General features: G+C 43.6%; 1 protein-coding gene across 2 annotated transcripts; it reads left to right on the forward strand.

Annotated features, from left to right (window-relative positions):
* The first annotated feature begins 21043 nt into the window (after positions 1-21043).
* On the forward strand, positions 21044-222670 carry MYO10 (myosin X). Of its 2 annotated transcripts, XM_019753532.2 has the most exons (41): positions 21068-21558; positions 65571-65669; positions 109650-109808; positions 123372-123559; positions 134351-134485; positions 135969-136093; positions 136624-136637; positions 136757-136841; positions 137419-137522; positions 143947-144076; positions 145206-145324; positions 146264-146410; positions 146606-146706; positions 146819-146885; positions 147394-147486; positions 147924-147992; positions 148180-148262; positions 150393-150501; positions 152803-152883; positions 187114-187238; positions 187332-187446; positions 193881-193987; positions 194856-195089; positions 195427-195472; positions 196209-197075; positions 197961-198084; positions 200758-201001; positions 203729-203824; positions 206198-206291; positions 207022-207077; positions 208828-208970; positions 209238-209432; positions 210652-210809; positions 212942-213065; positions 213610-213907; positions 214910-215117; positions 215938-216074; positions 216914-217034; positions 217430-217882; positions 219613-219804; positions 221222-222670. In XM_019753532.2, the coding sequence occupies exons 1-41, from the start codon at positions 21538-21540 to the stop codon at positions 221321-221323; spliced, it is 6168 nt and encodes a 2055-aa protein (XP_019609091.2). In that variant the 5' UTR covers positions 21068-21537; the 3' UTR covers positions 221324-222670. The 2 variants fall into 2 exon arrangements, with proteins under 2 accessions (XP_074185158.1, XP_019609091.2); XM_074329057.1 differs by lacking the exon at positions 136624-136637 and having other exon boundaries at positions 21044-21558; positions 136736-136841.
* The last annotated feature ends 22675 nt before the right edge of the window (positions 222671-245345 follow it).

Raw genomic sequence — 245345 nt, forward strand, 5'->3', positions numbered from 1 at the left:
TTTCCATCTATCCCAAGTATGGAAGAAGAAATGGAATAAACTTATGATTCCAGAAACTTAGTGAGAATATTCAAAGGCAACATGACTTGACACTGGTTCTAAGTAGTCTCCATAGTACCTTCCAAAATAGAACCATTCTAAGAATTTCCTTAAAATCAGCTTTACTATTGATTAATTCTGCAAACAAACATTTATTTAGCAGCTACTATATAATAGGTTCTATGCCAGGCACTGGAAGTGAAAAGATAAAAAAGACATGGCCTTTTAGAAAATCAGTCTTTTCGCAGAGGAAGCAGATATATAGCTAATTTCTAATCAATGCAATGCTGTAATATAATAGAGACGTGCACAGATGCTGGAAGATACAAGAGGTTCTGGTTAAGCATGCACATCCTCACTTAAAAACTTATTTAGGGGGTGTTGCTTGAACTGGTCTTAAAGTGCCAGGCAGAGAAGGAAGAAAGTAATTAAGGCAAAGGACCCAGCATGTGAAGGGCATGTAGGTATCAAAGGGCCAGCCACTCAGTCCAGCACCATGAGGTGCTCTATGTGACTGGGCTGTCAGGTCAACGTGTGATTGGATGAGGAGGGGAGACAGAATTAGAATAGCCTGAAAGCAGTCTGTGAAGGTTTCGCTCACCAACCTACAGGATCTGGAAGTCATCCTATCAAAAAGGAGAGGGAGCTGATGAGATCAAATGTGCTTTCAAGACATTAATCCTTGTGGCAGCAATGAAGGATTGATCGTGAGGCTCTCACAGTTTTCCTGGCAACAGAAGATATAAATCTGAGCGAAGGTCATTGCAGTGGGGAATGAAGGATAAGAGACAGACTCGGGAGACATTGTGATAATAGAATTTGGGGCTAATGGATGCCTCAATGGAACGAGGTTGAGCAAAGGAAGATTTCAAATTGTTTTCCTTGAAACACAGGTTAGATGACCATGCCAACTAAGGAAAACTTGAAGAAGGAATGTATTTGCAAGGGATAGGGAATTACAGAGAAGAGATAATGAGCTCAGTTCTACAAAATACTGAGTTTGGGATACTTGCTGTACAGTTAGCTTTGGGAGCTTGATCTAGGGCTCAGGAGAGATGTGGCCTAGAGATTTGATTTCAGGAGTCCTCATCAACACAGGTCAATAGTTGAAGCTATAGCTTTGGATGTCATTATTCATTCATTTCAAAACATTTTATCTATCAATTACATGCCAGCTGATCAGTTAGCAAGAGCATAAAAGAAGAAGGAGGAAATTATAAGGGTAGAATTTCAGAGTGTTAATATTTAAGGCATTGTATGTTAAACCTTAAGGAGCAATGAAATCAACTAAGCAGCTGGCTAAGAATTGCAATGCTCCAGGCCCGACCTCTGACCTCAGTGAGCCTGCCACTGTTCACCGGCGCCCCAGGTGATTGTGATGCACGTGGTGCTCAAAGAAACATGATCTCAAAGAGTGTCTGGAGGAGATAGAGCCAGTAAAAGAGATGGAGAAGGGATAAAGAGAAGAGGAAAACCAGATTGTGAGATTCCTTCAAAATCTGGCCCTGACCCTTAAGCTATACAGTTGACCATGGGATTTAAAACTACTGTATATGGGAGTATACATGGGTTCATTTTAGAACTCACGGTCCTTTTGGCCCATGTGAGCCTCAGTTTACCTGTGGGCAAAGCCTTACTCACGCTCACGATTCTTGACGGCTTCTACATAGCCACTTCTGCTACATGTTCTGACTGGTCACCTTCCTGCCTCCACCATTTGGATTTGCTTCTAGTCTGAACTGTATATGTTCCCTTTCACCAACAGCTTTACCAACCAGTGGGCCAATAATGAGCCCCCTTTTAGCCTCAGGACTTCCCACACCTGTGAACACAGGACTTCCCAACCCTGTAGGTTGCTTTTCCAGGCAACTATCAGAACTAGATACAGGAGAAAAAAACAATCACGGAAGGGACTTGTGAAGTTATGTATCCAAATTTCCTACCCAGTGCAGGATTCCCTCTGGCAATATCCTTGACCACTGGTCATCCAGCCTCTTTGTGCCTACATCCAGTGGCACCGAAACAGCCTGTTCTAACGTTCAACAAGCTTCATTCTTCTCAGGAGCCAAACCCTGTAACAATACCACTCACTGATCAAGTTCTGGCTGCTGTGTCCACACAGAGTGGGCCTCACCCAAATCTAGGAGCCAACCCTTATAGATGAAAGCCTCCATTGTACTTTCTTTTTCAAGTTAAACATCCCTCACAGCTTTAACAACTCTGTATACGATACACTGTTGAGCCTCTTTATTATTCTGATTGTTTCATCTGGAAACAAAAGAACCTTGGTTTATTTTCCTGTTGCGGCTTTAACAAATTACCACAAATTGAGTGGCTTAAAACAACGCAAATTTACCATCTTACACTTCTGGAGGCTAGAAGTGCAAAACGAATCTGGCAGGACTAAAGTCAAGGTGTGGACTGGGCTGGTTTCTTCCTTCCTCTTCCAAGTTCATCACTCATCTCCCTACATCTCGCTCTTATATAAGGACACTCGTGATTACATGTAAGACCCACCCAGATAATCCAGAATGATCTTCCCCTCTCGAAATCCTTAATGTAATCACAGATGCAAAGTTTCTTTTGCCATAAAAGGTAACATTCACACATTCGGGGGATGTCTTTGGGGGCTGTTATTCAGCCTACCACAGAAACGTCAATCAATGCATTCTAAGACTACATTAATTTTTTTCCATCAACCAAGCTTTGCCATCAACTAAAACAACCCCCATGCAATTTTTCACATCCATAGCTGTTGTACTAGGTCTAACCTGTGGCAGTAAGACTTGCTCTCTCGTGCTGGGTCCAGGGGAGCAGTGTACTTACCTCCCCCTCTAGAGTGAGATGTAGTCATGAGACTTTCTTGGCCAACGTGACATGAGATGACCCAAATTACTTCTCTGGGAACTTTAAGAATGAATGAGAGATTTTTCTCTGACACTGTGATCAGCAGTGTTCAGATGATAACTTCTCCATTAGCTTGGACCCCAGAGTGAAGAAACTGTAGTGCATAGCTTCCAGGTGACCCACTGTGGATGTGTAAGGTAAAGGAGAAGTGAAACCTGTTGCTAAGTCACTGAAATTTGGAGGGATCATTTGTTTCTACCCCATAATCTAGCCTATCCTGACTGATACAAGCTCTTTCTATAGATGAGTCTATTTTTAAAATATAAACAGAGAATGTCTCACTTATTCCCATTAAATTTCATCTTTTCGGTAGTGACAAAGTTTCTAAGGCTTTCACAATGTCTAACAATCTCGACCCAACATGGTATACAATGAACACTTGATCATTTTTAAGCCTACATGCATTTTGATTACTTTCTTTAATGTCACTTGGCTATCTTAATTGATAGGAGCTTAAAAGCAGCATATCGTCAGAACAACCTGGGAAATCACTATTTCTTTTAGTTTTCTCTCTCTCTCTCTCTCTCTCTCTCTCTCTCTCTCTCTCTCTCTCTCTCTCTCAAACAAGTTTTCTGTGGGAGGACAGATTCAGGATTTCCAAAAGGAAAAAAACAAAACAAAACAAAAAAAACCTTCAATGTCACTATTCCAAAATATTTAATGTTTTTTAGAGTACCTTTCAAAGAAAACAAACTTTTAAAATATGCTAAAGGAGAACATAACTATTATTTATGATTCTGATATTATTTCTGATATTTACTGGCTTATTTTATTTTTCATAAAATATTTATGTTAAAAAATCGAAAAGGATGAGGCGTGATAATTGAGTTTATTTTTATTTTATTGACCAGTTAATCAAAATAAAGTCTTCTTAAATATCTATAAGACCATCCGGCTGATTTTAGGATGAGAAAAGTATATACATTTTATCTTTCATACCAATATCAATAATGTAGAGCCTATCATTATTTTCACTTATAATTCCTTAAATTTGTTTGCATGACATGTTATATTTACCGAAAAAGGAAGCGTGGCCCTCCCATTCATGGGTCTGTCTGTCTCTCTCTTCCTTTAAAACAGGATCTCTGTCATTCACTTGGATATGAGACTGCTAAGACACTATGTCGTGAAAGCCTGAGTCTGCAGGCTCTTTCATCTGTGTACTTATTTTCTGAAGTGCATTCCTTCACGAAATCATGGTCAGCTCCACCCCTCCTAAAATAACACCACGGCATTTCAAGGTGTACCTCATCCCTCCCCCACAACCCTAACTGCACATAAAACCACTGTTGTCGTGTCTGAGAATAGGGGGTTGTCAGGATTGGCTACATAATTTATGGGGCCCAGTGCAAAATGAAAATGCTTGACCCTTTGTTCAAAACACAAGAAAAAAAGTGCCATTTAAAGCACGAAAATAAAAAGCTTTTTCCTTTCTTCTGTGTTCCCTCTCTTGGCTTGTCATGGTGGGTGTTTTTTTTCTAGTTGTTATTTACTGTCATTCTTAATAAAGGAAAAATTTAAAACTTTATAATTATTAGCAGGAATTTTACTATCCAACTTTATATTGTGCAACAACAATTTTAAATGAAAATATTTATTTCAATTGTGTTTGACTCATGTGTGGAATCCCCGAAATTACACAATTCATATTTCATTGTTTATACATGCGTCATATATATGTATTTTATTCTTACAAGAACAGTGGGAATGTGGCACAAAACTCACTGAACCATTTTAATTTCCCTTCTTGCTGCACACACATTTCACCACCAGTCACCTTTGAATTAATAATGAGTCAGGGAGGATTGAAATGAAAAGTAACTGACTGCGTGTTGCACTATCTTTCCAGTTCCTTGTATATCATCACTTTCAGCATAAGTAGCTGATGAATACAGAGAAGGAACATGAGTAAGAAAGGACGTGATAGGGTTCCTTGGTGGCTTGTGTTTCTTAAAACACCACTGCTTTCTTTCTGCTTTCAAAGCAAGTTTTGATTTGAACAGAAGTGAGGCCACTTAGGGCAGTCAGCACTCCCCTCTCCCGTTTCACTCCATCACAGACAGACATGCCTATCTCGTACTCACTTTGGGTCTCACTGAACTGCCTTGCATCCTGGGCCTGCCAGAATTCTGTGCTCATGGGGCATTTATGAACACTACAAGCAAATGGGGAGCAAGGAAGGGCTGAGGACACACATACTGTGCATTTCTCCTCTGCTCACATGCTCCATTGTCCCGTTGGCCTTCACTTACAAAACACAAGTTCAACGGTAAGATTCTTACAAATTTCAAGACTGTGGCAGCAGAGAATTAAATGAAGCATGGGGGCTCTTCTGAGCGTGGGGCTTTGTGTGGTAGCACAGGTCACATGCCCAAGAAGCTGGCCTAGGTGCTGTTATGTTGGAGCTCAGTGTATAACATGTAGAATGTACACAGTGACTAGGGAGTTTGGCAGATCCTCAAAAAGCTAAACACAGAACTACCATATGATCCAGCAATTCCACTTCTGGGTTTATATCCAAATTAATTGAAATCAGGGACCCAAATCAATAACCTGTACACCAATATCCATTGCAGCATTATTCACATTAGTCAAAAAGTAGAAACACTGATGAATGGATAAATAGATGTGCCATATCCACACAATGAAATACTGTTGAGCCATAAAAGGGAATGAAGTTCTAGCACACACTACAGCATAGGTGAAACATTGAAATCAGTATCCTAAGTGAAATAAGCAAGTTACAAAAGGACAAATCATGTTTGATTCTATTGATATGAAGTTTCCAAAATAGTCAAATTCATACAGACAGAAAGTAGAATAGAGGTTTCTGGGGATTGGGGGAGGGAGACACGGAGTTAACACTTAACGGGTTTCTGTTTGAGTTACCGAGTTTCTGTTTGAGGGAAATAAACCATTCCTTCAAGCAGATAATAGTGATGGCTGTACAACATTGTGAATGCACTTAATGCCGCTGAATTATACACTTAAAAGTGGTTGCTATGGCAAATGTTATGTTATCTATATTTTACCACAGTAAAAAAATCACTTTTTTTTTAAATAATAAGGAGCAAAAAAAAACCAAAGAATCCATTAAAAAATGGGCAGAGGAACTGAACATTTTTCCAAAGAAGACATACAAATAGCCAACAGGTACATGAAAACCTGCTAATATCACTAGTGGTTAGGAAAATGCAACCTGAAACCACAGTGAAATATCACCTCGTGCCTATCATCAAAAAGACAAGAGACAGCAAGTGTTGGCAAGAACGTGGAGAAAATGGAACCCTTACGCACTGCTGGTGGGATTGTAAACTGGTGCAGCCACCATGGAAAACAGTATTGAGGGTCCTCCAAAAATTAAAAATACAACCACCGTATGATCCAGAAATTCCACTTCTGGGTATTTAACTGAGGGAAATGAAAACACTATGGTGAAGAGATATCTGCACCCATGTGTTCATTGTAGTATTATTTATAATATCTGGGACATGGAAACAAGTGGCCATCAACAGATGACTAGATAAAGCAGATATGGTACATGTACATACAATGGAATATTATTGAACCATGAGAAAAAAGGAAATCCTCCAGATACTCAAGGCCCCTGTATAAAATGGCATAGGTTGTTGCATACAGTTAGCCCTCCACATCCGTGAACTCCCATTGGAGATCAAAAACAGTACAGGTAAGAGATCCGAGGAGGCGAGTAGATAAACACTGTGCTTACTTCCTTCTGTGAACACATTAAAATTACAACTAAATTATAGCACAATCAACCAGGAGAACCAGCTGAAGTCTAGCTAAACAGAAGTCCTATAACTAAGGATATAAAAAAGAAGCCATTTCAAGACTGGGAGGAGGGGCAGAGACACGAAACAGGCTGGCCCTACACCTGCATGTGGCAGTTAAGATTTAGGAGGGATATCTCAGCCGCAGACATTCCCCCCGGAGGAACAAGAGACCCCAGACTCACACCAGGCTCCGCAGCCCAAAGTACTGGTGCCGGGAAGAGGAGCCCCCACAACATTCAGTGGTGAAAAACAGTGGGGATTCCGACCGCGCAAGTGGGTTGGAAGGCTGTGGGAAACCCCGACATCCTTTTAAAGGGCCCGTGTACATACTCACTCTCAGGCACTCACCCTGGGCAGATGAATGGTGACTTGGGGGACACTGGTGGCATACAGGAGCCGACTGAGGTGTGTGACTTCAGAGCAATGGCTGGAGGACAGTTGCCATTTTTCCTGTGTGGAGTGCTCCTCCAGTGCAGCCGGCAGGTGGCTGCCCTTTCCTGTGTTGAGCCCGCCCACACAAAGCCAAATCGGAATCTGATTAGATCAATCAGTGGTGAGCTCCACTGTTCCATCCTGCTGATTCACTGGGAACCATCCCTACCCAACTCCCCAATGCAGGAGGTCCTTTCTCTGCAAGCAGCCAGCCCCACCCATGTTGCACCCTTTCTTGAAAAATTACCAGAGTCCGTGGTCCCCAGGAGGGTGATAACTGGCCTCAGTGTGCTCTGAGACTTTTGCTAAGTTGCTCCAGGCTCAGCACTGGCTCCAAACCAGAATCTACATTAACCTGGTGACCACAGCTGTTCCCACTCTAGTGACTCCTTGAGACCCTACCTCACCCAACTTGCTTATCACATGAGACTTTATCACATGTGACTGAAGTTTAAGGGAGCTGGCAGATGGCAGCAGGCCTCAGGGTGTCCTGGCTTTTTATGGCGTTACCCCAGGCCTGGTACTGTTGGCAGCTGTAGTCAGTTAGCAGTGTGGCCTCTCCCACGCATGTCCAGGTTTAGCACAGGCAGGGAACAACCACAGATCACTTTATAGTTCCTACAAGGTAGCCCCCAGCTGGTTGCAGGCAGTGAGTGACCTGGGCCTGCACCAGAGCCCTTCTCAAGAGGACCTAGAACCAATATACTGGGAGGTTGGCTTCAGACCACAGCAGAGAACCATCCAATTAGCCCCACAAGTGGAACACACAAAGGGCACTCTCAATAGGCACCAGAGTCCTCTGGGGCAATTCCCACTCAGTGGGTAAACCCCCTGCACAGCAATCTATAAGCTATGGACATACCTAAAACCCACAGCCCGTCAGCCTGAGGGTCAATCCCACCCACTGACATGCCAACAGCAGTCAAGGCTCAACTATAACAGAAGAGCACACACAACACAAACAAGGACATTCCTGGAGCACCTGGTGCAGGTGACCAAGGCCCCACAGGGCACCTACTACATAAGGCCACCCGGCCAAGACTGGGAGACATAGCAGCCCTACCTAATGTATAGAAACAAACACGGAGAGGCAGCCAAAACGAGGAGACAAAGAAATACATCCCAATGAAAGAACAGGAGAAAACTCCAGAAAAAGAACTAAATGAAATGGAGGCAAGCAACCTACCAGATACAGTTCAAAACACTGGTTATAAGGATGCTCAAGGAACTTAGTGATAACTTCAACAAAGAGATAGCAAACATAAAAAAGGACAGACACCATAAAAATGAACCAACGGCAGTGAAGAATACAATAACTGAAATGAAGCCTGCACTAGAAGGAATCACCAGCAGACTAGATGAAGCAGAGGATGGAATCAGCATCTTGGAAGACAAGGTAGCAGAAAACACCCATTCAGAACACCAAGCGGAAAAAAGAATCCAAAAAAAAAAAAAAAATGAGGAGAGTTTAAGAGACCTCTGGGACAACATCAGGTGTAACAACATTTGCATCATAGGGGTACCAGAAGGAGAAGTGAGAAAGCAAGGAATAGAGAACGTATTTGAAGAAATAATGACTGAAAACTTTCCTAACCTGGTAAAGGAAATAAACATACAAGTGAGGAAGTGCAGAGAGTCCCAAACAAGATGAATCCAAACAGGCCCACACCAAGACACATCATCATTAAAATGTCAATGGTTAAAGACAAAGAGAGAATCCTAAAAGCAACAAGAGGAAGGCTACTAGTAACTTATAAGGGAGCCCCCATAAGATCGTCAGCTGATTTCTCAACAGAAACTTTGCAGGCCAGAGGGATTGGCACAAAATGCTCAGTGATGAAAAACAAGGACCTACAACCAAAATGATTCTACCCAGGAAAGCTATCGTTTAAAATCAAAGGACAGATAAAGAGCTTCCCAGACAAGGAGAAGCTAAAGGAGTTCATCACAACCAAACCAGTATTACAAGGAATCGTAGAGGAAATTCTTTAAGACAGGAAAAAAAAATATCAAAGTTATGAATAATAAAATGACAATAGCTACGTATCTATCAACAATCACTTTCAATGTAAGTGGAAAGTATGCTCCAATCAAAAGATATAAGAGGGCTGAATGAATAAGAAAACAAGTTGCTTACATATGATGCCTCACAGAGACTCACTTCAGATAGAAAGACACACACAGGCAGAAAGCAAAAAGATGGAAAAAGATTTTTCATGAAAATGGAAATAAAAAAACTGGAGTAGCAATACTTATACCAGACAAAATAGACTTTAAAACAAAGGCAATAACAAGAGATAAAGAAGGACCCAGGAATCCCACTTCGGGTATTCATCTGAAGATACCCAAAACGGTACTCAAGGGGCTGTGTGCATCCATATGTTTATTGCAGCGTTGTTTACAATGGCGAAGATGTGGAGGCAGCCTGGGTATTCGTTGATGGATGCGTGGATAAAGAGTAGGAGGTACACATATATAATGGAATATTGCTCAGCCATGGAAGGGAATGGGTTCTCGTCATTTGCAGTGGCATGGATGGACATGGAGGGTATTATGTTGAGTGGAGTGTCAGACAGAAAAAGGCAGATGCAATGTGATTTCACTTATATGTGGAATCTGAAAAACAAAACAGAAACAAGCTCATAGATACAGAGAACATTTTGATGGTTGCCAGATGGGAGGGCAGTTGTGGGGGAATGAAAAATGGGAAGGGATTAGGAAATATAAATTGGTTGTTACAAAGTAGTCATGAGGATGTAGGATATAGCATAAGGAATATAGTCAATAACATTGTAATAACTATGTATGGTGTCAGATGGGTACTAGATTTATTGGGGTGATAGATGGGAGGGAGGTAGGGGGAAGGGTGAAAAAAGGTGAAGGGATTAAGAAGTACAAATTGGTAGTTACAAAATAGTCATGGGGACATAAAGCAAAGCCTAGGGAATATAGTCAATGATATGGTAATAACTATGTATAGTGCCAGGGGAGTATTAGACTAGTCAGGGGGATCACTTCGTAAATTACTTAAATGTCCAACCACTATGTTGTACACCTGAAATTAATATAAAATAATATTTAATGTCAACTGTAATTGAAAATTTTAAAAAGGGGAAAAAGGTTAAGGGGACTAAGAGGTCCAAATTTCCAGGTATGAAACAAATAAGTCATGGGGATGTAATGTACAGCATAGGGAATACAGTCAATAATATTGTGATAGCATGGTACAGTGTCAGATGGTTGCTGGACTTATCAAGGTGATCACTTCTAAAAGTATATAAATGTTGAATAACTATGTTATACCCCTGAAACTAATATAATATTGTATGTTAGCTATATTTTTAATAAAAATCTAAAGAAGAAACTGTACAGGTATTTATAGAAAAAACTCTATGTGTCAGTGAACTACCCTCGCAGTTCAAACCCGTACTGTTCAAGGGTCAGCTGTGTATATGTATATACAAAGGATTATAGAGCGTACCCGTTCTTTACCCTCATGTCGTACGGCTCACTGAGAGCTGTGGCTCCTGCCGCTGTCCAGCATCACGAGAGAGAGCATCATCCCACAAATGGCTAGCTTGGGGAAAGATTAAAATCCAAAATATGATGTATGCTTTCTACTGAATGCGTATAGCTTTCACGGCGTCATGAAGTCAAGAAATTGGACAGTCAGTACATAAGAATCACCTGAGAAACCTCCTTAAATGTATTTGTAAGAAGCTCCCCAGGTGTTGTTGCCAGATAAGAGACCAATATTGCACAGGACATACTCACACTAAAATCTTATTCATTGTATACCTGAGATTCAAATTTACTGGGTGTCTGATACCCTAATCTGCTGAATCTGGCAACCGTCCCCCTTGGTGATTCGGATACAGATGGACACTTATAACCTCCCAAGTTTTCCTTGATGGAGTGGTTCATAACGCCCTGAATGCCTTTTGACGAGTCGGTGTGAGATTGTTGACAGTGATGTCCCTAAAGGTCCAGAACATTCTAGGCACACTCCCTTGAAATAGTCCCCTCTCTGGCTTTCATGAGTCCTCGCAGGTCCCCTGCCTCCTCAGTGGCTTCTCTTCAGCTTTCTCAGGCCTGGATTCTGGTTTTGTGAGCAAATTTGGAGGACTCTGTAAAAATAATACACACTTATAAGCACATTAGGTCAAAAGTAAGCATTATGTAGGATAAATAAAGAAATCACCACAGATTGCACATTTTAAAAAGCTTGTTATTAATGAACCCTCATCTCTAATGATACTTTTCTACATTTTGTTGGTTGCATCCTCCTCAATCACTTCTTCACATGACAAGTCTTGTTTTGTAACAACATTTTCTATAGAGAGAATAAGAATGATAATCCCATATTTCTCTAGCATGATGAATAGAAATTTGCTTTTTATTACTGTAGAATTTCTTTATACTTCACGAGGAATATATGGCAGTGTCATGTACCCTGTTAGAATTGTTGGCAAGGTGGGCAGACTTCATCCACATTTCTTTTACATGTGACCTGTCAGACTTCGAAGAACTTTCTGCAGACTTGCTTTGTTTATTTCAAACCCAGTTTTTTCTCTGCTTCTGGTGCTGGGCAGCAGAGGTCACGGTCATGTTTTCATAAGACCTCTGGTTTCACATCCCCAGCTTTCCTTCCCAGCAGAGTCAGCAATGTATAAGGCAGGAATATTCACTGAAGCAATTCCTGCAGCACTTGGGCAGCTAGCATTCACTTGAAGACAAACAGAAAACATTCCCAAACACACAAAACATATATCCCAGTTCTAATAGTTAATTTTATGTCAATTTGGCTGCATCATGGTGCCCAAATTTTTGGTTAAACTTCATTCTCAATGTTTCTGTGAAAGTGGATTAGTTTAACATTAAAATTGGTAGACTTTGCGTAAAGTAGATTACCCTCCATAATGTGGGTGGGCCACATCCAGTCAGTTGAAGGCATCAATAGAACAAAGACTGACCTTCCCTGAGCTGGAAGGAATTCTGCCAGCAGACTCCCTTTGGACTCAGACTGTAACTCTTCCCTGGGTTTCCAGTGTACCAGCCCACCCTGCACATCTTGAAATGCCAAGCCTCTCCATCATGTGAGCCAATTCCTTAAAATCAGTCAATCTCTCTTAATAGATATATAGATAATCTCCTGTTGGTTCTGTTTCTCGGATACAGCAGTAAACTCCCCCTTACGCAGGCTTACACAAAGGCTCCCACTCACCCCAATGCCCCAGAATGGACATAAATGTGACAGAGTAGACTTGGAGTGGAAAGATACAGCAGTCCTAAGGTGAATTGATTACAGTGAAAACATCTCATAAAAGATTTACAAAACCATAGGACCATAGGAATGCACCACTAAGGACCCTCCCAGACCCTGGAAGTCACTGTACCAGAGACAGCCCTCCAGCTTAAGTTAGGTGAGCTCCGTGTTGAATTCACACCTAGTCCCACCTCCAAAGCTGAGAGGCTCTTTTCTTCACCGAGGCCCTCCTTCCTAGTCAGCTCACTCAGTATACACTTTGGATATTTCATTTCCTCCCTTCTCAACAACCCAAAGCCATCTCTCCAGCAATGCTCCCCTCCCCTCTATCTATCCCCTTTACCCTTTCAACTGGGCCATTCCCACCAGCATCCAAACATGGATGGTGTCTCCATCTCAAAATAAACCTCTCTTTTTTCTTTCCTTCCCAGCTACCTCTCGGTTTTCTCTGCTTCCATGTACAACAAAATTCCCAGCAAGATGCCATCCCATCTTCTTTTTCCAGTCTCTTAAACTCATTCCAATCAGCTTGGTAGAAAATAAGGACCTGGAGGGCCCAAGTGCCTTGGAGGGCCTGCAACAGCCCCAGACAGCTCACTTCTTTATTTTAATGAGAGAAAAAATAGGCCTCTGTCTCACTGAAGCCCTGATTATTTGCGTCTTTGTTTCATTGTGTTCCTGTGTGGCTGGTCTTCATCAGTGGGAATCCTGAGGGTGCTGGGTTGAGAGTGAATTCTTACCCAGAAGATTTGCCCTAAAAAGGCTCTACATACTATATGTGCATAAAATTACACTTTTCCTTGAGCGTTCCTGGGCCAATTGCTAGGGCTGCCATAACAAAACACCATAGATTGGATGACTTAAACAACAGAATTTTTTTTTTTCCCCCTCACAATCCTGAGTCTTAAAGTCCAAGATCCAGGTGTCAACAGGGTTGGTTTCTCCTGAGGCCTGTTTCCTGGCCTTGCGGATGGCGGCCATCTAGCTGTGTCCTCACGTGGCCTTTCCCCTGCGTGCACGCAATTCCTGCAAAACTCTTCAGACTTTCCCATTTGCGTCCCTCCCGGCACTGACTGAGATGCCAGTGCCAAGACCACAGGTAATTTTGTTTCTTGCTGAGGACTGCATTCTGTTTCAATGTCTCTGTTTGTCCTGGGTCAGTGGTCAGAACAAGGGGGCTTGGAAGGAGAAGATAGAGGCAGAAGGAGTCTAAGAGAACGCTACGTCCCAAAGGAAAAGCAGTTGAAGAGGTGGTGGGATTGTTTCCCGTCAAGATGAGTGGCCAGGTCAGAAAGGAGAAAGCTGAGGGGATAAAAGGGCTACCAAGGGTTCCAGCCCAGGTGAGTGCTGTCCCAGCTGTGAAAACCTAGGCACAACTGCCTTGCCAGGCAGGGGAGCTGGCTCAGCACACGCCACCCCACCTCCAGGTGCAAGGAGAAGTATGGACGGAATAAAACTTGTCCCATTCATTGTTTTTAAAAAGAGACGGGAACTAAAATTTTTGAGCACCCCCTACGTCTCAGGTGCCGCACTAAGTGCTTACAGTGCTGAGAAGTAGGTGGTAATTTCCCAGCCCCACACTAGACAAATTGCCAAGGACGAAGTTGTAGAGCCGTGAAGTCCAATGTTGAACCCAGTTCTGTCTTACGCTGAAGTTCACCACCTGTCTAGGGGAGGACAGAAGAAAGAGCACAGGCTTGAAAGACGTCATGGAGCTGTGTGCCCTGATCAACAGTGGGCAGACGGGCAACTGCTTGAATTCTGGTTTCCTCCTGCGTGAAACGCGGAGGCTGAAACCTCCCTTGCTGAGCCCACGTAACAGAATGCAACAGTAAGTAACAGAATGCACAGAAAGCCTTGAGAGCGGTGCCCAGCAGGACACTAGCTCTTGTTAACAGACGTAATCCTAGGGCTAGCAGCCCAGCTGTTATCATTAGGTTGGCCAGTGTTAACACGCAAGTATTTCAGTTAACAGTGCTCTCCTTCATTATCAGCCTTTCATTTGTGCAACAGTGACAAACGTTCTTCTGGGTACTTGAGATAGAACAAGAAATGGAACAGACAAACTCCCTGGTCTCAAGGAGCTGACATTCTATTTGGGGAAGGCAGACAATGAGCACAGAAACAGTGAACAATTCCATCAGGGATCATTTCTGTGAACTATTCAGAAGAGGCAAATCCATAGAGACAGAAAGCAGCTTAGTGGATGCCAGAGGCTGGGGGTGGGTAGGATTCTGAGTGACGGCTTCCTGGGTATGAGATTTCCTTTAGGGGTGATGAAAATTGTGGGGACAGAGCCCCAGAGAGTAGTTTCCAGGCTCTCGGCCTCACGTGGAAATGTGCTGGCTCAGGTCGTAAATGGCCATCAGCTGAGGCTCGTTGGCCGTCAGCTGTAACCAGTGAGCCATTGGCCACTAATATGACTGCTGTGGCTAGGCTAGCAGAAAAATGGGGGCTAGCAAGAAGATAGTGGCTGAGCCGGCAAGCAGTGCAGTGAGGGTTGCGAACAGTGTGGCTCCTGCTTCCTGTGTCTCCAATCCAGCCTCCAGTGAGACTATAGTGGTATGACTCCCCTACCTATGGCTCCGTGGGTGTTCCTTTTCGGCCTCACCATGTCCTGCGTTCTTATGTGGGGAGTGGGACCAGAGACCCCGCAGGCCGCCTTGCACCACAAAAATATTCTGGAATTCGATAGATGGTTGCACAACTTTGTGAATGTGGTAAATGCTGCCGGACATACTGTGAATGGAACCCTGAGACGTCCACCGTGTGAAGAAAGACACGTGGAGAGAGTGGGCCAGCTGCCGGGCTGCCCCTGCCGTGTGAGGGCGACCTGCTCGCTCACCAGCCACAGCTGAGGGCCCGTCGCCAGCAGCTGCCCAAGAGCCCAGTTGACATCAGCAGCCATCAAGCCACAGACTTGTGAGAAATGATAAGTCATTGTTGTCTGAAGCCACTTCATTTTTGGTGGCTTATGCCACAGAAACAGATCACTAGCACAAAGAGTGTGCTGCCACGCAGTTACCATAATTCCCTCAAACCAGTCTCCTGCTGAGAGGCACAGATGCTCTGTCCAGCTTCCTAACTATTCTAAACAACTCTGTGCTGGACGTTCTTATATAAACAACTCTCCGCACTTATCTGATTTTTTCCCTAATACTTTCAGCAGCAGCACACTTGCATTTGATGGAAACGTTAGGGAAAAAAACATTCCAAACATATTCCTGACTCATTAAAGAAGCAAAAGCAACAGTGGTGATTTCAGGCCATTTCAGCTGGGGAAATAAGGCCTTGCCAGGTTGCTAAAGAGAGTTTGCATAGCATCGATCCTGTGATGTAGCTCACCAATGCTAGGCCCCAAGTTTGTCACTTATCTGCCAGCCTTAGGCTGTCTTCTGTACTGTTCCTCGGGCTGTGCCATAGGGCGTGTGGGACCCCGGCATGTATAAATAATTTGATCAAAATATATTACAAAATTCATGGGCCCATGTGAGGTGATTTCTCCATGAAGATTTAGAATAATGAATCCTTCGGTATTTGTTTATTCCAGTGAATGTACATTGTTCTAAGGGCCAGGCTTAAGAGTTTCCATTCCTGTCGTGGCTACTCTCAGCATGTGGCTTGGATCATCAGAAGATATGGGGCAGCCATGAAAGATATCCATTCATCAACATGACTGAATTATGATCATTCCATGAATAAATACAGGAAAGTTGGTAGAAGTTGATGAGAAGAGTAAAGAAGGTTTAGTTTAGGAGTATGAAGGATAAGAATCTCACTAGGGAAACTCCAACAGATGGTTGAAAATATGGGGTGGGACTTCTCAGAGCTTGAGTTATGGATTTAGGAATCATTTATGAGGAGATGGCAGCAGACGTGCTGAGAATTAATGGCAAGAATATGAGTGAAGAAGAGAACGCATGCTTTGGATTCACCATATTTTGGAGGAGGGATGGCGAGGAAGAGCCTGTAGAAGTGACAGAGAAAGAGGTCAAAGAGATGTGAGGACCCAACAAACGTAGTGTTATAAAAGCTGGGTAAGACTGGCTACATAACTGTGGGGGCCCAGTGCATAATGGAAAAGCAGGGCCCCTTGTTCAAAAATCAGTCAGAATTTTATGACAATATAATAGAGTATGAAACCAAGCCTGGAGCCCATTCTGAGCTTAGGGGCCAGTGCAGCTAACTCTGCAGGTTGCAGTCTGAAGCTGGCCCCTGAAGCTAAGAAATTAGTTTCACAAGACGGACAATGTCAAGGAGGATGACGTTTGAGAACAGGTGGTTGAATTTGATCACTTCAACGTCATAGCCATCTTTAAGAGAGTAGGGTGAAGGGCAAAAATCTCATCGTAAGGGGTTGAAACACTGATTGCTTGGGGATGAAGTGTAGACAGTGTAAAGTTGGGGGTTTGAAGAGAGATGGCCCAATAGTTTAGGGAGCAAGTGGGTTAAGAAGCTGCCATTTGTAAGTAGAATAGACACAATGACATTTATTGGCTTGGATAACATGAGCAGAAAAGACTGAAGATGCTGGAAGGGGGAGGAGTAAGTGAGGGCACGAGGTTTGGAAATGGTAAACATTATCAGCATTAACGACAGAGGTGGAGAGCTGGAAAGTCACCCTCGGCGTTACTGTCAGAGAAGAGTGGGAGCATGAAGATACCAAAGAGAGAAGCGAGCTGTTGAACATAGTCCAATGGGGCAGAATATATCATCACCAAGGGTTTCCAGGATTTATACCATTTATTTATCACACTCAACAGGACTGGGACCAAGCACTTTACATAGAAATGGATTAGTTTCTGAAAACAACTCTCTGTGTTGGTGCGGGATCTCAATTTAGAAAGCATTTTCAGTTGTAGTTTGAAGCGATAGGGATTTAGTCAGAACCAGCTGTCCACTGAGTGCTCTCTGATGAGGTAAATTTCATCTAGCCCTAGCCCATCTTGTTTAGAAAAATGACTGCTAGCAAATCAGTTTTTTGACTGTCTTATCCCTGATTTATCTTTGTGTTTATTCTTTTGTACTTGTTTAATTTTATTACAATGTGAAGCATTTCAAGTCCTCTCCCCCGCTCCCCCCCAAAATTTATTTTTTCTATAAAAGTCTTTCACAATTATTTTCAGTTTCAAATGAAAATATTCCCTTCAGGACTTTTGAATTTCAAGTTGTGAAAAGCAAAAGAAACATTTGTCTAAAAATTTACAGAACATTTAAATTTCCCCTTAATTTTCTTTTTGTTCAAAAAGGCCAACACAAGTGAATTTTTAAACATTCAAGACTATAAGTAACTGGAAAGGATGAAATGCTGTCTAATTAAGCATGACAAACAGTGTTTTAGAGTTGTGTCAGTTATTAACTTCTAATTTGTGTGAAAGAACCTTCTAGAAGTTTCCCTTTCTGTAACTAGTAATTAAACCATTACTCTCATTGGAGCAATTAGAGGTGAGTATTTTATAAAAACAAAGGTAATGGAAAAGATTCTACACACTAAAACACATCCAGATTAGGAGCTGCTAAAAAGCAACAGAATAACAAAAAAGGAATTCAATTTGAAATTATAAAAGGAAGTTAGGACAAGCCATTTCAACTAAAAACAAACACATGGTGGAAAACAAAAACAGAGGAAGATTGTATTACTTCACTCACATATATGCATACATAATTATTCCTTAAAGTGGCAAAATGGTCCCATCTATATTAAAATGTTTTGGTCAAGTGTGGATTAATTTATACAGCTACATAAGAGAACGTAACTTGAGCTTTTTTGGATGTTTTAATTTGAGAATACAACACTCCATTAATATGGTGTCTTTGAGAACTAAGTAGGATAATTGAGAAGGAATTTTGCCTCAGAGAATGTGCCCATTTTGGCATTATATTCTTGAGCCTCTAACTGTCACTTCATAGAGGGCAGGTTGTAACTGTTTTAGCCCAAACAGCTTTGACCAATCGGTAGCACAGATTCTTGAAAGGAAGCACTTAACTTTTAAAAAATGGTAATAACTGTGGAAATTCTTAGAAATCTATTGATTTAAAATACTTCCCTTCTCTGTCCAATTTTGTCAAAGCCATTGTAAATTTAATACAGCCCTTTTAAACAACTGTTTCAACCCCAAATACTTGAAAGTTAGATATCCTATTTAGAATGCTTAAAATAACATTGCTTTTTGCTATTTGCTATTTTGCTATTTGCACTTTGCTATTTGTTCTGCAAAGAGTCTTGCTGCTCAGTTTATCTTCACACCTTTTTGAGAATGTGCATTTACAAGGGAAATCTGATGAATTCTGACAAACTAAAGTGGTGATTCTCACAGTCAGAATCGCCTACTTGGGTGCTTACTAAAATGCAGATTCTTAGGCACCCAGCCCATTCCTGAGATTAAGAATCAGGTTTGTTTTTTTCTTTTTAACAGCCTAACAGAAGGTGAATCCCAGGTTATTTTGGTAAGGTGGTGTAAACTTTTTAAAGACTTATAACAATTCAGTAAAACTCAACACTTTATGTATTGGATGTGGCTCACAATTCTTTATGTGAGTCAAGTGTGGGGGGGAACTATTTACCACATCTTCTTACTCACCAGGAAAGTGACTTTTTTGAGCAGTTTTAGGTTTACAGAAAAATTGAGGGGAAGGTGCCCAAATACCCTCAATGCCACCTCTCCCCAATTTCCTTTATTACTAACGTGTTGGATTAGTGTGATACATTTGTTACAATTGATGAGCCAGTATTGGAAGGTGTCTTGGCCAAGGCCACCCAACACAGTGGTGGCTGGGCTGACGCTGGGAACCAAGCCACACCCACACACTCATTAGAACAAGCTGCCTGATAATTTCTCTTGAAAGATGTTCTGTGCAGATTAATACCATAATGACTATAATTGTCCTGTGCCCATATCTGAACACAGGTGGCAGCAGGACTCATTTGACTAAGCACTTTGGATGGTGCCTGAGTTGCTGGTATTTATCCTCGCTCCATCTTTACTTTCCTTGCAGCTTGGGACACAATCTTTAATGGCTTACATGTGTAAACCTGTGAAACAGGGCAATAGCATAGCACAATATTACTAATTTATACCTTGACTCTTTCCAAAGGGACGTGGGGTGAATACAGTGATAATGCTGGAGAACTGCTCTGAGATGGGTTACAAATAAGCTTGAAATTCCACACAAGGATTACAGAAGGACGCTTCATTCATTTATTCATTCTCTGAGACAGACTGGAGATACAAATTTTAAAGCAGTTTCCTCTTAAGAAACTTCCGTTTTCCCAAGTAAAGAGGAGTAGAACATGATACAGTTTCTCCAACAGTCTTAGGTGTAAGTCACACCCAGTTGTTAGGTGGAGCTGGAATCAAGATGAGCGGCTTGGCTTCTCTGGGTAGGCTTCCCATGGAAGATGTGACATTCCGACTTGAGTTTTAAAGGACGAGTAGCAGTTGGCAAATCCCCTACAGAGAGCGTCTCAAACAATTTGTGGCGAAGAACCAGTCGTTTCTGTTTCCAATCTGCCAGGTACCAATATGAGATCCCTGCTGTGCCAGATATGACTCACCACGGAGTCTGACAACACCCAAACTGGTTTATATTCGGTTCAAAGACTCCACCAGTCATGCGCTCGAATGGCGTGGCATTTTTTAAAAGTTTCTAAACCATTGCTCTCCATGTCTCTGTTACAGACAGGCTCCAGTTTGCAGACCACACAGGGCCAGGTGCCACGCTTTGAAGGCACCTGGGAGCTTGTTAGAAATGCAGATTGTCAGCTCTCGCCCCACAGAATTCCAATCTGCATTTTAACAAGATTCCCAAGTAATTCCAGTGCACGCTAAAGTTTGAGGAGCTGCCCTAGAGGAAACCAGGACTCAGTACCATGTGGGTTTGATCCCTCATGCATCTCACTTCCATTTGCCTGTTTCCTTTACGTCCCAGAAAAAGGTTACATTTTTAAAGGTGCAATTCGCCACGTCCTCTTCCAGTTTACAAAACTATTTTCCCCGCTGCTATGAAAACGTCTGTTAACCTGACTGCAGGAAAGAAACTCAACACGGCAAGACAGCTTCCAGAAATTCTGATTAGCCTCCGTTCTCGGCTTTGATCTGGCCCAACAAGCCGGGGCAGCTCCGCGGACCCCGCTTCCTTCCCCGGGGTCGCTCATCTGCCGAGCTGCATTAATGAGATCCGTGTTGAGCGGGTTCCAGGGTCTGCTAAAGATCAAAGACACAAAAGAAACCCCCACCCTCTCTTCCCGGGTTACTATTTGGTCTCTATCACCAAAGGGAAGAGTCAACTCCCCCGCCCGCCCCTACGTGGGGAGGCGGGGACAGAAGTGGGAGCCGCACCGGCCCCGCCTTCCCTGACCGCCGCGGAGCCTGCGGAAGCCTGGGGGGCAGAGCGGGCGGGGCCTGGGTGGTGGGTGGGGCGGGGCGCGCTGGCCGGGCGGGGCCGACCCTGCGGAAGCGCGGGGTGGGGTTGGCGGAGGGCTGGGGAGAGGAGGTTGAGTAGGGTCCCGCTGAGTGGGCGGGGCTCAGCTCCTGAAGGGGCGGGGCGAGGCGAGGCGGGCTAGTGGGCGTGGCCGGCGAGCGAGCGGGGCGGAGCCTGTGCTCCTGTCTGCAAGTCTCTAAGCCGCGGTGAGGCGCCTGAGACGCGGCGCCCTAATACTCACCGCGGCGGCGCTCGCGTGGGGAGAGCGACTCGGGGCTCGCTTTGTGGCCGCTGTTCCCCTGCCCGCGCCGAGCGCCTCTGGCCGGAGCGCAGAGAGAGGGGACGCACTCCCAAGCCCCCCGCCGCCCTCCCCCAGCCGGAGGGAAGAATGTGCCACCAGCTGTTCTCCGCTCGCAAGCGCTGCGCCCAGAAGTGAGGAACTTGGAGAAAGAGGAGACAAAGGCTGCGTTTGGGACGGATGAGTTAGAGACTTGGGTTTGGGCAAACAAAAGGTGCGAAAGACGAGAAGGGGATCAGGCGATGGCAGCGGAGGAGCCCCGAGGGCTCGAGTTCCTGGGAGTCGCGCCGTGACACGCATGGTTTCCCGGGACCTTCTGCTGGGTTGACTTCCGCGAGCTGGACGCCGGACTCGGGCAAGTTGGGGAGCGCACTGGAACAATGGACAACTTCTTCCCCGAGGTGAGTGCGCTCGCGGCCCCGCTCGGACTGCTTTGCGGGAACCGGGCGTGGGCTCCCCGCTGGCGGGACCTGGCCTCGATGCCCGCAGGGCAAGGATCTGCCCACCGCGCCGCGCGCCCGCCTGGGACCTTTCCCTGAGCCCCAGAGGACGAGACTTTCCGGGAGTCGCCAGAAAGCACCCCCCACCCCAACACACACACACACACCTGGGGGAGCCTCCGGATGAGTAAGCCGAGGCAGGTTTTGTTATGTCCCGCGCTTCCACTTTGCCCCGGGAGGTAGCATAGTGAGCTTCCTTTTGCGTGGGTGGCTGGATCGCGGGTGTCCCTGCGGCGCTCCGCGCGAGGTGAGGCAGCGGGCGCCGGGGCCCGGCCAGGACATCTGCTTGCTCGACTGCCTGGGTGCAGGAAGCCCAATAAAATGTTCGACCGGGACGTGCCTTTCTCCAAGAAAGGTCTGGTATTTCCTTTACAAAACGTGCGGGCTTCCTGTGAGAGGGCTGCAAACACTTCCAGGGGAGACGGCTTAATGAAGTGTGAGCAGGGGGAGACGAGGGTTTAATCATTCACGGTGTTCTCCGCTGGCCGGACCTTTGCAGTCTACGTAGCTTCTGGTTCTCACCTAGAAGTGCTCTTCTAGGGTTTGAGATCATTCCAGAGTGTGAGATCAAAAGATCAAGTATTTGTGCTGTCCTTGGCAGATTTTAAATTTGAATGTAAAGAAAATCATTTAGAGCACACAGTGACTATTTAAAAAGATTAAACTGATGTCCCTTTTATGGTCATTGAGGGCAGGACACCGCAGTTACTTGAAACCCTTGACTTGAGAATCCTTTTTCTTTCTTTCTTTTTTTTTTTTTTTAAATCTGGGATCGAGAGTTATTGTGGTTTCTTGGCTCCCTTTCCGTTCTTGGTTGTGTTTATTTAATAAATTCTGTTTAAGTTTGAGGTTTGAAGTGGCTCAGAGTAAACTTCGTTGACTTGAAGGCAGGCTGATGTGCTTTTCATTGAAAGCCAGGGGGTGTTTTGGGAATCTAGGACAGTTTTGGAATCTTCCAGCAAATTACAATTGGTGAGGGTTTGCCTCTCTGTATGCTAACTTGCTGTATCAGACTTAGTCGGGTATAATATTTCGAGTCGTTCTGGTTTCTGGATGCCCACTTAGACAACTATTTATAACGGCCACAGTGATAAATACATTTTTGTGTAACAGTAATATCCAGTTTTTTCAAAGTGGCGTCTCACATGTGGTGCCCACATTCACTGTGAGAGGTGGGCTGGAAAGGAATTAGTCATCCATTAATACATATTTTTACTTTTTATTTCTTAAAGAATGAGCTCTATAATAGTGAGACTGTAGCATTTACTAATCCGTAGATATTTTTTCTCATGCCTGTAAGAAGGCATCAGAACTTTTTGCAGGAATTGCGGCTTAACCAATGATGAAAGACCAGTGGACTGGGTTTAATTGCCTTCATCTGTAAGAAAACCTAGGCAGGCTCTGCCTGCAGGACACTAAGTCTTAACTTTTTTTGGCTTTATTTTGTTTTCGTATTCTGGTCCCCGAAAGAAATATAATGAGACAGACTTTGTATTCGGGTTGTTAGGGTCCCAGTCCGCATGAAGCCTGTCTGTAGACCACGGGAGGTCCGTGCCCTCCCCTTGGGGAGAACTCTGCCCCCTAGTGCAAGTGGGGGGAACTGCAGGATAACGTGGGACAGTCGCAACCTGCCCTCACTTCTCTGGTTGAAAAACTTTTTCCTTACATTATGCCTTGGTTCAGTATAAAGAGACCTCGTTGTTGGATTTTATTTCAGTGATTAGTAGAATATTGAAGTTAGCCGTTAGCGATCATCTGCTTCATCCCCTTCATTTCCTAGATGAAGAATCTTAACCCAAAGATGTTAAGTCACTTGCCCAAGGTTGAAGAGCTTGTTAGAGAATCCAGAACCTTTTTCCTCTGTTGCTGGTGATTTGAGTATTTGGGGGGCATTTTCATTTATTTAAAGGCATACTTTTTATCTTGGGATGTGTTTGTATTACAACATTAATTTCTAATCAGCCTTTAAAGTTCCGCTCCTAAGGTGGAGCCTGCAGGGCCAGTCAGGGAGGCTGCACAGTGCTGTATTATAGAGGCAGGAACTCAACATAGATCCTGCCTCTATCTGTTGAGTGTCTTATAACAGAACATCCTTTTGTTAAATTGCCCAGTGAAGAAAATCGCATAATGTCATGTTAGAGTAGAAACAGTGTGTATGCAAGCAGTGTATTTCCCAGGACAGCCAAATCCTAGGGCTCCCTCGCTAAGTGGTGTCTTGTTCTTTGGTGACTTTTCCCATTGTGAATTAGGCATAATGACTTGTTGCTTGTTGGACAACAATTTGAAGCTAATGCTAACAATTGACAAAAATTTTTTGAACGAGATGTTGCATGTCTTAGCTTCATGTATAAACGGCCAAATAATAGGAAAATGGGGGCTACCTGGGACTGGCAGCTAATGTTTAGAGTGTGACTAGGGTTTCTCGAACTGGATACCGTTGTCATTTGGGGCCGGTTCATGTTTTGTTGTTGGGGGGCTGTCCTGTGCGTTATAGGATATTGAGCATCCCTGGCCTCTACCGTGTTTCTCCGAAAATAAGACCTAGCCAGACAATCAGCTCTAATGCGTCTTTTAGGGCAAAAGTTAATATAAGACCTGGTCTTATTTTACTGTAATATAAGACTGGGTATAATATAATATAATATAATATAATATAATATAATATAATACCAGGTCTCATATTAATTTTTGCTCCAAAAGATGCATTCGAGCTGATTGTCCAGCTAGGTATTATTTTCGGGGGAAACAGGATACCCACTAGATGCTAGTAGCGCCCCCAGATTATGACAACTAAAATGTCTGCAAACATTGCCAAATGAACCACAGAGAGCAAAATCACTCCCAGTTGAGAACCACTGAGTTAGACCCCCGAAACAGTTGCCTTGTGGAATGAATTCCTGTGTGTGTTGCGGACACAGCTTTCTTGCCTGCGAGTGTCTGCTTTAAGTAGCATCAGATATCTTCCTGCTGTCCAGGCCGGTGGGAAGCTTATGAGGCTTACTCTGTCAGCTGGTGGCTACTGACTTCAAAATGTACCCCGCCATTGGAGAAATTGAGCCCTCCACACTCCCCAATTTAGTTTGTTTCTTCATGGCCTGCCTTAAATCTTTATGGCTTCTTTGGAAATCACGTGCATTTCCCTGAAAACTTGTTTTTTTCAGCCTTTGGAGGAAATTTGTTATAAAGGTTGCTGCAGGCAAAAACTTAAGTTTTGCTGTATTTGTAACCATAAAAAATTAAAAACAAAACAAAAAAAAAACTGAAAAGGCTCAACCAGCAAAGTGGCCAGACCGCTGTGCAATTGTATTGTTGAGATTTTGAAGTAGACATTATTTCTATGTCTCCAAGGCCAAGGACAGTGTAGAACACTGGAGGGGCAAGTGAGTATCTACCAGTTGAACATATGAATAAGCCCTACTTTTCTTTTTTCTATATTAGGAATAGGTGTGGCATAATGGCTGTTCAAGCAAAAGATCTTTTGAGGATTATTAATGGGACATATACGAATGCTTTGATTTTTCATCATAAATATGTAAAATGAACATAAATATGCTAGTCATAAATACAAATATAGAAAGCAGGTATTAATGTTTTAAGGGTTAAATTGTTAGGTATAGCTGGAATCTTTTCCACTATTTCTTACTATTCCGCTATTTCTCTGGTTCAGTCTGGGTTGGAACAAACCCAACTTGAACGAGGTTAAGTGGAAACATCTTCCTCCTTTCCACTCCATTTGGGAAGATATCTTGGTTTTGGTTGTTACCTGGAGTTGTTCAAATAACTTTTTGAGCTGTAAAGAGTTATTGAGCCTATTTTCTCCCCTTTTCTTAGTGTTTTGTTTTAGAGCTTACTGATATTTCTCGGTAAAGAAAAACAAAAATAGGACTTATTTTCGGCAGCTCCTTCCCTCCTCCCAAATCATCTCTCTAGGACAGAAGGGAAGCACTGAGGACTTGCTTGTCTCACGAAGTCCCGAAGCCCACCTGTTTGACAACTATAAAATAGAATCAGAACATCCACTGGTGTCCCCTTTTCTCACAATGGCATTTTAGTGCCTTGCCTTTTCTTCATACTCTGCAATGATTTCTATTGTCAAGTACTCCTTCTTTGGCCCCTGTCACATTGGGGACAGCAAAGCTCTGGGAGCAGCTGCGAGCAAGACAGTTGCTTTGAGCAGGGAGCCCTGATCTCCCGGGCCAGGCAGGGCCGCCTCCCCCTACCCCCCCTTATCATGTGGCCTGCTGTTCTGCTCTGACCGCTCACAAAATCAGGCCCAAACTGGCGTGGGCAGGGCCGTCACTGTTAAGCAGAGTGGTGGAGGGAGTCAGCTGAGTGTTTGCTTGCCCAGTTCCCCTGGCTTTATGTGGGATCACCTGTAAAGACACGAGCCTTGAATGAGCTCTTCTGTTGAGATTAGTAGGAAATCGAGTACCTTCTTATTAATGAGCTTCAGAGTTTTGCACTCCGAGTAACTGCTGCGTAACTTCTTCATGTCATTCATTTGCAGGGAATATTCAAGAATGAGCAAACAGCGTTCTACTTTAAGCTTGGCGATACTTCCCCATGTCTAAAGGCCTCTAGGCAGAGTGAAAAGCATCTCATCCTTAAAGGCAGAGAAGATGTGGCCTCTGGGAGCCTGGCTGCACCCCTCCCACCTGTGGGATCTCGGCCAGGTTCCTGGCCTTTATTTCTCTGTTCTGTAAGTGGCCATGATAGTGTTGACCTTGTGTGGTAATTAGGAGAATTCAAGATAAGATTTACAAAGCATTTGGCCCGCAGTGGGTGAGTAATAGTAAGAGGTTAATTATAGTAACTTAGAAATTAAGAAAGAGTGGCTCTGGATGGTGACTGAAATCCCAGTACTCAGCGGTGCAGGAACACTGGGCCTCAGAGCTGTTCCCCGGTATCATTTCTCAGGCTGAATCGCCTTGATTAATTTGCTCCCGTTCACCTGTACACTCCTCACAGATTTTGTATTTCCAGAATTCTATCTAAAGCATGTCCATATTGTTTATAAAATCAAGTTCACAATCCTTAGTCTGGCTTTCAAGGCCTTCTGATCTTGCAACCTTTTCTTTTTCATTTATTTTTTTAAGTGGATTTTTCCAAGACCCATCAGCTCCAAGTCAAGTAGTTGTTTCAATCTCATTGTGGAGGGCGCAGCTCACAATGGCCCATGCAGGGATCGAACTGGCAACCTTGTTGTGAAGAGCACCGTGCTCTAACCAATGGAGCGAACCGGCCGCCCGTGACTTTCTTTATGCTCTTCCCCCACACGGATTCAACTCCAGAGGATCTGTTACTAGCCCTGCTGCGTACCTTTTTTGCCACCCTCCGTGCTGACGGGATACCTGCCTCTCCAGCTCCTTTTTGAAACCACCCTTGGCAGGTCTAGTTCATAATGACCCCTCTACCCTCTGAACGTGGCTCTGTCTCTTTCCATCCTGGTCTTCTTAGGCATTCACCCCTGTTAGCTAGAGGCTTTACTTATCTTTTTATTTTCCCCCTTCTCAAATGATTAAACAGATCCTTGAGAGGTTCAATATCCCCTGTATAGGTTTTTATCACCTTGTTTGCACTGAGAGGTCCTTAAGGATGGGATTCTATGCTTGTGTAGTTGTTATTTTCCCCCTCAAGTACAGATGTTTTTTATGGCAGGAGGGGAGATGCTCATAACTTTGTCGTTGATTATGAAGCGTTTTACAGTTCTTTGAGGACAGTAATACATGGGGCTAATGTTTGTTGAGTGCTTGCTATGTGCCGTACACGTTCTGAGCCCTTTACATTCAGTAACTCATTTAATCCGTTTAACAACCCTGTGAATAAGGCTCCACAGAGAGGTTAAGTAACCATCCCAGCATCACACAGCTAGAAAGTGACAGCCAGGATTTGAACCCAGACAGGCTGTCTCAGAGCCTCTGTTTTCGTCACAGCCATGCTTTTCTTTCCTGTTGGTGTCATTAGTCTTAAGCTTGCATCATCATTTCCAGGCTCTTTGATAAAGTGCCGTGTACAATAGGCAGTTAGTACATGATTTTTGAGTTGAAAACTGTATGGGAGTTTGGGAAAACAAATGGTCCACACCCCAGAAACATTGCAAACCCAGCAGGGAAATGTGAATCAGCTTTTGAACATGCATTAATTTTTATTTGGTTTGTTTTTTACTTAGGAAAGACAAACACCTTCTGTTTCCTTGTAAAATGTGGTTTCTGGTCCCAACGTCATGAGGATGGTAGAAAGATTTGTATAAGGTACTTAGAGAATTCGATTTTTGAGAAGAGTTTATTTTATTAAAAGAAAGGGTTAGACTCTTTGTCTGCCCAATTCCAACGATCACTTATTGGAGTATTGCTCTCTGAGGTTTTCTGATGGAATCTTCTCTTTCGAGTAAAGTTTTCTGGCTACTTTTCCCAGTTTCTCCGTATCAGTTGTGTTTTACTTGTTAGCTTATTAATGCTCGTGGAACAATCACTGACAGCAGAGAGGAATATTTCTCAAAGAGCCTTCCTTGAAGAAAACATTTTTTGGAAGATGTATCTGCCAGGTCGAAAATAAGAAACTTGAGTCCCCAATTTCAAATCTAGCGTCTGTGTCACATACCATCATATCATCTGACTCTGCCCGTTACAGGAAAAGGTGTTGGAGTTCTCATGGCAAAGCCATGACACATCTGTTGAAATACAGCCAGAGTGAGGGAGTAGCATATGGGAGTTGTACATTTAATACCCCTGCCTTCACCCAAGCCTCCGTAGCTGCTTTCAGGAGTAAAATTGCCTCCATATAAAAGCATTTGACATTGTGGTAATTTACAAAATGAGATACTTATATTAGGAAGGGTAGGCAAGGTTGAATTTTTGCCGTTTGGGGTAGGCATGCTTATCTTGACTACCTGTCAGTGATTTAAAAGCTAAGATAAAATGAGATACAGGGGTGCTGGACTAGAAGGTAGCTTTTTCACGTGGTCTCTTACCTAACATTGGGTCCCAACAGAATCCCATAATTCTTTTAGATGTCATTTTTTGGGGTCAGTTAATATCATGTGAGTAGTATTCATTGACCATGGAATATATTGTGGAGAGGTGCACTTATCTTGGGAGAGTCTGTTCGTGAGAGCTACTTTGTGTGTTAAAACTCTGCTTAAAAGAAGTTTATCTAGTAGATTGTGTGCTCGTGTGTGGCCTACTGTTAATACATTTTGGGGTTTTATTAGCTTCATAGATGTTACTGTGTTTCCCCGAAAGTAAGACCTAGCCGGAAAATCAGCTCTAATGCGTCTTTTGGAGCAAATATTAATGTAAGACCCGGTCTTATATCAGACCTGGTCTTATATTAATTTTTGCTCCAAAAGATGCAGTAGAGCTGATTGTCTGGCTAGGTCTTATTTTCGGGGAAACACAATAAGTTATTAGGAATATATTTAGAATTAGGAGTATTCTTGCTTTAAACAAAAAAGAGCTTTTGATAAGTATAGATTTGCTATATTTTCTGAGTCTTAAATCATTTTTTCTTAATCCCGCAAAGAATATGCACTAAATTTATAAATTTTAGAAAATGCTATAAGAAGACAAAAACTCCTTGAGTCCTATTCTTAATGTCATATGGTATATACTTTCTATACCTCTGTGTATATGTTGGTATCAGAGTCCACTTGTGATGTATGTCATTTAAGAGTTGATTGAGAAAAGCTTTGAATGTCAAGAAACTTGCATGTGTACAGGCAGCCCCTGTCATTGTCAGGGCCAGGGATAAGAGTACCAATGCAGGCCCCATATCACTTATCTATGTATTTAAAAGTTATAAATCAAGCTTACAAACTGGTAAATAAAGTGTCTTCTCCTAGACAGATATACCTTCATTAGGACACAATCGAAAAATGTTCAAAGCTATGGTTTTTATTTCTGCAAGTCAGACTGTCAAAGAGGAATGAAAATAATTATAGTTGCAGGTGCTGGATATTCTGTTGATGGGCCAGTGGTGTTTGCATGAGTAAAAAACATGTTCTGTAATATTTTTCCATAAATGTGTTTTTCTTGCCCATGGTTCAGCAAAATCACTAAGTATGGTTATAGTCAAGAGTTTCACAATAATTTGTTTTATTGACAGTAACACCAAAGTAGAAAATCTTTCTTGAGTCGTGGTTCTTGGATTGCTTTTTTATTAATTTCAGTGTGGAGAAGACCTGCTTCGTTAAGGCAGGACAGTAGTTACTGGCATTGTCAATTTTATGCAGCAATATTTAGATTTGAAAAGGAATAGGATTGCATATGATAGATTATTGATGTTGCAGGATGTACCACATTTTGTAATTTCATTATCTAAGTCACTATTTTGTGTATTCTCATCATTTCCTAAAGCAGTCTCTGGCCCATCAAATATTTCTTAAATTGTTCTTCCAACTTTTCAATGTTGTGTGTATTATAAAGAAACTTGAACACAGAAGATAATTCATGAAAAATCTGTTATCAGATGAGTCTATACCTTAAAGTATCTTGGTCCGAAAATGGTCTTTCTAAAAATATGTTTGGGGATTATGTATGTGTATGAGTCTTCCTTCCTAGTCATGCACGTGTTTTTATTTCCTTAATCTGATTTTTAAATATTTTCTTGAAATACTGATTTTGCTTCACATTAATTCCTTTTCGATTGATGAAATTTTGCTCTAATATTTTTTTAAAGTGAAATGGGCAAAATTGTTCTGCTTGGGGTTTGGGAAGCTTTTGCTAATATTAGTAATAGTTCATATCAAATAACTGATACTGCAATTTCAAAATTAGTACTATTTTTTACCCAAGACCATGATTCGCTCTTTATTTGAGGAACTTCTGTTTATTTGCTTTTTTTTTTTTCTTTTTCTTTGTGATGTACAAGGCACTCTGAAGCCTACCCAGCTCAAGGCAGGGATCCTAGGTGTCTGGGTCTACGAGTGGCCCTGCCTACTCTTGGGCACATACCATCATTTATATGACCATTTTAGATTGTTTCTAGTTGTTTGCTTTTTAAAAAGACAGCACATGAACATTCTTGTACCTAGATCATCGCACACTTGTCTGATTATTTCTTGAGGATAACCTTTTCCGGGCGTGGAGATGTTTGATCAAAGGGTTTTGCACATTTTTGCACTTAGATTATTTGGCAGCCAAAGTTTTATGAGAGGTGTCAGTGCAGCTTACAGCAGGCACAGCTGAGACACACTGTGGTGATGTACTTAGGGTAAGAGGGATTTTGCAAGTAACTTCTTGTGAGGCTCTTAATGACATGCATTGTTTCACGGAGGAGGCTAACATATAAAACTAGATTTCTGCATCCACTGTTTGGTTCTCCCCTGAGCCAGAGTGGAGGAGAGAGGCATTCTGCTCAGTTAATTATAAGCACTGCTGTTGATTCACATCCAGCCCCCAGAAAATCCCAGTGCAGTTGCTGATGTTCATTGAAGGCCAAAGCTCACACAGGGGACCTGGCTTGACGCTGCCTGGGGAGCCATTGGCCGTTTGTTTAGGCTATTGTTTGCATGGATTTTTCTTTTAATTCTCATTCATTTGCACTGTAAGTATCCTTGGGAGTTAACCCTGGGCCACAACAGTTGTGTGGTTCTGGTTCTAACTGTAGGGATTTCTGTGGCCGTACAACACTGTTTTGTGTGTGTGTGTGTGTGTGTGTGTGTGTGTGTGTGTGTGAGTGAGAGAGAGAGAGAGAGAGAGAGACTTTAAGGTGTATTATTTTTATTAATTGCCCCCAAAGAAATCTTTCCATAAACTTTCAAATAAAAGTGTTGAGTGCTAGGTGCAAATAACGCTACACCTTTTATAATGCATACTGTTATCGTTTGATACAGGTTTGCTTCTGTCTATTTCCGCCTGCATTTCATTCTTTTAATGATATGAGCTAAGGGCCAGGTGTACAGTCCTCTGGTTGTTTCCCACCACAGATTTTCAGATGTGGACAAGTGGCCCTCTTTCTAGACCTTCTCACCCTCCTCACCGTTGACATGTTCAGCCGGATCAGTGTTTGCAGTGAGGGCCTGTCCTGTGCATTGTAAGAGGTTTAGCAGTATCCTCGACCTCCAATCACTAGATGCCAGTAGCACTCACCTCCCTCAGTTGTGATAACCAAAAATGTCTCCAGACAGTGCAGATGTCCCCAGGAAGGGGGTGCAAACTGGCTCCAGCTGAGAATCCCTGTGCTGTGTCTGCACTTCTATAGCCACAGCTTAAATTTGGATCTCGCTAGTACTTTTTGCACCCTTCCTCATTTACACTGATTACTAATTGCTTTTCATCTCTTGGGGTGATGGAGAGCACCCAGATATTAGTGTTGAAGTTTTAGTCTGTTGTTTATCATCCAAGTCATGTGTTAAGTTGTTCTGTCTGGTTAGAATATTCCCATCCAGCTGTACCCTCTGCCCTCTGGCTTTTGTTGGTGTTTTAACCTTCTGGTGTTTTACCTCTCATTTCCTAAGTTCCCTCTCAGATCCTCTCCCTAGAGCATTAGAGAAATACGAGCTGCACTGTACTGAGTGATGAAGCTGACAGTTGTTCTCTGCTGGCAAAAAGAAGTCAGGTCCCATCAAAGTTTTGAGAACATGTTGAGCTAAGTTGTATCTATTGCCCTCCCCCCATATATTTTGTACAGTTTTATTCTGGGATTTTTTTTTTCTTAAATGATAGACGCAGAAGTTGCCAAAATAGTACAGCGAGCTGCTGTGTACTTTACCTGTCACCCAACTTTCCCTATGGTGACATCTTATATAACAGTAGTACACTGTCAAAGCTAGGAAACTGACGTTGGTACAGTCTTACAGACCTCGTTCAGCGTCCACCAGTTTTTACATACAGTTATCTGTATGCACATGTGTGTAGTTCTAAGCAGTGCTTTCACACGTGTAGATTTGTGTAACCACCAGCGTGATCCAAACACAGAACTCTCCATGCTTCGTCCAATCCCATGAGAAATACTCCCCCCCCAGCCCCTAGTAACTACTAATCTGTTCTCTATAAGTTTGTCATTTGTGAGTCATATATAAATGAATTAGACAGTATGTAAACGTTCTGAGGTGGGCTTTTCCCCCTCAGTGCCCTTGAGACCTACCCATGTTGTGTGCATGGGTAGCTCCATTTTATTGCTGAGTGGTGTTGCCTTGTTTTGCATTGTTTTACTCATTTACAACCTGTTGGGTGACCTCCGTTATCATTCTGGGACCAGCAAGTGTTTGCATAATAAATTACTCTGTTTATGCCCCCGTGGCTGTTAAGAGCTCTGATGCTCCTGGCTCTCCTTGTTTACTCCTTGCAGTAAGTTAAAGTGCTGTTATCAAAGAGTCTTTCGATTTGTGACTCTGTCTCAAGTAGTTTGAGGTAAGTTTGGTCGGCCCTGGTGTGTTCGAACCCTTGCTCCTCATGACACCAACAAGCAGGTCCCTTTCCCTGGTCTCTTTCCCCGAGACGGAAACTTCGTGAAATAAAATTAGTTTTGCAGGGGTACTGCTGTCGGTGTCACAGCCCTAACATGTGACAGCCCCTGGGACGTTAGAGCCCAGACTTTTGGGGACGCTAACCAAAAATGCAACAAGATAGTCCTGCATCCTTCCGTATCTCAGTAAAACTGAAAGGCAAGGGAATTTTTTTGATGGAAGCCAAGACTTGGAAGGCCCTCGAAAGTGTCCTTACTCAGGTCCTGACTTGAGTTAGTCATATGGTGGTGGCATTGGTGAGCGGGTCATCAAGCGAAGAGCATGACAAGAGAAGCCAGAGTAGGGAGCAGACAGCCCCCACCCACTTGATCAGCTGGCGACTGGGCCGTCCATCTTCATCTACCCCAGACCTGGGACAGTGCGTCTGAACCACACTCACACACACTGTCCATTTCTGTGCTAACCTACTAGGCTCTGTCTGTCTCCACCCAGAATCCCTGATCTTGCCACCTTTTCCTTTTTATAATTAAAACCTGGGTGGAGAGTACGTCCCATGTCCTAGGGAGACCCCTGTATCTGCTGCTCACCACCGAGGTTGCATATCAAAGAATTTCTCCATGTACAAATTTCCTTTCTTTGTAAATTTCCTTTCCTTCCTGTTTTATATGAAAAATGTCTACTTGCTCCTTTTTTTTCCAGCAGGCAGAGAATGACTAGTGTTTTAGCAGCAAGTAGGTGAGCTGTTACTTTCTTTGTTGAAACTAGTTTATATATAAGAGAAATCTAATGTGTCATATATGTATGTACATAATGTGTGTGACATGCCTTTGAGTTGATTCCAACTCCTGGCGACCCTGTGGATGAGTGACGTCCACCATGTCCTGTCCTCACAGCCCTGCTCGGCTCCTGCAGACTCAAGGCCGTGGCTTCTCTTATGGAGTCCATCCACCTCATACCTGGTCTTCCTCTTTTCCTGCTGCATGCTGCTTTCCCAGCATTACTGTCTTTTCCAAAGAACCCCGCCTTCCCATGATGTGCCCGAAGTAGGACCACTGCCGTTTTGTCGTTTTTCCCTCTGGCGATGTTTCAGGCTTAACTGGCTCTAGGACCCACTTGTTCATCTTTCTGGGGGTCCAGGGTGTCTATAGAGTCTCCTCCAACACTGTATCTCAATCCCTTTTTTTTCCCTATCAGCCTTCTTCGCTGTTCGACTTCCATAGTAATACATAGTCTGTACATAGCGTCTATGTACATAGTAATACATAGTAATACATAGTGTCTGTACATAGTAATCGGGAATACGAGGCAGTGGATGATCTTGGCCTTGGTCTCTAATGACACATCTTTGTACCCGATGACCTTTCCTAATTCTTCCATTGCTGCCCTTCTTACAGCTGTTGGTTTGGGAAATAAAGTATGTATATTACCAAGGCCATGTTGCTGGAGGGTTTTTGTCCACATCTGGTAGATGTATTGTTTGTTAGAAGGAGGAGAGTCTTCAGTAGGCAGTACTTGGGAACTGCTTACAGACTTCTCATGAAACAGCTACGTTACCAAGAGAAACATCCAAGAATCTCAGTGGTTCTTAAGGTCTGCAAAAAATTAATGCCAGAATTTATAGTCTGCACCTGACTTCATATCCTTAAAGTTGAACTTGGCACCTGCTTTTGCGAGAATCCCTAGAGAATGAAACTCTTGAAATGCAGTACCTATGATTAACAAGGCAGTATCCTGATGACCCCATCCTCACAAGGCAAAAATGTCTAAAAGGGTGAGGGGGGGGCGCACAGGGAGGATGCTTCTACATTTTTCAGCTGTAACAATTGCTTTCTTGCCTTTGGGCAGATCTGGTAGGTTAGCTTTACTGTATTTTAGGTCCTAAAACTGTGTTTCACTTAAGGTCGCTTTGAAAAGGCCAGTGTGTCTTTTTCTATAAATACTTCAAAGATAGAATCTCATGGTTTTCAAAGTAAGCGTCAGAAGACAAAAACATCTGATAAAAGGAGCTTTTGGTTGTGAAATTAGGAGGCGTGCATTCTGCTGTGCATATTTTGGATAGTAAGCAAGTCAGGGACTGTTCGCATTTGTTGTGGAGGGTAATTTGTACATCTGTCTTTTCACTGTAGTTCTTTTCCAGTATTTTATCAACAAAAATTAAAACGTCTCATCAGTTCTGAGAGTAAAAGTGGAGAGCAAAACTCATTCTAGTTTGGCTGCCTTAGGCCCTGCTCTTCTGCGGATTGTATGCAGTGTTAAGAAAAATGTGCTTCTGGAGTGGAAAAATCTCAGGGAGTTCCCAGGGCTCTTAACGGGGATGTAACTTTATCTTTATTCACCTGTTATCTTTGCAATATCAAGTAGATTCCTCTTACCCTGAGGCACAGAGAGCTAGGTTACTTTATCAAAGATCTATCACTAAAGGATGGGGCCAGAAATATAACTTCAGTTGTGTCCTTTGAGTCTCTTAAAATGCCCCTGGGCTGTTAAACCTCCACCAGATCCCTAAATGGGAATCTTTAGAGTTGACGTGTGCATGTGAAACAAGGAAATAGGATATCCTCAGAAGAATAAAAGGCCCTTGGAAGGGTTGTCTTTTGGGTTACTATAAAATGTTTGATGAAGTTGAATAGCTATTCCCTCAAGGGAAGCAGAATTTTTGGAAGCTTACTGGGGAAAAAAAAAAAAAAAGGTATATCCTGTTTTTTATCATACCCAGCTTAGGACAAAATTACCTTTTAAAGAAAAATATTATATTCTAGAAGTGTTCTCTAACTCAAGTCAATGGTTTATTTGTCCAAGGAGGAAACACGGTGTATACTTAGGATTTGACATAGTGGAGGATTGTGGTAACAATCTGAATAAATGGAACTCTGAGGGTGGCTTAGCCAGTGGTGTCTTTTCAGCCTCCGTGCCATCTGTGCTTTCTTTTATCTGGTTTAACTTGTAAAAATTTATTGATCGCTTACCATGGACTGGCATTGTGCTCAGTTCTCTTCGGTGATTAATTTATTTCATCTCCCCAACAATCTTAGGCAGTTGGTACCATTCTCACCTCCATTTTACATATGATAATACAGAGTCTTAGAAATTAAGTAATTGGCCCAAGTGTGCACAGCTGGGAAGTGGTAGAAACAGGATTTGGACTCAAATGTGTCCAGCTCTGGGGAACTCAAATTCAGTTGGAGGGGGTGGCCGTAGGTCATGTAGAAGGTGCAGAGATCTTTGGGAATGTGTATTTGCTTCTCCATAGAGAGCAGACCGAAGTCATGTGATAGAAGATCCCGGGAAGAATTACCCATTTTTGCCAGCGGCTGGAACAAGGAATAGAAACTTCCCTATAAACAGACAAAACAAAAACAACAGTCCTAACTGTTTTTGTGATGGCAGCAACTGAACATTCATCCTGAGAGTGATTCAAAGTAGGAGTCCTGTTTGGGGAGAAGATTCAAAGAACAGTTTCAGTGACATTTTTATAGGCTTCCGGGGATCATCTCTACTGAAGGCAAAGGTCACACCGAATTTCCTAAGTCATTTTTCTTGGCTTTTGTCTGTTTTCTGATAAAGCCCAGATGCCCATGAAGCGATGTTGTAAGAGGCATGTTTGCATTGGACTCTCTGTGCAGTTTTGTGCGTCTTGCTTATCCTCTGAAGAGCTGACAGCTTCAGTCTGCCTTGTGGTTATAAGTGGCCCCTGAGCTGTTTAGTCACAGATTTGGGCGTTTGGACTGTTCACATGTGCTTCAGCAGAGATGGATAATAGCACTGTTTCATTCAAGTTAAGGGATACATTTTTTGTAAATGAAGAATAATTTTTTTTTAGAGCAATTTTAGGTTTTCACAGCCGTTAGTGAAATTTTAAGAAACTATTTGGGAGATTGAGCCTCCTTCAAGCGATGTGAGATTTTAAAAAGACACTTAGTGGTTTACATTTAAATTAACTTTTCAAAGCTGTAGTTCAGTTAAGATGGTGATATGGTAGTTGCTAATGTTGTTCATTCCTAATGAATACAGATTTTGTGGTTTAAAAAGAAAAGTGCCAGTAGCATGGTTCTATCAGCAGATATGTTCTTTGTCGTAAAGTCTGCAGTCTGGATGTTGCTAAAGGCTGAGCAGATCTTTAGGGATGGGATTAAAATTGTTTTATGTCAAATAGTGGTTCTCCACTGGGAGCAGTTTCGCCTCCCTGGGGATATTTAGCAATGTCTGGAGACATTTTTGGTTGTTACCACCAATGTGGGGAGGGTACTACTGGCCTCTAGAGGGTAGAAGCCAGGGATATTGCGAAGCATCCAAAACTGCGCAGGAGAGCACCCCACAACACAGATTAACTCAGCCCAAGTGCCAGTAGCGCCAAGACTGTTTCCTGTAGTTTGTTTATTTATTTTATTGGGGAACAGTGTGTTTCTCCAGGGCCCATCAGCTCCAAGTCGTTGTCCTTCAATCTAGTTGTGGAGGGTGCAGCTCACTGGCCCTTATGGGAATCGAACCTGCAACCCTGTTGTCCAGAGCTCTCGCTCTAACCAACTGAGCCATCCGGCCGCTCCTGTAGTGTATTTTTTAGAGGTATGTCTGCGTGCATTTATGTATGATGCATTCATCTGATTTTTAAATTAATGTTAACATCTGAACTATATTTTATAGCTTAATTATATATTTGAGCTATATTTGTATCTGTTATATTCCAAAATTGATTTCTGTAGCATTAGTGAAAAATAACATATTTATTATATATAAATGTGCGTATTTCTATAGTGGGATATACTCGTGAAGTTATTTTTTCCAGGCCTGCTTCACAGGGAGCTTCCACTTACCCTGAAACAGCAAGGGGATGGACAACAGGACAAGTTCGGTCACAGAACACCAGGAAACTGACGTGTGTTTATGAGCCGGAAGAGAGTTGGGAGGGGCCAGTTGCTCAGTGGACCTTTCCTGTCGTTTGATTATTTGGTTACTTGCCAAGCACTCAGGTTACAGGTCCTGATAATGCAAGAGGCGAATTCTTAGACCAGGATAACTGAACCTTGATCAACAAAACCCCACACCTTTTCTTTTCCACTTCTCTCAATTTTGATGAGTAAGTGTGTAATTTTTTTTTCCTTCCTCTTTCTGCTTAATTTTCACCTCGCATGTTGTTTTCTTGCAATCCACAGTAATGAATCACTGAAAGCTTGGTAAGGGCTGCTGAACCAGCAGGCAGAATTCTTATTTGCTGAAAATAAACGGAAGAATACCCTCACACCCTTACTGTTCTCCCCAAATCTTCAGGCAGGAGGGAAATTAAGTTCAGTTCGTTTTAAAGTTCCTGGATTTAATCTGTGGTTTAGGGGTGAGTTTTCTTTTTTTTTAATTTCTGCTTTATTGAGGTATAATTGACATATAAAATTGTAAGATCTTTAAAGTATATGTTGTGATAGAGTGCATTCTTTCTGTGTTTCTTCTCATCTTTTTTGTTCCCCCTTCTACCAGGAGGACAAAAAAAAACTTTTAATCTGATGCTCATTTGACTTTGTTGCTTTTCAACGTGGCAGATGCTAAAAATGAGACATCTTCCTAGTTGAACTTTAATGTCATGCATGCATGGTTTATTGATTGGGACTCATTTAAATAGACTCCTCGGGACTCCAAATGGGATATTTAATTTGTTAAAATAAGAGTCTGTGCCACTATCTGTTGACACAAAATTAATTTAAGTGGGTAATTTGTTGGGCATTAGCTGACCCTGATGTGGAATTGCGGTCTCTAGAGATGGTTCATGATGGAAGTCTAGGCTTGATAAGTTGATAATGAGGCTTCAGTGATGACATTAAGTCCATTAAGTCCAAGGCTTGGACTTAATGCTCGCGGCCGAGCCATTCAGCTTGTATGGGACACGTGCCAAAGTACTTATTCACCAGCTCGGTTAATTCAGATTAATAAGAAACGCGAGTATGATGAACGATTTCTTTACTTCAGAGATCATTGCTTGTTAAAGACCAATGTTGATGGAATTCAGCGTGATTTAGTTGTGCCCAGGGACTTGTGAGGGACCTGGCATGTGTGAGACTAAGGCTGTGCTCCAGTTGACATGGGTTCGAGTGGGATCCCTGCCCTGCCTTACTGAGACCATGATGTTATGGAGGGGATACCAGAGGACACTGAGGGGGTCCAGTTGATTAAGCGATAAACCTTGAAAGGTCCCGTAGATTTATCCAGGCACTATAAACCTCTAAAACGAACGATGATGATAGAGGACATCTGGGAGACACTTGGTGTCATTTGCTGTGCTCAGCCCTCTATATACATCCTGTCACTGAAATCTCTGCATGTTAGGAACGATTGTTAATCCTGTACAGAGTGGATCAGCCTGTGGCTTGGATAGTTCAGTCAAGTCACAGAGCTGGTAGGTGGAATTCCAAGTCTCTCGTCTGACTTCAGTCTGTGTGTTCACATCTCCTCTGAGTTGATATCTCAAGAGCTTACCACAGCTCTCCCAGCCAGGTGGCTTGCCAGTCTGCAAGACTTTGGATTTATCAAATGTTTGGACTTGTCCAAGTTCTGTATGATCCCACACTAAGCAATGATCATATTTCAAGGTCATTTTCATGGCTTGTGTACCCAGTTGAGGCTGTGTTTTGTCTAGGACACCCTCAAATGTAGGACAGGTCTGGGAGTAGAGACTCAATATTTGCAAATAGGCAAAACAAAAATAGGGGATTCAGTGAAAAGAACACGTCTGCAGAATTAACAGTGGCATAGACAGGCCACATAGGCTTTCTGAGACATCACTGATCCCAACAAGGTGATGGTCATGGGACATTTAGATTCCCCTTATGCCGGCCACTCTCTGACACCATAGGCTTACTGATGATGGATATTAGGTTCTCTTATGAATGGACCCTGTGGGCTTCATAGGGTATTCCAGCAGGAGCTCGTGCAGGTCCTTGGGGAGGTTGTCTAAGGTTGGAACCACATAGAGTGTCTGCATCGCCAGCAGGTGGGATCAGTGGAGTGCACTCTGGCGGGAGCTCTCTCTGCTTGCCCGTGAGCGCTGGGATATTAAGGTCTTGATCGTTTGTTGGGATCAGACAGGTCTTGCTCGTGTGCCTCTGCCTTTCCTGCCCTCCTTCCTGCCTGCTTCCAGTGGGCAGCCTAGGCTAGCTGGTAGGGGTGTATTGTTTCTTGCCTTGCCTGAAATGCTATACAGGTTTTCAACATTGTGGTGCAGTGGGTACCCTGCACTACGGGGGTTATTTCTTCGGGTGCCACGTCAGCAGCTGTGTTCTCATGCCCACCCCCACGGAGGTCTAAGCTTGGCTTTGCCTGTTGTATTTGGACCTATGATGATTACCAGCCTTATTTCTCAACTTTAATACACACGCAAATATCTTGGTTCTAACCTGTTGTTCGTGTTCTCACTCCAGATCCTGTGGTCCCCTGGCCACGCCCAAACCCCACAGCACACACCTGCCCCTGCCTTGGCCCCTGGCCACGCCCAAACCCTACATCACACACACACCCTGCCTTGGCCCCTGGCCACGCCCAAACCCTACATCACACACCTGCCCCTGCCTTGGCCCCTGGCCACGCCCAAACCCTACATCACACACACACCCTGCCTTGGCCCCTGGCCACGCCCAAACCCTACATCACACACCTGCCCCTGCCTTGGCCCCTGGCCACGCCCAAACCCTACATCACACACACACCCTGCCTTGGCCCCTGGCCACGCCCAAACCCTACATCACACACCTGCCCCTGCCTTGGCCCCTGGCCACGCCCAAACCCTACATCACACACACACCCTGCCTTGGCCCCTGGCCACGCCCAAACCCTACATCACACACACACCCTGCCTTGGCCCCTGGCCACGCCCAAACCCTGCATCACACACCTGTCCCTGCCTTGGCCCCTGGCCACGCCCAAACCCTGCATCACACACACCTGTCTCTGCTTTGCTCCCTGGCCACGCCCAAACCCTACATCACACACCTGCTCCTGCTTTGGCCCCTTGCTTCTCTGAGGAGCTGCCCTTCCTGGCTTCCTCCTCAGTCTCTGACTTATTTCTGTCCCAGGGCCTCAGTGATGACAGGTCTCATCGTCCTTTTTCAGCTGGAGTCTCCACTCTGCAGATGCAGTTTTGCCAAAGACAGATCTGTAAAGAAGGAGCTTCTCCAATATCAGGGTGGAACTTGAAATCAGTTATTCCGTCTTGAGTTTCAGATGGCCACGTGAGGCAATGCAGAAAGGCGCAGTTTGAAATGTTCCCCAGCAGTTCATGGCACAAAAAGTTTTTAGTGCCTTTGAATTCTGATTATGTTTGTTTTATAACTGGGGAGAAAGCTGCAGTGTTTGATATTTGTGGTAGGATATCAATCACAAAAGATTGGAAGCACTGCGAGAAATGTAGTCTTCTTTTTGGTGAACCTTACGGAAAGCAAAGGGAAGACAGAATCAGTTCTTGTTTTTTTGAGGAATAAACAGAATTTCCTTGTGTTCTAGTGTTCGGTTGGCAGCTGGCCAGGAAGCGTGCGTATAGCTCAGGAATCATCCCAAACCAAACTAATGGAAAAAGTCTGACTTGCTCGAGGCTGAAATTCAATATTAAGGTGGGACGTGTGTGTGTGTGTGTGTGTGTGTGTGTGTGTGTGGTGGGGCTGGGTGGCGGGTAAAAGATGTTGGATGCTTTAACCCCTGGCACCTATAAATAGAATACTTACTTAGGTGGCTAAAATTCATGCTTTTAAAAAGGGTTTTCTTTATATTCTGCCGTTTAGTCAGAATTAAGATTTGATTCAATATATTATGTCTGAGACTGGCCTAAAAACACGCACATTCCCTTTTGATTTCAGCCAGGATTAATTAGGAGCACTGCTTGACAAGCCCATTGAATAATTGAAACACTTCCCTTCAAAAGCTTACTCTGAATGGGGGCTTTATGTACAAAATAACACTTTTTTAAAAACCTATATTGAGAACCAGACTCTGTGAGGCGCTGGGTGAAAGTGTTGCAAATCCTGGGCACGGGGGCCAGCAGGTAAGGAAAATGAGTGACATGAGCCAGGTCCTGGGCCATAGGGCCTGGTGGGGATGGTGGTTCCCGGAAGCTCCCAGACCTGAGAGAAATAAGGCTCAGTGTGGCCAGGTCTTCTTGTTTTTAAGGAGAGGCCAGATATGTAGCTGTCTGTGACTTGTCCCAGTTTGTGAAGTGTTGATAAGTAATGCAGAATGCTTTGGTTGTTGCTGAGCTAGCCAAACAAAATTGGACGGGGCTTGTACTCTCTAAATAGTGAAGAAGTAATGTCTCTTAATTTGGGAGCAAAGGACAGGAATGGAATGGCTTATATTTTCCTTTGGGTTAGTTTTAGCTTCTAAAAGATATTTACTGTATTGTGAAAGCGTTTTGAGAGGGTGGTATGTCGGTTAAATTCCTGCATTTTCGGGATGGATCCCCTTGTTATTCTGTCTTTTTGGGCCATTCCTTGTGTTTTGCTTGGCTAATCCAAGGACAGAAGCTGGATACTCTTGTCTTTTGAAAGGGGAAAAAAGTTTATTTTTCAATTTTCAAAGTTTTCTCTCTTTGTTTTGGCAGAGATGTGAGGTTTGGAGCGTGAGGTGCCATACTAAGATCTTGCCGCATCCCTCGTTGTCACTTAGCATTCATTCAGCAGCGACTGAGGACCTCCGCCGTAGAGTGTGGTTTAGAGGGGACAGTTGTGGAAACACACTGTCTGGGTTTGAATGGTGTCCTGGGGCTGTCGAGTGTGTGGTTTTGGACAAACTAGTCACCATTCAGTGCCTCACGCTTTTGCGTGTAAAATAGGTTTGGTTATAGGTGTATTGTCGTAGCCTGCTTGAGCTGCCATAACTAAATACTACAGACTGGTGGCTTAAATAACAAACATTTACTCTCTCACAGTTCAGGAGGCTGGAAGTCCAAGATCAAGGTGCTGGCTGATTGAGCGTCTGGTGAGGGTTCTCTTCCTGGCTTGCAGAGGGCTGCCGTGTGTTTGTGACCTCAGCATGGAGGAGAGAGTGTGCCTGTGTGAGGTCTCTGGTGTCTCTTCTTAGAAGGAACCTAAGGAGACCTGTTCGGTCAGGGCTCCACCATGATGACTTAATTTAACCCCCAAATAAAACCCTGAGCTCATTGAGCAGTTGTTCACCCTTCCCACAGCCTGTGGCCACCACCAATTTGCTTTCTGTCTCTGGAGTTACCTGTTCTGGGTGTCATTTAAAGTAAAATTTAAATGGCATCCTATAGTATGTGACCTTTTGTGTCTGGCTTTGTTCACGTAGCATGTTTTCAACTTTCATCCACTTGGTAGGATGTGTCAGCACTTCATTCCTTTTTGTGACTGAATCATATTCCATTGCTGGCTATGATTTTATATAAATGCATGTAAAACACATTGTATAAAAATGTCTCTATATTTATTTACATATTTTGTATATATAATGTGTGTATTTATTTATGTTGATTTCTGTCTGGCGAGCACCCACATTTAGAGAGACTGGAATGGATGTATTTTCATTTGTGTTCTTGGAGTACAGTGTCATGGTAGCTTTAACACAGGTCCCACTTTGTAGCTCTCTTTTCTGTTGGTGAAACTGATAAACTTATTTGAAGTGGTTTATCCAAACCTTACACTCCCCCACCTAAATACACCAGAGGTAAAAGCATTCTTGGGAAACCTAATTGTAATTTTATTCATAGGAGCCCGAGGCTGGTCTTTTCATGGTCAGTTTAGTTTGCTCACAGATTCAATTTAACACACATGATTACATGGTCTCATGTTGATGTCATCATTTGCCTTAAGTATGTGCCAGCTGATATAAATAATACAGACTTTCTGCTAACAACTGCTTAAGAGAACCTTCAGAGATGAATTTTTGCTTTATTTTTGTTGAACTAAAGTTCATCAGTTTGTTGCTCTTTTCGTAATAGAGGAGTAAAGATAAGATTTTTTATATTACATTTTAAAGTAAAATTTAAAGCTCAGAAAAAGGAAGTCACATGGATACATGCTGTATGCATCTTCTTTTCCTTCTTAGAGCTAAGATTAGGAAATGCCAAGGCATGAATTTGCCATTTTTTCCCCTATAATAGTTACATTCAAAAACTCAGCTGTCAATATACTTGCCTTTTTCCACACTGAAGTTGTCTATTCTGTGGGTGGTTTTTTTTTTTTTTTGTTTTTTTAAAGAGGGAGTAAATGCCTCCTTATGTAAATGTTGTAACACAAAAGGTCTTTTAATATTGTCTGCATAATCCTTTTGGATGTGGGACAGCACTGAGCCTTATTTAGAAATGGATGAAATTGTCCTGTGTTTTTACTTTTTCCAATAAATAACTGTAAATGATATGCTGTCACTAGTGATCAGTCATCCACAGACTGAGTGATCAGTGGCTGTTTCTTTGGTCCTCTCGGTAGCGTCTGATACTTTGTCCTTGGGTTCTCCCAGCCTGTGTTGTCCTTCCGGTGGCCACACCATTCTTTTTCTGTTACCTCTCTTGGCTCGTTCTCTGTCTCCCCTTTGTGAGAGCCCAGAGCAGGTGCCTTGAGATAACTTCTGTTTTGAATACTGGTTCCACCATTTAATAAGTCAGGTTGCAACAAGGCAAGCAGAGAATAGAAATGGAGGAAGTAAACTTTTTCGGGGGGCTGTTAGAAATCCTGATGGTCTTCGGGACCCTTGAATGCACCTCCTTTCTTTTCCACATTAGCAAAGAGGATTGAGAGGAGAAGGGGTAGACTGGACATACTGCTGTGGACAGCATCCTGGAGCCTCGTGGTTGTGGGGGGTGTCAGAACCCACCATGGCCAGAACCACCTGGGGATTAAATGCTTTAAAACTGCCACTGCTCTAAAGGGAAGGGGCTCTCAGTGGGGACGATTTTGCCCCCTGGGGGACATTTGGCACTGTCTGTAGATATCTTTGCTTGTTACAACTAAGGGAAGGGGTTCTTCAGTGAGTAGAGGCCAGGGATGCTGCTAAAACTTCCCACCATGCCCAGGACGGCCCCCACAACAGAGAGTTGTCTGGCTCCAAATGTCAGTGGTGCTGATGTTGAGAAAGCTGCTTTAGACCCTTCCTGAAGTAAAGGGTTCACATTGTTTTAGTCGTAGGAGCAACCTGCTGGCTCCTCATTCCAGCCTGTGCTGGTAGAGGCGTTGGAGGAGCAGCATTCTGGACCCTACCCCTAGAAAGCACAGGGACCCTAGAAGCCTGCTAGTGGCCCCGGGGAGGGGGCAGCAGCTGTCCTGTCAGGCCGCGGGCTTTTTGGTGCCTGTTAACGGATACGGGCTGTGTGTGAGACGCTTATCACATTTGTGAAAATGCCAAGTGTAAGAAATCCCTGTTGCTTCTCCCAGGGACTGCAGCTGAGGATGTCCTAATCTAGGGGTATTTTTCTTCCTTTTTTTTTTTTTTTTTTAATTTGCCATGGAAGATATGGAACAGGAAATGGGACTCAACAATTGCTGGATTGTTCTGCGTCCTCAGATGTCACTTTGTTAAGCTATTCTTAAGTGCCCCCAGCTCTCACCCTGGACCCATGCATTGTCCCCCGTGTGGGTCAATGACCCCCGTGTGGGTCAATGCACAGGACGATGTGTGTGTGAAGGCTCTGCTTGGACCATCAGTATCTGTGACATCAGGAGTTACATTTCTTAGTTCCTCCCCCCTTGCAGGGAGTTTATTCTTTAAAGCAAACGGGATCAGTTGGTGTCATTGGGTTCCTGAGAGCTGTAAAATGTGTTTGAAAATGGTTGATGTCGAAGGTAAGACTGCCTTTTGCTTTGACAACTCCTAAAGCAGAACTTCTCATTTTTGGGCACGCGTCAGTCAGTGGATCTGAAAGGGGTCCATTGCCCAGGCAGGCTGGGGGCTGTTCCTGCAGCCAGGGGAACGTTGGGTGTCTCAGAGGTGGCGCTGATCGCGCAAGAGCTGCTGGCCTGCCAGTGGGAGAAGGTTCTTTAGTGCCCCTCTCCCCGTGCCCTCTTGCCCTCTCTTCTATCAGAGCAGTGGGACCCTGGCTGCAAGCGTAGTAACAGTTTGGAAGAAGAGGGTTTCAGGTGAAGAAGGTAGATGTCTGTCCTGAGCAGACAGCAGTAAGCTTTGCAAAATGGGACCAGACAAATGTCTGAGGTGGAGTACACTAAATTCATTCTTGAAAGTGTTTCCTCGGAGAGTTTGGAAGCCCAGTAAGTGTGCGTTGGTTTGCTTAGAGACAGTCGTACCCATCTCTAGAAAAAGGGGTTTAGACCCCTCTCCACGGCAGGCATGATTCATTACCTCATGTTATAGGGTCAGATATGTGAGACTTATCTCTTAGGTTGGTGCAAAAGAAATTGTGGTCTGGGCAAGTATTTTTGACCTTTTAAGTTGCAATTACTTTTGCACCAACCTAGAGGTTCTGGGCTAATAGTACTGCAGGCTCTAGGCTGTTCTCTCGGAGCTTGTATGGTCAGTGATTTTGCCTGATGGTCAACTCAGCGTTCTCAACCCAGCTTCTCTGTTGCAAATACTTCAGCTCAAGAAACAGATCCTCACTTTCATTTAAACACACAATTCCTCTTTGTATTTTTATCTGCACTTTTTGTGTCATTTATCTTTCTCTGCATTTTATTATGGCTATTTTCTGTATTTACTAGTTTTGTCTCTGATTAGATTAAACTCTTTGAGAGCAGACTGTCTTTTGTCCACTTTGAGGCTGTTGAGCAGTCCTCTCTGCCAGGCGACTTGACTAATATTCATTTCCTTATTTAACCCCTTAACTGCTCTGCTGATTAGAGCTCATTTGCATTTTGTAAAATAGGAAACTGTCTCGGGAAGCCAAGAGAGGGGAGAGGCAGAATTATATAGAATTATGAGGATGGACTTGCCTGGGTGTAAATAATTTTATGATCTATGAACTATACATTAATAAAACTCTTTTCTATAAAAGAAAGGAAAAAACAAAACCGGTTCCACCACCTGTTAGCGCTGGGATTTGGGGCAAGTTCTTGTACTCTCTGCGCCTCATTTGTCACATCTGTGAAGTGGGGGCATTGTTAGTTGCTCACTGATTAGGGTGGCGTTAGAATTAAACAGGTTAACGCACATGAAATCTTGAGAATAGCGTTGGCACACGGTTTGTGTGTCTGCTCCTATGGTTATTCTCCAGGGCTCTGCAGCTGTCGGTGGATGGGCGCCTGCGCTGCTGGATTCTGAAGCGCATGTCATTGCCTTTGAATTCTGTGTCCTTCTTGGCCCTGAAACAGAGCCTTGTCAGCCAACAAGGGCTAAGTCAATATTTGTGGAATGAATGAATGCATTTGGAATTTTGAGGGGTGGTGCTTCTCTAGGTAAAATGAATTTGCTAGAAGGTGAGAGCCTACCTTGGGATTCATGAAAGAAATAGAACACCAGGTCAGAGTTCTGGAAAATCCTCTTGCCTACGTCATCCTAGGCTGAAAAAGCAAACAGCTTCTCAAATCAGTTGTTTTAAATGAACTCTCACCCATATGGAAAATACAGCTTCATGTTGGTCTGGCTCTAGAGGCTGCCAGGCAGCCAGGGCACGAGGGGCTGGGGCAGTGGTGGGAATTCCCAGTGCCCCTTCTGCAGTCTAGAAAATTAGTCTGGTGGGCACCAGAGGTAGCATGGTGGGTCCGGGCAGTGAGGGCTCTGTGCCTGGCTTCCCGGGTAAGTAGGGCCTGACTTCTCATTGTGGTGACTCTAGCAGAGGGTGAGTGTTGGTAGGTAATTTGAGGATATGGTTCTTTTTTAGGGTGTGGCTATCACCTGTATTATTGGTTTTCACACATGTGACCCCCCAGAATCTGTACTACCAGTCTTCTCACCTGTTTAAATGCTGTAGTGATAAGCTTAGGGAAGTGAGTTGGATACAGAATGTCAAGGTCATTGGCAATGAGGCAGGGCTGGTACAAGACAAATGCACTCTCCTGGCCAAGTATCCATCCAGATGGGTCGTGTTTATGCTACAGTCCACCATGTTCTTAGGTCTTTGTAAGAAGTCCATCTTTCCATCCTTCCCGCACAGGGGGTCCTGGCCCACATCTGGCAGAGCACTGGCGTCGCAGTCGCAGGAGTTACTTATGTACTGGTTTCTCTGTCAGAGGGCAGAGGTGCAGGAGCAGAGATGACTGAGTTGGGGGTGTGCTGTTGATGCCCAGACTAAACTGGTGCACGGCTGTTGGTCGCAGAGCAGCGGGGAGAGGCTCAGTGCAGGTTGGTGCAAATGAGCTCAGCCTGGCTGAGACCTGAGAAAAGTCCAGTCGAAACTGGACAGAGGAGACAGGTTGCTAGAGTGTGCACGGTCCGTAGGCCGAGGGAGGGATTTTTCCAAGTGAAAAAGACTTCAAGCAAGGCAGGGATGTGGGTCTGCAAGGATCACTCTGGCTTCTCAGTGGCGCATAGATTGAAGGACTGGGGTGGGGGCCTCAGGAATGGGAAGGGAGTGAGAACAGATGGTCTGGCTGGGCCTTTGCCCTCGGATGGCTCAGCCCCATGTTTTGCAAAGCCAGTTTGCTGCTTTCTCTCCCAGTTCGGCACCTCCCTGATGGGTATTGGGGGACTTGACAAGTCTTTCTGCAGTCAGTCTTTTCCTCAGTTCCAGATGCTATATGCTCGTTGGTGCGTCTTACTCCTGCTTAAGTACATTTCACTTTCCAACCTATAGCTCATGGAAATCCCAATTAAAAATACTTTTGCCTCAGATAGCTCTTATGAGGAGGTATGCAGGACTTTCCTCTTTCTCTGTCATCACATTGAAAATATCTGGTCATGGTTGGGAGGAGGAGAGGGCAGTTTTGGGGTGAAAGCACATACTTTGTGCTGCTTGATGTATAATTAATTATCTGGTTTTGTCTTAACTCTAAACCGCTAGTAACTCAGATAATGAGCTGACATGTGCAATTAAGAGTTCAAGAATTTATAAAACATGGCTGTGGAAATTGCTGTGACTTTCGTGTTACAGTAAACAGGTATATTTTTCTTCCTTCCTTTGGTAAAAAGTGTCAGAGGGCAATGTATGTACCACTGCTGATTCAATCACCTCATACATGGAGCCTGTAGAATTTACATTCTTTGAGCAATTCTAATTTATCACATTCTTTTATTACTTCAGAGGTAGAGAAAAGATAGTTCCTTCATCTCCCCAGGTGAATGTTGAATTAAGGTAGGTTAAGGTAGGGCCTGTGAGATGCTGTGTAATGCATATATACCTTTTCTGGTTGTCACTGGGGAAGTTTGTATGTTCTGCAAAATGAGAAAAAGCAAACAAAAAGAAGACGTTGCATTCATTTCTTTGTACACACGTCACCAGTCTTAGCTCAGGAAATTAATGTCTCTAGAGTCTAGAATTTCGTGGTCCGGCCAGAGGGCAATAAAAATATGGCTGTTCTGAAGTGAGATGTTCAGTGAATCTAAAATGCCCACGAGACAGAATTAATTAGTATGGAAAAACAAAGGTGAAATTCTCGTTCATACATTTCTTACATTGATTACCTGTGGAAGTGAGAATATTTTGCAATCTATTGGGTGAAATAACAGAATACTCAAATTAATCTTACCTGTTTCTTTTTACTGTTTGGTTTTTTTTAATGGCGGTGATGGCTAGAAAATTTAAAATCCCACGTGTGATCCCACATCAGTTCTGTTGGAAGCACTGGTCCCAAGATTCCCCAGGAGGCCTCCGAGGGAGCTGGGGACCCCTGGGCAGGGAGCACCTGGCATTTTCCGCCTGGAGTCGTGAGCTGCTCACGGTAGTTCTTGCTGCTGTTCCCCCAAGGAGAACACACTGCTTCCTTCATGACTTCGCCCAACTGCTCCAGGCCTCCGCTGCCTGCCAGCCGTGCTTCTTAGGACAATTGTGTTTGTCTGCCAGTCGGTGATTGATGACAGCGACAGGGCACTCATCCTTGGAGGTCATGTCTTTCTTAGAACAAAAGCAGTTCAAGGAGTTCTTGAGATTAGGAGGGTCTGCAGAGTTTTAGTGACACTCTTCAAGGGCTTAATAGCAATTGGTGGGTTGCCCACCATCGCTCTGAAGTGTGTGTTAGTTACCACCCAGGCAGTTTTTGTCCTTGCTGGTTTTCTATGATCCATTTGCATTTTAAACCTTTCCGGGGGACTTCTGCTCTTTTCTGATAAGTGAGGGGTTTAGACCCATTTGGCTCTGCCCTTTCAAATGATGCTAGACCTCGTCGCCCAGGCAGGTCTGTCGCCAGGGAGAGCAGTCACCGAGCCTGTAAATTGAGGCATTGGCGATGAATGGTTTCTCTGGATTTCCAGTGTCTGTTGACAAACCTCTGTGGCATTTGTTGGGAGAACAAAGGAGTTTAGCTTGTAGGACATAAGAGGCCTTCCAGTTTGCCTGGTGTTAGCAGGAGCGAGCGGCCCAGAGACAGTCTGTGGAAGTCTGTAAGGAAGGTTTACTGCCATTTGAAAAGCTGAGTTATGGGCTTCAATGTGGATTTACGCAGGTATATCTAGCGATGTTGGTTTCACACACGTGTAGGGGCACTTTGCAAGTGTCTTGGAGTAGGATATTCAAGAGCCCCTAAATAATGCTAAGAAAGGACATTTGCTAACAAAGGATACCTTTTTAGGTGATGTTTAGCAACCTAGCTTTGTGAGAGGTATGGTTTTGTGGGAACTTCGAAAATAATTTTTAAATGACCTGTTTTAAAATGACTGTAAGTAAGTTCAAGACAAATACGTAGAGGGCAGTGAGCATTAATTATTAGAGTAAATAATAACTGCAGGGGCGTATGCCAGCATTGTGTAGTAAATTATTCAGCAATGATGCGTTCTATGGACAGAATACATATGTTGGTAACTAATTTACTGACTTCGCTCCCTCTTCTCTTTCTTCCTGGTCGTGCTTGGGCCTTAATGCCTTCCCCTGTAAGGCAGCGGTTCGGATTCATGGTTTAAAAGTCAGTTCCCTTTGTTTAAACTGGTGTTTGCTTTACACAGGGTTCCACGCAGGGCTCCAAGTGTTTCCTAGGAGTCAGACCAGGGCTGAGAGGCACTGAATTGGTCAATGTCACCGATGGGGGTGGAGGTGGAGCCCTAGTTCTCCACCCCAGCTGGGCCCAGAATTATGGTGGGGTCACTGCAGATCCGGCCCCCTGCCACCCCAGGTGCGCACATCCCAGTGGTCCCTGGGCTCTGCCAAGGGTAAAGAGTGGCAGCGCTTTCAGTTCTGCTGTGAAGTTGGATGACAGCCTCCCTTCCAGTCGTTTCTATCCCTGGATAGTTTCCTGGACCTGTGCTCGGCATGGCATCTGAGTTATGGCTTCTCTCTGCCTGTACTTCCTTCCTTTCCATGAGCCTGTGCAGGAGAGGAAGGCCCCAGTGTTTAGACAGAAGCAGGTAGGCCAGGAGAATGGCTTAGGAGCAGAAGCCTGGCTCCCCAGGGGCGCTCTTGCCAGGCCCTGCTTCATCCTCTATCCCACCCCGTCCTGTAGGAGGACGTTCATCATTGTGGATTTTTACTGCAGGCATGCCGTTCCATCCAGGCAGGAGTCTGGCTTTTTACTGGGGTGCGGCTTTAATTGTGGCTGGAGTGGTTTAGGAAGCATGCAGTGGGGTGGGGGGAGGACTGGACTCCACTCCTAGGAAACTTCCTTTGGTCTCTTGCTGGGAAAGCAGCTCCTTTGCTGGGTTGAACCTCTTGTTCTCACCGCTGACCCTTAGGTAGTGAGAGGCCTCCTGGGAACCAGAAAGGGGAGCAAAGGGCCTTCATTTGGACCAAGGCCACTTTGGTCTAGACAGGGCTTGGCATCCAGGAGCAGGCGAGAAGTTGACAAGGAGCCAGGAGGCCCGGGGAGGAACTTTCTTTCAGCTTCAGGACTCAGCTTCGTGTTACCTGCCCCCATGGGGCCCGGCCAGATTTGTTTGGCAGGGCCCAGAGTCAGCCCACCAGGCCCAGCTTGTTCTCCTCATATACCCCAGCGGGGTCTTAACTGCAGGCCCGGCCCCTGCTTCTGCCCACCCATCGAGTCTACTCAAGGAGGTCTTGAGAAGTTCCAAGTTTTGAGTGACCGAGGATCTTTTGAACTCGGATGGAATTAAAAGTTGATACTTCAAAATAACCTGGCTGCTACTGTTTTGTTTCTTGTTTTTGTGAAAACCTAGTTAGAAAAAAGCCTATTGCATTGTAAAGCCATGTAATTTGACCCACGTTTTATTGGTAAGTGGGGAGACAATTTTAGTCCTTAGTGGTTTCTAGCACTTGGTGGGTTAGAGGCTGAGCCTTTTTTTTTTTTCCCTGGGACTGGACAAAGGTGAATGCCTTCATTGTTCAGTTGTTTGGAGCTGTTAATAGTTTATGGATGGTGATTAAGTTGAGCTGGTAAGCCAATTTACAGTGTATCTTAGCCTCCACTGGTCCCTGGCTAATTTGCAGAAAATTGGACCTTTCAACTTGAGGTTTCCAGCTGCCCTCTGGGGTCTGTCCTGTTCGTCCTTCAGCACCTGACCTTGTGAGGCCTGTTTGCTCCGTCAGCACCCCAGTGCAGGTATTCTGTGTGTATGCCCACAGTTGTCCTTGGGGACTCAGGTTTAGATGATCTATTTAAACTTCGTTCTGGTTGGACGGCAGGCTTCTGGGTTGTCTGTTATTAATCTTTGGACTGTGTCTAGCATAGCATCTGTGTTGCTCAATCCGTCAGTGGCTACTTTTGCTCCCCGGGGGGAATTTCTGCTTATCTGTTCACCTTTGTCTCAGAGTTAGCGCAGTTAATCCTCACAGGGAGCTGGAGGTAGGTAGTGTTTATTTCTCCTCCTCCATAGATGAAGAAACTGAGGCCCACGCTGGTTAATTTGTCCCAGGCCACATGGCTCAGAGGCAGGAAAGCCAGGATTCCCATTCAGGCACTTTGACCCTGGATTGAGCCATTGTTAAAAAACCACTAGACTCCGGTCTCACCCTGAGAAAAACCCCAGACAATCCCCGACAGAGGGACGTTCTATAGAATACCCGACCGTACTCCTCAAAACTGCCCAGGCCTTCAAACAAGGAAAGTTCTGACAGACTGTCACAGACCACAGAAGACCCAAGGAGGCATGGCAGTGAGGTACGATGTCCTGGATGGGAACCTTCCGTTTCTATCCCTGGATAGTTTCCTGGACCTATTCCAGGAAAGACCTGTCCAGTTTCCTGGACAGAACAAGGAGATGAGGGGGAAACTGGTGACATCCAAATGAAGTGTGGAGTTCGTAGTGATGTACCCATGTTCCTTGGATGTGACATCTGTGCCTTAGCGACGTACGATGTTAACATTGGGGGAACCTACGTGAGGGACACACGGGGACGCTGCATTATCTTTGCAACTTCTCTGTGAAATCTGAAACGATTATTAAAAATGTACTTAAAACAACAATGGCAATAGCACCACAGACCTGCCCCGCTACACTCCCTGGCCTCACTGGCTTGTCATACTCAGGTGCCCGAGTGTCATCACTGCTCCCTGCCTGGTACTCACCCTCCGCTGTGAGGCCCATGTCCTTGGAGCAGAGTCTCCTCTGACTGCAGCCTGCGTTAGCAATGGAGACATAACCAGGCACTGCTGTCGGACACACGGCCTTTTGAAAAGAAGTGCCCTCTGTTCCGAGGTCTCTGTGGAAACCAACAGGAGGTGAGAAATGAAAATTCATTTTGCTGCAGGAGAGATTATTTTTAAGTAAAAATCTTGATAGAGCTACCAAGTTGGATAAACACAGGCACTTGTGTCATTTACCATGTTTCCGTCCTCTGCAGCCCCCCCCATCACCATCCCGATGGGTGTCGTTTGTAAGTTATTTCTAAATATTTTGTAACTGGAAAACAACCGAAGGTGGAGTTGAGGTGGTTTGGAGAATGGGTTGGTTCAGGTGGTTCACCGAGGCCTGTGGGTTGGTAGTGTCTCTAGCAAGGCTTGCACAGGAAAGTTGAATTAAAGCAGTATGATGGCTGAAAGCCATCCTGGGTGTGACCCCAGGAGGTGCTGGCAGCAAGACCCCAAATATAGATCCTGCCACATTATGTCAGAGCCCTGTGGCTTTGAAGCACCTTGGTAAGTCATATCACGTGCCCTCCTACTGCTTGTACCACAGGCAAGCTAGATGACTCCTCGGTTTGCACAGAGGGGTCACAGGTAGTAATTGTCCTGAACTACAGGATTTCCATCCACACCTTCTTGGGGAGCGTCCTGTGTAGTTTCTATGACCTCATCCTGAAGTCTTCAGTGGCCTGGCATCTCTGTGAGCAGCACGGTTCTTGCAGATACCACCCTGAGTTTACTGGGCATTGAGCAGATTGCCGAGGTAGGATTTGGGATTGAGAGTGAAGTAATTAATACTTAGCCCTCATCTAGTATGTCTGGCTCTGTTCTAGGTGCTGGAGTTTCAATGGCAAGTCAGACTAACCACTTCTGCCTCCTCTAGTACAAGTGATGTAAATCGTAGTGTAACATCCCTCAGCGTCAAAGCGCTGAAATAACTGTTGTGTTGGTGTTCTAAGGAAAGTGCACAAACACTACGCAGGTGTGGTTGTTTGCACTCCTGATGAGTGAATTGCTTTCTGGATTTCTGAAAATCATGATATTCGTGTGACAAAAATAATAGCTGCTATTCCTTTGCTTGTATATCATAGAAGCTCAGCAGAAACAAGTGTAAACTGAAAAGGGACTTTCTTGGCATAGTTAACATGGGAGGTCAGGGATGAAGAGGGCCTTTGGGGTGACTGGGTCCAGGGTGAATGAAGTCGGATGTATGTCTGCTCGTTTTTCTGTGTTGTCATTTGTCTCTCTCTGAGATAGAATTCACACGTAAAATTCACCCTCTTAAAGTATACAATTCAGTGCTTTTTTCGTATATTCCCTAAATACTAGTATTCGTATATCAGTGTACTGATAATTCTAATGTCTCCGACTGGTTGTGCAGCCATCACCACCATCTAATTCTAGGGCATTGTCATCACCCCATCCCTATTTCCTGTCACTCCCCAGTTACTGCCTACACCTAGCCCTAAGCAACCAGCAGTCTGCTTTCTGTCTATGGATTTAGCTTCTCAATATTTCATATCGACGAAATCATACAATATGTGGTCCTTTGGGACTGACTTGTTCCACTGAGCATAATGTCTTCAAGGCTCATCCGTGTCGTAACATGGACCAGTTCTCCTTTTTATCACTGAGTAATATTCCATTGTGTGAACGTGCCACATTTAAAAAATCTGTTCTTCAGTTGATGGACGCGAGCGTTATTTTCACTTTGAGGCTGTTATGAGTAATGCTGCTCTGAGCATTTATGTGCAGGTTTTGGTGTGTGGACACATGTTCTCATTTCTCTTGGGCATATACCTAGGAGTGGAATTCCTGGGTCAGGTGGTAACTCTATGTTTAACTTTCTGGGGAGCCGCCAGACTTTTCCACAGCAGCTGCACCATTTTCCATTCTCACCAGCAGGGTATGAGGGGTCTAATTTCACCACATCGTCACCAACACGTTGTCTGTCTTTCTGATTGGATTGGATTATCTTTTAAGCACCTTTTAATTCGGGAAGTGTGATTTTTATGAAAAACAGTAACTGTTCTTGAAATTTAAGAGAGCTCTGCAAAGGAAATAATTAGTATGTCTGCGACAGCTATGAGATGTTGCTGTCTTGTTTCCCACTGTGTTCGTGGGTCATCCATTTTAATGAAGTCAGTGACAAACTCCTGAGTAAATTTGTGTATTTTTTTCTATAAACAGATGGTAGCCAGAACACAGCCAGGATTTCATTAAGATCCTCTTATCAGTTTTTGTTTATTTGGGAAGTTTTTTTGGGGGGAATATTCTTGTCAAGAATAGGAAAGGACAGTAAACTCTAGGAAATGAGAAGCAAAGGCCGTCTGGTCTTACAGTCCATGCAGAGTGCAAGCATCTTGCGCTGGTTTTTATTGCCCCGTCTGTTCTCTATCTCATGCTGTTTCCACGTAAAGGAAGGATGGAATGCGGATCTAAAGCCAGCCCTTTTGTTCTGCGTCTCTTAGAGAGGGTTTCCCACTAGGTTTTGAGAATCCTTAGACTCGGAGCAGTTTTAGTCCTTTTAGAAAACCTGCATGTCTTTTCCTCCCTTACCCACTTCTCTTTCCTGTACCACTGCCCCTTCTGTTGCACGATTATTCCCTTTGAAAGAAAGAGACATGATGTGGGAGGTTTTAGAACAGGCATAGTTTGCCCCTAATACATGGTAAGCGCTAAAAGCAGGAGCAATTCCTGTACTGTCGAATCCTTTGCAGTGCCTGGTACATAATAGGGGGCTCGAAAGGTACTTGTGGGAAGGATGCGATTGTGGAAGGCTGGCCCAATGGATGCATGGATTTATGGGTAAGTTGACTTATGCGTGATTGAATGAGTTCTAAGGGTGTTAGCTGATTCTGTAGGTCCATTTTTCTGTTTCCCTTTAAACACATGTGTTGGCTCTGTGATGATTGGTTAACGCATAGACGGAATAATTTGATGATTATTCCTTGTATTGTCATATTCCTACCGTGTTTGGGATTGTCTCAGTAACTTGATATAACATTCTTTCAATATTAAATTGTTTCTGGGATTGTTTCTAGTCACTATAGTTTAACTGAAAAGCTGTTTCAAGGAATTGTAAGGAAAGTAGGGACAATTGGAATATAAAATCAGGACTGAATCAATTGGCAAGTTGGATCCCTGTCACCACGGGAATAAACTCTTTACAGAATCACAAGTTCATAATTCAGGCATCTTGCCATTTAGCAGAGTTGGTGTCGGTTTTTATTTGGATTGGGAGTGGGAGGTGCCACTGAGGCTTTGCAAGATACAGAGGTTAGTTTATTATCGGTGAGACCTTTTTCCATTTGTTTCCTCTTTTCCCTCCCTTTCCACTCCCTGCTCTTCATGTAGTGTTCGTGGTGTGCTCGGTATGGAAGTGCCCTTCCTAGTCGTTGGCGGTGGTGACACAGTTTGACCTTATGGACAGGACAATGGGCAAGAATGTGGGTGCCATGTGAGCCTTCTCACTGCGTGTGCTGGAGTCTGGAACTGCCCGAAGACACGGGATGGATTGTCTGTGAACTTGACAGTAATGAGTGCAGACATGTCTCAGTTGACAATCATGTTGTGTTTATGAGTTAGTTGTTTGGGACACTGCACGTCTTCCTGTGGCAGTAGTGCTACTAATGATCCCTGGGTCCATAGACAAGCCCAAGAAATGCCCCTGATGCTGGTGACGTAGCTAAAAGATATACGTATGTTGTGGCTGCAAATTAGCTGAATACATTTCTTATTTAAAAAGCAATACTGTTAAAGACTTGTATAGGGCCAGCCTGGGGAGTTACCAACACTTCTGCCATAATCTTTTGGGAGTTGGGGCAAGAATGACTGAGTTCTCAAGCAGCGGAATGTCAGCACCACATTTTCCTCTGGAACTGAATGGTGGCATTATCTCTGGTGGGCACACCACTTGTTCTGGGGATTACCTGTATAGAAAACTGGTACCATCGCTGTTCCACAACCAGCCGTAAGATGGCACCCACTTGGGACTCTCACACCACGTATTTCCAACATTATGGGCTGTATGCTCACAGTTTCTCTCTTGAGTCTCCCGTTACTACTTTTTCCTCCTCAACAGATGATGCCAGCCTCGGCACCAAGTTAAGTTGTGCATCCTTTGAGATCTAAGCCTGAAACCGCCCTTACTCCATTCAGAGCCCAACAGCTGTGGGCGGACTTGAAACATTCCTCTTTGGAATCTGATACAGTTGTTCAGAAATGATTGCCAGGCTCAGGTCTAAAACCCTGCCCTCTGGAGATAAGGAATGAGTCAGGAGATCACTCAGCACAGTGGGTCCGCACTCTTTGCCTGCTGTGCTACAGGGAATAAAGGGACCACCCACTGCTGTTGGGATGCTAGGAGCCAGTGGCTGCCCTCCCTTCTTCACTTCATTTCCAGATGCCCCTACCCAGGGGTGGCCGTCTCTGCAGGCACAATTCTAGCTTCCACCTTTCCCTTTCATTTCTCAATCTCCTGGGTCTGTCCCCAGTCTTGTCCACGCAGCTTGTCGTGCTGCATTTCTCATACTCGTGTTGTATGTGTAGTTCTCTCTTCATTCTTCTCTGCACCGTTTCCCAGCTTTCTGACAAGTTTTGTATGTTTGCAAGCACCTGGGATTGAAATAGCTCCTGAGGTGAAATGGCACAGAGGACAGGTTCTGTCGGTGCCATCCCAGTCATCTGCATAAAAACATTAAAAGTCAGTTCTGATTAACATTAGCGTGTATTTAAATATTACAGAGCCAGTGGACAGAAAGGAGGAAAAAGGGAGTCCTTCCATCAAACCATCTGCCTTCGAGACCGTTTTCCTTGTGTTTGTCAAATATTTTGCATCATATTGCAGAGGTCACTCCTTCCCTTCTGTATGCACTCAGTTTAATGTCACCGGAAATTAGATGTGCCCCAAGTATACTGTTTCTGGGCTGATCCCACTTGGGGAGGTTGTGGAAATTCCTAGAATTTACAACGGAGTCTGCTTTCAATTAATTAGCTCTCAGACAATGAATGGTTTTGAAAACTCCTTTAGAACTTTGTATTACTCTAGATTAGTGCTTGTCAACTGGGACAGTACCCTCACCCACCCCCCAAAAAAAATTATTATCTTGACCAAAATGTCAATAGTGCAGAGTTTGAGAAAACCAGCATTAGAACTTTGAATGCAATAAAAGCCATGTGTCCTTTGAAGAAGGTTTCAGTAACAAGGATTAGGAAAAAATAACGTCTGTTAAGTTGAAAAGATATTCCTACTTCAACAGAAAAAAAAAGATAATAAAGCTGGAGAGATTTCACTTATACGTGGAATTAAAAAAAAATTAGAAAAACAATTTATAGAGAATGGATTTGTGGTTGCCAGACGTAGGAGGCGGGGAAAAAATTGATGAAGGACGTCAAAGGGTACAAACTTCCAGTTATAAAATAAGTCACAGGGATGTGATGCATATACAGCATAACAATTATGGTTAACTATACTTTTTTCCATACTTGAAAGTTGCTAAGAGAGTAGATCTTAAAAGTTCTTGTCACAAGAAAAATTATAGCTATGTGAGATGACAGATGTTAACTTACTGTGGTGATCGTTTTGCAATATATACAAACATTGCATCATTATGTTGGACACCTGAGACTAATGTTATATGTCAATTATATGTCCAAAAAAAGTAGAAAAAGTGCTATTGAAGTCTTTGGTGCTATAATGTATGATCCCCATCCGGTTTCTGGAATTCAGTATCATTCAGAAGGAAGACACACACCCCCCACCCCACCCCCCACTCTCCAACATTCCACAGGAGACATCTTCTGAGCCAGGTTGCTTCTTACATCGCTGCAGGCAAAAAGAGGACAACTTTCTTTGGGCTATTTAATTCACTGTGGATTTAAATAGCCATTTTAATTTATCTTACCCATCACAAAATAAATCGATCTCTTTGTCTTTAAAAAAAACAAAACAGGGGCAGCGGGATGTCTCATTTGGTTGGAACGCAAGCTTTTGGTGGCAGGGTTGCCAGTTTGATTCCCGCATGGGATGGTGGGCTGCACCCTCTGTGGCTGGATTGGGGACGGCGAGCTGCCGCTGGGCTGCCGGTGGGGCGGCTGGATGGCATGGTTGGTTGGAGCGCCGGCTCTTGGCAGCAAGGTTGCCCGTTCTGTTCCTGCGTGGGACAGTGGGCTGTGCCCCTGCAACTAGGATTGAGGACGGCGACTGGACTTGGTGCTGGGCTGCACCCTCCATGACTTGACTTGGACCTGATGGGCCCTGGGGGGATGCACTGTTCCCCAATATTTCCCGATAAGAAAAAAAATTTAAAAAAAAGAAAGAAAATGCTCCAAAAAAAAACAAGGATCACATTTCAGGAACAAATTATGACTTTATCATGTAGGTTGTACTGTGGTACTTAACATAAGCCAAGTGACCAGTTATGGGACACAAGTAGGTGTGGTGCCCGGTTCTCGGCTGAGATGGAGTTCTGTGTTTTGCTGAAGAATGTTCTCTCTTCCATGAATCTGTAATTAGAACATGCCACACAGCATGGTATTTAAAGCCCATCCTCATTATCTCTTTTTAGGGTTGTTTCCCTACCTTATTTTTAAACTTAGTTTTTTCAGTCAGAGTTCAGGGAAATCTTTTTTAAAACCAGAAAAATAGTTTTGCAAAGGACAACAGGAGGATGAAATCTATAATGGTGATTTTATCTTCTCTACTTTAAGGTAGGTAATAGTGAACTTCTTTGTATACAGGGCCAAAAGGTAAATATTTTAGGCTTTGCGTAGCTACTTCCCATAGCCGTGGGTAGGAGAAAGGGGCCAGGTAAAATTCCTTCCCCAGGGAGGCACTGCAAGTCACAGGCAGTCGGCCGGGGTTTTATGGTTAATAATTGTGTGCCATGACACAATGACGCAACCTACCACACCTCATCTTTCGATCAGCGTGGGCAGGTCTCATGTATGGTGGTGTAGCCGCCTGGCCAGTGTTAGTGGAGAGCAGGGACTTCATGAATTCAATACACCACTTGGAGTTTTAACATAGTCCTTACCTTTCATCGTCATGGGCTTTTTTTTCCTTTTCCCTTTTTTTTGGTATATTTCTTGATACTTCCAGAAAAATGACTGTGTTTTTCCCAGTATGGAATGATTAAGAATGTTGATGTACAGTTGAGATGTGTATAGGCTGGGAAATTAATTTTTTTAAAATGATTTGGAATTACTGAGGTATAATTATATATAATAAAATATACCTGTTCTAGGCGCTCAGTTGAATGAATTTTAGTACATTTATACCGTTGTGCAGCCATCAGCACACCCTGTATAAAAACAGTTCTATCATCCCCCAAAGTTCCTTTTTCCACATTCACTGTGTCCCTCTCCTTCTTAACACCAGGCAACTGTTCATCTGTTTTTCTGTGTCTATGGATTTCCCTCTTCCAAAAAATTCATATCGATGGAACCCTATACTACGTACTCTTGTGTGTGGCCTCTTGCACTTGGCATAATGCTTTTGCGATTCATACTTGTTGGTGATTCTATCAATGACCTGTTAATACTGTGGGACCCCTGAAACTAATGTTATATGTCAATTATACATCCAAAAAAAGTGGGAAACATGCTATTGAAATCTTTGGTCTACACCTGAAACTAATAAAAAAAAGTTTAAAAAAAATCTTTGGTCTATAATTTATTATCTCCATCCAGTTTCAGGAATTCAGTGTCATTCAGAAGGAAGACCCCCCCACCCCTGCACCCACCCTTCCCCACTCCCCGACAGTCCACAGGAGACATCTTACTGAAGTGTTCGTTCAATTGTATGGATTTATCACATTTTGTCTCTGTACCATTTGATGGACATTTGAGTGATTTCTGGTACTTGGCTATGATGAGTGATTCTGCTATGAATATTTGCATGCAAGATTTAAAATGTTTTTTTCTTTTGAGGAGTTAGATGTCTATCTAGCAGTTGAATTGTTGGGACATATGGCAAGATTATGTTTCGCTTTTTAAGAAACTGCCAAACTGGTTTCCCATCTTTGTTTTACATCCCCACCACTTTCTCCACATCGTCACCAACACTTGGTATAGCCAGTCTTTTTTGTTATAGCTGGGAAATCATTGGTCAGCAGTGGGACATGAAACCCCTGTGACCCTCACTTTTAAAGAAGGGGTGGTATTACGTGCCTCCCTGTCTGACAGGATTGCTCTGAAGATCAAAGGAGATGGAGCTTTATGTGCAAGTGCTTTTTATTCTAGAACTGTTACTGGTGATTATGGGCAGAATCGTGGTTTTTTTTTGTTTTGTTTTTTTTGTTTTTTTAGGAGTTAAATTGAACACATATCCGTCTCAGAGACTGAGATGAAAATTTGCCCAAGGTTTAGTAAAACGTGTATGTAATGGTCGAACGTGTTCTACCTGCTTATAGAGACATATTTTACCCAAATGGTGAGCTTTCTCCGTGTTGCCTGCATCGTACATTAAATTATCAGCCTTATTTAACAATGATGAATATAATGGATTGCATGTGGTGGGCAAATTTTTCTTTCCCAGTCAAACTTGGATTGTCTGGTAAATGTCTGCTTGTGACTTCATTTTCAAATGCCTGTGGGTGGCCTCTTTTCTGGACCTAGGTGTCTGTGTTCTATTCCAGTGGCGTGGAAGTAGGAAGTTTGGGGGCTCAGAGAAACAACCAAGAAGCAATCTGTATAAAATGTCCATTTCAATGATTTTAGTTTACAATTCTGAGTCTATAAAATTCGCCAGGTGAAACTTTTTCAAACAACTGAGGGAGTTTTGAATGCATTTCCCTTCCTCCCCTGGAAGCCAGGGCTGTGGGCTGTAGACTTGCTATCTGGGCTGGAATTCGCAAACCTTGCTTATCAGCAGCTCTTCACACCTGTCGAGAAAGACCTTTGGACTATGGAAGTTGAACTGTGTGTTTGATCAGGTAAGAGTATGTCAACAAAGCTTTACATACAGTACTTTCAAATGAAAAGGTAGACAAAAACCACCACAAAACTCAGGTAAAAAAGCTGTCTGTCGTGAAGCCTCGGGGCATCTGGAGATTTATATTAATCCTGGTGACAATGTCCATAATAAAATCTTAGTTTAGACAGTTTTAATAAGTGGGAAGCATGTCCATGAAATCCTTTTTGATAAAAATGATGCAGGTGATAGTCAGAGCAAACAGAATGCTTTGAACTCAGGATTCTGATGGAGTCCACGTGAGTTGTTATCTTCTGGTTTTACTTCATGAGTAAAAGTTCTCACCTTATATGACTGAAAATTTCCGAGAGAGAGAGAGAGAGAGAGAGAGAGAGAGAGAGAGAGAGAGAGAGAGAGATTGAAAGCTTTCAAATGCTGCAGTGTCTGACCTATGGATGAAAAAAGTAGTTGAGACCCTTAGAATTCTTTTTTTCTGGAGCATTACTGATAATGCGGTTTGGAATGGAATATTTGAGAGCCGTCTTGTAGGAGGCCTGAAGTAAATGTTCGTTTTGGAAGGCTGTTTGCTAATAAAGAATCACAACTGACAGGCAGTCAGTTCTCACTGTTTCTGGGGGTTACCAGCATCTCAGCCCCAAGGGGGAATCAGAGGGACATGACCCATTCCTGTGGAGATGGGAACTCACCCTGTTGGGTTATGTGTGTTCTTTAAATAAGCAGACTTCAGGATTTATAGAGAAACACATGCTATTCATTTCTGATGCTCTTTTCCATCTTGATCAAAGGATTTTAACCTTTCTTTGAAGGGATGATGGAAAGAAGGGTGGGGTTAACAACTTAAAGTTCCCATAATAAGGAGAAATTGGGTGCCTGTGGGAAGAGCCTGGCCCAGGGGTATCATAGGGGATGTTAAGAGAGTTGCAGAACTTGCAAGAGTAATTGTGTGAGCCAGTCACAGGGAACAGAAGCTGGTGCCGTTACAACCTTAGGCCTCAGCCACCATGGTCTTCTTGGAAATGTTTGGAGAATCGCATACACATGTAGCTCCTACCTCTGGGTCCCCTTCCTTCCAGAGACCCCGGGTCTAGTTAGCTGGCCCCAAATGCTTTTCTCGAAGTCGAGGTTGACTTACTGGGGATCCTGAGTAACAGTGGTGACAGCTAACGTTTTAGGTCACGGCTCGTGTATTTTAAACAGCATCATCATTGGCACTGAGGGAATGACTTTAAAATCAGATTTTTATATCTTCTTAAATTTTCCCTCCTAAAAAGTGAGAAAGGGCTAATGGTTGTGTGTGGTAAGTGGCCACTGAAAGAGACCTCTCTGTTGTTATATTTGATTGTCAACTGACCTATTAATGCATTTGACTTACTTATGCATTACTTTTAAGGAGTCAAATAGAGTTAGTGTGATGTGTGGAAAAAGCACGGGACTAGGAGGCCTGGCTCCGTCAGAAGTTAGGCAAGAATTTATGCTCTGAGCTTCCGTTTCCTCCTGGAAATACAATTCCTATCTTACCCAGGGTTAGTGTGAGATACAGTATCATTGACCTCTTAGCACGTGACTGTGACACTTCACGGGCATTCTATTACTGGAAGCTACTATTTTTACAATTGATAAACAGAGTTTAAAGTATAGGTTGGTGCAAAAGTAATTGCATTTTAAACGGTTAAAAATAATTGCAAAAACCGCAGTTACTTTGGCACCAACCTAATAGTATGAGGTGATGAGTTTATTTCTACATTACTTACCCCTGTCAATTCTCTGTTACGAGAGCAGTAGCAGCCCCTTAAACTGGAAGTTGAACATAACCGATATATTGTCAATATTTCACCTATCATTTCAAATCGAAACAGAAATGAAACAGACCAATGAAATGAGGTTGAAAGTTCTAGAAAAAGTTCAATCTAACCGCTGTTTTAAGTGATAGTTTTGGTATAATACTTCCCACTGTGTCATTTTTGTTGGAGTTGATAAAATTGTTGAATAGAGTAGAAATAACTTAATGAAGAACGAATGCATGGGTATATATCAGATGTCATAAAATTGTATAGTAAAGGTAATTCTTTATGATTTGAATGACCAGTGCATACCTAGTAATTTCTTCAAACTCTTATATCACTCATCCTTGGAAACAAATGGCTTTCATGTTGGGCAATCAAAGGAAGAGGAAATTCAGCATTGAAAAGCTGAATATTGTGGTTATCATTTCATTTGTCCAGTGGGGAAATAAAAAATGGAAATGAGATCAATGCCCCCAAAATATGCCCGGGTGAAAACAATGCAATCTGGAAGTTGCTATCTTTTAGGCTACAGTCCCAGACTTCGAAGTGCCTGGTGGAAGATCCTACCACGATTTATTTATACCAGTGGATTGGGTTCTGATATTTACTAAAATGTTTGCTGCTCTCTTGGAGATTCTAGTTGACACATGGATTTGGTACAAGTAGGAAGGCCGTGGAGTGTTCTAATGCCCTCCAGTGGGCAAGTGCAAAGGGCCTGGACCCAGGAATATGGGAGCCCACAGGTCCCAAAGAGTTCTCAACTTGGGGTGAAGCAGTGTAGTGACCTGGTCAGACTTGTGGTTTCTGGAGCCCGACGGCATGGGGTCAAGTTTTCGCTCAGTCTCCTGATGCGGGGCAAGTTATTTTACCTGTAGGCCTCTACTTCACCATCTGTAAAATGGGAATGATAATTGTGCCTGCTTCAGTAGGTGTTTGTGAGTGAAACGAGATAATCCGCAGAAGTCAGTTGCCTTTTAGTAACACAAGCTGCTGTCTTCTTAGTCCCTTCTTTGCTCTCTGTCTAGTGGGACTCTCCCTCGGTCACATTTTTATACAGTAAAGGCTATGGATGATGCTTTCTGAAGAGTCATTCTTTGCACATTTGCAAAGAACAGTCTTTTCAAAAAAATATATGTATTTTTTTTTTTTTTGGTTTTTAAAGGAATATAGGAGTCATAGTGATTTTGAGGGTGGTGGTTTGCCACAAAACGCAATCCAAACTCATTGTTAAATCCTGTTTATTTTGTTTACAGGGAACACGGGTCTGGCTGAGAGAAAATGGCCAGCATTTTCCAAGTACTGTAAATTCCTGTGCAGAGGGCGTTGTCGTCTTCCGGACAGACTATGGTCAGGTGAGCACAGTTCCCTTCTGCGTTGTGACGTCCGTGTTCTGCTTCCTTAGGCAGTCTTACACAAGGCCACGTGTGCTCTCTCCTCCTACCCCCCCAAACCATCAACAGTTTTTCTACGTGGCAAAACAAACTCCCAAAAGGCATGTGCAGTGCACACCTGAGTGTGTGAGAGACGCAATACAATTCTCCCAAAGGGAGCACAGAAGGCATTCCAGCCAGTATGGGACAGAAGAACACTCCACTTGTCTGGTTCCATTCTTGGCGATTTTGTCCAGAAATCAGAAGTATAGGATGCAAGCAATTTGAGAAAATGGTTCAGATATGTCGATAGTTGCCAATTGGTTTCGTTACCACTTTCCCTGAAAATTCAACTTTCGTTAAGTGTTGGAAACACCTGCCTGCCCGTGAGACTGTAGAATGGCAGCGTCTTGATTTCCTGTGAGAACAAGATCCACGAAATCCCCTCACCTGAGTTTCCTTATCCACTTTGTTAACCAGCTGAAGAAGTTCCTTCTACATGTGGGAATTCCGCTGCTCCTGGTTCCCCATTCTTTAGTGTAAAACAGATAAACAGCCATGTCACTGAAAAACAAATACGTGAATCCAGAAACGGGCTCATTGATTGTACAGTTGACCCTGGATTTGAACTGCATGGGTCCACTTATACGTGGATTTTTTCCAACAAATATTGTAAATGTATTTTCTCTTCCTTGTGATTTTCTTAATAATGTTTTCTTTTTTCTAGCTCACTTTATTGTAAGAATATAGTACGTAATACTTACAACATATAACATATGTGTTAATTGACTGTCTATGTTATCAGTAAAGCTTCCGGTCAACAGTAAGCTATTAGTAGTTAAATTTTGGGGGACTTTAAAGTTATTTCAGATTTTCAACTGTGTGTGTGTGTGGGGGGGGGGTGTTAGTGCCCTGACCCCTCGTTGTTCAATGGTCAACTATATTTGCACAATTTGTGAAAGGAGCCTGGTTTCTCCGTTTTAGTAAGGAAACAATTTTAATGTTACTACAAGTCCCTCTTTCAGAGGCACATATCAAAGTTTAAGGCACCGAGAAATAAAAGGGTGTCGTATACCAGTATTTAAAACTCATTTCTGAATCCCATTTGCAAGTTGTGTTGAGAACACAAGCTGAAAGGTCAGTGTTGTGTAGTTTGAGGCAGACTGGACACTTGGATATCAAAACCTCTTAGCTGGGATGGTCCCCTTGGGGTGGTACCTTTGCCATTTCTTGGCTTAATATGCAGTGATGTCACTGGGCTATTTTTCAACTCCTTGGTTTCTTTTTCACCTGTGTCTTGAATGGCTCTTCAGTATTTATCTGGTGGTGAAGATACAGATGTGTTTTGTAGACATAGATTTGAGGGGGGTGGGGAGAGGGTGGCAAAGAGATCACATGTGTAACAGCCATCCGCAGTGTGGTCACTACATTGATGCCTGGTCTGGTTTCTTTCTCATCAGGTTCTCAGGTAGTGCTGAGTGATCTATAAATGAAGGACTGACTGAATGATTTGGCTGAACTTTAGGATCAGGCACTGCTTAAATGTTTATGTTCCCATGTGGACTTGCTCAGCATTTTTCTGTCTTGCCTTGATTCTACCAGTCTTCCTTTCTCACTTTCCTCATGAATTCAGTCCCTTTCAGGCCCCGCACATACATCTCATGATGATACAAAAAAGGAAAACAATACTTAAACCGTGTACCTGACTTGACATAACTCTGTTGCTAAAAGTATTGTAAAATAGATTTGTAATGGAATTCTTTTCTTTTTTTGTTGACTTATCTTTTAATCAGTAAGATACTTTTTTTAAAAGTGTGGTAAAAAGCACATAACATTAAATTTACCATCTTAACCATTTTTAAATGTGCAGTTCAGTAGTGTTAAGTGTATTCACATTGTTGTGCAAGAGAGATCTAGAACTTTTTCATCTTGTGGTACTGAAATTCTACACCCACCAAACACTAAGTCCCCATCTCTCCTCCCACCAGCCCTTGTAACCCCTTTTCTACTTTCTAGCTCTGTGATTTTGACTACTCTGGATACTTCATATGAGTGGAATTATATAGTGTTTGCCATTTTTTGTGACTGGCTTATTTTGCTTAACATACTGTGTTTCCCCGAAAATAAGACCTAGCCAGACAATCATCCCTAATGCATCTTTTGGAGCAAAAATTAATATAAGACCTGGTCTTATTTTACTATAATATAAGACTGGGTATAATATAATATATAAATATAATATAATATAATTAATATAATATACAATATAATACCGGGTCTTATATTAAGTTTTGCTCCAAAAGATGCATTAGAGCTGATTGTCCGGCAAGGTCTTATTTTTGGGAAAACATGGTAATGTCCTTGATTTTCTATTCCTGTCTAACTACACTGTACCTGGCAGAGGCTTCTAACATGGCAAGTCCAGCAGCCTTTCAGTACTACTGCTTGTGCCATGAAGACAGCAGCCTGTGTCATGTGAAGCCATTGCCGGCCTCAGTGGTTGGGCGGCTCTCTGTTAGTCGGTGGGGAGGGGGGGAGTGGAATGGTCAGTTCTGTAGTTCTGTTCACTCTTGACAGTATTTATGGATTGTGGGTCTCGAAAGAACTAAGCCAGAGTAACCTGTACTTGAATGTGAAAACAGCTCTCAACTTTGACTTTTCATCTTCATTCAGTCATCAAATACTTGGTCTTATGTTGTCTGCTCTGTCATTCCCAAGTATAACAAGTATAATTAGCTTAGTGATTCGTGCTGGAATTACAGGGTTTAAAATAGGAGAAAAGTGAGGTAAGATCGAAAGAATTGGGCTCACGCAAGAACTGGCAGTGGCCAAAAGACTCTAGTTTCTTAGTTTCTTTCTCTCCTGACCTACTTCTTCCACTCACGTCACAAGTTCACTGTGGAGCTTAGGGGTGTAGCACCAAGGATTAGAAGTTCATTAACTGGTCCTGGCGCCCAGAACAGGAATGCCTGCTTTTTAACTGGGCCAGGATTGACTCTTGAGGGAATCAGGGTCAAAGACGGAGAACATGGCCTTGACCTTGTCAAGCCTATCTATGATAACTTTTCAAGGCATTGGTTCATTTCAACCCAATTTTGTACGTTATTAGAGTGTTAAGAAATTGATGTTTTTGGGGGAGGGGGGAATGGGGAGTTACTGTTTAATGGGCACAGAGTTTCAGTTTGGGAAGATGAAAAAGTTTGAAGAGGGATGGCCGTGACGGTTGCACAACAGTGTGAATGTATTTAATGCCATTGAACTGTGTGCTTAAAGATGGTTAAAATGGTAACTTGTATGTTTGTATGTATATTTTACCCCACAAAAAAAGATGTTAGTGTTTGAGGTCAGATGGTCACTGGTAAAACCTGTCAAATGGGTATTTTTCCGTATCTTTAAAAACAATTTCGGTGAAACTTTTATATAGCCCAAATATGACTTCCCAAGGAACATAAAGAGTTTGAAAAAACTATTAGGTTGGTGCAAAAGTAATTACGATTTTTGCAGTTATTTATAACCTTTTAAACTGCAGTTACTGTTGCACCACCCTAATATTTAATTACCCTTTGGTTTAGAGCAGTGTCCTAAGACTTGACTGTACTTGGACCAGCCACCTGGGGACCTTATTCAGATGCCAATTCTGATTGGCAGGTCTGAGGTGGGGCCTGAGGGTCTGCATTTCTCACTAGTTCCCTGGTGATGTTGAGGCTGCTGGTTCTTGGACCCCGTTGGAGTAGGGAGGATTTAGAAGGCATTCCTGAAAGCCCCCTTAGGGCCATGGTTACCTCCAGTGAAGACAGGGAAGTACTCTCAAACCTCGTACCTGTGCTGCTGTTTGGAGGAAGCGGAGATAAAGGTGAGGAGGAGGAGGGCTTTAGGTAAAGCTGGAAAATATTTCTTTGGCCTTTTGAAACTTCTTTCCTGGTGCCCTCCCTTCAAACAACCATTTCACCCTGAACGTGGCGAGGGTGGTGCTGACTGCAGTGGAATAATCCTCAAGTGGATTAAAAAGCAGTTGTTAGTTTAGTGTTAGAAACCAAGCTGAGCCCTGAGTAACGAAAATCCTAAAACAGAGCCTCAGGAACCCTGGGAGGTGACAGTATGGTTTTTTGGGGGGCACAGCACGAAAGGGCATGTTTTCTTATTTCATTCAGTCTCTGAGAATTTTGCACGTTCACTCAGCTGTTCATTTTCTTCTGCCAGGGAGATAGTTTTAACGTTCATTTAAAATTGCATTCCATGTGAAAATTGAAATTACTGTAGGTTGGTTCTAGGAATACTGAGGACCAACATATTCCCCTCTGACTCATAATTTATGTTACACTCACCGGGAAGTATTTGCAGATGGAAAAAGACATGTGCAAGTGACAGGCTAGCACGCTTTTCTGAGAAATATGCATCGTTGTGGCCTCTGGAGGATGCAGCACATGGGCAGGTCAGCACACATCCTGAAATTTTGAATTACTTATCGTCTTAGATAACAAGTTTTGGACAGAGTTTCAGAAGAGACAGTTTTAAAAGGTACCATGTTCTTCAGGGTGCAGATATGTCTAAAAGATCAACTCTTGTCCGATGCTTCCAGCTTACACTTTCTGTCTTTTCTAGAACATTTACAAGGCACACGGGGCCATCACTGGAGCATCTTTTAGGTGCATTGTAGAATTGAGTAATACGTTCTAAAGTTGATTTCTCACTTTGAGAGTGAACTATTATCTTCTGAAAAAGAACCTAATTTGATTGCTCTGAAATAGCTTAGAGAGATATCAATTTACCTAATTGTATTTTAAAGGGTGGTTATTTAACTTACCCCAGTAAACTTAATCAAGACGATTGCTGTATGCAGTGATTTTGTTGGGTTTTCTGTGTGCATTGTCTCTACATGGGGTCTTCTGAACTATTTTATGATGGAGGATTTAATTACCCCAGTCTACAAAGAGATGCCCTCCTCTTTTTATTTGCAACAAGTATAATTAGACTTTGTTTTAAAAGTTATTTTTCTCATTTTATTAATCCACAAAAAGGCCATTAGATTGCCTGGTATTTGAAGTCACCCTCAAGAAAGACTTGCTCAGGCCACATGGGAAACACAATCCTAATTATTTACAATCACGTCTCTCATTTAAAGCGCCTCTAACCTTTTTTGGTTTGACCTTCTGCTTTTGACTTGTTGGAATTAATATACGACAGGCCTAATTTTGTGAAACTTGATAATGGTTTAGTGTAGTGATTTTCATCGCATTTTTTGTCACTTTCTGCCCTGGCCAGCTGCTTTTCTTTTGCTTTTTTTCCCCTCTCAGCTTTGCCTGCATTGGTTCCTTTTTGTGCGCCTTGAATGTCATGTGGACGTGGGTAGCCTTCCGACCTCTCCACACCCTCCCTCTCCGTACACCATATGTGTCCACTCCTGTGTCCCAAGCTGTTGACTGCTGGAAAATTGACAGTGGGACAGTCCAGCACGTCTCTCTCCTGTTTCTGAGCTCTGAAGAACACCGTGACCCACCAATTGTCAGGAATTGAACAATAAAACTCAGAGATTTCAAATTTGAGGGGAACAAATTGGATCTGACTGCTGAAGGGAAGTGGGGGATCCTGGGTATTTTGGCCAAGTGAAAAATGTCATCTGAAAGGAAGCTGCCTGCACACGGTGGTCTGCAAGCCCAGGAATTCCCATGATTTGCAGCAGCCACGGGAGCTGCATTCCAAGCTTCACATGCAAAGCCAGCTGTTGGCCGAGGCAGCTGCCCCGGGAGAGGTCTCACCCACTACCTCCAACAGGAGACAAAAGGGGTGAGTGAGCAGCAGTTGGCGCTGCTCCCAAGTGGGGTTGCCAGCAGGAGGCGACCAGCTGGGGTCCGCAGAGCAGCTCACAAGCCAGGAAAAGGTCCCTGGGCTGTGACTGGTGGGGGAAGGGGAGACACCTAAATTGATGACGATGGAGGAAAAGGCGTTTGGAGGATAATATTAATGTTGCAGAAGTAGTGTCATTAGGGCACTTTGACTCTCAGAGCCAAACTCTGGGACAACAGGACAGATTCTTTCTAGTCAACTCTCCTGGACATTTTTTAAAAGTATATTTAATCTCCATTCTGAACCTTTTATATCTCCGTTTTTGTGTGTGAAGAAAAACATTTTCATATTAATGCATGTTAATGCATGTATTTGGGGAAATCTTCTCCCATTTTTTTTGAAAAGGAAAGAAACATAAGAATATTTGTGTTTTGGTCCCGGTAGCCTCTCAAGCCTCAGATATCCCATACACTGCAATTGCTGCTTCCAACCAAACTAACCTGTGTGGTGTGGTTGAACTGTATGAAATGGCCTCTGTCTAGGAGGAGCTGAATATCAGTAGTTTCACGTGATTCCACCTGAGAGCACGTTCACAGCCCTCTATTCTAATTTTGCATTTTAGCTTTGCCATATGTCTATGTTTTAAAGGTAGAATTTTACAGTAAAATTTCAAAAAACTATTGGTTTGGGGGCCGGCCTGGTGGCTCAGGTGGTTGGAGCTCAGTGCTCCCAATGCCAAAGGCTGCTGATTCCATTCCCACACGAGCCAGTGCCAGCTGGCTCAATTGGTTGGAGCGCACCCTCTCAACCACAAGGTTGCCGGTTCGACTCCCCGACTCCTGCAAGGGATGGTGGGCTCTGCCCCCTGCAACTAGGATTGAACACGGCACCTGGAGTTGAGCTGCCGCTGAGCTCCCCGATGGCTCAGTTGGTTGGAGTGGGTCCTCTCAACCACAAGGTTGCTGGTTCCACTCCTGCAAGGGATGGTGGGCTGCGCCCCCTGTAATTAACAACGGCAACTGGACCTGAAGCTGAATGGCACCCTCCACAGCTAAGACTGAATGGACAACTTTACTTGGAAAAGTCCCGGAAGTACACACTTTTTCCCCAATAAAGTCCTGTTCCTCTTCCCTAATAAAAAACAAACAAAAAAATCTTTAAAAAACAAGAACAAAAAAACAGACAAGCAAAAAACAATTTGTTTGTTTGTTTTTTACAGTCCAGGTGAAAGGCAAAGAATATCCCTAAAACAATATACAGCACTGGCTTTTGATGTACCACTGCCGTCTTTCATTCTGTTGTTGTTGTGTGTTTGTTAACAACTGTGACATTTGTATTTCTTTTGGGGGTTTCAGTTTTTCTGCGGGGTTCTGAAAGATATGCTATGAGTGGTCTCTGCTGCAAATGTCCGAATTGAATTGAAAGAAAAATGAGTGAATGTACAGTTTATTTTTTGGAGTAGAGCTTGGAGCGTGTGTGTGTGTTGTGGTAAATATAAATTACACAAAATTGACCATTTGAACCATTTATAAGTGTATAATTCGGTGGCATTAATTATATTTGTAATGTGTGCAACCATCACCATTATCCGTTTTCAAAACTTTTTCATCACCCCAAAGAGAAACTCTATAATCATTAAGTACTAACTCCCGATACAATTTATTTTTAAATTGCTTTCCTCTTGGATGCCTTCTCTGTGCTGCTTTTAGAAATAAAAGCCCATCAGAAATTCTGGTTTGTATCCTTTCTTACGGAATAGACAACACCAGGAAAGAATCGCTTTGGAGCTAGCTCCAGATTCCTAGAAAGGAGAATTAGATGGTGACTTGGGTCTGCTGACCAGTGCTGAGCATTTGGCACCAGCCGTGTGATGTTTGTGTGGGGGTAGAAAGTACCGTGTCTGTGAAAGTGGCTGTACAGCCATCCAAAAATTAAGGGGAAAGAGAGGCATGCTGGTGACAAGTGGCAGTTTTTAAAAATCAGATGCACTTGGCTCCTTTTGTTGAAACTTTAGCATGGGTCCATCTGTTACTCTTGGAATTCACTTCATTCAAAACAATGCATCTCTATTAACGGGACAGCGTTGAGCTGGGAAACTTTTAAATTCTCTGCTCTTTTCCCACACTTTTCTATTTCGTCCTGGAAATGGCCATCTCTGAGATGGATCTGAAACACCAGCCCATGGAGTTTCTTAGAATCAGAAGTCTGTACCCCAGAGACTGGACACCACTGGGGCTTCCAGTCTTGCTTTGAAGACCAAGTAAAATGCATTTTGTCCAGCTTACTTGGTTTTGAGTGGGAAAAACAAATATTTTTATATTCTGAAAACCACGTGATGACTCTCTAGACCTCTTCCAAGAATTTGGCTTGGCACCTTATGGCTCAAAGATGGAAAGTCATGTGTTTCCATTAATTTTCACTCTGGGATGATAGGGGGGAAAAGTTTGTTTATTAGTGTACTTAGCTCCAAAAAAAAAGCATGTATGTATTTGCAAATCATAGCTCTGGGTGGAATACTCACTTACCGTAACCTGGAAAGAGATTGTCGCTCAAGCAGTCTGGGCACTTGTCTTTCCCCCTTTTGGGAGCCTGGTTCCTGCAGAGATGGATGTGGCTCTCTTCCCACCTTCATTCAGGAAAGAATTCCCCGGTGAAGACCTTCCCAGAGAGGCTTTCTCGACCTCTCTGTCTGAAAGAGCCACCAGCTTGACATTGTATCAGGTGTGTTTATTTAATTTTTTCTCTCTCTCCTCACCAAGCTCTCTGAGAAGGGGGCTTGTCATTGCTGTATCCTTAGCACCTACGGTGGGAGCAGAGCCTGGCAGGTGGAGACATTCCCTCAACACTGAAGGGCTGAACGCCACTTCATTTGTAATCAGTACGAAGCCAGACTAGTCATTAGAATGCCGTGTGCTCTGTTGAGACTGTTGTATCATGTTTTAACAGAGAACAACAAGTCTTACAGGACCACAGATGACAGTAGCGAAAGCCACGTGTCATAGAGTCGTAGTGGGAGTTTCACTGTGTTATTTCAATCTTATCCGTATATAAACCACCCATGGACCACGGGATAGAGTGAATGAAGATAATCAATAAAGATAATCAGAGGCTTTTTCAAAGGAATTATTTCACTTGCTAAACTCCAAAAATACTATATGAATTGCATTTTCATATGAAGGAGTGGGTGGATATTGAATTTGGTTCAGAATATTTTCCCAAAGTTTGACATTTTGAAACCTGAATTGTTATTCCATATACTTCAACACGTACACTGAAACAGGAAGCAATTTTGCAGTGACAAACGCTATAAGATACGTTGGTGTTCTAAGGAAAGGGGGCTATATCAAGTGTTATAGACCTTAGCTTGCAAGGGTGCAACCATTTCTGTTCTGTTACCTGCCGTATTCCCAACTCCTCTGAAAAATCCATTGGCAAGACCTCAAGAGACCTCTGTCCCTGGTTTCTGGGGTCTGTCTCCCTGTTTCTTTAAGTGAATCCAGTTTAGGTGGATTAGGAATCAGCTTAGTTGTGACCCTTTCCTTCCGAATGTAGCTTTTGCCTTCCAGCTCCAGTCCCCTTGGACTGAACAGCCCAGGCAGGTCACCTCCCTGCATGGCCCTTGCACTGGATGGGTAGGTGGATGGGGAGGGGAATGGATTACTATTAGTGGTGTTTACTGGCCCCTGCAAGGCTATAGCTGAACACACACGCTACACACACATGCACACGTACACAGGCACACACGCAAGAGAGAGCAAATGGCCTGTTCTGGGTCATGATCTTTGACTTCCTGTCCTCCTTTGGGCCAACGTGTTGACTTCCTCCTTCTTCCCAACCCTTAGGCTCGGTCTGTTTATTTGAACTCAAGTCTGGCTCTGGCCTGCCTGTGCCTTCTATCTTTGGTTGACTTCTGGGTTCCAGGCTCCGCGTCTGGGTAGCTCAGCCGACTTGTGCCTGAATATACCATGTTTCCCTGAAAATGAGACCTAGCCGGACAATCAACTCTAATCCATCTTTTGGCGCAAACATTAATATAAGACCCAGCCTTATTTTACTATAATATAAGACTGGGTCTTATATAATATAATACTATATTATAATATAATATAATAATATAATATAATACCAGGTCTTATATTAATTTTTGTCCTAAAAGATGCATTAGAGCTGATTGTCAGGCTAGGTCTTATTTTCAGGGAAACACAGTAATCAGACCCTTCCTGAAACCAGCAAGAATCCTGGTCCTGCAATGTTAATGTACAGGCACGAAAAAAAGGGCTGACATTTTGGGCCATCAGACCCTATTGTTGCGTTCAGTTTTGCGGTTAGTTTAGCAAATTAAATTGCTCATATTTGAAGGTAAGCAGGATAGTATCTTGCAGCCTTGGTACCCATGAATACGGAAAATAGATAATTAATACTGAATGCTAAGCTCAGGTTAAACCAAGACTTGATTTTTTTTTTGAGGCTTTATTTAAGTATCATTTTGTGAAAAATGTATGTGTAGACCTTGTTTGGAAACAAAAACAATTCCAGAAATTATCTACAGGAATCAGATATGGCATCATTTAACGCTGAGTGTAATTTCAGTAGAAAAAGGAGAGGCAATTTGTTTAAACAAAGTCAGGCAGTTGTTGGTTTGTGACTGAGTTGCCCTCCATTTCAAAAACACATTTATAGGCCTGTTAACTTGCAACCAGTTTTCCCAGTGACTCAGTGACACATGTGGGGATTGGTTATCCAGTGCATCTACAGAGACCTATGCGGGTACCCTCAATGCATGACTGGGGATCTTGCGAAAGTTCTCGATTGCCTGATTCCAACTTTAAACATGTGTTTAGAGTTCCAACCCAGCATGCCATGATGGTGAGATTCGGGAATCACATTCTTCCATAATTGTCCTGCGAGGTGAGCGGTGAGCAGAGAGGTCACCCTGCTTCTAAGCCCTGTCTTCCTCAGTGGGGCTGGCATTCAGGATGGGTCAAGGGAAGAGGATGACGTTCGCTGGGTGACCTCTCCCTACCGGGCGCCATGCTGGTGCGTTCCATCTGTTTGTCCTGTTTAATCCTCACAGCAACCCTCTAAGGAAGGCACGATTAGCCATATTTTAATGATACGGAAATGGAGCACCCATGAAATATCATGTCCAAGAGTCCACACTTGGTCAGTGAGCAGTGATAGAGCTGGGGTTTGGATCCAGAGTTGATCATCTTTCCACTTTATCACCTCGCTTTTTTTTTTTGTATTGTCAGTCTTTAATTTTAGCCATTATACTGGGTGTGTACTGGTAATGCATTTTAATTGGCATTTCTTTAATGTCTAATGATGTTGAACATCTTTTCGTGTAATTATTTGTATGCCTTTTTTTTAATTCAAGTTTATTGGGATGACAATGGTTAGTAAAGTTACGTAGGTTTCAAGTGTACAATTCTGTAATACAACATCTATCACATTGTATGTTTACCACCTAGAGTCAGTTCTCCTTCCATCACCATATATTTGATCCCGTTTATCCCCCTCCCACTTACTTTCTGGTAACCACCAAACTTGTCTGTGTCTATCAGTTTTTGTTTCTTTGTTTGTCTTGTTCTTTTGTTACTTTCAGTTTTATATGCCACATATCAGTGAAATCATATGGTTCTTGACTTTGTCTGACTAATTTCGCTTAGCATAATAACTCAAGACCCATCCATGTTGTCGCAAATGGCACTATTTCGTCTTTTCTTATGGCAGAATAGTAATCCATTGTGTAGTCACCTCACTTCTTAAGGAGGACGTGAAGTAGGACGGGGTGGGACTGGTGATGGGGGTTTGTTGACCATTTCACTTCTCAAGCCCTGTTGCTCCCCATCCTGGCTGCTTCGCTGTGTTCATCTCTTTTCTCTCTCTAGGCCCCAGGGGTTTAGCGTCCCTGTCGTCTTTCCTGTCATGTGCTTTCTCTTTGAAGTCAGTCTTCAAGATTGGTGGGTTCTCATGCCACCTTCCTACCCTCCTCCTCCTCCTTTATGGTGGCTGTTTTTCTTTACTTTGTTTTATTGCTCCAGGGGAATAAAAGGGTCAGCAAAAATCACGTTTTGTTTTTTAATGTTTCATCATCTTATGTTCACGATCTTCTTGCTGCTGCTTCTGACAGAGTCATTCTCACGCTGGCCACATATTACAACTCACTGAACAGCGTTTACCAAGAGCATTGGCCCTGCCCCAAAACAACGAAATCCGAATCTCAGTTGGGACTCGGGCCAGGGTATGTTTTTTTAAAAGCTTCTTGGGTGCCCTTTAGTGAGCAGCCAAGTTCAGAACTATTTCATAAACAGAATGAGCCTAATATCAAAATATTACCTTAAAAGTTGTAAAAGCACAGGTTTTGAATACTGCGCTTAGAAACGTTACCTTGATTTTCCCATTCAGCCCCTTTTCTGGATCTCTTCTCTTAGATGGTTCTGTGAAATGTCTCCTGTGCCCATATTGTCTCTGTGACTGCAGGTCCCTCTGTCTGTCTGTCTGTCTGTCCGTCCGTCCATCTGTCCATCCATCCCTCTTTGTCTTCAGGGAATTGTACCTGCTCCTGATCTTCCCATCTCTGCCTCTCGACTCCCATCCTCTCATGTTAGCTACTCTGTTAGAGTGGGGCATTCGGGTTTAAATGTTTCTCCATGCACGATAATCACTGGGGCCCTTGTGGGAAATGCAGACTCAGATGTGGAGTCCACTTCTCTATGAATGTGGTTCTGGGATCTGTATTTTAACAAGGTTCCCAGACGAATCTGTTCACACTAAATTGGAGAACTGTGAACTCGGTGGATATTTTGATCATTTGCTGTTTACTGCAAACGGGGCTATTCTCTGTGCTGGAGAGGGGGCGGAGCTTCCTGATGGCTGACAACCCCACTCCTCCAGTGATGCACCTGCCCGACCTGGGCTGGACGAGATTCAGGGTAAAGAAGGGGTAGGTAACGCCTAAGGGGCTGCCCACGTTGGAGAGGACGGGGGGCTCATGCCCAGTTGGTGCCAGTTGGTTACTCCACTTGAGGCGTGTATGTTACTTAAAACTGCAGTGACAGCATGAACTTCCTGCTTATTTCAAACTCTGACTGTGCTGCCATTTTAAAGGTGACAAACATCTAAGAAATCAAACTAAATGGTTACTTCTGAGGAATGTTGATTGGGAAGGGAAGGCCAACAAACTCTAATAAGGCCAAGGAAGCTGTACACAAATTAAACCTCAGTTTTGAAAAAGGCCGCTGTTTATATTGAAGTTACCTGTGTCCTGAACACAGCGCTACTGAACCCAATCAAGTGTACGTGGTTATTCTGGGGTTTAACTAAAACAGCCGTGGCAAACCACAGCCCACACCCACTGCCTGTGCTTGTAGCTCACCTACCAGCTAACAATGGTTTTTACGTTTTGAAATGTGTGGGGAAATAGCAAAAGAAGAGTATTTGATGACACATGAAAATGATAAGAAATTCAGATTTAATGAAGTTGTACTGGAACACAGCCATGTCCATTCATTGACTTGTCATCTAAGACTGCGTTCCAGCCACAGCACAGTGAGGAGATGGAAAGTCTAAAGTATTTACCATCTGGCCCTTTGCAGAAAAAGTTTGCAGACCCTGATTTAAAGGATCATTTTCCCCAATTACTTCTGATGGGATATTTAGTGCTGCAGCAGACCTTCTAATGGTTCCCAGTCCTGGCTACACATTGGAATCCCTCGAACGGCTCCTGACGGAGAGTCCTGGGCCCCTACCTGGTACCCAGTAGTCCAGCGTCTCTGGAGGTGGGCCCAGGAATCTGTATTTGCAACCAGCCAGCAGGAGTCTGCCATGATCCTGGCTAGTAGAGCGATTAGTCCAGCCCCATCATTTTGTCTCCCCTGTGAGAAGAAAAGCCTTGCCCAAGAGGGTGAAGCTCCTTAGGACACACCCGTGTTTCCTGCTACTTGTAGGGCAGTGGCTCTCCGAATTGAACAGGCATCAGAACCCTTTAGAGGGCTTGGTAAGCCTCTGAATCCCGGGCCCCAGTCCAGAGTATCTGATTCAGCGGCTCAGGTGGGGCCTGAAAATTTGCATTTCTGCTCCCAGGTGCTGCTGTAGAAGCCACACTTTGAGAACTAGTTTGTAGGGCTTGGCAGGCTATGTGAGTGTGTGTGTGTGTGTGTGAGAGAGAGAGAGAGAGAGACAGAGAGAGAGACAGAGACTCACACCGTCCGAGTACCTTTTGACCACAACAGCCATAAAGGAATTATTTTTCGAACAGTGTCCTGTCAGAAACAGGACATACTCTAGTGAGCTTCGTTTTAAATACTAACACCTGTTGATGGTTTAGTATGTTACCGGGTTATTTTTTTCTAGCTTAATGGAGAGCCACTCCCAGGCACAGCAAAAATAAGAAAAACCTGTGTGTTACGTGTTCATTCCATCTCAACATATTTCCAAGGAAGTATTTCCCAAAGTGAACTGATTGTGCTTATACACTTTCAGAAGTTGTTGTAAAAATTTTGACACCTCGTGCTTATTTTCAGTATTGAAAGGCAGTTACATTGTTAACTTGCCATGTGCGGTGTAGAAAAATACGTAACCTTCTGTGGAGACAGAGTCCCAGAAAGCAGTTTCCAGGCTCTCAGCCTCCCGTGGAAAGGTGCTGGCTCAGGTAGTAGATGGCCATCAGCTGTGATCAGATGACCATCAGCTGTAACCAGTCAGCCATTAGCCACTAATCTAACTGCCATGGGTACGCTAGCAAGCATGGATTGCGGCTAGCAAGTGTGGTTAGCAAGTGGACAGCGGATTGCGGACAGTGTGGATCCTGTTTCCTGTGTCTCCAACCCAGCCGCCAGCGGGAATATAGTGGTGTGACTCCCCTACCTATGGCTCCGTTGGTGTTCCTTTTGGCCTCACCGTATCCTGCGTTCTTCTGCGGGGAGTGGGAGCTGAGTCCCTGCATTACACCCTCATTTTCTAAGTGAGATGCCAAAGCCAGAGAAAGGAAGGGAATGATTCTGTGCCTTTGGAAACTGCTGCTCAGAATCCCAAGCTTTCGATAGTTAGCCTTAGATTAATATGTGCTTTTATCCCATTGTCCATGCCACCCTGGCATAGAGAAGATAGCCAGATAAGGGGCCAGAAGTAGGGTAAGGCTAGTGGAGTGTGTAAGGTACAAAGTGTGAAGAAGCACTTACTCAGGGTCACGTAGGTGCCGAAGCACCCCAGAATTGTGCCTGGTCATCTGCCTTACCCCTCATCCTGGTCCTGATCGGTACCTAGAAGTTTAGTCAGCTCTCCCTAGGACAAGACGTGGAGCCATCTGTGGAACCAAACACCCCGCTCCCCCTCACTTTGATAGAATGACTCATTGAGATCTTAAAAATACTCCGAGAAACGACTCATTTTAAACAATTGTTTCTTTGACATTTGTTCCCCAATATCTGTGTCAATACATTTTATTAGGTTGGTGCAAAAGTAAATGTGGTTTTAAAGGTTAAAAGTAGTTGCAAAAACTGCAGTTACTTTTGCACCAACCTAATACTGAAGGTGATTGCAGTAGGCACTGCATGCAGTGTGTAATAAAATGGTTTGGATTCTTCACATGAGTGTTTGAGGGAAAAGAAAATGTCCCCCAGAGGGTTTCCTAGATGAAGGCTTTCTAGCAGGCTTGCGCAATTGCCCTTAAAACTATAACATTACATCTGTCAATTCAGCACATGAACTGTATTAGAAGTTCCAAATGCAGTGATTTCATTTCAGAGGTTCAAGTCGGTCTTTAATCTAGCTGCTGTTTGGGTGTTCCAAATGGTTCTTGCAATTATATTTGAATTAATTATCAATATTTCTAAGTCTTCCAGTGAGGGTAACCGAGTAGCTAACCCTGGAGAATTCAAGTATTTTTGTCTTCTGGAATGATCTTCTGTTCTGAAATGTATCCATCTTCCTGCCGGGTCAGAGTTCACAGTGGCTTGCTCCAAGCATCTGCTTTCACTCTTGCAAAGGGAGCTAATGACAGATGTTTACTGGGCAATGTGAAGACCTACTCACTTCTGGGACAATGGCTGGAACATATGCTGTCCCCAGTTTCAGGAAGCTTTTGTAACAAAGGACTCAAAAGAGATCAGGCCTCCAGGGAATGTTGCCAGCAGGCCTTTGTAGGGGGCAAATCCTGTCCGATTAACCTGATTTCCTTCCTGGGGCAGTGATAAACCAGGGAGATTAAAATTGCACATCTTTCAAGTTTAGCATTCTTTTTTCTGATTCAAAAAATGTTCATAATCAAAATTTGAAGATGGTTCATTGAAGAAGTTTATTGTGCTTTATTTTTTTCCCCTCTTCAACAGGATTTAACTTGTCCTAGAAAATGGTACATGGGCCTCATAAACTTTCACTGGAAGTGGCATTGGTGACAGTAAATGTCAACCTCCAAGCCCCACACTCATTTTGGATGTTCCCTGTTTGGGACATTCTCTGCAATGGTGGTGATGTACATGCCAGGGAGAAAAGAATGCCTGCCTGTTGAGGAAAGTCATACTCGGAAGTATCCATTGTTGGCCTGTTGCTATCTTTGATGGAGATTTTAAAATAGTTTGCAGATGTTACTTTTAGCTAAAAGAGCAAAAGAGGCTGTAGCCACATTTTAGCAGCTAGGATATGATTAGTTAATAACTTTCATAAGTTTGAGCCATGGTCTGAAATGAAAAGGAATATTTTTTTCTTTTAATTTAACAGCTGTATTTTAATATCATCCATATCCCATACAGTTCACTCATTTTAAGTACACAACTCAGTGGCTTTTATTATATTCACAGAGTTGAGCAATCATCACCACAATCAATTTTGGAACATTTTCATTACCCAAAAAAGAAGCCTTCTACCCCTTAACTGCCATTCCTAAACCTTCCCACCCCTTCAGCCCCAACCCCCAGCCACAGACAACTATTTTCTGTCACTATGGATCTGCCTATTCTGGACATTTCATATAAATGGAATCATACACTATGTAAAGTTTTGTGTCAGGCTTCTTACACTTAGCATATGGTCTTCAAGGTTCATCCAGGTTGTAGCATACATTAGTACTGCATTCCTTTTTATTGATGAATAATATTCCATTGTATAGATATGCCACATTTTGTTTAAAAGGAATAGTCATTTAACGCTAAGTAGAAAAGAAAAATGTAAAAGGTAGGAAAAGAGTGGTTAGTCATATACAGCCACTTTTTAAAGGTTTATGATGGGTCACAGTTAATATTTCTAAAAACAAGGGTGATGTTTTGATGTGTAGGCTCGAGAGCAGGATAACAGTTAAGAGCAGTGAGATAATTATTATATGCATTAAAAAACAGTTTAGACTTTCTCTTAGGCACTATTTCTAGTTATGGTCTCACATCTGGAAATGGGCACATTTATTTTGTAGTTCTGAGAAGATGGAAAGATCAAAGGCTTAGAAACTGAGTTCCCCAGAAGCAGCCCAGGAAGTGGTCTATTTAGCCAGGAGCAGGCTACCATGTTTCCCAAAAAATAAGACCTAGCCAGACCATCAGCTCTAATGCGTCTTGGAGCAAAAATTAATATGAGACCCGGTCTTATTTTACTATAATATAAGATTGGGTCTAATATAATATAATAATATAATATAACACCAAGTATTATTTTACTATAAGACTGGGTATAATAATAATAATTATTGTTATTATTATAATATAATATAACATAACAACTGGTCTTATTTCACCATAAGACCAGGTATAATATAATACAATACAATACAATACAATATAATATAATACCAGTTCTTATTTTACTATAAGACTGGGTCTTATATATTATATGACCAGGTCCTGTATTAATTTTTGCTCCAAAAGATGCATTAGAGCTGACAATCCAGCCAGGTCTTAGTTTTGGGGAAACACGGTCGGAGGTTCATTAAAGCAGATAGGATACTCGCATAGATAGTGCAGACCAGCTCTTCCCTCCCACTGGGAAGAATGGATGTCAGCTAGGGTAGGAGAGCTGGTAGCCCAGGGAAGGGACATCCTGACACTGAGGACCTCCAGGACAAGATGGGAGCACAGCAGAGAGGCCGGCTTACTTAGCCTTTGAGAATAAAATAGTTGGCCTCTCATCTGCCTGGGAAAACGGTAACGCCATAGATTTTAGAACTGAGGATTGTCAGGGGTCATTTTCCTCCTGCCTCTTCTGTCCAAGGAAGTGAGAGAGTGTCATAAACATTTTCTTGATCAAGGTCACCTGAGAGAGAAAACAAACGTTGGGAGCAGAGGGCTTCTCATGAATGGATCAGCCCCCATTTGGTTCTGAGAGCCAGCGAGGCCAGGCCTGGAGAGTGGCACAGATGAACCGAAAGGCCGGATGGACGGTCACCATTCTGTAATCCACCAGCTGGTGAGGGAATCACGACAGGAAATCACAACCGTTAAGAAATTCAATTAATGTCTCAAAGCCAGAGGCAAAGGAGTGAGTTAATTTTTTTAGTACCTGCTGCCCAATAAACCCCTGTGAATGAATGCATTTGGGATAACACTGAAAATAAGACCCTGACTGATGAATGACTTAATTTACATATGCATGGAGAGGAGAACTGTTTCTATGCTTCCACGATTCAGCCATTGTACAAAATCACTCATGGACGGCAATAAATGTCACGGCTGACTTAGAATCTGGACTTTTTGTTACTGTGTCTTTTTTTTTTTTTTTTTTAACCAGTACCCTCACTGTCTTACCTTTTTAATGTGCCTACAGTTATATGCATACTTGGTTTTTATAGGGCTTGGTCACTACATCTGTAGCTGTGTCTGTCGGTAGTTGTCCGTCTCATCCCTCTTAACCTGTGGTTAGCAAATCGATTCTGATTTCCTTAGCTAAATTAACTAGTAAGATCATATGTGTGTATATGAACTGATACTTCTAGTTTTATTTAAGTTTACATTATTTGGTTTGATCTTCTGGGAGGACCCAGTTTGGCAAATAAAAGGGAAATCACGGTCACAGTTTTGCAAATCTGAATCTCAAAAGGTCACCACTACGTGTGGAAGTGCTACAGAAGCCTGGCATTGAATTCTCTGCAGTTCGAAAGATACTTTCATTTGATTGGTCTCATTTTGATCCCTGTAACAACCCTATCAACCAATTTGCCGATTTTTTAAATGTCATATATAAAGATCTTTTGATTACCACTTCCCTGTGACATAGACGGAAGCAATTTCGGGGTCCATCAGTACTGGGACCTGACTTTCCTGTATTAAACAGATAGCTGGGGTGAGAATCCTAAGGCCACCTCTCCAGAGAGAACAAAAAACAAAAATCACCAGAATATAATAGCCACTTTTTCATTCTCTCCCTGAAAGACTTGAGGTTCAGAACTGTAAAATTGACCGCAGTGTAGACTTGAAGTTAATAGGCCGTCTACTTTTTCAGTTAAAAGGCATTTTACGTGGCAGGAAAAACCCAGAGTGAGGTATTGACGCCTCCCCCACCTCTCCATCTCCCGCCAGGGTTTTGGACAGTGAGCTTTCAGGTGTCAGGATGGCCTTGAGCTTGAGCGTGCCTGTGTACATGGCCTTCTCCTCATCTCCGTCTCACTGCCAATGTCCATTCCAGTTCTTAGGCTGCTTAACTGAGAATTCATTTTAGTTTGCTTTCTAAAACTCTTTTTTTAAAGAACGTGTAAGCCGCTGGAGGTTGGAGTGTTGGATTTAATATGTCAAGCCAGTATAAGCAAGAAATAACTGAATGAACTGATGGTGCTTTATTGATAAAAAACATCTTTCCTACTATTGCTGTGCTTGGCAGAATGGACTGGTATGCTGAGAGGTATCAGTGGACACCAGTTAATTTTTTACTCACCTAAAAGCATTCCTCTTTGTCTCATAGAAATGCCGGGTCTAAAATTGCCATTAGAATCAGACTTGCTGAATAAATAGTTCAGACGTCCATCTTTTCAGTTATTTCGTGTGTAGAAAGTCTAAGCCATCTGGACTTTACGTGCTTTTATTATGCTGGCTCGAAAGACAGAGCACGACGCCTTTTGTTTTTAGGTTAAAGCAGATGTATGCAGCCTGCCATCTTAATTTCTTTTGTATGGGTTGGTATGAATGTTAGCTGCTTTGAAATGTTGGAAAGATTTCAAACCAAGTTAGGGAAGAACAAAATAAGTTGTGTTTTTTTTTCATAATCAAGTTTACTGATTCAAATATATTGTGAACAAGTGTTCTTTGAGATAAGTACATTTACTTAACACCATTGAATGCTTCTCTAAATTTGTTAAATTTTTTTTGGCCAGATGTTTAACTTATGTCTGAATCATGCAACTATGATTTGGTTTCAGCGTATATAGGAAAAGAATGTCAGGTCCTGAAATATTTTTGTGTCAATGCATTGTGGATAATGCTTTCTCCTCCCAACCACAAACTCTGCAACAATCTCTAAGGTCAAATCAGGAGGATAAATTTAGAGATTGTTGCAGAGTTAGACCTTACCTTTTTTCTTTGCTAATTTGTGATTTTTTTAAGTGGGTACTTTACTTGGATGGCGTAGATAAAGAGTCTGTTGTTAAAAAAAAATTTAGTCATAACTGACTTTTATGTGAATCAGTTACACTTAAGATTATGCCTGGAAGCCACCTTTTGAATTTAGTTACCTGTGGAAAAAATCATTAGATATATTTTTTAAAGGTGAGGGAGGGGATTAAATCTCTACTGTTGTCTAGCCGCAGGTTAGGTGGGAGCGATCAGGTAAATGCACGTCATGGGCATATGGGCTGAAGGTATTTTTCAGTTATCCAAACGGAAGGAGAAAAATGCTTTAAAAAGAATTAATTCAAAAAAGGAATTTAAGGGCTTCTCTTTTCTAATTGCTGTTATTTTAACCTTTCTGAGTAATATCCATTTTCTAAATGCAGTTGAAAAAACTCGTATGCTCATGAGGCATGCTGATGCCCTAGGCAGTACTGAAGGCGAGCCATACTCTTGACCCTCTAGGACTTACACTAAGCAGTGTTACCAGTTACATCAACCCGGACCAGTAATACGTTGGTGGTGATGCTGACGTGGATACTGGCCTCTTGAGTCATGTGACAGACTAGACTGGTCCTTCTGTATGTAGCTGGTCGCTGTCAACTTCAGGTATTTCACTAGTGGCAGTAGTAGCTACCAGTGTTTTCCAAAGACAGCTGATGTTGGGAGAAATACGTGCGTGGGTTAAGTCAAGTTTGGGAAAGACTACAGTATTTTTCAGAAATTAAGAGCACCCCTTTAATCTTAATTTCTGCAGTAAAGAAATGTGTCTCATGCTTTACTTAATAATGCTTCCCAAACAGCAAGAGAAGCTGTTCATAAAATGAACGCCCATTAACACGCATTCGCCTTGGGAAATGCTGAGCCAAGCGATGCTTCCTTTTTTGTGGTTGCTCTTTCATTCGTGTTCTTATAATCAATGTTACTCAGCTAACACCAACATGGTCTTCTCTAGGATATGAGTCTGATACGAGTACCATTTGGGTGTTTTACTATTTTTAAGTAACATAAAAAGTATATATGATTATTGCGTGTCTCCCTTCCTGGACTTTGAGCTCCATGAGAGTGGACACTATGTTTGTTTTGTTCCCCAGCACATTCCAGAATACTGTCATGGATGAAGGAACGGAGATGAATTGTGTCCTCTATATCCATTTCAAATTGTGTCATACTGAAATGGATTTAGTTACAGTTGTGTTGAGGGCACAGGGAAGTGATTTTTCTTAAATGGCTTGAGAGGTGTATCGTAGAGGTTAACAACGACTTGGTAACAGAGAGCAGAGTCACAGCTATGACTCGGCCACCAACCAGGTAACTTTGGACAATTATGTAGCGTTAATCTTCTGCTTTCTTATCTGTGAAATGGTGATGGTAATACTTACCTTTCAGGGTTGGTTTGAGGACTAGGAAGGGAGTGTGTGAGAGTTTTAGGGATGTGCTGACATATACACAGAGCCCCTGCCAGGTATTGTGAGGCGTTATCCCAAAGCAAGGCCCTGTACAGTGATGACCTTCCCCACCTTTTAGCAGCTGGCTAGTTAGGGACTGTTTGTGGCCCCCCAGCTTCTCTTCACACTCTTTTAGCTACAGGCATATCTGTATTGTAGGTTCAGTTCCAGACCTCTATAATTAGGCTAGTATTGTAATAAAGTGAGCAGTTAATCTTTTTGCTGATAGAGGGTCTTGCCTTCAAATTGCGTAAAAATAATAATAATAATAAAAATGGAACATCTGTGAAGTTCGATAAAGCAAGGTATGCCTATACTCTTGACAACAAAAAACTGAGATAATAAAGACATTGGGAACATGATCAGTGAAAATCTGTGCTTCCTGATGACCAAAACCTGGGAGAATTGCCTTGTATGGTAAAGGACTCTCTGAAGCCAGGTGTTGGTCTTTACACTTGGGTGTGGGAAGGGAGGAAGAAAAGGGACTTGGCAAGTCCATTCTAGAACATTCTGTGTCACACCCAGAAATGGCTGTCACCCTTCAATGACTTCCACGTGTTTTTTCAATGTTGCGAAAAGCTTGGTGTGAAGGAAACGTCATCCAAATTTTGTTTAATCTTATGACACTTAAAGGTAGTAATGTTAGAGTTAGTCTTCCAATAGCTTACCTTTCTGTTTGGCCTCATTTTAGTTTGAAAACAAAATCAGTAATACAACCCATGAAAACAGCCTGCGTTTGATGTTCCTCAGTGCCTGGATGCTGTAGCTTCTTGGTTCCCAGGCCTTTGGATTTCTGCATCCAGAAATTCTAGACCAGCAGAGAATTACCCCATCTTTAATATTGTCAGATGAAGGCATTTAATAACTATTGGGCCGTCATTTTAATTTTAAAGATAGTTTTAACACATTGAAAGTGGGAAGGACATAATCTCAGCATAAAGGACAGCCTTTTAAATTGAAGAAATTAAGCTTTAGGAAAAATTTATTCCATTGTTGTATGTTTCTCGTTTGACTATTGAAAATTAGCAGCCCTACCTAAGTATTTGGAAGTCCCTGCTACAGTTAATTGAACAGTAGGGATCTTTTACGTAAGAGCAGAAAATGCCCTCCCAACTCCAGGCTTATAATTCTTGGGCCTTGTCTCAGCAAGGTTCAGTTCTGTAGCAAGCACGTTAAATTATTGTCATTCATTTTGCTTAAAGATAAGATTTTTGATCAGCTAGTTATGGCTTCCGTTATAGGTTTTGGTGGGATAATTAAGATCGTCATAATTCAAAAAAGGAAATGGAATTCTTTTGAAATAAAATCTTACTGGAGGGTTTTCAAATTTTAGGCTGTATAAGGAGGAGTGGGCAGAAATAAGCGCCTCCTTTTTTAACGATGGTTTCTGTGAAACTTTCAGAGTTGTGTAGACCTTGGTTTAAACACCATTGACTGAGAATTATTTAGTCAATATAACGTGTGTTCCTAATGCTGTAATTTTCACCTAGTTTCACAGTTGGGTTGACATACTACTTTTAAGGACAAAAATTAGTATATAAGGTGAAACTTGGCATTTGTGGGTGAGCATACATTAGGTTCTAGAATCCTGTTTATGCCAGTTTTGTGTTCTGGTATGCTATAAGACCACTCATCCTTTGCTTTTCAAAAAACAACCATTCAGTTCTGGTAGATTAATTTGACTAGCAAAATGATACGTTTTCTTGTTTCGTTTTTTAATATTCCTCTTTTCTTACCATAAATACTTTCATAGCTACACATTTGCCCTTTTTGATGGCAACTACATAAAAAAGAGAAGAGCATTTACCCAAATTGTTAGAGAAAGTGTAGTGGATAAATCTTAGAGCCGTTGAATATCATCTTTACTTTCAGGAATCATTGTTCTCTGCTCCACTTACCTCACTAAGGTGCTCTGAGAATGAAAACACATTAAAGGTCTGTCTTAATATGTGATACGGCTCTGATGGTAGCGAAACGTATTTTTCTTCTGTGAATTACGTAAAATACTTAGAGCCCAAGTGATCAACTCTGAGTTGAATGAGGAATTCATTATTCTAAGAAAACTACATGGACAAAGTTAGTTGGGACATATTTGTTTCCAGTTATATGATTAGAAAGAATCATTTTAAGGGTATACAGAAACAACTAACTGATGGAAACACGGAACAGAGTTCTCCAGGTTTGTTGAGGGGAGGCGAGAACAGGGAAAGTAAGTTGATGATATTTGTGACTAGTTCAGCGGCTGGTTCGTTTGAGTTAGGACAACCCACTTTTCTTGTTTTGCCCACTTTTCCCTCTTGTGTGCCAGTGCTCTTGTTTGTTGGGATAAATTACGAAGTAATATGGGTTAATTATTTGAAGTTCTTATGTAACTATGTAATTATGATTTATTGCTGTCCTCACTTAACCTCCTAGCCTGACTTGTGCAAGCGAGTTTTGATGTTATTAATGAACTTCAGAAGACCTAACAGCTTGTTGGTTAAGCGTTAACTACCCATTCCCCATGACTGTGTTTCACTCCTTTAAAAAAAAAAAAAAATCTGTAATTTTACCCATCACTGTACGTTTGCAGGGCTCTACGAGATCCCAGGTACTGAGCATAGATGCAGCTTTAAAACACTCTTCTGTTTTAACTTGATTTTTAGCAAGGGGCAGGCAAGAGTGACTGTTTTGTTAAAGTGAAGTAAGTCAGACTGAGAATGACAAATACCATATGAACTCACTTATATATGGAATCTAAAGGACAAAATAAACGAACAAACAAAACAGAAACAGACTCATAGATACAGTGAACACACTGATGGATGCCAGATGGGAGGGGGGTTGGGGAACTGGGAGAAAAAGGTGAAGGGATTAAGAAGTACAAATTGGTAGTTACAAAATAGTCATGGAGATACAGAGTACAGCACAGGGAATATAGTCAATAATGTTGCAACAACTACTATGTAATATATAGTGCCAGGTGGGTACTAGGCTAATTGGGGGATCGCTGCATAAGTTATATAAATGTCTAACCACTGTGATATACACCTGAAACTAATATAAAACAATATTGAATGTCAACTGTAACTGAAAAAAAAATTAAAAAAAAAGAAAGATAAGGATGCTCTAGGACCTTATGGAAAGAAACGAAACGACCTATTTTGAAATGAGAAAGTGTCACATACACTGTTGGTGCACAAGCCTGCACTTCGGGCAATAGCCTGGTATATACTCTGACAGATGGACCTTTGGCTGCCAGCCCTGCCTGCCACATACAAACCTTGGGCAAGTTATTTAAGCTCTCTGGGCCTCAGTTTTCTCATTTATAAAATTGGGATTAGAGTAGCACCTTCCCAAAGGGCTGATTGCCAGATAGAACACAGGATTTGCCAGGTCATACAGAGGTCGTAACTGTGTGTGCGTGTGTATTTAGGAATATATGTCTATCGTTATGCACACATATACGAGTTACAAAAGTAACTGGAAGTAGGTCATTGCCACAGACATGTGAAAGGTGAGGATGGCTTGGAGAGCACATTTGAAGCTGAGCTTGTGGAAGGTTTTATGACGTGTGGGGGCTGGTGCGAACTGGTCTCGCTGGGTGTGGTTTCGGCTGGCTGCCAGGACGGCTGTGAATGGCCTCGTGAATGTGTGTTCATGGGCCCAGAGTACAAGGGGAGTGAGACGAAACACGGCACATGGAACCAGAATCCATAGCAGGATTTCCAAGGAAACAAGCCTTTGACAGCTTCACCATTGAGCCAATGGGCCAGCTGCCAGATGGGAGCACCTTATCTTGGCAGTAACAGTACCCACACTTCCAGGTTCCTTAAACCTGTGCAGTGTAACCACCTGTCCAATGCTCACAACAGCCTCCTAGCTGGGGAGGGAGGTATTTTTACCGCCTTTGGACGGGTAAGGAAGGTTCCGAGACGTGAGTGGACTGACTCCCGTCAAATCACACCACTGCAGTAATGGAACCGCTGTAAGGAGGTGATTTCCCCGAGGGAGCTGGTCTCCCTCTGCCTGCAGCCCCTGCAGCTTTATCATAGCACCTTTTGAGGCACTTTCAGGGTCTGTTTCCCTGTCCGCCCTTCTCTTGCCTGGCTTTCAGGACCCTTTCTCATCTGTCTTTATTTCCTCAGCTTCTTGAACACGGTGGTGGGCATGGAGTTAATACATTTTGATCAAAAGAGCTTTTGGCAAAAGGCAGGTGTGCAGACTTACGCCCCTACCTCAGTCAACACATGCATCAGAAATTACACAGTTATTTAAACTTTGGCAGGTGTGCAGACACGTTTTTGAAGCGTGCATATATACGTGCAAAGAGTTTTCTATCAGGTGCGATGTTCTAAGGCCCTGCTTTATCCTGCCACTTGATTTTCTGTTTATTATGTAATGCTAAGGCCCACTTCTGACAATCCTCCCCAAACATTAGTCTCATGGCCTCTAGGATTCAGTCCTCTTTGTCTATTTATCAGATATTGTGCTAATCTCAGCTGGAAATGGGGCTGTGCCTGGGCGTGGGTTAATATGTGCCCAGCCGGTTAAACACACTCCAGGCCTCAGACCCGCCTGAGTTTGGAATAATGAGGCCAGGACAAAGAGACCATGCGCTTATTATTAGACACACTTACCAAAAAGCTTATTGATGAAAAGCAGTTTGCAAGAAGAGTTGGCATAGGAGTCAGCTTCCATTGTTGCAAGTTCCAATAGAACTTGGCTTTGGTGACGGAGAGGCTGAATTAGTTCTTAGTGTCTCAGACCACAATGCTGCTCCGTTTTGATGGTCTGTGGAGCACATGAAACATAACCAACCTTTCTATCTCAGAGAAATTTGAAAACTGAAAAAATTTCAAATGAACGTTCATCTTGAGCTCTGCTGTTTCATGCTTGCTCATGCGTAATTTAAAGAGTGTTAAATTCTTGGAGGCAAGTGTTGGTGTCAGTACAAAACAAAGCCATTTTAAGCCATTTTTCTAAAATCTGACAAATCTGTCAACTATTGAGTTTTAGCCTGATTAATAGAATTGTTTGTGTTGATAACAATTTGTCCTGACTTTTTGTACAGAAATATTGTCTCCATTTTAATAGGCGTAGCTCTAGCGACAAAATAATGACCCATAATATTTCAATTCTTCTAAAACACAGCAAAATAAAACCTTTAAAACTGAATTCACTTGAGAAACGTGCATTTTTTTTCTGAATAACACTTTTTTCTGGGTCTGTCTTCAGGATTATGTAAGCAGCTTCTAAACATTTTAAATCACCTCTTTTTCAGTTTTGAAACAAAGATAGCGCTCGCTGTGTTGAATCCCTCCACCACTACAACACACACACACACACACACACACACACACACACACCGCATTGTTTTTAACTTTATTTGTAGCAGCCAGATATTTTAAATAAGGGCTTACGGCTTATTTTTTGTTGTACCATGTTGGCACTTATTACACCTCCTCTGAAGACGTGTAAACACTTTATATATTTGATATATTTACAGTGTGTGAGTAGCAGCCCCTTGTTCCTTTAGTGGTGATTACTAGACCATAGTACTTTTCACAGGGGCTTCTAAGAGCAGAAAGAATCAAATGTGGCTAGTAAAACGTAAAGCACAGAGTCTCTTAGGGCAGGTATGCTAAAGCTCTTCAGTGTTATTTTTTTCTTTTAATTGCTGTGTTACAGTCTCTTAGTAGAAAACCTGGCCAGGGATTGTCAGAAGCTGCTGCATTGTGTTCATCCCATTTTCTTCTCATCTCCTTTCATACACAGGTCTGTCCATCTTTCTCTTGGATGCCTAGACTCCTACTTCCTTCCTTTTCCATTGAACTTGGAATTAAAGCCCATAGCCTCTTATAACTAAACAACGTGGTTTGCCAAAGTATAGGGCGTGGGGGACCTGGAACCTGAACCCTGGTCTTACAGGCAATGTTGAATGTGAGGGGTTTTGTTTGTTCATTTGTTTTGTTTTACTACCTAGGCCCTGAATTGCTACCAAATCCTCTGAAATCTTCCTCCTCCTGGTTTTTCCCTGACTTGTACCGCGAAGTCACCCTGGCACATAAATCCTGAAAGCCTTCTTCCCTGCTATTCAATTGGTTACTATCCTATAGATTCTGTCTTGGGATCCTGACAAGTGCCTGAATTCAGATCCACATCTGTTCGTATTTTTTATAGACCCATTTCCAGGATTCTTTCTCCATCTAGTGACACTGGGATACATAAGTACAACATCAGTAATAGGCCGTGGTCTTAGATGCTGTTCATTGGTTCCCATTTGTCACCGGCATCGTCTTCTTAGCTGATTGCAAAAACCCCAAACTTCTACCCAGTCAGACCCTTTGGGGGAGGGGCCTCGGTGGCATCATTGCCCCCCCAATTCTGCTGGTCATTCCTAGACACACTAAAGCTGGAGGATGGTCCCCACCATATCTGGTCTCAGCCTGGCCTCTGTTCAGTGTCTTACACTCTGACCCCAGGTCTCTTCCTCTGGTTCTGCACAACTGCTCCCCGATTTTGTTAGGTGTTCAGTGAAATTTCAGAAATCAATTCAAAAAGCAAGGTAATGATCCTGATTTTGTTTGTAAGTCATAATGATGATCCTGCTGAAATGCATTGTGGGGTGTCTCATGCTCAGATACAATGTGAGCATTAAACAGATGCCCTTTCTCTGAGCTTTCGTGGGGCACACTGCCACCATCGCACTGATGGGTATTTACAGTGCGAGTGGAGAAAAGTTACCGACTCTGTCTGCTGTGCGTACCAGTGTTTGTCTTCATGTTTTGAAGGAGGATTTTTTTTTTTAAATAAAAACCCATTCAACATATCACTGATGCTATTTGGTGCTCTCACAGTTACTCATTTGGAGTAGCATAGCCTTTTTTTTGTTTTGTTTTTAAGATTTTGTTGGGGAAGGGGAACCGGACTTCATTGGGGAACAGTGTGTATTTCCAGGACTTTATTAGGGAGCATTGTGTTTTTCCCAGGACCCATCAGCTCCAAGTCAAGTTGTTGTTGTTCAGTCTTAGTTGTGAACAACTAAGCTCAACTCCAAATCCATTTGCCATTTTCAGCCTAGTTACCGGGGGCGCAGCCCACCATCCCATGTGGGAATCGAACCGGCAACCCTGTTGCTCAGAGCTCGAGTTCTAACCACCTGAGCCACCCAGCTGCCCGCATAGCCTCTTACAGAAGTTAGGAGTCCCAAATAGGGTTCTTCACCTGGGTGTTAGTTGGGAATTCTGTAATCCTTTGCAGAGTTAACAAAAACAGTGTGAAAGTCTCTGAAAGTTCTGCTTTTACCTCATTTCTGCCCAAATAAATGGTGTACTTGAGAGATTGGCTCTGTACTATTCAGTTCATGTAACATCTGTTCACAACCATCATAGAGAGAAAATGTCTATGGAGATAGTCATGAGGGAAGGACTATTGGCACATATTTCTGAAATAAAACTCTCGGTTAATCCCATTTAATGACTTTTGAGGGCTTTTCTATTAAGTGTGCATTAGTCATGTCTACACTAATAGATTAAAGAAAGATCTTTTTCCATATTAAAGAAAATACTTCCTGGGTGGATGGTTAGCTCAGTTGGTTAGAGCATGGTACTAATAACACCAAGGTTGCTGGTTCAGTCCCCGCATGGGCCACTGTGAGCTGCGCCCTCCTTAAAAGAAAAAGAAAAAGGAAAAGAAAATACTTCCCACAGATTAAAGAAAATGTTGATCCTACCATGTTTCCCTGAAAATAAGACCTAACCGGAAAATAAGCCCTAGCATGATTTTTCAGGATGACATCCCCTGAACATAAGCCCTACTGCATCTTTTGGAGCAAAAATTAATATAAGGCCCGGTCTTATTTTCCGGGAAACGGTATTTTCAGGTGCTTTGCAAGCAAAGGAATTGCATTTCTTTGCATGGCGCCTTCTTGCCATCTCCACATGGTAGGAGTATGGAAAGTGAGAATCCAGACGGTTGGGGAGATTTGAAAGGAGGCCTTGGCCACCTGTCACCTGATGGCTGGGACCTTGCACGTAGAGTGGAAAGTGGCAGAGGATCGTCGTGGCTTCATGCCTAGGCGACGCTGGGACAGCAGAAACCTGCACTAATTCGCACTTGTATGAAATCCCAGCCTGAATTAATAGAGCAGTTTTGCTTTGCTAAAACAATTATTGCATTGTTTGGCTATTGTTAATGACATAAAACATCTTGTTTTGAGATATTCCAGTCCCCCGAAATAATGGTTAATAAAGTGATTTCGAGCAGAGGCCTCCTGAGCCAGCGTTTGTTGAATGGAACAAACTCCCAGCCGAGGGAGCTCCTGCAGACTTTTGCATAGGCCTGAGGATCTTGACGTCAAGAAAAGCAGGTGTTTCTGAGCATTTACTCTCAGGCAAGGATTGTGCTAAGTGCTTTACATGACTTAGCTCGCAGCAACCATGTGAGGCAGGCCCTATTTCCCAGTTCCTAGTTGTGGAAACTGAGGCATCGTGTGGGGAGGTGTGATTCCCACAGCCGCGCCGCCTTGATCGGATGTGGCAAGGATATGAGCTGGGGTTTCACCTGGGGTCGGTGGGATGCCAGATACTGGTCCTGTGCCAGACGCCACAGTGGCTCGTCGCAGTGACTGTGTACATTGGAGATGAAGCAAGTGACTCGGTGACTTCTCGTGGCGTAGCTTTCTACTTAACTCGAGGTGTAGCTTTGGGTGCCTGTATCCACCTCTTTCAGCCACTCTGGAGATGCCGTGCTTTATGCAACCCTCCTTCACTGAGCTATAATTCCCACTCCCTGGAATTCACCCACTGAAAGTGTACAGTTCAGTGGTTTTTAGTTTATCCACGGAATTGTGCAATTGTCACCACAATCAGTTTTAGAACATTTTTATCACCTCAGAAGGAAACCTCACACCCATTAGCAATCACTCCCATTTCCCCCTTCCCATGTCCCCAACCTCTGGCAACCACTGGTCTACTTTCTCTCTCTGGATTTGTTTATTCTGGATGTTTGATAGAAGAGGAATCATAATGTGTGGCCTTTTTCACTTGGCATAATGCTTTCAGGGCTCATCCATGTTGTTGCAGGTCCCAGTGTCTCATTCCTTTTTAGTGCTGAATAATAGTCCGCGGTATAGGTTTATCCATTCATCTGTTGATGAATGTTTATCCACACGTTTATGTATTCATCTGTTGATGGACATTTGAGTGGTTTCCACTTTTTGGCTAATGGCAATAGTGCTGCTATGAACTATTATGTCTTCCTTTTTCTTAGGTATATACCTGGGAGTGGAATTGCCGGGACATATGGTAACTACGTTTACCCTTTGCAGGAATTGCCAAACTGTTTTTCAAAGCAGCAAGCACCATTTTACATTCTCTCCAGCAGTGTAGTCACTCACATGTTCTTAACAGGAGCATATATAGCTATCAAGAGATGAAGAGAGTAGAGAATTTAAAAAAAAAAATTTTAATATAGTGATTTCAAATAATATGGATGTATTTATTCATTTCTAATGCACATCTTAAGGTCTCTGAGGGAATTGACTGCTCTGAGCTTGACGCAACTGCTCTGTTTTCAGATGTCCACGAGGTGGGAGGCTGTCGCTTGGTGCGTTCTCACCATCCGGTTCTTTACCAGCTTCCATCTGCCCATCTTGTGCACATGTGGGGTCATTGAGTGTCTGATTTCGGCCTTCTCCATTTTCTCTGCCCCTGGAAAGCAGCTAAAGGTGGAGTGGCCTTGCTGGATGAAGAGTGAGAGCATAGGTGGAAGTGTTACAGTGAAGTAGGAATGGGGAGTAGAGCTCAGTGTTGGGGTCCCATCCAGGCCCAAGGAGCCATTCTATGATTGGGTTGTTGACCACTTGGTGGGGAGTGACAGCGTGTGGGGTCCCTTTGTCTTTATGCCATGTTTTGATTCTGTAACATTCTGAAATGAAAATTGGAAGAGAGGCAAGCTTATACGAGTATGGCCAGAAAGGAAGAATCTCCAGACTCCCCTTTTGGGAAAGCTTAGTGGGGTGTGGAAAGCTGGGCAAAGGATGATATTGCCTAAAACGAGGCCATGTTTATCTCTCATAATCTTTGCTCTCAAGATTAAAATTTCAACCAGATTCCCACGAGTTTCTCTGAACCTCAGGTACTTGGACCAGATTTCTTGCAGCAGGTATACAAGGCTTTTACAGCCTTTGCGTTCAGACATTTATAGAGAATAATTCCTTATTAACTCTTTCCCGGCAGAGACCAACCAAACAGTATTCTTCTTAGCCCCCTTATTTTATCCGTGTACTAGGAAAAATATCTCAGTACGTAGTAATAATTTTTCTTAGAAAATAGGCTTTTGGAAAGAGAGCTTTGTCATGTTCATTTAGTGACCTATATATATATTTTTCAGTCTTGCCTCTTTCTGGCCTTCTGCCTCTTCCTGAGCCTTTCAGTAATTCAGGTAGCGTTCTCCTGACATTTCTAGAGATTTCCTTGGCAGTGGGGCTGGGGTTGGCACACAGGGAAAGTCTGGGAGCTCATCATTGCATGTTCCAAGCTGCTGTGCTTCGTTTCTGCCCCCTTCCTGTTATCTTCTGGATGGTGTGTTTTCTCCCAGTTCTTGTACTGTGAGTGTAAGCCAAGCTGCAAGCTGTCCTCCTGCCTCCTTTGTAGATACTTTACTAAGCTAGCAGCCAAAAAAGACTTTTGGTTTCTGTCTGGAATCTGGAATCACTCCGATTCTATTTTTGTTCACTGGATTAATCATACCTTGCGTGATATCTCTTAATTCTTACTTGACACTTGGAAATTAGTAGCATGCAGAAAACATAGTGCTTGAAGCTAGGGCTCATAAAATTGATTTCAATTCTGTTTTAAACTCCAAGATGTATGCATATTTGGCTCAGATATGCCTTTTTCTTTTTACTTAAGAGCAGCCAAGGAATTACTGTCACATTACTCAGTTTTAGGCAGTTTCAAGGCAGCCAGTAAATGAAAAATGTTGATTGACAGCCCAGCCTTGAGAGTTACATATTAGATGACAAATTCAAGTGCTTGTTAGTGCTCTTAGCTCTGCAGATGGACAGCTGGTACACATCCCTTTAGCACACGGTTAGCAAGCAGCCACTGGTGCCAGACAGGTGACTAGGCACCTAGACCCAGAGGTTTCTGCGAGACACCATCCAGGTCCTCCCAGATTGGTCTGGCACATGGCGGCAGCATGCCCCTGACTGCTGCAGATGTCACAATTTGTGGTCTTTTCCTCCTTCCCACTGGCCCATCTGGAATCCCAGATCCTCATCCCGCTGCCTCAGGAAATCAGCCACTTCCAAGCAGGAGGTGAAAGGTTTGCCACCTCTGGTTCCTAGGCAGAGATAATACAGAGATTACGGTTGTCCTGTGTTAAGTGACAGGACAGGTTCTGTCCAAGGTGCTGTGGGAGAGACCGGCACTCAGCTCAGGCTGGGAGCGGTGGCTGAGGCTTGGAAGAAGGGTGACCAGGAGGAGTGAAGGGCGGCCCGCAGGAGAGCTCCCCACAGTGTGGAATGCAGGGTGGGTAGGAGAGAAGGCAAGAGACTCTCAGTGCTTTTGACACGGCAGGCAGACAGGCTGGAGTCAGCCTGGTGGGAGAAGCAGCAGGGCCCTCAGGAAAGACTTTGTAAGATACCACCTGAGGGAGATTATTCTAGGTCCTGGGAGTGATTGGGAACAAACGGAGAGAATTCCAGTCAGGGCAGGATCAGATTACGTCACTGATAACTGTAACCACGAACAGCAGAAATATTTGAGTTGCTTATTCAGTACCAAGAACTGGGCTGAATCCTTTACGCGAGTTTTCTTACTCCATTCTCCCTACCACTCTATGAGGTGCTGGTGTTATTCCCTCCTTATTTTATAGATAAACCGAGGATGAGAGAGCAGAGTATGGAGTGCTCAGCCAATGGGGAGCAGAGTGGGGCTTCACACTTGTCCAAGTCCATGCTGGTCAGACTTGAGCTGTGTCCCCTGCAAGATCCTAGTTGATTCCAGATTGGGAAACACGAGCCAAAGAAACGCAAAGTTTTATCTCTGGAAAACGTCTTTCAATTCTTAAGTTATCAGTGCCAAGAAAATTTGTCATTAAAACTAGTAAAAAAAAAAAAAAAAAAATCTTTTTAATCATTAAAACTCAAAATTAACAGATGTTTCTTGGAGTCCCAGGTTGAGTATCATTGGATTCATGCCACGGACACTGGAGGCAGAGGCGTTAATTAGGAAGCGGTTGTAGGGTCTGGGTGGAAAATGTGAGGAGTGACCCATGGCCGAGGCGGGAGATGGGACGGGAGAGAAGATGGATTCCAGGCGGTGTCCATCATCCAGTCACCAGGACTTGGAATGTGGATGTGGTGGCCGGCAAAGGGGGTTCGTTCTTGCTGATGCTGGTTTCTGACTTGGGCAGCTGGTACTGAAAGTGTCATTCTCTGAGAAGGCGATAAGGACGTAGGCACAGCGTGAAGAGATGTGGGAGTCTAGGTTTGGTTTTTTTTTGTTTCTCTGTTGGGTGTTTTGATGTCATTGTTTTGAGATGCTTATGAAACAGCAATGTGGTTCAGAATGGTAGGCATGGAGGTTCTGTACCAGAGTTCAAGTTCATGCTCTAAGGGTCCAGGCTTGTGACTGGGAAGAAAGGGCTCCAGAAAGGGCCCTTAAAATTAGAACAAGGGCCAGGATATTAGGATGGGAGCGAAGGAGCCTCAGAAGCAAGAGCTCATCGACCAGTTGTTGAAGGACGTTTAGGCCAAGAATTGGGGTTCCTGGGCTTTCACCCCATCCCTGCTTCTTGCTTTGTAGTTTCTCTGGGCTGAAACTTAAAACAAGCGGATTAGAACAGAAGCCGTTTTTGCTACTAATTCTTCGTGACTCTTGGTGGGGAATTCTTATTTTATTTTGTTTTGTTTTTGTTTATTTGTTTTGTTTTTTTGTGTGTGAAAGCAGTTCTACAATTAAAAAAATTTAATTGAACCAGTTATATGTATGCAGATACGTTCATTGATAGCGATATTGATTGGACTGATTTCTCTTTGTAAGCCTAGAAATGTTGAACATTTTTAGAAAATGGGGAAAGAGTCCTAGAAAAGTATGAAAAAACAAAATTAAAAATGCCTACAAACATGCAACCCATTATTGGAGCGCTGATATATTCTCTTGCCGTCTTTTTGCCGGTATGTCTTAAACTTTTTGTGTGTTGAGATCATTGTAGACCCACAAGCACTTGTAAGCAGGGCTACAGAAAGATGCCCTGTGCCCTTTCCCCAGTTTTCCTCCATGATAGCATCTTGCAGCATCACGACGGTGTTTCAGCACTGCGACAGTCGAGACCCAGCAGCGTCCTGCCCCACAAGGAGCCCGCAGGTTGCACTTTTACAGCCCTCCCGCCTCCACCCCTCCCCCAGCCTCTGGCAAACACCAGTCTGTCTCCCGTTCTCTATAACTTTGTTACTTCAGAAATATCACATAAAGGGAACTGTACAGCATGGAATCTTCTGGGACTGGCTTTTTCAGCTTGGCCTGTTACAGGTAAAGCTCCTATGAATATTCACCTGCAAGGTTATGTCGAGTGAATGCCCAAGAGGACAGCTGCTGGTGTGTGTGTGTGTGTGTGTGTGTGCTTTAAAAAAACAAAAAAACCTAGGATGCTACTGTGTGCGCAGAATAGTTTTATCAGAGATTTATTTTACTATAACTCTATAATGAAAAACCATTTGTATATTGTGATCTTTTCCCTCACACTGAATTCTTCAGCGTGGGAAGCCTGGCTGAAGGGGCGTGGGCATCGTCTTTTTCTGGGTAGGCTCGGCCTGCGCGGTGGTGTAAACAACAGGAAAGCATTGAGACATATCCTAGCACAGCTGGAACAGCAAGGGGGACGTTCCTTGTGCAAATATTCCCCCAAAATTACACATACAATTTTCTTTAATGAATAAAAGTAATGTCGTTTAGCATTTAAAAGATGTCTGTACATTCTTCAATAAAACCACAATTCCTAATGTTACGTATAATTCAGATTTGAGGTCTTAATTTCCTTTATTTGCAAATACTCTAATATGTTCCTTAACGTGTGGGTGTGTGTGGTGTGTGTGTGTGTGTGCTGTGTGAGTGACGTGTGTGCGGTGTGTCCGTGGTATATGTGTGTGGAGTGTGTGTGTGTGTGTGTGTGTGTGTGTGTGTGAGCCTTTCCTTCCAACTACGCCAGCTCACTCTAACAGTGAGCTTTCCTCTCTGGAGTCCCGAGGAGGGGTCAGGGCCGCTGTGTCACCCAGGCCTTCCGGTGGTGGGCGGGTGCCGGTGCAGGTGAGTTACCTGCCTTCAGTGCTGTTTGCCGTGTGGCACAGCTCAGCATCTCCACCGGACGATGTGCTGGCCACAGATTAGCTTCTTGGGTGTTTCAGATTTCTCAGACTCCTAATCTCGTTGGTCTGTCTGCAGACTCTGCAGTGTCATCAGAAAGACTCCTGCTCAGTGGTTAACATTTACTGTTCAGGGACTCAGCTGCCAGAACTTCCGTCCTTCTTGGCTTGTGCATGTCATCACTGGTGCTTTGGTGGTGCGTTCTTGTGCACGTGAGAGCAGGAAGAAACCCTCCATTTGGGGAACAACAGTGCTTGTAGTGATCTCACCTAGAAGTGATTCAAACATTGCTTACCTGTGGGTTTTCTAGAAAGTTGGTCTCATCTCACTGAATTGCATTTCTGGTGCAATTTCTTCTTTGCATCTTGTCTCTAGCAAAACAGTGTCATTGTCACATGAGATGTTAGAGTTGTCCATAATGATGAGTAGGTAGAGAAATGTCTGCCCCCACTTAGCTGCTCACATGGCCCTCAGTTCCTTCAGGCCAGGCGCCCCTGCAGGACACGGGCCCCCACACCCTGCCCCAGCCGCACCACCCAGCAGGTGCCTTGCCCTGCCTGGCCTCTGTATCTGCTCTTCCCTGGTGGCTGCCCTCCAGCCCTCATGGTTAGTTCCCATTGAACCTTGGGAGTTTGCTGTGTTACAGCCCCCACCACATGGTTAGGATTGCCTGGGGTTTTTTTGTTTTGTTTTGTTTTTGTTTTCTGATTCCTCAGTGGACGGTAAGCTCTTTTTTATTCCCAGCGTCCAGCTCACAGCATGGCACTAATGACAGGGGGATCCAGAGAGAGTAAATGAAAAATAATGGCATAAATGAGAGATTAAACCCAACATGCTGGGGAGGCCGTGCACTGTGTGTTCCCCCCACCCTCTGTACCCCAGCTCTGGACTTCAAAGGGCCAGGGGGCTCTTTCCCAGTTACTGCATCAATGTACCCCACAATTCACAGCCAGTCAGTGGCAGAGCTGGAATTCAAAAGGCCGTCTTTGAACTAGTGACCCCTCCGGTCTGATTCTGACATGCACGCTCTTCCATGATCCCAAGGAATTAAAGGTTAGCTGTGCTCTGTGCTGTCAGGCAGGTTTCCCAACTTCTCTGATCCTTTGTGAATTCATCCTTTAAAAAATGAGCAACAGTATTTCCTCTCCTGCTGAGCAACAAATGAGGTTAAATAATCAGTGTGCCCGGTGCTTGCAGCCAGCTCTCAGTAAGTACAGCTCCCTCTGCCCGGGCCGCTCCCTTATTTTGTTTCTGTACCCAAATGTCATGCATGCTGCTGCACTAGGCATTGAAAACCTGATGACAATTTAAATGGCTTAATCTCACAAACTAGCCTGAGTCTTTGAAAAAGAAAATATCAACCTTTGTTTTATCTCTACTTAATAGTCGGTTATCTAACAAACTCACCCAAGGGAGTTTAAAGGAACAGAACATTTATTTGTATAAAGATAATTTTAACATCCTGTGCCCTGCTTAGTAGGATGCCGAGTCTCTGACAAATGGGATCTGAAAGCACCAGTTTTTTCCCATTAGACATGTCTAATTTTGTTTTTGATTAGATTCCAGTGGAACTTTCTAGTGGACTTTACATTTTCGTGCCCCAAATATTTCTGTAGTCTCCGGAGGCAGCAGCAAGCTAGCAGGCCAAGACAGACTTTTCAGTTAAGTGCACGTGTTTAAGAGCAGAGCCGAGTCGCTGAAGCTTGGCGTGAGGAGACTCAGGTTTCACTGACATGACTGCGCATTGTAGCCACATGTCAGGAGCAAGCGTCTTAACCTTTGTCACCGATCGTACTTTCATTCATGAATTAATGAGTCAATAAACAAAAGAAAGAAGGAAAAGACATTGAGAGGCATCTCCAGACACAAAGTAGAATTCCAGGGAAGACCTAGGCAAGGCAGCGGGATTTGTGCAAAGGGATTGAAATGGAAGAACAAAGGGTTATGTCAAGTAGTTTTTCATCAGCACACAGGTCAGGATCCTCATAAAAAAGGGAGAACCAAGTGTGCATCCCTCCCTTTTGCTGCATCTCTTCTCCCGCACAGCTGGTGTCCTGGCCCTTACCTGGAGAGCATGAGCTCCCCCATCTGTGCGGACTCTTATTTCCATATAGAACGTTCTGCGTTGTCCCTTGCGTTATGTCCCCCTCCCAGGGCTAGCTCCTTTCACTGAGCTCTCCTTAGTTCCAATCAATATGACTTTTACCCACATTGTTGTCTTTTGTTTTCACAATAATGCTATGAGTTAGATGTTAGTATCATCATTCTTATTTCACAGATGGGGAAAATCGTGGGCCAGAGAAGTGACCTTGCTGATTGTCCCTGTGCTACTGGTCGCGTAGATCTAGGAGAAACGAGTCACCCAGATCTGACTCGAAGGGCCTGTTTTGGTCTTTACCCCACTCTGCCTCTCCTTACATTTTATACCCATTGGGAGGCCAGGAGCACGTGTTCGGTCCTTGCTGGGTCTGTCGTGGGCCAAGGCTGGGGAGCAAGGTCTCCATGCTTCCTGCCCTCACGGTTTTCAAACTGTGGTTTGTGACCTGTAATAGTGAGGTGTGAAATCAGTTTGAGGGTCACAGCCAGTATTTAAGAGAAATAGAATGGAAATATTGGGGTGCATCGAATATTATGATAAGTGTTTTATGAAGCTGATGAAACTGTGAGCAGTAGTTTTACAGTATGAAACATTTCTTACTGTAGGCTGTGGTCCAAAGAGTTGAAAGTTATTGACCAGAGGCTCCAGAGTGGGGGTGAGACGGCTATAAGTAAGAGAATAGATGAGATAAGTGACTACAAACTGTCATAGGAGCTATGAAGACAGCACATGTGACAGAATAAGGAGGAGGGTGGCAGGGTGCCTTCTGAGAGGGTAACATTGGGGCTGAGACCTCAAGGAAGAGAGTAGTAGGGTGTCAGTGACCCAGACACAGGTGTGAGGACCCTGGGCCAGGGAGACAAAAGTAGAAACAGTATGGACCCTGTTGCCTGACCATAATACAGTACAATTAGAAAATAATAACAAAAATATAAGCAGACCCCAATGCCTGGTAATGATCTTTCCCACTGTTGTCACCGTCACCCTTAAGTTGGGTCAAATGAGGAAGAATCAAAAACTCAATTCCATAATGTTGTCATTCTGACCTTTGATTTACCTCTACTCTATTCATCGTTTTTCGTTCTTTGTTTCTATGTTTCATGAAAGGTTTTGCTTATAGGTAGGTGTTGGCTCATTCTCATCACTTTTTCTAGACTCTGTGTTGACATCTGGTTGGTTGGCATGTCATGGGATTTCTAGACCAGGGCATTGCATCCTTGGCACTTTTGACATTCGGGCTGGATAATTCTTTGACATTTAGCAGCATTCCTGGCCTTCTCCGACTTGATGTCAGTAGCACCCTCCCCTCTTCCCCCAGTTGTGAGACATCTTTACAGATGTTGCCAGATGTTCCTTGGGGGACACCATTGAGAACCGCTCTAGAGAAAATTCCAGGCTAGCATGAGATGACGTTACCCAGACTGAGAATATTCTCTAGCCCATCCATTCATCGAGAGGACAAAGTAAGATTTCCTTTTCTTTCTCTTCAATTGAAAAAGTCAAGTATTATGACTGGGGGTTCCTGACAACGTGTAATAAAGGAAAATCTGTATGTATCACTCTAGGCTCTAGAAATTATTGCGTAAGCGTGGTGGCAGTTTCCTTGCACTGTATGTCCTATCCTAAGGTTCGAAATAAAAGGGGATTGATAATGGCTCAGCTGTTTTTATCTAATTAATGGACTACATGTCTTTTCATTCTTCCCACAGAAGTGGACCCAGCCTTGGGCAAGCAAGCCTTCACTGAGTTGTTTTTCCAGTAGTGTTGATTGGTTTCCTGTGTTCTGTTCCCATGCTTAAGACAGATTGTCTTGTGACCAATGGCTTATATTTCTATAACAGGAGCTATTTGTTCTGAGGGCCCATTTTCTCTGAATTGATTCCCTCTTATGAATTTTGCACGTTTTGCTTCATTTCTTAACTGTACCACTTTTCTCTTAGTATGAGCTCCATTAAAGTAACTCAGTTTATTCTGAGTTGGGCTTTTAGGAATACATTTTGTCACCGTATTTTGACTATTGTCTATTCCCGAAAAGTTCCTATAAAAAGAATTCCATTTCTTCAACCTAGGATTTCCTTTTTCTCTGTTTGGGAGGAATCTTGCACAACTAGTACCCTGTTAGTTGTTACACATAGATATGACTTGAGTGTACGAAGGGCTCTTCTTAAAAATTCTTAAATAAGATGGTGGGTCTTACTAATCCTTGGACATCTTTGAAAATTCCATCAGCTGTTTGTCCAGACAGTATGCATTGACACCCTGAATGCAGGGGGCTGGTTCTATTCCTTACTTAGGGTTTTTCCTTCCTGCCAGTGAGGCTGTCCCCAAATACCTAATATAAAGTAACCCCTTTTGGTACTTAGTCCCCTTACCCTCTTCATATGTCTTCATAGACATTCATTACCATCGGCAATGCTCTATATTTACTTGTATATTTGGAGTTTTTTCCCTTCCCTTTATTGGAATGTGAACTGTGTTCCCAATGCTTAGAATACAACCAGTAAATATTTGGTTGAATGAATAGATTTTCTTAATTTATCAGACATTTATTTCGTGCCTTCAATGTACCAAATATTTAAGATCTTTATAAATATTAACCCATCTTTGAATGAATGGATGGTGCTCCTTACATTTCCTTCACAAGTATGTTTTCTCTATTATTCCATTTTTCTTGGAAATAGTCACTGTTTTGAGCAGCTGCAGTCCTATATCTTGGCAGAATGTTTCTATCTTTTTTTTTCTGTTTGTAGCCTCTTGTTTATTAACTGTTATATTCCATCATGATTCTGTCTCCTTGAGGTCATGAGAAGGATTGTTCTAGTTCTTTTGATTTCTCCTCTCCTGGCTGGGTATAGGTCCACATTTGATACACAGTATGGTCCTGAAAATATACGAGCAAGTCAGATGTACGAAGGTGGGGAACTCTATTTACAATTCATAGCCATTTTTTCCAGTGGCCATATGACCAGCTTTGAGCTGCTTACTCGGGATCACATATTGTCTTGCTGTTCCCAGTGCACTAAAAAAGACAACGAAATGTTTACATAAGATGTAAATAAATACATATATATATGTACACTTATATCACACACATGTATATTAGTGTCTAAGTGTTGTACTGTGTGGAAGATTATTTGCAAACAGCAGAATCAACGTAAATACAGGCAACATTTTTAATATTCTAAATTATTTCTGTCCTCAAATTCTGGAAATCTCCATATATTCAGACAATTAGTGCAAAAAGTTGTTTGTTTTCATGTTGGGAAGGATTTGCTGATGGTGAGTTTGCAGGGGTTGAGCAGGAGATAGCTGTGCTGGCTTTGGTGTCATGTCTTCGTTCCTACAGGAAAAATTCCCCGGGGAACTTAAGTACTGTGCCTGCCCGTTGTGTTGGCAGGAGCTTTGAGTGGGCAGCCTGAGGCGTGACCTTCCCCGTGTGTGCTGGGAGTGGAGAGGGGACCCAGAGTGCTGCTTTGCCCTCAGCTGGCCAGAAGTTCCCTGGGCCAAATTCTCTTCTGCCCCTACTCTCACCGTCGCTTTTGATGGAAGACCAACTACCCTGCCCAACTGCCGTAGTTTTGGAAAACCTCCCTGGGTTGGCATCATAGGCATGTAGCAAGCTGGGGAAGGCAGAGTTCCAGCTGTTCGCTTCTGGGATTTTCCAGGACAGCCTAGAACTGCTTCTCCTCTTAAATCTCTCTGTTTAACTTTCTTCCATGGTGTTTGTGAGTTAAAAGGAAAGCTTGGGTGTCTTAAGTGTTTGTACACTCTGGAATGTTTCTGTGCGTTTTTCTGTAATACTTTGTTACCCTTGCTGTGGCTTACTCCACCCTACATGCCCCAGCCTGTGGGTGCCCACGTGGCGGGGCTGGTCACCTTGCTGTGAGCCAGGGCTGCCGGGGCTGGTGCATCTCCTGGTGGGTGTGTATGCACAGGAAACGGCTGGGGAGAGAGGCTGGTCCTCCGAAGAGATGGCTGGGTGTCTGCCCTGGCCTTGAGCAGTTTCTCAGGACTGGTTTTGACCAACTCTTGTGGTTCATCTGGCAGAAATGCCACTGCTGAGTTTTAATTTTTCTCTAGAAAAATAAAACATGCCATTTTCCATGGCTTATGAAAACCATTGGATTGGTACTTTTGCTTTCCCCGGTGTGTCATTCTCTTTTTGCAATAACATACCATTTGTTGCCATGTAGGCAACTGGTCGATATTTAAAAATAGAATCCCTAGGATGGCCCGGTGGCTCAGGCAGTTGGAGTTCCATGCTCCTAACTCCAAAGGCTGCCGGTTTGATTCCCACATGGGCCAGTGGGCTCTCAACCACCAGGTTGCTGGTTCAACAAATCGAGTCCCACGAGGGATGGTGGGCTCTGCCCCCTGCAACTAAGATTGAACATGGCACCTTGAGCTGAGCTGCTGCTGAGCTCCCAGATGGCTCAGTTGGTTGGAGTGCGTCCTCTCCAACCACAAGGTTGCTGGTTCAACTCCCGCAAGGGATGGTGGGCTGTGCCCCCTGCAGCTAGCAACGGGAACTGGACCTGGAGATGAGCTGCGCCCTCCACAACTAAGACTGAAAGGACAACAACTTGACTTGGAAAAAAGTCCTGGAAGTACACATTGTTCCCCAATAAAGTCCTGTTCCTCTTCCCCAATAAAAAAAAAAAAAAAAGTACTGCTTGCATTATTTAAAAATATATATATATATAGAATCCCCAATCAGAAAGTCCTGCAAATATTCCAGAATGTTGTTTGTTTGTGTACAGGCCCACGTGAGGGTGTGTGCCTCTGAAGACTACCTATTTTTCATGTTACATAGGTTCTTGCTTTTTACATATTAGTGTTTTGTGTTAAGGGCGAATATAATAAAAGTGTAAAATGAATAAATATGGAGGAGACGCTATAATTGAGTGACGTTGTTAGTACGACACGAGTTTGTACAGAAAGCTGGTCAAACTTTGGTCAACAAATGGAGCTGACTGGACATGGTTAATCCTAAACCAAATCAGTGGTAGTAAATAGAACGCTGAGTAGATCTGAGACATAAATGCAAATTCAGTAATCAGTCGCACAATATCGGAGTTGTCTCGTGTGCGTGCTATACAGCATGCATGCCGCCTCGTCACGAGTGTTGGAATCTTAAGGAAGACAGGCTGTCAAGCAAAGAGACGAATTTGATTTTAAATTTGAGAGACCATTTGTTTTGCCCAAAGTTCACATGAATGCTGTATATCCCGGTTGTGCGAGGACAGTGTCCAAAGATATTTTTTTCCAACATTACTGTGCCAACGTGTTCCAGTCGTTGAACAAGTGTTTGGACATGTGGTGAATTTATGTTAACACTTAAACGGAGGAACGTTATTATGAAGCTTTGAAATATATGATCCCGTGTGAAACATTATGTAGTGACACCGAGTTACTTTCTAGAAGCTTGGTTAGCCAGTTTCTTTACTGATTTGTATCAGTTGGAGAGATAGGCAGAGACATGAATGGTAAATTTATAATTTCTGTGGTTCCCAAAGGATGGTGAGCCCTTGAACTAATGTCTTTTAGGAATACCAAATAGCAATTGTCAAAATAATTGGTTCCCTTAAACAGAGGTAGGTGGCACAAAGAAAATGAAAAAGTTCTCCGCCGTGTATTTTTTATTGGCCAATTCAGGATCTTGCTGCTGAAATTGGACCGAGTTTGTATTGTAAGTCCAGGAAAGTTCTAGAAACTCTTCATTGCTGATAACTAAACAATTGAATTTATTCCCATCCCATCAGGTATTCACATACAAGCAGAGCACAATTACACACCAGAAGGTGACCGCCATGCACCCCACGAATGAGGAGGGCGTGGATGACATGGCCACACTGACAGAACTCCATGGGGGCTCCATCATGCACAACTTACACCAGCGATACAAGAGAAATCAAATATACGTAAGTGCCCCTCTGATGCCCTTTCAGATTCCCTCGTTTGAATTTTTTTCCTTTTTTGTTTTTGGTTTTCAAATGATTGTTTTCAGTGAGTATTTCCTGCCTTTTGAGACTCTCTGGTTAATTTAAGTAAAACTGTGTTTTCAGGTGTTTTGCCAAATTAGAAATTTGGCTCGGTAAATCATGTTCTTTGTGTTTATCGCCTTGATTTTATGAGAAGAATTACTTAAATTGAAGGGTAATTTGGCCTCTTTCTTGTTGTGAATGCATTCTGTTTGTAAGTGCTCTGTTGTCATAAAGAAGGCGTGAGCAGTGATTTGACTTCCTCTATTAAGGGCGAGGGGGCATGTGGTGTGCAAACCAATGTATCTGAGCTTAAGCTTTTTTCTCATTTTCTTGTTTTTCCTCCTTTTATGGATTTTTTCCCTTTATTTCTGGTTCTGGAGCCCACCCAGGGGGATATTTGGATTCAAGGGAACCCATCTTCCTTATTTGTGGGCTCTGTTTTGAATGGAGACACGGCATAACAAGCAGACGTTTTTCTCTCAACATTTATGAAACGTGACTGTTTCTATATTATAAAGTAATGTTTAAAGTCCACTCCTAAAATAACCAACCACTTTTTGACGTTCCAGTACTTATATTACATTATCTGTCAAGATGGATTGGCCTGCAGATTTTATTTCTTTTCGTCTGCCTGTTTGCAAGTCTTCACAGTAAACTGGGGCGACTGCTTATACGTGTTTATTTTTCATGTCAAGTTCAAATTCATAGTTTTCAAAAAAACAACAACGTTTACTATTGCAAAACCCTTCATCTTTGAATAATTGTTGTTCTTTCGGAGTTACATGTTGCCAATACATTGGTGATTATCAGCCTTTACACAGCTCGAGGTGCTAACTGAAGCTCAAGGCCTGCCTAGTGTTAAGGTTCCTCCAGTTTATCTACCTCAGACGAAAGAAGAGCTGGGAAAGAGAAGGAATGAGAGCTTTGTGGGTTTAATGCTTAATTCTATTCATTTTTCTTAAGTATGTATATTTGCCTTCGTTTTACATTGTGAAAGTGTTATTTTTGCCAGATTGACCTAATGTTTGCCAAATGTTTCCAAACAGCCCTGTCTAGAGAAATTCAATCGTGTTGTAGTTCTCTGACTTGCTGAGTGTGCTTACATTAAGTCTTTAGATGTAAAATGTTTCCCATATGTTCTGCAGAAAAGGTAACGTTCATACATGTTTATGTACAAGTGGCTGTGTATTCTGGGCCATCCATGCGCTGGCAGAACGTGCATGGATTCCTCTCTTCCCATCTCAGAAATCTCCTTGTCGGTGGCAGTGAGCTCCCGCCGTCTCATGGAATGCTCCACACCTGTGTTTTTATTATTAAGTATTTGACACTGTCTTGTAACTGTTTACATAGCACGGTCCTTCCTGGGTTTGTCGAGGACTTATTTTGTCTTTCTTGAGCCAAGGACACAGCCTGGTGCCTGGTAGTTGTGCAATAAGTGTTTGTAAAATAAATGCCATGCATATTAGAAATAACCTGTTCTAGTGGAGAATAAAATGTGAGGCTCGATTTAGAATTTTTGTCTTGGTGTTTGTCTCTTGTAGGTGAGTGTTTCAGCACTCATATCCTTACACACAAGTTCTCATTACACATTTAATAGTCGAGAAAATGCAAGTCAATTTGGAGGAAAACAAACAAACTATGGATTTAAAAGGCAGAGCCTTTTAAAAGATTTTTTTCCCCCCATTCCACGATGATGACATAAACCTGACAGCTAAATTGCCCCAGAAACCCTGTGAGTGCAATCTTGTCCTTTTTTCTCTGAAATGAAGATCTCTTCCCTCCACTTTGGGAGAAAACCATAGGATTTTTGTACATCCAACTTGCAGTTTAATTCAGTGAATTTTGCCTTTATGTACCTTCTTTTGGAGACTTGCATAATTGTATTATTATCCATAATGCAGCCACCATGATTTTCTTTTTTTTTTTTAATTCTACTTTATTGGGGAAGGGGAACAGGACTTTATTGGGGAACAGTGTGTACTTCCAGGCCCTTTTTCCAAGTCAATTTGTTGTCCTTTCAATCTTAGTTGTGGAAGGTGCCGTTCAGCTTCAAGTTGTCCTTTCAGTCTTAGTTGTGGAGGGCGCAGCTCAGCTCCAGGTCCAGTTGCTGCTGCTAGTTGCAAGGGGCACAGCCCACCATCCCTTGCGGGAGTCAAACCGGCAACCTTGTGGTTGAGAGCCCGCACTCCAACCAACTGAGCCATCCGGGAGCTCAGCGACAGCTCAGCTCAAGGTGCTGTGCCCAATCCTAGTTGCAGTGGGTGCTGCCCACCATCCCCTGCAGGACTGGAGGAGCTGAACTGGGTACCTTGTGGTTGAGCCCACTGGCCCATGTGGGAATCGAACCAGCAGCCTTAGGAGTCAGGAGCATGGAGCTCCAACCACCTGAGCCACTGGGCTGTCCCCACCATGATTTTCTTATCGCTGAAGCTGTTTGCAGTGGGTGCCAGTACCTGTCAGACTGTCCCATCAAGATAAGGCCACCGCCTGTCAGAAAAACACAGCTTTGCCACCTCTTATCCTGGTGCGGAATGATGCCTGTATATTTTTAAAAGACAAACAACGGTACAGGTGCTACATTCGTTCCGCCTTTCTGCAGGCTCTAGGGGAGGTCCATTTCGCTCTCATTCCTGGTGCTGGCACAGTTCAGTTATTTGCAGTTGTAGGACTGAGGTCCTCGTTTTCTTGCTGACTGTCAGCTGAGGCCTGTTCCCAGCTTCTAGACGCCCCCTTCCTTCACCTTCAATGCCAGCAGTGGTGAATCGATTCCCTCCGTGTTTCAAACCTCTCCTCCCTCATCTCTCTTTCCGACTGCAGCCAGGAAAGGTTCCCAGCTTTTAAGGGTTCATGTGGTTAGACTAGGCCCACTATCTCAGAGTTTAATCACATCTTCAGAATCCTTTGGCTGTGCAAAAGACTGTCACATCGTCACATGTTCTGGAAGTAAGGCGTGGACATCTGGGGAGTGAAGGGTGCGTTTTTCTGCCTGCTGTGGCTGCCCTCCTTTGAGTCATGTTATTGAGAAGGAACTGTGGGTCTGTCCCCCACTCTGGGTCTTGCATTTGTTGGCTTTCTGGTCCGAGTTGGCAGGGTACACAGGTCACTGGTGAGCAGACTCATCTCCAGGTGGAGAGGTCTGTTATTTTGTGCTAAAAAGGACCATTAACTTTTCTCTCTTTGGGGAATCCCCTTATTACCTGAGGACTTGACCAGACCCCAATAAAATATTTTTTTTCCAGCCTCTGAACTCCTACATTAAAGTTGGGGTACAGAGCGATGAAGGGATAAAGCACTCAATAGACAAAACTTTAGTCTGTGTTCTAAAGCAGAAGAGCATTCCAGATGAGCAAGGAGGGTTCTTTGTGCCCCCACCAGACAGCCTTCCTGATAGCAGGCTTCCTTACACCTCTATGAAGAATTCTTGGCTGTCTACCACAGCCTGGGCTGGAAGATTCCATTAATGAGCCTTCAAGACATACAGAAAACTTCCAGCTTGTGAAAATTTCAGGGAAATTACACAGTAGCACAAGCAGTGTTTTGATACACAGAATTGTGATTCATTTACGTCAAGACGACCTAATGAGAATTTTTTTCTTAAGACATACATGTAATTAAAAGTGTTCATTACTCACCAGACTTGAACTACTCAACTTTTAGATATTAGTGTCTATGAGGACTTAATAAAAATCTCTAATTCCTATTATTAAAACATTTCTGTTTTTATAAAACAATAAATGAAAACTAAACTCTGAGCACATGCTCTCAGGATGTATTCTGTAGCCATTTAACTCTTCAGGAGAGAACATTGACAGAAAGCCAACACTAATTCTCATTTATCAACCAGGAAACTAACTCTCTGAATGGTTTGCCCAAGATTTCTACAAATGTATACATTCTTTTAAAGACATGTAAGAATAAATCATTTTTGCTTTTCTCCTCCAAGGTAGAATAATCTAGAATATGTGTTCATTGATTCATATCGAGCAATTACTGTGGGCTACCTACTGCCTGAAGTTCTAGGAGAAACGACAGCCAAGCAGAGAGGACTCCTGTGTCCAAGGCATTTCCCTGTGGGGTTGAGAAGTAATCAGTTGTCAATCAGTCATTACAGATGACAGGTTGTACAAACCAGACTAGAAGGTGAAGGCTAGAGGAATGATAAGAGATTGGTTAACAGCCTTGCCAAGTGTGTTGAGAGACTTCAATTTAAAAAAAAAGTCATTTTCGAGCATCGCAGCTACCTCTGTAAGCAATTTGCAATTCAGGAGTCAAGAGAAACCATCACTTTAGGGCAAAAAAGGACTAGATACGTAGGGAAATATAATTCCTGTGACACAACATTAACAGCAAAATGATCTGTCAACTTTAGCACTGCATACTTACCCCAAAGAAACTCTGGAATTAACATCTTCCAAAGTAGCTTTTATCAAAATAAAGTGTTTTCTTTGTATAAGACACCCTCTTTTGTCATATGTCACATGCAATTTCAGAGTCATTTCCGGGCACCCTCAACTTGTGTCCCTTTTCTCCACTCACCTCTTCTTGGACTCTGTAGTAATCATTTAATCTTTGTGTTAGTTTTTTAATTTATGATTTGTGAAAGGTCAGATGTCATAACCCCCATTCCTGATAGGGCTATTTTAAAATGAAAAGTGACAGCTCTAGAAACTTTGTTAACTTTTGTGTCTTTCTCCCCATCTTACTCAGCTGATACCACCGAGTCTTTCTTGAGAAAGCTCCTGCCTGGCACTTGGCACCCTGTCCCTCTGGGCATAGAGGCTGTACAGACTTGGTGTCAGAAGGTCTGTGTCACTCCAGCTTTGCCGCTGGTCCTGTTGGGCTCTGCCTCCTGATGGGCGGCAGCTCTGCTCCTTCCGTAATCGCCTGTGGGGGCCCCTGCCTGATGCCCTAATGCTGAATTCTCTTTCTGGAACTCCAGGTTCTCCATGCCTAAGGCTCCACCTTGCCAGCTTTCCCATCCTCTGGGGACTCCCAGGTAGGAGCCCTGCTCAGCACGTCAGCTCCCCACCTGGGAGCCCAGCCCAAACTTCCACCTTGAACCTCCTGCCACGGAGGCTTGCCCCTGATTGTCTCACCCCTTGGAGACGGTCTGATAAGGGTCCCACCCTGCTCTGTCTCTTCCCCACCACTGGTGAGACCTGGTGAGGACAACTACCCACATCTGTAAGCTCCTAAAGACTCACGGAGTGGCAAGGCAGGTATGTGTCTGGTACAAAGAGACTGTTAGGTGGGTGAGAAAGCCAGAGCTGGCCGTGAGAAGCCCTATGGAGCAGCTGGCCGTAATGACACTACAAAAGAGGGATAAGAGTTGGTTAGAAGGCAAGGCTAGAGACCACACATGAAGATGGAAGAATGAGGGTGTATCTGGTGTGTGCCCTCCCTGAATTGGGGTGAGGTCCCTTTACTGACGGGCTCTGGTGTTTGTGGGGGAGCTGTGAGCAGTAAGATGTAAAGGCAGGCTGCACCCTTACAGCAATGGTTCTCACCCAGGTGATGCTGGCCCCAGGGGATATTTGGCGATATCCAGAGGCATTTTTGGTTGTCATAGCCAGGGCAGAGAATGCTAATGGTGTCTGGTCATGGAGGCCAGGAATGCTGCTAATTGTTCCACAATGCAAGTGACAGCCCCACAACAGAGAACCACCTGGCCCAAGGTGTCAGAAGTAGAAGTGGGAGGTTGAGAAACCCTGCCTCATAGCTAGTCAGTGACATTTGGGCTCGGTGGTGTGCAGACTCACCGTCTTTGTTAAAGGTTTTTGAAGAGAGAATTTCCTTGAGAAAAATTTTAGAAGATTTGATAGGAAAGTGATGTGAGGTCAGACGAGAGAGAGCAGAGTCTGAGGGAGAGTTGCAGTAATTCAAGGGTGAAAAGACGAGGGTTTTAGAGCAGCGTACAGATGGTACAGAGCGAGGAAAGAATGGATGGAGCCGTGGGGGAGGAGGGGAAGGAGGATGGCTTTAATGACTCCCAGCCTTTTCCAGCCCAGATGGCCCCGAGAACATGGCGCTGACAGCCTTGGCAGCACCTCCAGGAGAGGAGAGTGGGAAAGATGAGTTGGGTTTTTGATGCCTGACATACTGTATTCTCTGGAGCCCGGATCATTTCAGACTGTTAGGTACGCAGGCTCTAAACACGGTGTTGACAAGAGCAGATGAGGTTTCTGTTGCATGGAAGGTAAGCCCCGTGTCCAGAGTGGAGGGGTTGGCAAGCAAGGCCTGTCGTGTGGCAGTTCTGTTTTCTGCCGCCTGGAAGAGAAGCACATTCTCTCCGTGACAGGGTTGGTCGCGCTCTGGTTCGATGGCATGGAGGAGTCTTCTCTCCCAGCCTGGGAGGGAGGCTCAAAACCACATCAGGAAGAGAGCTGCAGGGAATGTCAGAGCTGGCCTGCAATTATGGTGTTGGAGATGGCTCCAGAGGAAGCCGTGCTCTGTTCCACCCAGCCCTTTGGTTAGTTTGTCGGGCTTGTTGAACAAACAGTGCAGGGATCAGAAGCAAACGAGCCCATTTTAAGAAGCGGAGCCGTGTCTAAAGATAAATGCTCACGTCAGCACAAAAGATGCTTCACAGCTCTGGTATTTATAGGTGTTTCAAAAATACCCTCCTTTGGTGAGGTGGCATTCCAGACCGAATCTGTAAATGTGTTTGATGTGATTCCTGAATTAACTTCGAGCCAAGCGTGTTGTTAGCATTTTTAAAATGCAGCCGCCAGTGAAAGACCTGTTGCTTGCAGGAGGCGAGTTCTGTCCTGGTTGCCTGTGGTGTTGGAGCGGACGTACCGTGCCATGGAGTTGACTGTTGAGGACGTGCAAATCAAAATCTGCATTTCATTTCCTTGAGCTGGGTTTTCCCAAAGTAGACTTTTTTTCGGTTTGTTTCCGTTCCTTGCCAAAGCTGGTGTCAAGTAACAGTGTGCCTCTCACGGATTCGGGGATGGCCTGAAGTTCGAAGGTTAGCAATCTTGGCTTGTGTCTCAACCCCGGGAACAGCTGAATTCAGTGTGGTTTGTGAAGGTTTTTTTTGTGTGTTTTTTTTCACATGAAATGAAGAACTGGTGTTGCCAAAAGATGATTGTAACCATCTGTCTGACTATATATGTGTTTTTAAACTTTACCAACCATTTGTGCTCCTGAGTGCCCACTTCCACATCAGCACATGCTGAGGGCAGTTTTGTTTCTGTGATTTTCTTTCTATTCTTTCTTGCCTCTCTTTTGGGTCAGATCCCTTTTGACAAGGAGGGAATTTTAGTCAGAAATTCACTCATTCAACAGAAATGTCACTTCTGAATTTCAGAGCTTGACTTCAGTAACAACTTGAGTTATCTGTTGTGATCTGGTTTCCAGCCAACTTCAGTGCTTAACGGGTTTTCTGAATTGTTGACAAAGGTTTTAATTGTGGTGGCAAAGGATTTTGTTACCGTGTTTCCCCCTAAATAAGACCTAGCCAGACAATCAGGTGCATCTTTTGGAGCAAAAATTAATATAAGACCCAGTCTTATTTTACTATAAGACCAGGTATAATGTAATATAATGTAATGTAATAATATAATATAACACCGGGTCTTATATAACTTTTTGCTCCAAAAGACGCGTTAGAGCTGATTGTCTGGCTAGGTCTTATTTCGGGGAAACACGGTATGTAGAAAGTAGTGGCCTAAAGCCTAGGACTCAGTTACGATGTGAGTTTATTTAGTGGGTTAGTGGTCACCTCATGGGACCCCAGCATATCTACATCGATTCAGCCCTGCCCCTGTGTCAGGGTGGGTGCTAGGCCCCAAGGATGCAAAATCACTCTTGTTCACAGTAATCATTTCTTGAAAGATTGGAGAGATGAAACAGGACCTCCCAGTTTACTGGCAAAGGCAGACCCAGCACAGCATTGACAGTAGCTCAGGGTGACAAGTGAATGTGATAAAAGTACTTATGAGGAACTCAGAATGAGCCTCAGAAGGAGAAGATGAGGAGAGGGTCAGAAGAATGACTCCCACCAGAGGCATGAGTCGTGCCGAGTTTTAAAGCATTCCTTGGGGAATTTGGTCAAGAGGAGGGTGGCTCCTTCCTGGCAGAAGAGCAGCATGTGCAAAGACATAACGTCCTGTGACGGGATGCGTTTGTCCAACTGCAGGACATTAGAGATGCTGAAATGAAGGTTGTGTGCAGCTGGCTGGCAAGGTGGTCAGGAGCAGGTGAGGAAGGGCTCTGCGTGCAAGTTAATGACCTTGAATATACTTGTAAAGGCTGTAGGGAACAACTCTAAGCATGAGTTCTGGGAAAACCCACTCTGGCTGCAGGGTGATGGATCAGTGCAGGAGGCATCCAGTCCAGGAGGAGAGGTGCCTGGCAAGCCAGATAGGAAATGATGGCATCCTGAATCAATCCTGGGAGTGTTTGTACTCCGAAGATACTGGAAGGTAGAATCTAAGTGTTCGATTGAGTTTGGGGGCAAGTAGGCTGCATTGCCATAGGATGATTCCTAGATTTCTGGATCAACTATTTGGGTAGACGGTGGTGCCTTTGTCATGATGGGATTGTGAGGAGAAACATGTTTTGGAGCGCTCACGCTTGTCCACATGGCGTTCAAGCTAAGGGGCATCCAAGTGAAGACACCCGGTGTACAGATCTGTGATTTTAAACTGAAGCTGCATTCACGGCAAAGATTCCGGAAGTGATTCCTTGCCACATTTTGCCAAGATGATGGTAAGAGAAGGAAAGACGAGAGTGGTGGGTGGGAAATGAACCTGGCTAACGGTTCCACTTCTTAACAAGTTCTTCCCTTTAGGAAAGTATGCCGTGGAACCAACTTGAATCAATTTCCCGAGTGCGTTTCACATTACTTGGTCGACATCCAGCTTTTCAGGACCACATGATGAAAAGCAGTTGTGGCTTTATTTTCATTAACAAAAACAATAACCCCCTCCGATTTTTGTAGCCCTTTCACCCACCGTGTTTCCCCGAAAATAAGACCGGGTCTTATACTAAGGTTTGCTCCAAAAGACGCATTAGGGCTTATGTTCGGGGGATGTCATCCTGAAAAATCATGCTAGGGCTTATTTTCCGGTTAGGTCTTATTTTCGGGGAAACAGTAGCAGTTGTGTGAGATAACAGAGGATGTTGTTGTTGATGATGAGAATTGTGGGCCCAGAGGGGTTAAGCAGTGTCCCAGGGACGGGCGCTCCAGGCTGAGGATTTCCAGGTTTGTGACTTGGCTGACCCTTGCTGTCCAGACCATTTGTTCCTGTTGGAATAGCGACTTCCCAACAGTAGCACAGATCCCGCCATATCTACAAGCCACTCAGCATCTGAGGCCACTGGGTCACTTTGTTTTCTTAGTTATACTTGAGTTTTCTTTTTTTTAATTTTTTTTTTTATGGAGAGTTAAGAGACTAGGTATTAGAAAACTTTGAATTGATAGATTTTTGGGTTGAAGAAATGCAGTGAGTTTCTCCCAACATTTTTAAGCAGGGGTGCAGCAGCTGTTCCAGATTATTAACATGGGCAAGGAAATGTATTATTTGGTGAGTTATGAGGAACTTTTCTGACTAGAAAAAAATTTTTTTTATGTGCTTCAAAATAGAATGTACTTGCTATTTCTGAAAAGCCGTTACAACCACCAGGCTATTTATTCTTGTGGAATTTGGAATCCCATATGAAGAAACCAGTAAGTACCTGGTCCCACCTCGTGTTTGAGAGTGGCGTGTGTCCAGAATCTTAACTGCGTGGCGTTATCGTGACCGTTTTTAGAGCGGTAATAATACCTTTTTATAGAGTGATAAATGGTCCAGGCATGCAACAAATGTCTCATAGCTCTTAGGATTTCTTACTATATTTTATTTTGGCTTCACTTGGTGCTTAATTTACAAGTGGGGCCTTCTCCTGCCCCCTCCATTCCCTAGTCACCATTTTTTAATTTACGTTACCTGTTGAACTTGCCTTATTATTCAATGCATCTGTTATTCGTTTAGTGACAAAATCATTCGTGCAAACTGGTGTGTTGAAGGTAGTGGGGGAGGAAAAAAGATGTCTTTGGCAGTAATTATTTTTTGCTGGACCGCTAACATTTCACACTGTGTCTTTCTTTGAATAAACCATTAGGAACTATTGTTGCCGTGTTATTTTACATTTCTGTTTTCGGGAGGTTCAAAGTGCTATTTGGTGTGTGCGTGGGCACAAGCAATAAAAACTCTATGACTACATGAAGACCCTTCAGAGTGCTGAAGGCCCCCCTCTTCTGTAACTGTTATGAGAGTAATTCATTAGGTCTTGGGGTGTCCTATCACCTTTTTACGAGCCACTCAAAGTCTCTTCTCAGATATCCCTGTGGTTGATCCTATAGTTCATGGGGGCTGTTGAGTTTTGAGCTGGAGAGTTAGTTCCGTTTTCTGAAGGTCATCTGTCAAGTGTGGAGCTTGGGATGAACGTGCAGGACTCTGGGATGTCTGTGAGGAAGGAAATGGAAATCTTCAGCAAGTGAGGCCAAGGCAGCAGAGATGGAGGGAAAGAGGATAGATTCTAGGTTCGTGGAAAGCAGCGCTTACAGGACATGGAGACACTGGCCGCTGATGACAAGGCTGGACGGAGTCTGGCATGATTCCCGTTTTGTACATGGTGAGTGGTGAAGGGGTCGCGGCAGACCCGCAGTGTGACGCATGGGCACTACGACCCAAGGGGCCGCACTTACCAGCCTTCACCCGTTTCCTCATCTGTTAGAGGATGCAGAGCCGGGGGCTCTGCCCTGCCCACATCTCAAGGTTATATTGGAGCCAATGAAGGCCTGTGACAGTGTGACTCCAGAGGCAGTATTGTCCTCTGTGCCCCATAATTCTGAAACACCAGGTAAAGTTGTTGTGGAAACATGTAGTCTTAATTGTCATTTCAAATCGGTGACAAGCCTTTTAAAGAAATGACTCAGGTCATTAGTGAGAAGGTGAAATTGTAAAACTTGTGCCTTCATGTTTTAAGAGCCTAATGTACCCAAGTGCTAAAGGGGCGTGTCCTCACGATACAGAGACACTTTACGTGAGGCAAGGTTTCCGATCATCTTAAAAAGTAACAATAAAAAATTGGGTTGTTTCTCTGTACCAGCCAGGCACATGTTTTACACATTGTTTCCTTCTTCTTTTTTTAAATAAGGGATTTCAGATTACTGTGTTTTGGCCCAAATTCAGTCTGGTCGTTTGCTATCCCTGTTGGTTCATGGGAGTCCATTTACTGAATTTCCTGTCAACCACAACATATGTACTTATTATTTGAACTCTAACGAAGTTATTTCATCCCTGAAAATCTAAATGCCTTCTCTCCTTTCCTAAATGGTCTATAATTTGTCACCAGAGCATTTTTGTTTCTCAATTTGGGTTACAATATGAAGGTGTGTATTCTAAACATCTGATGGAAGTGAAGGACCATGCTGCTCGCTCCTTGTTACTTCGGGATGTGTGCACGTGTGTATCTGGCTTCTTTAAGGTGGTGTGATGTTTTCAAGGTTCGTCTACGCTGTAGCATGTATCAGGACTTCATTTTGTGGTTGTTTTGCGGAGGAATGTTCCATTGTATCTATAGGCCCCATCTCGTTTACCCGTCTATCTGATGATCGACGTTTGGGCTCTTCCCACCTTGAGGCTCTCATGAATAATAACGCTGCTCTATCTTTGTTGGAGTACCTGTTTTTAATTCTTTGGGGCATATACCTAAGTGGAATCGTTGGGTCATATGGTAATGCGTCTTTTATGTTTTTAACCTTTTTTGGTTCAGTATATTTCCAGAACTCATTACAGACCCCCTTCCATTTGAAAACAGTTACATGGAACATACGATACTTTGCCTGATGTGCCTGGCAGTCACTGTGAATATAAATGACGACAAATTGCTGTAATAGGGTACAGATGCTCTCAGGATGTTTGGACTCTCTGTCTCGTGGTCCTGCTTTGCTTTTTCTCTGCTGCATTGCCAAGCCTTGCCAGTGAATGGAACAGGAGGCTCTGGAATGAGGTTGTCTGGGTTCACATCTCAACTCTGCCACTTCCTGGCTTTGTGACCGTACACAGAGTTGTCTCTCTGTGCCTCAGTTTCCCCATCTGAAAAGCATGGCTAGGAATACTTGGAACCTCCCAGGGTTATTGTGAGTGTTAAAGAGGCCAGGCCCTCTGTATTAGGCCGCTTGCGCGGCCATAGCAGAATATCACTGACTGGGTGGCTTAAAGGACAGGAATTAAGTTTTTCACAGTTCTGAAGGCTAGAAGTCCAAGATCAAGATACCCGGTAGGGTTGCTTCCTCCTGAGGCATCTCTCCTTGGCTTGCCAGTGGCCACTTGCTTGCTGTGTCCTCACATGGTCTTATCTGTGCGCACAATCTGTGGTGTCTCTCTGTGTGTCCACATTTCTTCTTACGAGAACACTAGTCAGATTGGATTAGGACCCATCCTAATGGTTAATTTAAATACCTTTGAAGGCCCTACCTCCAATCCAGAATAATCCTATTCTAAGGGACTGGGGATTTAGGGCTTCAACATGGGAATTGGGGGTGGTGGGAGCACGGTTTAGCCCACAGCGCTCCTGAAGCCCTTGCACAGCACATGCACCTAAAAGCTGGCCGGTGGGTGGTGGTGGTTACCGGACTCTACTTCTGCCCCATGAATTGGCCTCGTCAGCTGTGTCTGAGCCTGGGAACCTGATAACCAAACGTGGCTAGCATTTCTCACAGAAGTACGAGTGAAGACTTATGTCCCTATGGAGGGGACATAGGGCATTCCACGTTCATTACTCAGTAGCCACTGTTTCGCTGCTCTGAAGATTTTGCTTAATTTCTGGCCTGGCTTCTGTTCCAGAAAGGTAAGCGTGTCAGTCAGCCAAGTTCCAGATGAGCAATGGGGCACTTCAGGAGGCATTTGAGATGACTGAATACCTAGTACTTTCAAAATGGTTAAATATGCATAACATAAACTTTACCATTTTGACTATTTTGAAGTGTTACAATTCAGGCATTAAATACATTCACAATGGTATGCAACTATAACATGCCTCCAGAATGTTCTCACCAATCCAAACAGAAACCGTGTACCTGTTCAACAGTAACTCTCCTTCCTCCCTCCCCTTAGCCCCTCTGCTCTGCTTCTCTTGTTGTTTCTTGAATCCTGCCAGTTCATAATAAACACCTGCCAAGGACGCGGTGACAGGGATTTGGGCCTGGCCTGCTTCAGCATCTTCTGTACCTTTCACTGTAAGCTGTCTTTGAAATGGCTTCCTTCACTTGTACGGAATGACAAGATCCTGTACCAAAAAGATACGGGAACAGTGTGTGCCATGGGACACAAAAGTCATCTTCCCCCTTAGCTTACACTCAGGTGGATTCTATTTAAAGCCTGGGCGTCAGTGAGATCCAGACTCTCTCTGTCCCTGTCCCAGCGTGGGTGGAGGTGCAAAGCTCTTGCCCACGGACACCCCCACCCCCCCAGTGCTGTGTGTGACCCGCTGCCCCTGTGCTTGCAGACCTACATCGGCTCCATCATCGCCTCTGTGAACCCCTACAAGACCATCAGCGGCCTGTATGAGCGCACCACCATGGAGCGCTACAGCAAGTGTCACCTGGGGGAGCTCCCCCCCCACATCTTCGCCATCGCCAACGAGTGCTACCGCTGCCTATGGAAGCGCCACGACAACCAGTGCATCCTCATCAGGTAACCGGCACCCACAAGGCTGGCGGAGGGCTGCCCTGGGGACACTGCAGAGCCAGCGTCCGAGTCTACCTGCTGGTGCTGTCTCCACGAGCAGTGCCTTCCCAGCCAGCCAAACACCTGCATCTAGATTATTCTAGATGGAATCGCCTGCATTGAAGAATTTTTTTTTTTTTTTAAGATTTTATTGGGGAAGGGGAACAGGACTTTATTGGGGAACAGTGTGTACTTCCAGGCCTTTTCTTCCAAGTCAAGTTGTTGTCCTTTCAATCTTAGTTGTGGAGGGTGCCGTTCAGCTTCAAGTTGTCCTTTCAGTCTTAGCTGTGGAGGGCGCAGCTCAGTTCCAGGTCCAGTTGCTGCTGCTAGTTGCAGGGGGCACAGCCCACCATCCCTTGCGGGAGTCAAACCGGCAACCTTGTGGTTGAGAGGATGTGCTCCAACCAACTGAGCCATCTGGGAGCTCAGTGGCAGCTCAGCTCAAGGTGCCGTGTTCAATCTTAGTTGCAGGGGGCACCGCCCACCATCCCCTGCGGGACTCAAGGAATCCAACTGGCAACCTTGTGGTTGAGAGCCCACTGTCCCATGTGGGAATCGAACCAGCAGCCTTCGGAGTTAGGAGCATGGAGCTCTAACCGCCTGAGCCACCGGGCCGGCCCCTGAAGAATTTTTAATGCTTTTAATTGGATGCTCCTAAAGCATACATTTGAATTGGCTATAGAAAAGGGACTGCTAGGCATACGCGTGTGTTAAGGGAATGGTAAAAGGGAATGCTCATTTTATTTTTTTGGTGACAGAGAAGGGTCTTAGCATACATATTTCAGCTCAGTCTTCTTTATTAAAATAAATGACCAGAAGCCCCACGATCAAACATGTATTACTAGGAACGGTCTAAAAAGGAAATAGAATCTAGTTTTCTTTAAAAATAGTTCTTAATTTTTATTAAGTAATTCAAATTGGCCTCATCCCCTATATTCTAGTGACGTCTTACTGGATCTACTTACTTATTAATTATTTATATTGGAATCCCAGTCTCCTGACGCTCAGAACACCCCTGGATGGTCTCCAAGGCAGGCGTGCGCTGAAGGTCACTCTCAGTGAGGTTGCCATGGAGTCGCCAGGCACTCCATTCAGTGGTCCTGCAGGCACTCACTCACGGAGGTGGCTGTCACTGAGAACCAACATCGCACTCGACAGAACTGCCGGAGTGAAAGGAGATTTTGACGTCTGTTTTAGTTGACTTTCTAGTCCCAACTTGTGGCAAGATAATGATATTATTTCAAGAGGCAAGGGGTGTTTGGATTTGGGGAGGGTGACAACTGAGACTCCACCACCCCCTCCAGGTTTCCGATTCAATGGAAGTCAGGCCCAGGAGACAGATGGACAGCCATATGGCAGCTTTAGACCTCCAGCCAATCAGGTTTGCTGACATTGCAGCCCCCAAATTAGACCCACCTGGTCATAGGTACAGGCAGGTAACTGGTGGCCACATCACTGTGGGAAACCGCTTCCTAGATGAGCACCCCAGCCCTTCCCCCTGTGTCACCTGTCAGATAAGCCACTCCTGTGGGAGTGTGGGGGTGGGCAGGCATGCCAGAGGACACCCCTCATTGAAACCCCAGGGAAGGAAAATGGAGGCACCCCCAGCCGAGGATATTTGGGAGATGCTCACACTGCCTGGTGTGGTAGCTGATTGGAGATGGTTAAGAAATAACGGCTAACCTGGTTTTGAAGGGTTGACTGTGTCATGGACTCCGTGCCAAGAACTTTTCAGGCATCAGCTCATGGAAACCTTCCAACAGCCCTTTGCTCTGTGTGATACCTACAGGTGCCGTACACAGAAACCTGCTGTCAGGGACTGTGTTCTGACCCGCTGTCTTAACCCATAACTCTCGTGGTCCTTGCTTTGTATTATAGCAAATCAGAATTACATGAATAAGACAGAGCAGTGCCTTTCTCATTCCTGTTTCCTTCTTCCCCACCCCTACCTCTCAGCCTACCCCTGTCTGCCTCTCTCTTTAAAGGGAGGGAAGCATCTGGGCTGGTATGGTCTCTTCTCTCTGTCACCTTAACGGTGCTAATGAGCTGGGCAGTGGAAACCGCTTGAGGGACTGTCAATTTATTCAATTAAGTAAATGTGAATGATTATAACTCGCAGTTCATCAAAATGAAGCTTAATATGTAAACAGAGCCTTGAGAGTCACATTCCCGATAAAGTAACTTGCCTTGTGACTAGAAGCACTATTTGTGGGTTCATTCAGATGATGTCACTGAAATTCAAACGTTAGAACTTCGATCACTATTTCAGCATGCAGAATCTAATTTAATAAGATGAACAGAAAGAGAACTTAATCTATTTTAAGAAGATCAAATTGTTTTCTACACTGAGGTGCCTAAATATTTGCCATTGACAATTGTGCGTATTATTGTGCTTTGAGTGGAAAGAATGAGAGCGTGGTTAGTGTACCAGTCGCTAGACAGGGCAGCTTAGGAAGAAAGTAGAAAAATCAAATGAGGTCATGTATGTGTGTGCATGTACATGTGCGTGTGTGTAATAAAACAGAAAGGGGTTGGCATTTTCACGCCAAAGACTGTGGTCTTTAAAAGTCAGGTGGAGCGGGTGGGGAAGGGAGGGGGCGTGGATCCCAAGCAGAAAGCCCCCATTGTGTAATGCTGCCGTGAAAAGAGTAACTGTATTTATCTAAATTAACTCAGGAAACAGAGTATTTAAGAATAGATGTCTCATTAAAATGTGTTTTGGTTTTTAATAGCTCTTTCCAGCAGTTTTTTTAGTGGGGGTGGGGGCTGTGGGAATTAAGAGAAAATTGATTATAAAAATTGCAGGGTCCTGGAGCCCTATTTAGATTTCCTCAGGTATGATCTGCCCCCTGGTGGCTACAACATGTTTTACTGCTTTGAAAACCTCTCATGCTGATGCATTTTAAATCAGGAAACAAGCCTGTTTGGAACGAGACAGGACTTCCTAGATCAGTTTTTCTCTCACTTTATGAGCTCACATCTCTTGGCCAAGGTCCCCGGCTAGTTGGTGGCAATGCCACGTCTCCAGGCTTCTAGTCCAACCCTCTTTCGTTGGTCTCACTTTCAAGTTGTTATCTCTCTGAAGCTCTAGTTTTATTTTAACTTTCTGTGCACGTTTAAATGAATGCTTATGCTATTATAGTTTCTAAAATATAAATATGTAAGTTTAAAACTTCCTGGAATATTTTTTTCTTCTAACTGACCTGGTCAGCCTTTGATCTTGGGTGAGCTAGTGCATTTCGCATTGACTTCAGTTTTTCATACATTGTATTGGACAGACAGTGGTTAGCTGATGATGGCCTTTTAGTACATATGATCTTTTAAACTATATAGGGCAGGTGAGGCCTCTGGCTAATTCGCCTTTGCCCAGGACAGTGTCTGGTGGAAGACCAGTCTTCAATCAGAGGACGGATAGAGGAGCAACTGTTGGTTTAGGATCTCTGCTTGCTTTGCACGTTTTGGTTTTCCAAAACGGGAGCTATTTCTATTTATGGTAATATATTGAGAAATGATTGGATTGGAATAGTGAGCAGAACTCGCGTCCTGGATCAGAAAGCTACCAACCAGAATAAGGCGAGGGGCACGTCTTATGCTCATGTGATAAGGCAGGTGACCGTGCTAAGCTTTGGGGATTAAAACCATTAAAAAGAATAAGACCCAATCACTGCCCTTCAGGAACTTCTGCTCTGATGGGAAGAAACTGATATAAATAAGTGATTTCGCTACAGCTTGCCGCATGGTACCGTGGAAATACGTGTGTGTGGCTGCTCAGAGGAGGTGGTGGTGGCTGACCAAGAAAGAACCAAGACAGTATTTCATAGAGAGCGTGACGTGTGACTGTGAGTTCAACAATACGTAGGAATGCCGCTGGCACGGGGCGGGGGGACGGCACAGAGAAACAGAGATGTTTGGAAAACCAACGGTAAGTACGAAACGGAAGGTATGCTTCCAAGGCAATGGGGTTTGCTAAGGGACATGAAGGAGCTGGAGAAAGACCACGGACGGGAACTGACATTTATTGAGAAAGACTGATTGGTGTGTGATCCTCGGAGAAGCCCAAGGCGCATTTTCTATGGGGAAGCTGAGGCTCAGAGCTGTTGAGTGACTTGCCAAAGAGACTTTAGCTCTGAACAACAGACAGGAATGGAACTTGAGTCTCCCTGGGTTCACTTCAGGACAGAATCCGAATGCCTGGTACAGGGTTGCACCTTAAGGGCTTTGTCCTGCCTGCGAAGAAGACCTTTGGACTCAGTCCTGCATGCAGTAGAGAAGTCTTCTGCAGGCAGCAGAGGGACTGATGTGTGCTTTGAGAAAATCATGTGACTCAGGGGGATTTGATTCACGGTATGGCGGTGTCTGTCAGGTGTCAGCAAGGGTATTCTGTAAAGGGCCAGGGGGTACATTCGGCAGGCTTTGTGGGTGAGACCGTCTCTGTAACAACCACTCAACTCAGCCCTTGGCGTGCGGAGGCGCTCATGATGCGCAAACGAGCTGCTGGGCTGAGTTCCAATAAAACTTTATTTACAAACACAGGCAGCAGGGAAGATGAGGGGGCCATAGTTTGCTGACACCTGCCCTGGACTGAGAGGCTGGCCTGGGGGTGGATGAAGGGCGCTGTTCACATTAGAGGCCCTCCTTCCTTTGTGTCCTCTTCCCCACTGTCCTGGGGACGTTGCTCTATCTTTGAGTTTCCCTGCCCCTGATTCTTAGACCTCTTCCTTTCTCCTGGATCATTGGCGTTCTCATTCAAAAATTTTCAGTATGTCCCATCTTTAAAAAAAAAAGAGAAAAGCAGCTTTGGTTCCACACACACCCTTACTTACCCCACACGATCCCCTCCTCCCCCCGTCTCCAGGATGCTCCATCACTCTGGATTTCTTCCTCGTCCTCTGGGCACCTCCTCCTCTCCTAACCAACCTGCCTTTCCTTCTCGGGTCTTCATCACCTCCCAGACTTAAGCGCTTCCCCACCATTTCTCCTCTGAGTTCCACACGTCCATTCACGTTCCCCTCAGGTGTCCTCACAGAGATGTCTCCTGGGCATTTCAGGGGTGGCATGTCCTAAATTCATTCTCATATTCTCCCAGAAGTGGGCCCCTCCTCACGCTCCTCATTCTCAGCAAGTGGACTCGCCCTCTTCTGCAGTCCCAAGCCTGCCTGAGATCAACGTGTCATTCTTGGATCTAGAAAGCATCTCCCCGAAATTAAGGGAAAAGTACATGAAGTAAAGTGTACTGATCTGACCTATGCAGCTTGTTGAGTCTTGACAAATGTGTACACCTGTGGACCAACACCCAGCTCATCGTGCTCACAAGCTGCCCAGCCCTCTGGAGTCATTCCCCACGGTCCCTGTCACGTGTCAGCCGCCCTCCTGACCGGGCCATTAGCTGTCCCTTCCTTTCTCCGTCCACAGGCTGTCCTGAGGCTTCTCACCTCTCACCTCTGCTGCCCTCTCTCTCATTACTCTTCTTCCCTCACAGCTCGTCTCCCCACTTTCTCGCTCGCCTCCCTCTGTCCTTTCTCCACGCTCCATACTCCACCCAGAGCGGTTCCTTAAAGCCTTGAACCTGATCATGCCACCTTCCTGCTTAAAAATGGTCTTAGGACTTTCATTCTATCTACAAAAAAATTCTCAAAACTTTTAATATGGCCTACGGAACCCCACATCAGTGCTTTGGGTTCGTTTTCTTTCCTTCGTTTTCACTATGGTCTTTATAAAGCTTTTTTAACAGTATACGCTCATTTCAGTTCATCTGGCTGAACATGTTTTCTCCGAAGCCCTTGTTTGTGTTTGCAATCGTGTTGGCGCCAAAGGTTAGGGCTGTAATTGCCCTCGGCTAATGAGAAAAATGTAGGACTGTATCTGTAAGTGATGTGTTTGCTCTAAGTGACGGTGAAATAACATCGTAATTGCTGCACGAGTTACTGTTTTACAGGGACTGGAGTAAGGCAGGAGGTGGAATAAATGAGTCACCACACTGCCCATGGTAGAGTAGGAGGGCCAGGCTCACGGGAGAAGCAGGAAGGCTGTCGCAGTGCAAAGAGCTCTTCAGTTTGAGTAAAACGCCATCAGTCAGAGACCTACATGAGTCTTGGTAACTTGGCTTTTATTGGTGGTGTATTTTCTTTGTCTTTAATTCTTAAATTTATTTTGGCTTTATAGTTCTATAATTATGATAAAAGAAGTATATACCTAGTGTTATATATATAAATATGTATATAAAATGTTATTATATATGCTACATATTATGTAGCATATATTATTTAATCCACCAAGCAGTTAATTCTGACACTATCTACCTGGAGAGCACATCAAATCCCACAGGTTAAGGGCTCAGCCCTACAAGCCTTCCCCCCACCACCACGCCCCACTTCAGATGCCAATCGCAAGCATATCCACGTTGTCACCTGTGCTTGTAATTGACCAGCCATAGATTGGCGGTTCCAAGCACCCTCTCCTTGGGTGCCATTAATTTGCTAGAGCAGCTCCCAGAACTCAAAGAAACAGTTTACTTTCCTGATTGCCAGAGAGCAGAGGCATAGAGGAGATATGGGGGAGGGGCTCGAGCTTCCACGCCCTCTCCAGGCGGCTGCTCCCAGCACCTCCTGTGGTCACCAACCTGGAAGCTCTCCGAACCCCATCCTTTTGGGATTTTATGGAGACTTTATTACATAGGCACCACTGATTAAATTCTTGGCCATTGGAGACTGAACTCAATCTCTAACCCTTCTCCGCTCCCCAGAGGGAGTGGGAGAAACTGGAAGTTCCAACTCACTAATCAGCGGTTGGTTCCTCTTGCAACCAACCCCCCAATCCTGGGGGGGGGGGGCGGTAGGCGAGGAACTTTCCAAAAGTCACCTCATTAATAGAAGAGACCTTTATTGCTGTCGTCACTAAGGAAATCTGAAGGGTTTTAGGAGCTCTGCCAAGACGAAGACCAAGAATATATTTCTTCTTCTTATATAAACCACAATATCACTCGTGTATAACATGCAGCATATAATGTATTATAGATGTCATATATGTCATTATAATGATGGTTAATTTGAAAGTGTTGGGGGGGGCACATTGTGATTCATGATCTTCCCCACCCCCCCACTTCCCTATTTAAAGGACCAGTTCCATTCTTCACTGGAAAACAGTGGCCCCCCCATTCCCATGGGACCCCATTCCTGGGCTGTGTCTGTACAGGCTGCTTTTCCTTCTTCCAAGGCAGCCAGGAGTTTTCCTCTTGCAGCGTCTCCCTCCCCTCCCCTCCAGTTTTCACCCAGTTAACTCCCATGCATGTCTTTATATTTCAGTCTAAATGTCTGAATGTTTTCCCGGAGCAATCTCTACTTGAACCCTTACCACTATCTAAAGTATCTCCTGAGATCTATATTTGACAGCATTAACCATCATGTGTGACTCTGTGTGATGCCTCTTTCTGCTGTGAGGTCACAGACAAATGCCATCCGTGGCCACTTTGCTCACGACTTAGTGTAGCCGGATGCATAGTAGGCACACGATTATTTAGGGAGGGAAGGAATCCCGGCAGAGATGCTCTTTGTCTATGGCTTCAAAGGTCACATTGCTTTGACCCTCAATAAATTGTCTTTGTGGGGAATATTAAAGTCACAGGCGGATGGGGGAGGAAGACAGTGTTAGGTAAAAGCCTATGACCTGGATATCAATGTCTGGGGACATCGGCATAGTTCTGCATTTTAACAACTTGTGAGTTATTTGCTTTTACTCTTTGCCTTGTTCATGTAACATTTCCATGGCCCCAGATACAGTAGCTGCCACTTCTTATCTCCTGGTGCAGTCCTGTCCGAATTACGTGAAACTGCCTTCAAGAGTGGTAGTTCCCAAAGCTGGCTTCAGGGTAGAATCATCTGGAAAATTTTAAAAAATACTGATGACTGAGTTCTCCCCTTGTAGGACTCAGATCAGGGACCTGTTAGGTGGCTTTGCCGTGCAGCCGAGGCTGAGAACTACTGTTCTCAGAGCGCTGCAAATCTGAGTATTATTTTTGTTTCAAGTTTTACTAATATATCAAAAAAGACATACTTAAAGGACGTGCTTGAAGACGGGCTGCTCCAATGAGAAAAACTGTGTCTGAAGGGTCATACAGATCGAGGGCCATGACGGATTAATGACAATGAGTCCTGCGTTTTCCTCTCCTCGACCCAGTCTTTGCTGTTCAGTTTGACCGGTGTCTTCTCCGAGACTATATTTTTGTCGTGTTGTGCTGGCTCATTGCTATAAAACAGCCCCCACATCTCAGGGTGTAACACAGGCATGTGTATTTCTTGCTCATTTCTCAGCACCCCCTGGGAAGCTGAGAGACTTGACTCCACAGGTTACTTGTTTTGGAGATGAGTCATCCATAAGGTACCCAGATGGCAAGCATGGCAGATAGAGCCCACAGGACCAAGAAGGGGCATTTTAGCCACCAGATGTGGACATGGCACGTGTCTGGCTCAGTTGTTCAACTGCTCTCTTGTTCAGTTGGCCACATGCAGTCCCTGTACTGTGGCTGTCCCACTATAAAGGAGGGTGAAATGTCGTCTGCTTCTGTGTGCCTGAGGGTAAAGAGGTGGGATGATGTTATTTCTGCCTCACATGTTTTAACCACAGAACTTATCCCTTTAAGTGCTGTTTGCTTTAACATAATTCAATCAACAACTGCTAGGTAGATGTATATAATTTTTAAATATCAACAATTACTTACATCTCTTCTTGCAATTTTATCTTAGTTTCTATGTTCCTCATGCAATGCATCCTTACTGAATACCTCCTGTGTGCCAGCCACTGGGCTAGGCAGGTGCCCGTTAGGCAGAGATGAATGCTAACTCTCTGCTGGGAAGATTCTGGTTACTGATAACAGAAAACCCAGCCAAAGTTGGCCTAACTTGCATAGGCCTTTATTATCTCAGACAACATGAGACAGGGCAATTTCAGGGCTATGGATTCAGACACTCCCGCTGGATGCTTCTCTGATTTTCTTGGCTCTCACTTTCTGATCTCAAGATAGGTGTGGATTCCCAGGTATTTGTTGTCTGCAGGAAGGGGGTGCGTTTCTGCCTGTTTTCTTGTGTGCGTGCAAACCTCCCCAGGACTCCTCAGCACACTTGACTTTAAGTCTCTGGATGAAAGCCTGACACCGGCCCACAGCCAACCCTATCACTTGCAAAAGGAATGGAATTACTGCCCTTGGCCCACACCGATGGAGATTCCCCCTGGGCCTGGGTACCCCGCAGGGCGCGGAAGGTGTCACTTCTTGTCCTTTATTACATGTGCTTAAAAAGAGGGATTTTAAAGCACCAAGGTTGCTGGTTCAATCCCCGCATGGGCCACTGTGAGCTGCGCCCTCCTTAAAAAAAAGGAGGGGGATTTTGCTGATAACATGGTGAATGATTAAATACACCATGTTTTCAGAAAAATTCCTCTTTCATAGTAACTTTCCAGATCTTGGCACTCAATGAGGTCTTCTTTACAACCTGTGTGGAGCTCACCTGTTTCTCTCACACATTTAGCGATGATTAACTTGCTGCCTTGTGATATTGTTGGTATTGCTGTGCGGTTCCTATGTCCTTGGTTTACTTTTCTTCTAAGTTCCCTGCCTTTTTTACTACCTCTATTCTCCCCTAGTACCACGCACGCCGCCTCACACAATACTGGTTTTTCTCCTTCCAAATCTCTCCCATCTTCATGCCTTGCTCTCCATCACCAGCCCATTTGTACTTGTCCAGGACCTACCATCACGCGCCTGGATTGGAACAACAGCTGTCTCCAGAGGGACCCCTCACTCCTGGAGCATGACCTCCAGAGCTGTGTTCTTTCCAGGCGACCTTGATGAGCTGTCTTTGCCTCTGAACCATGAAACGCGGTCTGTTAGCCCTTTCTTCTCTACCGCCTCTACTCTCAGTCCCACTGGCCTAACCAGAATCCTCCTCCCTTACTCAACTTCCCAAGCAACTCTGGCTTCTGCGCTGTCACTCACACTGTCATCTTACCCCCAGTCCTTCCCCAGCCTTCCTTTTTACCTGGCTAGTGTTTGCCAGTCCTGTAAGTCCCAGCTGTGCCTTCTTTCCTTCTCGCGTTGCCCACCCCCCTGTGTTGCTTTGTTGGCTTTTCCTTAGACGTCGCCCCCAAAGCCACCAAAGCGGGGTCTCTGCAGGATTGTGGATTCAGACAGACCTGGTGTTACATTCTGACTCAGAAGCTGAGCCGCTGCCTCCTCCTCACGGGACTGTCATGCGAAAAAAACGACTCAGTGATAGCTGAGTGCCCGCAAGTTCTTCCCTCGTCCCTCAGTATTTATAAACGATTGAATTTATGTGCACATGTACCAGCTTTTCGTTTCCCACGTCCTGCCGACATGTTTCTTCATGTAACACATTTTGCCTGCGTGCCTGCCTCCAGCCCGGTGCAGTTCGGGTACCTGGGATACTCCTCGTGAGCAAAACGAAGGTCCCAGCTCTTGTAGACCTTCATCTCACAAAGACACCATCCACCTGATGACCTTAGCTTCATAAAGGTAGTTCTGTGTACCAAGAAGGGGCATTCGTGACACCAGAAAGACAGTGGCCAGCGAACAAAGGATTTCTGCTTCCCTCAAACACAGCTCGTGAAACAGGCATTTTGAGCTCCCTTTTCCTCACCTTTCAACAGTTGTGTAGCGGATGCATTGCAGTGACCTTGGCCAAGCTGGGTTTCGTTTTGTTTTTTTTCATTATACTTAGAAGCACAAACGTCTGCATTTTTGTCTTTCAGTGGTGAAAGCGGGGCAGGTAAAACCGAAAGCACTAAATTGATCCTCAAGTTTTTATCCGTCATCAGTCAACAGTCTTTGGAACTGTCTTTGAAGGAGAAGACATCCTGTGTTGAACAAGCCATTCTTGAAAGCAGGTATTTCTTTATCGTGTTTCTTGTTTCCAACTAATAAGATTCACTTTCCTCTCTGCGTGGCTTATTGGAGGAAGAGTTAAAATTAGTGTTTTCTTTTTTTCTTGGCTTCTCTTTTACCATTAAGGAAAAGTCTTGACATGCAGATAGCAATTTCTAATAACACTCTGACCCTGGGCCAGGTTTGAGTTGGTGAGGGAGTGTCTCCGAGGACCATTCTGCAGCCTTCTCCTTCCCGAGAATCCTTGGCTAGCTTTTTGGAGGCCTTGTTAGCGGCAGAAATTTCAGCCTCCAGCCACCGGTAACAGTGGGCTTAGCACAGAGATGGGCGAGGCTCTGTTCAGCCCTTTGGAAACACCATAAAGCAAACAGCATTTTTGTAGCCTCATGTGGCAGAGGATCAATGATGCGTTCGATGGCAGTGAAGCCTCGGGACTTTGAAAGAGGGCTGTGTGGTCAGGTATCTGAAGTTTTATTTAAAATATGCGGTTAGTTGCCCAGTGTCTGCCTCGTGCCTTATAAGATTTTAGAACTGATAAGAACTTTACAGATCCTACTGTGTGGAAATTAGTCCAGGGGTCTGCAGGCTGCATACAGTCTGATACCTATATCCTGCAGCCTGTTTTTGGTGGTGTTTTTGATGTTGTTTTTTTTAATATGTATTATTCAAACTTTATTTTTTTAATTGTAATAAAATATACATAACATAAAATTGATAACTTTAAACATTTTTCAGTGCACAGCTTAGTGGCATTAAGTACATCCACACTGTTATGCGACTGTTTCCACCATTTGTATCCAGGATGTTTTCATCTTCCTCCGGTAGCCTGTTATTATAAATAAAATTATATTGGAACTTAGACACTCATTTGTTTACATATCATTTATAGCTGCTTCAAGCTTTAGCAGCAGATCTGAGTAGTTGCAACAGAGACACCCCCGCACACACACCCCATTGCCCACAAAGCCAAAAATATTTAGTATCTGTTCCTTTACAGAAAAAGGTTGCTGTCCTCTGATCTAGTCTGACAGCGTGGTAGAGTTGGAGAAGACCCAAAGAAGTTAAAAGAGCTGCTCCCAGGACGTACTACAAATGGGTGGATTTTCCATGACTGGAACTTCTTCTGTTCCTAGAATTAAAATGGGGGCTTTTTCTGTGTGATCCTGGCTCATGTGCACAAACCCAAGTGAAATTGCACAGGGACGAGCCACCACCATGGTCTCCTCAACTGTCACCTCCTGTGCCTGCACAACCAGCTGTGCGATGGATCTCTCCTTCAGGGTGGATGGACATGCGTGCGCGATAAACCCATTGCACAAAGTGCTTTGGAGATCTGGCTCATCCTTACAGAAACATTATCACCCTAAGTCCTTTCGATTTCAGGTTGTTCTTGCAATCGTATGTTTTGACATTTGTGAGGAACATTCTTGCCGTTTTTAGATCTACCCTGATTCACACTCGCTACTGTCGTCCCTTCTTTCACAGCCCCATCATGGAAGCTTTTGGCAACGCGAAGACAGTGTACAACAACAATTCCAGTCGCTTTGGGAAGTTTGTTCAGCTGAACATCTGTCGGAATGGGAATATTCAGGGCGGAAGAATTGTAGATTGTATCCTGTTTCGTTTAGTTTTTATCCGTTGTATTTGACTCAGTACGTAGACACTGTTCTCATCAGGACAGATGAAGAATACAAAACATTTCTGTCTGGTTCTACCTAGTTATTGTTCTCCTATTACTATGTTTGCAGTTCGTTATTCTATGAGACAAAGAACTGTTTTTCTTTTGGAAAGCGCTGCTAATTATTCTATGAGATTAAGAACCGTTTTTCTTTTGGAAAGCTCTGCTGCCATGCCCCTAATCTGAAAAACTGGATTTATCATCAAACATCAGGTGTTTGTTGTTTGAAATCAGCTCTGTCAACTAGTTTGGTACCTCCTAGGGCACCACTGTGTGTCATGTTTGAAATTGGATTTAAATGAAATAGTCCTTTTGGGCTTATCTTTTAGTACCAGAAGTCTCGATGTCAAAGGAACAGGGAATTATAATTATTTCGGTAACAAAGAATAGAAAATTAAAGACTAATTAAGCGGGTTATATCCTGGTTTTGTTCCTTGACTCACCATTGCTTTTCATGTGAAGATTTATTAGAAAAAGTAAGTAAACGTGATTTACTTCACATTTTCTTCCACAATAATAATTTTTGGAAATTATCGGTGTGTGTTAGTTAAGCAGGGGAAACACCTCTGATTAGAGATCTGATTTATGTCCACAGAACCGAGTAGTGAGGCAAAATCCGGGGGAAAGGAATTACCACATATTCTATGCACTACTGGCGGGGCGAGGTCATGAGCAGAGAGGTGAGTGAATGGTACCACAGCCCAGAAATGCGTGTTAGCAATCAACTCATTTTTCCTTTAAAAACCACTAGGATGTGAGAAGACATCTGCTTGGACTCTGTTGATTTTCCACCAATCAAAACAACATGTACAAGAGTACCAGAAAATGTTGAGTTCATTTTAGGGGCAAATAATGTAAAGGGAAAATCATCAATAGAGAAATCTTCAATTTTGGTTTGGTTGGAATCTTCGTACTTTCCTGATTTAAAGGATACTTATTAAAATACTTTCAATGTATTACTACTTTTGGTTTTACTTTTAAACCACAACCGAATAAAGCTAATTTCTGAACGTTTGATTTTTAAGAGAAAACAATCAAAACAAGACCCTCATTGATTATTTTTTTCAGTAACATTCTCTACCATCCTATTTTGTTTAATCAAATTCTGTTTTCCCTGAATTAATTGAGAACTCTATAGGGCACTATTAGCACAGAATTATTTATGTACTTTATTTTAACGTCACAAAGTGAAAACTCAGATTCGGTTTTATCCTGGCCCGTCAAGTATTGATGTTGTTTTTCTTTTCATTTTTGTAGAAGAATTTTATTTATCTGTGCCAGAAAACTACCACTACTTGAATCAGTCTGGATGTGTAGAAGACAAGACAATCAATGATCAGGAATCCTTTAGGGAAGTTATTGTAAGTTACTTTCTTATTTTTCCTTATCTTGAGTGCCCCCCCCCAAAAAAAAAAAAGTGACTGGTTTCATTTTTTGTTTCGAAATTTTATAAAAATAAAAACAAAAGTGGTTACATTTGCACCACTGTGTGAGAACAGCATTTTAAATGTTCTTTCCCAATTTTATTATGGCTTCTTAGACTTCTCTCACAACTCAGACTTTCTCCATTCACTATTTATTTATTACCCTCTTTGCTGAAAGATTGTGTGTGAGAATAATGATGAAAACTCATTCTTCTTTTTGATGAGTTGTGGAAAAGAAGACTTGTCTCGGGATGGTGGTGTTTTTTTTTCCTACCTTGTTTTCTTTTTGCTTCTTTCTTGAAGCTGGAGCACACTGCTTTGTGACAGAAAGAAGGACGTTGTTCCTGGTGACAGACTCCTAATGATCTAAGTCGTGGTTTCACTGTGGTGAAACCCATTAGCGGGCTGGCCACTAGGGTGCAGTGGACATCAAGGCCTCCCTTTTCACCCTGGTGCTTGGAGAGGGTACCCTGGTGGCTTTCCTCTGCTTTCTTGCTGGGGCATCATTTTCTGATTCAGAATTGTTCTTGTTGTTAGCTACAAGTTAACTTTTGGAGCTCAGCCTAGTTTCAGTGATTCTAGGTTTTATTTTTAGATTGAAATGATAGGTTTGGCATTTGAAATTTGGTCTTATGATAAAAGGCTATATTGTCAGAAAGGAAGAAAAATTTATACATAACATTGACATAACCAATATAGACAAAGGACATATAAGTATCCTATTTATAGATCCTTAATATTTGCTTTGCAGTTACTTTTTAGTGTTCACCCATCAGAAATGTCAATGACAACTAAGCTGAAGTTTATTGTAATCAGGAACACATAATTTTTGTTGTTATTTAACCTTCTTCTGGAAGTTCTAAATAGTATAGTCAAAAAAGAAACAAAAATAAATGTGCAACTTGTCAGAAAGGAGGGAAAATACTGTTTTCTGTAAAAAATAATATCCTTTCCCCCTAAACCTACAAAATCATGATTGGGGAATGTCTTAAATAATTTTTTATATCCATAAAATAAGAACCATTTACAGCAAGCAAAATACATGCTCAATTGTATTTAATAATATGGAAAAACTTGCTTATTACCCAAGTAAGGAAGCAGAACAAGGCGTTGTAATCTTTTTATTTAAAAAATAAGGTGTGTGTGTGTGTGTGTGTGTGTGTGTGCACGTGTGCACGCGCACATATATATGTATGTGTGGCAGAAAAATATTGGAACAAAATATACCAAAAAATGTTACCTCATGAGGCAGAATTCTAGAATCTTATTCTTTATCATTCTCTGTTATATTTTTACAACAAATATGTCAACTTTGATGATTATCGTATGATTATATGCCTGTAGACGTAATTTCTATAATGTAGGCATTTAACCGTAAGTGCCATTGTCAATACCACCCAGCCCATCTTTCTGCCTTACGCAGGCAGCATTCTGTAACCAGGAGTGACACGGAAAGGGTTAAAAAGAAACACTAAACTCTTCTGACTGAAGTTGGTTTTATGTATGGAACATGTGTTTGAGCGCCTGTGGAGCCGGCAGGGAGCAAACCACATCGTTTCTGCCTTCTGCTGAAGTGACAAGGACTGACAGATTAGGCTGTTGTTTTGTATGTAATGTGTCTCAATACATCCTTCCAACAGCAAATACAGTTTCAATTTGTATCTTCATACTTGAATTCCATGACGTTCCTTTTCCCAGAGGTCCGGGGATTGAAGGGAAAAGAGCAGCATTCTGTTGGGGCTAACGGACAGACGTTTGTTTGCAGAATGGGTCAAAATGTTAATGGAGAGAAATTATTTCTATGAACATGTATGAACATGTCACCTCTGGTGGTCATTTCTAGCGACTGAAAAAAAATCATTCTTCTTTTTGTCAATTTTAATGTCAGTATACTCTGGCAGTTGGACTTTTTAAGAATTTTGCTTATTTCATTGAAAATGTATGTGTTTTTTGAATCCATCATTGGCATCGACTGACATCAATAAAAATAAGTACCTGTGAGGTATCCTGAACAGGTTCCGGGGGACAGTGACAATATCCTAAATGTCATAGCCATTTTTTATGCAGCCTCCCAAGTTGCACTATTAATTCTGCAGTCATAACAAAATACTATTCCAAGTCAATAGTAACAACTGAGTCATTCCATTGCCTGCATTGACCTACCAGGATGGTGGCTGATGAGTGTGTGTGTGAGGTGAGGTGAGTCTTGGAGCCATAATCATCGTTCTCTTACTCTGCAAATATTGAATGTTTACAGCATGCCTGGCTGTAGACCAGGATTTCCTCACCCTATCGGCCTTACTGGGCATACCCATGGGTTTTTAATGGTGTGAGCCCATGTATATGGATGCATAAATTCATTCTTCGTGAGTCAGATTTTATGAAGATTTCAAGGCCTGACTTTGCACCTCAGTTTTGCCAAGTTGGGAAACATCAGTCTCTTTCAGTGTTGGAAAACATGAGAGTATAAACAAAATTTGTTATAAAATAACATACTATGGCCTAATATAGCATATTTCATAATAAGTTATTATCAGATTACTTCCTTAGAGTGTGCTATGCCCAAGTAGCCTCCCCTTCCAGCATTTCAGAAATGCCATTTCTTCAAGGTTGACCTGCAGTCCCTTTGCTTCCTTGAATGGCTCCTCCACCGCACTGCTGATATCTGAGGCCCTGAGCAGATGTCCCTTTTGGCAGTAAAACTACCCTAAATTCACCCCCTCATCTTTCTAGTGGGAGGAGCCTAGCTTCCTTTGCTCCTTGATGTTTGGGACTGTATCACATACTGAGGGTGCCAAAAAAATGTATGCACGTGACTTGTATTCATCTTTTGTTATTGGTATATGTTGAGTATTACAATTTTAATACAGTTTTTTCCTTTCTTAAAATGTATATGCAAAAAAAAAATGTGTATACATTTTTTTGGCACCCTCTGTATTTGTTACCACCCCACATGCACTTTCACAAACACTTTTGATGTGTTTAATATGGACTTTATTGAAAATATTTGGTATAACTTTGTGCCGGTTTTATAACTAAATTGCTGTTGAGTGCTTCTGAACTATATTGAGTATTTCCCATGTTTTGTTTTTTCAGTCTTGAGCCATACTGTTGAGAAAAATAATTATAATTGTAATCAGCCTTACAGTGGCTACTTTTGCCAAAAAGGTGGAGATTGCTACTAAGGAGATCATAAATAGGACACTAAGAGGCGATAGATGAATGGAGTGTCTGGCTAGCAGTCTTAGCACCCACACCCACACCTAATTGGTTGCAGCCATTAAATTACCCTATGGTATGATTAGTGAAATTACCACTATCACCAACCACAGTCTTAACTAATTAATTCACTTGGGGTTAGACTTGAAAGTGAAGAAGTCACAAATTTACTAATGTAGTAAACACGTTTTATTTGTTTGCTTTCAGTCCATATATAATCTTTGTAGGTATTCTCGAAACTTAACCAAGAATTTTTTCATGGGGCATCTTTGGGTATTTTTTCATTTGACAGTTTGGGTATTTTTCATTTGACTATAAACTTATTTTTTTTTAAATCGTTTATTTTAATGTTGTATAAAGTCCACGTTGATGACTTAAACAGTGAAGATTTTCATTTCTGTGTTCACTCTAAGATAAGCTTAGAAAATTTTTATAAATTAGTATTAAATATGTCGTATTATATGAGGAAAACTTGAATCATAAGAAGGGACGATATTAACTTTTGTATGGCATAACACATAGGTGCCTATAATTATTTTGCTGATGTCTGCGTTGCTCCTTACCACTGTTTTAAAAATCTTTAGCAATATAAATCATTCTGTAGTTTTTAGCCATATTTCTTTCCTTGTAGAATAAGTAAATTTAAATAATTATTTTTCCACAGGCCTTTTTCATTTATTGACACTTGACTAATAGTTCTTATTCATTGCATCAGTTTCTGTTTGTACCCATGAAATGAGAGTCTTCTCACCCTGATGACATAATTCATGGTCTTTTTATTTTTTGTAGTCAACTTTGAGACATCATGTGCATAAAGTAAAATGCTCCCATTTAAAGTATATCATTTTGATGAATTTTGAATTTACGTGCCCATGCATCCACTACAATCAAAATAAAGGGCAGTTCTATACCTCAGAAGCTCTCTGCGCCCCTTCTCAGACAATCTCAGCCACCCCACCCCACCCCACGCCCCAGGAGACCACTGGTCTGCCTTCATTCACTATACGTAGTATATAGATTTGACTTTTTAGAGTTTCGTGTAAATGAAATTATACAGACCACATTCTCTTGTGTCGAGCTCCATGTCACCCATCCACATCACACACGACACAGTTCATTCCTTTTTTATGGTGTGTGGTATTCCATTGAATAGACAGCAGTCTGTGTAGCCATTCACCCATTAGTAGTCTGATTTGTTATTGGAAAAATATGTCAACATTAAAAGCCATGATAGAAGGTAATGAGCCTACTGACACTAACATTGCAACTATTTTCGATTTTGTAAATTTTCTTCCCGGCCTGATTTTCTAATAGTTACAAAAATAGAATTTTCAGTTTTTACGTAAAACATTCACAAATATCTGTTTCTGTATAATGTTTATAATTTCCTTTAAAAACTACACACTATTCTAACAACCTTATTTACTATATTTGACTTGTCTAATTGTAGGATAGTTAGAATTTTTTTTTTTCCTCTGAAAAAGATAACACTGTAGTGAATATTTCACAAAACTTTCTTTTCTGTTGAAATTTTCCTTGGAACAAACTTTCAGCATTAAAATGGGAGATTACACAGGAGATTCTTTTTCTTTTTTTAAAATATCCTTGGAAAGTAATAGAGTTGGATGAGTAATAAGTTCCTAGACTTTGGGCTCGTTGGGCCTGACTTTATTCTTGGTTGTGCAACCCTGAGAAAGTTACTTAACCTCTCTGAACGTTATAAGACTGTACATATGTGGCCCAGCACAGTGTTGCCACATAATGTTCTCTTCCAAAAAGATTATAGTAATTTATAGTACCAATGACCAGTGCCTAAATATCCCCGTTTCACCAATTTTAGGTTTATCCTTCAGAAATTTTTTTGCTGATTTAATTAAAGCAATCTCAGATTTTCTTTAATGCGTGTATGTTTCATTTCTAGCAGGGAGAAGGTTTCTCTGTAGATTTACGCTTCCTCCTATAAGAAAGGCCTGTTTTATTTTTGTGGCTCATGGATCTCCTAGCAGAGTTCTTGCTCTTTCCCTTACAATTATTTCTTTTAATTCTGTTTCCCTGCCTATTGTTTTTGCCCTTTGTTTCAACTTTGTTTTTTTTCCTTGTAAAGAAATTACACGTTTCACGTTTTAAAATGTCCATTTGTTTCCCTTTGCAATTTCTGTTGCTTCAAAGTGGTACGTGATTTCCTTCTTCCCAGTCTCCTATGGACTTTGTAGTGATTTGGGGTCCAGGTTCTCTTTGTGGGTCATTTTTAGCAGTACTGTCAACAATTCTGCCCTCAGTTGTGTGTTGGGGGAAGGGGTAGCTTTTTCCCTGACAAGAATATGGCTTCTAAATCACATTAGAAATTGAGTAAACCTTAGCTATGATTCTAAAGACTCCTGACTACAGTTATTTGGATACATAATTGTTGGGATCAGCTCCTGTAGGTGTCTGCTTATTTTTTCCCAAAACAGCGTTATGTTAACTTCCATTTACTATCCAGAGGCCAAGACCATAAAGATTCTTTGGAAAAATGAAAAGCGGACATGTGATGAATGTGTGGGGAAGACAGGTCTAGACTCATTCATATGTTCCATCAATATCTATTATAAAAGGAGCAAAATGCTCTCCTGTCTATAAAGTTCCCGACAGAGAATTTCATTCCACCTTTTGGATCCTGGCTGCCTTTCACCGTGAAAACAAAGCCCCAGAGTTTACCCTGCAGGATGTTCATGAAGTCTTACCCCACCCCCAAGTTTTCCCCCTCCCAGTTTTTTATGTGTAAGAAAATAATAAATGTTCCATTATGCTTTGGTATCTGTAGAAAAAAAGTATTTCTTTATCACCATCGTTACTGTGAGTCTCTTAGGTAATTCTTTTGTGGTGTAACTAGGAGGCTTATACATTAGGCCGATATTTACTCGTGTTTTTATTTCCTCAATTGGGTTCTCTCTCAGCATTCTACTGTTCTTTCTTAGTATCACGCTCTTTTATGTGTACCTGTGTAAGGCCTTTATCATGTAAAAGTGAGTGGTCATGCATCTATTTCTTGTTTCCTTGCCTTTTACAACAATATCTAATAATTTTACTGAGTGGTTTTTCATTTTCTCTAGTGTGAAGAAAAATGACATAAAAAAACTTAAACACGCGTGTTTTCTTCCAGACGGCAATGGAAGTCATGCAGTTTAGCAAGGAAGAGGTTCGGGAGGTTCTGAGGTTGCTCGCTGGTATATTGCATCTTGGGAACATAGAGTTCATCACTGCTGGCGGGGCGCAGGTTTCCTTCAAAACGGGTAAGACGGCCCTTTCTTTCCTTGGCTTTTTCCTCATAGGAAATGTAGACCTAAAATATTTACTGTCTGACCTTTTACACAGAGGGGTTTCCGATCCCTGGAATAGCGAGCTACAGAACTTTGTATCTGATGTGAACTGTTAATAAAGGGTAAAAACGTTTAAGACATTATTACAGAATGGGATGGGGGGCTGTGTTCTCGTTCTTGCTAAGAAAGCAGGAAAGTGGGCCAGATGAGAGAGACGAGGAACAAGGATGAGATGCAGGAAAAATATTCTGAGTCGGGGTGTAGTGTCACCATAGCTTTTCATAGTTACTGAGTGGTGGCACAGTGTAATGGTTAAGACCGTTAGTTTTCAAGCCAGAATGCCTCATTTATAGCCCAGTTCTGCCATAAACTGCTTCCTTGGATTATTTACCACCTCAACTGGTGGTCTGTAAAGCACCTCAGCGATGTGGGTCATATGTGTTGATGTTTACCGCACTAGGAATTAAAACAGGCATTTAGAAAAATTCATTCCAAAATAATCATAATAAACCCATTGCATATTAAAATAAATATCATATTTTTATTTAAAAGACTGTTTTTAAAAAAAATCAGTGAGGAGTGACATTGTCTGACATTCTTACAGATTTCTTTGATAGCTAATGTAATGGAGGACAGCTAGGTTCTGATATCTGCTTTTGCATTTGTTTTGTTGCGATACCTCATGTCACGTAGCCACTAGAAAATATCATCTGTATACAGATTGAGGGTATGAGAGTAAAAAAGCAAATAACATCCTATTATTATTATTATTATTATTAAAAATAGTTACGATCTCGCAAACTTCTGACAGGGTCTGAGGGACCCCCTTACCTTTGGGGTGTCTGGACTACACTTGGTCCAAACACAGGGTTCTCTGCAATTAACCTAGAACTCGATAAAAGAGGGACTAACTTACTAATGAAATGTGTGTTCCATAAATTCTGCCTGAAAGATTCAGGAAATGTTCTCTGCTGTAACGTGTCACTGTGTGTGGTTAGCTTTCAGCCCGCTTGGGGTCCCATGGCCTGTCCCTTCTTGGGGTCCCATGGCCTGTCCCTTCTCGGGGCTGTGCTCTCACTTCTGCCTCACTCTTCATTTCCAGCCTTGGGCAGGTCTGCAGAGTTACTTGGGCTGGACCCAGCGCAGCTCACGGACGCTCTGACCCAGAGATCAATGTTCCTCAGGGGGGAGGAGATCCTCACGCCGCTCAACATCCAACAGGTACATGCATTTTGCCAGCGAAGCTTGTTTTCAGATCCATGGCTTTGATTCAAGCAGGTAACCACAGCGAACCGTTTCAGTGAGTTTGGTGCGTGATCAAAATAAAGGTATCCACATTGAGAGGAGGAGATAAAGTTGTCGGATTATTTTCTAAGACACAGTGTAGCTGAGTCTTTAAGAAGATGGGGTCTGGTGCAGATGGCCTGGTTTTGAGGCCTGACTCCACTTATTACTGTCTGTTCCCGGGACATTTCTTCCCTGTGCCTCAGTTTCCTCCTCTGTACGGCAAGGATAATTATCATACCTAATTGTACGATCTTGTAAGGATAAGAAAAAAAATTTATGCTAAGTGCTTAATGATTGGCACAGAATAAGAGCTAAGTAAACATTCACTATAATAATAATAATAATAATATTATATATGAAAACAGTGCAACAGTATGTTAGATTAGTTACTTTTGCCTCTGCCACTGCCTTGAGACAATTACATGCTCTACCCCATCTAATATGTTTCTTGATTGGGTAAGTAAAAAATGCTAACCATGTACCATGAAGAAAACGTTTATGTGTACAAAGTGAAATATGAGAAGATGAAAATGAAAAGCCTCAGTCTTAATTACTGTTTAAACCTGATAAAATCTGTAGCTGTATCTGTTGGGTCAGGTTCTTTCCTATAACGCAACATGTGAGGTTGACTTCTGGGCCTGATATTTAAAGGCCTTCTTGGTAAATCTCACTGTAAAGTAAGTAAGTGAGCTCCAGTTGATCCTTTCTTTCAAGTCTGTGTTTTCCTAGATGGTACTGATTCATGTAACATTGGGTGCACAGCTGCTATGCCTGTTTAGCGTTTGTGTCTCCCGAGCAGGATAGGGATGGACTCACCTGTCTGGGCTGTTTGGGGTCAACTGGAAACAGTGAGCACGTGTCCTTTCCCCTCAGGCAGTAGACAGCAGAGACTCCCTGGCCATGGCACTTTATGCACGCTGCTTCGAGTGGGTCATCAAGAAGATCAACAGCAGAATCAAAGGCAAAGATGACTTTAAGTCGATTGGCATTCTTGACATCTTTGGATTTGAAAATTTCGAGGTATGACTTCTGACGAGTGGGACGCGTGAATTCTTTTCGGCCCCCTTCTTGGGTGGCCTTAAATCTCTTGTTCACAGACATTGATATTTTTCTCTGCAGATTTTGTTGTTGTTGTTTTTCTTCATCTTTATATGTTAATAGTGAGAGCTTTATATATAATAGTAAAGATACTTGTTGAATGGTTTCTCCCCTTAGGTTAATCACTTCGAGCAGTTCAACATAAACTATGCAAATGAGAAACTTCAGGAATATTTCAACAAGCATATTTTTTCTTTAGAACAACTGGAATATAGCAGGTAAGCATTCATAGAATTCTATTAAAAAAAATTTTTTTTTAATCAGCCACTAAATTAGATAGTTTTACAACTGTGTGTTGCTATAACCCAGCCCTTTTTCATCTTTCTACAGAGAAGGATTAGTGTGGGAAGATATTGACTGGATAGACAACGGAGAATGCCTGGACTTGATTGAGAAGGTAATATGTGGTTGAAGGGCTGCTTCATGTTTATGGGAACGAAATCGCTTGTGCGAACATGCCCATCTAAGATGTGAATGTTTAGAACACAGTGGACCATTTAGAAACATAAATGTCGGTGTGCAAGGTTGAAGTCAAATACTTGGCTGCTTTAAGACTATTGTCTCACTGAGCTCAGTAGTTTAGAATCAACATTGTACAAATCGGCTTCACCTGGATGTCAAGTCAGCCTCAAAAGCCTGGCCAGTACCAAGAGTAGATGGGCCAATTATAAAAGTTTTGTCCAAAAAATTGCAGTAGGTTCAATTTTAAAAAAAAATATTTATGTGGAATTTAAATTTACTGGATTCCTTCATAATATTGCTCTAAATTATTTCAATCTAAGAAATTACTGTGCCTTGTCTTTTTAACCACTTATTTGATAGAGAGGTGAGGGGAAAGGAGTTCTCAAATATGTTGAGGGACACATTCAGCTTTAAATTCATGCGATGTTTTTTCCCTCTTCTAGAAACTTGGCCTCCTAGCCCTTATCAATGAAGAAAGCCATTTTCCTCAAGCCACAGACAGCACCTTACTGGAGAAGTTACACAATCAACACGCTGTATGTCGAGACCTGCCAATTCTTAATTGTGTCTGAGTAGCAAATCTGTGCATTGAGATTACACACGAGATAGTTCAGGGCTGCTGGCCCCACTATGACTCCCACGTTAAAATTTTGTTTTCTCAACCCAGTGGAGCTCTTCCCTGATTGCTAGAACTAAATTAAAATAAACCAAAGGGATAGATTTGGGTTCCTTGTCAGAATATACTCATGTTTAGTTTATGAGGATAGCATTTAACATTTTTAGCCTGTTGTAATGACACAGACAAGAGTTCCGTGGTTTGATGAAGTACATCACATGCTGTGTACTGTAAACCTCTGATACGTGGTGGGTTTCAAAATTGTTTTCACCATTGTAGTTAGTTTTCTCTGGAAATCGATGGAAATCCGTAAGTGAAACGAGGCGTTTGTATGTGTTTTTTTTGTTTTTTAATTAGAATAACCACTTTTACGTGAAGCCCAGAGTTGCCGTCAACAATTTTGGAGTGAAACACTATGCTGGAGAGGTAAGTGCTTAATTAAGGTTCTTGTTGATCTTGGCCCATTTGGTATTTAGATAAATAGTCATTTCAGGAGGCATTCGTAAAGCTATTGAAATGACATCCTGGGGCTAGCTTTTAAAGGAGATGCTGGTGACCTGAAATGATGCTTTCGATCAATTCTACCTTCTCTCATTTCTTTTTTTAAAACCAGGTGCAATATGATGTCCGAGGCATCTTGGAGAAGAACAGAGACACCTTCAGAGACGACCTTCTCAACTTGCTGAGAGAAAGCCGGTATGTTGCTCTCCTGCCCGAGGTATCTTCAGCAAGCCGAGTACTGTCTGCGCAGATGCTTTTAATTCACAAACATAGAAAACATTAATATGGAAACAACTTGATTTACTACCTTATTCCCTGGGCCACATGTCACCAATACGATGACCAAGAGTTATAAAATAATGCTAGTAGTGGTGACTTCCAGTTTATAAGGTACCAGAGGAACAGCAAATCCATGCGTTAGAAACGATTCTTAATCCTGCTACGCGGATGAGGAAGCCGAGACTTGGAGCAGTTAAGTGACTTGCCCAAGATCCCACAACTGGTTTTGATCTGGTCTGCTTGGCCCAGGAACCTAAATCTTACCCACTGTGATGTATGTTCTTCACCACAAGCTTAGAACTATGTGTCAAATTGATTTCAGCCTTGGGTTTATAGAACCCCTGTGTCTCTCATTAGTGGGAAGGATGTCAAGAAAAATAAACAGGTATTAATTCAGCTAAAATTATAAATATTGCACATTCATTTGTCCATGAATTGTAAATTCCCACCATTAAATCAATAGTTGATTAGTTTCGCTATTTGTATATATTAAACCAAGAGGCTTTGTGACAGAGAAAAGGGGGAAAAAGAACCCTGTGTTAGAGTTTTCAATACCTGTGTGAGACCCAGAGTGAATCTATAACAGAAACAAATTTGTAATATCTAAGGAAGGAAAGTAGCAGAATTATTAAAAAGCATAATACTTTTAGGAAAGTCAGTGCCAGGTGGCCACCCTGTCATTTAGATAGTTGTGAACTGCAGAGAAGGGAACCCATGTAAAGGGGCAGCTTAGAAGCTCAGAATTGGAAGTGGTAGATCTTTAAATGTGTTTTAACTCTCTTATCTGAAGATCCCCTATTTATAACATCGCCAGTTGTTTTTATGTTTAGATGAGTTTCCAGAACTGTAAAAGTGGCAGTGTTTTAAAAACACCATAGCATGTTATGTAGCAGAGCAGTTTCTTAGGTACTAGATACATTGAAATAAAAGCAATCTTGATGTTAAACAGAAGCATTTTGTTGTAGTGAAAAGATCACAGGCGCTTCTGTCATAATGTAAAGTGGTTTTGTGATTGCAGTAAAGAACTTTCTGTTTCAGCCCCAGGTTTCTCTCTGCAGACTGAGGGGCTTGCGCTGTTTGCTCACTCTGCTCTTTCACCTCTGACATCTGTGACATTTTAATGGAACCAAAGCTTTTGTACAAAGTGCTCAAAGCACTGTTGGCAGACTTCAAAGAGTGAGCGTGAAATAGCACCCTAGAACAAAACTGCAAAAGGGCTGGGGCAAAGGGAGAAGTGACAGGGGAAGTACTGACCCTGCTGGGAGGTGTGGATGCCCAGATGTTGTCCCCACCTTTCCTGGTCTCAATGAAACCTCCGACACCCCACCCCCACCCCCAACTTGACAGCACATAACCTCTTCCCTGCAAGGAAGACAAAGAGAAGTTATTGAGAAGCCTTTTGTTTTACTAGGAGTGGCAACGAATTCTATAGAACTTGTTAGGAATGGGAGCAGCCACCAACATCAGCCTCTCCGACGTACCAGGCACCATGCTCATTTTTTGCCTATGTTTTCTCATTTCATTCTCACCCCAGGATTACGAGATAAAGTAAAAAACGGCCCCATTTTCCCGATGAAGACAAGTGTCCCGCCCGAATCATGCAGCCAGGAACTGGGGGAGGCAGGATTTGAACCCCAGTGCCTCTCACTCCAGAGTTAGCTCCTTTCCATCTGTTAACTGGTTGGATTTTGCAACACTGAGCTGTGCAATGCAAATAGCTGCCTTCCACAGGCAGGGAGATCAGGGCCGCGGTAGCTTGGGTGGCGCTCGGGAAAGCATGGCACTCCTAAGCGGCTTGTCCCTGGGTCACTTTCATCCCACGTCACTTCTGCAAGTCTCTAGTGCTTTGAAGGCAACCACATTTTTGTTTGTTTTCAATGCCTAAAGCTCTTTGGCAATGGTTGGCTTGAGATGTTTGGAAGCTGTCTTAGCTCTTCCAGGCCTCGGTGTGTTACTGTCAGTGGGAAAACGCATTATAATTACAGTAATCCAGCACCTAATAACTGGGGGTGTGCCCTCATCGCCCTCTGCTCTCTGCTCTCACAGATTCGACTTCATCTATGACCTCTTTGAACACGTTTCCAGCCGCAATAACCAGGATACCTTGAAATGTGGAAGCAAACATCGGCGGCCCACGGTCAGCTCCCAGTTCAAGGTTAGTCAGTCTGCGCTGCTGGCTTTGAGGGGTCGGTCGTCACCGTGACTTAAAACTTGAAAATAGGAATTAGGGACATGAGCTAGGTCTATGAGAGTGTTTTGTTTTTGTTTTCCATTTATATCATCCTTTTAAAACAGACTGCGTTAGATAAAATATACTTTTTTTCTGAGTCAGATGAAAACATATAGGTCTTTTCTTGTTAATGATAAATCACTACTTAGGCTAAGCTTAGGAAGTAGCAGTTCTTCTTAAGGACTGTGGGCCATGTGGGATCACTCTGGTTTATACTTAGATGATCATGTGACAATAGAGTATATTTCTTCCCATGTCTGGGTTTTTGTATTTTTCCTAGGTATGTTTACAGTATCGCAACTAGCAATAATGACCAAATGCATATTTACAGTAGGTCAATGTCAGTTGCCTTGTCCAAATGTTCAGAATTCAGAGAAAATCAGGAACATTGTCATTTTCATTTTAAAGGTGGAAGGATTTTATGTAGTTTCGAGGAGAACATGATGACCATTTCCCTAACTTAATCCTAATCTGAAGGGAAATGAGTCAACAGACACTCAGTAAATGTGCTCTTGAGGTATCATTTACTCACAGGTGGATACATTGGGCGGGGGTCTGTGTGAGGTCTGTTGTGCTGTGTGGCTGGGTAAGGTGATTACATGAAGGGCAGGTTTGGCCCCGATGGGATGTGAGAATAATCGCTACCATTTGTTAGAAACTTACTATGTGCCCCTCATTGGACTAATGACTTTATATACGGTATCTTATTGATTCCTCCCATAATCGTGTAAGTACATGCTGTTGTCCCCATTTTATAGATGAGGTAACTGAGGTTTAGAAAACGAAACCCATTCAGTCCCTCCGAAGACTGAAGCTAGGATTTGAATTAAACCTGGGTCTGTCTGGTTCTAAAACCTATGTATGCTCTTAATCTTCCAGTGCAGTTTTCTTTTGTTTAGGGCAGTACTGTCTGGGGTTGTCTCGGAAGGCTTTGTACGTACTTGGGAATTAAACTGGACTAGGAATCAAGGAAATGGAAAAGAGTGGGTGGACCTTCCTGGTAGAGACGAGGGCAAGAGAAGGAAGTGAGACAGGAATCTGAGGCCTAGCCCTGGAAGGTGTGAGTAGATGGGGGCTCGCTGACCAGACGCCTGGTGTGAAGTCCACTTGGTACCAGGGCCATATGAAGCTGAAGGGCCAGGACATTTTGTCATCTGTGAAAAAAACCTAAGGCTTTCTAAGCAGAGAAGTAACTAGTCAATGTAGTGATGTAGACCACCCAGTTTCTTCAGCAAAATTAGAAGAAGAAAAAAAGAGACAGATGGAGGAGGGGAAACCAATCGATTAAAAGAAACTTCAAAGATGTATCAACCAACTACAAAATGTGAACCTTATTTCCATTCTGATTTCAAAGAACAAAGCACTTAAAAATTAGGACATTTGTGACAGTTGCGTGTTTTAATATGCAACTTGAGACAGTTGCACTTTTTAATATTAACATGAAGGAATTGAGGTTAAATCTTTTCAGGGTGATGATATGGATATGGTCACCTATATATGTTTTAAAGTGATTATCCTTTAATAATACATATTGAAATATTGAGGGATGAAATAATATGATGTCTGGGATTTTTCTTTTCTACAAGGGATGGGGAAAAGAAAAGTATGTACTGAGACAGGGATCAGATGAAATAAGATGAGCCATGAGCTGAAGCTGAGTAGTCATTACATGCTGGCTGCTTTGGTAAATGTTAAAAATTCTTCACAATAAAAAAAGAAAAAGCAGTATTACGGAAGATTGATCTGCCTGGTGATTTGAAGGTGAGAATGAGAGACTGTGGCTCAAAGACCTGTGAAGTATTGGTGTAGACTGTCATTTTGATGGAAATAATGAATCAGGAGGAAGAATGCCAATGGGAAAGTGCTTACTTCTCAGGTTTTCTATATGAAACATTGAAATATCCTAGGGTTGTTTTTTGCTGGTTAACAGAATGTTTTTGTCGTTATTGTTCTGTTGTTGTGTTTTTGTTTTTCTTAGCAGTGCTATTTCAAGGCAATGACAGATGAGTTCTGTATACTGTATTGTGAAATAATTTCAGTGACAATGAATTGTAATATCTTTGCTTTATTTTATATTAGAATGACATCATTAAAAATGAAAACTTATCATTGCTATGATTTATATTTTTTTTATTATTATTTCTGATAAGTGCCCAGGGTGCTGAGAAATTTAAAGAATGACATACTAAGAGACTAAATCAACATATCCTTTTTTCTTTCTAATAGGACTCCCTGCATTCCTTAATGGCAACGCTAAGCTCCTCTAATCCTTTCTTTGTTCGCTGTGTCAAGCCAAACATGCAGAAGGTAAGATTGAGGACAGTTCTAGCTGAGACCACGTCTTTCAGGAGACCGCCTCCTGGGTGGTTACTCACAGATTTGGTTTCTCCAACGTCCTTTCATTTTAGATGGGTTGGCAGTGTATATGGCATTATTATAACTTAACGTTACTAAATGGAAACATTCCCTTTGTCTCTTTGGGCCTGTTTGTTGGCTTTTGAATGATACCCTTACGCTTTAAAGAAATCCAGTTGAAAAGTTAACACTATGAAGCCTTCACTTTTTTTTTAAGCACTTGGTGTGAAATTCTCGGGCAAGCTTCCATTTTCAAAGAAATTGTTGGTGTATTTTTTGTGGTTGGTATTTTGTTTGTTTTCTTTTGCTTCTTTTGTTAAACGTGATGAGTCTGTGTTCTCGGTGGTAGTGCTGAATTTTATGAACTTGGATGTGGTGGTCATAACTAATTTGAAAACTCCTGGAAGCTGGTCATCATGAGTTTTCAAGTCTAGGCTCCAGGATGTTAGCTTTGTTAATACTACATCCTGATCAGAAACAGTGTGAGTTTTAAAAGGAAAAGCTATCTAAACAAAGAAAACTTGATATTAGAGATATAGTCAGCTGCTGAGTCCAAGACTAAAATGGGCAACTTGCCTTACAGTGTTGTTAGAAAAGTGGAAATTATCTTGATTTGGCGAAGATCAGCTCTTAGTAACCCCCCCTGAAGAGAGGAAAGCCCCACAAGGCAGACATGTCAAGGGCCCCTCATGTTGAAAAACTAGATGTCATCCTCACAAGGGCTAAAATAAGGAATCTGACCTGAACTGTTTCCCGTGAGACTTGTGTTATATTCTGATATCTTGGCTGAGGCTAGGTCTTTTCATATTGATTGCTGATTGTCTTTGACGTAATATGGCAGTGATTCCTGATTTATAGTTTAAAGATGTTTATTTATGAGAACCACAATATTGAATTCTCGGTCTTCTAGGAAAGTACAGCTGAACGTTCTCTTTAATGAAGAACAAGCTGTTCAGTTTGTTACCTTGCTGTGAGGCGTGATGGTGACAGTTTGGCGCTTGTACGGCACAAAGTGGCCGAGTCTGGTCTCGTATAGGAGGTCTGTGATGGCTTCATTTAATGTGCATCTGTTTTGGTAGTTAAAAAGTAACTCGTCTTTCCATTTTCGAAATTGATATTACAGTGTTTTAGGTTATCACAAAAATATGGCAACGTAAACAATGCATAGTTTTTTTGACATAATGTGGGAAATTAATAGTTAAGACATAACCATATACCATGTCAGCTGGTTTATATTCCATTTTATAACCCCAATGGGCAGTATTTACAAGGCAGTATAAATGGGCTTTGCGTTTGGATCTACAGTCACAGGAGCTGTCTAACTTCTGTCAGTGTTTCTTTTCTCTTTTTACCACAGAGATAATAACACCATATTTCATCCCAAACATGCATGTTTTTTCCCAACTTAAGGCCTTGCATACTGGGATGGATTTACAGCTTTTGGTGAGCCGTAGTTTAAATGGGAGCGCTTTCTCTTTCTCAGCTGTATATCACATAATCATACAGTGTTCTAGCCATTGCCATCAAAGATTCAATGACATGGGGGAGGGAACCTGCTGTGCCAGCACTGTTACAAGGACAGAAATTTTAATTTGAAAAACCCGGCCCCATGTGTTTTTATTTTCTTTCTCAGATGGAGTGGAGTTTGGTTTTTCTCCTTCAAACTGTAATAGCTTTTGATATTAGACTGGCTTGAATTGAAAACTCTTTTTAGTAGCCTGAATAATAAAGAAGTTACTCTCCTTTTGATGTTCTCTTGTCCTTGCTGAGATTTGATTGTGCCTAATTGCCTTGGGTTTTGCATTTTAAAACTGATGCAGCCCAACCTCGTGTTTCCATTTGTGTTGGCTCAGAGCACTTTTCCTCTCCCGACCTGGGGCAGACACTAATTCATACCGAGAGATGGGCTGCAAAGACTTTGAAATGTCTCTGTAGCATTTGAAAGATACCCAACTAATAAAGGCACAGACACAAGACCTGACTTGTCTGAGACCTTAAGAGGTAGATGTGATTTTAAGTATGAAGATGCTGATTAGAATATGGAGATCTTAAACTATGACCCACTTAGTCTTCCACTGAACACACTGGCGTGTTGCTGGTGACTGTGTTATATAATATGTATGTAAACAACCCTCATTTAGAGTTCCTTATGAATATTGTTTTGTCCAAAGGTAGATGCTTCTGGAAATCTCACAGGGAAAATCTTGCTTTCTTTCAGCTCAGAGATGGGGAATGTATATTTCCAGTGTGGAAGGACGAGGCCGACTGCCGTCACCTCCTTCCCTTCTCAAGTCAGTAGTACATCAGGGGAGCTTGAGGCATGTATTCAAATATATGGATATGTAGGTGTCTGTGCATTATTCGGGAACGTAGATCATGGGTCTTGGCAGACTCGACAGGTTTTTTTTTTTCCCTTCTGGCAATTCTGTGACCAGAAAGGGATAAATAAGAACAGTGGCTATAAGGCCTGTGGCCTAGAGACCTGGCCTTAGCAAAAGTGCCGTGGCTGCCTTTGTGCTGTTAGGAGCAGATCCAGCACCCCCAAGACGCCGACCTGGCCCCGCGGTGAGTGTGCGCGCGCACATGGCTCGTGGGCCCCAGGCTTGTAGGACAGGCTGCTTCCCCTCCTGGGTGAGTGAGTGACAGAATGGCCACTTGTGCCTCAGGCGTCTAGAAATCCTTGAAGGGAGGGTTACGGTGTTTTTGTTATTTGGGGTTTTTGTGTTTTGCTTTGAAAAGCAGATACAAGCAGGGACCATATTACTGAAATGCTGGAACAACTAGAGTGACGTGTGGACTCGGTTCTTTGTTGTAGACAACTTGGAGCTAGCTAATCTTGGGTGGTTTTCGTAAAAGGTACTTTGCTGGCGTCATTCGGAAGTCCTCCTGGCTCTAAGTGATGAGGCGAATGAGAAAAGCACACCTCTTGATGCAGCTCCTTAGATGGCACTCGAGGCTGTAATCCTCCACTCGGCTTAGAATTGTCAGTTTACCAAGGGCAGACGTCTCCATTAGACAATTTTTAGTTGGTGATGTGGCCTGTTAGCGTTTTCTCTCTCCTATTGGCTTAGGCAACAGTAATTTCTGGTCCAAAGTGTCCTAACCAAGCCCAGGAGGTTTCTGTCTGAAAGGAAACCTCCTCTGCCGCCTCCGAATGTCTCCGCAAGGCTGTTCCACAGCCTATGAGGTCTCCCTTCCCTCCTTACCTGTCACTTTAACAAAAAAGTTCCAGTCTGAAAAGACTGTCATTAGCATCCCTCAAAAAAAACCCAGAGGACGTGCTGGACAGAATTCAAGGAGGGAACAGACGGATAAATATCAGGGAAACCTTCCCAGCGTGAGAAGTGGTTGTCTGTGGCTCCCCAGTGAGGCAGGGCCCATTTCCCGCAGAAGCAGTCAGGGCTGTCGCTTGGAGCTGCACTGGCTGGCTCGCACTGCTCCTTCTGAACGGCACTCACGTTCTAGAAGGAAACAGCCTTGATTCCAGCAACGCCACCTCCAGATTTGTAACCTGACGTATCCTCAAAGATTCTGTCAGGTCTTCTCCACAAAGGCAGGACTTGAGTTGCCTGGCACTCCCCCCGGTCTGGGGGCTGGTGGAGGAAGGCTTCCAGCAGAGGGGGCTGTGTGGAGTGAAGTTTATTTAAGAAAGGAGGGGAAGAGAGGAGACGGAGGCGGGACACTAGAACGCAGAAGAGGGAAACTGTGAGGCTGTGAGAGTGGACTGCAGTCATATTTGCTGGAAAATGGACTATCAAGCAGGAGAACAAAGCTGGAGGCATAAGCGTGGTCCTTGTCTTGAAACACTGTTCCTGCGAGACAGGAGGACGCATCTGCCATCTCACACGGAAACTTCAGAGGATGCCGATGCTTTGCCCATCAATGAATCCCCATGACCTGTATCCCTCTCTTTCATGCCACTGTTTATGTCAGACCAGGTCGCTTATTTGGACACCACCCTAGACGGCCGCGACCACACATGAAGTGAGACCACTGTGTGGGCCTTATGGAAACATGAGCCTTTTGTTTCCAGAGACATTATGATTTGATGACTGAAGTAATGAATCGTGCACATTTAATTCCCAGGATTTGTATTTCTCACTTTAACATAAGTGTGATCCAGGGGCTGCCTGCTGCTGTTTTTGTAGGTTTTTATTTTTATTTTTATTTTTTTATCTTAAACAGAGACCAAAAAGTTCTGGTGATAATGTGGCACTTTAACTACCTTGAATGGTTGTCCAGTTTTATCCTTCCTGTATTGTTTTCTCTCTCTTTGTATTCGTCTTACATCTCATTAGCCCTACTGAACTTTATTCCAGCAACCTTTTACATTTCTTTTCAGGCTTTGGTTTCTCTACCTTTATCCTTTTATCTGCATAATCTATTCCATAAATATAGAAGGCCTGGACCAGCACTGCTTTGCAGGCTGTGCCTGGTGCATCTTCGCACCTGCCGTGTGGCTCAGTGGCCAGGCTGTTGTGTGCTCAGTAAATGTTGGGCTGAATTTGTTCATAAAAGGATGTTGGAGAGATGCTCATGATATATGAGTGTGTAAGTTTGCCGAAGATAAACTCTCATGTGCTGTCTTTAGTTCTTATTGCCACAGGCGCCATTCTCGTTAATTTATTTTATTTTTCACATGTTTTTCGCTGCTGGGTTATCTCATCATCTGTGTCGTTGGAAGTTATGCTGGGGATATTCCAATAGGTCAGTATTAGGTGATGTCCTTAACATGAGCCAGTCTTTCTGTGTTAACACGGTGCTTCTCCCTGTCCCCCTCTCGCAGCTGGCCCCTTCTCGGATGTAGCCCCGCCTAGGATTCAAGGCCCTTTTGGAACAGCCAAGCACAGCACCAGAGGCTCATTCACAAACACTTCTTCAAGTTGGGGCCCGTTTCATACTCCTTCAGATATCTAAATGGGGGTCCCCCAGGGCATTTGTTATCTGCCATGATGGGGCAGAAAAGTCTGGATGTGTGAACCTGTCAAACAACGAGGGTTTAAACTGAAAGGTTAAACACTGGATTTTAGCATTTTGATTGAACTTTCTGGAAGTTTACATCATTCGTTTCAAGCATTGTCTATTACCGTATTTTACTGAATCTGAGACTTCCATGATTGTAAAATGCATGATTATTTACATATCACTGTGGAAGCAAAAGCTCTGCCTGCTGGATGAGGGCAGGATGCTGTCTTACTGCTCAGCTCCTGGTTGTGGCTTTGCAAAAAGTAGGAAAGGGAGGTGCAGGACAGGGGGGAAATTTCCCTTTCTCTTCTCGGGTTCTTTTGGCTGGCCAAATGATCAAATCAACAGGAGGCAGATTGACAAGAGAAAATCAAATTTAATCTCGTGCTCACGGGAACCCCACATGGATGAGAGAGTCAGAGACTCCACATGTGTGAGAGGTTCTGAGATAGAAAGGGGGTTGCGGTACCTGAGTTGTCCTGAGCTCAGGATGAGGTAAAGTGCCTGGGGGGCTTTGAAGGGTTCTTGAAGGATGGTAAGAAGAGCAGAGGTTTAGTAAATAGAAGTTGGCCCTGCTCTATAGATAGGTCTGAAGAAGTTATCTCTACTAATCTCTATGGGCAAGGCCTCTAATTCAAGTTCTGCTAGATAGGTAAAGGGAGGGACAGAAGTTTCTCTTGAGCCTAAAGCTAAGACTGCCTTCAGCTCAAAGGAATCCGCACACCCCTGAGGCACATCATGGGGTGGCTAGTTCTGAACCCCCACAGAGGTCTTTCCACCACCGCAAATATTTGTTTGACTAATAACACAGTTTACACTTTGCCACTCTGTTTCCAGGCCTTTCTGCAGATAAAATAACTTTCCAGTTTCACAGATGAATTTGTAATGTAATATTTTGACTACATTTAAAGGAGGGCTGGATTCAGTGCGAATAATTCCAAAAGTGCCTAGACTTTGCTAAGATGGAATGAAAGGCTGTGACCAAGTTCACACACATGCAGGTGTTGAAAAGTACATGCGTCAGGATGGCTGATGGGATGTCAGCGAGTCATAGATGCGTTTGGGCAGGTCAAGCTGGGAACATACCTGCATTAAGAATTGATGAGATATGATCTGTTTATCCTCTTTAAATATGACACAGAAGAAGCGGCCTCCTCCTAAATAACCACCAGGCACAGGGAATTGACTCTTATACCTAAAGGCAGCCTGTTGTGATTTTTTTTTAAATTCCCCTCCACCCTCCGGATTTTTTTTTTTTTTTTTAAGCCCTTACTATTTACGGAAAGGTCTTTCTGGTACTGAAGGAGAAATCTGCATTTCTGCATCTTACCTTCACTGATTTTCATCTGGTCATGTGAGAGTAAAGTGAAATGTCAGAAGAGTAGAGTGCAATGTCAGATACATATTCATTCCTAAGAGGGTGTCAGACATTTTTAAGCTCTTCATAAGTGTACCTTGCCCTGCTCTAATAAACGGTCTCCTGAGCATAGCTTCTCTCCGATATTCCCTGCAGACCTCAGCACATGACGGTACAGTATCTCAGGCTCTTGCTGGCGCAAAGGTTTTGTAGAGCCTTGCTGGCCTTAGTACTGTGACTTGGGTATTTTTCTGTTCCTTCTTCTGCAACTGTTTCCCCATGGCGCCCCCCTGCCCCCAGGCCCTGTCCCTCCACGCACTGTCGGGGTTACTTGCCAAAACTGATCACTAGGTCATTCACTTGTGCTCCAGACTGAGGACATAGGTGGCTCTGCTCCATACCCGCCAAGGCACACGGAGTGTGCGGAGGTGCCCTGGGTCTAGCAGGTTACGATGCACTGCGCTCCTGTGAGTGTGGAAAGGGCCCCCGCAGAGCTGCACAGGTGCAGGGGCCCATGAAGCAGTGGGATGAGATAGAAATAGATCAAAGGTGTGCGCCTGAGTTTCTGTCCGGCCTCTTGTCACTAAGCAGTTGGGTGGCCTTGGGATTGTTTTCCTTGTCTCTCAAGTGTATATAATGGCAGTGTCTGCTTAGCAGAGTGGTGTACGGATTCAGTGATGTGACGTGGACATGCAGCAGCTGCACTTGACGGTGTGAAATAATTCATACTCGCGTTCTATGTTTGAATGTGGAGAATATGCTCCACAGTCTTACAGCTCACTTCAGCCTCACAGGTTTAACCCTCAATTTAAGCTGAATCACAGGAAAATCTTTCTAAGACCATTGCCAGATCTATTCCTCTTTGGGTTTAGTTTTTAAATCACATACGTTTGACAGATTGTTGTAATTAGCTTCTTTTAAAAAAAGTTCCTTTAATCCTTGACATATGACATGAACATTTTTATTTCAATTTAAAAAAATAAATACTGTATTTTTGAGAACATTTTTAAGTTTACAGAAAATCTGAGCGTATAATACAGAGTTCCTGTATTACTCTCCCCTTTAGCACGCACACACAGACACACACACGCTCACTCACTCTCTTTCCCCTATTATTAACATCTTGCATCCGTGTGGTTCATTTGTTTTAATTAATGAATCAGTATTAAAGCACAAAGGTAACATTCAGCTTCCCTGTGTCGAATGGTTCTTTGGGTTTTGAGAAATGCACACCATCACCTGTCAAATGCACAATGTTTATACTCTGTTCACAGTGCGATGAATACTTTTTTCAAGTAATATTTTTATAAGAATAGGATAGTTTCTGATTGCCTGGCCAAAGAGGAAACATTGAGAATGAAGCTTTAGTGCACACAATAAAAAGTGAGTGATAAGTGTCCGACTTCCTAGAAGAGACTTACTGAAAAAGTGGGGAGGGCATATGCCTTAGGAATATGTGGATTACCAGCCCCTTTGACCCCTCCCTCCATTCAGTTAGTCTGACAGCCTTTTGAAATGGTCCCATTTCCTCTATTTACTTCCTAGAAAATGCCCCCTTGGCATTCCCTAACCTCCCATAATTCTCCTGCCTTTCTGTCCGCCATTCATGTCGCCTGTGCTCCTGTAACTGCCAACAACCGTAGGCCTTTGACTTTTGAGAACATCCCATGTATGTATCTGACAACCTGTAAAAAGGCAGCTGTACCTTTTCAGGAAATTTTAGTAAAGGAAGCATTAAAGCTACCATTCTTCTCCCTAAAGAAAACAATGCCACTAAACCCCTCAGTAGTCCCTTGAATCCTGTTTACCAAGTTGTCATGGCAACTGCTCAGTAGCGGTATGTAAAGACCAGGATAAATAGCCATAAATGAAGCTCTGCTCAATTGAAGAGTGTTCTCAGGGTAGACTTTCCGAGGTCACAACTTGCTTGGTTTTGTCCCGGGCATTTTTTATTTTATTTTTTTAATAATAATAAGTCCTCTTTTCAAATCAAGAGTCTTTGGGCTTTCAAATGTCTTTGCACATTTGTTGGTTCATGGGAGGCGGTTGTTTTGCTCTCAAGTCGAAAGTATCTTCAGCTGCTATCCCGCGGGCCTCGCCAGGCTGGGCTTCCTTTCAGTAGAATCAGGAATGAATTAAGCAAGCAGAGCCCAGGACAACACATAAAAGACTGGGAACAGCAGCCAGCCGAAGAAAGCCCGTTTTTGTATCTGTGGGTTTAGGTGCTCCTAGTCCAGACTGCTAAAGATGCAGCCATTTGCACTGGACAAAAACTGAAGGGGGGACAAGAAACCCAAGGTAGGGGTTTTTCTCTTATTTACACTGCTTTAAAGTTATGTGTACCTTGCAATGATCGTGGTAGTGTAAAATTTTGCAGAGGAATGTTTTAAATCCCAGAGGGAACAGGTTTTGCGGTCTCTGTGAGCACCAGAAGTGTTTAGTTTCTAAGGGTAAGTGCTGGTTTTGATTGCATGTACTACAAGTTTGAACTACTAATGCTTTATAGAAATGAAGGCCATAACGCACTTACCAGACAAGGCATTGATCATGCAACGTTTATGAGAGGGAATTCACCTCTTCTAGGAAAAAGCATTTTGAGTGTTAGATTGCAGAGGACATCGTGAGTGGTGGTTTCTTTTGTTTGAATTTGTTATTCCAAACAATTTCTTTTTAAAAGTTGATACACTCTAGTCACGCAGCTTTTCCTTGCCTTGTGCTTTATATGACGCTTTAAAGAAATCTTTAGAATAACCATCTCTGTTTAAATTGTATTATAAACTGGTTTCTGCACAAGTAAGAGGAAGTTACTGGAGCTGAGTGGTCACCTGTTGAATATTATGTGCTTGTTTCACACAAGCTCACACGCGCTGGAATTTTGCAATTGGCCTGGAGAAACCTGATAAGGCACATTTCGTTGGGATTCTTTTATTCCCCAAAGTGGATGCCCCGAAGAAAAGAAAGAACATAATAAAGGGAGTGAAATGCTAATGTCTTCCTCTCCCAGACAAATGAATGTGTTCACTTTCTATTCAGTTGCTAAAAGTGCCTTTTAAGGGAGTAACTGTTTTAAATGTGAAGGTGGTCTTTCATATTAAATTGAGTTACGTTTTAAAAGAAATGAATAATAATGTGTTTCCCCCTTGCTAAATCGGCTTTCACTGAGACTAGTCCTAGTGCCAAGGAAAAAGTTAATGTTAGAATGCTTTATTTTTACCATCGGTTTTTAAAATCTTGAGGGTGATAAATCGGACATAAAATTAATTACCGTAAGAGGAAGGCAGAGCGGAAGTCATCTAGGAGAAAATAGCACATAGTTCTGCCTCTGTTTTCTCGCATTTCTGTGTTTATCGAATCCGCAGTTCCCTAATCCCATTGCTATTTGCAAGAAGGCTTGAGCAATGGAATAAAGCCACTCTCTCTGGTGAGAACCTTCGCATGTTAAAGAGCACGTTCAAGGAAACGGCAGTTAGGGACACCACTTCCGCCTGTCCTGCGTGCTTCCCACTTGGGAGGTGCCAACTGGCAAAATGGGGTGAACCTGCTCCCCTGTGCCCGCCGTGATGAGCGCCGTGACCTCCTCGCTGCAGCCCACCCTCCGGCTGTGCCTTTTCCCTTTGGCTGCCCCTGGGACTTGTGAATGGTGCCTGATTAGAATTCAAGCCCAATTGGGCGGTCTTTCACATATTGCGACTTGTTCTCTAGTATAAGTGGCCCCCCCATTAGCATTTTCACAGGCAGCCCTCTTGACCCCTTAAGGTGCGGTTTCTCTGTGATTTTATTCTAGAACTCACCACTGCTCACCCAGCAGCTTTACAAAGGTCGGATTCCAAAAGCTGTTGTTCCCCTCGATGACTCTGGGACAAAGGGCTGGGGTTTGAGATTAGAGACGAGAGGGTACAACCAGGGTAGAGTGTGGAACTATGCTGGGGCTTAGAGTGCAACCCTCCCTGGGTCTTCTCACAGCCTCAGAGAAGGCCCTCCCCTCTGCTCAGCATTTCACTGTGTTGGCCTGTGACCCTGCGGGAGTTCCCCTGTTCCTTCCTCTGGCCAGCTGTTTCCCTGATACTCAAAAATACTACTACAACAAATAGTGACAATACTAAAAACACCACTGCAAGACTGGGTTTTGCCTCCATCCCTCCTGAATCAAAAGGCAGTACTTATTGATTATAAAATATTTGGAAAACAGGCAAAATATCAAAAACCTTAAAATTACAATTAGCCATAATTTCACCACCCAGAGATAATCCTATTTACATTGTGTTGTATATGTGCTTTTTTCCCTCTTTAAATTTGGGTCATAGTCTATCTTAATTTTTGTAACTTAACTTTTTTTTTTTTTTTGTAACTGAACTTTTTTTAAACTTTATCCTCAGATGTTTCTGTGCTTTTTTTCATGACAGTAGAATTCTGCCAGTAACTACGCGTTAAGTCAAATTTCTATTATTGGATTATTTTATTTGTTGTTGTGAATAGTGCTTCTATATTTTCCATGTGTATAAATATCTGCACGTTCAAGACTGTTAAGGTGAATTCTCAGAAGTTTACTTGCTAAATCAGAGCGTGCATTGTTATGACTTTGATGTCTACATATACAGATGGCCAAACTGCTTTTCATTGAGACCAACAACAGACAGGAAAAATTTTTGGCAACATGTGTAACAGTGAATTTATAACCTGAATAAATAAAGAGCCTTTGCAAATCAATAAGAAAATAACCAATGTGTTAGTAGGAAAATGAGTGAAGCACACGAATGAGAAATTTCCAAATTGTGAAATACAGATGGAAAATAACCTGACAACTTCAATGTATAATCAAAGAAACAAAACTTGAATTAGTGGGATAACTTTGCCATTGTGAAGACTGAATGAGTTGTTTGGTTTTGTGTTGCTTTTTAATAGGACGTCCCGGGGTCTGTGAATATTTGAAGAAACCACCATTAATGTATTCTGCCGCTGGGAGTTTAAATTTTCTCAGCCTTTCTGAGAGAATCTCATTCTGTCTGCTTGATGTAACTTTTTCTTGCCTACCTGGGACCATATTCCATTAAATTTTTCTCTCTTGTGCTGTCAAGAGTTCCTTCTACCAGGATTCCATCTCCTTGCTTACACGCTCTTTGTATTAAGTATAGCTAAATGTTTTAATACAATATAATATATGGGGGGGGATGGGAGTGAATAAGCCTCTCCTTTGGGCAGTCTTCTTTTCACTGCTAAACATTTCTAAAAAGTGATGCTATGCCATCAAAACTGCCCTTGACTCTTATGCTGAAAGCTTCCAGGTACAGTTTTCTCTGCGGGGCCCTCCTGATACACACACCCCTCCTCCAGGCCTGTGACACAACCAGTCCCCGCCTCCTTCCTGCACCTCTCTGCCCAGCTTCTCTCCCTCCCTCTCCTGCTCTTGACTGGTTCCCTGGATGGAGGCATGGCCTCAGGGTCTTCCCTCACCTCCTCACCTGTTCCCTTCCTAAAGGAATGCTCACTTCTTCCGCTCCCAGCCTAGGTGAGTACCATTCCACTGTCTTCTTCCAGCCCCAAAGCCGCCTCTAAGCTTTGGCCTCATAGTCTAATTCTGTAACCTAGTTTATTTCTAGTTCTCTCAAGTTTCTCCTTTTGTGCTGGTCTACATCACCTGGCCAGCATTTCAAATGCAAATGTCTCCATAGTTAAATTTCACATTTTCCCCTCCGTCCTCCTTATTTGACCATTTTCTTATTGATTAGGTCACAGAGTGTCTCAGCTGTGGCATCAATGTCATTTTGGACGGGACGATTCTTGGCTGTGGAGCGCGTCCTGTGCCTTGTAGGATGTGTAGCAGCCTGATGCCAGTAACAGGCGTCCCCAATATCCAGACATGGCCAAACATGCCCCAGGGGACAAAATTGCCCTTTGTTGAAGATCACTGAGTTAAGGTGTCAGTACTGGTTATTTGTTGGTTTTTATCCTTATTTTTCTTTTGCTCTCAGTAAAAGTGACATCTATGTACAATTTAATTTTTATTATAGCGCTTGTATGGCTTTGAATCTTGCTTTACTATTGAATATATGGTGAAAAGAAAATTGCATAACATTTAACAGATATATTGAGTCATTAAGTTAAACATTATTGTTTCCTTTCCTCTTAAGCAGTATTAGAAATTTTTCATTGGGGTGGGGGTTGGGGCTGGGCGCCCTTACCATCAGTGTCTGTCTTGCAGGATTACGTAATTGCTCTGTGCTATCCACTTTCTCAAATGAATGGTTGTCCTAGTTTCAGCCACTGTGAAAGGGTAAAACCACCCATTAATGTGTGCCAGATGCTTCATTTGTCAGTATTTCACTTAAGAGGGAATACTGTTTAGCTTTGGACTTATACTGTGATAGGCTCAAAGTTTGCCTTTATGAAATGAGAGAAAAGTGTCCCTGTGAAAAACCCTGTAGCATCTCCCCCCTCCTCTGCTGGTTTAGCATAGTGAACTAGCAAACAAATGTTGTAGAGACTGTTTAGTGAAGCTTTTTAAAGTCTCTTTAGATATACAAGAAAAGAAGTTTGAATATGCAAAGCAAATTTGGATCACTGATTTTTCGGCTTTGAGCCGATAAACCAAGGACAAGGGTTTAAATATGAAATCTTTCAAGCATACCTTGTTATTGTTTTCAATGGGACAGTTTAAGGTTATTACAATCCATAAGTATAGGACTAAGGCACATTTTGCTGACCCGAATAAATAAATCCCACAAAATTATTAGAGCCAAACATAAAGCATCTTTAATATGTTAATGGTGGCTTGAGAAAGGGCAGCTGGAAAGCTGGCCTGGCTCCTTTTCTTTTCAGCTTCTTCTTTGTTGGTTTGTTTCGGTATTAACTCTGAAACATTGGCCTGTATATTTGATTCATTGACTTCATTACATCAGTTCCCGCAAGGCTTGGACTATTCAGTTTATACTGGACCACACAGTTGCAGCTCTTAGAGCCTCTTAATTGGAGGTGCCCTTGCAAGTTAGGGAAATGAGGTCCTGTGTGGAGGTGGGCAGGCAGGTTGAACCTGGTCAGGATGTCAGTCACTTGATTTGGATTTCTAGGATTCTGGACACAGCCTGTTATTAGTCTTCAGAGCCAGGTGCCCTGTTTCCCCAAAAATAGACCTAGCCAGACCGTCAGCTCTAATGCGTTTTTTGGAGCAAAAATTATTATAAGACTGGGTCTCATATTACAGTAAAATAAGACCAGGTCTTATATTAATTTTTGCTCCAAAAGGTACATTAGAGCTGACGGTCCGGCTAGGTCTCATTTTGGGGGAAACACGGTATCAGGTGCAGGAAGGCTCAAGAAACTGCAAAACTCCATGTAACTGACCATCTCTAGACCAGCCATTACTTGTAACCTCCTTACATCAGCAAACAAGCCACTTCTACTCAGGAGCTCCTGAGTCTGCTGCGGGCATTTCCTGGTTTACACAAACTTTGGGCTCGGCCAGTGTCGACTGAGTTAAAGCCTTACCCTTCTCAAGCTCTGTTAGAAAAAAAAGGACTACAATACAATTGCCACTTGTTCTCCATTGCTCACCTTGCCTGCTCATGGCACATCCACTTTCCTTGTTACAACATGTTGATTTAAAGTATTTAAATGATTGAGAGGGTGGTTGGGGAATATTTGAAGGGCCTTTAGCAACTGGCCTGGGTGCATAGGCTTTTTTGTTCCTTGTTCAGGTCGTTTTGGTAAACATGCCTGAGACACAGATTGTACTCTGTTGGGTGCTGTGGGGACTGTGAAAGGCTAAGGACGCAGCAAGGACGCAGCCTCGGAGGGCACTGATGTGTATAGGTATGAACGCATCGACCCTTGTATGCTGACTATTAGCAGTATTGGGTGGGCGCAGAAATCTAGGAAGGAGTGAGGAGATGACCAGATCGTGTCTGATTCCTGTCTGTTTCTGTCCATACATCGCTGACCCGCCAGAACATTGATGGGCGGGGGGCGGGGGGGCACACGCGGATACAGGGCAAGGATTTTTTTAGAGTGTTCACCAACGTTTTAAACAACACTGATCCCAGGTGGCCTGGTCCCATGATTTTGTTGCCTCAATCACAGAATTTAAACTAATTCATCCTGCCCAGCCCAGTGATGCTGTAGCAGTCATTTAACTTGAACCTGTTTTTCTACATAGTCTGGGGCTAATGAGCTAAGCCTTTCACAGTTCTCAGAGAACAGGCTGATTCTGTGGCTGTTTGCTAGTGAATAAGCCAATGTGTGCTTTAGGCAACATGTGGTTAACAGGATGATAAAAACAGGTCTAGGTTAAAATGATGGACGCAGCTGTACTGGAAGGCAGTGTATCATGGTTGACTGGGTGAAGTTTTACAGGAAATGCTGTCCTCGCCGCCTTTCACCAGCACAGGTCTGTCTATCATTGGTCTATCGTTTAAGTACTGAGTTTTCTCATCCATAGCATGAGGACAGAACTCACCCATCTTTAGGGTGGTTTACAAGGATTAACTATGTATGAAACTCCTAGTTCAGACTCTGGCACCCAATGGCCACTGTTGGTCATGGAGGCTAATAAATAATAATTGTCATATTTGTCATTTTGGAAAGAGGCAACGTTTGGGTCATGGTAGAAACCAGTGATGCTAATTGTGTAGCTGTCCCAGCCCAAAAAAAAAACCAAAGTTTGTTTCCTCTTATGGTTTGTAATTTGCACTTACTCACGGCAGACTGAACTCAGTACCACATCCTCAAATAGAATTTATGAAGGATGTAACGTTCATTTTAGGGTTCGTGTAGAGAAAAACAAGTTCATGGGAAAATTATTATCAGAACCCTGAAACTATGCCTTCAATCCAAGAACGGGGTATGTGGTAAATGTTAGATAAAGTCAATTGGGTCACTAAAGGATGTGGATGAAACATGCTATTCTAAGGGGAAAGAACCATATATGTGTGATACGTGTGTTTCCTGTTTTCCTGTGTCTTGGACAGGCGAGCGTGTTTGTTGTCTCTCTCTATATACATCATTTTTATTTTTTTTTTTTACCATTTGCTTTGTCAGTTGCACTAGTCTTCAACTTAAAACTCTTCCTGTCATACTAATTCTCAGGCATCCGTGTCCTAAAGAAAAGTGCCAGGTTGCAGATGAACAGGCGGGGCACGTCGCACTTTGGCACCTTCCGCCACGGTGGGGGCAAAGCGGACAGGCGGATTCGAGCAGCTTGGCTCGCGCAGCTCAGAAGCCTGGCCTCGCTGTCTGGCTGCTGGGAGGCTGAGCGCCTGCCTGAACGAGCCCTGTCGAGGCCCTGGGATGGGAATAACCTGGCCTTTGAGCATCGCGTGACCTCCCGTTTCCTAGCAACTCCCAAGGGCTCAGCGAATATGTTGTGTTCCTAATTTATACTTAACAGATATTAGCTGTGTCTCAGGCTGGCTAATTTCCCAGTATGACACGCCGTCCTGGACAAGCAAGAGGAAGGGGTCCCAAGACGCTGCATTCACCAACACCTGCTTTCCACCAGGCTTTCGTTTTCCTTCTGGAAAGTAGTGTTCACCAAGGACTTGCCAACATCAGGGCAGGCCTCGTGGAACAGTTTTCAAATAAAATTATCCATTTGATTTTTTTCTGATATTCCCAACTTATGGTCACGAATATTTGTAAATCAGCTGCATCTATTATCAAAGAGGTAGTTCTTTCCTTGGCTTTGTTTGTTTGTGTAAGCAAATGGGGGGTGGTCACTTCATCTCAGTTTCTTCCTGTACACATGGGGTGACGGGGTGGCATCGTTTCTCAAGTCCCTTCTGCTGTCAACTAACATGAATCCGGTGAACTCCTTTGTTTCTTATTATTTTTTTTTTTTTTTTAATTTTATTGGGGACTATTGGGAAACAGTGTGTTTGTCCAGGGCCCATTAGCTCCAAGTCCAGTTGCCGTTTTCAATCCTTAGTTGCAGGGAGCGCAGCCCACCATCCCCTGTGGGACTCTAACCGCCAACCCAGTTGTTCAGGGTTAGTGTTCTAACCTACTGAGCCGTCTGGCCGCCCTTCCTCCTCTTTCTAATAATTGACATCTCTGGGTTTGGGCTCAAATTTATCTGAGTTGCTATTTTTATTTCCACACTTTTCATATCCGTTCAAGCTCCTCTTTCCTAATTTTTGGCCTTTTACTTATTTGTCTGTGAGAACCATTGTTTTCCTCTGTATTCCAACTTAATTTTTTTTTTTTTAAACTAAGTGTGGTAAATGAGCTCCATCTTCCAGTGGATGGGAAGATTTTTGTCTCCCAGGTTCAAACACCTTAAAGGAAGAAACCACACGAGTTCTCCTGATGGCATCTGTGAACTGATTTATGCTGCCATGGCGCCATGTCTTAGTACTTACTGGAGTAGTAGAATAAAAACTATAACTGGCCGAGAATTCCAGATCTCAGTTTGACAACGTTTCCTGGCTGTGGACAGTGAAGAATGTTTGGGCAGGCGTTTCTCTTATTTTCTTCCTCGTCCCCCTGCTCAATTTTCTACCTCAGCATCCTTATCTCTTGACATACCTTGGTGATTGTCTAAGTGACTCGGCAAGTGCCACAGCTGTGCTAGCGTTTCAGTGGCTGCCGTGAGCCTCCTTGCCAACATCTACAGAGGGAAACCGCTGCCCTCCTAACTTGTGTTTCTCAGCATGATTTTTCAGAGCGAGTCTGAATAAAGGGGACTCTTACCTCTTCAGTGTGTGGGACAGAGAAACACAAATATAACAGTGATGAAGAGAGCGAGAATGGGGTTTAGTTTAGCAAGATAAACAGGGTTTAATTACGTTCATTAGATAAAATGGCAACAGATTTATCCCCAAGAGGGAGGCAGCTCTGTGAGGATTGCCAGATGGGGTTTATGCCAAGGATTAGACCTTCTCTTGTCTCTTGTCTTTACCTGGGCTTTTGGTTTGATTTGGAACTAATCTTCAGTCCCTTCCTCCTTTATCCCTTTCTCCCTCCATCCCTTTCTGCCTCCCTTTCCCTGCCCCATTTCTCTGTTTTTTTTTTTAACCTTTCAACACATACTAATTGACTCTCAGGATTGATTTTTTTAGAAGTATCTCTTGAACTACACCCTGATTGTAAATTTACATGACCTCTTCAAAATGCAAATCTGTCTCCCAACCCAGCTTCTCATCCTTTCATTGTTTTTCCTCCCTCATTGGTGTTGGCACGAACTTGTTCCTTTTCACCACACAGACCTCTCCGTCCCTTAGTTTCTCTTGGTCTCCCTATGAACCCTTTTTGGAATTTCATTATTTTTTTTGCCTCAGTTGGATTCATTGATGGGCCTTTAAAAAAAATTTTTTTTTTCAGTTGGAACATAGCACACACATTTTTAAAAGTGCTCAAATATTTATGTGTCCAGCTTCGAATGGACCCAAAGGTAGCCCAGACATAAAGCAACATCCTAGGTCAGGGAAGAGGTAGTGAGCCACTTGGTCATGAACTTGCAGCTTCCGTAAGATCCCGTGGCTCACTGACCTCTCCTCCCTCCAGGTAGCCAGCCTCACCTGCCCACGTTCCCTCTGTGTGTGTGGCACAGATTCCGTGGGGTTACGACAGTCATCGGGAGATTTGCTTTGATTGGTTCTAGTGCACATTTGTGCCAGCCTTGGAGGAGGAGACCTCCCTGCTCTCCCCTCCCCACCCACCCATGTTTTCCCACACTCTTGAACCTGACATCAGCCTTCCTACTCTGGCACTTGACCTCACTTTGTAATCCACCAAAGGACTGAGAACATCTGTCATTAGCCAATTCACCTGCCCTCCTCCACAGCATCCTGTTTCTCCTCGGCCTCCTCTGTCAGGTCCTCACTATATTTTGAGGGCTGTTTTCCTAAAACTACCCCATCCGAGGCCACCTAGCTATTTGGCTGTTTCAGGTGAGGCCACAGCCGAATGGATCTCACCATGGCCACAGAACCTGAGTCCAAGCATTCTGTCTTTGATTCTGACCTCTCTGACCTTGATTTGAACTTGACGACCACGCTGTGATGTCCATCTGACTTTGACATAATATCTGTCAGCACATGTTGCTACTGCTGACCTCTGCTCCATTGTGGATTTGCCTTGTGGATATTTTTGAGACTTATAGTATTAACCACTATAGAGTTTTAAGCTATACACCAACCTTGTGTTATCACCGTGGATCTTGATCTTTCTGAAGTCTAAGCCCATTCCCCACTGGCACCCCCTCCTTCCCAGGGGCATTCCTTCCCGTTCCTCCACAGGGTGTGTGTCTTCCATCGTATGCCACACACACTTGTACCCCCCTCATTCTCCTTCTGGGCAGACTCTGACTCCTCAGCAACAAGACAGGGAATAACTTGGCCATCAGTGACTTACACAGTTTATGCACGTAAGTATCACATTTAATAATAAGTACTTGCTTAACAGGCTCCGCAGTGTTGGGGCTTTGCATCCATTCCTCTGTGACTCTCTCGGTCCTTCCTCCAGGTTGCAAAATGGCTGCCATAATGGCCACCGTCACATCCTCACAGAACAGCAATATGCAATGCTTTTAACATATAGTTTTTGAGTTCCTGTTGTGCCCCTGGGATGCATCTCTGAATAAAGCAAACAAAGAGTTTGTCCTCTTAGAGTAAACATTAACCCCTGAAAGGAATCTGGGCTGTGCCCAAAGGGGCTGTTCTTTTATTAAAAAGGAAATAAAATTTCCCAGGAGCACCTCAGGAGGTTTGCCTCACCTTTCCCTGGTTCTCAGGCCAGACGGGGGGCCTGTGGCCGAGGCTCCCTCCAACGCAAGCTGGGAGAGTGAGTATCGCAGAGGTGAAGGGGTTTGCAGGGTTGGCTTGAATGATCTCATTCCCAGGACATCTGCCCTGAGTACAGTGGGGGTTCCATTGCCAAGTGAGGGTTGATAGGCTCCGCTGGCAAATAAAACTAGACGAGGAGTGGAGGGGTTGAAAATGGAAAGATGGAAATACAAAAAAGTTTGGATTTTACCTTGTGTACGGTTTGAAGAACTTGTAACGGATGTGATACCTGATTTCCTGAATAGACATTTTTATGCTTGTACCAGTTTTGAGTTAGGCTTTAGGTAAATACCCTTTTCTTCTCTGTTGAGCCTGATTTGACATGTAACAATAAGAAGGGAAATAAGCCTAGTACTTTATGCAACGTTAATTAATAATGTTGTGATAACAGATTTGTGTCTGCACAAATATCAAGAAAGTTCTTATAAGCAGCCCTCACAATTGACATTGGTACCTCCTGTAACAGTGCTTCTCGAAATTATCTGTGATGAAAGAGCTGTTCTTTTTTATTATTTCCAGTTTGTTGGGGAGTGGCGCTTTTGAAAACAATGCACAAAAATGATGCAAACATAATTGTTGCCAAGTTCCTTAGCGCTTTCTCCCACTGTTGGTATCCGTCTCATCCAGGTCCAGCCCCTGTCACAGGCCTCACCTGGAGTCATGCCATTGGGCTTTTCCTACGAGGTGGAAGAGCACAGAATCTAGATACAGGGCCTGGTGCTTACTAGTCATGTGACCCTGGGCAAGTCCCTCAGGTTGTATCTGCTTCACTTCCTCCGTGTATACAATGGAATGATATTCATGGCTTGCCCACTTGCCTTGATAGGGTTCTTTGAGATTTAATTAAGATAATGAGAGTCCTTGGTATGGAATAACCCATATTTAAAAATTTGGTACCATTTATTTGCTGTTTTCCTTTTAAGTCAGTATTGAGAATTACATGCCAGCTCCGTGTGAGCAATCCAGGGGTCTCCTTTTTGTAGGGTCACATTGTGGCAGAGGGTGTCCACAGGAAAGCCCCCCTATGCCTCATCCTCCAGAGGGGATGTGCAGGCGTGCAGACTGGGAACTTCCTGCAGAGTTTCCTGGCCATTCACAGGTGGGAGGGAGGCAGACTGGGGGCATCTGCATCCGGTGTGTGCAGGAGACGAGGGAAGGGAAGGAAACCCCGCTGTGTTGCAGTATTCTGCACACGGGGCCATCCCAAGGAAGAGAAGTCAGAGCTGCAGGTGCAAGGGTGGGCCTTAAAAGCAGGAAGCCGGAAAGGAATAAGAATGGAAGAAAGAAGCTATGGAAGAGGGTGGGCTTCCATTCTTCTAACTCAAGGAAGCATTCGACCAAATGTTCAATACTGTGGTTTCTCAGGACATTGTGGGTTTTGGAAACCAGTGTGTGACGTGGGCACAATGATTCAAATGACTACATGGCCCACGGACACAGTTAAAGAGAAAGTGCTTGAACAGAACACTGGGGAGCTGTTCGGCAAAGCCTTTCCAAGAACTTACTCGCCAGTTTTGGGGGGGAAAGGATCAGAGAGTATGTGCCCCTATTTTGGCCTGTTCAGTCTCGCTTTCTTACAGATTCCTCCAGTAATGCTTTTTTAAATCCTTACCATAGGTGCTAAAGAAGCTGGGTTCAGTGGTTTGTTAAAAAGAAAAAAATATATATATGTGTGTGTGTATATCTATATATATCTTTTGGGGTGCCTTTGAAAATATAAGTTTATTAGGAAAAATAAAATATATATATTTTATTTGAGAATCATGTCTTGATGGGACATTAATGGAAATTCCTGCCTGTTTAGAGTCAGTGTCATGAAAACTATTCATGAGATCTCTTCTGTTCCACATTATTTGCGTGTTTTTCATCCTTGAATGATACTGTTTTTAGTAAGCAATACATTTTATTTTAGTCTCTCGATAAGCTTTGTATGAAAAGTCTGACAGTTCATTTACATAAAACATGCTCCAAGTATCAAACATGCCAATAAAATTAGAATGTTAAGCCTTGCTGTTTTTTTGCTTTCTAAGTAGACCACATGCTCGGCCTAATTTATTTATGGCAAAACTGTCTAGTGGAAATATTATGTGAGTCAGGTATATGGGACTTCAATTTTTCAATAGCCATATTTAAAAATGTAAAAAGGAATTAATTTTGTGAAATTATTTTTAGTAATATATGTTAGCCCTACATAGCCAAAATGGTGTCATTTCAACATAGTAAATTTCAAACTTGTTAATCATATGTTTTACATTATTTTTTTCACACTGATTTTTTTGAAATCTGGTGTGTAAGTTACCTTTAGCACACAATTCAGTTTGCACTAGTGAATTCCCTGTTTGTCTGCGTTTCATTCTTTAATTTGGGTCAGTAAATTTTTTCAGTAACTGGCAAAATAGTATTTTAAGCTTTGCCATTGTTGTGTAAAAGCAAACACAGACAATGCGTGGCTGTGTTCCAAGAAAACTTGACAAAAACAGGTGGCAGACTGACGTGGCTCACAGTTGTAGTTTCCAAATCTGGCTCTAAGTAAATTAATTAAATGTATTGTCTTATTTGTGTTTTAATTCTCAGAAGTTAATTTCTGTTTTGACTTCAAGTCCTGCTACTGAGATAGCTATTGTGATGAATTTCATTCAAGAATATTCAGGAAAAATATACTAGGAAACAACTCCATTGTTAAATAATGAATACTTTGGAACTGCGGGAACTCTCCCACCCCCTCTTCCTGAATGGCACCTTGCAGGACAGCCAGTGTAGCTAGTGGTTCCTCCCTCATTCTGCCTGAATTTGAATGTTGGCTCTGTCAGGCATAAGCTTTGTGACCCTCAACAAGTTAATTAACCTCTCTGTGCTTCAGGTTATACATCTGTGAAATGAGGTTGATGATAGACTTGCTAAAATGAAATCAAAGCCAGCATTGTAAAGCTAGCATACTGCCTGGCACATAATCAGTACCGAAGTACATGTGTTACCTCCATGGTGGCTGCTGCCACAGCTGCTGCAGCTGCTATTACTAGTATTGTTACTCCTGGTAGTAATAGTGCTGCTACTACTTAACTACTGTACCGCCTCCATTGAGGTTGATAAATACAAGCCAATCCATGCCCCAGAACAGGAACACTCAGACTTGATAACCACCCACAGATGACTGATCCTCGCGGTGGCTCCCGTGGTGCAATTTTGGACTTGAACTTGTTAATATTTAGAGGAGCTGAGCTACTGCACTGTGGGGAAGCTTTGGCCACATCTGTAGGGATTCTGATGTCGGAAGTGGGTGCTGGTTGCTCCTCTGTGCTCTCTGCTGTGTGATGTGGCTCAGGTCACTCCCATTCTTTGGACCTGTTTCATGAAAACACGAGTAGCTGCCCTTCCTCCGGCACAGGCTGGTAGAGACGAGCACATGATACCCTGTATGTGAAGCACTTTGGAAGGTGTGAAGCGCTGAGCCGATGTTAGCTAATGGCGTTTCCTGAATGGTTGCTCTCTTGGCCTGCTCGCACATGTTTAATTTATCATCGTGGGCTGGTTTTATTGATAGGGTGGTGGAGGTAAGGATTAAGTGAGAGCGCACGGAGTGCTTCGTTCCGCACGAATGGCACTAGTCCCTGTTCAGCAGGGAGAGAGAGCCATTTGCATTTAAACTGTCGGTTTAAGACACACCCTTGTATCGTAACCTATCCCTTCCCTTTAGATTTCTATCATTTGGACTAGAAATATTATTAAGTGACCGTGTTATATAGAGGGACAGGTAAGCTCCCAAATTTCCATGGTCTAGCAACTGGAACATAATAGAAAATCGGCAGAATTGAATCACTAAAGTCTTCTCGTTGTCAATAATTCCTTTCTAACTGGTGGATTAAAATGTCAAAGTAAAATTGGCACATACGTATGTAAACGGGGGGCTGAGGGAGTCCCCCAGTGTCATCTTTTCTGTGGAACAAAGCCTGTCCGCACATAAGGCAGCTGCTTGGTCATCACATGTCCTTAGAGGCAGAGGTTGGATGGAGACGGAAGATGTTACTGGTGTAGCTTCTCACTGGAGTGATGACCTTCCCGTTGGCCGTACTCCTGACTGTTGGCCCCCAGAAGTGTAGGACTGTGTTTACTGCAAAACAAAGAGGATTCTTGAGGGACCAAGGGTGGAGGTGTTGGCAGGAAACTCTGCTGGGGGACTCTGCCATTCCACATTTTATTTCCTTTCATTCAGTAAAAGTTGAATAGAAAACAAAGAGTAAAACAACCCTAAGTGTTCATCAATAGGGAATATCTGGCTAAATACTTTCTCATGATGATGTACCGTGCAGCTGTGAAAAGAATGTGGGAGACCTTTGTGTCCGAACGGGGAACACTCTGAGATCCCATTGGTGAAAAGAGCAAAATGGGGTACATATTTTTATCTGCATTTTTTAAAACTCTGTGTGTGTGTGTGTGTGTGTGTGTGTGTGTACAGGTAAACGTGCACATACATGCACACACACATACACAGTGTTCATACATGATTAGAATACGTCTGGAAGGAAACAAAGGAGACTAGCTAGCAAGAGTGGTTTTCTCCAGGAGAGCTGTGGGATTTTCATTGTATGTATTCTCTGTATTTCTGGTTAAAATAAAAAACCTTTGGAGGCGTTATTCTTCCATTTAATGACAACTCAGTGGCTACAATGAGGCTTTACTTTTATCTCCCAATTCTTTTTCGTCCATCCTCATTAAACTCTATATTGAAAAGTTACATCTTGCAAGTGAAGTGTTTCCCATAGAAACACATTCCAATTATGGCGTATAAGTAGTGGGGAAAATAACTGGGTATTGTGCTGTGTTTGGGGCGTGTTCTGTAGAAACACCTTTTTAAGGATTGCTTGGACCTTGCCTCTTGCATCCTTTTGAATGACAGTTAAGCCAGCATCAGAACTGAGTGTTTCTGCTGCTGCCTGCATGAAAGTATTATAAATCAAAATCGTTGCATCGAATTCGTTTCATTAAGGTTTCCTTGCAAAATTCTCACTCCAACAGTGAGAAACCTGGCTCCCACCATCCGCCTTCCATTTAGTTAGTTGTGCAGTAGTGTCAGAATGCTTACCCCTGGCCCCCAGGGGAAACAGCTGTCAGCTACAATACAGGGCTTATATGCAGCTGCTTTTATCTTAAGTCATATAGACTCCGTTTCCAAAATTATTAAGTCAGCCCCTTCTCCCCTCCTCCCAACCCTCCAGTCCTTCAGTGAGGTTGTTTCATATATTTGTAATACATTTAGATTCTTTTTGACAACCTGTGTTGTTTTCTGGGATGATCCTCTAGGGTTCACTCTTGTGCTCTGAAGTTCGAAATGCGTCCTGTCATTACAGTCGCGTACGGAATAGTTTCAGCCACCTAAAATTTCCCTGCACTCTGCCTCTTCTTCATCCCTCCCCGCAAGCCCTTGGCTACCACTCATCTTTCTTACTCTCTTTTTAGCTTTGCCTTTTTCAGAATGTCATGTGATTGGAATCAAATAGTATATGCCCACTTCTTACACCTAGCACTGTGTATCTAAGGTTCTTCTACATCTTTGGGAGACTTGAGAGCTCTTTCTTTAAAAAAGAAAAAATCTGGATAATATTCCTTCGTAAGGATGGAGCACAGTTTCTTTGTCCACTCGCCATCTTGGTTGCTTCCACTGTGACGGTTATGAATAAGGCTTTTATAAGCACTCATGTGCATGTTTTTGCATGGATGTAAGTGTTCAGCTCAGTTGGGGAAATACCTAAGAGTGTGATTGCTGGGTCACACGTTAAGACTCTGTGGCTTTGTATGAAACTGTCTCCCAAATTGGCTGTATTGTTTTGCACTCAGCTAGCTATGAATGAAAGTTCCTGTTGCTCCCCATCCTTGTCAGCATTTGGTATTTTCAGTTTTCAGGTTTTACGCATTTTTAATAGGTGTGTAGTGGCATGTCACTGCTGTTTTAAGTTGCAGTTTTCTGGGGCAACTAATAGTGAGCCTCTTTCCATGCTGCTTGGCCACCCCTATACATTCTTTGGAGATTTAGTGGCTCAGATCTTTTGCCTATTTTTAAAAATTGGGTTGTTGTTTTCATATTGTTGAGTTTTAAGTGTTTTGGTGGTTTGTGGGGTTTTTTTGTTTGTTTTTTGGTATTTTGAATACAGTCTTTCAGATATGTATTTTTCAAATATTTTTCCAGTGTGTTGCTTGTCTTTTCATTCTGTTAACAGTGTCTTTCCAAGAGGAGAAATTGTTCCTTTTAATGAAATCCAACTTATGATTTTTTTCCTTGCATGTACTGTGCTTTTGATATTGTTTCTAAGTCATCCCCATACGAGTACGTTAGAACAGCTTTAAGCCATCACAGTTCTATTTCTGTAATACAGTAGTATAAGTCTGTGTGTATCTATAATAATATGTTAGGTCCAGGGCTAGGCAATTGAATGAGAAATTCATAAAGTTCAGCTCCTCCCCTGAAAGGATTTGTGATCTAAGGGGGAGCTCACGGGCATATGTCTAATGGATATACAAACACATGTGACATGAGAAAGAACATGGTCAAGGTCACATCTACTAGTACAACGTGTGCTAATAGGAACCCAGGGAAGGAGGAGGTCGCAGATGGCACCAGGTGGATGCATTGCCGACAGTTTATTGAAAAGGGAACATAGGAGAGATTCATGAAATGCAACAGTTAAAGACAAGGGAGAACATTTCAGGTGGAGAGGCTAGTTCAGCTGAGGTAAGACAGGAAGCAAAGGTTTTAGTCAAGAAACAGCGAGTCATCTATAGTTTGGTTTAACTGTAGGGGTGTATTGGAGCGAAGGTCTATGAGGGCCGTCTTGTGGGTACCTGTGTTGTGCAATTGAAGCCTTTGTCTTAATTTGGCGTGGGCTGGAAATTTGTGAACGGGTATGACACGGCTAAAATTAGGCCTTAGAAAGATTTGGGGTGTGTGTTATTTATGTTCAAATTTTTCCTTTCCTGTTAAGTAGTTGGGGTTCACGTGGGTCTGAGGTGAGCACAGCAGCTTCCAGCTGCAACAGAGCTGGGGTTTTCCTTGCTCGGGGTGATAACTGTACTGGGCCAGGCGGGGTGGGGTGAGACGGCTGTTCTTGGTGAGGGAGAAATTTCCATACTCTGACCTCTAGGACTGACTCACAGCGTTTGCCAGGCATGTAACCCTGTTGCTTCCTGGTCCTCACCTGGGAGGGGATGGCTTCTTCTCTAGAGAAAATTCGTGTCTGCCTCTTTTCTCCAAATGCGAAAGTTACAGCAAGTGGCAACAACTGTGTAAAATGTTGCCCAGTCCAGGAGAGAAATGACTGATGTAAGTACAAGGAACCTCTGTCACTAGTTTCGTTGTCTGTTGTTTGCTGTCTGTACAAGGTCAGGAAAATTATTGCTGCGTTAGTAGCTGTGCTTTTGAAAACTGTTCAAAGCCTGATAAATTTCTTAGCCATTATTTACTCACTGCTTTTGGGAGTGTGATGTAGCAGAGAAAGCAAATTAAGAATGAAAGGCCTTGCATCTTCTTTGATTAATTTTTTTGTTAATTAGTAAGAGGTGAAGACAGGAATTCTGTCACGACTTTCTCAGTCAGGTTAGGTCTGGGAATGATATTTTATTAGTGGAACATAAGCGACTTCTGGTAACTCTTCTGGAATCTTTGACTTCTTAAAGTTGAAGAAGGGTTATCAAAGGTAGGATTGATTGGTTGGTTTGTGTCTAAATTTGAATTAGGGTAGAGATATATCACTTAATGGTAATGCCAATACAATAGACCTAATGATTTCAGCCTTCTCTAAACAATCATGTAATGGTTCTTTTTACTAAATAATCAACTTGTTTTCTATTTCTTAGGGTGTGGTGGACTGAGCTTCCATAATATGCACTGTGTAATAAGTCCCTCAGTCGCAGGTCTAATATGTATATAAATAAAGTTCACAATATTTCACATGGAGAAAGTAGGACAGGATCCATTTTAAAAACTCGAGAAAACTAATTAATTTTAGAATGTTATACTACTCACTTCGAGATCAGGGTGGTGGGTTTTAAGTCTTATAAAGATACAAAGTTTAAAAAATGTGTTTATTAAGCTACTAAGTTAGGGCACTAAGACAAGTGTCGGTGTAATCCTCAGATCCCACGTTTGGTTTCTCTGCTTTGCGCTCCCGTGTTGCCAGTCCCGGGCTCGCTGCCATGTTTCTCAGCAGATTGGAGCCCCAGCAAAGGCTGCACTTGTCGTGTCCAAGCGGGGACTAGGTTTGTTCTGGTGTGTCCTGTGCAGTTACCTGTATGATTGCTCAGTCTCTGGGTGGTTCTTCATAAATACTTCGGATTACAATAAGTACTGTTTACTTTTACCTGATCTCCAAGACATTGTGATCATATGAGGGGGTTGCTTTTTAGATTTTGAGTAAACTGTCTCCGAAAAAGGGAGGGAAGGACCCATTCCAGAAATAAATTGTCGCCTGTCACTATTAAATGTGTTGTCACATGTGGGCTGGTTCCACAGCATACGTGTGTCCCTGTGTACATTGGTGTGTATCACATTTTCTTGAACACCCGCCCTTGGCAGGTACCCAGGGACGAGGGAAGAGAGGCAAGTGGGCTTGCAGCCACAGATGGGTCAAAGAACATTTTGAATTCTCTGTCAGTTATCTGAGGCTGGGACGGACGGAAAGGGAGGGTGTCTGTCATCGGCCTTTCGGCCTTTCCTTGCATTAATGGGACCACAGCTCCCGGAGATGGGCTTGCTGAATTTACAATCTGACTTTCCAAAAGTATTGCTCTCTGTTCACTAGTTATTTCCATATACAGATATTTGGCCGAACTCAGTGTAGCGAATCAGTTTCGCACCCCCACTGCCATGGCCCTTAAAATTGTGACTTTTATATCCCTCGTATTTTGACCAAGGCCCCTCCTCATGCTGAAATCAGAGGTGTCTCTGGGTTCCCAGAAGACCGAGGGCTACTGGGAATGCCACAGTATAAACACGTTTTCTGCCTGGATTCCAGCAAATCTTTTCCCCAAGGAAGTTTCCAACTCATTCCTTTGAGAATTATATCCTAAGGAAATATGATGTTATATCCCCGTTTTATAACATCAGTAGGAAAATAAGGTTTGAAGCGTACAAGTTGGATTCACATGCTACTTGACAGGAATGTAAAGCTCTTGGAGACTTAAATTTCCTAATTGTTTGATTTAAGCAAATATTAAACCTGGTTTGAACAGGTCATTGAGCCTTGCTCACGTCCAGTTTCCTCATCTACAAAATGGAATCACATTACACGTCTAACCCACCCCATTGGGATTTCTGTGGTCAGATGCTATATGAACTGAAGGATTGCTATTTGTACCTCACACACAGAAACAAGAGTGTTTGGTTCATGCAAGGCTGCTAACCATGAATTTGCAATCTTGTGTATAATCAACAGCAGATCGTGGAAGGCTGAATAATAGAATTATTCTTTTAAAAAAATTACTAATGTTTTAACATAGTTTTATGGTAAATGTGGACTTTAAAAACAATTCATGTTTCTAAAAGGAATTGACATCTGTTGATTAATACCAATGAAGAGTCATTCAAAAATTAAGGCACTGTAAAATAAAACACCTGGTTAGTGACAGTTACCATTGAGAATGAAATTGAACTTTGTGGTTCCTGACAGCCAAGATACAAGGACGAATGCAATGAATTTGCTACGCTGTTTTCTCTTTTAATCACTGCCTTTTCCGTTTATTTTATCTTTGGCACAAGATAGGGCATAAGTGAATTACATGGAGTTACGTCATTGTCAGTTTATAAATTTATAGTCAGATAAGGCATGAGAGATTCATTTTTTCCCCCCTCAAACCAAGTTTTTCTTAAAAAATCGACCTCATTGATCCAGGTTAAGTGATACTGCATAGCAGTGGATGATGGCAGAGTGAGAAAAAGAACCAGCCTGTGCCCACCCCACCTCCTTGCCTAGCTTGTCCTTCCCTCTCAGTGGAGTGACACGTAGTGTGGATTCTCTGCAGGACACAGAGGGTTTCCCCCTTGCCCTGGTGCTGATTTTCCCACCTACACCCAATTGGATGTCTTGCAGATGTGGCGGAGCTTCTTTAATATGTGTGACTTGCTGTCAGAGTAGAGAGAAGTACCTTCTCCCTAAAAGCCGACCCCCACCGAACCCCACGGGGCCTTGTGTCACAGCGCACCCCCCCCCCGCCCTCTTCCTGGGTCCTCACTTGGTGTCTGTGTGATCTCTCAACTAGGAAAGAGCATTAGAACTTCAAGGGTCCATAGATAATAAACGCACTCTATTTTCTTTAAATAAGCACAGCTTGAATGACCCCTTGCTGTAGACAGGTGACAGTGTCTAAGTCTGCTGTCACACCTCTTATTTATTTATCAACTTATGGAAGGTGAGGTAATGTTCTGGGTAATCACATTCGTTAAGGCAGAAATGAATTTCTTTTTGCCTTTTTGTTGCAAATCACCTCCCCTGCCCTGTTGCCCTTTCTTTAGATTTTAAGCTGCAGAAGGTAGGGCTTGCCCCTAATTGAGTTTTGTGGAGGGCTTAGCATGCTCCGTCAGGCATTTGTTTTGTCTAGGCATTCTGAAATCTTATTTTTTCAGGTTGTAGGGGGGAAAAGGTTTCTTTTCTTTTCTTTTTTTTTTTTGTAGAATTAAATTACCTGAAACTAAATATATTTAATCCTGTCTCCAGGATGCAAACTTTCTCTCTTATCCATCCCTTCTTTTCCATTTTAAATGCCTCCATGTCTGGCTTTTAAAATACTTCGTTGTTAAAAAAAAAAAAAAAAAAGAAGAAGAAGAAAGAAAAGAAAATCACAAAAAAGTAGCTGTATTGAGATAGAATTCCCCTGCCGTCCAGTTGACTCCTTTAGAGTGTACAATTCAGTGGGTTTTGTGTGTATATTCACAGATATGTACAGTCATCACCAGTCATTTTTAGAACATTATCATCACCTCAAAAAGAAACCCCAGTCCATTTTTGCTCTCCACCCCTCTCTATCCCCCCGTCCCTCCCACCAGCTCTAACAACCACCGCTGTGCTTTGTGTCTATAGGTTTCCCTATTCGGGAGGTTCCCTATGAGTTGAATCGGATCATATGTGGTCTTCGGAGACCGGCTGCTTTCACGAAGTATAATGTGTGTCCCTGTTGTTGTGTGTATCAGTGCTTTGTTTGTTTTTATGGCCAAATGATATTGTGTATTGTATGGCGCTCCCAAAGTGTGTTTATCCGTTTATTATGGGCGTTTGGGTGGTTTCCTGAAAGTACCCTTACAGCAGCTTCTTGCCTGGTCTCTCTGTTCTCTTAGCCTTTCACGTCATTCCGTGCAGGACCTCTGGAATCCGTCCTGTATCTGATTTTTACCTTGTAAAAAAGTAATATTTTTTGTACGTCTTCAGAGGTATATAGCCATATAGAAATGGTCCACATTGTATATGTGGGATTATTTCCTTCTTCTAATGCAGCCTAATTTTTTTCTTTACCTTGTTTCTTAGCTGTCTCTCCTTCCCCACACACAGTAACACCTTTCTGTGCTTTCCTGCATACTTCGGCATACATAATCACTCACATATACATAAATAGAGGAGAGTTTTGTTTCTTGGTGGGGGTCACTGTACAAACATGAGGTTATTACGCATACTTTTCTATATCTTGCTTTTTCAGCTTGCGAAAAGCCTGAGTGAGAGTCAACTGGTGCAGCTTTAATTTGGTCTTATTTTGTAGTGGCTGTGTAACATTTCGTGATGTGCACGGTATCAAAATACACCCAGTTTCCAGTTTTGCCGTTGCCAACAAGGGGATTCTTCTGTGGCATAGGCCTCACCACGCTCATCTCCCGCCCCGAGCTCTTATCTTGGAAACAGTGGCCATCAAGGAAGAGTTCTGTCCACCGGCCGGCTAGGCCGCTCCCTCCTCCCTCTCTGCTGCCTCAGACTAACTGCAGAATATGTCAGGTCCTTTCAGCCTCTTAGGTGTTCACGCTGTGTTCTCTGTGTGGAATGGCCCATCACTCCAGCATTCAGTAGGGCTTGTAAGAGCCCAAACTCTAGGTCAGGCCTGGGTTCAAATTCGTTAGCCGCCCATACCCTCCTCAGTGCTTGTCTCTCTCCTGTGTTCCCAAGGAAGTTAATTTTAATCCTTAATATGGTTTTGGATTAGGTTTTCTACTATATAAGTAGTGATGTATGGCACGCCTGTCACTCTAAATTTCAGGGTCCTTTGAAGCAACATCTAGCCCCTCTGAGGCTATGCAGTGGATGGGGGCTTATGTGAAATCTCTGTACCATCCTGTCAATTTTGCTCTGAACCTAAGACGGCTATGGAAAAAAAAATTGTCTTAAAAGAATAAACTATGGCAACAACAAAGAGATTACTGGTGGGAGGGAGGTAGAAATGAATAGGCAGAGCACAGCGGGTTTTTAGGGCAGTGAAACTACTCTGTAACACTGTAATGGTGGATCCACGTCATTATACCTTCGTCAAAACCCAGAATGTCCAAGAGTGAACCCTAATGTAAACTACGGACTTTTGTACCACTCTGGTGGGGAGTGTTAGGGAAAAAAAAAAATCGAGCCCACACCTTTTTTTTAATCCTCCCACAGAACCTTGTACATTGGGGTGTTGATTAATTTAATACTCAGAAAATGGATTACGACCCGACTCCTGTGACTATAATTGCCCGGGTTTATGGCTGTTACTCCCAAAATTTACCCTATTGTTGCGATCAAAACTTCCCTGTTAGTACACGGCAGGCAGTCTTTTGTGGGAGTGAACTCCTGTTCTGGAAAACGAGTTATTGGTGAAACCTGGAGTGCGTTAGCCAAGTTTTAAGGGCAGCGTGCCTTTAAGTTTGTGACTTGTCCAGCCTCCAGCTGTGTCATCTTTGAACATTAAGTTCCCCAGAAAAGGAAGTGGAAACTCCAGAGACAACCACCAGTGGAAATACAGGTTTCCCCCGGCAGGATTGCAACGTGGGTTGCCCCTGGCGACAATCTGCCTATAGATCCCCCCTTCTCCTGGTTCAATTTCTGTGAAGGGGCAGAAACACAATCGCAGTGGCGCCTGGAAAGAGTGGCCACTCCTGGTGGCTCTCCCTCCCCTCCGTTGTCCCCTCCCTGGGCTGTATGAAATCCTACAACCACACCACACTAATTAGCCCGAGAATGGAAGGGGTTGCCATGGCGACCGAGCACTTTTTAAAGCACAGGAATGGTGTTCATTATTGTTCAGTGTCTTTAGCTGTGGCGAAAAGGTCAGTGTGGCAGTTGTTTTCCATATGAATTTTGGCCCTAGAGCCAAACTGAAGGTGGAATGTTCCTCGGAGAGACTGGAAGATGGTAAGTGTGGCTGAACTTTTGGGGAGGGGCGCCCCTTTAGTAATATTTTTTAGAATGTTGTAATAACTAGGGCCAAACTATGGAATTGTATGGACTTTGCTAAGTAGAGATTGGCAGTCAAGTAGCAAGGAAAAACAGGATGGGTCAGGAATGGTGAAAGTTTGCGAGAGATTTAGAGAGTTTTTTTAATTTAAAAAGTTTACAGCATCAAATGATTACATATTAAATTAGTGGGTTTCTATGATGATGAGTTTAACATAGTTGACTAAGTCTGATGCGTTGGTTATTTGGTATTTGTTTTATGTTAGCTCTGTATTAGTCTTTGTAGATTGCTGCTGGTCAGATTATATTCCCAGATACATATAACAGAAGCATTTTAACCAACTACCTTAAGAACAGTTGCTACTGTCCATGTGTTACTCCAAATATTAAGGTAGCAGAGTAACCAAGGGTAATTTTGTTTTTATACTTTTACGTTCTCCCTACTTTTCTAAGGATATATAAAATAATCAAGACTGAAAACCTGGGAGCCACAACTCTTGGAATATTTGCCCTAATTTATTGGCTATACTCAGGTAGAATACTGCTGAGTAAGGACAATTTAACCAGTGTTTGTAGAAGAAATTATATGTAAGTCAGCTTCCTGAAGATGATGGCAACCAGTCCATCGAAAGCTGTAAGGGAGATATGCAGAGCATTCCTTAAATTTACTTTTTGCTAGTTTGGAAAGTGTGCAGAATACCATGGATTTCAGCCTAATTTTGTGTTAGCGACCAATTGCATTTTTATGGCTCGCAAATTGAATCTACTCTCCATTTTTGGTACTTTTTAACGATGTACTTATATGTATCCTATGGCACTATTTTTTCAGCCACTTTATACACAGTTGTGTAGGATAACAAAATAAAAATAAATACAAAGGAGTGGGTATTGAATTAAAAAACAAATCACTGCCCAAAGAGCCGTGAGTGGAAATGGCCTACTTTTGGGCTCTGCTCTGAAAGACTTACTGTCCTGTCAGCAATGGCAGTTTGTTTGGCAACTGAGTGGATAATACATTTCAGAATGTTAAGTCTTGGTTTGAATTCCTTGGTCCTTAATTTGCATGTGCTGGGATTAATTTATTTAGTGATCATGGTTTGGAGCACTCCATAAATGGGGTATTTGACTAGAAATGGAGAAAAGGAAAATTCTTCTTTTTGTCTCTTTTCCTCCACTTGCGAGCTCTCTCTCTCCACCCTTCCAATCCCCTCCCCCGGCTCTCCCTGGGTCACTGTATTCTTTAGCCAAAAACTGTCTTTACTTGCCTTGGAATTGAAGGTTAAAAAGAAACTGATATTTTTGTGATGTTTTAGATTCTTTGATGGTACATTTATGGGATTTGTAAAACAATAAAAAATTTGATGATGAATATTAATATCAAGGCATTATTGGTATCTTTTGCAATAAGATAACGGTGTTGCGGTTATGTTTTTTAAAGTGATACTGATATAATTTACAAATAAGGTGGCGTGATATCTGGGGCTTGTTTCCCAAAACTCCGAGGGTAGGGAAGTAGGCTTATAGATGGGCATGGTTGACAGGGTTACGGTTGTTGAAGCCAGGTGGTGGGTACATGGGGTGGGCTCATTTTTTTATTGTGTAGGTTTTTTGTGTGTAGGTTCAGTGCATGCACGCGTGCGTGTATGCAGAACGGTGGTGGGGTGGCCGTGTTAACGTCTCTCCTTCCGGCGCCTTGCAGATGCCAGACCACTTTGACCAGGCGGTGGTGCTGAACCAGCTGCGCTACTCGGGAATGCTGGAGACGGTGCGGATCCGCAAAGCTGGCTATGCCGTCCGAAGGCCCTTTCAGGACTTTTACAAAAGGCAAGACAGAAGGGAACCCATCTTCTTTCAGTGCAAAGGGATTGGGAAAAGGGAGTTAGCGCAGAAGGTGACGCGGGCGCCATTCTGTTGCAGGTATAACGTGCTGATGAGAAACGTGGCCCTGCCGGAGGACCTCAAGGGGAAGTGCTCGGCCCTGCTGCAGCTGTACGACGCCTCCCGCAGCGAGTGGCAGCTGGGGAAGACGAAGGTACAGTGTGGGGCCGAGCTGAGACGTGTTCGCTGTGGTCCTGCTGACCAGTGCTTTTTAACACTGGAAAGATACTCGTGGGATCACGCCCACTGTCATCGTCTGTCCTCCATCCAAACAGTTCATGTTTTACTTGGAGGCCTTGACTTTTCAGGGACTCGATTTTCATTGGGGGACACATTGAAACATCGGATCCTAAGGGTTTCCGTGTGCGTATTCATTCAGGCAGCCAACAAATGTTTGCTGATGAGCAGCATGGAGCCCGGGGAGTGCCAGGCAGCCTCCTGTGTCCAAGAAGATGCATGGCTTCCTGCTACGGCCTCACATGGTGGGGGGCAGGGCGTGAGCTCTGGTTGCTCTTCCTTTTCTCATAAAGGCACTAATCCTGCCTTGGGGCCCCACCCTCACGACCTCATCTTAACCTAATTCTTAAAGGTCCTGCCTCCAAATACCATCACTTTGGGGGTTAGGGCTTCAGCGTAAGGTTTTGGTGGGGACACAGCATTCAGTACGTAACACTGACCGGTGAGGTCAGTGACAAGTATTTAGGCATCACCTCAGGGCCACTCAGCAAGGGAGCATGTGTAATGGACATACTCTTCTGCTCTTGAGGAATTTAAACTGACCAGGAGTTGAAAGTACAGACCTCTGATAGAGTAGAGTGGTTGTATTATCTACTTCCATGCAACAAACTACCACAAACTCAGCAGCTTTATAACACACGCTAATATCTCACAGTATCTGTGGGTCAGGGGTCCCCTCCCTGGGTCTCTCAAGGCTACAGTCAGAGTTGTGACCGGGGCTGCCTTCCCTTCTGGACCTCGGGGTCCTTTTCCAAAGCTCGTGTGGGACCAGCATCCAGTTCTTGCAGTTGTGACTGAGGTTCCTGTTTGCTTGCTGGGTGCCCCATGAGACAGCTCTCAGCTCCTAGAGGCCCACCACCTGCCCCCCCTCCGCCCCTCACCCCAGTTCCATACCATTGGACCCCCTTCCTAGCCGTCCCTCAACATGGCGGCTCACTTCTTCATGGCCAGCAGGAGAATCTCTTGCTCTAGTCTTCTAAGGTGGAGTCTTATATAACATAACGTATTCACAGACGTAACATCTCATCCCTTTTGCCATATTCTGTGGGCCAGAAGGAAGTCACAGGTTCCACCCACACTGGTCAGATTAAATGGGCGTAACTCATTGGGGGTCACCTTACGGTATGTCCTCACAGGTTAATGGGTCTCTCTACTTACCCCTTCTTATTCAGCTAACTCACCCTTCAAGTCTCAACTTAGATGTGTACTTTGACAGGAATCCTTTTGGACATTCTTCAGTGCACCCCATCCCAAAAGCTCACCCCAAAACTGGGTTACGTTTCATCCTCTGTCATCTCACATCATCCTGTTTGGGGCCCCCTTGTAACACTTAACATGCTGTCATTGCTTGTTGACTTCTCTACAGTTCCCCAGTGGAGCACGGAGCGTTCACTGTTCTACGCACTGCACATAATAGGGACTCACTCAGTGGCACAGGATATCACAGGTTGAGTCACTCAAGGAGGACTTTCTACAGAAGATGCCTCAGGTGTAGCTTTTGGCAGTACAGTGTAGTCTGCTCTGATTTTTTTTTTTAATCAGATATTGCGTTCTCTCTAAACCAGTAAGCTCCTGCCGTCTCACTGTGTTATACAGCAGAGGAGCATCCAAGGTCGTTTGGATTCACGCAGCCATGAACAGTCCCTTCTGAGCTCTGAGGAACCAGTCCAACTTCACTTCCATTATGGAAACCAGGCCCAAGCCAGGCTGGTACCGGGCGTAGCACAGAGGACACAGAGACATGAAGACATGAGCACTGTCGTCAGTTTACTGTGTCGCTGGGGGATAAGACATCCACGTACAACTGATAAATTGTACAGTATCATCTCTTTAAGGAATAAGGACACAGTTTCCCCAGGAGAGAGCTCACCATGGATTGAAATGGTCAGGGATATATTCAAGAAGAGGAAATCTTTCAGGAAGACTTAAACTGTAATTGGTAAACAGTTGGAAGTAGAAGTAGGGTGGGAGCTTATCAGTTCACAGAAACCCTGGGAAGTAAATGTAAACATTAGAGTATTTGAATGATGTCTGCTAAGTAACTCTGACCTTCACCGACCAACGTTTGACTTAATTATCCACTAGCGTGTGTTTAAGTCCGTATTGCCGCCAGAAGGTCTTTGCATTTAAGGCTTGAACCTCTGATGAACATCTGGACCTTCCAGCAAATTAAACATGGCACCAGGTCTGAATTAGCTGGCGTAAATAATATTTAGTCCTTGGAAGGCAAGAATTCCTATCTGCTGAGGAAGCACTTCTGGAGACGGTAGGAGGCCTGTCCAAGCCTCCACGGAACAGCCCTGCAGGAGATTCTGGTCCATTTCCCCACTGAAGAGTTCAGGGTGACCGAGACGAGCAGCTGCTCCGTCCTCTCTGTTCCTGGGATTGATTTTTCCTTCTGACTCGGGCACGTTTCATTTTTCTGATCACCGGGCCTCCATTGCCAGCCCGTTACCCTCTGTTCTATGGACATAAAGTCTGCAAGAGGTATTTTTTATAAAGACATCTCACTAGAATCATCCATAGGCTCTTGAGCTATCTAAGGATGGAAAAAAGGCACATGAAATTGGACCTGTTAGTTCATATTAATAGTTCATGTTGAGACAAGTTCAGAGCAGCCCCTGAAGTGCACCGCTCTTTTCTAAGCCGAAGACGGCACCTCTGTTCACAGCAGCTGCGTCATGCAGACTCAATCTTGGCCCATGTCCTGGGAACATGGGGACGTGACAATGGCTCATCGCTGGACTGGGAGAACTGGCATCACTTTTCCGTGTGTCGTTGCATAAATTCAGGGCAGATGTCCTTAATGAAGCTGAGTCGGGTCTCTAAAAGCATTTCCAGTCTCTGAAAGCATTTCACGTCAGCCCTTCAGGTCAGTGCAGGAGAAGCTGCATAAAGATGTGGAAGTAAATTTAATAGGCAGAGCAGAGAGCTATCTCTTTAATGGGCATAAAACTAAAGCAGGGATTTCTCTGATTCTAATTCCAACCAAAACGTTCTATAGTCTTCTGAGAAGGTGTAAGATGCTGTTGCTTCATAAAGGTCTCTTTTATTCATCTAATAAATGTATCGCTCCTTAGAATCGACACTTTGTTTCATGTCACCACCAGGCTTCGCCAAGATTTGGTTTCATTACTTTTTCTTTTAAACACTCACCAGAGCACAGGCATTAGAGTAGGATCCTTAGTACCAAAAAGTAATCTCAAAGAGAAGTTTGAATGCTTCTTTAAAGTCCAGCCTTGATGAAAACCTTCTAATCCATGGTTTTAATAACCAGATTCATGTTTCTGCAAACTCTTCATCAGACAAACAAGCTTCTCTCCTTTACATTACATTTTTTTCTTTTTGTGTGCATGCTGAAGACAGTGTCTTCGTGCATCAACAGAGCACGTTAATTGCAATTAGAGGAAGAGGATTGTATGAAAAACTTTTAGGAGAATTATTTGTGGTAGAGTTTTACAAATGCCTGGACACCGAGAGCGGGAATAGGTAAGGCTGTGAGTCAGATGTGGTAGGATTTTTTATTTGCTTATTTTGCCCAAATGTCAAGAGGATAGAGTCCGGGAAAATGTGCCATCAAGAGAACATAATGCATCCTCATAGGCCAGAGGGACTCACGAGAGCATAAATTAAAACATCGTGGGTGACAGAGGGTGTCATTTAGGCCTCTCCCCAACCAAAATGGCCTCATGCTGACCATTAATAGAAAAGCATAAAAATATTTGGCACTGGTATTTTTAGGGAATAATTCAAAGCTTCTTAATGCGTGTATTAAATCTTAAATTGCATAATTAAACGCTAGCTTGATTGAGGGAGGGTCAAAATTATTTTTTCAACAAGATTTTTTCATAAATTAGGAATTCTGATATGAAGTGCCACTTGGCAGACACCCTTATCTTATTTGACAAGCATGGGATTAAGGAGCCTGTTCCCAGAAACAGGCCAGCAAATAGCTATAATCTATTTAGTCCCAATTGTGGTATGCTTGTGATGGCTGAACTGAGATACAGCTTACGTGATTCAAGCCTGATTTCAAACTCAGTTTTCAGAATTACATTGTTAATGTCAGTTATTTTATGCGCATGAAAATTTTTGAAGCCAAGATGCTTTGATCGTAATCACTTAATAGACTTAAAGAGAGTGTTTTTATGTCATAACAAAGTAACATTTTGTACATTTTTTAAGTTTCTTTCCCTCCCCTCCCTTTCTTTCTCCATTCTTTTTTTTTTTTTTTTTAATGTGGTGAGTATCTCTCTGTCTCTCCTTACTTACGCTTTAGGACTGGGGCTAGTCCGTGAACCATTTGTCCTGGCCTGTGATGAAATATGTATTCATGAACTTTGATAGCAATACCACAGTCCTTTTATACCCATTGAATCGAATAATAACCCCAAAATAGGACTTTTATTTTATAAACCTTTTTTTTTCCTGCTAGTAATATATTTTTATTAGATATCTTAGTCTAGGACAGATGGAAAGGTTTTTTAAAAAATGGTAGGCAATAAAAGCAAAATTAACCAAGTAGAACTACATTAAACCAAAAAGCTTCTGTGCCTCAAAGGAAACTAACAAAATGAAAAGGCAACCTACTGAACGGGAGAAAATATTTACAAATAACATATCTCATAAAGAGTTAATATCCAGAGTTAATCTCAAGGACTCATACAACTCAATAGCAAAAATACAATCCAATTAAAAATAGGCAGAAGATCTGAACAGACGGTTTTCCAAAGAAGACATAACATGAAAAGATGCTGAGCATCACTACGTATCATTAGGGAAATGCAAAAAAAGAAAACAATAAGGTAACCACCTCACACCAGTCAGAATGGCTATTACCAAAAAGACAAGACACAACATGTTGGCAAGGATGTGGAGAAAAGGGAAAGCTCGTGCACTGCTGGTGGGACAGTATATTGGTGCAGCCGCTATGGAAAACAATGTGGAGGTTCCGCAAAAAAAATTAAAAATAGAACTACTATATGATCCAGCAATTCTACTTCTGGCTATTGATCTGAAAAAAGAGGGAAAAAAAAGAAGAAACCACTGACTCGAAAAGACAGCTGTACTCGCGTGTTCACTGCAGCATAGTTTACGATAGCCAAGATAGGGAAACGACCTCTGTCCATCGATGGATGTATGGATAAGGAAATTGTGATACACACTCACACACACACTGGAATATTGTTCAGCCATAAGAAAGAATGCAATCTTGCCATTTATGACAATGTGGATGGCCCTTGAGGGCATTATGCTAAGTGAAATAAGAGAAGGACAAATACTAAGTGATTTCTTACGTGGAATATAAACCAAAGTGGGGAAAATCCCAAGCTCATAGATAAAGAGAGCAGATTGGTGGTTGCCAGAGGCAAGGGGTGGGGGGATGGGTGAAATAGGTGAAAGTATTCAAAAGGTACAAACTTCTAGTATAAGTAAGTCACAGGGATGTTATGTACAGCATGGCAACTATAGTTAACAATACTGTGTTGCATATTTGAAAGCTGCTAAGAGAGTAGATCTTAGAAAATTCCCATCACAAGAAAAATAATTGTATCTATGGTGACAGATGTTAAGTAGACTTATTGTGGTGATCATTTTGCAATAAATACTGAGGCTCAGGGCAGACTACCCCTGCCTAATAATATACAGTAACATATTATTTTGAATTAAAGTTTCTTGAGAAATAGCTGGTACAAAAAGAGACTCCAACCCCCGCCTCCCCCCTGAAAGCAGGAAATGAACCTCCCATGTGAAAGTGTCCTCCCTATACTGGGGGACAGAAAGCAGTCTGATCGTGAGAGGGGGAGTCAAGGCTGACAAAGCTGCGTTCACAAACTTTGTTACTTCATTAGTTTGCTGCTCCAAACACTAACCCCTTTGTTTTGTCTAATCTTCACAAATACTTGTTAACTGTGTCTAACAGTGGTATATGAGCAGCCTGCTTTGGTCACTTCAGGGGCCCCATTTCGGTGAGCCTTCCATATGTTTGTAATTAAATTTGTTTTCTTTTCCTCCTGTTAATCTGTCTTGTATCAATTTCATTGTTAGACCAGCCAAAAGAACTAAGAAGGGTATCGGCAAATTTTCCCTTCTTGACAATACAAATATCAAATCACTGTGTACAACTGAAACTAATACAATGTTATATGTTATTTATACCGCAATGAAAAAAAACAAGTAAATTCAACAGCCCTTCCCCACAGGGAGTTTGAGAAGCGTGGCATGGCTGTGTGTGTTTTGAGCAAACGAGAGAGAAAAATGCCTTATCCCCAAAGATACCTCTGACTCAGAGATGCCTTTCTTCTACCAGCCATTTTCTTTGGTTTTGACATGTCACTCCCTCCTGGGCAGGTCTTCCTTCGAGAATCCTTGGAGCAGAAACTGGAGAAGCGGCGGGAGGAGGAAGTTACGCGGGCAGCCATGGTGATCAGGGCCCACGTCTTAGGTTACTTGGCACGGTAAGGATCGTAGGAGGGGACAAGCCACTGAGCTCTGTGAGGAGGCCTTCCCTAGTGTGAACCATCAGCTGGGCCAGCCCCGTGGTGGCTTTTTCTTAGAATAGACCTGGATGGAGGGTTAGGACCAGGCTAGGGAGAGTCCCAGGTCAGTGCTCTAACTAGCGATGCCAGGTGCCTCGGTAGCTTGCCTGGGCAGAAAGAAGGAAAGGGGCGCCTGACGTCTCAATGAGAACAGTAGTATTAGGGGACTGTGCTGAGATATTTAAACTGTGTACCTAGTTCATCTTTGTCCCGTACTGAAGCCAGAGGCAGCCTGGGCTGTTGACGTTGGTGTTTTGTCTGTTGACATTGGGGTTATTTCATTGGGTGCACAGAGGCCCCACTCTCCAGTGTTTGCCGAATGATGCAGCTTCTCCTCATGTGCGTTTGGGTTCTGCCCATCTCCGCGGACCAGCATACCACATGAAACCCCACACCGTTAAATTTTCTGCAGTACAAAGCTGTCCTGCTGTAACGAGATCCCCCACCCCCCCATAAGAATAGGAAAATATATCAAATCTCTTTTGGTCCTGTTTACAACCCAGCTTCCTGCCAAAACATTTCCAAGTTAGCATTAGGGGTTAGGTATTTGTTTAGCCAAGATATGATAGGGTTCTTGCTTTAGTTTTGTTTGTTATTATTCTTTTGTTTTTCTTCTGTTTTCTTGCCCAAAGGGGCCTCCTTGTGCTCCCCTCTCTATAAAGAGAGACTTCTAAAGCTAGGTCCTGTTCTTTTGTCTTGTAGCATTAATGTAAACTCATTTGGAGAGCTTGAAGCCTCATTACCTCCACAGTTACTCTGTTGTGCTGTGTTTTGTTTTCATTTTCAGAAAGCAATACAGGAAGGTGCTTTATTGTGTGGTGATAATACAGAAGAATTACAGAGCATTCCTTCTGAGGAGGAGATTTCTGCACATGAAAAAAGCAGCCATAGTTTTCCAGAAGCAACTCAGAGGTCAGATTGCTCGGAAAGTGTACAGACAGCTGCTGGTGGAAAAACGGGAGGAGGAAGAAAAGAGGAGACGGGAGGAAGAAGAGAAGAGGAGACGGGAGGAAGAGGAAAGGTACAGCACCTCTCTCCAATGAAACAAAAGGACACTTTTTGAGTTTTATGCTAAGTATCCATCCTTACAGCAAGAATTCCCAGGGGTTGCTGCTGAGCCTACTAGTGGCTCAAATATAAAATTCCTTGGCAGAACTGAAGACCCAGTTTTGTGTGTATTTTTATTTTGTGCACAAAGTAGGTATATTCCCAAGAGAAGAGACCCCATCCTTCATGCTTTTAAAGTTGCAAAGCTTCTTTTTATTAATTTTAAAGTTAGCTCTCACTGAAAAGTGGTTCTAAGATTTTTTTTTTCCATTTCATTTATTTTCACGGTCTTTTTTCTTTACCATTTTTAGAGAAAGAGAGAGGGCACGAAGAGAAGCTGAGCTCCACGCCCAACAGGTGAAAAATGCTGTCACTGTGGCATCTCGTTTGTCCGTTTCCTTCCCACTTCAAACACTTTGACTAAAGAGGCAAAATTAAAGTAGAAAGATGCAGGAAGAAGAACATGAGAGGAGATATTTATGATGCATTTTCTTTCTAACTCATCAAAATTGGGTGAAAAAGGAGTGTCTTAAGATTTGAGAGTGAATCGTAACAACCTAATTTCTCTACACCAATACAACGACTGTATTAGTTGGCTCGGGCTGCCATAACAGATTAACACAGCCTGGGTGGATGAAACAAGGAAACTGATATTCTCGCAATTCTGGAGGCTAGTCCGTGATCACGTTGTCGGTCAGTTTGGTTTCCTCTGCAGCCTCCCTCCTGGGCTTGCGGTGGCCACCCTCCTGCTGTGTCCTCACGTGGCCTTGTATCTGTGCACACACATCTCTGGTGTATGTATATGTGTCGGAATCTGCTCTTCTTAGAAGGACCAGTCAGATTGGATTAGGGCCCCACCTCACTGCCTCATTGTAATTTAATCACCACTTTAACGACTCTCTCCAAATACAGACACATTCTGAGGTAGGTACTGAGGGTTAGTTAAGGCTGCAGCATGTCCGTCTGGGGGAAACACAATTGAGCCCCAAACAACCACATCTCGTGGTTTTTCCCTGCAAAGGAGGAGCGATGCTTGTGCCCGCCCTTGGTTGGTAGTGACAACTTCTAACGTCTTCCTTCCTCTTCCGTCCAGGAGGAAGCAGCACGGAAGCAGCAGGCCCTGGAAGCCTTGCAGAAGCGGCAGAGGGAAGCCGAACTGAACCGGGAACTGGAGAAGCAGAAGGAAAACAAACAGGTGGAAGAGATCCTCCGTCTGGAGAAGGAAATCGAGGACCTGCAGCGCATGAAGGAGCGGCAGGAGCTCTCCTTGACCGAGGCCTCCCTGCAGAAGCTGCAGCAGCTGCGGGACGAGGAGCTCAGGAGGCTGGAGGACGAGGCGTGCCGCGCCGCGCACGAGTTCCTGGAGTCGCTCAACTTCGCCGAGATCGACGAGTGTGTGCGCAACATCGAGCGCTCGCTGTCGGTGGGGAGCGAGTTCTCCGGGGAGCTGGGCGCCCTGGCGGAGACCGCGAGCGGGGAGAAGCCCAGCTTCAACTTCAGCCAGCCCTACCCGGAGGAGGAGGTCGACGAGGGCTTTGAGGCGGACGACGACGCCTTCAAGGACTCGCCCAACCCCAGCGAGCACGGCCACTCGGACCAGCGAACCAGTGGCATCCGGACGAGTGACGAGTCCTCGGAGGAGGACCCCTACATGAACGACACGGTGGTGCCCACCAGCCCCAGCGCCGACAGCACCGTGCTGCTGGCCCCGTCCGAGCAGGGCTCCTCGGGCGGGGACCCCGCCTACTGCCGGCCCCAGCACGCCGGGGGCCCGCCCTCCCCGGAGGGCGACTACGACTACGGCCAGGACGAGTACGAGGACGGCGCCATCACCTCGGGCAGCAGCGTGACCTTCTCCAACTCCTGCAGCAGCCAGTGGTCCCCAGACTACCGCTGCTCCGTGGGGACCTACAACAGCTCCGGGGCGTACCGGTTTAGCTCCGAAGGGGCGCAGTCCTCGGTGAGTACCCGCTCCCCCCCATCCCCCGGGGGCCAGGCTCGCCCACGCGAGACGGGCGTTGTTGCTCGCGGTCCGCACCCCTGTGGCGCCATCACTTGCATGAAGGCTCCTTCTGCACACACCACATCGAGATTCCAAAGTCGGGCTCTTAAAGATGACCTCAAACCCCTGGCTCTTCCCACACGCAATCAAAAGCAATCGCATTCAAGAAATGGAACTTCAGTGTGTCTGTTGCAGGTTAAACACAAAGCCCAGAACTGCCATTTTGCCTGAAGCCTAAGAAAACTGGCGTTTTCAATGGAGACTTGGGCTCTGTCTGTTCTGGCTTTGCAGCCCGTTGGGAAATGAGACCCCGCCCTGACTGGAACTAGATAGACCTGCCAAGGGCGTTTTGGAGAACTTTCCTTACAGTAGCTTCACAGTCCACACCGCAGGATGTTCTGTCTTGTCCGGGTTGGAAGGGCTTCACCCGCTCTTGCCAGCTTCTGGATTTACCTATTGTTTACGTTTCTTTTTTTTCCTGTTGGCCCTGCGTTCAGTACTGCCTTGACTTTCTAAGATTTGAAGATATTTTTAGCTTAGTAGTTTAAAGGGAATTAACTTGCATAGTTTGAGTAAAAGTGCACCTTGAAGCAGCAGCGATGTTTTTAGAATAGACAACCTTTGGGTTCAAGTATGTCTGGCGTTTTTGTGTATCTGCGCAACGCACCATTTCTCCTTAAGAGCTGGTGCTTTGTAATTCTGAATTTTTTGCGACCACTCCATTGTCATGAATGGGTGTGTTGCTTCTTTGTCGGTTTTTATTGTTTCAGTGTCAAGCAATGCGTGTTCCTCGCTTGTGCTCTGATTTTCTTGCTCACCATTGGCTGTCTCCTTCTTGTCCAGTTTGAAGACAGTGAAGAGGACTTTGACTCGAGGTTTGACACGGACGATGAACTTTGCTACCGGCGGGACTCTGTGTACAGCTGTGTCACCCTGCCTTACTTCCACAGTTTTCTGTACATGAAAGGTATGACCTGCGACTGCCCTGTCCCCTGGGTTGGGGGAAGAGCGATAGAAAACTGAGATTTCGTTTTCACTGAGGCCGATTGAGCTCCTTGGGAACATTACCCTCCCACGTGTTAGGTTCTCTAGATGCATGGAGGGTGCCATGGTGGTGTGACATAGGTGACACGGTCATACCTGCAAGAACGTTGCCTTGACCCAGTTGGTGCAGTGTTAGGACAAGAGTTTACAACCAGTGTCACCATTTTACAGTCCCTCTCTCCTGTCTGTTGCCTTCCACCCCCCCTACATCTTTTTCCTCTCTCACGCTCACTTTCTCTCTCTCACACACACACACCCACACACACACACACAACACAGGGGTATACTGCTCCTGGCGTCGGTGCAGTCTGTTACAATGGTCACCTGTACTTTCCCCTCCCGTGGGAGTGGTAGAGAACCTAGGGCGTTGTGTATGTGGGGAAGGTGAAGCTCTGAGAGAGGGCCACACATTGCTTAGACAGCTTACGACGCCTCCTGTGATGATGAGAATCACAGCTGTACATCTTGCTTGCTATTAAACTTGGATGTGCTGTATTGGGCATTCGTCTTTGGGGACCTTGGCGCATACTTCTTTTGGAAAGTACTTACTTAGGACTTTGTACCACGTGCTTTATTCATGTTCTTGATCGACTTTGACTTGAATCAGTGAGGGGTCATGCGAAACTATCATCATCAATTTTTTGTAGGAGTTTTAACTTCCCTATGCTCTCACTCTTATTTATAATCTATGGCATTGATTTATTACATCGTTTTCTGATTAAAACAAGTAAGATTAGGAATAATACCTTAAGAAAATACATACTTTACATAAGATTAGTAAAGATACATTCAAAGCATTAAATTTCAAGATTAAAGTTTTAAAAGCTCAAGAAGGTAAGCAAATGAATTTTTGGCAAGCTCATCTCTTAAAAAGAGTTATGGTATAAATGCATCATGTAATCTTTAATAAAGTCAAAGTTGTGAAAAAAAAATTTCAGAGAAACCAATGAATGATGAAGAAAATCCAACCTCCAGATTATATTTTATGAGCATAAATGAGTGTTCACCAGCCTCATAGCCCACTAAAGGTGTTTGTAGTTAGGAAATTAATAGCATTAATCAAATTCTCTAAATGATGAAATATCGAGAGAGAGCACCCAGAATTGGAGAGGGAGGGCTGGAAGCGAGTCCCATTAATAACCTAAGAGCACCAGAGTGAATGAACGGATGGTGATGGCTGTGGTACACTCTGTGTCTCAGAAACAACTGGGAATAACCTTTATTGTTTAAAGACGATACGAGAGAATAATTTTGTATTACAGTTTCTTCTGGGCTTGTTTGGGACACCCAGATGAAAGTCACAAATCAAAAAGGGAAAAAAAGTTTCTGCTAGTCCTTGCCGTGTTTGCTGCTTGTGAGGAAACCCGCTCGGGAGCTCGGTGTGATGACAGACTTCTGGGCAAGATGAGCAGGCAGTACTTTAGACACAAGAAAGGGCGACCAGGTTGTATAGTTCAGAGAAGCAAGAGCACTTTGCACACCACAAACAAATCAGTGTAGTCATTGCTTTGCTTGTTCCATGGTGAGGTTTACATCTGCAGTCATTGAAGCAGTTAATCTGAGAAGGTCTTTTAAAATGTATTTCTAATCGGTAAAAAAAGTGTATTTTCTTTATACTTACTTTCAATATCCTTGTTTAAATGTCCCTTATTTTTATTACTGGCTGGTCAAAAAAATAACTTGTGGGCATTTTATAATAAATTATTGAAGTAGATTTTGTTCTTTAGTGGACACATTAAAACAGAATTTTGAATGATGGTAAGATGTCGCTCTTGAGTGTCCTTGAGGAATCTAGAATAAGATAAAATTATCCTGCTAAAAGAGTATTAGAAATATTTTTTATTTTGTAAAAGATAACACTTGAGTATCCTTGTCTCCTTGTTTAATTTCTCTCAACTGAAAAGAAAGGTTTCCCACTAAAATGAATTACAGTTAACTTCTCATTTTTGTTAGGTTTAATCACCATTCAGTTCGGAGTCTTACTTTGTTTCATATTCTAAATCGTGTACCTTATACATATAAACCATTTTCAGATGATGCTTTTCTTTGAAAAGATGCAAAGAAAGTCGTATTTTATTTTCCTGTGTAAGTTAGTTTATTGTTAAACTGCAGAATTGCTGATAAGTCATGTTCCCCACATTGACCAAAGAAGGAATGTGTAAACTATGACACCATTTTAAAGTAGTTTCCTCTGGGGTGTTTGAAAATACACGTACAGAAATGGCCCTTGACTTACGGTGAGGTTGGTGTCCGTTCATTACTTGTCCTTTCTGTTAACTCCTCACCAGGATTTCTCAGCTAAGTGAGCAGGTGCTGCTCTGGATATAAGGGACCAAATTCTCCTATAATCCAGCCACGCTAGTGTAATGCCCATCCAGCATCCCCCCTGGCCCCCCCCAACACACACACACACGCACACACACACACACACACACACACAGACAGGCCAGTAGTGCCATCATCCTTCACTGAGGGGTGAGGGCGGGGTCACTGGGGGCAAAGTTAAGGATAGGCTGAACCTTAAGACCCTCTACTGATGTTGTCATCTAGTTTGATTGACTTTTCTTAAACCCCTGCCTGCCCAATCTTGGAACAGGTGGCCTGATGAACTCCTGGAAACGCCGCTGGTGTGTCCTCAAGGACGAAACCTTCCTGTGGTTCCGCTCCAAGCAGGAGGCTCTGAAGCAAGGCTGGCTTCACAAGAAAGGTGGCGGCTCCTCCACGCTGTCCAGGAGAAACTGGAAGAAGCGCTGGTTCGTCCTCCGTCAGTCCAAACTGATGTACTTCGAGAACGACAGTGAGGAGAAGCTCAAGGGCACCGTGGAAGTCCGGACGGCAAAGTACGTGGATGAACCCTGGATGTGGCCCAGGGCGCCGGTGCTCTGGGCGGCTTGATGGTTTATACTGATGCCTGCAGAGCTAGCTGCTGCGAGGCCTTTGAAGCAGGAGAGTGTGGTGGGTGCTGAGTGAGTCCCAGGCCTTCATTTCAGGGGACTGAATCACAGTGGTCCCTCGGTTTTCGAATGTCTCCGTTGAGGAACATTTCGGTTTACGGACGCCGTAAATTTTATGGATCTATGGTATCATTAGATAGTAAAATTCATGCTAAATTTGCAGTTTTAGGGGTTGATTTTAAAGGTCTGGAACGGATTAATCCATTTTGCATTACTTCCTATGGGGAAACCGTGCCTTGGTTTTCGAATGTTTCAGAACTCGAACGGTCTTCCAGAACAGATTATGTTAGAAACCCAAAGTACCACTGTATTAGGAAACTGGGGAAACAACCTTGTCTCTGAGCAGTTCACCTTCTATGGTTCTGTTCAAACAGTTGGCTCTCGTTTGTAAGATGCCAATTGGACATGCGACTAGGGAATGCGGAGGGTTGTGTGCAGAAATCATGGTGTGAGTGTTGGGTGATTAGTGCAGAATCTTTTTAGCATCTCTATCTGTCAGCATATCACTTTCAGTTCTTCCACAGAATGTTACATTGGGAGCAGATGGCCAGACTGGAGGTGTTTGGTTTTTCTGCTTATCTTTAATTGAAACATAATTGACATGTCACATTATATTAATTTCAGGTATACCACATAAAGATTTGGTAATTGTATGTATTGCAAAATGATCATCACACAGTTACAATTTTTTTTCTTTTGATGAGAACTTTTAAGATCTATCTACTCTCTTAGCAGCTTTGAAATATGCAATGCAGTATAATTAACTCTAGTCACTATGCTGTACATTACATCCCTGTGACTTACTTTATAATAATTTTTGTACCTCTTGACCACCTTCGACCATTTTTTTTTTTTTGGTACTTTCTGATCACTCTTCACCCATGAGGTGTGAATCACTTGAAATGAATAATTTGTGTTGGGTATATATCCATTTTTGTTCTCATCAATGAGAGGAACAAAACTAGTCCTTGAACCCAAAATGACCCCTTTTTGTGCCACCCTCTTTTAGAACCAAACCATTTGAGGGCCTGTTATTTTTGTTAAAAGTGACGTAAGTTTCCAGAAAGTTGTTAGAGTCAGGGACAGCTGGGTAACTAGATACTAAGCATAAAACTTATTTTGGCTTAATTAAACTTATTTGTCAGACTCCTCTTCAAACTTCAGCAACCACATATATGGAGGGTGCAAAAAAAATGTATACACATTTTAAGAAAGGAAAAAAACTGTATTGAAATTGTAATACTCAATATATACCGATAACAAAAGATGAATACAAGTCATGTGTATACATGTTTGGGGCACCCCCGGTATTTAGAAAACTGGTAAAATAAGGTTTATAATTTAAATCAGTTGGCCATCTCTCAGGTCTCTTTTAATGTCCCCTTCACCTTTTCTTTCCCTTGCTATTTGTTACTGAAGATGCTGCCTCATTTATCCTGTAGTTTCCAGACCCCCTCATCTCCAGGGAAGCTTTTTTACAAAGGACGTCCCTGGGCCCCACCCATAGAGATTCCCCGCCCCCGCCAGTGTTTTCTGAATGTTCCCCAGGACCCAGAACCACAGCCGCACGTCATAGTCTCACCCCCGCGTTGTACACGCAAGGCTGCTGAGTTTGCGGGAGGCAAAGTGGCTGGTCCAGCATGACCTGGTCTGGCCAGTTTGACCTGGGGATTATCGTCCTGCGCCAGAGATGCCCTTGCCGTACGCTTGCCTGATCGATCGCCATTGCTCACCTCTCTCCAGCCACTCAGGCGAGGCATCACAGAACACTCGATGAAGTCTCATCTTCTTGGTTTTTTTATTTGATATTTTATCTCATCTCAGTGATTCTGGCTATAAGCTTATATATTTATTTTTCCTAACCAGTTAGACTGCTCAGTTTTGTAGATGTGAAGTGAATGTTTTACTGCGAACAGTTGTACCATGTCAGTTGTCAGAACAAGCTGGCTTTATCCCCAAGACCCTTCATCAAGTATAGTACGACCTCTGGGTCGATCTTAACATCTGCTTGTCATACCCAGATGTTGTTAACCTGGCCCACCGATTTGAAACCTCTGGGGTTGTTTAAAGAGTGCTGGGGTATGAGCAAGATGGTATTGAGATCCAAAGACAGGCCCAAATCCTGCCCTTTACCCCAAAGCCCCCCATGGAAATAATGTACATCACAGGTGTCAGCCTAGGCCGTAAAGCATGATGGGAAGCTGTGATGAACTAGGGAAGAACTCGCACCATTTTAGTCCCTTTATGGGGGTCCTTCCACTGAAGAGCAGTGAGAGGCGCCAGGAGAAGGTGCAGGCTGGATGAGGGCTGCCGCCTAAGCCTCCTGGGTCCTGGGGTGGGCCGGTGTGAGAAGAGAAGGGCCCCTCCCTGGTGAAGTCAAGGGAACCCCTGGCCTTGTCAGCAGCCCCTCTCTCTCTGGAGCAGAGAGAAGCCTGGCTCCCCCTAGAGGACACAATGATCATCATTTGTTTAAAAAAAAAAAAGGTGAATTAGGTATCTGATTTTTTTCAGTTACAGTTTCCAACTCAAGCATCAGTTTGGTGAAGCTGCTTTTCCCGCCTGTTGTTAAGTCTGTGTTCCTGATTTGCATTTGGTGCTTTTGTTCCTTTGCAGAGAGATCATAGATAACACCAGCAAAGAGAACGGGATCGATATCATTATGGCCGATAGGACCTTCCACCTGATCGCCGAGTCCCCAGAAGATGCCAGGTGAGGCTCTGTGCTGTCGCCTTTCTCATAACTGCGTCCCCTCTCCTGCATGCCCTCGGAGTCACCCAGACCACTGTCCACTCCCCTGGCTCGGAGAAGATTATAATTGGTTTCCTGGTTGGGTTTTCTGTTAGAATGGCTAAAGGACTGTGAGTGGTAAGAGATTGATGTACTCTTGTCCCGTGGGGAATCTTTCCCTGGGCAGATGTGTCCACCTGCGGCTACAGTGGAGGTTTTCTAGCTTCAAATGTCACCCGGCAGACCCCTTGTCACCCCTGCTCAGGATTTTATTATCACCAGCAGCACATGTAAACTGTGATGACACACAGCGGAAGGCCTCCTTCGGGAAGTTTCTGAGCTTTCAAAGGGGACAGCTTGTGTTTGCTGAATGAAGGAGTGAAAAGGCAGGAGCGTGTGCCACTGGCAGTTGAAACCAGTGAGTGCTCTGACTGCTGGTGGGTGTTTCAGGCCTTGATGTTGAAGAGTGTATCAGGGATAGAAGAGAGAGTTGCCATTTAGAGAACTTACTGTGTTTGGCCATGTTCTAAAATGCTTCCTGCTGCTTCGTGCATCTGTTGGGTGATGGTGGGGGTGCCTGTCAGCCACTCAGAGCAACGCCAGAGACACTCTTCCCATTGGTTAGGGTGACACCCTTCCCCTTATGTTTTTACTTTTCACCTCAGACATTAGAATGTTCGAGTGCATTCTCAGGGCCTTTTGTTACCCCTGTCCTTCGAATATTTCTGAGTCGACACAGCACTATGGCAGCAGCATTAAAGGCAAAGAAAATAATTCTTCCCATTGGAACAACCTAAAACCCTGCTTAGATCCATAAATTAGGACACAAACTGGAAAAACAAGCAAACCTGGAATTACAGCCCCATCATTCTGTCTGGGACTCCTACTAGAGACCACGTGTGGGTTTTTTGTGGTCCAGGGAATGCCCACAGCTTTTCAGCTGAATTATAGGCCCAGAATCTGGCTGCTGTCCTGCCTGTTTTGTGCCATAATGAACCTGCTAAATATAACATTTGGAATATTTTAGGCAAGGACTTTTTCCCCTGACCAGTGGAATACGTTTTTAAAAATTTCCTTTTCAGATTCCAAGTTATTCTTAATTCAGGAGGAAACAAATGTAAATTTAAGGGTGTCACCTGTACAGCAAATTTCATTTCTGTGTGTGTGTGATCAGCTGGGGCCTACATCTCGAATGGAGGCATTTTCCAGTGTTTTATGGGGAAGCTCAAAACTAGCCCAAACCAAGCATTGATTGAAGCCTTGCCTTTGGCTTAACCAGAACTGGTGAAGCCAGTTCATGTTAGGAGATCCTGATGGTCTCCCCTCAGAGTCTATATGTTGCATATTTCAAACTCTTGGTCACATTTTTGGCAGGAATCACAGGAGATATATTTTAGTGCTTTGCTATAAATAACTTACGTGACTTAACCTGTATCGATAGGTATTACTTTTTCATTTAAATGTCTCATTGTGTACCTGCCAAGTACTTTCTCCTCTGCCTTACTTAGTAGGAGTGTGTGTATGTGTCTTATTAGCCGTCTACAGGGGAAGGATGTCCTGGCATCTCTCTCACCTTTGGCACCTCTCACATTGTGTAGTTGCTAATAAATGTTGGCTGGCTGGACGGACAGATGGATATTCACAGTCATGTTCCTACTGAAGTTTCTAGTTACATCATGACGTTTGTTCCGCTTGACTTTTCTGGGGTTGACACGTTTTCCTTTATTATCTGATTCTGATGGAAGAGAGAAAACTCTTTAAAAATGAAGATAGAGGAGTTCTCTGGACAAAGTACTTTTCCACTTTCTACTTCAAGCAGCTGTTTTCTATTTCTAGCTTGCCTGTGGTTTTATTCACTTTAGCAGAAATCCAATCAGGGATGAGTAGGGAAAATAGACATCAAGTGGCCATGCTGAGGTGGTATTCTTACATCATTGGCCTTCTTACCTTGGAATCAAAACTGAAAAGGCACTTGAATGTTCCCTAGGCTGGGAATAATACCTTCGGTATAAGGATCCTTCATGTAGGTAGAACTGAGGATTTCATTTTCGCTGTCAATTTTTCAAGGAACTCATTTTCATTGTTAGGTGTCTGTAGAGGTCTGTAGTGGGACCTGGAGGTCAAGGTCTTCCCAGTGACCTCAAATGTCAACAGATGGTAGGTAAAGGTACTTTGACTGTTTATTGTAACTTGGCTCCCCAGTAGTAGGAAACCCACCTTTAACCCTAAGAGGTAGGCAAGTTAAAAAGTCAAGTTGCTCAGAGGAAGTGTCATTTTCTGTGTGGAGAAGGGACCCACTGTTTTGCACATCCAGAGGTTGGTCATTTGTTGAAAGTTGCTCTCTCCTTCCCACAGCCAGTGGTTCAGCGTGCTGAGCCAGGTCCACGCATCCACAGACCAGGAGATCCGGGAGATGCACGATGAGCAGGCAAACCCGCAAAATGCTGTGGTACGTGAGCATGGAGGGGGCGGCGTCCTGGGAGGCCAGGCAGCTGGGTGTTTCTAGACAGTCCTTGTTTTCCATAAGTAAAAGTATAATAAAGAGAAAAACAGGAATATTTCAGTTAAAAGTCATGCAGTAAAATGGAATCATTTATAGAAGATTATAAGGAGTAACACATGCCCATTTTCCCACCTCAAATCCTTAAAAGAACAAAAAAAAAAAATCCCATTTTTATGAAATCGTGGCAGCGCCCTACACGTCTCTTCAAAAGACTGAGTGAATGCTAAATTGTATTCTTTCTGTCTTTTCTCAATCCCAGACCCATGCACAGATAAAGTTTAAAGTTTAGAAATAAAGTTTATTTCCTCGTCAGAACTTAACATCCAACAAAGTTTCTTGGCAGAATAAGTAGAAAATTTAATGACAGATCCTGGTGTAAATCAGAACACTTGTATTATTGAAAAAAGTTTGAAAACACTCTTTACTGAAGGTATTTTAAGAAAAAGAAAGATTAATTTACAATTTTTTTTTAATGACTGAACAGTAGCCGTTGCCCTGTGTGTAGGCTGTCTACTCTCAACACAAAGGGGAACCTTTCTTAGAATATTATTTTGCAGTGAACACAGAAAGGAACCTTTTTGTTTGCTTCTTTAGAGGGTTGCGATCTGGGAACATTAAGGTAATGTGCACTGTATCGATGGTTCTCTCACTCGCTCTACTTTTTGCTTTATTCCAGGGCACTTTGGATGTGGGGCTGATTGATTCCGTGTGCGCCTCCGACAGCCCTGATAGGTGAGCCCAGATGTGACTGTTAACAAAAGTAGTTAGTTACCTGCATATGCTCACAGCTCCCTCTGCGTCTGAGCCACTTTCCTCTACGCTGGGCTGTGAAATGGTTCTGTCCAGGCTGCGTGTTCCCAGCCGGTCAACCCTAGCTCTCCAGTGTCTTCGTTCTTGGTACCCAGTTTTACATCATTGGGAAGTCTTTCTTTTTGGAGTGCTGGGGGGTGGGGGACAGTGGAAACCTAATTTAGACAATTAACAAACATACAGAAGACATTCTTCATTTGGAACAGGACAAACGTGGGATTCATACAGGAGAATACTGTTTTGGAAAATGGTATTCCAGCAAGGGTGTAGTACCCCTTTCTAAACTTAACAATGAATTCAAAAAAGAATTTGATGGCAATTTTTATGTAGCATATTCATAAATTAAACTGCAGACGTTTTCCTTGGCATGTCTACCTTATCTGTGCCCTTAAGATAGAATGCTCTGGGTATTGTTTTTTGAAGGTGCATCTTCTTCCAAGGTGGTCTTAGGACTTCTTGTACCAGTGACTGACCTTTGTGTTTTCATCTGTTTTTCTTTGCTGCTTGTGAGTTCTGAATAAGAATCAAACTGGCTCCTGCCTTTACTAACTGCTTTAGCAAATGACTAGGAATGTATTCAAAGGGACGGCAAAACTAGTATCTACTAGGCAGCTTAGAGTTTAGGAGTCTCCATCACGCACCGTTGGTGATGGCTGTTCTGAACCACAGAGCTTTTGTTTCTGGTAGTCACCCTGCACCATCTTATCCCCGCAGCTCAGGAACCTGCAACACGTGTGTGTTACGTCAGTAATCAAAGCCCAGATGTTTGTTCTGGAAGCCGGTCAGGTTCCTACCTCATCTCTGGCTGTTGTCTCCTAAATCCCTACACACCAGCCCGCTGGGCATGTGATGACCCATGCTTCGAACTTCCCATCCCTGCTCAGGCTTTCCCTCTTCCTCAGGTGCCCACCTTTTCTCGCTTCCCCACGATAGTAACACCTTCCTATCTTTCCCTGTCTATTGCAGTGTGGTTAATCTTCCTTTGCCTTGGAACCCTTAACTACAATGAACATTCGAAATCTTGCAAGAAATGGTTCCCAGTCACTTAGCTTAAGTGTTTAGGTAGAAGAATTAGTATGAGCAAGGGCCTGTGAGAAACTGAGGGCATTACCAGACAAAAGAAGACGATGAGGGGAAAAGTAAATTTCCATGATTGTGTTATGGGAAATGGACCCTTGTTAGACTGTGTTGAAAACATGGGCCCAGGTGGCTTTTTGTACCGGGCATAATCAAGTGTATAAGATATTCCACTTACAGCTGTTTACTGATCAGCTTCTATTACTGGTGTCTGACATTTCATTACCGACCCACAGAAATATTATCCAAGGCAGTACCCAGAGGCAGAAAGAAATTGACTTTGGAGAGGCATCCAAACAGAATTTTCCTCCACGGTCACCTTATTTAGCCTTCCCGGAACCGAGTTTCATCTGGAAAGTTTTGCATGAAGAAAATGTTTCCCCTTCAGAATGTGTCGCTCCAAGTTTAAAGGTTAATGATGCATAAAATCCTGCAGAAAGGAGCAAGGTTTCCCTTACTGTGAAATACAAATAGCAGTGCCATTTTTATCCCCATGACCCACACTCCCGGACGAATGCATCCGGTGTGGTTCACACGGAAGTGATGCTGACAGTAGAGCTAAGAGGCTTTGCTTCCTTCTCGCCCTGTCGCTCAGACCCAATTCATTTGTGATCATCACGGCCAACCGGGTGCTGCACTGTAACGCTGACACGCCGGAGGAGATGCACCACTGGATAACGCTGCTGCAGAGATCCAAGGGCGACACCAGGGTGGAGGGCCAGGAATTCATCGTGAGAGGTGACTGCCACCGAGGCTTCTCTTTGTTCAGGGAACCCTGTTCTCATTTGCATAGATACCTGCAGCATTTCCTTGTTGAACAGCTTTTCCAAGTAATGTTGACCCTCGAAGTTGCCAAAAATATTAACTAGGAAATGATTGTCATGCTCATTTCTAGCAAATCGGCAGGAATACGACCCATTTATAATGAGCGTTATGCAGATTGTTACCTGGTGTTGGGTGTTTCTTTGCCTCCTTGGCAGTTCACACTTCCGTCGTTCTCTCCAGGCTGGTTGCACAAAGAAGTCCAAAACAGCCCCAAGATGTCTTCCCTGAAACTGAAAAAGCGGTGGTTTGTGCTGACCCACAACTCCTTGGATTACTACAAGAGCTCGGAGAAGAATGCACTGAAATTGGGCACCCTGGTTCTCAACAGCCTCTGCTCGGTTGTTCCTCCGGACGAGAAGATTTTCAAGGAGACAGGTAACCAGGGCGGTGTGCTTGGGACTAGCTGTGCCTGAAACATGGCGCATCAAACCAGAAGCGTTGTTCTGGGTTTGCTCAGAGCACAGGAATAAGATCCTTGCCTAGATTCCGGCACTGTTTTCCTCAAGAAGCAGCCCTTTTTCTGGTTGATGTATCTTCTGAGGCTGTCTGTGGTTAGCTGTCTGAGCACTTAGGATTTAAACCACAGTGAAGAAGTCTGGCTTTATTGAGTTGCAGAAAGAGTCTTCTAAGGACAATAAAATGTAAACAGATGAAGATTGTCCTATAGGAAGCTTTATTTTGTATGCTTGTGTTTCGTCTCCTTTATCGCTGCACCATGAGAGCCATAATGCAACCTAAAAAAGAAATCCTGTCAGTGGACGGAACTTCGTAAAATAAAAAGCAGTCATGTAAGCTCAAGTGTTTTTTTGTTTTTTGTTTTTTTTCTTCTCACTATTATAAAAATGTTTCTAGGTGGTTTATTTTCACTTTCTGTTGCTAGTTTTGATTTTGTGCTTTTTTTAATGTAGCTACTCCATTCAAAAAATATTTGTGTGTTTTTAATATTGTCACTCCATTCCAAATGACAGCTTTTTTTGAACACATAGACTGCTTGATTAGCTAAGTGTGTTTCCTTTTTAAGGGAGAGTCTAAGAAAGGAACGGGGGCTCTAGAAGAGGGTAAACGGGGTCTAGCATATGGTGATGAAAAAATTGACTGGGTGGTGAACACACAATGTGATATATAGGTGATGTATTACAGAACTGTACACCTGAAACCTATGTAACTTTACTAACCATTGTCACCCCAATAAACTTTAATTGAAAAAACAAGAAAGGAGCAGGAGAAACAGGAAGGGCGAAGGAGAGTCGGAAATCTGCCGGAAGTTTTCACTCTTGTTCCAGAACCTTGAAAAGATCTTTAGTTTGTTTTTCTTCCAGAGTAAATGTTACAATGTATACATTTAATTCTGGGATTATCCTGTTACATTTTTCTTCCTCTAATGGAATCTGTTGGTGTCTTTTGAATGCCTCCCAGCGCAGGGTGGGGCACATGTATGGATTCAGCAAGTATCTATTGAACTAAATAACTGTTAAACGGGCTGAGGTGCAGATGCCATAGGCTTCTAATGGTGCTGGCTTTCTGGGACTCCAGTGCAAGAATGTCACCTTGGTCACATGTTAACACTGACATGTGTGCAATGCTGCTGTTGCAGGCTACTGGAACGTCACCGTGTACGGACGGAAACACTGCTATCGGCTCTACACCAAGCTGCTCAACGAGGCCACCAGGTGGTCCAGCGCCATTCAAAATGTGACTGACACCAAGGCCCCGATCGACACCCCCACCCAGCAGCTGATTCAAGACATTAAGGTGAGGTGGATCCGAGCTCATCAGGGTGGTTCCCAGTAGCTCACAGACTCTCACCCTTGGAACATCAAGACATCAGCATTAGTCAAGTTCCGTTTTTAGTCTGTAATCAAAACAAATTCTTGGTTAATTTTGTGTTTGCCTCTCCCTGCCTTGCGGAATCTGAATACAAGATTTTAAGTGAAATGTTACACTAAAAATATTTGGTCTCTAGGGAGGTGTTGGATGTTGCTGCTGAGGCAGACCCAGTTGTTGGGCTTTGTAGACAGAGGAACGATGGTCTGTGGTGTGGAGTTAGGGTTCCCATCACAGGGACGTGGCGTGACCTGTGACTATCCAGTTCCTAGACCGCACAAGTGGATGCACAAAAAGCCCAGATTGGTCTAGAAAACTTGGAATCTGTATTACCTGCCTCCAGACGGGCAGAAGCTCTCCCAAGTCTCTGGACCAACACTGACAGTGTTAAATTGAAACTTGCTCTTTGCAACATGTGTTACGCAGTAAGTGTGTGTTGAATGAGTGAACGCACAAGTAAACACACGAGGATTGCTGCACTTATTTTCTGGGAATGGAAACAGAAACGTGGAATGTTCTGGTGGTCTTGCTCGCCTAGCTGGTCAGTCCCTGACGCAGGACCAGGTCTGGGAATTATTATCCCAGGTAGATTCCCAATACAAAGGGAAGAGCTGGAGCTGTGACAGCAAAGCTGCCAGAATGATGGTGAGACACACGGGTGTTCACTGATGGACGTCAAAGGAAATTAGCTAATTGGGTCCAGGAAGCCAACTCTGCCTTTGCAAAGGTGGGAGAGGGTCTTGTGTGTCAGTGGCGTGTAATTTCCCTCCCAATTCAAATTGGTCTCTTGATGCCAAAGTGATATATTTTTCAGGTATTTGGAGCTAAATTCCACTGAGTCAGTTACTCTCTAAGTCTCTGCAAAGCTTTCCTTGGCACCCAGGATGCTGATACTAATAATTTTATTTCTAGCCTCAAAAATACATTTCTTGAAGTTTTCTCTTGAGAAAGGAGTGAAAACACCCATCAGCCAAGCTTTCTCTTCAAAACCATGTCTATTTTTGTATCCTCTAATTAATTTGAAATAAGATATCAAAGGAGTAGTAGAATTTTCCAAATATGAAACAGTGCTTTTTAAGAAACTAGACAAGTTGTCCTCAATGAGGCCGTACAAAATTTTTTAAGTAATTAAAAAAGTTTTTTTCTGGCTTTCAATCCGGTATTATTGAAAATGTTTCATAGAGGGAATGAAATTGCCAGGGTAGAATGATTCATTGCCTCTCCCCCAACTTTTCTGTTTATTTAAAGTTCTAAATTTAAAGTAACTTTGGCGTTTTGTTTGCATCCCAAATGAACAGTTTAGGAGCATAAATACATGATGAATTTCTCTGAGAGGATCTTTTATATTTCAGGAGTGAAAGAGATGGCAGACAATGGAAGGGGACAGTCTTATTAATAACATACTAACATTTGTAGTTTTCAGGTATAGTGAGAATACAAAAGGCCAATTAAAGGACTAGCAAAATGCATTTTTGAATGAATTATAGATAAAGGTACAAGGTTTGGCTAACTGATTGATGGCTAGATAATTAGCAAGAGAATGTTGAAATCATTTCTTTAAGTAAATGTAATTTCAGGGAGAAAAGTTTTAAATAACATGGGGAAATAATACGCACATGAATGCAGAGAATGAGGACGGCCGGATGGCTCAGTTGGTTAGAGCGCGAGCTCTGAACAACAGAATTGCCGATTCGATTCCCACATGGGCCAGTGAGTTGCGCTCTCCACAACCAGATTGAAGGACAACAACTTGGAGATGACGGGCCCTGGAGAGAAACACTCTCCCCCAATATTCCCTAATTTAAAAAAAACAAAATTGCAAATTAAAAAAACAAAACCCAGAGAATGATCTAAGAATAACTTGTACTTGCGATTTGTCTTCAGACACAGATTGTGGGTTTCCTTGTGCTGGAAATGATGAATACAGAATTCCCACTGCCATCTGGGCTTGCGGATGTCTTAGACTTTTGAAAACTAGTCACGCGTTGGAGAATACAGGTGCATGTGTGTTTTTCACGCTGCGTCTGCTGGCTTTCTTGAATGGCTCCTTTCTTTTCTAGGAGAACTGCCTGAACTCGGACGTGGTGGAGCAGATTTACAAGCGGAACCCCATCCTTCGCCACACCCACCACCCCCTCCACTCCCCGCTTCTGCCCCTGCCGTATGGAGACATAAACCTCAACTGTAAGCCCGGAATTCTTATGACACTGTGGCTTTGTTTTCCCTGTTTGTTCTTTAGCTCTGGCATGATGGCATTTGTCTTAAACACTCTCAGTCATTATAAGGGGGGCGGGGAGGTAAATTATACTCAGATTCGTGACTAAAGCAGGGATTTCAAATTTTGGTTGTAGTGAGGTGAGGATTATTGTACTAAAAGGAAAAAGTGTCAAAGGGAGTCGGCAATGCCAGCCCACCCATGCACGCAAGGTGCCTTTCTGTCCTAGAGACCCAGATCCTAAACAGTCTTGGATTCCAACTAGGGAATCCATTTGGCAGCAGACTGGCTTTTCAGTAAGCGTTTTGTACAGTAAAATAGTTCAGTCACGTAACAGAACAGTGTAACGTGCACACCTGTGTTTCGACAGCCTTGTCCAGCTGATTCCCAGGTGCAGGGCCCTGTGTCCTGATGTAGTCCGGTCTGTGCCCGCTCCCTCCTCGGGTCTGCTGCTCAGAGGGTACCTTCCCCGAGCGGCTCGTGCGACTTCCGTGTTGCTCTTGCTTTTCCTAGTGCTCAAGGACAAAGGCTACACCACCCTCCAGGATGAAGCCATCAAGATCTTCAATTCCCTGCAGCAACTGGAATCCATGTCCGACCCCATTCCCATAATCCAGGGCATCCTGCAGACCGGGCATGACCTCCGACCTCTGCGAGACGAGCTGTACTGCCAGCTCATCAAGCAGACCAACAAGGTGCCACATCCGGGCAGCGTGGGCAACCTGTACAGCTGGCAGATCCTGGCCTGCTTGAGCTGCACCTTCCTGCCGAGTCGGGGGATTCTCAAGTACCTCAAGTTCCACCTGAAAAGGTACCAGATGAGGATGGGTGCCATATGAGCCCACTCACGTGTGCAATCTAAAACACGGACACGCCAGAGACAAACTCAGATACAAAGAGCAAACTGGTGCTTGCCAGAGGGGCAGGGGAGCTGGGGGTGGGGGAGAGGGGGAAAGGACTCAGAAGTATAAATGAGTTGTTTCACAGTAGTCAAAGGGATGTGAAGTACAGCTTATGGAATATAGTCAGTGATGTTGTGATAACTCGGTATGGTGTCAGGTGGCTGCTAGACTCATCAGGGGTCACTTGGTAACTTACAGAAATGTCTACTCCCTGTGCTGTACACCTGAAACTAATATGGTATCGAATCTACTGTAATTGAAAAAAACAGTTTTAATTTTTTAAAAAGGAAAGGTACGAGATGGCCTGAGTGGTGCTGTGCACACGAGTGGTGTGTTGCATTGTGGTTCAGATAAAGAGTGTCTTGATCGGAGGACGCCTGCTGTGGGCCGAGGATTTCCAGGTCCGACTCACTGGTCACGTGAGCGAGCTTACAGAATGAGTAGACACCCTTTTTCTCTCTAGCCACAGAAGGCTGTTTCAGGGACCAGGTCACTTGTTACAGTGTAGTGTCCTAAAGTGTAGTACATTGGATACATTTAATTACCACTACCTTATGCAAATAGGATAAAACCCCAAAGCTTAGAAATGTATTTGTTCCAGATCAAACAGGTAGAAAGAATCTGATTCAGATTAACTGTGGAACAATTTTCATACGGCAGTATGAGGCGTGACTCTTTCAAGTATAACAACACAGCCAAGGTGACCTGGCAGCAAAAGTCGCTCCCAAACACTGGCTTTTTGGAGTATGTTTTGGTGTTTTAACTCAATCTGCACAGGCTGAACTGGGCCCTGCTGGGACGTGGCTGCTGTGTGCACCATGCGCCACTAGGAGAGCCTGCCCACCTCGTCGAAGCAGCCCAGCTCCCAGCCATCCTCAGTCTAACAATTAACATTAGTGTTTGTCTCCTAGGATACGGGAGCAGTTTCCAGGAACCGAGATGGAAAAATACGCCCTCTTCATTTATGAATCTCTGAAGAAAACCAAGTGCAGAGAGTTTGTGCCTTCCCGAGATGAAATAGAAGCCCTGATCCACAGGCAGGAAATGACGTCCATGGTGTACTGCCACGGCGGGGGCTCCTGCAAAATCACCATCACGTCCCACACCACCGCCGGGGAGGTGAGGGCGCGGCCGCGGTGTCGCCCGCTGCTTGATGCCCGCCTACCACTGTGCTTAAGTCAGCACAGTTGTGCACAGTTAGATTGGTTCTCATGCCCAGTTATGATTGGCACAGTCTAGCTGCTTACTCAACACAGAAGCAAATGTAACCTGCAACCAGCCGCGTGTATAAAGAGCTAAAGATATGTATTAAAGATGAGTCGAAACACCAAACCAAATTTATGCCAAAATATCTGAGGCGTACTCCTGCTAATCCGAGAAGCAGCAGAGTGTCTAGTAGAGATTGCAGCCCTGAGCTCACCCACTATGACCGGGGTTTATTATGTCACTTCTGCAACAAGGTGTTTCTATTTGCCACAGGGATGTCTAGATTGTTGGGTCAGGTGAATACATTTTCTCTCTTCTTTAAATTTAAACTTCGTATCATAAAGCCAACTGGCTAAAAGTAGAGCAGTGAAACCCAAAAAGCTTCCCGTGTAGATGCAGCATTGGTGGAAGTCACTGTTGTTGGCATCATGAATTTATCAGATACAACTCAGGGCTCCAGTTTTCATGCAAGTTTCCTACTAGTAGGGATTTGCCAGAAATCGGCCCAACATCTGCCCCAATACCCTGTGTTCTTTTTGGCAAGGAAGAGAGAAAACTGCTGTCAGGAGAACGAGGGGGAAACAGCACCGTTGAAATTCTGGGTGACCCCACACGACAGTTTTAGGAGGCTGCTTGAACCCTCGCGTTCGCTGGCAGCTCCCTCTGGGCTCAGAGAGAGGCACGTGCTAGAAGCACAGCTTCGGGAGCTGAAGCCCCGCGGTGTGTGTTGCAGGTGGTGGAGAAGCTGGTCAGAGGCCTGGCTATGGAGGACAGCAGGAACATGTTTGCCTTGTTCGAGTCCAATGGACACGCCGACAAAGCCATCGAAAGCCGAACCATTGTAGCCGACGTGTTAGCAAAGTTTGAAAAGTAGGTTCCTTCTTTTTCAATGGAGGTTTGAACCTCCATTGTATTTTTCGCTTGAGTGCATTGGGATTCGTTTTATTTTACCTGCATTCAGCTTATTTAATGTTTCATCTCTCTCTGCTGGCTGTTTGTTTGTTTGTTTATTTGTTGGATTCCTTGATAAAGCCACAGTCAGAAGTATGATTCAGTTTGTCATGGTTCTTTTACCTCTTAGTGGTCTGTTCCACTCATGACCTTGGGATTTCCTGATTCTGATTCTTAGGTTTTCCCTTGTACGTTAGCTTTGAAACTGGGCTAGTAGATGCGAGTCTCTACAAACGGCATTTTATCTCTCTGGGCATTCTGTTATTCGGGACTCTCGTGTCCACCAAGTAGCACAAAAGACATTTCCCGCTCATTATAAGCACAGCCTCCATAACATGTCAGTGTTTATACATATCATGGCAGTTTATTTGAGGGTTGGTAAAGGGAATTAAGAAACAGCCTTTGTTTCTTTCTGTGGATTCAGTGTCCCGCTTAGCTAGTACTAACTAGACTGAGCTACTCGGAAAATACTCGTTAGCACAGTGTAGTTGAAGACTGCCTGTTTGTTGTGTTAAAGTGAGGCCAGGATGGTAGGACGGTCCCCACCGCAGGTTAAGTAAAATACGGGAGGAACTCCCATAAGGCTCACTCCTGTTCTGTGTTCTCCCTCCAGTCCCATCTCCAGCCACGCTGTCGTCTGAACATGGACACAAGAGTGTCTGCATCCTTAGAACAAACCAGACCAAGTCAACTCCCTATGGGTCACTAAGGCCCATCTCCCGTTTCGCTTTCTGAGTCTCTCTGACTTCTCTCTGTAGGCTGGCTGCTACCTCAGAGGTGGGTGACCTGCCCTGGAAATTCTACTTCAAACTTTACTGCTTCCTGGACACCGACAATGTGCCAAAAGACAGCGTGGAGTTCGCCTTTATGTTTGAACAGGTAAAAGGAGCTTTCAGAAGCCGATTCCTTAATCAGAGCAGGAGTGGAACCCAGTAATACCCCTCGTAGGTTAACTGTCGGTCCTTAGAAATTATGAGTGGCCGTAGAATTCTCAGCATGGCTGCTTTCATTCATTTGTACGATGAAACGTTTTATGTGAAATCCTGTGCCAGGAACTGTTCTGATTGGACAGAGAGAGAGAGAATAAGGAATAAAATATACATGTTAGATGGTCTCAGTGCTAGGAAGAAATTTAGAGCAGCGAAGAGGGGGAAGGCACCATTTTTACGGAAGGTGACATTTGAGAGCAGTCCTGGTGGAGGAAGGGAGTGAGCCAGGTGGGCATTCTGTAGCACAGCTGTCCGCTCCTAAAGCTGTTGCCCGCTTCCTCTTAGGCGCATGAAGCCGTTATCCACGGCCACTACCCGGCCCCTGAAGAAAACCTCCAGGTTCTCGCAGCTCTGCGGCTCCAGTACCTGCAGGGCGACTATGCCTTGCACGCGGCCGTCCCGCCTCTCGAAGACGTTTACTCGCTGGAGAGACTCAAGGCCCGTATCAGCCAGTCGACCAAGAGCTTCACCCCGTGTGAGCGGCTGGAGAAGAGGCGGACGAGCTTCCTGGAGGGCACACTGAGGCGGAGCTTCCGGACCGGCTCTGTGGTTCGGCAGAAGGCAGAGGAAGAGCAGATGCTGGACATGTGGGTCAAGGAAGAAGTCTCCTCCGCTCGAGCCAGTATCATTGACAAGTGGAAGAAATTTCAGGGCATGAGCCAGGAGCAGGCCATGGCCAAGTACATGGCCTTGATCAAGGAGTGGCCTGGTTACGGGTCGACGCTCTTCGATGTGGAGGTGAGACGGGCGGGTGTACGTTGCGGGCGGGCAGGCGGCCGCTTCATCACTGGGTAGCGTTGGAGAACGTAATCCGTGTGGCCATGGCCAAGTTCATACGGAGGGAGGACCGGATGGGACACGGCTCTCTTACCACTTTTGTTAGAGCCCCCCAAATTTTACTCGTAACACACCCACCCACCAGAAGTTGTTTTTTTCCCCCCACCTTTATAGGAAATGCTTTCATAATATTAGGAGTGAGTCGAAAATGAAGATGTCAGCTATTCTGGAAAAACTTCTACCCTTTTATATGGCAGCAATAGATCCAATAAAATGCTAGTAAAAAATCTGCATTAAAATTTTTTATAACCACAAAATTAGGAACTTTGGATGTACAGTTTTGGATTTCACAGTTTTATTTTTTCCCCATGACTATTCGCAGAATTTCTGTTTCACAATTGGAACTTAGCCATTAGCATCAAGCCAGTATTGGTTCATACTTTTTTTTTTTCAGTAGATCATTCATTGAAAGAAAAGCCTCCTAATGGTCTAGAACCAGGCGTGACCACCTGCAGCTGGAGAGCCAAACCCTGCCTATGTCCTGTTTTATAAATAAGGTTTTATTGGTACAAAGGTGCTCAGTTCTTTACGTATTCTCTCTGGCTGCCATTTTTTTTTTTTTTTTTAAGGCGGGTGCAGCTCACAGTGGCCCATGTAGGGATGGAACCAGCAACCTTGGTGTTATCAGCACCGTGCTCTAACCAACTGAGCTAACCAGCCACCAACTTTAAAGTGGCAGAGCTGAGTCACTGCGGCCAAGACCACGTGGCCCACAAAGCCTAAAATACTTACTGTTTGTCCCTTAACAGATCAACGTACCAGCCCCAGATCTAGATGAGCTTCCATTTTTCTTATCACAATCATTAGCATGTTATCTGATGACCTTTAAATGAGGCCCTATAAAAATCCAAATACTGATTATGTTTTCCAAGATCCCTTCAGGGCTTTCACTAGATGCTGCCTTTGGCTGCTCTGGTTGGTTGGTTGATTCAGTTACATTGGTATGATGCTTTGTCTGGGCACCTCTTCTCTGCATCACTAATGGACCCTCCTGTTTGTGCTGGTTCAGATCAGCTGTGGGTTGCCGTCCTCTACATCGGGGCTCTTATTTTTGTTCACTGATCCGTGCAGGAAAGTCTGTCATTAAAACCAGTGAGATCAACCCCTGCACGCAGCACGTCACTGCTGCTCCTTGTCAAGAGATGTGTTTTTCAGGAAGAGCCAAAACTGCTCAGCACAGAGGAATTTGGAGAATTTTCCTCTGTGATCCTAGATTTTGTATTTGAGGGATAATCATCAAAGACTTGGAGGCAGAACTGGAGCTGGAAGAGCCGACCTGACTCAGGACGTTTGCTAGGGGTCATTGTCAAGTTCTTCGGCTGCGGCCATCGCCATGTAGCTATTATTAATTCACATGACCCACAGAGTGGTGATGTCCAGAGATGGAGAAGTCAGAGGTGTGAGATTTACAGATTAGGTTTTCCCAGATGCAGGGTTGGCTGACCATTCAGAAATCGATTAAGACAGCCAAAGAGGTACCATTTCTCACCTTGCAGTTCCCCAGCATAAACATGCATTGCACGTGTTTGGTATTGTGTGATGTGCTCGCCTCAGTGCCTGCCTTCTGTTTTCTGGGTGTTGTGTTTCTAATTGCTTCAGGATCTAACCATTATGCTGCCTCTTGTCCACAGTGCAAGGAGGGCGGCTTTCCCCAGGAACTCTGGTTGGGCGTCAGCGCAGACGCCGTCTCTGTCTACAAGCGTGGGGAGGGGAGACCGTTAGAAGTCTTCCAGTATGAACACATCCTCTCTTTTGGGGCACCCCTGGCAAACACATACAAGATCGTGGTTGATGAGAGGGAGCTGCTTTTTGAAACCAGCGAGGTAAGAGGCAAACCATTTGTGGCTTTGTCAACACAGAAAAATGACACCCCATTTCCTGAGGCCTTTGACCAAGTAATTCTTTCTGAATACTTTGTGTGAACACACAAGAGGGTACAGCGTGGTGGTCCCTCCCCCAGCTGCAGGTTCCTCGCAGGCCAAAATCTGATCATCCCAGATTTCTTCTGTATACCTTTGCAACAGAGAAATGTGGTTCCTTTGTATCGGGGTCTCACCCATGGAGGGAAGGAAGAGAAAGAGAAATGATATAGATGTCTAAGAAAAAAATACATAGTCTGGCAAAGCCGTGTGAAGGTGGGTAGACGATGATGGCAGCGAGACAGCTCTGCAGGGTCCGTGGAGCAGGAGCAACCAAGGGATGGGACCACCCTGGGCAGAGCGCATTCTCGCTCACAAAATCACAAGAAATATGCCTCTAAATATGTATGCGATCCGCCCCAAAGCTTAAAATGTAACGATCATAATGATAGCCCAAGAAGCCTGTTGAGGTCTCTGGCAAGCAGAGGTGGGAAAGGGAAATCCATCCACGCTGCCCATTGGGCCGTAAAGTACTGGAGAGGAGGGGCTGGGAGGCAGCGATCAGACCTCGGGTGGGTGCAGAAGTGGAGAGGCTGACTGGAGGTAGGTGTGCAGTGAGATGGAGAGAAGGGGGGCCTCTGACTCTGACGAGGGCCCCACGCGCCAGGCTGCTGGGTTTGGTCGGCTCCAGTGGACAACAGGGAGCTGCACTGGGCTCTGTGTGTGACGGGACGACAGAGCGTTTGCAAGCAGTGATGTGGGGTGGGATTGGTGGGGAAGGGCGAACAGGAGATGGAAGCCGGTTATGTCTTAGCAGGGACCCAGCCGTGAGAAGGGGGGTGCAGTGAATGCATCCTCAGAAGGAGCTAACTTGAGATCGCAGCTGGCATGGAGCAGAACGGGGCATCTGCTCCTTTCTGCCTGTCCTCAGAGCCTCAGTTCTGTCTTTAGCTGCACCATAAGGAGTTGACTAGAACCATACGATCCAGTCTCTAAAAGCTGTGATTGTGGGTGCTGTCTTTCACCCTTATTTTAAGTGGGGAGAGTAATCCCAGGCTAAGTGATACCAACACACTTTCGTCTTAAGGGGGTGTGGTTTTGTTTTTAAAGTTTCAAATCCACCAGTTTTACATCAAGCAAAATTGTCACTTTTGCATGCTCACCACTAGGTGGCGCCCACCATCTGGAAAAGCCACACTTCCCCTTCTCCCTCACTAGCAATCAGTAAAAGCTGGTAAACGTTTGGCTTCATGCGAAACTTGAGCCATGGGTTCGCACAGCAGGCCGGTGGCTTTTGCTCGGAGGGCTTCTGGTTGTTAGGCTGGACCTGCTGACCCAGTGCAGAGCAGTGACCACCTGCTGATTCTGCTTCCCCGGGCAGGTGGTGGACGTGGCGAAGCTCATGAAAGCCTACATCAGCATGATTGTGAAGAAGCGCTACAGCACCTCCCGCTCCGTCAGCAGCCAGGGCAGCTCCAGGTGAAGACGAGTCCCTGTGACTTCAGAATCTGATTGCGCCCCGCTGTGGCCTCAGCTGGCTCCTGCGTGCCGAGCCCAAAGCAGAGCTGCCCAGGCTCTCTCTCTGGAAGCTTCCTGAAACGGAGGGGTCTCTGAGGGACTTTTCACCCTGTCCACTTCAGTGATCAATGTATTAAGCTGTTGACCTTAACCCAATTTCCAAAGCTTTACTACTCTTAGATGACACATGCCTTAAAAAAGAGAGAGGAGGAAAAAAAAACCCATGCTGCCGCCAAAGCAGCCAGAAGTGCCTTAACTTGTGGAACCAACACTAATGGACCTTAAATGTGCTACTGAAGGGAAATGCTTCCCCCTCCCCTTTGTTGGGGAGACTGACAAAGCTTGAGGGGAGTGGCATTTATCCATCAATTATGCACTAACTTCCCAGCCTGATTTCCCAGCTTCAGGGAAGGTGAGGGAGTGGGGAGAGGGGACAGTGTATTTTAGTGGGAATGCTGCTGGCAGCCTTCCTCGTGGACACGTATTAACTTTTTTCTTTGTTTCATCTTTTACGTATATGCTTGCCTGTGCATGCATGTGTTCACAAACTCATCACTTTAATCATTGTTTCATGAGCATTAAAAGCAAAGGGAAAAGGATGTGCAATGGTGTAAACAGTCTGTCTGTATATTTTAATATAGTTCGGAGTTATAGTCTCCAATTGTTCCTTTATAAGGCGGTTTTATCAACAAACCGGAAGCCTGGATTTTTCTGTCTTTGCTGTATTTCGAAAGCCACGTTCTGACTCAGTTTCACATGTAGCAGAGTCTGCATTCTGTGTCTGCTGTATTATAAACAGATATGCAGCCTACAGATACCTGTATTTATAAACCACTCTTAAACAGCTCGCGCCAAGGCTGTTTTTAGAACTATATGAAGTCATTTTGGAATCTTTAGTTTCTAAAAGATTTAAGTTAAAAAGACTGTTTCTTTGAAGGTTAGCTTGTATCACTCTGGGTAGACAACAATATAACCATGTTGAATATGGGCTAGAGAGAGAGGCTGCCAGTCCGTGAGCAAATCTTTAAAGGACCCTGACATTAAATGCTGAGGCTTTAATAAAATGCACGAATTTTATGCCAAGTTTAAAATGGTGGTCGGAAAAAGGGCACCTGTAAATAAATCAGCATTTATGACCGGAAGAAAAATGATCCGGTCTTGGACTTTTATTTTTATATGGAAGAGTTATAAGGACTTAGGCCAGCTAAGTCTGCCCACAAAGGAGAAACAATTGCCTTATCCCTTACGGACAGCCATGTGGAATCATTGTTTGTTGGCTCAAAAAAGTCTGACAATAAAAGATATTAGTTAACATGCAGTGTATTTTCTTTATCGGGGCAGCTCTAAATACCACATGGGATCTTGTTTGGGTTTTTGTTGGTTTTTGGTTTTAATTCTTTTGGCTTCGGGGAGCTAAGCTGTGTGTTTCATGCACTTAATCACCAGCTCTAAAAACAGACATGTAAACATCTCAGCTGCTCTTGTAGACACAAAGCATGACTCCAAGAAAGCCGAGAAGGCAAAAGACAGTTTAAAGAAATCACAGAAATCTAAAGACTTGAAGTGTCTGTTTATATCGAACAGTCTCCTTTTGCCTAGCCCCCAAATGTGCCTCATGGTGCAATCACGACCCTGCAGCCTGCTTGCAGTTCTGCTCACTGGAGCAGAATGCATGGTAGGCCAGCCACCGGTTTACCCAAAGGACCAGCTCAGGCACGGGGGTCTCACCTGCAGAGTCCCCTCAGCCAGACACAGGGCGGGAGCACCACCAGTTACCCGGATGTCCCTTTCTCATCACCACATACCCCACCTCGGCCGTGTCCAGGAACGTCCTCGCCCCACTGCCCAGGGACTAGGAAGTAACCTGAAGCCAGGGGCTGCCAAGCACCTGTGGCCTCGCGTGACAAGAAGGAAGGTGAGCTATGACTCGGATGTTTTGTTGTCTTTGTTTTCATTTCAGGCCCAGGGAAAGCCACCCTCACCCCCAGTTACGTGTGAGGAAGTGGTTCAAGCAAGGCACTGTGGCAGCCGCAAAGCTGGGACCTCGGTCTCTACACACAGGCCTTTACATGCCAAGAGCTTCATTTTAACGTTTTATTTAGAAGTAATCATAGATTCAGAGACAGTTACAGTAGAAGGTACGGGAGGTCTGTGTACGTGGACCCTTCCCCTGCTCTCAGTGGTGGCATCTTGTGTAACTAGAAAGTGGCACAACTAAGACACAAGAGTTGAGCTTCCTCCATCCACGGAATCATTTCACCCGATTTACACGCACTCATTTGCATGTCATGTGACTTGTTCAGAACGTACTCAGTGGAGTGATTTTTAATATCTCTGCTTGTTACAGAGAAAGGTGTCAATATGAAAATGGCACCGCTGCACACTTCAACAACCTGGTTGTATTTTCATATTTTAATTTTTAAGTCTTTTGGAAGAGAATACACATAGGTGGGGTTTATTTTGGTTTTTTTTAAATTCAAATAGTAAGTGTAGTTCCTTTTCCTCCCAGCCGTGGCTCCCTAGTTACCCAGTTTCCTTCCCCAGAAACAGCTGTTTTACCACTTTCTTGAATATCCTTCTTAAAAATATTTCAAGCATCGTATACTCACATATATACTCCCTGTCCCCTTCCCTTTTAAAAATACGTAAAAGCATGAATTCTCTTGCACCTTTTTTTCCCCCAGAATAATATTTTAGAAATGATTCCACATAATTGCGTTACTCTTTTTGTATGCAGTGTCCTGAACAGCTCTGGGGGAAAGGACCACCTGTTTCCTCTCTAAATCTAATTCAGAAATTTAAGCATGCAAACAACTTTTTTAATTTACAAGATTTTTTTGTTCAGCACATTGTTGAGGTTACAACGTACATGCTATAGCAAAATTATGTATTTATCATGCATTGGGAGCTTTATATGACAAATTCTAGAACTATTTCTGTGTTGGATCTAAAAATAAGTGATTTAAAGAATATAAATATTAATCCTCACCCATTAAAAGCTTATCTAATAGAGAGCAAACAAGTATACGTAAACCTAAGTTTAACTAGTGCACTTATGCCGGTTCCATACAATTGAACAGAGAAGCATACATGATATGCTGGAAAATACTGGGCCTGGGTTCTAGGTTTGGCGTTGCCATTTTCAAAATATATAATTTTAATCTTTTAGGTCAGGGGTCAGCCCAGAGGCCCAATCTAGCCTTCCATCTGCTTTTGTTAAGTTTTATTGGAACAGATCTCTACCCATTGACATGTGTGTTGTTTGTCTATAGGAGTATTTGTCCTACAGTGGCAGAGTTGACTAGTTGTGACAGGGCCCCGTGCAAAACTGAAAGTATTTACTCTCTGCTACTTTATGGAAAGAATTTGCAGACCCCCCTTTTTAGGTAATTATAGAAATAGAACCTTTCCTTTATAACCAAGTGTTGGTTATAGTTAGAATTTTGGTTCCATGCGTTGTGCTAGGAATATAGTGCCCAGTTTTGAGATTGTTGTTTTAAGTGGTTTGTGTCCACTGTGTTGAATGACCCTGATTTCCATCCCTTCCTGCATTTCCTCATCAGCCCGAACTAGCTCAGCATCACTTCTCATTTCTACCCAGTCACTCAGCAAATTGACTAGAGCCTCTCCAGAAGAGAAACTCTATGTCTTCCCTCCACAAGCCCAAGAAATCCAGCATCGGCGCCTGCTTGAAACGTTGCAGGGACTCGGCTTAGCCAGAGATAGTGAACAAGTCACAGCCCCAACTCTCAAGTTTATTATGGAGATCAGACAAATGCATGTGAAAATGCTAAATGACCACACAGGTGACACAGTGAGAGCCAGGTGAGTTTCAGAAAGTACTGTTACAGGTCCCCACAGCAGGTAAGTTGATGGGACTGGATGGCCGGGGAGGATTCAAGGTGAAGGTGAGGTGAATCTGAAGTTGGCCTTGCAATGTGGCAGAGGGGCAGGAATTCCTAGAGGAGGGCCAGGGAAGGAGCACGCGTGTAGGTGTGGAGGTGGAGATGGCATGGAGCAGGTGTCAGGGCAAGGGTCAGAAGCCATGCTACGGTGCCCTTGCCCTGGCCCCAAATAGCATCTTCACTGGTTTCCACCTTTGGCACCTCTCACCAGCCCCTCAGCCGCCACCCTCCACCCCCGTCCCCCATAAATGCTGTTCTCCACAGACCAGGGGCCCAGAGAGAGCTTTATAAAACACAAATCGAAATGTATCTCACTCCTACTTGAAACTCGCATAACTTTCTCACCAAAACAGAAATCTCTCCTACAGTTCCCCGTGTGTTCTGCCCCCGCCTGCCTCTAACCGTGCCCCAGGCCATTGGACCTCGCTCACACTTGAGCCGTCGTGTCTCTGACTCAGTAGCACGTCTCTCGGTCATGCTTTCATTTCATCCCCATTTTATCAGTCCCCCAAACTATTCTGCCCAGCAGTGAGGAAGGTGACCTCCTGATGAAACCCAAGTTCTGCACTCAAGACGAGAACTGTAATCGCCAGGAACCAGAGCTCTGGCAGTGGTGTGCTGGTAAGTGTATCACGGGCCGTCCAGGGGCAAACAGTCCTGCTTTGCAGTGTTTGCTGATTTTCATGGTGTCAGTGTCCCCACCATGGCTAATTTCAGGCTCCTAGGTGACATCACTGAATGTGGAATTGGAACGCGATGCAGGGTCAGCTCCCAAAAGCTGGTAGGAGCTTGGCCCTGCGCACCACGGAAAGCTCACAACAAATAATTTTGCAATTAAACACTGTCATCTTAGTCGAAAGAAAATTTCTTAAGTAGACAATCTTTGAAGTAGAAAAAAAGACACTTACAAAGTTTTCAGTAGTTTTGAGTGCCGGAAAAGTTATGTGGGAAAATTAAAGAGGTTTTCAAAGTATATAATCTGTTCCTATCTTCAGTTTTCCCAGGGACTTTTATTTTTCTCTTTCAAGTAATAATAAAATCATAGTTGATTAGCAATTTGAGAGGCAAACAGGGTCTGCCACCCCTGAGGCAACCAGACATTTGGTTGGTGGGAACCAGTTGCCAGATTACAGCTCTCATTGTTCCCTCATGACCAGCCAGGAAAGAAAACGAATAATTCCTATAACTGATCTCGTGGAATTGTTCTCTATAAGTTTACATAGTGACTTGACATTGAAATTTAATAGTCCCCTTGATTAAGGATCAACACCAACCATTACATCATTTTACCATAATTTACAAAGTATTTACTGAATTCCTACAGTTGGATGAAAAAACAAAACTATCTTAATGGGGTTTGCAAAGGAAACATAAGAGCTGTCTCAGTTGAGTTGCTTAGAGCGTAGTTGGAAGAACAAGATATAAACATATGAAACAAGTAGTTGATTATAGCATAGCAGGAGTATATGAACCTTCTGCATGTGTGTTCGAAGGGTGTCCAGAAAGCAAGAGTGCAAGGAGGAGAGTTTTCAGAGGAGAATATTGAGCCAAAACAATGCAGATTTGCACTGTGTACTGTGAGCACATGCCAGTAGGTAAAAAAAATGGAGACAATCCATCAGGCAAAAATGAAGAGAATATGGATTTCTAAGTAATTCCTTCTTTCACTTTCACTGTTTTTCCTTTGACCATCTCTGATGCTGTCAGTGGCATTAGTGACCATTTGCTCAGCACATATTATGTTTCAGGCTTGGTGCTGCCAGGTGTATTACCATCGTTATCTCATTGTGTCCTCAAAGTAACCATGATGCAGGTGCTGGCAAACCAATTTTTCTTTGAGGCTATTGAGATTTAGAAAGCGGTTTACGTAACTGGCTATAATAGCTTTGCTGTATAACAAATCACTCCTAAATTCAGTGGCTAAAACCACAGTTGTTTACTTAGGTCACGATTCTTTAGGTGATCGATTTGAGCTGTGCTCCGCTGGGCAGTCTTCCTGTGCTCCCAACTCTGCAGTTCAGCTGCAGCCAGGTCACCTTCGTTGGTCTGGCCTTGGCTTTCTCTTGTGCCTAGGGCCTCAGATGAGCTGGCTGAGCTCTGTTCCATGTGGTCTCTCATCCTCCAGTTAGCCAGCCCTGGCTGGTTCACAGGCCATAAGAAAGCGAGTAGGGAGGGGCAAGGCCTCTTGAGGCTTAGGTTCAAAACTGGCACATGGTTAATTCTGCCATATTCTCCTGGCCACAGCAAGACCCAGTACCAGGTAAGAGCCAAGAATTGGGGAAACAGGCTCCATATCTTGATGGAAGTTGTGTAAAGTCACTGAACAAGAAGTTGGAGAGGTGGCTATTTTTGTAATCTACCACACTTGCTGAAAAATCACAAAACTGCAATGGATGGAGAATTCAAATCCAGGTTCTTCCGACTCTGAAATCTGGCACGTATTACAAACCTAGACTGAAATCCAAAGACTTTGCGTCTTTTTCTTTATATGGCTACACCCATTCTATGCAACTAGTTGACCACTAGTTTCCGCCATTTTCCTCTAATTAGATGCATGCTTTTAATGTACACAGACACATATGCCCACCATATTATTTCCTTTTCCAAGTGTCTGCTCATACTCTTCTATTACATGAAATGACCTTTTTTGCTGTTCATAGTCTCTTCATCCATGACAACTTGGTTGAGATTTTAATTTCTCCAAAAAGCTGCCCGCTGGAGAGACTGCTAACCATCCTGCAGTGATATGTCCATTCTCTCCTTTGACCTTGTAGTAATAAAATTCCCCTAAGTTTTCGCTCACAGTGGTTGCTAAGCTCCAGAATACATTTCCCAGCCTCCCTTGCAGCTTTGTGTGGTCATTTTAAAGCATGCTGCAACTTCTCGATACGCCTCTCCTAAAAAGGTGAAGACTACTTCCCGTGAATATGGGCCAGCCAGAGTGGCTGTGGTAGAAGGGATCCTGCATGGCTTACGAGGCCAGGTTCTAAAAGGTGACGCCTCTCTGCCTGCTCTTTCCCTTGGGACACACACCTTAGCAGCTCTGAGCTGACATGAAAGAAATCTCACTAAACTGAAGCTGCCCTGCTAAAAAGACGATGTAAGGGGGCCACAGAGAGACAGTCAAGCTTCAAGCGCTCCATGGCCCAACTGTATGTCTTCTCAGCCTCAGCCATGAGAGACGTCAGTGAGTCTTCAGAGTATTTCAGCCACTGGCATTAAGCCACCCTTCATGCAACGCACACTCCTGCCTTCTTCAGCATCATCCAAGTCTCATCTACTAAGGCATCAGGTTCAGGCGTGAGGCCCAGGTCTTGTCATGTATATCAAGTCCTAGTGTGACTACAGCCCCTTGGGTATAGTTCCTGAAAGTATAGCTCATTGATTAACGTTCTTCTTGATTGAAACATCTGGGGACTAAAGAGACAAGTGTTCTGCCCTCCACGTACAGTAGTGGGACTGGCATAAGAAAACTGCTGCATACACCATCGTCAGAAGAGAGAAAATTAAAAGGACCACACCAGGTGTTGGTGAGGTTGTGAAACAAAAGGAGTACCCTTTAATCTTTTTGTGGGGATATAAATTGGTACAACAACCTTGGAAAACTGGCAGTGTCTACTAAACCTAAAATATAAATACCCTGTGATCCAGCAGTGCAATTCTCCTTGACTTAGATGTTCTGTCCCAAGAAACCCATTGTAAGTTGAAAATGCATTCACGACACCTCACTTACCAAACACCTTGTCTTAACCTCACCTACCTTAAATGTTGTCATATACTAAACACTAGCCTACAGTTGGGCAAAATCATCTTGCTACTGCTTCCCAGCATCATAAAAGAATCTCGTACTGCATATTGCTTGCTAGCCCAGGAAAAGATCAAAATTCAGAATTTGAAGAATTGTTTCTACTGAATTCGTATCGCTTTCACACCACTGTGATGTCGAAAATTGTAAGTTGAATTATCCTGTCAGGGACCACCTGTACTATGCTTGGGTACGTATCAAACAGACATAAGAGCTTATACCCACCAAGAGATGGACAAGAATGTTTAAGCACCTTTATGCATATTAGCCAACAGTAGGAAAACAACTCAAATGTTCATCAACAGCAGAATGGGTAAATAAACTGCGGTAAATTCACACCATGGATTTTTCTCCAATTATAAAAAAAATGTACTATTGCCACACAACAGCATGGATAAATTTTTATAAGCATAAGTGAAAACACCATTAAAAAAAAGAAAACTGTAGATGCTTTAATTCAAAACGGGGGCCAATAGGAGGTACATAACAGTCACTAGTCCATGGCATTTATGAAAAAAGAAGGGAAACTCTTGTTATATCCAAGAACCCATGGAGAATGATTCCCAGTTAGCAGAACTGAGTTCTAACCATGAAACTGGCAACGTGTGCTCAGCTGGATTTCAGAAATGCATGAAAGGAAAATGTAAATATTAGGGCCAGGGAACCAATTGTGGCGGCTTTATACATGTCCCAAATTCGTTGATAATGCTCCCATGAAAAGGTGGAGTCTAATTATCTCTATCCAACAAACAGAATGTGACAGAAGGGATGCTGTGCGACTCCCCAAGGTAAGCCATAAAAGGGGACACGGCCTCTTTTGCTTGACTCTTGGGATACGTGCTTTCGGAGCCCTAAAGCTACCATGCTGGAGAGACCATGTGGAGAAGCTATACAGAAAGACGCTTGAAGAACCCCAGCTGTACCTGCCCCCAGCTGTTTAAGTCTTCCAGCATCAACCACTAGATATGCCAATGAGACTTTGAAAGATTTCAGCCCTCAGCCTGCAAGGTGCCTCAGCTGGTGCCAAGGGGACAGTGAAGCACTGTCCCCACTGAGGAGGTGCCAGCCCCTTCAGTCACCCAAAAAGAGGAATAAAAGTATGAGACATGGGAAAGATTTGAAACTCATTATTTACAGCTGGTAGGATGACACATTCAGTTATCAGCTGATTGTGTTGGATTTTCTACAAGAATTAATGAGTGGATATGGCAAGATCACGAGTTAAAAGGTCAGTATTTTAAAACCAACTGCAGTTGTTTATAGCAGCCGCAGCCAATTATAAGATTTCTTAAAGAACACCTTTTACAATGGGATCAAAAACGTGTAATGGAAGATCTAAAGAAATACTGTATGCTCTGGTGTCAAATCTCATGACATCTCCTTCATGCTACAGTCTGAACGAAGATGTACATTGATCTACCAAAGCATTTGAAATGAGGTGAAACAAAGACACAAAACATCAGCTAATTATAGAAATAAAAATATGTGGGGGCTAGAAGGAACTGGGTTAATAACCCAATTTGTTTGTTAGATGAAGCTATGGACTTATAACTTCTAATTCATGGCCTTTCCTCTTAGATGAGGCTTGAGTGTAAAACATAGTAAAAAAATTTAACGTAGTAAAGACAGGACATTTAACATCCAAAATAGAACAAAATACCCCCCTTCACAACAAAGGCCTGTTTGTTGGTTAGTCGAGAGCTTCTGCTTGAAATGTTTATTTTGTATTTTAAACCATCTAACCTTTGTTGCTTGGTAGAATCATGAATTTTTTAAAAGTAAATTTCTGCTGCTGTTCACGCAGAGCGTGCCCCCGGGAATCCTCCATGTGAGAAGCGCATCGAATGCAAATTGGTACCTGCCATTCAGTGCACCTCCCTCCCCCAATTCTGCACAAGTGACTCTGTCATTCAGGTCTCCGCTTAGATGTCACCTCTCCAGAAAGGCCTTTCCTCACCACCAAATATAAAATAGCTTGTATTTATCGCATCCCCATGTTTTAAATAGCACAACCCACCAAAGGATCTTTTCTTGTTGTTCAGTTGTCAGTTTCATGTCTTCCCAATGAGAATGGAAACCTCGTGAGAGCAGAAAGTTTTTATATTTCCTACTGTCACTCTGTTAACTAGAACTGTGTCTGAACATGGCAGGTACTCAGTAATTATTTCTTAAATGACTGAAGGAATAAATTGTGACTTTTAATTTGGGGGCCACCCCAGCTGAGATTCCTTGGAGAAGAAACAGCCTAAGGCTGAGATGAGCTACTGGTGCTCTGGGAAGTGCAATTCCACGGCTGCAAGGACGGGGTGAGGCAGGGGAGTGTGGGAAGTGATGCCAAGTGATGTATTTCCATGCCAGCCACTGCTTCCTGATGGGTCACTGTAGACCTGGCCAGTTGCTCAGCAGGGGTGTGTGTGTGTCCACGTGGGATGTCTCTGCCTAGGCTGTAGAGGGAAACCTCGCCTCGGAGCAGTCATCCAGAGAGAGGAAAGGAAAGAAACGTCTCTTCCTGGCTTGGTTCTGTCTACTCTTCCCCGTTGGTTGAATTTCACTGTGTGGGGAGCCAGCTCCCTCACATTTCCTTGCCATCTGGTGTCTTTGAAAGCCGTGTAGGAAACCACATTCTGCACTATGGCAGGCTGAGTGGTGGCCCCCCAAAACATCCACATTTTAATCCCCAGGACCTGTGATGGATACCTGGCTGCCACAAGAGATTTCACAGATGGGATTAAATTGAGGATTGTGAGATTACTGTGGGTTATTCACGTGGGTCCCCTATAATCACATAATTATAAGAGGGAGGTAGGAGATCAGAGTCAGTAGTAGGAAATGTGAGGTTGGAGTGATGCAAAGAAGGGGCCACGAGCCAAGACATGCTGGCAACCTCTGGAAGCTGGGAGAGGCATGGCTAGGATTCTACCTTGGAGCCCTCAGAAGAAAGCAGCCCTGTCGACACCTTGATTTTAGCCCAGGGAGACTCACTGCACACTTCTGACCTCTACAATGGTAAGAAAATGAATTGATGTTTTAAACTACTGAGTTTGTGGTAACTTGTTCCAGAAACACTAGGAAACTAGCACATACACCCTGGAGGGGAGCATTTCCTCTAAACCTGTGACAGCAGGATCCAGAGAACTCTGAGACACAGCCTGTCGGTCTCAAAGGGTGGAAAGGCCCAAGGCTGCAGGGAGCCTGATGTGCAGCGAGCCGGGGAGAGCCCGGGACAGGCGAGGCCGGGGAACCTGAGGGGGTCCGGAAGATGCGCACAACAGGGCCCGTATTTAAAATGACTGCTTACGTTAAGGAGTCGAGGACAGAACAATGTGTACGTGTTGATTGCATTAACGTTGCCTTGTAGTATACACTTCGTTCTCAGTTGTTGTGAATAACTGCCTGGCTCTGTAAAACATCCCTGGGCCCCTCAGAGTGGATTTTATACATGTCACACAGTCTACACTGTAAGTCAGACCATCACAAACATACCTTCAAATTGGGTAAAAGTCTATTCAGAGAGAAACAATTTTATGTAGATTTGACGTTGAATTCTATGGAGAATGTGTGTTAGGGTAACTCAAGCTGCTTTTTAGCAAACTCCTACATTTCAACTACTCACACTATTCAAGATGATTTCTTGCTTACGCCACAGTTTGAGATGGTGTAATGAGGAGAGGGTGATGGTTGGGCTCCAATGCCCATCCTCTCTCATGCCTTCACTTCCCTCCTCCCCCAGACTAGAATCTCTGGTCCATCACTAGAATCATTCATTTACATAAGCGCTCAGCTCCTGCCTCACCCCTTCCTCTTCTCTACTTGTCTTGAGAAACCCCAACTCTCCAAACCGATTTGAGCAGCTGGAGAAACACACAACCAAGCGGACTCTCGCCTTAAGTCGATGACCACAGTCTTTAGAGGCCGGCTCTTCACGTTCACTGTCCCATCCTCCCCTAGGAAATTCAGCCCTCCAAGGTATCCTGTGCCCCAAGACCACTATCTCAATACTCCTCTCTTTTAAACTTCCTGTAGCCATTCCTCCCATCCCTCACTTGTTCATTACGAAAATCCAAGTAGAAGCAGAGAACACTTGATCTTTCTATCGCATCTCCCAACTTATCCCATATAGTCCTGTGGTTTATTGTCATTTAGATGCTAACTTTCTCTCCCCTGAGCTGAAGGTCTTTACATCCAACTTCCTACTTGAATAGGTATTAGGCATATGAAGTGTAGTCTGTCCAAAGGGGAAGGCTTGACTTTTCCGTGTCTTCCCTATCTGACTCAGGTGTTAGGCAGCGTCCTTAATTCCTCGCTGCCCCTAACACTCCACATCCAATCTATTCGCAGTTGCTGTTGGCTCAACATCCCAAATGTATTCCAGACCCAACCATCTCCCCTCTCCCCCACAAGCAATATCTCTTTCTGGGACGAGTGCAGTTGTCCCTAACTGATTTCCTTGTTTCCATGCTTGTCGCCTCAGTGACCAGAACGATCTTTGAAAGATGAAAGTGGGATTAAGCCTCCTCTTGCACAAAACCCTTCATTGGTTTATCATCACCCTTTAGAGTAAAATCTAAGCTCCTTGCCATGGTCTGCAGAGCTCTTCATGACCTTTCATTCTGCCTTCCTCTCCCACCTGATCTTCCTTCGTTCCTCCACCCCAGCCTGGCTCACTCTGCTCTCCTGTTTTAACCTTCTTCTCGTTTCTTGAGTACTTCAAGCTAGTTCTAGCTTCACGATCCTCACACTTGCCGTTCCTTCTCTCTGGCATGCCCTTGACTCCAGAACTTCATACAACTGGCTGTCTGTATTTAAGTCTCTGCTCAAAAGTCACTTTCCTGACCACTCTGTCTGTTAAAGTCCACTCTTCCAACGTAATTATCTTTTCACCCTGTTCTGATTTTGTTTTTCATTATTTGTTAGATTGTTTTGCTAATGGTCCTTAATGAATTCCGTGCTCTCATGTTGTCCCCTCCTATATTGACTCTGGGATTGGCTATGTGATGTGCTTTTGGCCATTGGGACATTAGAAAATGGGACCCAAGCAGATGCCTGATGAGTGATTGCACATCAAGGGCTTGCCTTCATGGAACCCCAGCTTCCAAATGAGGAAGCCTGAGCTAGCCTGCTGGAGACGCCACATGGAGGACAACTGAGACACATCAGCTGACAGCCCCAGCCAGCTGTCACCCAGTATCTGCCAACTGGTGGTAAATGTGTAAGTGAACCCAGCAACACCACGTGGATCTGAGACATGCCATTCCAGTTGATCTGTCCCCAAATGCCAAACCACAGAATCAAAACAAAGCAAAAGTTGTTTTAGGCCACCAAGTGTTGGGATGGTTTGTTATGCAGCAGTAAATGATATATATCACTATCTAAAGTTATATATCTATGTGCATATTTGCTCATTGCCTGCCAACCCTTCCAAAATTTAAGCTCTATGAGGATAAGAACTTTACCTTCAGTCACTATGATTGTCCAATGTCACTGTCTGGTCCATAGAAGCATGCAGAAAACATTTCTTGTTGAATGAATGAACAGTCTCTCATGGAGCAGCCTTAGCTGGTCCTATGGCTTCCACTAAGATCGCTAAATTTGGCGCAGTAGGAAGATCTGCCTCCTGAGTCTGTTCCAATTGACCACTGGACATGACCAACTGAATGAAATTTAACATCTTCTAAACTGATGTTATTTTTCTCCCCAAATTTGTCTCCAACTTTTCTCCTCTATTCCATATTTTAGTAATGGCACAAAAAATACAACCAATCTTTTAAGGATTTGTGATTGTGGTTAATTTAATGTGTCAACTTGGGTAGTCCCTGGCGCCCAGTTGTTTGGCCAAATACCAGTCTAGATATAGCTGTGAAGGTATTTTTTTCAGATGTGATTAACATTTAAATCAATAGACTTACAGCAGATGACCCTCCATAATATGAGTGGGCCTCATCCAATCTGTTGAAGGCCTTAAGAGAAAAGGCAAGTCCCCTAAAGAAGAAGGAATTCTGTCTCCAGACAGCCTTCAGGCTCAAGACTGCAGCCTCAGCTCCTGCCAGAATTCCCAGCTTCCCAGCCGACCCTGCAGGTTTCGGACTTGCCTGTGCTCACGTTGCATGAGCCAATTCCTTAAATCCCTCTCGCTCTCCCTCCCACCCCCACCTCTACACACACACACACACACACACCCTAGTAGTTCCGTTTCTCTGGAGAACCCTAATATAGAGGCTATCTTTGATGATTCCCCTCTCCCTCACTTTCCAACATTCATTTAGTCACTAAAGCCCTACTGATGCATGTACAAAATGTCTCCTGAATCTACCCTTTTCTCTGTCTCCACCTCCCTATCTTGGTTTAGGCTCTTAGCATCTCTCACCTGGACTATTACAAACATCTCTTAACAAGTCTCTCTGCCTCATCTCCTTCCGGTCCACCTGCCACTCCACCACCAGTTTATCTTTTTAAGATAAGAATCTGATTATGTCACTTACCTCCCAAGTCTCCCCATCACCTGTAGGATACAGCTCAAACTCTTCAGTATAACCTGAAAGCTCTTTATCAACTAGCCCAAGTTATACTCCTAGCTCCATCTCTCTTACTCCTCTACAAATACCCAAAATTCTACCTATATTTAACTACTTATAGATTCCCAAATGTGTCATGCTCATTTCCTACCTTCACGCTTTTGCACATTTTGTTCTGTTTGCTTGAAAGGCCTACCAGTTTGTCTTGAAAACATTCTGACCTACTCTTCAAGCCCTTGCTCAGAGGTACTCTTTGTTCTGAAGCTGTCCCAGGATGCTTGGTCATAATTTTTAGAACATGATAAAGGTCTTTTCATAAATCTTGTCTTATTGTATTGAAATTAATGTATGTGTATTTCCCCAAAGACAGAGGGCTCTTTGATGGCATGTCTTATACATAAGTAGATCCCTACTTGTGATATTTTGTGTAGCTCATAATAGCCTCTCAAAATGTTTGCTGAGTCCATTTTTGTGTTAGGTTTTAAGTCTTTCAAGGCAAAAACCACACTGTTGTTCATCTTTGTATCATTCATGGTAACTCTCATAGGATCTTGTGTATAGTTGACTCTCAGTATAAAAAGACTGAATTAAAGAGATAAGTTTCTGTGCTTTAGAGAAAACAGAAATATTTCCCTTCTGTTGCTCCAGTGTTTCAGCCATCAGTGTATTCCCATGGTAAGTGGTGTCACAGCAATTTTAAGCCAAGTAAGAGTCGCGGAAAGGAGAAATTGCTGAAGGTCACCATCTAGGGGGAAAAGAAATTGAAACGAGCTGTTTGAAAATATTTTTAATAAGAAATTTCTCTATCTCCTGATTTCTCATACAGTATGCTAAACACATTTTTTTGTTGTTTTGAAAAATTTCAAACCCAAAGGAAAGTTCAAAGAACAGTACAATAAGCGCCCGGATACCTCTCACTTCGATTCACCAACATCTTGCCACACCCATTTCCTCTATTTATCTGTCTCTGTCTCTCTATATATACACACTTCCCTTTCGCTGAGAGCAAACGGCTGCTGTCATGACATTTCACCCCTAAATGTCTCATTATGCATCACGCAAGACAAGGGCAGTCTCTTGCAGCACCGTGACACCATCAACACACGTAAGAAAAGCAATATTAATTCAACCGAATCACCTAACATACAGTGTGGACTCAAATTTCCCTAATTTTCTCTCCAAATGTCCTTGATAGCTATTTTTTTGACCCAACATCCAATCAAGTTTCACACATTGATTTGGCTGTTATATCTCTTTATTCTCAAACTCTTCCTCTGTTCTTGGTATCACATGATATAAAGATCCAGGCCAGTTGACCTGCAGAACGTCCTACATTCTGGATTCCTCTGTTTTGTCAGGATTTGATTCAGGTCAAATATTTCCAGCAAGTTTTATTATGTGCCTCCCATGGCATCAGTTCAGGGGGCTCACAAGGTCCGATTGTCCCACTACTGGTGATGCAGCGCATGGTGAGATGCAGGTAAGGTGGAGACTGAGTCTCTCCAATGCAGACACCCTTTATAATCCTTAGTAACCTGTGAGACTGTGTACACGCCCTGGACCCTACAGTCTTTTCCCCAGTGAGTCATATTATCCATCGATGATCATTGCCTGAATCAATTATTACAATGAGAGTTACAAAATAGTACTTTTCTAAATCTGTAATTTAGTCTATATTTATTAGTTTATAGTCTTTTGTGAAGTAGAGCTTTTCCTCTCTCTTTTGAGGCTCACTATGGAGTCGTGAATTTTTTTTTAACTCAATGTGTTCTAATCATTTACCAGGATTATTCTTTTTGATCCTCAAAGGTTCCCAGAGTTGGTCAGTGGGATCCCTTTCAAGCTGGCTTCTGTGTCCTTTTGACATGGACTATTAATAGTCTTTGAATATGTCTTTGCTTTCTGGCACATAAGATGTTCCCAACTCAGACCTAGTGTCAGCCAATTCTCTAAGAAACCCTGGTTCTTTTTTATAGGAAATAGGAACCAATACCTGGTCCCTAAGTGAGCTTATTGCCATGGAGTGTCATGGCTTCTAGGCTGTTCCAGTGGACAGAGCTAGAATATCAGGTCATCTCCTACTTACTGATGGCTCCGATTCAAATCTTGCCCCACAGGGTTCTTCTTCACCTGCCCCATTCCACGTTCTGTTGCCCTTCACTGACAACCCTCACTAGGTCCAAGAGCGAGAGATAAACACAAGCCATGATGATCCGTATTTGGCGTTTCTCACGTGATGTGGTTGGCAGAAAGAGCAGAAGGAAAGACTCCTTGCCAGGCAGCTGGACTGGACCCCTGAGTAGCTGGCTGCCAGGCTTCTTGGAGTGAGCAAAGTTTTATACAGAAAGCAGAAGATTTCTCACAAGGGAGGGGAATTGGCCAATTGAACATTATTAAAACAGCCACCTCTGATCGCAATGCTAAGGAACTTACCTACCTACGACTTTTCACATAAAATCAGCTGTTTTCTACTTAAGATGAAATGAAGGACAACGCTGCTTTTGTAGTTTTTTGCACGCAAATACTGTTTCCAACAAAAAGTTCCTTGAGATTTTACCCCTCGAGAAATGGCCCCGTTAGCTATTTCCTCTAAACAGAGCTCTGGGTAGAGTTGTGGTTAAACCACTCCTGAGTGAGACTGGTTTCTCTTTCTGGCTCTGCACACTGCAGAGAGTTTTGTGAAATTCTGTTAGTACACAAACGTTGATATCTGCTGCCACAATCCCAAGAGATACTGGGCAATCCTCACAAAATGGCTGGCCTGCGATCCAGATTGTCACGGGGATACTCTTCCCCCTGGGTCTCCCCTGCAGTCCTCTCAAGTAATTCCCACAACAGTCTTGAGAATCAGGTCTTAAAAGAACGAGGAAACTAAGACTCAGAAAGACTGTGTTATAACACTAAGTCAGAGAGCCAGTATATTTTCGTGAGTCTAAGATGCCATAGCTTGTCAGTTACATTTCATTCTCAGGTATGTTAACATGCGGAGGAAAAAGAAAACGAGTGTCTTAGGATCAATGAAACAGTGGTTGGTGCCTGGACACTAGGATCAAATTCGGGTCTTCGTGACCATGAAACCCATGCTCTTTCCACTTGAGCAAGGGCTAACGGAAAAGGAGCAAGCTGAGCGCAGAGCAAAGCTAGGGCTTGAGGACGATGAGATGAGGAAGGTTTCAGAGCGTGAGCAAAGGCAGGGACGGGAGAGTGTGCTTGGAGTGTGGACGTAGCGAAGAGCGAATCCGACAGCTGAGTATTCAGGGCGCAGCTAATCTGCCTGAAAAGAAATTCGGCTTTTAGAAAGAGAAGCCGCGGGTCTGTAGAAGGTGGTTTATGATTATTTAGGTTTAGCTGCTCTAGGTAACTGGGCATCATAAGCACTTGGGTGGGTGTTCCATGTTGAAAGCTGTGTTTCAGAGAAGGGGAGTGCAAGGCGGGTTGGAAGAGAGAGTTATGGGGCTGCTGCAGTCCAGACAGGCCCCGAGTGATGAAGCTTGAACAGGGCCGGCGGTTTGGAGACTGGGAAACAGAGCTATAGCATGGCAGCATTTAAGAGGACGGATTCTCAGCGGTGCTGACAGATTGGAGACGGATGGGGAGTCCATATAATTTATCATCTACACCAGGACACCTTTGAGAAAGAAAGTGAAGTGCTACTAAGAACCACGCCAGACAGGAGCGTTATGGGCAAACCTGACAGATGGTTACTGCAGACAGAGAGAATGAAGGACAGACCAGAAGCAAAGCATACTCCATATTTCTTGGGGACTGTGGATGACTGTGGATGACAGGGAAGTTGGAAATGCTATAATACGTCTTGTGCAGGAGGGGCTCCTTGTGATCTCCATCCGTCCTCCCCAGCAGGGCTTGTGAGGAACCAGCCTTGCATGGTACGGATTAAGGAACAGGCTTAACTCATAAGGTGTGTGCCAGGGCTGGGGTGCTTTCAGGGACCCACTGGGATGGACATTCCTGGGGATAGAGTCCCTCCCCTCCAACTCTGTCACCTCCATTTCTTAGAGGGCAAGAGTGAGAACAACCTTCAGTGGGAGAACACACTGAGATGGGTACACTGAGATGGGTACACTGATGCCAGCAGTTTGCAGAAGTTGTCCGGGAAATCCAGGTGCCCAGCACCTGGGGAATTGGAGGGCCCATGGGAAGCTGGCTTTGGAAGCAGGAGCCCCTGAGCCTGTGGGACTCTGGGTTCACGTGCATCTTCTTCCTGGAGAAAGGAAAAGGCGTTCAGTCCCAGCCAGGCCCTTGTCTAGGCAGCCCAGAGTAAGCTCCCAAGGCCATTACTCATTTATTTACTTTGAGGACAGTTCTGCTTGTGGGACCAGAATTCCTTGCTTAGGACAGGGGTGGGGCAGGAAAGAGAGTGTACATAGGGCAGAGAGAAACCATCACTTTTCGATAAATTGACCTACAGGCAAATACAGCAGGTCCTCGAATAAATTGTTTTATTCAATGTTGTTTCATTATAATGTTGAGGAGAAAAAAAAAGATTCCCGTCTGTGTAGAGTTTATATATTCTCGTATCTGCCCTGGTTTTCTCCAGGGATTCTGTTTTCCTTCCACATCCCACAGATGTGCACGTGAGGTCAACTGGCGTGTCCACATGGGCCCAGTGGGAATGTGGGTGTGAGCGGCCCTGCAATGGGAGGGTGTCCTGTCCAGGGTGGGTCCCGCCCTGGCCCCGGAGCTGCCAGGACAGGCTCAGGCCACCTATGACCCTGAACTGGAATAAGTGGGTTGGAAAAGCATTCTTTCTTGTTTTTATTCATTTTCTGAAATGTATAGATAGCTCATATATATTTCAATGTTTAATATTAGAAGTGTTTTGGGTCTTCATTTAGAAGTTTGGTGATGATTTTGTGACCAGAAATATACCGTAGGAACTTAACTCTTGTTTATATCAACTAACCTATGGAAAACTGGTGGTGTTCTATATCATTTCACTTAAAGTTGCAGTTACAAAAACCTAGTGACGATGTTAAGTGAGGACTTATCTGTATACCAAACTTCAAACTATATCAAATATGACCTTAATATTCCTTTGAAGGTTCAGAAGGCACTTGAGTCTTATAAAGCTTAAGGGTCCCCATGGTTACCACTAGCTGCCCAGTAAACACCTGGCTGTGTCCATCTGTGCATGGTCTAAGAGGACACCTGTGCCACAGCCTGACTGCGTGTTCTCAGCAGGGCCTGCGGCCACCAGCCCAGCCTACAGGGTCACCGGGTTGTATGCCTAATTTCTAATGAACTAAAATTAGTAAGAGGTGGCAAGTCAAATACACCCTTGGCTGTCTGTGGGATGTAATTCTCATAGCTATTCCATTATATTCCACGAATCTAATTTTAGTTTACAAAATACTCTCGAGACTGGAGGCCTGATTTGGAGACCTTTATTTAGAAACAATCACACCACAATTTCACTTTGGTGATGGAAGTTAAGCTGGAGTTGCTGGGACCTCAGGAGAAGGCGTTTTGGGTCTATCGCTTCCTTGGTAAAAACAAACCAACAACAACAAAGAAACCCACGAACTTCAGGAACTCTCAACAGCTCAAAGGATTGTGTCTAACTTGGGGACTGACATGCAAAACCCTCCTCTATCTGCTGTGTTCATGCAGAAGTCTCGTCACCTTCTGTGCCCCGTGCAGTCAACCTGGTCTGGCCACCGCCTTGGAACTCACCTCGGCCTTACCCTTTGCCAAGTTCTTGTACAGGCCGTTTCCTCTGCCTGGATCACAGCTTCCGCTGGTTTCTGAGCCGCAGACCCCGGGCCCAACTGCCTAATTGACATTTCTAAAGATGTCCCGAAGGACACTTGACAGCGTCCCTCCCAAGTCTGCTCCTCCTCTTCACGGTCCTAGTGAATGATAAGGAAAAAGCTCCTCTGGTGTCTCTGCCAGGCTCTACTTAACCCACTGCGCAGGGAAGGCTTTCTGTTAGAAAGTATAAACAGGCCCCTTCACTCTCCTGCTGAGAGCCCACCAATGGCCCCAAAGCTCCACGTCCAAAGCAGCACGTGGAAGGAGCCCTTTCCAGGGCATGCCTGCTCATTCGCCCTGTCCTCTAGCTCAGAACTTCCTTTCCTCAAGGGCAGGCTGGCTTCCCTCCACCCCGGCCATGCACGTCACGTGTACCCTCTCCCTTCACCTGGCCACCATGAGGTCCTGTTCCCTTGCCCATGACCGAAGCACCATGAGGACATAAGCAGTCCTGCTTTTCTTACTATAAGCCCCAAACCAACCTTTAATGAAGGTTTAATAATCAATGAATGAAGAAATGACGAATGAATGATACCAAAATGCAATGAGGCAGAACCAGGACCATAAAGGAAAAAAAAAAAAAAAGAAGCTGCAGATGAGGACGTTGGTTTGCAACCTCAGGAAGCCCCTGGGTGAAATCTGACATTGGCCTCTACACAGAGGGCACGGAGAGGCCAAAGAAAGTGGCTGGTAGACCATCAGACTGGTAGGTGGCAGGTTTAATGAGCAATGAGTTTACTTAGTAGGCTTGTCTTGGGCAGCTGCAAGATCTCTGCACCTGCCTGCCAGCCTCTTAAGGTTTTACAGAGAGGCCTTCACAAGATTCATTTCAGTCCAGATGGTCTCCCCAACACCTTACTCTCAGCCTGTGTCCCAGAAATGGCTCCCACTGTTGCAGCGGCAGGCAGACGTACATTCCAAGGACAGGGGCTCAGGAGCCTCTGATTGCCTGGGTAACAGGTGAACCAGCGGTCACATCCTCTATGAACTGCTCCAACACAGGACCAGCACAGCGGCTGGTCGGCTGATTGGAGTGTAACTGGTAGCACGGTGGGAAGGGGCTGGAGTCTGCAGTCACCCTGGCTGAGTGTGTGTGTGTGTGCGCGTGCCTGTGCCTGTGGATAGATAATACATTTTCTCAGGCTATATTCTTATTGTGGTGTGACCTAAGTTCTCTTTCATGAACCATTCGGAAGCCTTAAAGCTCTTGTGTATTATCAGGGAGTGATACCTAAACTGGGAACCCAACTGGCGTGTGGATGGCTCCACCTTGGTGTGAGGTTGCTCATGCCTGGTGAGCGCTTCCCTTACAGAAAACTTGTCAAATGTAGACTATTCTAGTTCGCAGAGTCCAATCCTCATGAGCACAACACACAGCTGGGCCCAAGCAGAAATCGCCAATTCCTTCTGCGAGCCAGGAGCTAAAAACCAGGAGCAATGTTCCTTTCCATTTCCGCCAGCTGGCTGCTGTTGGGTGATGCTGCTATTTATCTGTATACTTAAAGTGATTATCTAGGTTCTCTTGGCTCAGTGACATGAAAATTAGGGGAAGTCAGGCATAAGGAGGAGAGGCTATGGTAAGAATAGGTGGGTAGAATTGCTTTAATCAAATGATCAGCACAAACATAGTCTACCTAGGACTAATACACACGTATGCACAGCTCCTTTAGTGAAGGTGTCATGGACCTACCGAAGGAGGATTCCAACATAAAACATTTTAGGGAAAAAAAAAATACTAGGGCATTGCCTGTGAGGCCTCCTGGAGAGGGAATTAATTATTCATTATTTTTCTCTCCTATTACAAGCTTTCTAGCTACTTTTGGAAGAGAAAGGTGAGTGGCCTCTTTTAAGTTCCTATGTGTATTTTGACTTTCTTTGCTGGAGCTGTGTTATTTTCTAAACTGTCTCCTAGCTTCAGTGACTACAACTGTTTTTTCTCTCTCTCTCTTTTTTCCCCCCTCTGACACATTCCCAGTTTTCTTGTTTTCCTTGGATATATAATCAAATCATCTAGCTCATTAATGATAATCACTCTGTTCCCAATATACAGAGATGCAAAATTCAGAAGAGAATCTTAAACACTAAGGTTACCCGCCAGTTTTAAACATGACATGTTCTAAAAACTAGGAGACAAGGTTTATTTTAACCATCATTAGCATTATTTTTATGTAGTCTTCACACTGAATAAATTACTCAAGCATCACAAAGATAATTAGACAAAAACACCCAGTAGCACCCATTTACATGTCTATGCCAACGTCAATTCCTGTGACATTATTCCTTTGTCAGTAATTGTTAGAGGTCAGAGGTGAAAAAGACAGATTAGAGCAATTAGTCCAGCTTTTTATGCAAACCAGTTTAGTGTAGCACTTTCTCCCTAGTCATTTTGAGAGAGAGAAAAGATATCACATAGGGGTGGGTACGGGGATTTATCATTAAACAGAGATAATAAGGAATGCAAACTACATATAGCAAATGGAGTTTAGTTTTTGTGTCTTGGTTGTCAACAGCTTTTGCTACTTCAACAGATCCTGACAATAATTAGAATGGGGGAGGGGGAGGAGAAGCAACCTGAAGAATGTTGTCAACCCTTCTGGAAGCACAACCACACTGGTTTGGACAATGGGGTGTCCGGTTCCTCATTTCCTCTGCATGCCCCCTCCAGCTGCAGAGTCCAGTAACAAATCTTACAATGTTGCAACCTCTGGGCTGTACCTGTGCTAAACAAAGGCCACATGACATAATAAAGCATCATTTATCTTTTCAAAAGCAAGAGGGGGGATCAACACCTGGGAAGAGATAGTCTTTCGAGTTGTTTCCACATTGTTTTTTCATTGCCTCCCTGACCACTTTCTGTTGTCAGAGGGGTTGTACTCAAAGGCAAGTCAGAAACGCCAGAGACCCTGCACTGCCATCTCCTTACAACCCAAACTTCCTGCCACTAGTGGTTCATTCAGGGCCTTGGTGATCTGCTGCAAATAGAAGGTACTCTGGGCCTCCACACCTGCACCTCATGTTGCTCTCCCAACAGAGATTACTGCCCCCTCCCCCTAACCCCCACTTTACTTCCCTCCTCCTTACAACTCAGGGCAGCTGCCATCTGCTCCAACTTCCTGAAACCCGAGTCTTGCACGCCTTCTCTAATTTTGGGTGCATGATTTAAGTAAGGACTCAGCACAGAGCGATCATTTCCATCACAGCAGTTCTCACAATTGTAACTGGCCGCTCCTTGGACTGCGAGCTTCCTGGGGGAAGAATAGGAGGGTAGACTTGCTTTAATAAAATTATCAGCACAAACATATCCACAGAGCTCAGCAATGCATTGGGCACACACTAGGTGCTCAATAAACCTTAGAGTTTACATATACCCTTCCTAAAGTATTACACACATACATAAAGTGCACACATCTGCACCGTACAGATCAATGCATTTTTTACATATGTATACACAGAGGGATAAACATATATAATGACCACTCAGATGAGCATTACAGAGCTTTCCCCAGAAGCTCCCTTAAAACAACAGGCTTTAATTGCTCTGGGAGTGAGCCCCACCCATCCTGTAAAAGAAGGCTGGGTGCTGGTAGTGGCTGTAAGATGCCCTGATTCATGCCAGGCTGAATGCTCAGGTTGGGGGAAGGGGCATGTTATTCTAGAGGAAAGCAAGAACAGAAGGATTAAAGAATACTTTTTAGAAATGCAAATAGTGAAGAGTATAAACAATCACCCTTCTTTCCTCTCCCCACACGCATCCAGAAGCACCAGAGCCAGTGAGGCCCGGTATGGGAGGTTTCAGGACTCTCTGTCACCTGTCCTCCTCTGCCTTACTCTGTCCTGATGTCCGCTGGGACAGAGACCAGAGTGACTCTGGAGTAAGGCTTGCCAAACCTCCTTCCACACATGCAAAGCATCCTCTCTCCTCAGGGGTTCCTCCTTCTGAGCTCCTGGTTCACCTGTGCCTCCCACAAACCAACGTGCATTTTGGAGCCAGGT

The sequence above is a fragment of the Rhinolophus sinicus genome, linkage group LG03 (assembly GCF_036562045.2).
Source record: "Rhinolophus sinicus isolate RSC01 linkage group LG03, ASM3656204v1, whole genome shotgun sequence".
Lineage (NCBI taxonomy): Eukaryota > Metazoa > Chordata > Mammalia > Chiroptera > Rhinolophidae > Rhinolophus > Rhinolophus sinicus.

What these genes read in the sequence shown, in the direction of transcription:
- MYO10 (XM_019753532.2), top strand. Translation starts at nt 21,538, where the DNA reads ATGGACAACTTCTTCCCCGAG. An exon ending in TTGGATTTGAAAATTTCGAG is followed by an intron (nt 146,411 to 146,605) that starts GTATGACTTCTG and finishes TTCTCCCCTTAG; the next exon opens with GTTAATCACTTCGAGCAGTT. An exon ending in GCCTCCGACAGCCCTGATAG is followed by an intron (nt 207,078 to 208,827) that starts GTGAGCCCAGAT and finishes CCTGTCGCTCAG; the next exon opens with ACCCAATTCATTTGTGATCA.